This window comes from Coregonus clupeaformis, unplaced genomic scaffold (assembly GCF_020615455.1).
Source record: "Coregonus clupeaformis isolate EN_2021a unplaced genomic scaffold, ASM2061545v1 scaf0191, whole genome shotgun sequence".
Classification (NCBI taxonomy): Eukaryota; Metazoa; Chordata; class Actinopteri; order Salmoniformes; family Salmonidae; genus Coregonus; species Coregonus clupeaformis.
The window spans coordinates 9,404-297,761 of NW_025533646.1; the positions used below are offsets into that span (position 1 = coordinate 9,404).

Here is a 288,358-nt window from a genome sequence, read left to right on the forward strand (position 1 = left end):
AACTCCAAGCCACTACATTAAATAACCTCCCTAGCCTCCAACCCTCCAAGCCACACTATAAATAAACCCCCTAACCACAATTAAATAAACTAGCCTCCCTAGCCTCCAAGCCACTACTATTAAATAACAAGCCCAACCCAAGCCACTACTATTAAATAACCCAGCCTCCCCCAACCTCCCAAGCACTAATAAATAAAGCAACAAGCAAAAAATAAGCCAGCCTCCAACTCCAAGCACTACAAAATAACCCAGTTCCAAGCTACTACTAAAATAACCCTAGCTCAACACTACTATTAAATAACCTAGCCTCCAACCTCCAAGCCACTACTATTAAATAAACCCCAGCCCCAAACCACACAAAAAACAACAAACCTCGAACTACACTACTAAATAAACTCCCTACTCCCCAACCTCCAAACCACACTATAAATACCAGAACCAAAAAATACTAGTAAATAACCCCACAAAACAAAATAACACAAAACCTCCAAGCCACCAATATTAAATAACCCACCCAAACTCAAACCACTATAATAAATAACCCACTCCCAAGACTACTATAAATAACCCATTAAACCAAGCTAACAAAAAAGCCACTACATTAAATAACATCCCAAAAAACCACATATTAAATAACTTATCTCCCAATCCAAGCAACATATTAAAACCCCTAGCCCCCCAACCTCCAAACATACATTAAATAACCCCTAGCAAAGAAATTAAAAAGCCAACTACTAAAAAAAACTCCCAACCCAAGCACTATAAAAAACAGCCCAAACTCCAAGTACACTATAAAAAATCAACTAAGCACATATAATACTACAACAACAAAAAAAAACCCCAACCAAGCCACTACTATTAAATAACTCCCCTAGCCCCAACTTCCAAGATACTATTAAATAACTCATCCAACCAAACACTACTATTTAAATAACACCCCCTAACCTAAAATATATTAAAAACCAGCTCTCAACTCCAAAAAATTAAATAACCCAACCAAACACAAAAAAACCTATACTCCAAAACAAAATAACTACTCCCCAACCCGAGCCACTAATTAAATAACCCCTACTCCCAACCTCCAAGCCACTACTATTTTTAAAAACCCCAGCCCCCAAGCCACTACATTAAATAACCCAAACAACAAGCCACACTATTAAATAACCCTAGCTCTCCTAACTCCAAACCACTACTATTAAATAACCAGAACCAACACTACTATAAATAACACCCCAACCTCCAAACCACTATATTAAATAACCAGCCCAAGCCACTATATTAAATAACCAGCCTCCAAGCCACTACTATTAAATAAATCTCCCCAACCTCCAAGCTACACATTAAATAACCTCTAGCCTCCAAGCTACATACAAATAACCCTCAGCCTCCAAACCAAGCATATAAATAACACTCCAACTACATAATAAAAAACAAAACACTAAAAAAACCCATCCAACCTCCAAACCACTAAAAATAAACCACCCAACACTACTATAAATAACCAGCAAGACAAAAATAAACTCAATATATTAAATAACTAGCTCCAATCACTACTATAAATAACCAGCCTCCCTAACCAAGAACATAAAAAATAAAATACATCTCCAACTACATATAAATAACCCTAGCTACAAACTCCAAATCAACTATAAATAATCCCCTAGCTCAATCTAACTAAAAATAACCCCTAGCCCCCAACCCAAGCCACTACAATTAAATAACAGCCTCCAAGAAATAAATAACCACCTCAAAACAAAAAAAAAAAGACTATATAAATAATCCACTCCAATCCAAGCACTAATAAATAAAAACCTAGCCACCAAAGCCATAATAAATAACCCTCATCCCAACCTCAAACCACTACTATTAAATAACCCCTACAATCCAAGCAACATTAAATAACCCCAAACCAAACATATAAAAACCCCAACCCCAACACAATAAAACCAGCTCCAACCTCAAAGCCACTACATAAATAACCCCCTAGCACCAACCTCCAAGCTAAACTATTAAATAACCTAGCCTCAACACAACCTACTACTATTAAAAACCTAGCCTCCAACAAACCACACTATTAAATAACCCCACCTCCCTAACTCAAACAACTATATAAATAAACAAAAAAAAAACATCCCCCTCACTACATAAAAACCCACTCCAACCAACCACATATTAAATAAAAAGACAATTAAAAACCACTTCCAACCTCCAAGCACTAATAAAAACAGCCTCCAACCAAAACACTATATTAAATAAACAGTTCAAAATTAAAAAACACCCAAAAACAATGAAAAACACTCAAACCAAACAATTAAAAACCCAGAACAAGCAACAAAAAAAAAAACAAAATAAAAACAATTTCAAATACTATTCTTATAATAATTTCTTCCTTAGTTTCATCTAAGCTACTATATAAATAATTACTTCAATTAAAATAATTTATTTAAAAGCTTCTCTACCCAAGCCACTACTATTAAATAACCCCCTAGCCTCCCCAACCTCCAAGCCACAATTAAAAACCCACCAACCCTAAACTAAAAAAAATACTATATTAAATAAACACTCCAATCACAAAAAAAAATAACCCAAGACAATTAAATAACTCACCCCCAACCTCCAAGCAATATATTAAAAAACCACCCCAACCTAACATATATTAAATAACAGTCCCAACCTCCAAGCCACTAATAATAATAGCCCAAAGTACTACATAAAAAACCACAATAAGCCACTACTATTAAATAATCCAGCTCTCCCAAACCCAACATAAAAACACATCCAACTCAAACACTACTATTAAATAATACTACCCACAACACACTATTAATAACCAGCTAATACACTACAAATAACCCCCTATTCAAGCTACACGATAAATAACCCTACTCCCCAACCTCCAAACAATATTAAATAACCCCACAACGCACCCAACCTCCAAGCACACATTAAATAACCCTAAAGCTAATATTAAAAAAACCAAGCTACTACTTTTAAATAATCAGCTCTCTAACCTCCAACTACAATTAAATAACCCCAGCCTAACCCCCAAGCCACTACTATTAAATAACCCTAGCCTCCCAACCTCTAAGCATTACTATTAAATAACCCTAGCCTCCCAAAAAGCATACTATTAAAACCTCCCAACCTCAAGCTACTACTATTAAATAACCTCTACCAACCCAAGAAAAAAACCACCCAACAAAAAATAACCCACCCAACCTCCAAGCTACTACTATTAAATAACAGTCAACCACTACACTAATTAAAAACTACCAACCTCCAACACTACCAAAATAACCAAACAAACACTACAAATAACCCACCTCAAAGCCACTAATTAAATAAATACTCAAGCAATAATAAATAACAAAATATATTAAATAACCCCAGCTCCCAACCTCCAAGCTAATATTAAAACCACCAACCAAACTATATAAATAACCCCCATCTCCCCTAACTCTAAAAACATTAAAAACCCCAACTACCTCCAAGTACTATATTAAATAATTCTAGCTCCTCAACCTCTTAACTACCATATTAAATAATAGCCTCAAGATATATTAAATAACCTCTACCCCCCAACTCCAACCACTACTATTAAATAAACCAGCCTCCCCAACCTCCAAGCCAATACATAAAAAATACCAACACAATTAAATAATTCCCTAGCCCCCTAACTCTCCAAAACCACTACTATTAAATAATTACTCCCTAATAAAAATAATAAATACACTTCCTAACCCAAACTAATATTTAAATAACTCTTAGCTAATGCACTATATTAAAAACAGAATCTAATTAGACTATTTTTTTTTTTTTAAAATAAGTTAAAAATAATAAAGTCTAACATAATTATTAAATAAAGTCCTAACCATAAATTAAATAATACCCGACATATAAAACCTATACTAACCCAAGCTATAATAAATAACCCTAGTAACTTAACTACTACTATTAAATAACCCCTAGCCTAACTAAACACTAAAAAAACAATATAAATAACTCCCAGTAGCACAAAAATAACCTAGCTCTAAGCATAAATAATTTAGCAACAATAAACACTACTATAAATAACCCTTAACTCCAAGCTACTAAAATAACCAGTCCAAAAAAATTAAATAACCCTAGCAACCTCAAATACTACTATTAAATAACCCCCTAAGCCTCCAACCTCCAAAACCACTACTATTAAATAACCCCCCAGCCCTCCCTAACCTCAAAGCCACTACTATTAAATAACAGCTACAAGCTACATATTAAAAAACAACCAAGACAAAAATAACCTCAAGCCCTCCAAAACACTAAATAAATAACAGCCATCTCACCACTATAAAAATATCCCCAACCCTCCAAGCTATACTATTAAATAACCCAGCCTCCCCAATCTCCAACCAAAAAAAAACCTCTAGCCTCCAAGCCACTACTATTAAATAACCGAACTCAACACACAAAATAACCAACTAAAAATTAGTCAACCATATATAAAATATAACAAGTACACATTAAATAAAAAAAACAAAAAAAAAACCAAAACACTACATTAAATAACATCCCAACCTCCAAGCCACTACTATTAAATAACTCTAGCCCCCCAACCTCCAAGCTACTATATTAAATAACCCTAAAAAATAAAGTAACTAAATAAAAAACAAAAATAAATAAAAACAAAAATAAAAACATCCACAAACTACTATTTAAAAAACAAACTTGCAATAAAAACAGCCTCCCAAAACACACATTAAATAACCTCCTAGCTCCAAACAAAACTACAAAACCTAGTTCTAACCCAAAACAATAAATAAAACAATAATATTAAATAACATTATTAAATAACCTAGCCTCCAAGCTACTATATAATAACCCCAGCCTCCCAATCCAAGTATTAAATAACAGATAAACAAAAAAAACAAGAATATTAAATAACCCCCTAGAAACTCCAAGCCACTACTATTAAATAACCCCCTAGCCTCCTAAAACTACTATAAAAACCACCCCCAACCTCCAAAGCTACCACTATTAAATAACCCAGCTCAACCAAGACCATTATTAAATAAACTATCTCGTAATCAACACTACTATAAAAACTACTCCCCAACCAAGACTATATTAAATAACTATCCAGCTATATACAATAACCCCCTAGCCTCCAAAGCCACACTATTAATAACCCCCTAGCCTCCCCAACCTCCAAACCACTACAAATAACCCCTAGCCTCCCCAACCTCCAAGCTACTACTATTAAATAACCCCCTAGCCTCCCAACCTCAAGCCACTACTATTAAATAACCCCTAGCCTCCCCAACCTCCAAGCCACTACTATTAAATAACCCCCTAGCCTAACCCCAAGCCACTACTATTAAATAACCCCCTAGCCTCCTAACCTCCAAGCCACTACTATTAAATAACCCCTAGCCTCGAATAGCTACTACTATTAAATAACCCCTAGCCTCCCTAACCTCCAAGTCACTACTATTAAATAACCCCCTAGCCTCCCCAACCTCCAAACCACTACTATTAAATAACCCCCTAGCCTCCCCAACCTCCAAGCTACTACTATTAAATAACTCCCCCTAGCCTCCCCTAACCTCCTAGCTACACTATTAAATAACCCTCTAGCCTCCAAGCCACTACTATTAAATAACCCCCTAGCCTCCCCAACCTCCAAGCCACTACTATTAAATAACCCTAGCCTCCCCAACCTCCAAGCCACTACTATTAAATAACCCCCTAGCCTCCCCAACCTCCAAGCCACTACTATTAAATAACCCCTACTAGCCTCCAAGCCACTACTATTAAATAACCCCCTAGCCTCCAATCCACTACTATTAAATAACCCCTAGCCTCCCCAACCTCCAAGCCACTACTATAAATAACCCCTAGCCTCCCCAACCTCCAAGCCACTACTATTAAATAACCCCCTAGTCTCCCCAACCTCCAAGCCACTACTATTGAAATAACCCCCTAGCCCCCAACCTCAAAGCCACTACTATTAAATAACCCCCTAGCCTCCCTTAATAACCCCCAAGCCACTACTATTAATAACCCCCTAGCTCCCAGCCTCCCAAACTACTATTAAATAACCCCCTAGCCTCCCAACCTCCAAGCCACTACTATTAAATAACTTCCCTAGCCCTAACCTCCAAGCCACTACTATTAAATAACCCCCTAGCCTCCCAACTCCAAGCCACTACTATTAAATAACCCCCTAGCCTCCCCAACCTCCAAGCACTACTATTAAATAACCCCCTAGCCTCCAACTACTACAAATAATCCAACTATCTTAAAAACTCCCTACCTACAAACCCCATCAAGCCACTACTATTAAATAACCCCTAGCCTCCCCAACCTCCAAGCCACTACTATTAAATAACCCCCTAGCCTCCCCAACCTCCAAGCTACTACTATTAAATAACCCCTAGCCTCCACCTCAAATGCCACTACTATTAAATAACCCCCTGTCAGCTCCAAGCCACTACTATTAAATAATCCCCTAGCCAACCTCCAAGCCACTACTATTAAATAACCCCCCTAGCCTCCCCAACCTCCAAACACTACTATTAAATAACCCCCTAGCCTCCAAGCCACTACTATTAAATAACCCCCTAGCCTCTCCAACCTCCAAGCCACTACTATTAAATAACCCCTAGCCTCTAACCTCCTAGCTACTACTATTAAATAACCCCCCTAGCCCAACCTCCAAGCCACTACTATTAAATAACCCCCTAGCCTCCAACCTCAAGACTACTATTAAATAACCCCCTAGCCTCCAAGCCACTACTAAATACCCTTAACTCCAAGCCACTACTATTAAATAACCCCCTAGCCTCCCTAACCTCCAAGCCACTACTATTAAATAACCCCCTAGCCTCCCTAACAGCTACTACTATTAAATAACCCCCCTAGCCTCCCCAACCTCCAAGCCACTACTATTAAATAACCCCCTAGCTCTCCTAACCTCCAAGCCACTACTATTAAATAACCCCCTAGCCTCCAAGCTACTACTATTAAATAACCCCCTAGCCTCCCCCAACCTCAAGCCACTACTATTAAATAACCTCCTCCTAACCTCCAAGCCACTACTATTAAATAACCCCTAGCCTCCCAACCTCCAAGCCACTACTATTAAATAACCCCCTAGCCTCTCACACTCAAGCCACTACTATTAAATAACCCCTAGCCTCCCAACCTAAAGCCACTACTATTAAATAACCCCCTAGCCTCCCTAACCTCCAAGCCACTACTATTAAATAACCCCCTAGCCTCCCCAACCTCCAAGCCACTACTATTAAATAACCCCAGCCTCCCAGCCTCCAAGCCACTACTATTAAATAACCCCCTAGCCTCCCCAACCTCCAAGCCACTACTATTAAATAACCCCTAGCCTCCCTGACCTCCAAGCCACTACTATTAAATAACACCTCTAGCTCCCCAACCTCCAAGCTACTACTATTAAATAACCCCCTAGCCTCCCCAACCTCCAAGCCACTACTATTAAATAACCCCCTAGCCTCCCCAACCTCCAAGCCACTACTATTAAATAACCCCTAGCCTCCCAACCCCCAAGCTACTACTATTAAATAACCCCCTAGCCTCCCAACCTCCAAGCCACTGCTATTAAATAACCCCCTAGCCTCCCCTAACCTCCAAGCCACTACTATTAAATAACCCCCTAGCTCCCAACCTCCAAGCCACTACTATTAAATAACCCCCCTAGCCTCCCCAACCTCCAAGCCACTACTATTAAATAACCCCCTAGCCTCCCCAACCTCCAAGCCACTACTATTAAATACCCCCTAGCCTCCCCAACCTCCAAGCCACTACTATTAAATAACCCCCTAGCCTCCCCAACCTCCAAGCCACTACTATTAAATAACCCCTAGCCTCCAAGCCACTACTATTAAATAACCCCCTAGCCTCCCCAACCTCCAAGCCACTACTATTAAATAACCCCACCTAGCCTCCCCCAACCTCAAGCCACTACTATTAAATAACCCCCTAGCCTCCCCAACCTCCTAGCCACATACTATTAAATAACCCCCTAGCCTCCCCAACCTCCAAGCCACTACTATTAAATACCCCCCTAGCCTCCTAACCTCCAAGCCACTACTATTAAATAACCCCCTAGCCTCCCCAACTCCAAGCCATACTATTAAATAACCCCCTAGCCTCCCTAACCTCCAAGCCACTACTATTAAATAACCCCTAGCCTCCAACAAGCTACTACTATTAAATAACCCTAGCTCCCCAACCTCCAAGCCACTACTATTAAATAACCCCTAGCCTCCCCAACCTCCAGCCACTACTATTAAATAACCCCCTAGCCTCTCCAAGCCACTACTATTAAATAACCCCTAGCCTCCCCAACCTCCAAGCCACTACTATTAAATAACCCCCCTAGCCTCCAAGCCACTACTATTAAATAACCCCCTAGCCTCCCCAACCTCCAAGCCACTACTATTAAATAACCCCCCTAGCCTCCCCAACCTCCAAGCCACTACTAAATAACCCCCTAGCCTCCCCAACCTCCAAGCCACTACTATTAAATAACCCCCTAGCCTCCCAACCTCCAAGCCACTACTATTAAATACCCCCCTAGCCTCCAAGCCACTACTATTAAATAACCTACTAGCCTCCAAGCCACTACTATTAAATAACCCCCTAGCCTCCCAACCTCCAAAGCCACTACTATTAAATAACCCCCTAGCCTCCCAACCTCCAAGCCACTACTATTAAATAACCCCCTAGCCTCCCCAACCTCCAAGCCACTACTATTAAATAACCCCCTAGCCTCCCCAACCTCCAAGCTACTACTATTAAATAACCCCCCTAGCCTCCCCAACCTCCAAGCCACTACTATTAAATAACCCCCTAGCCTCCCCAACCTCCAAGCCACTACTATTAAATAACCCCCCTAGCCTCCCCAACCTCCAAGCCACTACTATTAAATAACCCCCTAGCCTCCCCAACCTCCAAGCCACTACTATTAAATAACCCCCTAGCCTCCCCAACCTCCAAGCCACTACTATTAAATAACCCCCTAGCTCACCTCCAAGCTACTATTAAATAACCCCCTAGCCTCCCCAACCTCCAAGCCACTACTATTAAATAACCCCTAGCTCACTCCAAGCCACTACTATTAAATAACCCCCTAGCCTCCCCAACCTCCAAGCTACTACTATTAAATAACCCCCCTAGCCTCCCAACCTCCAAGCCACTACTATTAAATAACCCCCTAGCCTCCCCAACCTCCAAGCCACTACTATTAAATAACCCCCAGCCCCTCCCCAACCTCCAAGCCACTACTATTAAATAACCCCCTAGCCTCCCCAACCTCCAAGCCACTACTATTAAATAACCCCCCTCTAGCCTCCAAGCCACTACTATTAAATAACCTCTAGCCTCCCCAACCTCCAAGCCACTACTATTAAATAACCTCTCAGCCTCACAAGCCACTACTATTAAATAACCCCTAGCCTCTGACCTCCAAGCCACTACTATTAAATAACCCCCTAGCCTCCAAGCCACTACTATTAAATAACCCCTAGCCTCCCCAACTCCAAGCCACTACTATTAAATAACCCCCCCTAGCTCTCCCCAACCTCCAAGCTACTACTATTAAATAACCCCCTAGCCTCCCAACCTCCAAACTACTACTATTAAATAACCCCCTAGCCTCCAAGCCACTACTATTAAATAACCCCCTAGCCTCTTACCCCCTAGCCTCCCAACCCCAAGCCACTACTATTAAATAACCCCCCTAGCCTCCCCAACCTCCAAAGCCACTACTATTAAATAACCCCTAGCTCCCCAACCTCCAAGCCACTACTATTAAATAACCCCCTAGCCTCCCCAACCTCCAAGCCACTACTATTAAATAACCCCCTAGCCTCCAAGCCACTACTATTAAATAACCCTAGCCTCCTAACCTCCAAGCCACTACTATTAAATAACCCCCTAGCCTCCCAACCTCCAAGCCACTACTATTAAATAACCCCCCTAGCCTCCCCACAAGCCACTACTATTAAATAACCCCTAGCCTCCCCAACCTCCAAGCCACTACTATTAAATAACCCCCTAGCCTCCCCAACCTCCAAGCCACTACTATTAAATAACCCCCCTAGCCTCCCCAACCTCCAAGCCACTACTATTAAATAACCCCCTAGCCTCCCCAACCTCCAAGCCACTACTATTAAATAACCCCCCTAGCCTCCCCAACCTCCAAGCCACTACTATTAAATAACCCCCTAGCCTCCCAAGCTCACTACTATTAAATAACCCCTCTAGCCTCTCTAACCTCCAAGCCACTACTATTAAATAACCCCCTAGCCTCCCAAGCCACTACTATTAAATAACCCCCTAGTCCCTCCAAGCCACTACTATTAAATAACCCCCTAGCCTCCCCAACCTCCAAGCCACTACTATTAAATAACCCCCTAGCCTCCCCAACCTCCAAGCCACTACTATTAAATAACCCCCTAGCCTCCAAGCCACTACTATTAAATAACCCCCTAGCCTCCCCAACCTCCAAGCCACTACTATTAAATAACCCCCTAGCCTCCCCAACCTCCAAGCCACTACTATTAAATAACCCCCTAGCCTCCAAGCCACTACTATTAAATAACCCCCTAGCCTCCCCCAACCTCCAAGCCACTACTATTAAATAACCCCCCTAGCCTCCCCAACCTCCAAGCCACTACTATTAAATAACCCCCTAGCCTCCCAACCTCCAAGCCACTACTATTAAATAACCCCCTAGCCTCCCAACCTCCAAGCCACTACTATTAAATAACCCCCTAGCCTCCCCCAACCTCCAAGCCACTACTATTAAATGACCCCCTAGCCTCCCTAACCTCCAAGCCACTACTATTAAATAACCCCCTAGCCTCCCCAACCTCCAAGCCACTACTATTAAATAACCCCCCTAGCCTCCAAGCCACTACTATTAAATAACCCCCCTAGCCTCCAAGCCACTACTATTAAATAACCCCCCTAGCCTCCCCAACCTCCAAGCCACTACTATTAAATAACCCCCTAGCTCTCCCAACCTCCTAGCCACTACTATTAAATAACCCCCCTAGCCTCCCCAACCTCCAAGCCACTACTATTAAATAACACCCCTAGCCTCCCTAACCTCCAAGCCACTACTATTAAATAACCCCCTAGCCTCCAAGCCACTACTATTAAATAACCCCCTAGCCTCCCTAACCTCCAAGCCACTACTATTAAATAACCCCCCTAGCCTCCCCCAACCTCCAAGCCACTACTATTAAATAACCCCCCTCAGCCTCCAAGCCACTACTATTAAATAACCCCCCTAGCCTCCCAACCTCCAAGCCACTACTATTAAATAACCCCCCTAGCCTCCCCAACCTCCAAGCCACTACTATTAAATAACCCCCTAGCCCCAACCTCCAAGCCACTACTATTAAATAACCCCCTAGCCTCCCCAACCTCCAAGCCACTACTATTAAATAACCCCCCTAGCCTCCAAGCCACTACTATTAAATAACCCCCTAGCTTCCCTAACCTCCAAGCCACTACTATTAAATAACCCCCTAGCCTCCCCAACCTCCAAGCCACTACTATTAAATAACCCTCTCCTCAACCTCCAAGCCACTACTATTAAATTAACCCCCCTAGCCTCCCCAACCTCCAAGCCACTACTATTAAATAACCCCCCTAGCCTCCAAGCCACTACTATTAAATAACCCCCCTAGCCTCCAAGCCACTACTATTAAATAACCCCCTAGCCTCCCCAACCTCCAAAGCCACTACTATTAAATAACCCCCTAGCCTCCACCTCAAGCCACTACTATTAAATAACCCCCTAGCCTCCCCAACCTCCAAGCCACTACTATTAAATAACCCCCTAGCCTCCCCAACCTCCAAGCCACTACTATTAAATAACCCCTAGCCTCCCCAACCTCCAAGCCACTACTATTAAATAACCCCCTAGCCTCCCCAACCTCCAAACCACTACTATTAAATAACCCCCTAGCCTCCAAGCCACTACTATTAAATAACCCCCTAGCCTCCAAGCCACTACTATTAAATAACCCCCTAGCCTCCCCAACCTCCAAGCCACTACTATTAAATAACCCCCTAGCCTCCCCAACCTCCAAGCCACTACTATTAAATAACCCCCTAGCCTCCAAGCCACTACTATTAAATAACCCCCTAGCCTCCCCAACCTCCAAGCCACTACTATTAAATAACCCCCCTAGCCTCCCAACCTCCAAGCCACTACTATTAAATAACCCCCTAGCCTCCCCAACCTCCAAGCCACTACTATTAAATAACCCCCTAGCCTCCCCAACCTCCAAGCCAATACTATTAAATAACCCCCTAGCCTCCCCAACCTCCAAGCCACTACTATTAAATAACCCCCCTAGCCTCAAAGCCACTACTATTAAATAAGCCCCCTAGCCTCCCCAACCTCCAAGCCACTACTATTAAATAACCCCCCTTTCCAACCTCCAAGCTACTACTATTAAATAAGCTCCCTAGCCTCCCCAACCTCCAAGCCACTACTATTAAATAACCCCCCCCTCCCCAACCTCCAAGCCACTACTATTAAATAACCCCCTAGCCTCCCCAACCTCCAAGCCACTACTATTAAATAACCCCCTAGCCTCCAAGCCACTACTATTAAATAACCCCCTAGCCTCCCCAACCTCCAAGCCACTACTATTAAATAACCCCCTAGCCTCCCCAACCTCCAAGCCACTACTATTAAATAACCCCCTAGCCTCCAAGCCACTACTATTAAATAACACCCCTAGCCTCCCCAACCTCCAAGCCACTACTATTAAATAACCCCCCTAGCCTCCCCAACCTCCAAGCCACTACTATTAAATAACCCCCCTAGCCTCCCCAACCTCCAAGCCACTACTATTAAATAACCCCCCCTCCCAACCTCCAAGCCACTACTATTAAACAACCCCCTAGCCTCCAAGCCACTACTATTAAATAACCCCCTAGCCTCCCCAACATCCAAGCCACTACTATTAAATACCCCCCCTAGCCTCCCCAACCTCCAAGCCACTACTATTAAATACCCCCTAGCCTCCAAGCCACTACTATTAAATAACCCCCCTAGCCTCCCCAACCTCCAAGCCACTACTATTAAATAACCCCCTAGCCTCCCCAACCTCTAGCCAAGTACTATTAAATAACCCCCCTAGCCTCCCCAACCTCCAAGCCACTACTATTAAATAACCCCCCTAGCCTCCCCAACCTCCAAGCCACTACTATTAAATAACCCCCTAGCCTCCAAGCCACTACTATTAAATAACCCCCCTAGCCTCCAAGCCACTACTATTAAATAACCCCCCTAGCCTCCCCAACCTCAAAGCCACTACTATTAAATAACCCCCTAGCCTCCCCAACCTCCAAGCCACTACTATTAAATAACCCCCTAGCCTCCCCCAACCTCCAAGCCACTACTATTAAATAACCCCCTAGCCTCCAAGCCACTACTATTAAATAACCCCCTAGCCTCCCCAACCTCCAAGCCACTACTATTAAATAACCCCGCTAGCCTCCCCAACCTCCAAGCCACTACTATTAAATAACACCCCCTAGCCTCCCCAACCTCCAAGCCACTACTATTAAATAACCCCCTAGCCTCCCCAACCTCCTAGCCACTACTATTAAATAACCCCCCCTAGCCTCCAAGCCACTACTATTAAATAACCCCCCTAGCCTCCCCAACCTCCAAGCCACTACTATTAAATAACCCCACCTAGCCTCCAAGCCACTACTATTAAATAACCCCCCTAGCCTCCCCAACCTCCTAGCCAATACTATTAAATAACCCCCTAGCCTCCAAGCCACTACTATTAAATAACCCCCCTAGCCTCCCCAACCTCCAAGCCACTACTATTAAATAACCCCACTAGCCTCCCCAACCTCCAAGCCACTACTATTAAATAACCCCCTAGCCTCCCCAACCTCCAAGCCACTACTATTAAATAACCCCCCTAGCCTCCCCAACCTCCAAGCCACTACTATTAAATAACCCCCTAGCCTCCCCAACCTCCAAGCCACTACTATTAAATAACCCCCCAAAGCCTCCCCAACCTCCAAGCCACTACTATTAAATAACCCCCCCAAGCCTCCCCAACCTCCAAAGCCACTACTATTAAATAACCCCCAAGCCTCCTCAACCTCCAAGCCACTACTATTAAATAACCCCCCAAAGCCTCCCCAACCTCCAAGCCACTACTATTAAATAACCCCCCCTAGCTTCCCCAACCTCAGTCTTGTCTCTCTTCTTCCTGTTTACAGAAATATTCATAATGGGGACAGTATCAGAGTTAAATAAATCAATAAATACCACTATGCTACACACACTTCCTCATAAAAACGATATATCATCTAGCCTAGGTCTGGTCCTATATGGATGTACAGTACAGCTAAGCTACATCATCCACACACCACATAACCCATCACAACTCATTCGCACTCATTGACTTGAGGTTTTAGTTGAGTTGTAGTAGGTATAACCACCACAAGGGGGTGCTATAGTATACAGTCAGCGCTGGAGAGAGGGGAAGGGGTTTTCAAGGCGCTGAGGCAGATTATGCAGGTTGGCACAGCGAAGCACAGCTTAGCACAGCAGTTTGAGGCTGTTGCAGAGTGCAGACGCAGTAACGTGAGACAGGAAGTACAGTCAACATGTCCAAATCCAGATCAACTCCCCACAACTAGGGCTGTGCCCGTCATGGAATTTTGGATGATGGTTATTGATCAGCCAAATGACTGCGGTTACCGTTTTAACCGTTCAAATATCACACCAATCAATATGTACTGTGATTTATTGATTCAACTCAACTGACATTACAAAAAATTAAGTTCCATTGCATGAGCCACATCAGTTAACATATTTTTTAATGAACATTCTACAATACTATGGTAATCATTGCCTCACAATACCAGGCAGCCATTGTGAGTTTCCCAGTCATATTTTCCAGTTAGAGGTTCCTATACAATTCATTATATTTCTATGGGTGGTGCTGCAGCAGGGAGGGGCGTGTTGCCTAGGCAACCAAAGATTCGCTTGCTACAACAAAGTTTCATCATTTTGTTACCGCAGAAACGGAGTCAACCGCATGAATGCCCGGCCGTCCCAGTCTTCAGTCAGCGGTTTGTTCCACAAAAACCAAAAATAATAATAATTACATTACTGCTGCCACACATGAAAATGCAGTCTCTCAAATTGAGAACGGCAGTAAAGTCCGGAGCCACCTTTCAAGCATTTCAATCAACTGAGAACCAACAGGACGTCGTCAAAGATTCAGTGGTGAAATCTAACTCAGACAGTCTGCTCTGCCCTCGAGCGGGACACTCACTGAGCCTGGTTAAATACTAACCTTCTCTGCTCTCCTGTCCTCTTCTCCTCTGTCTACAGTGAACCTACAGCAACACAACGAGGCCTACAGTACTGACAGGTGGTTCCGTCCTAGAGTGAACCTACAGCAACACAACTAGGCCTACAGTACTGACAGGTGGTTCCGTCCCTTCACAGCCCAGTCAACCATGCTCAGTACATTTTACTCACCAGAACAAACGTGTCAGCTTTTGGCACAACGGTAAATACTTTTACATACTGACCTCTACTCCCTAAGGGTGTTATGACAAGTAGGAGAGAGATTGACAAGACTCTAGAAACGCTGGTGTAGAGCACCGTTATGGACCAAAATCCATAATCACGGTAAATGTACTCAATTGTCACGATAATGATAAAGTTGAACAATAAATTCATAACGTTTAAATATTACCCTTAAAACTACTACCACTTTGAATGTTGCAGTCATCAATTGTCCCATTAGCAATAGCTCTTATTAGCAGACTTCATTTCAAACTTCACATTACTCCGGTAAAAGCTACTTAATCGCAATTATCAATATCAGTAAAACGTCCTCGATAAATGGTCGGTTCGGTCAGTGTCGATCATTTTTTGGTTTATCGACCCAGCTCTACCCTGGTGACTCGTTCAAGTACGATAGGATACTGACTCTACAAAGCCTGGTGACTCGTTCAAGTACGATAGGATACTGACTCTACAAACCCTGGTGACTTGTTCATGCTTAAGTCTCCTGCTCATTTAAAGCAGAATTAAACTCGAGAACCAACTTCTCTTGTTGAAAACGGCATACAGTGGGGAAAAAAAGTATTTAGTCAGCCACCAATTGTGCAAGTTCTCCCACTTAAAAAGATGAGAGAGGCCTGTAATTTTCATCATCAACTATGACAGACAAATTGAGAATTTTTTTTTCAGAAAATCACATTGTAGGATTTTTAATTAATTAATTTGCAAATTATGGTGGAAAATAAGTATTTGGTCACCTACAAACAAGCAAGATTTCTGGCTCTCACAGACCTGTAACTTCTTATTTAAGAGGCTCCTCTGTCCTCCACTCGTTACCTTTATTAATGGCACCTGTTTGAACTTGTTATCAGTATAAAAGACACCTGTCCACATCCTCAAACAGTCACACTCCAAACTCCACTATGGCCAAGACCAAAGAGCTGTCAAAGGACACCAGAAACAAAATTGTAGACCTGCACCAGGCTGGGAAGACTGAATCTGCAATAGGTAAGCAGCTTGGTTTGAAGAAATCAACTGTGGGAGCAATTATTAGGAAATGGAAGACGTACAAGACCACTGATAATCTCCCGTCTGAAGTTTGCTAGAGTGCATTTGGATGATCCAGAAGAGGATTGGGAGAATGTCATATGGTCAGATGAAACCAAAATATAACTTTTTGGTAAAAACTCAACTCGTCGTGTTTGGAGGACAAAGAATGCTGAGTTGCATCCAAAGAACACCATACCTACTGTGAAGCATGGGGGTGGAAACATCATGCTTTGGGGCTGTTTTTCTGCAAAGGGACCAGGACGACTGATCCGTGTAAAGGAAAGAATGAATGGGGTAATGTATCGTGAGATTTTGAGTGAAAACCTCCTTCCATCAGCAAGGGCATTGAAGATGAAACGTGGCTGGGTCTTTCAGCATGACAATGATCCCAAACACACCGCCCGGGCAACGAAGGAGTGGCTCGTAAGAAGCATTTCAAGGTCCTGGAGTGGCTTCTAGCCAGTCTCCAGATCTCAACCCCATAGAAAATCTTTGGAGGGAGTTGAAAGTCTGTGTTGCCCAGCGACAGCCCCAAAACATCACTGCTCTAGAGGAGATCTGCATGGAGGAATGGGCCAAAATACCAGCAACAGTGTGTGAAAACCTTGTGAAGACTTACAGAAAACGTTTGACCTGTGTCATTGCCAACAAAGGGTATATACCAAAGTATTGAGAAACTTTTGTTATTGACCAAATACTTATTTTCCACCATAATTTGCAAATAAATTCATTAAAAATCCTACAATGTGATTTTCTGGATTTTTTTCTCTCATTTTGTCTGTCATAGTTGACGTGTACCTATGATGAAAATTACAGGCCTCTCTCATCTTTTTAAGTGGGAGAACTTGTACAATTGGTGGCTGACTAAATACTTTTTTTCCCCACTGTATGTGACATAGATATTACTCCGAAACATTTATTCCAGTGCCAAAATTTACTAAAAAGTGCAAGTAGGTTGGGTAAGTCCGTATAGTCCAAATGATCACTAACACAGGATACACAGCTGAGATGATTGCCCTCTAAAGAATCCTACTGCAAAACAGACAGACAGACCGTGGCAGGGGGCGTAACAGAGGGCGTGGCAGGGGGCGTAACAGAGGGCGTGGCAGGGGGCGTAACAGAGGGCGTGGCAGGGGGCGTAATAGAGCGGCGTGGCAGGGGGCGTAACAGAGGGCGTGGCAGGGGGCGTAACAGAGGGCGTGGGTAGGGCGTAACAGAGGGCGTGGCAGGGGCGTAACAGACGGCGTGGCAGGGTCATAACAGAGGGTGTGGCAGGGGGCGTGGCAGAGGGCGTGGCAGGGGGCGTAACAGACGGCGTGGCAGGGTCGTAACAGAGGGTGTGGCAGAGGGCGTGACAGGGGGCGTGGCAGAGGGTGTGGCAGGGGGCGTAATAGACGCCGTGGCAGGGTCGTAACAGAGGGCGTGGCAGGGGGCGTAACAGAGGGTGTGGCAGAGGGCGTGGCAGAGGGCGTGACAGAGGGCGTGGCAGAGGGCGTGGCAGAGGACATGACAAGGGACCTCCATCTTGGTGGTGTCGAATAATTGTAGCATTTTTAAGCACATTTCTTCCAATTCTACACATTTTGCCATGCAGCTGAGAGAAAATGTTGCAGTTTCAAAGCTAATTTCCTGCGATTCCATGCATTTTGCCATGGCTAATGCAGTGTTCTTTTGTTCAAACATAACGAAATCAATACTGCTAAATTAATTGTTTTTGGAATGTTTTATTCTCCCTGATTGCCAAGCGTTTATTTTGGTGATTGTTAGTTCTTAAAGATTATATTATAAAAATAAAAAAAGATATAAGTCCATTATCGATCTACATACTTTATATCTGGTTTTAGTCGTTTAAGTTTACACTGAGAACGCTTTCTTTTCTTATTCAGTTTACACTGAGAACGCTTTCTTTTCTTATTCAGTTTACACTGAGAACGCTTTCTTTTCTTATTCAGTTTACACTGAGAACGCTTTCTTTTCTTATTCAGTTTACACTGAGAACGCTTTCTTTTCTTATTCAGTTTACACTGAGAACGCTTTCTTTTCTTATTCAGTTTACACTGAGAACGCTTTCTTTTCTTATTCAGTTTACACTGAGAACGCTTTCTTTTCTTATTCAGTTTACACTGAGAACGCTTTCTTTTCTTATTCAGTTTACACTGAGAACGCTTTCTTTTCTTATTCACTGTTTGGACTTAGGCAGGATTTCAATGGCAGAAAAATCCCTGCATAAAGACAACACGTCACCATTTAGTTTTTACTTGAGACATACTGCTGCACCAAACATTTCAGCTAGATGTAAAATTGTGTGAGTAAAACCTCCTCTGCAAAAAAAAAACGGCAAAAATAATTACAGATTCCTTGAGTTATCTTAAATTCATTCGGACTATTTTCAGGAAGTGATAATGGCTTTGTTCATATGGTGTCTCATGGGGGACAAACATTAGTAATCGCCACATTGAATCACCTAAATCTAGTTTTTCTTTAAAAGAGCAACAGAGAAACGCATGTGAAATCTGTGCGTTCAGACGCTCCATAAGCTGAATCCAGACATTACAAAACAAATGTAATTATTTTGATAGCTACTGTCGTTCTCTTCCTTTATAAATTGCAGAAGAGGACCGTGTCCTCCTGTTTCTGTTCAAGTACAAAACAGAACACAACAAGGGTCTGAATCAAAGCTCAGCATGGCTCTGTCTGCACAGAAACAACCACAGGCTATCGACCAACACTTACTTAAAGTCTGGACATCCAGTCATATTTTAGGCTCAACAAGACAAGAGTCTAGTAAAACTGAGGAGTGACAAAGCTACGGGAATGAAGCTGCAGCAGCAACCAGCCATGTGACGGACGAGTGGACACGGGACAGCCAGGAGCAGAAAGCTGCTAAAGCAGAGAGGAAGGACAGAGCTCACGGCGGTCACAAGACCACAGCTCTGCAGTTGACTGGTTGACTGACTGAACAGATAGAAGGAGAGACAGAGAGGACGTACCACAGCATGCGCTTGGAATAGAGTAAAGGCCGTCAAGCTTCGAGTACTCAGAGCCATCCCTGCTGCGGGCACTGGCTGAGACATGAAAAGGAGGGGTACAGAAACGGTACTAAAGGGAGGCACAGAGGGTAGAGAGGGGGGCAGTAGAGCAGAGCTCAGCCAGGGTCCAGGAGGAGAGCTGCCCGTCTACACCAGGTCAACAGTGGTTAAAGAGGGTCAACTACCTAATGAAGCTAGCTAGCAGACTCACAGCCGCAACTCTTTAGCTGACAGGGAATGCCTGTGGTATTATGTCATTACGTTTAGGCAACATGAGTATCAAGAGTGAAAAATATATATATTTTAATATTTCAAATGTAAAAATGCTATTATCGCATAGATACTGAGTACTGGCACATTCCTTGTGTTCTCTGCTTGTTCTAGGACTTCTCAATTACTACTGATCATGTAATAATTGGAAGTTTAGTTTATGAATACAGTACTGACTGATATCAGATGGGTCTATTATTGCTTGGAAACACCTTGAGCATCATAGCCTGTCAGCTGAAGAGTTCCACATATAGAGACACATCCTAAGGATATCACCACTAGGGTTGCAATATTCCAGAAACAATTACGGAAACTTTCCCTAAATAAGCTTTACCAAAAGTCCTGGTCTGAAGATTCACAGTTGGAGGATTCCCTTCCTCCAACCAGGATTTCCGGAAAAGCTGGGAATTTTAGGAAAGTTTCCGTAATTGTGCAACCCCCCCCCCCCATCAACAGCACAGTCTACTAGCCCAGCCCCAGGGGGAGAGAACCACCTACCCAGAGCCAGATATGTCCTCCTCCTCCCCTTCCTCCTGCTCCTCATCGTAAGACTCCAGCTTCACTCCCTCCGCTCTGAGGCCAGCAAATGAAGGGCCCTCTTCTTCATCAGAGCCGTGCTTGTGATGGTCGTCTCCTTCCTCTTCATCAACACCATCACCATCTCTCTCAGCCTTCTGCTGCTCAGCCGTCGGAGGTTCTATCTCTGGTTTGTTCCTGGTTAACTCAGTCTCCTCCTCCTGTGGGGGGTGATATGATGTCCTTACTTCACATCCTGTTTGTCAATAATTTTACTACATCATAATCATGTTTATCAATAATTTTACTGTATCATAATCCTGTTTATCAATAATTTTACTACATCATAATCCTGTTTATCAATCATTTTGCTACATCATAATCCTGTTTATCAATAACTTTACTGCATCATAATCCTGTTTATTAATCTTAATACATCATAATCCTGTTTATCAATAATTTTACTGTATCATAATCCTGTTTATCAATCATTTTACTGCATCATAATCCTATTTATTAATCTTAATACATCATAATCCTGTTTATCAATAATTTTACTACATCATAATCCTGTTTATCAATCATTTTGCTACATCATAATCCTGTTTATCAATCATTTTACTGCATCATAATCCTGTTTATTAATCTTAATACATCATAATCCTGTTTATCAATAATTTTACTACATCATAATCCTGTTTATCAATCATTTTGCTACATCATAATCCTGTTTATCAATAATTTTACTGCATCATAATCCTGTTTATTAATCTTAATACATCATAATCCTGTTTATCAATAATTTTACTACATCATAATCCTATTTATTAATCTTAATACATCATAATCCTGTTTATCAATAATTTTACTACATCATAATCCTGTTTATCAATCATTTTGCTACATCATAATCCTGTTTATCAATAATTTTACTGCATCATAATCCTGTTTATTAATCTTAATACATCATAATCCTGTTTATCAATAATTTTACTGTATCATAATCCTGTTTATCAATCATTTTACTGCATCATAATCCTATTTATTAATCTTAATACATCATAATCCTGTTTATCAATAATTTTACTACATCATAATCCTGTTTATCAATCATTTTGCTACATCATAATCCTGTTTATCAATCATTTTACTGCATCATAATCCTGTTTATTAATCTTAATACATCATAATCCTGTTTATCAATAATTTTACTACATCATAATCCTGTTTATCAATAATTTTACTGCATCATAATCCTGTTTATTAATCTTAATACATCATAATCCTGTTTATCAATAATTTTACTACAATCTGTTATCATAATCCTGTTTATCAATCATTTTACTGCATCATAATCCTGTTTATTAATCTTAATACATCATAATCCTGTTTATCAATAATTTTACTACATCATAATCCTGTTTATCAATCATTTTGCTACATCATAATCCTGTTTATCAATCATTTTACTGCATCATAATCCTGTTTATTAATCTTAATACATCATAATCCTGTTTATCAATAATTTTACTACATCATAATCCTGTTTATCAATAATTTTACTGCATCATAATCCTGTTTATTAATCTTAATACATCATAATCCTGTTTATCAATAATTTTACTACATCATAATCCTATTTATTAATCTTAATACATCATAATCCTGTTTATCAATAATTTTACTACATCATAATCCTGTTTATCAATCATTTTGCTACATCATAATCCTGTTCATCAATAATTTTACTGCATCATAATCCTGTTTATTAATCTTACTACATCATAATCCTGTTTATCAATAAGTTTACTACATCATAATCCTGTTTATCAATCATTTTGCTACATCATAATCCTGTTTATCAATAATTTTACTGCATCATAATCCTGTTTATTAATCTTAATACATCATAATCCTGTTTATCAATAATTTTACTACATCATAATCCTATTTATTAATCTTAATACATCATAATTCTGTTTATCAATAATTTTACTACATCATAATCCTGTTTATCAATCATTTTGCTACATCATAATCCTGTTTATCAATAATTTTACTGCATCATAATCCTGTTTATTAATCTTACTACATCATAATCCTGTTTATCAATCATTTTACTACATCATAATCCTATTTATTAATCTTAATACATCATAATCCTGTTTATCAATCATTGTACTGCATCATAATCCTGTTTATTAATCTTACTACATCATAATCCTGTTTATTAATCTTAATACATCATAATCCTGTTTATCAATAATTTTACTACATCATAATCCTGTTTATCAATCATTTTACTGCATCATAATCCTGTTTATTAATCTTACTACATCATAATCCTGTTTATTAATCTTAATACATCATAATCCTGTTTATCAATCATTTTACTGCATCATAATCCTGTTTATTAATACATTATAATCCTGTTTATCAATAATTTTACTGCATCATAATCCTGTTTATCAATCATTTTACTACATCATAATCCTGTTTATCAATCATTTTACTACATCATAATCCTGTTTATCAATCATTTTGCTACATTATAATCCTATTTATTAATCTTAATACATCAAAATCCTGTTCATCAATCATTTTACTACATCATAATCCTGTTTATCAATCATTTTACTGCATCATAATCCTGTTTATTAATCTTAATACATCATAATCCTGATTGTCAATCATTTTACTGCATCATAATCCTGTTTATTAATATTAATACATTATAATCCTGTTTATCAATAATTTTGCTACATCATAATCCTGTTTATCAATCATTTTACTACATCATAATCCTGTTTATCAATCATTTTGCTACATCATAATCCAGTTTATCAATCATTTTACTACATCATAATCCTGTTTATTAATCTTACTACATCAAAATCCTGTTTATCAATCATTTTACTACATCATAATCCTATTTATTAATCTTACTACATCATAATCCTGTTTATCAATAATTTTACTGCATCATAATCCTGTTTATCAATCTTACTACATCATAATGCTGTTTATCAATCATTTTACTACATCATAATCCTGTTATCAATCATTTTCTACTACATCAAAATCCTGTTCATCAATCATTTTGCTACATCATAATCCTGTTTATCAATAATTTTACTGCATCATAATTCTGTTTATTAATCTTAATACATCATAATCCTGTTTATCAATCATTTTGCTACATCATAATCCTGTTTATCAATCATTTTACTACATCATAATCATTTTATCAATAATTTTACTACATCATAATCCTGTTTATCAATAATTTCACTGCATCATAATCCTGTTTATTAATCTTAATACATCATAATCCTGTTTATCAATAATTTTACTACATCATAATCCTGTTTATTAATCTTACTACATCAAAATCCTGTTTATCAATCATTTTACTACATCATAATCCTATTTATTAATCTTACTACATCATAATCCTGTTTATCAATCATTTTACTGCATCATAATCCTGTTTATTAAGCTTAATACATCATAATGCTGTTTATCAATCATTTTACTACATCATAATCCTGTTCATCAATCATTTTACTACATCAAAATCCTGTTTATCAATCATTTTGCTACATCATAATCCTGTTTATCAATAATTTTACTGCATCATAATTCTGTTTATTAATCTTAATACATCATAATCCTGTTTATCAATCATTTTGCTACATCATAATCCTGTTTATCAATCTTACTACATCATAATCCTGTTTATCAATAATTTTACTGCATCATAATCCTGTTTATCAATATTACTACATCATAATCCTGTTTATCAATCATTTTACTACATCATAATCCTGTTTATCAATAATTTTACTACATCATAATCCTATTTATTAATCTTAATACATCATAATCCTGTTTATCAATACATTTACTACATCACAATCCTGTTTATCAATCATTTTGCTACATCATAATCCTGTTTATCAATAATTTTACTGCATCATAATCCTGTTTATTAATCTTACTACATCATAATCCTGTTTATCAATCATTTTACTACATCATAATCCTGTTTATTAATCTTACTACATCATAATCATGTTTATCAATCATTTTACTACATCATAATCCTGTTTATTAATCTTACTACATCATAATCCTGTTTATCAATCATTTTACTACATCATAATCCTATTTATTAATCTTACTACATCATAATCCTGTTTATCAATCATTTTACTACATCATAATCCTGTTTATTAATCTTACTACATCATAATCCTGTTTATCAATCATTTTACTGCATCATAATCCTGTTTATCAATCTTACTACATCATAATCCTGTTTATCAATCATTTTACTACATCATAATCCTGTTTATCAATCATTTTACTGCATCATAATCCTGTTTATTAATCTTAATACATCATAATCCTGTTTATCAATCATTTTGCTGCATCATAATCCTGTTTATTAATCTTACTACATCATAATCCTGTTTATTAATCTTACTACATCATAATCCTGTTTATCAATCATTTTACTACATCATAATCCTATTTATTAATCTTACTACATCATAATCCTGTTTATCAATAATTTTACTACATCATTATCCTATTTATTAATCTTACTACATCATAATCCTGTTTATCAATAATTTTACTACATCATAATCCTGTTTATCAATCATTTTACTGCATCATAATCCTGTTTATTATCTTAATACATCATAATCCTGTTTCTCAATCATTTTACTACATCATGTCCTATATCTAAAGTCCATTGTACGAGCAATGACCTTGATGCCAAAGATGCTCTTGATGCTGAAGATGATCTTGATGCTAAATATTATCTTGATGTTGTTGGGAAACTCAGCTTGTCTGGGTGCTTATGCCGACAGAGCGAGTGAAAGAGTAAATTACCTTGCAGACGATGGGCTGAGCGCTGCCGGTCTCTGAGCAGCACAGGTTCTCTCTCTCAGAGTTGCAGGCTTTCGGTTTCTGCTCCTCTGTTGAGCTGGAAGAGGCTAAAGGGGGGACTGTAGTGGCCCCCCCTGCCCCCCCTGTCTCCCCCTCTGCCTTGGGCTGCTTCAGGGGGAGGTCCATGTGGAAAGTGATGGAGCAGGAGGTGCAGAACTCCTCAAACCCATAGAGGTACCTGAGGAGAATACAAGAACCGGACCAGCGCCTGACGATTACATCAATATCAAAGCACCACAACACACCAGGCAAAGGCTGATCATTACATCAATATCAAAGCACCACAGCTACTCAAGAGAGGTCCCCCTAAAAGGTATCATTATCAGTGGTAAACAGATAATCAATGGGCTCTCACTACGTACTTGCGGTAAGCACATTTGACATTGTAGCCGGCGGCAGAGTTGAGAACAGGGATTCCCAGAGCTTGGTAGACAGTCTTCCATACGGAACCACTCTCAATCTGCTCCAAACACGAGAGGACAGGACACAGAGTGAAACAGGGAATAAGAGACAGATGTTGGTCAGTGTGAGACAATATGTCTGACTAGAAGATGCACTAAAAACAAAGGCTTGTGAAATCTAAATGGAACTACAGCACGTCAATACATCACAGGGAACTACAGCAGGTCAATACATCACAGGGAACTACAGCAGGTCAATACATCACAGGGAACTACAGCAGGTCAATACATCACAGGGAACTACAGCAGGTCAATACATCACAGGGAACTACAGCAGGTCAATACATCACAGGGAACTACAGCAGGTCAATACATCACAGGGAACTACGGCAGGTCAATACATCACAGGGAACTACAGCAGGTCAATACATCACAGGGAACTACAGCAGGTCAATACATCACAGGGAACTACAGCAGGTCAATACATCACAGGGAACTACAGCAGGTCAATACATCACAGGGAACTACAGCAGGTCAATACATCACAGGGAACTACAGCAGGTCAATACATCACAGGGAACTACAGCAGGTCAATACATCACAGGGAACTACAGCACGTCAATACATCACAGGGAACTACAGCACGTCAATACATCACAGGGAACTACAGCAGGTCAATACATCACAGGGGAACTACAGCAGGGGGGCGTCAATACATCACAGGGAACTACAGCAGGTCAATACATCACAGGGAACTACAGCAGGTCAATACATCACAGGGAACTACAGCAGGTCAATACATCACAGGGAACTACAGCACGTCAATACATCACAGGGAACTACAGCAGGTCAATACATCACAGGGAACTACAGCAGGTCAATACATCACAGGGAACTACAGCACGTCAATACATCACAGGGAACTACAGCACGTCAATACATCACAGGGAACTACAGCAGGTCAATACATCACAGGGAACTACAGCAGGTCAATACATCACAGGGAACTACAGCACGTCAATACATCACAGGGAACTACAGCAGGTCAATACATCACAGGGAACTACAGCAGGTCAATACATCACAGGGAACTACAGCAGGTCAATACATCACAGGGAACTACAGCAGGTCAATACATCACAGGGAACTACAGCAGGTCAATACATCACAGGGAACTACAGCAGGTCAATACATCACAGGGAACTACAGCAGGTCAATACATCACAGGGAACTACAGCAGGTCAATACATCACAGGGAACTACAGCAGGTCAATACATCACAGGGAACTACAGCAGGTCAATACATCACAGGGAACTACAGCACGTCAATACATCACAGGGAACTACAGCAGGTCAATACATCACAGGGAACTACAGCAGGTCAATACATCACAGGGAACTACAGCAGGTCAATACATCACAGGGAACTACAGCAGGTCAATACATCACAGGGAACTACAGCAGGTCAATACATCACAGGGAACTACAGCACGTCAATACATCACAGGGAACTACAGCAGGTCAATACATCACAGGGAACTACAGCAGGTCAATACATCACAGGGAACTACAGCACGTCAATACATCACAGGGAACTACAGCACGTCAATACATCACAGGGAACTACAGCACGTCAATACATCACAGGGAACTACAGCACGTCAATACATCACAGGGAACTACAGCACGTCAATACATCACAGGGAACTACAGCAGGTCAATACATCACAGGGAACTACAGCAGGTCAATACATCACAGGGAACTACAGCAGGTCAATACATCACAGGGAACTACAGCAGGTCAATACATCACAGGGAACTACAGCACGTCAATACATCACAGGGAACTACAGCACGTCAATACATCACAGGGAACTACAGCAGGTCAATACATCACAGGGAACTACAGCAGGTCAATACATCACAGGGAACTACAGCACGTAAATACATCACAGGGAACTACAGCAGGTCAATACATCACAGGGAACTACAGCAGGTCAATACATCACAGGGAACTACAGCAGGTCAATACATCACAGGGAACTACAGCAGGTCAATACATCACAGGGCCCAATTAGAAGTGAGGGTTAAGATGATGTGGAACACCAATGAACGTCATGATAAGTGTGTGTGTGTGTGTGTGTGTGTGTGTGTGTGTGTGGGTTACTCACATCATGGAAGCCTCCCAGTTTGTGCACCAGTCTGTAGAGCTTGAAGAGGTCCAGGTTCCTGTAGCCCAGTACCGGTTTCTTGTTGATGGGGGTTCCTACACAACGTAATGGTTAGTCCATGAAAACCCAATATAGTGTATCGCAGAAGTATTGCAAAACACATTTTTATTTGTGCTTCCCATGACTTTGTTTTTGTATTATATATATACACACTACCAATCAAAAGTTTGGACACTCCTACTCATTCAAGGGTTTTTCTTTATTTATACTATTTTCTACATTGTAGAATAATAGTGAAGACATCAAAACTATGAAATAACACATATGGAATCATGTAGTAACCAAAAAAGTGTTAAACAAATCAAAAATATATTTTAAATTTGAGATTCTTCAAAGTAGCCACCCTTTGCCTTGATGACAGCTTTGCACACTCTTGGCATTCTCTCAACCAGCTTCATTAGGAATGCTTTTCCAACAGTCTTGATGGATTTCCCACATATGCTGAGCACTTGTTGGCTGCTTTTCCTTCACTCTGCGGTCCGACTCATCCCAAACCATCTCAATTGGGTTGAGGTCGGGGGATTGTGGAGGCCAGGTCATCTGATGCAGCACTCCATCTCTCTCCTTCTTGGTCAAATAGCCCTTACACAGCCTGGAGGTGTGTTGGGTCATTGTCCTGTTGAAAAACAAATGATAGTCCCACTAAGCGCAAACCAGATGGGATGGCGTATCGCTGCAGAATGCTGTGGTAGCCATGCTGGTTAAATGTGCCTTGAATTCTCAATAAATCACAGACAGTGTCACCAGCAAAGCACCCCCACACCATAACACCTCCTCCTCCATGCTTTACGGTGGGAAATACACATGCGGAGATCATCCTTTCACCCACACCGCATCTCACAAAGACACAGCGGTTGGAACCAAAAATCTCCAATTTGGACTCCAGAGCAAAGGACACATTTCCACCGGTCTAATGTCCATTGCTCGTGTTTCTTGGCCCAAGCAAGTCTCTTCTTATTATTGGTGTCCTTTAGTAGTGGTTTCTTTGCAGCAATTCGACCATGAAGGCCTGATTCACGTAGTCTCTGAACAGTTGATGTTGAGATGTGTCTGTTACTTGAACTCTGTGAAGCATTTATTTGGGCTGCAATATGAGGTGCAGTTAACTCTAATGAACGTATCCTCTGCAGCAGAGGTAACTCTGGGTCTTCCATTCCTGTGGCGGTCCTCATGAGAGCCAGTTTCATCATAGCGCTTGATGGTTTTTGCGACTGCACTTGAAGAAACTTTCAAAGTTCTTCACATTTTCCATATTGACTGACCTTCATGTCTTAAAGTAATGATGGACTGTCGTTTCTCTTTGATTATTTGAGCTGTTCTTGCCATAATATGGACTTGGTCTTTTACCAAATAGGGCTATATTCTGTATACCCCCCAACACAACTGATTGGCTCAAACACATTAAGAAGGAACGAAATTCCACAAATTAACAAGGCACACCGGTTAATTGAAATTCATTCCAGGTGACTACCTCATGAAGCTGGTTGAGAGAATGCCAAGAGTGTGCAAAGCTGTCATCAAGGCAAAGGGTGGCTACTATATTTTGAATTGTTTAACACTTTTTTGGTTACTACATGATTCCATATGCGTTATTTCATAGTTTTGATGTCTTCACTATTATTCCACAATGTAGAAAATATTAAAAATAAAGAAAAACCTTTGAATAAGTAGGTGTGTCCAAACTTTGTGTTATATATATAATAAAATATATATATATATATATATATATATATATATCTCTTTTGTGGGTATAATGCGTATATTTATGTTGTATTATACAGGGCACATTTGAAAAATAAAGGTTCCATCAAATAAAAACATCCAGTTACTGTCAGGCAGAGAAGGCTGTTGGGGGGAAGCTATAGGATGACGGACTCATTGTAATGGCTGGCGGTTGGGGGGAAGCTATAGGATGACGGACTCATTGTAATGGCTGGCTGTTGGGGGAAGCTATAGGATGACGGACTCATTGTAATGGCTGGCTGTTGGGGGGAAGCTATAGGATGACGGACTCATTGTAATGGCTGGCTGTTGGGGGAAGCTATAGGATGACGGACTCATTGTAATGGCTGGCTGTTGGGGGGGAAGCTATAGGATGACGGACTCATTGTAATGGCTGGCTGTTGGGGGAAGCTATAGGATGACGGACTCATTGTAATGGCTGGCTGTTGGGGGGAAGCTATAGGATGGCGGACTCATTGTAATGGCTGGCTGTTGGGGGAAGCTATAGGATGACGGACTCATTGTAATGGCTGGCTGTTGCGGGGAAGCTTATAGGATGACGGACTCATTGTAATGGCTGGCTGTTGGGGGAAGCTATAGGATGACGGACTCATTGTAATGGCTGGCTGTTGGGGGGAAGCTATAGGATGACGGACTCATTGTAATGGCTGGCTGTTGGGGGGGAAGCTATAGGATGACGGACTCATTGTAATGGCTGGCTGTTGGGGGAAGCTATAGGATGACGGACTCATTGTAATGGCTGGCTGTTGGGGGAAACTATAGGATGACGGACTCATTGTAATGGCTGGCTGTTGGGGGGAAGCTATAGGATGACGGACTCATTGTAATGGCTGGCTGTTGGGGGGAAGCTATAGGATGACGGACTCATTGTAATGGCTGGCTGTTGCGGGGAAGCTATAGGATGACGGACTCATTGTAATGGCTGGCTGTTGGGGGGAAGCTATAGGATGACGGACTCATTGTAATGGCTGGCTGTTGGGGGGAAGCTATAGGATGACGGACTCATTGTAATGGCTGGAATGTAACGGTTTTCATATGTTTGATGTGTCTACAGTCCCATTTATTCCATTACAGCCATTCTTCCTATAGCTCCACCCACTAGCTTCCTCTGCTGTCAGGTGCACTGTGGGTACATAAAGTTAATGGGCTGAAATGTTCCATTCTATAAACTGCAGACCTCTGTCCTCCATGAACTTGTACAGCTGCTGCAGGAAGTTGTCTCTCTCCTCAGGGAACGGCTCCACTTCCTCCTGCACACAGGAACAGGAAATAACAATACAGAGCTCAGCTTGGCTCCTCCCACTGAGAGAGGTGTGTCATACCCTGGAATTTTTACAAATATTTGACTGATTTAGATTCCTTCCAATAGCATTTATATACAGTGTGGAAGGAAAGGGTCCTAGAATTTAACCTTGGGGGACCCCTTTTCTCGTAAGCTGTCGAAACTGATATTATGCCCACATCTCTTTAATGGCCTAAACTCAAAGGACATCTCTCTAATGGCTTAAACTCACCAAAGGTGAGTGTGCGAGGTGTGTGTGATTTATTTTAGAATGCATTGTTTTGAATTATAATGACCCAACCCAAGCCGGGCGGGTTGTCTGCTTTGATGCCTCGCTCAATTAGAGCGTCTCTATTTTAGCAATTTAATCGCTGGCATAGTCACACAAAACAATAGAAATGTTGTCATTATTCATTCTTTTTCAAGCTCATTTGAATTGGAAGAGGTAGCTAAGGGTTGAGGCTTTACCATACATGCTAAATTAGACCAATTCATCCACTTATGGAAACACAACATCGCTATCAGCAAAGATGATTGGAGATATGGACTGTCCTGCTAGCGTAGAGTCACCGCTCTGTCTGTCCGGTCCTTTCCTCCCGCCTCGCTCTGCTTGCTCCGCCCGCCCCCCTTCTGGTGAGGTTTTCCCTTTACTCGGCAGCCAGCAGGTAATATGACATGATTACCTCTTCCTCCTCTTCGCTGGCCTCTTCCTCATGCTCTTCCTCCTCCTCCTCATCTTCCTCACTGGTGGAACTCTCATCTTTCACCTCTGTCCTCCAAGAGCCGGGCACCACCGCCTGATGCACAAACTCCACGGCCGCATCCAGCGCTGACACACACACACGGACACACGGACACACACACACACACACACACACACACACACACACACACACACACACACACACACACACACACACACACACACACACACGGACACACACACACACACAGCCAAGCGGACAGTCCACACACACACGGACACACACACACACGGAGACAGACACACAAACGCATTATGAGGGCCACTTATCTATATAACACACTGTGAGTACTAAGACGGTAACCAAAATAACTTGTCTTTCTTAGCCAATGACTGTATATATGAATAGACATCGATCACGTGACACCATTCATTCCTCTGTGAAGACTCAACACTGAAGCCAAATGAAAAGATGGCATCTAATGGAGACATAACATGCGCAGTTTGAGCTACTCCAGGAAGTGACGTTGCAGGCTAGCTCAGTGCTGCCCCCTCTCATTGAGTAACTCCAGTTGAAGGCCGACCGGGGTACTGCAGGCTGCCATTAAATTTACATTTTAGTCATTTAGCAGATGCTCTTATCCAGAGCGACTTACAGTTAGTGCATTTGGTTACTACATGATTCCATAGCTAGGTGAGATGACACATCACAATCGTATCAAGTACATTTTTCCCTCAACAAAATATATACAGTGCATTCGGAAAGTATTGAGACCCCTTCACTTTTTCCACATTTTGTTACGTTAAAGCCTTCTTCTAAAATGGATTAAACTAAATGTTTTCCTCATCAATCTACACACAATAACCCATAATGACAAAGCGAAAACATGTTTTTCGAAATGTTTGCAAAAAAAAAAAAAATGTTATTTACATAAGTATTCAGACCCTTTGCTATGAGCCTCGAAATTGAGCTCAGGTGCATCCTGTTTCCATTGATCATCCCTGAGATGTTTCTACAACTTGATTGAAGTCCACCTGTGGTAAATTCAATTGATTGGACATGATGGTCACTCTGACAGAGCTCCAGAGTTCCTCTGTGGAGATGGGAGAACCTTCCAGAAGGACAACCATCTCTGCAGCACTCCACCAATCAGGCCTTTATGGTAGAGTGGCCAGACGGAAGCCACTCTTCAGTAAAAGGCACATGACAGCCCGCTTGGAGTTTGCCAAAAGGCACCTAAAGGACTCTCAGACCATGAGAAACAAGATTCTCTGGTCTGATGAAACCAAGATTGAACTCTTTGGCCTGAATGCCAAGCGTCACGTCTGGAGGAAACCTGGCACCATCCCTATGGTGAATAATGGTGATGGCAGCATCATGCTGTGGGGATGTTTTTCAGCGGCACAGAGAGATACAGAGTGATCTGAGCACTCTGGAGCAGGTTCTCAGACTGGGGCGAAGGTTCACCTTCCAACAGGACAACGACCCTAAGCACACAGCCAAGACAATGCATGAGTTGCTTCAGGACAAGTCTCTGAATGTCCTTGAGTGGCCCAGCCAGAGCCCGGACTTAAACCCGATCGAACATCTCTGGAGAGACCTGAAAATAGCTGTGTAGCGACACTCCCCATCCAACCTGACAGAGCTTGAGAGGATCTGCAGAGAAGAATGGGAGAAACTCCCCAAATACAGGTGTGCCAAGCTTGTAGCGTCATACCCAAGGAGACTCGAGGCTGTAATTGCTGCCAAAGGTGCTTCAACAAAGTACTGAGTAAAGGGTCTGAATACTTATGTAAATGTAATATCAGTTTTTAATTTTTATAAAATTTGCAAACATTCCCCAAAATAAGTTTCACTTTGTCATTATGGGGTATTGTGTGTAGATTGTTGGTAAAAAAATAAAAAAATAAAAAATCAATTTCAGAATAAGGCTGTAACGTAACAAAATGTGGAAAAGGTCAAGGGGTCTGAATACTTTTTGAATGCACGGTGTGTGATATATACAATACCAGTCAAAAGTTTGGACACACCTAAAATAATAAATAATATGCCATTTAGCAGACGCTTTTATCCAAAGCGACTTACAGTCATGCGTGCATACATTTTTACGTATGGGTGGTCCCGGGGATCGAACCCACTACCTTGGCGTTACAAGCGCCGTGCTCTACCAGCTGAGCTACAGAGGACCACACACTTCGTGCAGCACTTTGATTTGATGTCTTCACTATTATTCTACAATGTAGAAAATAGTAAAAAAATAAAGAAAAACCCTTGAATGAGTAGGTGTGTCCAAACTTTTGACCGGTAGTGTACATACAAAAGTATGTGGAACACATTAATGCCCATGATTTTGGAATGAGATGTTCGACGAGCAGGTGTCCACATACTTTTGGTCATGTAGTGTGTATGAATGAGAGAAAGAGGATATATACAGTTGAAGTCAGAAGTTTACATGCACTTAGGTTGGAGTCATTAAAACCACTCCACAAATGTCTTGTTAACAAACTATAGATTTGGCAAGTCGGTTAGGACATCTACTTTGTGCGTGACACAAGTAATTTTTCCAACAATTCTTTACAGACAGATTATTTCACTTATAATTCACTGTATCACAATTCCAGTGGGTCAGAAGTTTACATACACTAAGTTGACTGTGCCTTTAAACAGCTTGGAAAATTCCAGAAAATGATGTCATGGCTTTAGAAGCTTCTGATAGGCTAATTGACATAATTTGAGTCAATTGGAGGTGTACCTGTGGATGTATTTCAAGGCCTACCTTCAAACTCAGTGCCTCTTTGCTTGACATCATGGGAAAATCAAAAGAAATCAGCAAAGACCTCAGAAAAAAAATGGTAGACCTCCACAAGTCTGGTTCATCCTTGGGAGCAATTTCCAAACGCCTGAAGGTACCACGTTAATCTGTACAAACAATAGTACGCAAGTATAAACACCATGGGACCACGCAGCCGTCATACCGCTCAGGTCATACCGCTCAGGAAGGAGACGCGTTCTGTCTCCTAGAGATTAACGTACTTTGGTGCGAAAAGTGCAAATCAATCCCAGAACAACAGCAAAGGACCAAGTGAAGATGCTGGAGGAAACAGGTACAAAATTATCTATATCCACAGTAAAGAGTCCTATATCGACATAACCTGAAACGCCGCTCAGCAAGGAAGAAGCCACTGCTCCAAAACCGCCATAAAAAAGCCAGACTACGGTTTGCAACTGCACATGGGGACAAAGATCGTACTTTTTGGAGAAATGTCCTCTGGTCTGATGAAACAAAAATAGAACTGTTTGGCCATAATGACCATCGTTATGTTTGGAGGAAAAAGAGGAAGGCTTGCAAGCCGAAGAACACCATCCCAACCGTGAAGCACGGGGGTGGCAGCATCATGCTGTGGGGGTGCTTTGCTGCAAGACGGACTGGTGCACTTCACAAAATAGATGGCATCATGAGGAAGGAAAATGATGTGTATATATTGAAGCAACATCTCAAGACATCAGTCAGGAAGTTAAAGCTTGGTCGCAAATGGGTCTTCCAAATGGACAATGACCCCAAGAATACTTCCAAAGTTGTGGCAAAATGGCTTAAGGACAACAGAGTCAAGGTATTTGAGTGGCCATCACTCCTATTAAAAATTTTGGGCAGAACTGAAAAAGCGTGTGCGAGCAAGGAGGCCTACAAACCTGACTCAGTTACACCAGCTCTGTCAGGAGGAATGGGCCAAAATTCATCCAACTTATTGTGGGAAGCTTGTGGAAGGCTACCCGAAACGTTTGACCCAAGTTAAGCAATTTAAAGGCAATGCTACCAAATACTAATTGAGTGTATATAAACTTCTGACCCACTGGAAATGTGATGAAAGAAATAAAAGCTGAAATAAATCATTCTCTCTACTATTATTCTGACATTTCACATTCTTAAAATTTTACATTTTAGTCATTTAGCAGACGCTCTTATCCAGAGCGACTTACAGTTTAGTGAGTGCATACATTTTTCATAAAATAAAGTGGTGATCCTAACTGACCTAAAACAGGGAATTTTTACTAGGATTAAATGTCAGGAATTGTGAAAAACTGAGTTTAAATGGATTTGGCTAAGGTGTATGTAAACTTCCGACTTCAACTGTATATATAGATAAACATATACACTGAACAAAAATATAAACGCAACATATAAAGTGTTGGTCCCATGTTTCATGAGCTGAAATAAAAGATCCCAGAAATGTTCCATACGCACAAAAAGCTTATTTCTCTCAAATGTTGTGCACAAATTTGCTTACATCTCTGTTAGTGAGCATTTCTCCTTTGTCAAGATAATCCATCCACCTGACAGGTGCGGCATATCAAGAAGCTGATTAAACAGCATGATCATTACACAGGTGCACCTTGTGCTGGGGACAATAAAAGGCCACTCTAAAATGTGCAGTTTTGTCACACAACGCAATGCCACAGATGTCTCAAGTTTTGAGGGAGCATGCAATTGGCATGCTGACTGCAGGAGAGAGAGAGAGAGAGAGAGAGAGAGAGAGAGAGAGAGAGAGAGAGAGAGAGAGAGAGAGAGAGAGAGAGAGAGAGAGAGAGAAGTCTTCCCCCCAGATGTCTCTTTCTTCCCCCCAGATGTCTCTTTCTTCCCCCCAGATGTCTCTTTCTTCCCCCAGATGTCTCTTTCTTCCCCCCAGATGTCTCTTTCTTCCCCCCAGATGTGTCTCTTTCTTCCCCCCAGATGTGTCTCTTTCTTCCCCCCAGCTGTCTCTGCCAGGTCTGACAGAAGAGACATAAGATCCTGTCCTGTATTCACAAAGGCTGAATTTACACAGGCAGCCCAATTATTGGTAAAAGATCTGATCTCATTGGCCAAAAGACCAATTAGTGGCAAAAGATCAGAATTGGATCGCCTGTGTAAACGCAGCCGATGCATCTCAGGCATCGCAGTGCTGATCTACAATCAGTTTGGCCTTTTAGATAATGAACAAGATGACATGGAAAGGGGGGTATTTTGAACAATAAACCTGGATTATCACAGTTACTCTGGGACACTGTGAATACGGACCCTAATATAGTACAACATATCATAATAAAAGCCATTTAAGCGGACGCTTTTATCCAAAGCGAGTTATAGTCATGCGTGCATAAATGTTATGTATAGGTGGCCGCAGCAGAAATCGAACCCACAACCCTTGGCGTTGCAAGCGCCATGCTCTACCGACTGAGCCTCCCGTGGTCCCAGTCTGTACGCTGGAAGACCTCCTCCTCGGCGCAGACAGCGTTAACTCACCTGGCTTGAGCCCTGCGTCAGCTTTAGGAGGAGAGTCTGTGTTCATCACCGTCACGTCCTTCCTCAGCACCGTGTTACTGAAACAGACAGACAACCCCCATCAGTATCCACACAACCCCCATCAGTATCCACACAACCCCCATCAGTATCCACACACAACCCCCATCAGTATCCACACAACCCCCATCAGTATCCACACAACCCCCATCAGTATCCACACAACCCCCATCAGTATCCACACAACCCCCATCAGTATCCACACAACCCCCATCAGTATCACACACAACCCCCCATCAGTATCCACACAACCCCCATCAGTATCCAAGCACACAACCCCCATCAGTATCCACACAACCCCCATCAGTATCACACACAACCCCCATCAGTATCCACACAACCCCCATCAGTATCACACACAACCCCCATCAGTATCCACACACCCCCCATCAGTATCCACACACAACCCCCATCAGTATCCACACAACCCCCATCAGTATCCACACAACCCCCATCAGTATCCACACACAACCCCCATCAGTATCCACACAACCCCCATCAGTATCCACACAACCCCCATCAGTATCCACACAACCCCCATCAGTATCCACACAACCCCCATCAGTATCCACACAACCCCCATCAGTATCCACACAACCCCCATCAGTATCCACACAACCCCCATCAGTATCCACACACAACCCCCATCAGTATCCACACAACCCCCATCAGTATCCACACAACCCCATCAGTATCCACACACAACCCCCATCAGTATCCACACACAACCCCCATCAGTATCCACACACAACCCCCATCAGTATCCACACAACCCCCATCAGTATCCACACAACCCCCATCAGTATCCACACAACCCCCATCAGTATCCACACAACCCCCATCAGTATCCACACACAACCCCCATCAGTATCCACACACAACCCCCCATCAGTATCCACACACAACCCATCTAGTATCCACACAACCCCATCAGTATCCACACACAACCCCATCAGTATCCACACACAACCCCCATCAGTATCCACACAACCCCCATCAGTATCCACACACAACCCCCATCACTATCCACACACAACCCCCATCACTATCCACACACATCCCCCATCAGTATCCACACACAACCCCCATCAGTATCCACACACAACACCCATCAGTATCCACACACAACCCCCATCAGTATCCACACAACCCCATCAGTATCCACACAACCCCCATCACTATCCACACACAACCCCCATCAGTATCCACACACAACACCCATCAGTATCCACACACAACACCCATCAGTATCCACACAACACCCATCAGTATCCACACACAACCCCCATCACTATCCACACACAACCCCCATCACTATCCACACACAACCCCCATCAGTATCCACACAACCCCCATCACTATCCACACACAACCCCCATCACTATCCACACACAACCCCCATCACTATCCACACACAACCCCCCATCACTATCCACACAACCCCCATCAGTATCCACACAACCCCCATCAGTATCCACACACAACCCCCATCACTATCCACACACAACCCCCATCACTATCCACACACATCCCCCATCAGTATCCACACACAACCCCCATCAGTATCCACACACAACACCCATCAGTATCCACACACAACCCCCCATCAGTATCCACACAACCCCCATCAGTATCCACACAACCCCCATCACTATCCACACACAACCCCCATCAGTATCCACACACAACACCCATCAGTATCCACACACAACACCCATCAGTATCCACACAACACCCATCAGTATCCACACACAACCCCCATCAGTATCCACACACAACCCCCCATCACTATCCACACACAACCCCCCATCAGTATCCACACAACCCCCATCACTATCCACACACAACCCCCATCACTATCCACACACAACCCCCCATCACTATCCACACACAACCCCCATCACTATCCACACAACCCCCATCAGTATCCACACAACCCCCATCAGTATCCACACACAACCCCCATCACTATCCACACACAACCCCCATCACTATCCACACACAACCCCCATCAGTATCCACACACAAACTAAAAGTGTCACATTTAACCGTTTGCCCAGAGAACTCTGACTCTGAACAGCTAGAGGGGGTTTGTTTAGGGGGGATGGAAATACCATTTAGAGGGGGTTTTGTTAGTTGGGATGGAAATACAATTTAGAGGGGGTTTGGTTAGGGGTGATGGAAATACAATTTAGAATGGGTTTGGTTAGGGGGGATGAAAATACCATTTAGAGGGGGTTTGGTTAGGGGGGATTGAAATACCATTTAGAGGGGGTTTGGTTAGGGGGGATGGAAATACCATTTAGAGGGGTTTGGTTAGGGGGGGTGGAAATACCATTTAGAGGGGGTTTGGTTAGGGGGGATGGAAATACCATTTAGAGGGGGTTTGGTTAGGGGGGATGGAAATACAATTCAGAGGGGGTTTGTTAGGGGGGATGGAAATACCATTTAGAGGGGGTTTGGTTAGGGGGGATGGAAATACCATTTAGAGGGGGTTTGGTTAGGGGGGATGGAAATACCATTTAGAGGGGGTTTGGTTAGGGGGGATGGAAATACCATTTAGTCTTATAGACATGTTTAATATGCATTAATCTGTTACTGGTATTTTACATTTTACATTTTTAGTCATTTAGCAGACGCTCTTATCCAGAGCGACTTACAGTTAGTGAATACATTATTTTATTTTTTTATACTGGCCCCCCGTGGGAATCAAACCCACAACCCTGGCGTTGCAAACGCCATGCTCTATCAACTGAGCTACATCCCTGCCGGCCATTCCCTCCCCTACCCTGGACGACGCTGGGCCAATTGTGCGCCGCCCCATGAGTCTCCTGGTCACGGCCGGCTGCGACAGAGCCTGGATTCGAACCAGGATCTCTAGTGGCACAGTATCCACACACAACACCCATCAGTATCCACACACAACACCCATCAGTATCCACAAACAACACCCATCAGTATCCACACACAACACCCATCAGTATCCACACACAACACCCATCAGTATCACAAACACCATCAGTATCCAACACACACACAACACCCATCAGTATCCACACACAACACCCATCAGTATCCACACACAACACCCATCAGTATCCACACACAACACCCATCAGTATCCACACACAACACCCATCAGTATCCACACACAACCCCCATCAGTATCCACACAACACCCATCAGTATCCACACACAACTGCGCCACTCAGGAGGTTATATTCTACTAGCATTGATCTGGTACTGGTATGTTCTACTAGTATTGATCTGTTACTGGTATGTTCTACTAGTATTGATCTGGTACTGGTATGTTCTACTAGTATTGATCTGGTTCTGGTATGTTCTACTAGTATTGATCTGGTACTGGTATGTTCTACTAGTATTGATCTGGTAGAGGTATGTTCTACTAGCATTGATCTGGTACTGGTATATTCTACTAGTATTGATCTGGTACTGGTATGTTCTACTAGCATTGATCTGGTACTGGTATGTTCTACTAGCATTGATCTGGTACTGGTATATTCTACTAGTATTGATCTGGTTCTGGTATGTTCCACTAGTATTGATCTGGTACTGGTATATTCTACTAGTATTGATCTGGTTCTGGTATGTTCTACTAGTATTGATCTGGTACTGGTATGTTCTACTAGCATTGATCTGGTACTGGTATGTTCTACTAGCATTGATCTGGTTATGGTATGTTCTACTAGTATTGATCTGGTACTGGTATGTTCTACTAGTATTGATCTGGTAGAGGTATGTTCTACTAGCATTGATCTGGTACTGGTATATTCTACTAGTATTGATCTGGTACTGGTATGTTCTACTAGCATTGATCTGGTACTGGTATGTTCTACTAGCATTGATCTGGTACTGGTATATTCTACTAGTATTGATCTGGTTCTGGTATGTTCCACTAGTATTGATCTGGTACTGGTATATTCTACTAGTATTGATCTGGTTCTGGTATGTTCTACTAGTATTGATCTGGTACTGGTATGTTCTACTAGCATTGATCTGGTACTGGTATGTTCTACTAGCATTGATCTGGTTATGGTATGTTCTACTAGTATTGATCTGGTACTGTTCTACTAGTATTGATCTGGTACTGTTCTACTAGTATTGATCTGGTACTGGTATGTTCTACTAGTATTGATCTGGTACTGGTATGTTCTACTAGTATTGATCTGGTACTGGTATGTTCTACTAGTATTGATCTGGTTCTGGTTTGTTCTACTAGTATTGATCTGGTACTGGTATGTTCTACTAGTATTGATATGGTACTGGTATGTTCTACTAGCATTGATCTGGTACTGGTTTGTTCTACTAGTATTGATCTGGTACTGTTCTACTAGTATTGATCTGGTACTGGTATGTTCTACTAGCATTGATCTGGTACTGGTTTGTTCTACTAGTATTGATCTGGTACTGTTCTACTAGTATTGATCTGGTACTGTTCTACTAGTATTGATCTGGTACTGTTCTACTAGTAGTGATCTGGTTCTGGTATGTTCTACTAGTTTTTATCTGGTACTGGTATATTCTACTAGTATTGATCTGGTACTGTTCTACTAGTATTGATCTGGTTCTGGTATGTTCTACTAGGTTTGATCTGGTACTGGTATATTCTACTAGTATTGATCTGGTACTGTTCTACTAGTATTGATCTGGTTCTGGTATGTTCTACTAGTTTTGATCTGGTTCTGGTATGTTCTACTAGTATTGATCTGGTACTGGTATATTCTACTAGTATTGATCTGGAACTGGTATATTCTACTAGTATTGATCTGGTTCTGGTATGTTCTACTAGTATTGATCTGGTTCTGGTATGTTCTGCTAGTATTGATCTGGTTCTGGTATGTTCTACTAGTATTGATCTGGTTCTGGTATGTTCTACTAGCATTGATCTGGTTCTGGTATGTTCTACTAGCATTGATCTGGTACTGGTATGTTCTACTAGCATTGATCTGGTACTGGTATGTTCTACTAGCATTGATCTGGTTATGGTATGTTCTACTAGTATTGATCTGGTACTGGTATATTCTACTAGTATTGATCTGGTTCTGGTATGTTCTACTAGTATTGATCTGTTACTGGTATGTTCTACTAGTATTGATCTGATACTGGTATGTTCTACTAGTATTGATCTGGTACTGGTATGTTCTACTAGTATTGATCTGGTACTGGTATGTTCTATTAGTATTGATCTGGTACTGGTATGTTCTACTAGTATTGATCTGGTTCTGGTATATTCTACTAGCATTGATATGTTACTGGTATGTTCTACTAGTATTGATTTGGTTCTGGTATGTTCTACTAGTATTGATCTGGAACTGGTATGTTCTACTAGTATTGATCTGGTACTAGCATGTTCTACAAGTATTGATCTGGTTCTGGTATGTTCTACTAGTATTGATCTGGTTCTGGTATGTTCTACTAGTATTGATCTGGTAGTGGTATGTTCTACTAGTATTGATCTGGTACTGGTATGTTCTACTAGTATTGATCTGGTACTGGTTTGTTCTACTAGCATTGATCTGGTACTGGTATATTCTACTAGCATTGATCTGGTACTGGTATGTTCTACTAGCATTGATCTGGTACTGGTATGTTCTACTAGCATTGATCTGGTACTGGTATATTCTACTAGTATTGATCTGGTTCTGGTATATTCTACTAGTATTGATCTGGCTCTGGTAGGTTCTACTAGTATTGATCTGGTTCTGGTATGTTCTACTAGTATTGATCTGGTACTGGTATGTTCTACTAGTATTGATCTGGTACTGGTATGTTCTATTAGTATTGATCTGGTACTGGTATGTTCTATTAGTATTGATTTGGTACTGGTATGTTCTACTAGTATTGATCTGGTACTGGTATGTTCTATTAGTATTGATCTGGTACTGGTATGTTCTATTAGTATTGATCTGGTACTGGTATGTTCTACTAGTATTGATCTGGTTCTGGTATGTTCTACTAGTATTGATCTGGTAGTGGTATGTTCTACTAGTATTGATCTGGTACTGGTATGTTCTACTAGCATTGATCTGGTACTGGTTTGTTCTACTAGCATTGATCTGGTACTGGTATGTTCTACTAGTATTGATCTGGTTCTGGTATATTCTACTAGTATTGATCTGGTACTGGTATGTTCTACTAGCATTGATCTGGTACTGGTATATTCTACTAGTATTGATCTGGTTCTGGTATATTCTACTAGTATTGATCTGGTACTGGTATGTTCTACTAGTATTGATCTGGTACTGGTATGTTCTATTAGTATTGATCTGGTACTGGTATGTTCTATTAGTATTGATCTGGTACTGGTATGTTCTACTAGTATTGATCTGGTTCTGGTATGTTCTACTAGTATTGATCTGGTAGTGGTATGTTCTACTAGTATTGATCTGGTACTGGTATGTTCTACTAGCATTGATCTGGTACTGGTTTGTTTTACTAGCATTGATCTGGTACTGGTATGTTCTACTAGTATTGATCTGGTTCTGGTATATTCTACTAGTATTGATCTGGTACTGGTATGTTCTACTAGCATTGATCTGGTACTGGTATATTCTACTAGTATTGATCTGGTTCTGGTATATTCTACTAGTATTGATCTGGTACTGGTATGTTCTACTAGTATTGATCTGGTTCTGGTATGTTCTACTAGTATTGATCTGGTTCTGGTATGTTCTACTAGTATTGATCTGGTACTGGTATGTTCTACTAGTATTGATCTGGTACTGGTATGTTCTACTAGTATTGATCTGGTACTGGTATGTTCTATTAGTATTGATTTGGTACTGGTATGTTCTACTAGTATTGATCTGGTACTGGTATGTTCTATTAGTATTGATCTGGTACTGGTATGTTCTATTAGTATTGATCTGGTACTGGTATGTTCTACTAGTATTGATCTGGTTCTGGTATGTTCTACTAGTATTGATCTGGTACTGGTATGTTCTACTAGTATTGATCTGGTACTGGTATGTTCTACTAGCATTGATCTGGTACTGGTTTGTTCTACTAGCATTGATCTGGTACTGGTATGTTCTACTAGTATTGATCTGGTTCTGGTATATTCTACTAGTATTGATCTGGTACTGGTATGTTCTACTAGCATTGATATGGTACTGGTATATTCTACTAGTATTGATCTGGTTCTGGTATATTCTACTAGTATTGATCTGGTACTGGTATGTTCTACTAGTATTGATCTGGTACTGGTATGTTCTATTAGTATTGATCTGGTACTGGTATGTTCTATTAGTATTGATCTGGTACTGGTATGTTCTACTAGTATTGATCTGGTTCTGGTATGTTCTACTAGTATTGATCTGGTAGTGGTATGTTCTACTAGTATTGATCTGGTACTGGTATGTTCTACTAGCATTGATCTGGTACTGGTTTGTTTTACTAGCATTGATCTGGTACTGGTATGTTCTACTAGTATTGATCTGGTTCTGGTATATTCTACTAGTATTGACTGGTAGGTTTCTACTAGCATTGATCTGGTACTGGTATGTTCTACTAGCATTGATCTGGTTCTGTATGCTACTAGTATTGATCTGGTTCTGGTATATTCTACTAGTATTGATCTGGTACTGGTATGTTCTACTAGTATTGATCTGGTACTGGTATGTTCTACTAGTATTGATCTGGTTCTGGTATGTTCTACTAGTATTGATCTGGCTCTGGTATGTTCTACTAGTATTGATCTGGTACTGGTATATTCTACTAGCATTGATCTGGTAGTGGTATGTTCTACTAGTATTGATCTGGTACTGGTATGCTCTACTAGTATTGATCTGGTACTGGTATGTTCTACTAGTATTGATCTGGTTCTGGTATGTTCTACTAGCATTGATCTGGTTCTGGTATGTTCTACTAGCATTGATCTGGTACTGGTATGTTCTACTAGCATTGATCTGGTACTGGTATATCCTACTAGTATTGATCTGGTACTGGTATGTTCTACTAGTATTGATCTGGTACTGGTATGTTCTACTAGTATTGATCTGGTACTGGTATGTTCTACTAGTATTGATCTGTTACTGGTATGTTCTACTAGTATTGATCTGGTTCTGGTATATTCTACTAGTATTGATCTGGTACTGGTATATTCTACTAGTATTGATCTGGTTCTGGTATGTTCTACTAGTATTGATCTGGTTCTGGTATGTTCTACTAGTATTGATCTGGTTCTGGTATGTTCTACTAGTATTGATCTGGTTCTGGTATGTTCTACTAGTATTGATCTGGTTCTGGTATGTTCTACTAGTATTGATCTAGTGTGTATGTGTCTGTGAGCAGGAGAAGCCTGGAGGTACACCTCTGCTATCCTGTTAATTAAAAACACTGAAGAGGTGGGAGAAAAGGACTCTGCCTGGCACCCTATTCCCTATGTAGTGCACTACTTTTGACCAAGACCGTATAGGGTTCTGTTCTAAAGTAGTGCACTATAGAGGGAATAGGGTGCCATTTCAGACACAGCCAGCCAGCGACTCCTCTCTCTCTGTTCTTAATGTGATGCTGCAGCACCAGTAGTGGTGGAAAAAGGACCCAATTTTCATACTTGAGTAAAAGTAAAAAGATACCTTAATAGAAAATGACTCAAGTAAAAGTGAAAGTCACCCAGTAAAATACTACTTGAGTAAAAGTCTAAAAGTATTTGGTTTTAAATATACTTAAGTATCAAAAGTTAAAGTTAAAGTACGAATAATTAAAAAATCCTTATATTAAGCTAACCAGACGGCACAATCTTCTTGTTATTCAAATGTACATATAGCCAGGGGAACACTCCAACAATCAGACATCATTTACAAACGAAGCATGTGTGTGTTTAGTGAGTCTGCCAGATCAGAGGCAGTAGGGATGACCAGGGATGTTGTCTTGATAAGTACGTGAATTGGACAATTATCCTGTCCTGCTAAGCATTCAAAATGTAATGAGTACTTTTGGTTGAAAGGGAAAATGTATGTAGTAAAAAGTACATTATTTTCTTTAGGAATGTAGTGAAGTAAAAGTTGTCCAAAATATAAATAGTAAAGTAAAGTACAGATACCCCCAAAAACTACTTAAGTAGTACTTTAAAGTATTTTTATTTAAGTACTTTACACCACTGAGCACCAGTGACTCCTCTCTCTCTCTGTTCTTAACCTGACACTGCAGCACCAGTGACTCCTCTCTCTCTCTCTCTCTCTCTGTTCTTAACCTGACACTGCAGCACCAGTGACTCCTCTCTCTCTCTCTCTCTGTTCTTAACCAGACACTGCAGCACCAGTGACTCCTCTCTCTCTCTCTCTCTCTCTCTCTGTTCTTAACCTGACACTGCAGCACCAGTGACTCCTCTCTCTCTGTTCTTAACCTGACACTGCAGCACCAGTGACTCCTCTCTCTTCTAACCTGACACTGCAGCACCAGTGACTCCTCTCTCTCTGTTCTTAACCTGACACTGCAGCACCAGTGACTCCTCTCTCTCTGTTCTTAACCTGACACTGCAGCACCAGTGACTCCTCTCTCTGTTCTCAACCAGACACTGCAGCACCAGTGACTCTCTCTCTCTGTTCTTAACCTGACACTGCAGCACCAGTGACTCCTCTCTCTCTCTGTTCTCAACCAGACACTGCAGCACCAGTGACTCCTCTCTCTCTCTGTTCTCAACCTGACACTGCAGCACCAGTGACTCCTCTCTCTCTGTTCTTAACCTGACACTGCAGCACCAGTGACTCCTCTCTCTCTCTGTTCTCAACCAGACACTGCAGCACCAGTGACTCCTCTCTCTCTCTCTGTTCTTAACCTGACACTGCAGCACCAGTGACTCCTCTCTCTCTCTGTTCTCAACCTGACGCTGCAGAACCAGTGACTCCTCTCTCTCTCTGTTCTTAACCTGACACTGCAGCACCAGTGACTCCTCTCTCTCTGTTCTTAACCTGACACTGCAGCACCAGTGACTCCTCTCTCTCTCTGTTCTCAAGACACTGCAGCACCAGACCTCCTGTTCTAACGACACTGCAGCACCAGTGACTCCTCTCTCTCTCTGTTCTTAACCTGACACTGCAGCACCAGTGACTCCTCTCTCTCTCTGTTCTTAACCAGACACTGCAGCACCAGTGACTCCTCTCTCTCTGTTCTTAACCTGACACTGCAGCACCAGTGACTCCTCTCTCTCTCTCTGTTCTTAACCTGACACTGCAGCACCAGTGACTCCTCTCTCTCTCTGTTCTCAACCTGACACTGCAGCACAAGTGACTCCTCTCTCTCTGTTCTTAACCTGACACTGCAGCACCAGTGACTCCTCTCTCTCTCTCTGTTCTTAACCTGACACTGCAGCACCAGTGACTCCTCTCTCTCTCTGTTCTTAACCTGACACAGCAGCACCAGTGACTCCTCTCTCTCTCTGTTCTCAACCAGACACTGCAGCACCAGTGACTCCTCTCTCTCTGTTCTTAACCAGACACTGCAGCACCAGTGACTCCTCTCTCTCTGTTCTTAACCTGACACTGCAGCACCAGTGACTCCTCTCTCTCTCTGTTCTTAACCAGACACTGCAGCACCAGTGACTCCTCTCTCTCTGTTCTTAACCTGACACTGCAGCACCAGTGACTCCTCTCTCTCTCTCTGTTCTTAACCTGACACTGCAGCACCAGTGACTCCTCTCTCTCTCTCTGTTCTTAACCTGACACTGCAGCACCAGTGACTCCTCTCTCTCTGTTCTTAACCTGACACTGCAGCACCAGTGACTCCTCTCTCTCTCTCTGTTCTTAACCAGACACTGCAGCACCAGTGACTCCTCTCTCTCTCTGTTCTCAACCTGACACTGCAGCAGAAGTGACTCCTCTCTCTCTCTGTTCTCAACCTGACACTGCAGCACCAGTGACTCCTCTCTCTCTCTGTTCTCAACCTGACACTGCAGCACCAGTGACTCCTCTCTCTCTGTTCTTAACCTGACACTGCAGCACCAGTGACTCCTCTCTCTCTCTCTGTTCTTAACCTGACACTGCAGCACCAGTGACTCCTCTCTCTCTGTTCTTAACCTGACACTGCAGCACCAGTGACTCCTCTCTCTCTCTGTTCTTAACCTGACACTGCAGCACCAGTGACTCCTCTCTCTCTGTTCTTAACCTGACACTGCAGCACCAGTGACTCCTCTCTCTCTGTTCTTAACCTGACACTGCAGCACCAGTGACTCCTCTCTCTCTCTGTTCTCAACCTGACGCTGCAGAACCAGTGACTCCTCTCTCTCTCTGTTCTTAACCTGACACTGCAGCACCAGTGACTCCTCGCTCTCTGTTCTTAACCTGACACTGCAGCACCAGTGACTCCTCTCTCTCTGTTCTTAACCTGACACTGCAGCACCAGTGACTCCTCTCTCTCTCTGTTCTTAACCAGACACTGCAGCACCAGTGACTCCTCTCTCTCTCTGTTCTCAACCTGACACTGCAGCACCAGTGACTCCTCTCTCTCTCTGTTCTTAACCTGACACTGCAGTACCAGTGACTCCTCTCTCTCTGTTCTTAACCTGACACTGCAGCACCAGTGACTCCTCTCTCTCTCTCTGTTCTTAACCAGACACTGCAGCACCAGTGACTCCTCTCTCTCTGTTCTCAACCTGACACTGCAGCACCAGTGACTCCTCTCTCTCTCTGTTCTTAACCTGACACTGCAGCACCAGTGACTCCTCTCTCTCTCTCTGTTCTCAACCTGACACTGCAGCACCAGTGACTCCTCTCTCTCTCTCTCTCTGTTCTTAACCAGAGGCTGCAGCACCAGTGACTCCTTCAGGACATAAGTGGACATGACAACCAGTAATAGGACATCAGCTGAAACAGATTGCTCTGTCAACTCCACTGATACAGATGGCGTAGTTAATTGATAACTTTTTCGTTTTCTGCGCTTCGGAAAAGTATTATAATAGCACAAACAATATTGATGTCAATTCAAGTGAACTACCCCCCCCACTTCTCAAACACAACCAATACAACTCTAAACAGGGGCTGTGTAGCCACTCATAGTTGTTCATACAAAAAGGTATTATCTTGTGTGTAGACAGTCATCAACAGACAGCTGGTATCTGGTGTAATATAGGTGCTCAGCAAATGGAATCTGGCAACCCAAATCTGTCCAATCTGTTTCTATTACACAGAGGAATCTGGCAACCCAAATCTGTCCAATCTGTTTCTATTACACAGAGGACTCTGGCAACCCAAATCTGTCCAATCTGTTTCTATTACACAGAGGAATCTGGCAACCCAAATCTGTCCAATCTGTTTCTATTACACAGAGGAATCTGGCAACCCAAATCTGTACAATCTGTTTCTATTACACAGAGGAATCTGGCAACCCAAATCTGTCCAATCTGTTTCTATTACACAGAGGAATCTGGCAACCCAAATCTGTCCCATCTGTTTCTATTACACAGAGGAACCTGGTAACCCAAATCTGTCCCTGTTTCCTTTTTTCACAGAGGAACCTGGTAAGCCAAATGTGTCCCAGCAGCAGCTGATAAGGAACTACAGACAGTGACCTCTGACCTCTGTGGCCTCCCCTGATCTGGACTCTGGCTGCTACAATTACAGCAGCTTCCACTTCCTCTCAGAATAATAATCTCGTCTCTCATCTTATCCTGCCTCTCATCAGCTCTACCGGTCTCACCTCCCAGCCAGCTGCCTGCTAGCTACACAGACCACACTTGATAGAGGTCCTCTTAACACCCCCGTCATGTGACAGAGCACAGCCGATAAAGGTCCAAGGCCACATTGTTCAGTTGTGTTGTTAGGAGATTAGGATTGCAACAGAGCCATATATTTACCCAAAAATATCTAAATTATACGGCTTTAGATTGGAAATATGCACTAGAGTTGGGAGACGGAGTCCTGGGACGTGTTCAGTGGGCATGAAATGGAAAAAAACATTTTGAAATAGAAAATTGCAGGTTGCATTTATATTTCGTATAACAGAACTAAACCCATGACCAGAAATAGTCCGCAGTGGGCAGGAATGAGGTTGACCTGTGTTGTGGTTGTTAGACACATTGAGTGTATCTCTTCCCACACACAGGGTCAGCCTAAACATTCTCCTGCTGTTTCATCCCTCCCCCCCACCGAGGAGGCTGTCCTTACCGTATGCTTCCCAGTCGAAAACGGTTTGCGCATACAGTGGGTAGAACAAGTATTTGATACACTGCCGATTTTGCAGGTTTTCCTACTTACAAAGCGTGTAGAGGTCTGTAATTTTTTATCATAGGTACACTTCAACTGTGAGAGACGGAATCTAAAACAAAAATCCAGAAAATCACATTGTATGATTTTTAAGTTATTAATTTGCATTTTATTGGATTTTTGTTTTAGATTCCGTCTCTCACAGTTGAAGAGTACATATGATACTAATTACAGACCTCTACATGCTTTGTAAGTAGGAAAACCTGCAAAATCGGCAGTGTATCAAATACTTGTTCTCCCCACTGTATATTATGACGAGATCTTGTGTAGTTTTTTTGTTTGTTTTGTTCCTCGTCTAGATAAATATGTAATTGTTGTGTTATTTGTTCACTTATGTTCCCTTTATCTAATATTAGGTTTTGGTTGAAGATCTGATAACATTCAGTATAACAAATATGCAAAAGTAGAGAAAATTAGAACGGGGGCAAATACTTTTTCATAGCACTGTAGATGACTTTTCTCCAGAAGGGATTTCACCATAGCAGTGGGGAAAGTGCCCGTAAACAGGGAGTGATTAACAATAGCTTGCACTTCTTCAGATATGCAATTAAAAACAGTTTTGAAGAAGGTGGTGGGGACAGGTTCGAGAAGGCAGGTAGAAGGCTTAAGTTGTGATATCCCTTTCCTGAGCATGTCTGTGTCAACCAGGGACAGTAATCCATAGGGCCTTTGCGTGGTAGGCTAGGGGCACATATCAAACTTATCATCGGGTCTTGCTGGACTGATACCCAGCCTAATATTGGTTATCTTATCTCTGAAATATGCCGCACTTTTATAGTGCACTACTTTTACATTTACATTTACGTCATTTAGCAGATCCATAGTGTGAGTGCATACATTATTACATTTTTTCATACTGTCCCCCCGTGGGAATCGAACCCACAACCCTGGCGTTGCAAACGCCATGCTCTACCAACTGAGCAACATCCCTGCCGGCCATTCCCTCCCCTACCCTGGACAACGCTGGGCCAATTGTGCGCCGCCCCATGGATCTCCCGGTCACGGCCGGCTACGACAGAGCCTGGATTTGAACCAGGATCTCTAGTGGCACAGCTAGCACTGCAATGCCTTAGACCACTGCGCCACTCGGGATATCGTATGTATGTATGTATGTATGTATGTATATATATATATATAGTTATATATAGTGAGGGAAAAAAAGTATTTGATCCCCTGCTGATTTTGTACGTTTGCCCACTGACAAAGACATGATAAGTCTATCATTTTAATGGTAGGTTTATTTGAACAGTGAGAGACAGAATAACAACAAAAAAATCCTGAAAAACGCATGTCAAAAATGTTATAAATTGATTTGCATTTTAATGTGGGAAATAAGTATTTGACCCCCTCTCAATCAGAAAGATTTCTGGCTCCCAGGTGTCTTTTATACAGGTAACGAGCTGAGATTAGGAGCACACTCTTAAAGGGAGTGCTCCTAATCTCAGCTTGTTACCTGTATAAAAGACACCTGTCCACAGAAGCAATCAATCAATCAGATTCCAAACTCTCCACCATGACCAAGACCAAAGAGCTGTCCAAGGATGTCAGGGACAAGATTGTAGACCAACACAAGGCTGGAATGGGCTACAAGACCATCACCAAGCAGCTTGGTGAGAAGGTGACAACAGTTGGTGCGATTATTCGCAAATGGAAGAAACACAAAAGAACTGTCAATCTCCCTCGGCCTGGGGGCTCCATGCAAGATCTCACCTCGTGGAGTTGCAATGATCATGAGAACGGTGAGGAATCAGCCCAGAACTACACGGGAGGATCTTGTCAATGATCTCAAGGCAGCTGGGACCATAGTCACCAAGGAAAAAATTGGTAACACACTACGCCGTGAAGGACTGAAATCCTGCAGCGCCCGCAAGGTCCCCCTGCTCAAGAAAACACATATACAGGGCCGTCTGAAGTTTGCCAATGAACATCTGAATGATTCAGAGGAGAACTGGGTGAAAGTGTTGTGGTCAGATGAGACCAAAATCGAGCTCTTTGGTATCAACTCAACTCGCCGTGTTTGGAGGAGGAGGAATGCTGCCTATGACCAAGAACACCATCCCCAGCGTCAAACATGGAGGTGGAAACATTATGCTTTGGGGGTGTTTTTCTGCTACAGGGACAGGACAACTTCACCGCATCAAAGGGACGATGGACGGGGCCATGTACCATCAAATCTTGGGTGAGAACCTCCTTCCCTCAGCCAGGGCATTGAAAATGGGTCATGGATGGGTATTCAAGCATGACAATGACCCAAAACACACGGCCAAGGAAACAAAGGAGTGGCTCAAGAAGAAGCACATTAAGGTCCTGGAGTGGCCTAGCCAATCTCCAGACCTTCATCCCATAGAAAATCTGTGGAGGGAGCTGAAGGTTCGAGTTGCCAAACGTCAGCCTCGAAACCTTAATGACTTGGAGAAGATCTGCAAAGAGCAGTGGGACAAAATCCCTCCTGAGATGTGTGCAAACCTGGTGGCCAACTACAAGAAACGTCTGACCTCTGTGATTGCCAACAAGGGTTTTACCACCAAGTACTAAGTCATGTTTTGCAGAGGGGTCAAATACTTATTTCCCTCATTATAATGCAAATCAATTTATAAAATTTTTGACATGCGTTTTTCTGGATTTTTTTGTTGTTGTTATTCTGTCTCTCACTGTTCAAATAAACCTACCATTAAAATTATAGAGTGATCATGTCTTTGTCAGTGGGCAAACGTACAAAATCTCTATATATATATTTGCGAGGGAAAAAAACATATGGGGGATTGGAAGTGATGCAGACAATTACATTGATGGAAGTTACAATCTATCTGCAATATTAAAGCTGATCTACCCCCTAAAAAAAAAAAAATTTTGTCAGTGATTGGATCAATCAGAGTATCAAAGCCAATGATTAATTTTCAAACCGTCGCTTTACCCACGTGTTCTGTCTCTGGCCCAAACCATCGGTTTCTGGACCAATCAGACGGCCCTGAATGTGTTCTCATTCGGTGAAGGGCCGGAGAGGGGAGTCTCATTGGGGAGAATAACTCATATCCGTGGGCGTGGCCTAACGTTTGGTCAGAGCAGAGAAGTCTGGGTAGCCAGGTCATAGGATGTATGCGAACACAGACATGCTAAGGGAGGTCTGTTCAGAGCACCCTCTCTCTGCCTGCGTGGGCTGTTTAAGTGGGCTGCTTCCAACAACTCTACAAGTTCATGTTGCACATCATCACAATGCAAATTACTGTCTCATAATGCAGCACTTCAGATTACTCACAATTTGCCGTCCTTGAAGGAACGGACGAAGATGGTGTCTTTCTTCAGGGTGGCCTCTTCATGGCAGTCTGGGGTGATGACCTGGAGAGGGAGAGGGGGAGAAAGAGGGGGAGAGAGGGGGAGAGGGGGAGAGAGAGAGAGAGAGAGAGAGAGAGATGAATGGATGGAGAGAGTGAGTCTGTAGCACAGAGCAAAGTGAACATGGTTGACAGAACCCTCCAATATGACGTTTCAAAACGAAGACAGTTTGCCAAGATGAAGACACCCGTGAGTAAACAGACTGGCTGGTCCCCCTCCACACACTCCCAACCCCCCTCCACACACTCCCAACCCCCCTCCACACACTCCCAACCCCCCTCCACACACTCCCAACCCCCCTCCACACACTCCCAACCCCCCTCCACACACTCCCAACCCCCCTCCACACACTCCCAACCCCCCTCCACACACTCCCAACCCCCCTCCACACACAGGAGCAGTGCAGTGGGAGTCCTAGCAAGATGTGCTACTGGCAACACAGTCTAGACCAGAAGATGACTTAAGATACTCTTTGAAGAGGTAGGGTTTCAGATGTTTTCATACCTCTGCCCATCTCTGTTGATCTGCATCTTCCTCCCTCCATCTCTCCTCCTCCCTCCATCCCTCTATCTATCCTCCTCCCTCCATCCCTCTCTCCTCCCTCCATCTCTCCTCCCCCTCCATCCCTCTCCTCCTCCCTCCATCCCTCTCTCCTCTTCCCTCCATCCATCCCTCTCTCCTCCTCCCTCCATCCCTCTAGCTATCCTCCTCCCTCCATCTCTCTCTCCTCATCCTCCCTCCATCCCTCTCTCCTCCCTCCATCTCTCCTCCTCCCTCCATCCCTCTCCTCCTCCATCTCTCCTCCTCCTCCCTCCATCCCTCTCTCCTCCCTCCATCTACCCTCCCCCTCTCTCTCCTCCCTCTCTCCTCCCTCTCTCTCCTCCCCCCTCTCTCTCCTCCTCCCTCTCTCTCTCTCCTTTTCTCTATTTCTCTAACCCATAGATATAGATAGGTCCTCTATCTTTGCATCTGTGCCATTGCAGCGTCTGTGACAGCCTCAATGGTGCTGCCCATGCTATCTCCATTTCGAAGTAGTCCATGTTCTTTCTCATGAGTGGCTGATCCCTCCTGATGACTCGGTTGCACATGACTCCAACAGGAGTCGAAACTGGTAGAATGGTAGAAACCTTCAAATGGTGCTGCCCATGCTATTATAGCATTAAGGCCACTATCATTCTCTGTGCTCAAACCATCTCCCTCCCTCCCTCTAAGGCCTTTATTGGCATGGGAAACGTATGTTAACATTGCCAAAGCAAGTGGAATAGATAATAAACAAAAGTGAAATGAACAATAAATATTAACAGGAAACATTACACTCAGAAGTCCCAAAAGAATAAAGACATTTCAAATGTCATATTATGTCTATATACAGTGTTGTAACAATGTGCAAATAGTTAAAGTACAAATGGGAAAATAAATCAACATAAATATGGGTTGTATTTACAATGGTGTTTGTTCTTCACTGGTTGCCCTTTTCTTGTGGCAACAGGTCACACATCTTGCTGCTGTGATGGCACACTGTGGTATTTCACCCAATAGATATGGGAGTTTATCAAAATTGGGTTGTTTTCAAATTCTTTGTGGATCGCTGTAATCTGAGGGAAATATGTGTCTCTAATATGGTCATACATTTGGCAGGAGGTTAGGAAGTGCTGCTCAGTTTCCACCTCATTTTGTGGGCAGTGTGCACATAGCCTGTCTTCTCTTGAGAGCCAGGTCTGCCTACGGCGGCCTTTCTCAATAGCAAGGCTATGCTCACTGAGTCTGTACATAATCAAAGCTTTCCTTAAGTTTGGGTCAGTCACAGTGGTCAAGTATTCTGCCACTGTGTACTCTCTGTTTAGGGCCAAATAGCATTCTAGTTTGCTCTGTTTTTTTGTTAATTCTTTCCAATGTGTCAAGTAATTATCTTTTTGTTTTCTCATGATTTGGTTGGGTCTAACTGTGTTGCTCTCTCTCAACAGTCTTCAGGAAGGTTTTTTTCAGCTTTTCGTGCACACAAAACAATTCTGCGAGGCAAGCCGAAGTCGGTAGCCGAAGTCGGTAGCCGAAGTCGGTAGCCGAAGTCGGTAGCCGAAGTCTACGCCCCTTCGTCGGTGATTGGTCAACAGTAGGGATTCTTTAATTAAGGGTTTGTCGTCATTCAATGAGAGACAACTCGTTTTCATGCACATTCTTTCACCTAACTATTGTACTACGAGGCAGCCCTGTAGCCAATCACCTAACTATTGTACTACGAGGCAGCCCTGTAGCCAATCACCTAACTATTGTACTACGAGGCAGCCCTGTAGCCAATCACCTAACTATTGTACTACGAGGCAGCCCTGTAGCCAATCACCTAACTATTGTACTACGAGGCAGCCCTGTAGCCAATCACCTAACTATTGTACTACGAGGCAGCCCTGTAGCCAATCACCTAACTATTGTACTACGAGGCAGCCCCGTAGCCAATCACCTAACGATTGTACTACGAGGCAGCCCCGTAGCCAATCACCTAACTATTGTACTACGAGGCAGCCCTGTAGCCAATCACCTAACGATTGTACTACGAGGCAGCCCCGTAGCCAATCACCTAACGATTGTACTACGAGGCAGCCCCGTAGCCAATCACCTAACTATTGTACTACGAGGCAGCCCCGTAGCCAATCACCTAACTATTGTACTACGAGGCAGCCCCGTAGCCAATCACCTAACTATTGTACTACGAGGCAGCCCCGTAGCCAATCACCTAACTATTGTACTACGAGGCAGACCTGTAGCCAATCACCTAACGATTGTACTACGAGGCAGCCCCGTAGCCAATCACCTAACGATTGTACTACGAGGCAGCCCCGTAGCCAATCACCTAACTATTGTACTACGAGGCAGCCCCGTAGCCAATCACCTAACTATTGTACTACGAGGCAGCCCTGTAGCCAATCACCTAACTATTGTACTACGAGGCAGCCCTGTAGCCAATCACCTAACGATTGTACTACGAGGCAGCCCCGTAGCCAATCACCTAACTATTGTACTACGAGGCAGCCCCGTAGCCAATCACCTAACTATTGTACTACGAGGCAGCCCTGTAGCCAATCACCTAACTATTGTACTACGAGGCAGCCCTGTAGCCAATCACCTAACTATTGAACTATGAGGCAGCCCTGTAGCCAATCACCTAATGATTGTACTACGAGGCAGCCCCGTAGCCAATCACCTAACTATTGTACTACGAGGCAGCCCCGTAGCCAATCACCTAACTATTGTACTACGAGGCAGCCCTGTAGCCAATCACCTAACGATTGTACTACGAGGCAGCCCCGTAGCAATCACCTAACTATTGTACTACGAGGCAGCCCCGTAGCCAATCACCTAACTATTGTACTACGAGGCAGCCCTGTAGCCAATCACCTAACTATTGTACTACGAGGCAGCCCTGTAACCAATCACCTAACTATTGTACTACGAGGCAGCCCTGTAGCCAATCACCTAACGATTGTACTACGAGGCAGCCCTGTAGCCAATCACCTAACTATTGTACTACGAGGCAGCCCTGTAGCCAATCACCTAACTATTGTACTACGAGGCAGCCCCGTAGCCAATCACCTAACTATTGTACTACGAGGCAGCCCCGTAGCCAATCACCTAACTAGTGTACTACGAGGCAGCCCCGTAGCCAATCACCTAACTATTGTACTACGAGGCAGCCCCGTAGCCAATCACCTAACTATTGTACTACGAGGCAGCCCTGTAACCAATCACCTAACTATTGTACTACGAGGCAGCCCTGTAGCCAATCACCTAATGATTGTACTACGAGGCAGCCCTGTAGCCAATCACCTAACTATTGTACTACGAGGCAGCCCTGTAGCCAATCACCTAACTATTGTACTACGAGGCAGCCCTGTAGCCAATCACCTAACTATTGTACTACGAGGCAGCCCCGTAGCCAATCACCTAACTATTGTACTACGAGGCAGCCCCGTAGCCAATCACCTAACTATTGTACTACGAGGCAGCCCCGTAGCCAATCACCTAACTAGTGTACTACGAGGCAGCCCCTAGCTGTTCTCTCCTCTACCGGTAGTTCCCCAGTTCACCAGTAGGAGGAGCTGAGGAGCAGACAGGTCACAACACACAGCAGCTGCCAAGATCAACACACACAGGGCAGCGTCCCAAATGGCACCTTAACCCCTACATAGTGCACTAGTTAGTTAGTTAGTTAGTTAGTTAGTTAGTTAGTTAGTTAGTTAGTTAGTTAGTTAGTTAGTTAGTTAGTTAGTTAGTTAGTTAGTTAGCCCATGAGAATCTGGTCAGAACAGAAGTAGTAGTCTCTGGTCTAAAGTAGTGCACTATGTAAGGAATAGGGTGCCATTCTCTGGTCTAAAGTAGTGCACTATGTAAGGAATAGGGTGCCATTCTCTGGTCTAAAGTAGTGCACTATATAGGGAATAGGGTGCCATTCTCTGGTCTAAAGTAGTGCACTATATAGGGAATAGGGTGCCATTTGGGATGCAGTCCAGGGGGGGGAAGTGTTTTTTATTTATTTCACCTTTATTTAACCAGGTAAGCCAGTTGAGAACTGGCCAAGATAAAGCAAAGCAGTGCGATAAAAACAACAACACAGAGTTACATATGGGGTAAACAAAACATAAAGTCAAAAATACAACAGAAAATATATATACAGTGTTTGCAAATGTAGTAAGTTATGGAGGTAAGGCAATAAATAGGCCATAGTGCAAAATAATTACAATTTAGTATTAACACTGGAATGATAGATGTGCAAATAGAGATCCGGTCCTGCGGACTTCACAGGAATCATTAAAGGGACAGCGTCCTCCTCTCCTCTGTCTCGGTTCTGCTTGCCTGGAAGAACCACTTACATAAACAAACACTGCTGGGTTGGCGGACCTGCTGTCACCATGTCTGTGTGTGTCTGTGTGCTGACCTGTGGAAACTAAGGTGACGAAAGAAACAGGTCTGGAAAACCCTGATAACTGGCTCATTAAACACACTCTGTGCTGCATTGACTGTGTAACTCATTTCAGCTGAGCAGTTTTGTGTGCATCTACAATGTAACAATTAGCCATATGAATCCTTTGTTTTTAGTGGATAAGCAAATTGATCAAAGCACCAACTTTTTCAACTATTTTACGATGACATATTCCAACTGATGACGGAGACGTCTCTAAACTAATAATAATCTACTTTACATTCCCTGTATAGAGTCATTTCACTATTGTTGATCAGGGCCTGTATAGAGTCATTTCACTATTGTTGATCAGGGCCTGTATAGAGTCATTTCACTACTATTGATCAGGGCCTGTATAGAGTCATTTCACTACTATTGATCAGGGCCTGTATAGAGTCATTTCACTATTGTTGATCAGGGCCTGTATAGAGTCATTTCACTACTATTGATCAGGGCCTGTATAGAGTCATTTCACTATTGTTGATCAGGGCCTGTATAGAGTCATTTCACTACTATTGATCAGGGCCTGTATAGAGTCATTTCACTACTATTGATCAGGGCCTGTATAGAGTCATTTCACTACTATTGATCAGGGCCTGTATAGAGTCATTTCACTACTATTGATCAGGGCCTGTATAGAGTCATTTCACTACTATTGATCAGGGCCTGTATAGAGTCATTTCACTACTATTGATCAGGGCCTGTATAGAGTCATTTCACTATTGTTGATCAGGGCCTGTATAGAGTCATTTCACTATTGTTGATCAGGGCCTGTATAGAGTCATTTCACTACTATTGATCAGGGCCTGTATAGAGTCATTTCACTACTATTGATCAGGGCCTGTATAGAGTCATTTCACTACTATTGATCAGGGCCTGTATAGAGTCATTTCACTACTATTGATCAGGGCCTGTATAGAGTCATTTCACTATTGTTGATCAGGGCCTGTATAGAGTCATTTCACTACTATTGATCAGGGCCTGTATAGAGTCATTTCACTACTATTGATCAGGGCCTGTATAGAGTCATTTCACTATTGTTGATCAGGGCCTGTATAGAGTCATTTCACTACTATTGATCAGGGCCTGTATAGAGTCATTTCACTACTATTGATCAGGGCCTGTATAGAGTCATTTCACTACTATTGATCAGGGCCTGTATAGAGTCATTTCACTACTATTGATCAGGGCCTGTATAGAGTCATTTCACTACTATTGATCAGGGCCTGTATAGAGTCATTTCACTATTGTTGATCAGGGCCTGTATAGAGTCATTTCACTATTGTTGATCAGGGCCTGTATAGAGTCATTTCACTATTGTTGATCAGGGCCTGTATAGAGTCATTTCACTACTATTGATCAGGGCCTGTATAGAGTCATTTCACTACTATTGATCAGGGCCTGTATAGAGTCATTTCACTATTGTTGATCAGGGCCTGTATAGAGTCATTTCACTATTGTTGATCAGGGCCTGTATAGAGTCATTTCACTATTGTTGATCAGGGCCTGTATAGAGTCATTTCACTATTGTTGATCAGGGCCTGTATAGAGTCATTTCACTACTATTGATCAGGGCCTGTATAGAGTCATTTCACTACTATTGATCAGGGCCTGTATAGAGTCATTTCACTATTGTTGATCAGGGCCTGTATAGAGTCATTTCACTATTGTTGATCAGGGCCTGTATAGAGTCATTTCACTATTGTTGATCAGGGCCTGTATAGAGTCATTTCACTATTGTTGATCAGGGCCTGTATAGAGTCATTTCACTACTATTGATCAGGGCCTGTATAGAGTCATTTCACTACTATTGATCAGGGCCTGTATAGAGTCATTTCACTACTATTGATCAGGGCCTGTATAGAGTCATTTCACTACTATTGATCAGGGCCTGTATAGAGTCATTTCACTACTATTGATCAGGGCCTGTATAGAGTCATTTCACTACTATTGATCAGGGCCTGTATAGAGTCATTTCACTACTATTGATCAGGGCCTGTATAGAGTCATTTCACTACTATTGATCAGGGCCTGTATAGAGTCATTTCACTACTATTGATCAGGGCCTGTATAGAGTCATTTCACTACTATTGATCAGGGCCTGTATAGAGTCATTTCACTATTGTTGATCAGGGCCTGTATAGAGTCATTTCACTATTGTTGATCAGGGCCTGTATAGAGTCATTTCACTACTGTTGATCAGGGCCTGTATAGAGTCATTTCACTATTGTTGATCAGGGCCTGTATAGAGTCATTTCACTACTATTGATCAGGGCCTGTATAGAGTCATTTCACTACTGTTGATCAGGGCCTGTATAGAGTCATTTCACTATTGTTGATCAGGGCCTGTATAGAGTCATTTCACTACTATTGATCAGGGCCTGTATAGAGTCATTTCACTACTATTGATCAGGGCCTGTATAGAGTCATTTCACTATTGTTGATCAGGGCCTGTATAGAGTCATTTCACTATTGTTGATCAGGGCCTGTATAGAGTCATTTCACTATTGTTGATCAGGGCCTGTATAGAGTCATTTCACTACTATTGATCAGGGCCTGTATAGAGTCATTTCACTACTATTGATCAGGGCCTGTATAGAGTCATTTCACTATTGTTGATCAGGGCCTGTATAGAGTCATTTCACTATTGTTGATCAGGGCCTGTATAGAGTCATTTCACTATTGTTGATCAGGGCCTGTATAGAGTCATTTCACTATTGTTGATCAGGGCCTGTATAGAGTCATTTCACTACTATTGATCAGGGCCTGTATAGAGTCATTTCACTACTATTGATCAGGGCCTGTATAGAGTCATTTCACTACTATTGATCAGGGCCTGTATAGAGTCATTTCACTACTATTGATCAGGGCCTGTATAGAGTCATTTCACTACTATTGATCAGGGCCTGTATAGAGTCATTTCACTACTATTGATCAGGGCCTGTATAGAGTCATTTCACTACTATTGATCAGGGCCTGTATAGAGTCATTTCACTACTATTGATCAGGGCCTGTATAGAGTCATTTCACTACTATTGATCAGGGCCTGTATAGAGTCATTTCACTACTATTGATCAGGGCCTGTATAGAGTCATTTCACTATTGTTGATCAGGGCCTGTATAGAGTCATTTCACTATTGTTGATCAGGGCCTGTATAGAGTCATTTCACTATTGTTGATCAGGGCCTGTATAGAGTCATTTCACTATTGTTGATCAGGGCCTGTATAGAGTCATTTCACTACTATTGATCAGGGCCTGTATAGAGTCATTTCACTATTGTTGATCAGGGCCTGTATAGAGTCATTTCACTATTGTTGATCAGGGCCTGTATAGAGTCATTTCACTATTGTTGATCAGGGCCTGTATAGAGTCATTTCACTACTATTGATCAGGGCCTGTATAGAGTCATTTCACTATTGTTGATCAGGGCCTGTATAGAGTCATTTCACTACTATTGATCAGGGCCTGTATAGAGTCATTTCACTACTATTGATCAGGGCCTGTATAGAGTCATTTCACTACTATTGATCAGGGCCTGTATAGAGTCATTTCACTACTATTGATCAGGGCCTGTATAGAGTCATTTCACTACTATTGATCAGGGCCTGTATAGAGTCATTTCACTACTATTGATCAGGGCCTGTATAGAGTCATTTCACTACTATTGATCAGGGCCTGTATAGAGTCATTTCACTACTATTGATCAGGGCCTGTATAGAGTCATTTCACTACTATTGATCAGGGCCTGTATAGAGTCATTTCACTATTGTTGATCAGGGCCTGTATAGAGTCATTTCACTATTGTTGATCAGGGCCTGTATAGAGTCATTTCACTATTGTTGATCAGGGCCTGTATAGAGTCATTTCACTATTGTTGATCAGGGCCTGTATAGAGTCATTTCACTACTATTGATCAGGGCCTGTATAGAGTCATTTCACTACTATTGATCAGGGCCTGTATAGAGTGTCGTTTCAGACCAAGACGCTGTTTGACACACTCTCCTGCTTATATGGGCACTCATCAGAAGTCGTGTCCTATATATAGGGGACAGGATGTAGCTGATCTCACTCACCAAGGCAGGGTACCATGCAGCTGTCTTGGTCTTCCGGTCTCCCGTAGAGGCAGGACCCCCCTCAACACACACCACCTTCCCAGACAGACAAGACAGACAGACAGACAGACAGACTCACCAAGGCAGGGTACCATGCAGCTGTCTTGGTCTTCCGGTCTCCAGTAGAGGCAGGACCCCCCTCAACACACACCACCTTCCCATACAGCTCTTCATTCTGTCTCCCGTCACTGTCCTCCTCTTCACTGGACGATGAAGAGGACTCTTCCTCCTGACTGGTAGAAGGAAGGAGAACATACAACTTACAACAATGAATACACAATAGTTTAAATGTAACACCCACACAGTGAGACCAAACGGTATAAGACACCCACTAAGAACAGCTTTAAATACATTTCAGCTGTTACTATAAACACACACCATAGTGATCGGCAGAACAGACATCTCCCTTCTATTTCCCCTCTGGTTAGAGAGACAGAGAGAGAGAGACAGAGAGAGAGAGGGAGACACAGGAGCCAAGCAGCTGATCAGAGGTACGAGGAGTGAGCTGCTTACTGCTTACAGAACGGAAACTACAAGTATCATTCTGTCTGGTGGAATAGCTGAATAATATTTTATAATCACAACTAGCTGAATAGATGAGACCATGAGATTAGTTCTCAACAGCCAATATCTATTCTCCCTGATGACAGGTGGGATGGAGGGTTGATGATACCAATGTTATAATCTTGTAGGTGTGCATGTATTAACTAAAGACTGAGGCACACAGTTATCCCTTAGATGAGTAATATAGTGCACACTAACTACATTACATTCTCTAGAGAAATGCAGTTCATATTAAAGTCATTCTAGAGAATTAAGCTGGCTGTTGCTTGTCCCATTAAAAAAGGTTCACAAGCAGACAGAACAAAACAAACCTAAAAAATATGAGTTATAATACAATGGACGTAAAAACAGCCAGAGTTAAAATGGCTAAAACAATTAATACAATTGCAACGCACCGGAGCTATCAAAATGAATCAAACATACTCGCTGCATGATCCTTGCTCCATTAACCTGTCCGGTGACCTTTTGTCGACATTTAGAACGATTGCATAGAAAATAGATGCGACAATTGCCTTCTGCAGTGCATTTTCATTTAACTATCTTGTCGATAAAAAACAGATGGACGTAACGACACAAAAACCCACAGTGGAATAAGAATGAGGTGGTTGAAGTGTTCCCATGACTCATTTAGGCAAATGACACATTCATAAATTGGTGACAGCCTGTATGCCCTCCCACCTGTCTGCAGTGAGGGGAAATAAGTATTTGATCCCCTGCTGATTTTGTACGTTTGCCCACTGACAAAGACATGATCCGTCTATAATTTTAATGGTAGGTTTATTTGAACAGTGAGAGACAGAATGACAACAAAATAATCCAGAAAAACGCATGTCAAAAATGTTATAAATTGATTTGCATTTTAATAAGATAAATAAGTATTTGACCCCTCTGCAAAACATTACTTAGTACTTGGTGGCAAAACCCTTGTTGGCAATCACAGAGGTCAAATTGTGAGTAATCTGAAGTGCTGCATTATGAGACAGTAATTTGCATTGTGATGATGTGCAACATGAACTTGTAGAGTTGTTGGAAGCAGCCCACTTAAACAGCCCACGCAGGCAGAGAGAGGGTGCTCTGAACAGACCTCCCTTAGCATGTCTGTGTTCGCATACATCCTATGACCTGGCTACCCAGACTTCTCTGCTCTGACCAAACGTTAGGCCACGCCTACGGATATGAGTCATTCTCCCCAATGAGACTCCCCTCTCCGGCCCTTCACCGAATGAGAACACATTCAGGGCCGTCTGATTGGTCCAGAAACCGATGGTTTGGGCCAGAGCCAGAACACGTGGGTAAAGCGACGGTTTGAAAATTAATCATTGGCTTTGATACTCTGATTGATCCAATCACTGACAACTTTTTTTTTTTTTTAGGGGGTAGATCAGCTTTAATATTGCAGATAGATTGTAACTTCCATCAATGTAATTGTCTGCATCACTTCCAATCCCCCATATGTTTTTTTCCCTCGCAAATATATATATAGAGATTTTGTACGTTTGCCCACTGACAAAGACATGATCCGTCTATAATTTTAATGGTAGGTTTATTTGAACAGTGAGAGACAGAATAACAACAACAAAAAAATCCAGAAAAACGCATGTCAAAAATGTTATAAATTGATTTGCATTATAATGAGGGAAATAAGTATTTGACCCCTCTGCAAAACATGACTTAGTACTTGGTGGTAAAACCCTTGTTGGCAATCACAGAGGTCAGACGTTTCTTGTAGTTGGCCACCAGGTTTGCACACATCTCAGGAGGGATTTTGTTCCACTCCTCTTTGCAGATCTTCTCCAAGTCATTAAGGTTTCGAGGCTGACGTTTGGCAACTCGAACCTTCAGCTCCCTCCACAGATTTTCTATGGGATTAAGGTCTGGAGATTGGCTAGGCCACTCCAGGACCTTAATGTGCTTCTTCTTGAGCCACTCCTTTGTTGCCTTGGCCGTGTGTTTTGGGTCATTGTCATGCTTGAATACCCATCCATGACCCATTTTCAATGCCCTGGCTGAGGGAAGGAGGTTCTCACCCAAGATTTGACGGTACATGGCCCCGTCCATCGTCCCTTTGATGCGGTGAAGTTGTCCTGTCCCTGTAGCAGAAAAACACCCCCAAAGCATAATGTTTCCACCTCCATGTTTGACGCTGGGGATGGTGTTCTTGGGGTCATAGGCAGCATTCCTCCTCCTCCAAACACGGCAAGTTGAGTTGATGCCAAAGAGCTCGATTTTGGTCTCATCTGACCACAACACTTTCACCCAGTTCTCCTCTGAATCATTCAGATGTTCATTGGCAAACTTCAGACGGGCATGTATATGTGCTTTCTTGAGCAGGGGGACCTTGCGGGCGCTGCAGGATTTCAGTCCTTCACGGCGTAGTGTGTTACCAATTGTTTTCTTGGTGACTATGGTCCCAGCTGCCTTGAGATCATTGACAAGATCCTCCCGTGTAGTTCTGGGCTGATTCTCACCGTTCTCATGATCATTGCAACTCCACGAGGTGAGATCTTGCATGGAGCCCCAGGCCGAGGGAGATTGACAGTTATTTTGTGTTTCTTCCATTTGCGAATAATCGCACCAACTGTTGTCACCTTCTCTCCAAGCTGCTTGGCGATGGTCTTGTAGCCCATTCCAGCCTTGTGTAGGTCTACAATCTTGTCCCTGACATCCTTGGAGAGCTCTTTGGTCTTGGCCATGGTGGAGAGTTTGGAATCTGATTGATTGATTGCTTCTGTGGACAGGTGTCTTTTATACAGGTAACAAACTGAGATTAGGAGCACTCCCTTTAAGAGTGTGCTCCTAATCTCAGCTCGTTACCTGTATAAAAGACACCTGGGAGCCAGAAATACTTATTTCCCTCATTAAAATGCAAATCAATTTATAACATTTTTGACATGCGTTTTTCTGGATTTTTTTGTTGTTATTCTGTCTCTCACTGTTCAAATAAACCTGCCATTAAAATTATAGACTGATCATGTCTTTGTCAGTGGGCAAACGTACAAAATCAGCAGGAGATCAAATACTTTTTTTCCCCCCTCACTATATTTAATCTCTTAGGAAGCCTGCAACAGGAGTCACTAGAGCGCGATGGGACAAGGACATCCCGGCAGGACAAGGACATCCCGGCAGGACAAGGACATCCCGGCAGGACAAGGACATCCCGGCAGGACAAGGACATCCCGGCAGGCCAAACCCTCCCCTAACCCGGACAACGCTGGGCCAAATGTGCGTCGCCTGCCTCATGGGTCTCCCGGTCACGGCCGGCTGAGACACAGCCCGGGATCGAACCCGGATCTGTAGTGACGCCTCAAGCACTGCAGTGCCTTAGACCGCGGCGCCACTCGGGAGGCAGCCAGCCCAATTCTGATCTTTTTCCCACTAATTGGTCCTTTGACCAATCAGATCAGGTCTTTAAAAGATCTGATGTGAAAAGATCTGATGTGATTGGTCAAAATACCAATTAGTGGAAAAAATATCAGAATTGGTGTGCCTGTGTAAACACAGCCCTGTCGATCTGAAATAATTGGATGGTGAAACTTGCATCCAGCCAACCAGAAGAGCAAGGTGAAGCAATTCAGGTCTTCTTGAAAGTCAGGACAATCCTTGTCCTGCAAAGAAAACATTTTATATTTGAAAAAATTGATTTTGCAACCAGTAGACATTTAGAATGAAGATCGCGACACCCCTCCCTACGGGCGGTAAATCACTGAACCTGATTTGATTCAATGCAATAAAATCTTTGAAGACTGCAACCAGAGAAAAACAATTGATTTGATAAAGCTGTTGCTCATTCTGATTTGCTGTTACCCTGTTTAAAATAGGCTATGGATTTCCTACAGTAAAATCATGTTTGTAACTGGGGTCATGATTTCACATGCCCCGAGTACCTTGAAAATGATTAGGCAATCATCATTTATTCAAAAAACACTTTCGATCATTCGTCGCAATAAGGGAAATTTGACACAAGTATAAAAAAAAAAACAGCTGAGTCAATGGAAACCTGCCTAATGACCCTCTCCCACACACCTTTATCCACCTGAACATTGTTAGACTAATTGGTGGGAGGGGCTTGCACTTAGCGCATTGACCAATGCCTATTAACAGACATGAAAGCACACTGATATACAATAGACTGCTTGGGTGAAATGATTAGAAAGAATTTGACTATGGAATGAATACAGGCCCCCACAAATATTTACAACATTCACAACATTGGCGGAAAGGATCAGCGTTTTCGGGGTGAAGATCTTCATATTCACTTCATATTAAACTTTATTCTAAAAAGGCAAAGGCAATATTAGTCCGCTCTAAGACACACAAGATGATGTCCAAGGTGCTAATGTGTAGCTGGGTGAATTCCAAGTCACTATCACTGTTCAGAACAATATTGACTTTCCTATGAGCCCTACGGAGGGAGGTGAGATGAAGAATAGCAGCAGAGTCCTTTTCATACCAGGGGCTGCATCCCAAAATGTTCCCTACATAGTGCACTAATTTTGCCCAGGGCCCTATGCAGATATAGTGCACTACATAGGGAACATCTTGCCATTTGGTACGCGCCCCAGGAAGATTCCCAATTCATTCCCTGGCCAGCTGGAGAGGAGAGAGCATCAGGGTATATGGACAGGCTCTATTCCCTGGAACCTCCCAGGGGAGACAGGATCAGGGTATATGGACAGGCTCTATTCCCTGGAACCTCCCAGGGGAGACAGGATCAGGGTATATGGACAGGCTCTATTCCCTGGAACCTCCCAGGGGAGACAGGATCAGGGTATATGGACAGGCTCTATTCCATGTGCAGGCCTCTCATTTCATTATCCAAGTAGCACCCCGGTATTCTAATGGATCAAGGTTTCTAAAATCATCCACTGTAATAGAGGAAAATGACTACATCTACTGCCTGGCTGTCTGTTGCACTGTGCAGAGACGTGATGGAGTAGTCACCTCTTCCTCTCTCTCTCTCTCTCTCTCTCTCACACCTCACCTCAGCAGGCCTGTTGCTACTTAAAGCCCAGTCCTCAGCCCTGGGTGTAGTCAACAGTTCAGATGGGGAGATACTCACACTGGGTTAGACCTGCGCCCACGGTTCCCCTTCTTGCCGATGACAGGCGTACCGAAGTGCTCAGGGTTGGTGAGAGGGAGACGATCAAGTGTCTGGAACAGAGATCAGAAGACAGGTTAGAGTTGGGGGACGGGTTAGAGTTGGGAGACAGGTTAGAGTTGGGAGACGGGTTAGAGTTGGGAGACGGGTTAGAGTTGGGGGACGGGTTAGAGTTGGGGGACGGGTTAGAGTTGGGGGATGGGTTAGAGTTGGGGGACGGGTTAGAGTTGGGAGACGGGTTAGAGTTGGGGGACGGGTTAGAGTTGGGGGATGGGTTAGAGTTGGGAGACAGGTTAGGAGTTGGGAGACAGGTTAGAGTTGGGGGACAGGTTAGAGTTGGGAGACAGGTTAGAGTTGGGAGACGGGTTAGGAGTTGGGAGACAGGTTAGAGTTGGGAGACAGGTTAGAGTTGGGGGACGGGTTAGAGTTGGGGGACGGGTTAGAGTTGGGGGACGGGTTAGAGTTGGGGGACAGGTTAGAGTTGGGAGACGGGTTAGAGTTGGGAGACAGGTTAGAGTTGGGAGACGGGTTAGGAGTTGGGGACGGTTAGAGTTGGGGACAGGTTAGAGTTGGGAGACGGTTAGAGTTGGGAGACGGGTTAGAGTTGGGAGACAGGTTAGAGTTGGGAGACGGGTTAGAGTTGGGGGGACGGGTTAGAGTTGGGGGACAGGTTAGAGTTGGGAGACGGGTTAGAGTTGGGAGACGGGTTAGAGTTGGGAGACAGGTTGGAGAGTTGGGAGACGGGTTAGAGTTGGGAGACAGGTTAGAGTTGGGAGACAGGTTAGAGTTGGGGGACAGGTTAGAGTTGGGAGACGGTTAGAGTTGGGAGACAGGTTAGAGTTGGGAGACAGGTTAGGAGTTGGGAGACAGGTTAGAGTTGGGAGACGGGGTTAGAGTTGGGGGACGGGTTAGAGTTGGGGGGATGGGTTAGAGTTGGGGACGGGTTAGAGAGTTGGGGGGACGGGTTAGAGTTGGGGGGACGAGTTAGAGTTGGGGATGGGTTAGAGTTGGGAGACAGGTTAGAGTTGGGAGACAGGTTAGAGTTGGGGACAGGTTAGAGTTTGGGGATGGGTTAGAGTTGGGAGACAGGTTAGGAGTTGGGAGACAGGTTAGAGTTGGGAGACGGGTTAGAGTTGGGAGACAGGTTAGGAGTTGGGGGACGGGTTGAGTTGGGAGACAGGTTAGAGTTGGGGGACGGGTTAGAGTTGGGGGACGGGGTTAGAGTTGGGAGACGGGTTAGAGTTGGGGGATGGTTAGAGTTGGGAGACGGGTTAGAGTTGGGAGACAGGTTAGAGTTGGGGGACGGTTAGGAGTTGGGAGACGGGTTAGAGTTGGGGACGAGCTAGAGTTGGGAGACAGGTTAGGAGTTGGGAGACAGGTTAGAGTTGGGAGACAGGTTAGAGTTGGGAGACGGGTTAGAGTTGGGAGACAGGTTAGAGTTGGGGAGACGGGTTAGAGTTGGGAGACGGGTTAGAGTTGGGGGACAGGTTAGGAGTTGGGAGACAGGTTAGAGTTGGGGGACAGGTTAGAGTTGGGGGGACGGGTTAGAGTTGGGAGACGGGTTAGAGTTGGGGACGGGTTAGAGTTGGGGACGGGTTAGAGTTGGGGGACGGGTTAGAGTTGGGAGACAGGTTAGAGTTGGGAGACGGGTTAGAGTTGGGAGACAGGTTAGAGTTGGGGGACGGGTTAGAGTTGGGAGACAGGTTAGAGTTGGGGGACGGGTTAGAGTTGGGGGACGGGTTAGAGTTGGGAGACGGGTTAGAGTTGGGAGACGGGTTAGAGTTGGGAGACGGGTTAGAGTTGGGAGACGGGTTAGAGTTGGGAGACGGGTTAGAGTTGGGAGACGGGTTAGAGTTGGGAGACAGGTTAGGAGTTGGGGGACGGGTTAGAGTTGGGAGACAGGTTAGAGTTGGGGGACGGGTTAGAGTTGGGAGACGGGTTAGAGTTGGGAGACAGGTTAGAGTTGGGAGACAGGTTAGAGTTGGGGGACGGGTTAGAGTTGGGAGACGGGTTAGAGTTGGGGGGACGGGTTAGGAGTTGGGAGACGGTTAGAGTTGGGAGACGGGTTAGAGTTGGGGGACGGGTTAGAGTTGGGGGACGGGTTAGAGTTGGGAGACGGGTTAGAGTTGGGAGACGGGTTAGAGTTGGGGGACGGGTTAGAGTTGGGAGACGGGTTAGAGTTGGGAGACAGGAAACCACAGCTGAACCAAAGGGGGAATGGTTTATCATGGCTGTTTAAACACTAAACAATATGCATTAAATGAGGAAACACAACAAAGATGTTGGAGTGATTTCTATTGCACTATGTGGATGAGGGTTTGACGTTCAGCAGAGAGTCTGGATCAAAACATTCCCTGCTGCATTTACAAAACGACTGAAACGTTGGTAATGAATGAATAAAGAGCCTTGGCGAAGAGGGAGATACATGTGTCTGTTGGCTAAACTATTGGAAGAGCAGGGCTGACTGAGGGAAGAACTGTTTCCCAAACAACCGTTAGACTACCTTCCAAATGGCACCCTGCTCCCTACAGAGTGCACTACTCTAGACCAGAGTACGGGGAATAGGGTGCTATTTGGGACACGCTCCAGGTCTGTAGTAAACATGTGGTTGAGTTGAACAGAGACTTGCCTCGCTCTCTGCAAAGTGGCGAGCTCCTTTCAGGCAGAGAGAGGAACGCCTCAGGGTCTTCTCATCACCATCATCAAACACTGGGGAGGGGAAAAAGCAGTTAGGCAGAATATAGGGTGGGTCTCTCTCTCTCTCTCTCTCTCTCTCTCTCTCTCTCTCTCTCTCTCTCTCTCTCTCTCTCTCTCTCTCTCTCTCTCTCTCTCTCTCTCTCTCTCTCTCTCTCTCTCTCTCTCTCTCTCTCTCTCTCTCTCTCTCTCTCTCTCTCTCTCTCTCTCTCTCTCTCTCTCTCTCTCTCTCTCTCTCTCTCTCTCTCTCTCTCTCTCTCTCTCTCTCTCTCTCTCTCTCTCTCTCTCTCTCTCTCTCTCTCTCTCTCTCTCTCTCTCTCTCTCTCTCTCTCTCTCTCTCTCTCTCTCTCTCTCTCTCTCTCCCCTCCCTCTCTCCTCCCTCTCTCCTCTCTCTCCTCCCTCTCTCTCCTCCCTCTCTCTCCTCCCTCCCTCCTCCCCTTTTGAGGAGTATACCACATCAGTCACCGGCTTCATCAAAAAGTGCATCGACGACATTGTCCCCACAGTGACTGTGCGTACATATCCCAACCAGAATCCATGGATTACAGCCAACATCCACAACGAGCTAAAGGCTAGAGCTGCCGCTTTCAAGGAGCGGGACGCTAATCCGGGCGCTTATAAGAAATCCTGCTATGCCCTCAGATGAACCATCAAACAGGCAAAGAGTCAATACAGGACTAAGAATGAATCCTACTACACCGGCTCTGACGCTCGTCGGATGTGGCAGGGCTTGCAAACTATTACGGACTACAAAAGAAAACCCAACCGCGAGCTGCCCATTGACACAAGCCTAACAGACGAGCTAAATGCCTTTTATGCTCACTTCGAGGCAAGCAACACTGAAGCATGCATGAGCGCACCAGCTGTTCCGGAACGACTGTGTGATCACGCTCTCCAAAGCCGATGTGAGTAAGACCTTTAAACAGGTCAACATTCACAAGGCCGCAGGGCCAGACGGATTACCAGGACGTGTACTCAGAGCATGCACGGACCAACTGGAAAGTGTCTTCACTGACATTTTCAACCTCTCCCGGACCAAGTCTGTAATACCTACATGTTTCAAGCAGACCACCATAGTCCCTGTGCCCAAGAAAGCGAAGGTAACCTGCTTAAATGACTACCGCCCCGTGGCCCTCACTTCGGTAGCCTTGAAGTGCTTTGAAAGGCTGGTTATGACTCACATCAACACCATCATCCCGGAAACCCTAGACACACTCCAATTTGCATACCGCCCCAAAAAATCCACAGATGCAATCTCAATCGCACTCCACACTCCCCTTTCCCACCTGGACAAAATGAAAACCTATGTGAGAATGCTATTCATTGACTACAGCTCAGCGTTCAACACCATAGTGCCCTCAAAGCTCATCACTAAGCTAAGGATCCTGGGACTAAACACCTCCCTCTGCAATTGGATCCTGGACTTCCTGACAAGCCGCCCCCAGGTGGTAAGGGTAGGCAACAACAGATCCGCCACACTGATCCTCAACACGGGGGCCCCTCAGGGGTGCGTGCTCAGTCCCCTCCTGTGCATGGCCAAACACGACTCCAACACCATCACTAGGTTTGCTGACGACACAACAGTGGTAGGCCTGATCACCGACAACGATGTGACAGCCTATAGGGAGGAGGTCAGAGACCTGGCAGTGTGATGCCAGGACAACAACCTCTCCCTCAATGTGAGCAAGACAAAGGAGATGATCGTGGACTACAGGGCTGTAGTGGAGCAGGTCGAGAGTTTCAAGTTCCTTGGTGTCCACATCACCAACGAACTATTATGGTCCAAACACACCAAGACAGTCGTGAAGAGGGCACGACAAAGCCTATTACCCCCCAGGAGACTGAAAAGATTTGGCATGGGTCCTCAGATCCTCAAAAAGTTATACAGCTGCACCATCTAGAGCATCCTGACTGGTTGCATCACCGCCTGGTATGGCAACTGCTCGGCCTCCAACCGCAAGGCACAACAGAGGGTAGTGCGTACGGCCCAGTACATCACTGGGGCCAAGCTTCCTGCCATCCAGGACCTCTATACCAGGCGGTGTCAGAGGAAGGCCCAAAAACTTGTCAGACTCCAGTCACCCAAATCAGACTGTTCTCTCTGCTACCGCACGGCAAGCGGTACCGGAGCGCCAAGTCTAGGTCCAAAAGGCTCCTTAACAGCTTCTACCCCCAACCTATAAGACTGCTGAACAATTAATCAAATGGCCACCCGGACTATTTACATTGCTGCTGCTAGTCTCATAGCAAAGGGTATGAATACTTATGTAAATACGTTTATTTATTTAGGAAAAAAATCTAAAATCCTGTTTTCGCTTTGTCATTATGGGGTACTGTGTGTAGATTGATGAGGATTTTTATTTATTTAATCCAATTTAGAATAAGGCTGTAACGTAACAAAATGTGGAAAAAGTCAAAGGGTCTGAATACTTTCCAAATGCACTGCATGTGTGTTTGTGTTGTGTTGGTGTGTGTGTATGTGTGTTGGTGTGTGTGTGTGTGTGTGTGTGTGCGTGCGTGTGTGTAGGTGTGTGTGTGTAGGGTGTGTGTGTGTGTGTGTGTGTGTGTGTGTGTGTGTGTGTGTGTGTGTGTAGACTCAGAGACCCTCTCTGCTCCACCCAATGATCTGCAGTTCCACCTCAAAGCTTCATTCCAACTTCAAGGATCCCTAAACTGACAGATATTCCCTAAACTGACAGAGGAAGATGCATAGTTCTTTCCCCTCCTGATTTGATCAGACAGCTGGTGGGACCAGAGCACATAACGTTGTTCAGGAGACAGAACCAAACAGTGCTCACCAACAGTTGATATAGTGATGGACAGAACCAAACAGTGCTCACCAACAGTTGATATAGTGATGGACAGAACCAAACAGTGCTCACCAACAGTTGATATAGTGATGGACAGAACCAAACAGTGCTCACCAACAGTTGATATAGTGATGGACAGAACCAAACAGTGCTCACCAACAGTTGATATAGTGATGGACAGAACCAAACAGTGCTCACCAACAGTTGATATAGTGATGGACAGAACCAAACAGTGCTCACCAACAGTTGATATAGTGATGGACAGAACCAAACAGTGCTCACCAACAGTTGATATAGTGATGGACAGAACCAAACAGTGCTCACCAACGGTTGATATAGTGATGGACAGAACCAAACAGTGCTCACCAACAGTTGATATAGTGATGGACAGAACCAAACAGTGCTCACCAACAGTTGATATAGTGATGGACAGAACCAAACAGTGCTCACCAACAGTTGATATAGTGATGGACAGAACCAAACAGTGCTCACCAACGGTTGATATAGTGATGGACAGAACCAAACAGTGCTCACCAACGGTGTATATACTGCAGTCAGTCAGCTTGTTGATGGAGGCTTCCTGGTACACTCCATCCGGGTTCTTCACCTCCACTACAGCACCAACCTGGCAGACCAGACATACGGCTGTTAACATTCAATACTGGCTGACTGGCTGAGATATCTGGATACAGTGACTAAGTTGTGATCAGTTCATGTAGACTTGAAGAGATACATTTATAATGAAGAGTATAAGAAAACAGTTGTGGCCTGAGGCTGGCCTGTCCGATCTCTTACCTTCAGAATACAGTTAAAGGGCTGGTTGGCCTGTCTAGTATCTTACCTTCAGAATACAGTTAAAGGGCTGGTTGGCCTGTCCGATCTCTTACCTTCAGAATACAGTTAAAGGGCTGGTTGGCCTGTCTAGTATCTTACCTTCAGAATACAGTTAAAGGGCTGGTTGGCCTGTCTAGTCTCTTACCTTCAGAATACAGTTAAAGGGCTGTCTTACCTTCAGAGGGCCTTTGATGCTGTCATCATGGACCTCCACTGTGGTCAGGTCTGGTTTAAAGGTCACCTGAAGAGGAAGATGGGAAGGAGGAGGAGGAGGAGGGGGGAGAGGAGGGAGGGAGGGAGAGGAGGACGGGGAGAGGAGGGAGGGGTTGAGGAGGTAGGGGGAGAGGAGGACGGGGGGGAGAGGAGAGGAGGGGTTGAGGAGGTAGGGGGAGAGGAGGACGGGGGGAGAGGAGGGAGGGGTTGAGGAGGTAGGGGAGAGGAGGACGGGGGAGAGGAGGGAGGGGTTGAGGAGGTAGGGGAGAGGAGGACGGGGGAGAGGAGAGGAGGGAGGGGAGAGGAGGACGGGGGAGAGGAGGTAGGGGAGAGGAGGACGGGGAGAGGAGAGGAGGGAGGGGAGAGGAGGACGGGGGAGAGGAGGATGGGGGAGAGGAGGTAGGGGAGAGGAGGACGGGGGAGAGGAGAGGAGGGAGGGGAGAGGAGGACGGGGGAGAGGAGGTTAGAGAGTCAGTAATGTCAGTAGACAAACAATTCACGCCAAAGGCCTGCCCTCATCCGACCTCCTTCTCTTACCTCATCCAACAAACCACTATCTGACTGATAGAGTCAAGACGCCGTTGTCTCTCCGGGATTGGGACGGGTGAGACAAGAAGTGAGAGACGGCTCAAGCTGCTTTCACACTGTGAATCAATAAGGGTGAATTCACTCAGACTACTCTGTGCTCAGAGTTCAGAGCACTTCAGCGAGAGAGTGACGGAAAATGTATGAATTTCCGAAAGAAATGTTATGCCTTTTGCTATAACAGGTGTCAGTTAACATGGGCTAAAAACGGAATTCAAAGTGGTGCAAGTAAACAAATCACAACCACAGTCTTGATAATAACGAAACGGTCTAAAAAGCTGCGCAGCGGCAAGTAATACGTTCAGAGTCAACCGTTATCTCATACAGTGCCTTGCAAAAGTATTCATCCCCCTTGGCGTTTTTCCTATTTTGTTGCATTACAACCTGGATTTTTATTTGCATTTTATGTCATGGACATGCACATATAGTCCAAATTGGTGAAGTGAAATGAAAAAAATAACTTGTTTAAAAAAAAAATCTAATACATAAATTATGGAAAAGTGGTGCGTGCAAATCTACAGTGAGGGGAAAAAGTATTTGATCCCCTGCTGATTTTGTACGTTTGCCCACTGACAAAGACATGATCAGTCTATAATTTTAATGGTAGGTTTATTTGAACAGTGAGAGACAGAATAACAACAACAAAATCCAGAAAAACGCATGTCAAAAATGTTATAAATTGATTTGCATTTTAAATGAGGGAAATAAGTATTTGACCCCTCTGCAAAACATGACTTAGTACTTGGTGGCAAAACCCTTGTTGGCAATCACAGAGGTCAGACGTTTCTTGTAGTTGGCCAGCATAGCTATGCACGCTCAAGTTTTTTGGGTTTTATTTCTTGTTTGTTTCACAATAAAACATATTTTGCATCTTCAAGGTGGTAGGCATGTTGTGTAAATCAAATGATACAAACCCCCCAAAAAATCCATTTTAATTCCAGGTTGTAAGGCAACAAAATAGGAAAAATGCCAATGGGGGTGAATACTTTCGCAAGCCACTGTATGTGTCTGGAAATGAGCTATATGAGATATATACACAGTGCATTCAGAAAGTAATCAGACCCTTACACTTTTTCAACATTTTGCTATGTTGCAGCCTTTTTTCTAAAATGCTTCACCCTAGGGATGGTGCCAGGTTTCCTCCAGATGTGACGCTTGGCATTCAGGCTAAAGAGTTCAATCTTGGTTTCATCAGACCAGAGAATCTTGTTTCTCATGGTCTGAGAGTCTTTAGGTGCCTTTTGGCAAACTCCAAGCGGGCTGTCATGTGCCTTTTACTGAGGAGTGGCTTCCGTCTGGCCACTCTACCATAAAGGCCTGATTGGTGGAGTGCTGCAGAGATGGTTGTCCTTCTGGAAGGTTCTCCCATCTCCACAGAGGAACTCTAGAGCTCTGTCAGAGTGACCATCGGGTTCTTGGTCACCTCCCTGACCAAGGACCTTCTCCCCAGATTGCTCAGTTTGGCCGGGCGGCCAGCTCTAGGAAGAGTCTTGGTGGTTCCAAACTTCTTCCATTTAAGAATGATGGAGGCCACTGTGTTCTTGGGGACCTTCAATGCTGCAGAAATGTTTTGGTACCCTTCCCCAGATCTTAGCCTCGACACAATCCTGTCTCGGAGCTCTACGGACAAATCCTTCGACCTCATGCTTGCTTTTTGCTCTGACATAGACTGTCAACTGTTGGACCTTATATAGACAGGTGTGTGCCTTTCCAAATCATGCATAGTCAACTGAATTTACCACAGGTGGACTCCAATCAAGTTGTAGAAACATCTCAAGGATGATCAATGGAAACAGGATGCACCTGCGCTCAATTTCGAGTCTCATAGCAAAGGGTCTGAATACTTATGTAAATAAGGTATCTGTTTTAATTTGTAATAAATTCACAAACATTTCTAAAACCTTTTTTTCCCTTTGTCATTATGGGTTATTGTGTGTAGATTGCTGAGGGTTTTCATTTATTTAATCCATTTTAGAATAAGGCTGTAATGTAACAAAATGCGGAAAACGTGAAGGGGTCTGAATACTTTCTGAATGCACTGTATCTACTCAACAAAAATATAAACGCAACATGTAAGGTGTTGGCCCATGTTTCCAGACGCACAAAAAGCTTATTTCGCTCAAATTCTGTGCACATGTGTTTACATCCCTGATAGTGAGCATTTCTCCTTTGCCAAGATAATTCATCCACCTGACAGGTGTGGCATATCAAGAAGCTGATTAAACAGCATGATCGTTACAAGGAGATTATCGTGAACGGATGATCTCCGCATGTGTGGTTCCCACTGTGAAGCATTGAGGAAGTGGTGTGATGGTGCTTTGCTGGTGACACTGTCAGTGATTTATTTAGAATTCAAGGCACACTTAACCGGCATGGCTACCATAGCATTTTGCAGCGAAACGCCATCCCATCTGGTTTGCGCTTAGTGGGACTATCATTTGTTTTTCAACAGGACAATGACCCAAAACACACCTCCAGGCTGTGTAAGGGCTATTTGACCAAGAAGGAGAGTAATGGAGTGCTGCATCAGATGACCTGGCCTCCACAATCACCCGACCTCAACCCAATTGAGATGGTTTGGGATGAGTTGGACCGCAGAGTGAAGGAAAAGCATCCAACAAGTGCTCAGCATATGTGGGAACTCCTTCAAGACTGTTGGAAAAGCATTCTAGGTGAAGCTGGTTGAGAGAATGTCAACAGTGTGCAAAGCTGTCATCAAAGCAAAGGGTGGCTACTTTGAAGAATCTCAAATATATTTTGATTTGTTTAACACTTTTTTTGTTACTACATGATTCCATATGTGTTATTTCATAGTTTTGATGTCTTCACTATTATTCTACAATGTAGAAAATAGTAAAAATTAAGGAAAACCCTTAAATGAGTAGGCGTTCTAAAACCTTTGACTGGTAGTGTATATACACACACATATATTTTTAAAATATATTTTCCTTAATTGTTTTCCGCTAACCCTACCACCCTTCCCCTAATTGGAGTAAACTAATGAACAACAACACTTAGGCTTCTACTCCCAGCTTATACATTTCCGCTAAAAGTATTATTATATTATTGATCGATTGACTATAACTTTTCAGATCACCCAGTAGTGCTATCTGCAGGGTTAGCTCCAGGTAAATGTTGCAATTCTTCAGCCATTCCTGGACCTGTGACCAAAAACAAGCTACATATGGACAGTACCAAAATAAATGATTATGTCTCTTCGCAGCAAAATCTGCAGAGCTGGGATGGTTGTATCCCCCATATATATATATATAACATTATAATGGTTGCAAGAATTCAGTATAATAATTTAAATAGAAAAATTCTACGTTTTGAATCCGGCGTCATTTTGCGTATCAGTTCATAAACCAACTGCCATGGAATCTTACATCGTAAATCTCTTCCCAACTATTTTCCAATCTATATGGCACAGCTGTATATCTTTTGGTCCTGAAATGAAAATGGTATACTTTTTATTTTATTTATCACAATTTTCTTTAACCAATTTTGGTCTTTAATGCAGGGCCGACAGACAAGTTCCTTACTTTCTCTCCCTTCCACTTTCCTCTTCCATTTTTGCGGAAATGCTGCAATTATTTGGTTGTAATTTTGGGTAGAGCAGACATTTCCATATGTTTTTGTTAGCTGCATGTGCGACATAACTCCACCAGTCCTATTTATGATAAAAATGTACAAACATACCTTTTTTAAACATTCCATCCAAAAATATATATTTTTTTAGTATATTTGAGTTCAACCACGATATTTGTTGTACAATTTGTTCCGTCTTTTCTGGTGGATTAAAAAACGCCTGAAAATGTGACAACTTGTACACTATGGCAGACGTTTGCAAAGTACATATCTTCCCGTTACATTATGCAGTTAAGATAATTACTAACACACACACACACACACACACACACACACACACGGGAGAAGACAGACAAGATGCTCCCTGAGGGGAGGAGATGCTGAGCTCCATGCCATGTCTCCCTCAGGGAGCTGTGTTGTGTGATGTGTAGCAGACAGAGGCGACACGGCCAAGGGTCTGGCCTGATTCTCTCACACACACACACACACACACACACACACACACACACACACACACACACACACACACACACACACACACACACACACACCCCAACACACGCACTGGCATCCAGAGTGGCAGTGGGGGATTTGAGAGCTCATATGCGTCCCGCTCTCTATTTCTCTCTCTGTCTTCTAAGAGGCCTGACTATCACAGCCAGGACTGAGAGAGACAGAGTGAGTGGATCCCCTCATCATCCCAGCTGACCATCCATCCAGGACTGAGAGAGACAGAGTGAGTGGATCCCCTCATCATCCCAGCTGACCATCCATCCAGGACTGAGAGAGACAGAGTGAGTGGATCCCCTCATCATCCCAGCTGACCATCCATCCAGGACTGAGAGAGACAGAGTGAGTGGATCCCCTCATCACCCCAGCTGACCATCCATCCAGGACTGAGAGAGACAGAGTGAGTGGATCCCCTCATCATCCCAGCTGACCATCCATCCAGGACTGAGAGAGACAGAGTGAGTGGATCCCCTCATCATCCCAGCTGACCATCCATCCAGGACTGAGAGAGACAGAGTGAGTGGATCCCCTCATCATCCCAGCTGACCATCCATCCAGGACTGAGAGAGACAGAGTGAGTGGATCCCCTCATCATCCCAGCTGACCATCCATCCAGGACAGAGAGAGACAGAGTGAGTGGATCCCCTCATCATCCCAGCTGACCATCCATCCAGGACTGAGAGAGACAGAGTGAGTGGATCCCCTCATCATCCCAACTGACCATCCATCCAGCTGAACTCTACACCTCTCGGTCTTCCTCACAGGGTCATTGGGGAACTACAGTAGACTGAGGTGATGGCTCCATAAGGGAGACTACTGAGGTGATGGCTCCATAAGGGAGACTACTGAGGTGATGGCACCATAAGGGAGACTACTGAGGTGATGGCACCATAAGGGAGACTACTGAGGTGATGGCTCCATAAGGGAGACTACTGAGGTGATGGCTCCATAAGGGAGACTACTGAGGTGATGGCACCATAAGGGAGACTACTGAGGTGATGGCACCATAAGGGAGACTACTGAGGTGATGGCACCATAAGGGAGACTACTGAGGTGATGGCTCCATAAGGGAGACTACTGAGGTGATGGCTCCATAAGGGAGACTACTGAGGTGATGGCTCCATAAGGGAGACTACTGAGGTGATGGCTCCATAAGGGAGACTACTGAGGTGATGGCTCCATAAGGGAGACTACTGAGGTGATGGCACCATAAGGGAGACTACTGAGGTGATGGCTCCATAAGGGAGACTACTGAGGTGATGGCTCCATAAGGGAGACTACTGAGGTGATGGCACCATAAGGGAGACTACTGAGGTGATGGCTCCATAAGGGAGACTACTGAGGTGATGGCTCCATAAGTGGGGATGAGAACATCTGACAAGGCAATTCTCTCACTGACCAAACATAACCTTTTAGCTGTCACAAGCAGTTTGGTTAATCCTGGTCTAAACTTGATCAACAGTTTTAATAGAGCATCGTCTTACCAACAGCACTACCACTAGGCCAGACTCTGCATCGTCTTACCAACAGCACTACCACTAGGCCAGACTCTGCATCGCACTACCACTAGGCCAGACTCTGCATCGTATTACCAACAGCACTACCACTAGGCCAGACTCTGCATCGTCTTACCAACAGCACTACCACTAGGCCAGACTCTGCATCGTATTACCAACAGCACTACCACTAGGCCAGACTCTGCATCGTATTACCAACAGCACTACCACTAGGCCAGACTCTGCATCGTATTACCAACAGCACTACCACTAGGCCAGACTCTGCATCGTATTACCAACAGCACTACCACTAGGCCAGACTCTGCATCGTCTTACCAACAGCACTACCACTAGGCCAGACTCTGCATCGTCTTACCAACAGCACTACCACTAGGCCAGACTCTGCATCGTATTACCAACAGCACTACCACTAGGCCAGACTCTGCATCGTCTTACCAACAGCACTACCACTAGGCCAGACTCTGCATCGTCTTACCAACAGCACTACCACTAGGCCAGACTCTGCATCGTATTACCAACAGCACTACCACTAGGCCAGACTCTGCATCGTCTTACCAACAGCACTACCACTAGGCCAGACTCTGCATCGTCTTACCAACAGCACTACCACTAGGACAGACTCTGCATCGTATTACCAACAGCACTACCACTAGGCCAGACTCTGCATCGGGGGCGGCAGGTAGCTTAGTGGGTAAGAGCGTTGTGCCAGTAACCGAAAGGTCGCTGGTTCTAATCCCCGAGCCGACTAGGTGAAAAATCTGTCTGTGCCCTTGAGCAAGGCACTTAACCCTAATTGCTCCTGTAAGTCGCTCTGGATAAGAGCGTCTGCTAAATGACTGTAAATGTAAATGTAAATCGTATTACCAACAGCACTACCACTAGGCCAGACTCTGCATCGTATTACCAACAGCACTACCACTAGGCCAGACTCTGCATCGTATTACCAACAGCACTACCACTAGGCCAGACTCTGCATCGTCTTACCAACAGCACTACCACTAGGCCAGACTCTGCATCGTATTACCAACAGCACTACCACTAGGCCAGACTCTGCCTCGTATTACCAACAGCACTACCACTAGGCCAGACTCTGCCTCGTATTACCAACAGCACTACCACTAGGCCAGACTCTGCATCGTATTACCAACAGCACTACCACTAGGCCAGACTCTGCATCGTCTTACCAACAGCACTACCACTAGGCCAGACTCTGCATCGTATTACCAACAGCACTACCACTAGGCCAGACTCTGCATCGGGGGCGGCAGGTAGCTTAGTGGGTAAGAGCGTTGTGCCAGTAACCGAAAGGTCGCTGGTTCTAATCCCCGAGCCGACTAGGTGAAAAATCTGTCTGTGCCCTTGAGCAAGGCACTTAACCCTAATTGCTCCTGTAAGTCGCTCTGGATAAGAGCGTCTGCTAAATGACTGTAAATGTAAATGTAAATCGTATTACCAACAGCACTACCACTAGGCCAGACTCTGCATCGTATTACCAACAGCACTACCACTAGGCCAGACTCTGCATCGTATTACCAACAGCACTACCACTAGGCCAGACTCTGCATCGTCTTACCAACAGCACTACCACTAGGCCAGACTCTGCATCGTATTACCAACAGCACTACCACTAGGCCAGACTCTGCCTCGTATTACCAACAGCACTACCACTAGGCCAGACTCTGCCTCGTATTACCAACAGCACTACCACTAGGCCAGACTCTGCATCGTATTACCAACAGCACTACCACTAGGCCAGACTCTGCATCGTCTTACCAACAGCACTACCACTAGGCCAGACTCTGCATCGTCTTACCAACAGCACTACCACTAGGCCAGACTCTGCATCGTATTACCAACAGCACTACCACTAGGCCAGACTCTGCATCGTCTTACCAACAGCACTACCACTAGGCCAGACTCTGCATCGTCTTACCAACAGCACTACCACTAGGCCAGACTCTGCATCGTATTACCAACAGCACTACCACTAGGCCAGACTCTGCCTCGTATTACCAACAGCACTACCACTAGGCCAGACTCTGCCTCGTATTACCAACAGCACTACCACTAGGCCAGACTCTGCCTCGTATTACCAACAGCACTACCACTAGGCCAGACTCTGCATCGTATTACCAACAGCACTACCACTAGGCCAGACTCTGCATCGTGATACCAACAGCACTACCACTAGGCCAGACTCTGCATCGTATTACCAACAGCACTACCACTAGGCCAGACTCTGCATCGTCTTACCAACAGCACTACCACTAGGCCAGACTCTGCATCGTATTACCAACAGCACTACCACTAGGCCAGACTCTGCATCGCACTACCACTAGGCCAGACTCTGCATCGTCTTACCAACAGCACTACCACTAGGCCAGACTCTGCATCGTCTTACCAACAGCACTACCACTAGGCCAGACTCTGCATCGTATTACCAACAGCACTACCACTAGGCCAGACTCTGCATCGCACTACCACTAGGCCAGACTCTGCATCGTATTACCAACAGCACTACCACTAGGCCAGACTCTGGCATCGCACTACCACTAGGCCAGACTCTGCATCGTATTACCAACAGCACTACCACTAGGCCAGACTCTGCATCGCACTACCACTAGGCCAGACTCTGCATCGTATTACCAACAGCACTACCACTAGGCCAGACTCTGCATCGTATTACCAACAGCACTACCACTAGGCCAGACTCTGCATCGTCTTACCAACAGCACTACCACTAGGCCAGACTCTGCATCGTATTACCAACAGCACTACCACTAGGCCAGACTCTGCATCGTATTACCAACAGCACTACCACTAGGCCAGACTCTGCATCGTCTTACCAACAGCACTACCACTAGGCCAGACTCTGCATCGTCTTACCAACAGCACTACCACTAGGCCAGACTCTGCATCGTCTTACCAACAGCACTACCACTAGGCCAGACTCTGCATCGTATTACCAACAGCACTACCACTAGGCCAGACTCTGCATCGTATTACCAACAGCACTACCACTAGGCCAGACTCTGTATCGTCTTACCAACAGCACTACCACTAGGCCAGACTCTGCATCGTCTTACCAACAGCACTACCACTAGGCCAGACTCTGCATCGTCTTACCAACAGCACTACCACTAGGCCAGACTCTGCATCGTCTTACCAACAGCACTACCACTAGGCCAGACTCTGCATCGTATTACCAACAGCACTACCACTAGGCCAGACTCTGCATCGTATACCAACAGCACTACCACTAGGCCAGACTCTGCATCGTCTTACCAACAGCACTACCACTAGGCCAGACTCTGCATCGTCTTACCAACAGCACTACCACTAGGCCAGACTCTGCATCGTCTTACCAACAGCACTACCACTAGGCCAGACTCTGCATCGTCTTACCAACAGCACTACCACTAGGCCAGACTCTGCATCGTATTACCAACAGCACTACCACTAGGCCAGACTCTGCATCGTATTACCAACAGCACTACCACTAGGCCAGACTCTGCATCGTATTACCAACAGCACTACCACTAGGCCAGACTCTGCATCGTATTACCAACAGCACTACCACTAGGGCCAGACTCTGCATCGTATTACCAACAGCACTACCACTAGGCCAGACTCTGCATCGTATTACCAACAGCACTACCACTAGGCCAGACTCTGCATCGTATTACCAACAGCACTACCACTAGGCCAGACTCTGCATCGTATTACCAACAGCACTACCACTAGGCCAGACTCTGCATCGTCTTACCAACAGCACTACCACTAGGCCAGACTCTGCATCGTCTTACCAACAGCACTACCACTAGGCCAGACTCTGCATCAGTATTACCAACAGCACTACCACTAGGCCAGACTCTGCATCGCACTACCACTAGGCCAGACTCTGCATCGTCTTACCAACAGCACTACCACTAGGCCAGACTCTGCATCGTCTTACCAACAGCACTACCACTAGGCCAGACTCGGCATCGTATTACCAACAGCACTACCACTAGGCCAGACTCTGCATCGCACTACCACTAGGCCAGACTCTGCATCGTATTACCAACAGCACTACCACTAGGCCAGACTCTGGCATCGCACTACCACTAGGCCAGACTCTGCATCGTATTACCAACAGCACTACTACTAGGCCAGACTCTGCATCGCACTACCACTAGGCCAGACTCTGCATCGTATTACCAACAGCACTACCACTAGGCCAGACTCTGCATCGTCTTACCAACAGCACTACCACTAGGCCAGACTCTGCATCGTATTACCAACAGCACTACCACTAGGCCAGACTCTGCATCGTCTTACCAACAGCACTACCACTAGGCCAGACTCTGCATCGTATTACCAACAGCACTACCACTAGGCCAGACTCTGCATCGTATTACCAACAGCACTACCACTAGGCCAGACTCTGCATCGTATTACCAACAGCACTACCACTAGGCCAGACTCTGCATCGTCTTACCAACAGCACTACCACTAGGCCAGACTCTGCATCGTCTTACCAACAGCACTACCACTAGGCCAGACTCTGCATCGTCTTACCAACAGCACTACCACTAGGCCAGACTCTGCATCGTATTACCAACAGCACTACCACTAGGCCAGACTCTGCATCGTATTACCAACAGCACTACCACTAGGCCAGACTCTGCCTCGTATTACCAACAGCACTACCACTAGGCCAGACTCTGCCTCGTATTACCAACAGCACTACCACTAGGCCAGACTCTGCATCGTCTTACCAACAGCACTACCACTAGGCCAGACTCTGCATCGTATTACCAACAGCACTACCACTAGGCCAGACTCTGCATCGTATTACCAACAGCACTACCACTAGGCCAGACTCTGCATCGTATTACCAACAGCACTACCACTAGGCCAGACTCTGCCTCGTATTACCAACAGCACTACCACTAGGCCAGACTCTGCATCGTATTACCAACAGCACTACCACTAGGCCAGACTCTGCATCGTATTACCAACAGCACTACCACTAGGCCAGACTCTGCATCGTATTACCAACAGCACTACCACTAGGCCAGACTCTGCATCGTATTACCAACAGCACTACCACTAGGCCAGACTCTGCATCGTATTACCAACAGCACTACCACTAGGCCAGACTCTGCATCGTATTACCAACAGCACTACCACTAGGCCAGACTCTGCATCGTCTTACCAACAGCACTACCACTAGGCCAGACTCTGCATCGTATTACCAACAGCACTACCACTAGGCCAGACTCTGCATCGTATTACCAACAGCACTACCACTAGGCCAGACTCTGCATCGTATTACCAACAGCACTACCACTAGGCCAGACTCTGCATCGTCTTACCAACAGCACTACCACTAGGTCAGACTCTGCATCGTATTACCAACAGCACTACCACTAGGCCAGACTCTGCATCGTCTTACCAACAGCACTACCACTAGGCCAGACTCTGCATCGCACTACCACTAGGCCAGACTCTGGCATGTTAACAGTGGATTACCTTGGCCTTGACCAGTTTCCTGGCAGTCTTAATCTTGGCCTCACAGAAAGCCCCTCTGTACTTGGCGCTGACATCAGTGCCCACCGTCAGGTAGGGCGGCTCCTCCGGGGTCTGAAGAGAGAGAGAGGGAGGGGAGAGACTGAGTGGAAGGGAGTCAATAATAACCATTCAGATTAGTGGAGATGAACAAGAGATTAAAAGGATTCAAAATCAGGACAGATTAGTGGGAGAGGAGGCAGTGAGTGAATAATACCATTGAGATCTGTGATGACAATGTAACACTCGTACTAAGCAACTAAACATTCGCATTTGTCTTTTCTTACCAGCACTGACAGCTGATCCCTACTTTATTGAGGAAAAATGTACTTACTACAACTGAGATATATGGCTCTGGATAAGAATGTCTGATAAATGACTAACATGTCAATGATGAACAAAAGGTTACCACAACTCAGGGCTAATAGTAGGGCCTCTAGGGAAACTAGAGATGACTCTGGGAAACGAGCGAGGACTCGGGGAAACGAGCGAGGACTCTGGGAAACGAGCGAGGACTCGGGGAAACGAGCGAGGACTCGGGAAAACGAGCGAGGACTCGGGGAAACGAGCGAGGACTCGGGGAAATGAGCGAGGACTCTGGGAAACGAGCGAGGACTCTGGGAAACGAGCGAGGACTCGGGGAAACGAGCGAGGACTCTGGGAAACGAGCGAGGACTCGGGGAAACGAGCCATCTACAGTTTACAGAGTCAGCAGGCTTCATTATAGTCATCTACTACCTCTCGGTACCTGTGCTATTTTGTACGCTGTGGTCGGCTGCAGTCAAAGTTCATTTCACGGAGGAAGGAGAGCATGATGCGTCTTCAACGTCGCCTGTGAGTGAATTTCCATGTCCTATGTTCTGTAAGTGGTAACGATGAGTTGAAGTCCACCTTAATAGATTGTGACACATTCATTTATTTTATTTCGCCACGGAGTAGGCTATTTACTGTGCTTTGATTGACGACCGAACAAGTGTTGACTAGTTTATAAAAGGTGTGGAACTGACTGAATAAAGTCGATATCCTATATCCCTTTGTTATTTAGAAATCATACAGCGTAGTTAGGTGTCCATGGTAACGCATCGGGACAATTCCACAGTAACTCGGATGTTTCACTTTAAAATGCCAAACAAAAACCATTGGTTTCAAAGTTCAACAAACCACACAACTCTACCTTGAACAATCTACACAGAACGAGCTAAAGGCTAGAGCTGCCGCTTTCAAGGAGCGGGACTCTAACCCGGACGCTTATAAGAAATCCTGCTATGCCCTCCGACGAACCATCAAACAGGCAAAGTGTCAATACAGGACTAAGATTGACTCGTACTACACCGGCTCTGACGCTCGTCGGATGTGGCAGGGCTTGCAAACTATTACGGACTACAAAGAAAACCCAGCCGCGAGCTGCCCAGTGACACGAGCCTACCAGACGAGCTAAATGCCTTTTATGCTCCCTTCAAGGCAAGCAACACTGAAGCATGCATGAGAGCACCAGCTGTTCCGGAACGACTGTGTGATCACGCTCTCCGTAGCCGATGTGAGCAAGACCTTGAAACAGGTCAACATTCACAAGGCCGCGGGCCCAGAGGGACTACCAGGACGTGTACTCAGAGCATGCGTGGACCAACTGGCAAGTGTCTTCACTGACATTTTCAACATCTCCCTGACCGAGCCTGTAATACCTACATGTTAAAAACAGACCACCATAGTCCCCGTGCCCAAGAACACTAAGGTAACCTGCCTAAATGATAGGACACAGGTTGACATCGCCCAACCCTACACTACTCCACGTCTCAGATCAACACCTTGTTAGTCTGTAAAGCAGTCTGTCCGTCTGGCCTCAGGACCCTTGTTAGTCTGTATAGCAGTCTGGCAATCTGGCCTCAGGACCCTTGTTAGCCTGTATAGCTGTCTGTCAGTCTGGCCTCAGGACCCTTGTTAGTCTGTATAGCAGTCTGTCAGTCTGGCCTCAGGACCCTTGTTAGCCTGTATAGCAGTCTGGCAGTCTGGCCTCAGGACCCTTGTTAGTCTGTATAGCAGTCTGTCAGTCTGGCCTCAGGACCCTTGTTAGTCTGTATAGCAGTCTGTCAGTCTGGCCTCAGGACCCTTGTTAGCCTGTATAGCAGTCTGTCAGTCTGGCCTCAGGACCCTTGTTAGTCTGTATAGCAGTCTGTCAGTCTGGCCTCAGGACCCTTGTTAGTCTGTATAGCAGTCTGTCAGTCTGGCCTCAGGACCCTTGTTAGTCTGTATAGCAGTCTGTCCGTCTGGCCTCAGGACCCTTGTTAGTCTGTATAGCAGTCTGTCAGTCTGGCCTCAGGACCCTTGTTAGCCTGTATAGCAGTCTGTCAGTCTGGCCTCAGGACCCTTGTTAGCCTGTATAGCAGTCTGTCAGTCTGGCCTCAGGACCCTTGTTAGAAGTCTGTCAGTCTGGCATCAGGACCCTTGTTAGTCTAAAGTAGTATGTCAGTCTGGCCTCAGGACCCTTGTTAGTCTGTAAAGCAGTCTGTCAGTCTGGCCTCAGGACCCTTGTTAGCCTGTATAGCAGTCTGGCAGTCTGGCCTCAGGACCCTTGTTAGCCTGTATAGCAGTTTGTCAGTCTGGCCTCAGGACCCTTGTTAGTCTGTATAGCAGTCTGTCCGTCTGGCCTCAGGACCCTTGTTAGTCTGTATAGCAGTGTGTCCGTCTGGCCTCAGGACCCTTGTTAGCAGTCTGTCAGTCTGGCCTCAGGACCCTTGTTAGTCTGTATAGCAGTCTGTCAGTCTGGCCTCGGGACCCTTGTTAGTCTGTATAGCAGTCTGTCCGTCTGGCCTCAGGACCCTTGTTAGCAGTCTGTCAGTCTGGCCTCAGGACCCTTGTTAGTCTGTATAGCAGTCTGTCAGTCTGGCCTCAGGACCCTTGTTAGCCTGTATAGCAGTCTGGCAGTCTGGCATCAAGACCCTTGTTAGCCTGTATAGCAGTCTGGCAGTCTGGCATCAGGACCCTTGTTAGCCTGTATAGCAGTCTGTTAGTCTGGCCTCAGGACCCTTGTTAGTCTGTATAGCAGTCTGGCAGTCTGGCATCAGGACCCTTGTTAGCCTGTATAGCAGTCTGGCAGTCTGGCATCAGGACCCTTGTTAGCCTGTATAGCAGTCTGTTAGTCTGGCCTCAGGACCCTTGTTAGTCTGTATAGCAGTCTGTCAGTCTGGCCTCAGGACCCTTGTTAGTCTGTATAGCAGTCTGTTAGTCTGGCCTCAGGACCCTTGTTAGTCTGTATAGCAGTCTGTCCGTCTGGCCTCAGGACCCTTGTTAGTCTGTATAGCAGTCTGTCAGTCTGGCCTCAGGACCCTTGTTAGCCTGTATAGCAGTCTGTCAGTCTGGCCTCAGGACCCTTGTTAGTCTGTATAGCAGTCTGTCCGTCTGGCCTCAGGACCCTTGTTAGCAGTCTGTCAGTCTGGCCTCAGGACCCTTGTTAGTCTGTATAGCAGTCTGTCAGTCTGGCCTCAGGACCCTTGTTAGTCTGTATAGCAGTCTGTCAGTCTGGCCTCGGGACCCTTGTTAGCCTGTATAGCAGTCTGTCTGTCTGGCCTCAGGACCCTTGTTAGTCTGTATAGCAGTCTGTCAGTCTGGCCTCAGGACCCTTGTTAGTCTGTATAGCAGTCTGTCAGTCTGGCCTCAGGACCCTTGTTAGTCTGTATAGCAGTCTGTCAGTCTGGCCTCAGGACCCTTGTTAGTCTGTATAGCAGTCTGGCAGTCTGGCCTCAGGACCCTTGTTAGTCTGTATAGCAGTCTGTCAGTCTGGCCTCAGGACCCTTGTTAGCAGTTTGTCAGTCTGGCCTCAGGACCCTTGTTAGTCTGTATAGCAGTCTGGCCTCAGGACCCTTGTTAGTCTGTATAGCAGTCAGGAATACAGTGAAACCAGCTAACAGCTGCCCTGCATGTCACAATACCACTCTTACATGACAGCGCATCGATTCTAGTGATGGGGGGGAATGTATACAGTTACATATCACAATATTATTTTTTGACAATATTATATATTTGTCTCCCAAGATGTAATTAATATGGCCATTTCACTTCCAAGATTTAATTTATATGGATATTTAACTCCCATGATGTAATTTATATGGATATTCGACTCCCAAGATTTGTTTTTCCTACTGTATGTAGCATTGTCCAGGGCCGGCGCCAGAACGACTGAGTTGGAGAGGGGGGGCACGTTTTTTCTATGGATTTTATAGTAAAGACCTAATTTAATTTAATTTTAATGCGGCATGAACACAACCAGTCATGATGTTGTCATCTTATTGTCAACCTACTTCTTAAAGTGATTTGTTTATCTTTGCATGTTCGTCCAAAATAATCCCAGCATACGAAATAATCCCAGCATACGAAATAATCCCAGCATACGAAAAGTGCACCGTTCACCCGCCAACTTCCCCTTCAGTGGTGTCGTGCTATTTTCTTAGGTGAGGTAGCGCAAATTATTTTATTTTTTTATTACATTTTTGTACTGACAGATGTAGCCTATTGAATACCATTGTAGAACAGGCCTATGCATAAAATTCATCCTCCAATTGCAATGGTCTGCCTGTGCCCAAACATAGTCAATAAAACATTTTTTGACCAAGTTAAGCATACCTAATTTCAAAAATCGGCCATCACTGTCAATTGTGAATGACAATTCTTTACGTTTTACCGGGGATGACGTCCATACTGTGTCTGCATGCCAATCAGTTTCATGGGAATTTAGATCTTCTTGAAATACTGTTTTGTGGAGCGCGCTGTTGAGTTTTGAACGCATGAGGAAAAAAACGTTTCAGCTTCAGATAAGAAATGAGTGATTTTTTGATGTACCATGGACCTACCAGAGTTTATGCTATTATATTCAGATCTGTAATGTAGAATACTAATGAATCATTGATTCAGCTCTGATCTAACTTTACTAAACAAGCACCATCGTGAGAAGTGATAATCTTCTATTTGTAGTAATAATAATAATTGTATTTAGTTTTTTATTTCACCTTTATTTAACCAGGTACAGTGGGGAAAAAAAGTATTTAGTCAGCCACCAATTGTGCAAGTTCTCCCACTTAAAAAGATGAGAGAGGCCTGTAATTTTCATCATAGGTACACGTCAACTATGACAGACAAATTGAGAAAAAAAAATCCAGAAAATCCCATTGTAGGATTTTTAATGAATTTATTTGCAAATTATGGTGGAAAATAAGTATTTGGTCACCTACAAACAAGCAAGATTTCTGGCTCTCACAGACCTGTAACTTCTTCTTTAAGAGGCTCCTCTGTCCTCCACTCGTTACCTGTATTAATGGCACCTGTTTGAACTTGTTATCAGTATAAAAGACACCTGTCCACAACCTCAAACAGTCACACTCCAAACTCCACAATGGCCAAGACCAAAGAGCTGTCAAAGGACACCAAAAACAAAATTGTAGACCTGGCTGGGAAGACTGAATCTGCAATAGGTAAGCAGCTTGGTTTGAAGAAATCAACTGTGGGAGCAATTATTAGGAAATGGAAGACATACACCACTACTGATAATCTCCCTCGATCTGGGGCTCCACGCAAGATCTCACCCCGTGGGGTCAAAATGATCACAAGAACGGTGAGCAAAAATCCCAGAACCACACGGGGGGACCTAGTGAATGACCTGCAGAGAGCTGGGACCAAAGTAACAAAGCCTACCATCAGTAACACACTACGCCACCAGGGACTCAAATCCTGCAGTGCCAGACGTGTCCCCCTGCTTAAGCCAGTACATGTCCAGGCCCGTCTGAAGTGCATTTGGATGATCCAGAAGAGGATTGGGAGAATGTCATATGGTCAGATGAAACCAAAATATAACTTTTTGGTAAAAACTCAACTTGTCATGTTTGGAGGACAAAGAATGCTGAGTTGCATCCAAAGAACACCATACCTACTGTGAAGCATGGGGTTGGAAACATCATGCTTTGGGGCTGTTTTTCTGCAAAGGGACCAGGACGACTGATCCATGTAAAGGAAAGAATGAATGGGGCCATGTATCGTGAGATTTTGAGTGAAAACCTCCTTCCATCAGCAAGGGCATTGAAGATGAAACGTGGCTGGGTCTTTCAGCATGACAATGATCCCAAACACACCGCCCGGGCAACGAAGGAGTGGCTTCGTAAGAAGCATTTCAAGGTCCTGGAGTGGCCTAGCCAGTCTCCAGATCTCAACCCCATAGAAAATCTTTGGAGGGAGTTGAAAGTCTGTGTTGCCCAGCGACAGCCCCAAAACATCACTGCTCTAGAGGAGATCTGCATGGAGGAATGGGCCAAAATACCAGCAACAGTGTGTGAAAACCTTGTGAAGACTTACAGAAAACGTTTGACCTGTGTCATTGCCAACAAAGGGTATATAACAAAGTATTGAGAAACTTTTGTTATTGACCAAATACTTATTTTCCACCATAATTTGCAAATAAATTCATTAAAAATCCTACAATGTGATTTTCTGGATTTTTTTTCCTCATTTTGTCTGTCATGGTTGACGTGTACCTATGATGAAAATTACAGGCCTCTCATCTTTTTAAGTGGGAGAACTTGCACAATTGGTGGCTGACTAAATACTTTTTTTCCCCACTGTATAGTGTAGACTGTAGTTGCTTACCAAGACAACATTGAATGTTCCTGAGTGGCCTAGTTACAGTTTTGATTTGAATTGGCTTTTAGAATTCTGAAAATAATAAATGTGCAAATATTCTACAATCCAGGTGTGCAAAGCTCTTGCCCAGAAAGACACAGCTGTAATCGCTACCAAATGTGAATCTAACATGTATTTGACTCAGGGGTGTGAATACGTATGGAAATTAAATGTTGCTGTATTTCATTTTAAACAAATTCATTTTGTCATTATGGAGTATTGTGTGTAGAAGGGTGAGAAAAAAATATATTTAATGAATTTTGAATTCAGGCTGTAACACAACAAAATGTGGAATAATTCAAGGGGTATGAATACTTTCTGAAGGTACTGTAGTTTGTGCTGTACGTTAACTAATATACAGTACATGGGCTCTAATTAAAATAATTAAATTAGTTTACAACTGTACAATTTATATAAAAACAACGAAGACTGCCGGAAAGGCCCAAACGCAAGATTGTAAATTTGATGCGCACCAAGTTGTGCTTCACGTTTTAGGAAAAACGGCAGTGAAGATGTTTATACAATATTCACAACATAGACACAACTACAATCTTTATAGAATAAATATCTAATTTCTTCAATTACATGTGGAAAAATATATTTGAGTGAACATTATCAAGCAACAGACGAAACAAAGTGAATTCTCTCCTCCCTCTATTCCCCGGTTTTAGCTTGCCGCCATTACTGGCTAGCTTTAGGATATCTACTAGCCCATACCGGTGACAAACTTGGCTATGATATCAACAGTACAAACAAAATCTAGTTCCCGTATTCTGCCAGCTAGAAAGAAACAGATGTGTCTGCCTTCACTAGTTGTGTCTGCCTTCACTAGTTGTGTCTGCCTTCACTAGTTGTGTCTGCCTTCACTAGTTGTGTCTGCCTTCACTAGTTGTGTCTGCCTTCACTAGTTGTGTCTGCCTTCACTAGTTGTGTCTGCCTTCACTAGTTGTGTCTGCCTTCACTAGTTGTGTCTGCCTTCACTAGTTGTGTCTGCCTTCACTAGTTGTGTCTGCCTTCACTAGCTGCCTACTTCGGAGCTGTGACGCCTGTGAGAAGGACCCGATCACGTGACGGCCATTTGCTAATAGAAATTGAGATATCTGAGAGAGCCGTGCCCCACAAAAGGGTCCGCTGGGAAATTTGAGACCTGGCTGGCAGACATGTTAAATGTGGTTACTTTTGCGTTAAATCAGCGTTATTTAGATGGAAGAGTTAAAATGCGGTAGCTCTAGAGCTAGCTAACGTTAGCGTAGAGGTGGTACGCTAGCTAGCTAACGTTAGCATAGAGGTAGTACGCTAGCTACGCTAGCTAGCTAACGTTAGCATAGAGGTAGTACGCTAGCTAGCTAACGTTAGCATAGAGGTAGTACGCTAGCTAGCTAACGTTAGCATAGAGGTAGTACGCTAGCTAGGTATCTAGGCTACGCTAGATAGGTACGCTAGCTCTTTCACTTACCCGGTGAAGCCCTGATCCTGTTGGCTGTTTGTATTACTTTATAACCACGTTGTCGGTAGGGAAAAGCAACTTTATAACCAAGTGTTGCTACCACAGAAAGATTGGCCATCTTGATGAATAGAAATGTAATTGCTAGCTAGCTCAATACTACTAACCCACAAGTTGTATTTTTTTTATTTGACCCACGAGTATATGAATGGTGAGCATGGTCACAAATGAGAGAACACCTCACTCTGACCATTGTACTCGCCCTAGCAGAGCTGGTTAGGCTGTTTTCATGTTATCCAGAGCGTTGGTGATTGTAACTGTGCTGCTGGCAACAATTTTTTTGCCGACGTTTACTGACACTGGCCATATTCAACGGGTGTTCAGCGTTTGTCAATTCATCAGTTATTCTGCGCTCTGGCACACCATCAGATAAGATAGCCAGAGAGAATTAACAATGACCATTGAGAACGCACAACGACTGTACCACTTAGCTAAGCTAAGAATGACATATAGTTCATATACTGGCAAGTTCCATGTATTAGCAGCCAACTAACGTTAGGTAGCTAGCTAACATACCGGTACATACTGCTGTAATGATATGCTATGCGTGTCGTAAGGATAGCGTAGCTAATAAATTGTCAGCCAACATAACGTGTAAGTTATTTGAAAAGTCATTACTTTATTGCATTGGTCAACATTTTCTTACCATTTTTTAAAAACATAATTAGTTAAAGCAGTGAATTTGTGTCTGCTCTTGTCGGATTTCAGCTGCATATTTTCTGCCATTTTCTTGAAATCTGAAACCGTTGTGAAGCCACGCCCATTTTCTGAAGCATTGTATTATGGGCCCTAAAAGGACGGAAATAGTGACCAATGCTTGTATTCTTCGTATTTAGGCGAATTTAGTACGACATCCTCAACATTTTTTGCATACTAACTATATCCATACTATGACAATTAGCATACTATAAATGTACGTCACAAATAGTATGGTTAGCGCAGTTAGTATGAGTATTTGAACACAGCTCTGGAAATAGCTGTGCAGCAACACTCCCCATCCAACCTGACAGAGCTTGAGAGGATCTGCAGAGAAGAATTGGAGAAACTCCCCAAATACAGGTGTACCAAGCATGTAGCGTCATACCCAAGAAGACTCGAGTCTGTAATCGCTGCCAAAGGTGCTTCAACAAAGTACTGAGTAAAGGGTCTGAATGCTTATGGAAATGTGATATTTCCGTTTTTTTTTTTTTTTTTAGATTTGCAAACATAAAAAACACTTTTCTGCTTTGCCATTTTGGGGTATTGTGTAGCTTAAAGTGGGAGGCGGGATCGAGCTTTTTTTTACTGTCATTCTGCACAGCTGCAGGGGCTCAATTACGTGATGACGTTGAGCACCATTATCGGGACCCTTTTTGGCTCTTGACACTTCTTTCAGACCTACTGGTTAAAAAGTTACAAAACTTCCAGAAAATCTCATATTTCCTGAATTTCAGCCTACATTAGTCTACAGTGGTAAAAGGCTTTTACTTCATGAATTACTGCCAATGCATAAACTTCACAAATACAACAAAGGTCTTTTCAGACATGAAAATAATCTGTGAAGACATGGCAAATTGCTTCTCCACAGTAAATGAGTTAAAAAGAACCATATAAAATCATGTGTAGAGTAGAGGAATGCATTACCTTCATCTCTATACCAGTCCTCTGGGCTCCTCTTGAGTGACCAGCGTAACGAATCCGTGGCTGAAAATGGACGTTTTGAAAACCGTGTCAGTCATCTCACATCAGTTTATGACCAGACTCCACCATGACTCTGTATAAATAGCTTTCTGTGTAGGTAGGATTGTGTACACTAGCCTGAGTGCCAGGCCAGTCTATTTGCCATCATGCCAAATCCTTCACTCTTCGTCATGCCAAACATTGCTGGCATTACGGCACAAGCAGACTGACACTCAGGCTAGTGTACACAATCCAACATCAGGGATTACAGTCACACAATCTTACCTAGATATCAAGCTACAGTAGTTATGGAAGAGTTGGAGAAAGCAGTGTCATATCAGGAAACAGGGTGTTTTAGGTCTTGATATGACATCCCTTAAAAAAAAAATCACTCAATGGGACAATGTTTGTATCGTTTATTTGAATCACGTAGGAACATTTTAATGAAAGAATTGTTCTCTGCTTATGACATATAGCATAAGGAAGCAGCACACTTAATGCAAATCAAAATGTATAATGCATATTAATCCAAACGTATAGTTGGTTATTGGCAAGCATTTATACCAAGAGTACATTATTTCTGAAACTTCTGAGTTGTCAAAAAGACTAGGCCTGGGCGGTATACCGTATATACCGGGGTATTTGGAAATAGCAACGGGATGGTTTTTCAATACCGTTGAAACTATTTATTAGACTTTTTTTTATACATTTGAATATTTGTTGCTACTTTTTAAGTAAATACCTGCAGTCAAATTGTGCCATACGTTAAGAGATAAAGAACATTGTGTTCTTCATTTCACCTGTCACCAGGGCATACATTTTACTTTTTTTGTCCACCAGCCACCGTGGCAGGTAGATTAAAAAATCTGCCAGAAACTCTGATTTGTTTTACCAGCGAAAAAAAAAAAAACTTTCCCTGCAAAGAAATTACACCACACAAAACAAACAGAAAAAAGCTATTTGACATGCGCACAGCCCCTAGCCAGGCAATGTGGCAGCGCGAGGGGGAATAGCCTATACAGGATTCGCATTTCTTTGACTTTGTGCGATTAATTTACCAGCTATGAAACAAAACGGCAGAAATACTTTGAAAACAGCTACTGCAGCATTTATTTTACTATAAATGTGATCATACTTGACTATTTTTATTCACAAATACGAAATAAATGCTCGCACTGTGGAGCTCTGACCACCCGCCAACGTGGCTGGTGAAATAGACATCTTACCCACAATGCCAAAACCCACCCGCATTTAGCAGGTGTCGGGTGTTACTTTTAGGCTCTGCCCATCACATTACAGTAGTCCCCAGGCCCATCACATTACGATAGTCCCCAGGCCCATCACATTACGATAGTCCCCAGGCCCATCACATTACGATAGTCCCCAGGCCCATCACATTACAGTAGTCCCCAGGCCCATCACATTACGGTAGTCCCCAGGCCCATCACATTACAGTAGTCCCCAGGCCCATCACATTACGGTAGTCCCCAGGCCCATCACATTACAGTAGTCCCCAGACCCATCACATTACGATAGTCCCCAGGCCCATCACATTACAGTAGTCCCCAGGCCCATCACATTACGATAGTCCCCAGGCCCATCACATTACAGTAGTCCCCAGGCCCATCACATTACGGTAGTCCCCAGGCCCATCACATTACAGTAGTCCCCAGGCCCATCACATTACGGTAGTCCCCAGGCCCATCACATTACAGTAGTCCCCAGGCCCATCACATTACGATAGTCCCCAGGCCCATCACATTACAGTAGTCCCCAGGCCCATCACTTTACGGTAGTCCCCAGGCCCATCACATTACCGTAGTCCCCAGGCCCATCACATTACAGTAGTCCCCAGGCCCATCACATTACAGTAGTCCCCAGACCCATCACATTACGATAGTCCCCAGACCCATCACATTACGATAGTCCCCAGACCCATCACATTACGATAGTCCCCAGACCCATCACTTTACGGTAGTCCCCAGGGCCATCACATTACAGTAGTCCCCAGGGCCATCACATTACAGTAGTCCCCAGGGCCATCACATTACAGTAGTCCCCAGACCCATCACTTTACGGTAGTCCCCAGACCCATCACATTACAGTAGTCCCCAGGCCCATCACATTACAGTAGTCCCCAGGGCCATCACATTACAGTAGTCCCCAGGGCCATCACATTACAGTAGTCCCCAGGGCCATCACATTACAGTAGTCCCCAGGGCCATCACATTACAGTAGTCCCCAGCCCCATCACATTACCGTAGTCCCCAGCCCCATCACATTACAGTAGTCCCCAGGGCCATCACATTACAGTAGTCCCCAGCCCCATCACTTTACGGTAGTCCCCAGCCCCATCACTTTACGGTAGTCCCCATACCCATCACATTACAGTAGTCCCCAGGGCCATCACATTACGGTAGTCCCCAGGCCCATCACATTACAGTAGTCCCCAGACCCATCACTTTACGGTAGTCCCCAGGGCCATCACATTACAGTAGTCCCCAGGGCCATCACATTACAGTAGTCCCCAGCCCCGTGGTGTTTGTTTACTAGAACACAACGAGAGCCACACGAAGTGTTCGCCAGGTGATCTAATTACATTTTAGTAATTTAGCAGACGCTCTTATCCAGAGAGACTACCGTGAGTGCATACATTTGTTTGTACTGGTCCCCCGTGGGAATCGAACCCACAACCCTGGCCATGCTCTACCAGCTGAGCTACACGGGACAGTATGGAATTCACAACTAAATGATCGCCAGCTAGATATCTTATAACTATTAAGTTAACCGTCTAAAATTTGCTAAAAGCTCTGCAGTTGTGCATTTGGTTAGCTATCTAGCTAAGTGGTTCGCTTCTTCCAAAATCAAGCATTCACTTGGTAACAGCAGAGAATCCACTCCTGGATCAAGAGCCTTGGTAACAGCAGAGAATCCACTCCTGGATCAAGAGCCTTGCTGGCTAATATTCGTTTTGTACACGCAGCAAACTGAGTAGCATTTTTGAGTTACTTGTATAGTTTAGGTCAGAAACTATACAAAATGATTGCAATGCGCTCATTAGCATTCTCTATGGGATTTTACATGTACTTGTTAGCATTGCTAACCTTCAGATTACAGAGTATAAAAGGGGTTTGAAAATTGGATTTAATGGAGCTCTGTGGGCTGCTCAAAGTTTCAGATATGTTTTTATAACCCAACCCTGATCTGTACTTCTCCACAACTTTGTCCCTGACCTGTTTGGAGAGCTCCTTGGTCTTCATGGTGCCACTTGCTTGGTGGTACCCCTTGCTTAGTGGTGTTGCAGACTCTGGGGCCTTTCAGAACAGGTGTATATATACTGAGATCATGTGACAGATCATGTGACACTTAAAGTCTACCTGTGTGCAACCTAACTAATTATGTGACTTATGAAGGTAATTGGTTGCACCAGATTTTATTTAGGGGCTTCATAGCAAAGGGGGTGAATACATATGCACGCACAACTTTTCCGTTATTTATTTTTTATACTTTTTTTAAACAAGTTAGTTATTTTTTCAATTCCAATTCACCAACTTCGACTATTTAGTGTATGTCCATTACATGAAATCCATATAAAATTCAATTTCAATGACAGGTTGTAATGCAACAAAAGAGGAAAAACACCAAGGGGATGAATACTTTTGCAAGGCATTGTACATGTGGGTAGAGTTAAAGTGACTATGCATAGATCATAAACAGAGTAGCAGCAGCATAAAAGAGGGGGTGGGGTGGGGTGGGGCGGGGGGACAATGCAAATAGTCCGGGTAGCCATGATTAGCTGTTCAGGAGTCTTATTGCTTGGGCATAGAAGCTGTTAAGAAGCCTTTTGGACCTAGACTTGGCGCTTCAGCACCGCTTGCCGTGCGGTTGCAGAGAGAACAGTCTATGACTAGGGTGGCTGGAGTCTTTGACAATTTGTAGGGCCTTCCTCTGACACCGCCTGGTATAGAGGTCCTGGATGGCAGGAAGCTTGGCCCCAGTGATGTACTGGGCTGTAGAATGCCTAAATTAAGGTTGGCAATAGGTTTAGGTACCTAAGAATATTCCTGCATGTTTATGGGCCAAGAACTTCATATTTTCTCCTACCCCTGCTCTCCTTATTAGATATTATATTATATATTAGACATCTATGGCTTGGTATCAAATGTCATCGCCATAGTTCTCATAGTAGCAGTAAACGGCACCAAGTGATATGAATGATGGAGAGAGATGTGAAAGGGAGCAGGGTTACAGCCTCGCTCTATCCAATCGTAGCAGTAGGATCAAGTTTCAACCCGCCCATTTCTTGAAAGATAGCCGAACTAGCCAATTGAGTTGTTTTCGAATTTTGTCCTGGCAGTAGGTCTTTGCCATCTTAAATTACCCAGCTTATCAAGAGATTTACCATTCAAATAAAATTACCATTATGTTGGCCTCCTTGACCCCCCCCCCAAAAAAAAAAAAGAAATCGGTATCAGCCCCAAAAAATCAATTTTGGCCGTTCTCTACCTTCAAGTACAATCTCACAATGTGCCCAATGACGTACAGTGGGGGAAAAAAGTTTAGTCAGCCACCAATTGTGCAAGTTCTCCCACTTAAAAAGATGAGAGAGGCCTGTAATTTTCATCATAGGTACACGTCAACTATGACAGACAAAATGAGAAAAGAAAATCCAGAAAATCACATTGTAGGATTTTTTATGATTTTATTTGCAAATTATGGTGGAAAATAAGTATTTGGTCAATAACAAAAGTTTCTCAATACTTTGTTATATACCCTTTGTTGGCAATAACACAGGTCAAACGTTTTCTGTAAGTCTTCACAAGGTTTTCACACACTGTTGCTGGTATTCTGGCCCATTCCTCCATGCAGATCTCCTCTAGAGCAGTGATGTTTTGGGGCTGTCGCTGGGCAACACAGACTTTCAACTCCCCTCCAAAGATTTTCTATGGGGTTGAGATCTGGAGACTGGCTAGGCCACTCCAGGACCTTGAAATGCTTCTTACGAAGCCACTCCTTCGTTGCCCGGGCGGTGTGTTTGGGATCATTGTCATGCTGAAAGACCCAGCCACGTTTCATCTTCAATGCCCTTGCTGATGGAAGGAGGTTTTCACTCAAAATCTCACGATACATGGCCCCATTCATTCTTTCCTTTACACGGATCAGTCGTCCTGGTCCCTTTGCAGAAAAACAGCCCCAAAGCATGATGTTTCCACCCCCATGCTTCACAGTAGGTATGGTGTTCTTTGGATGCAACTCAGCATTCTTTGTCCTCCAAACACGACGAGTTGAGTTTTTACCAAAAAGTTATATTTTGGTTTCATCTGACCATATGACATTCCCCCAATCCTCTTCTGGATCATCCAAATGCACTCTAGCAAACTTCAGACGGGCCTGGACATGTACTGGCTTAAGCAGGGGGACACGTCTGGCACTGCAGGATTTGAGTCCCTGGCAGCGTAGTGTGTTACTGATGGTAGGCTTTGTTACTTTGGTCCCAGCTCTCTGCAGGTCATTCACTAGGTCCCCCCGTGTGGTTCTGGGATTTTTGCTCACCATTCTTGTGATCATTTTGACCCCACAGGGTGAGATCTTGCGTGGAGCCCCAGATCGAGGGAGATTATCAGTGGTCTTGTATGTCTTCCATTTCCTAATAATTGCTCCCACAGTTGATTTCTTCAAACCAAGCTGCTTACCTATTGCAGATTCAGTCTTCCCAGCCTGGTGCAGGTCTACAATTTTGTTTCTGGTGTCCTTCTACAGCTCTTTGGTCTTGGCCATAGTGGAGTTTGGAGTGTGACTGTTTGAGGTTGTGGACAGGTGTCTTTTATACTGATAAGTTCAAACAGGTGCCATTAATACAGGTAACGAGTGGAGGACAGAGGAGCCTCTTAAAGAAGAAGTTACAGGTCTGTGAGAGCCAGAAATCTTGCTTGTTTGTAGGTGACCAAATACTTATTTTCCACCATAATTTGCAAATAAATTCATTAAAAAATCCTACAATGTGATTTTCTGGTTTTCTTTTCCTCAATTTGTCTGTCATAGTTGACGTGTACCTATGATGAAAATTACAGGCCTCTCATCTTTTTAAGTGGGAGATCTTGCACAATTGGTGGCTGACTAAATACTCCCCCCACTGCATATAAACCCTGGATTACTATGTATTGGCCAATGAGAGGCTTTGAAGCCACCCATTAGGAGCCGTCAGTCCTCCATAGGAATTTCAATTGAATGTTTCAAGGACCAAATTACATGTATTTAAGTATTTGTTGTTGTGGTGGTGACAGTAACATTAGTACACTCTGAAAAAATACTTTTAAAGGATTTATTATTTTCAGATCTCATTATATTATTTTAAAGTTTAAGGTGTCTGTAATAGAGTATACGTGTCAAAAACGACTGTAGACATTAATAAATGCATTTATATAGCATCCAAAATATATATATATATTTTTTACAATACCACACCCCCTGTAAGTCATCCAGGGTTCATTTGATGTGCCCTGTCTGTCTGTGGGAAACGTGGGAAAGGGCCGTTGTTGTCATAGCAAAGTACTGGGGCGGCGCACAATTGGCCCAGCGTCGTCCAGGGTAGGGGAGGGAATGGACCCGGCAGGGATGTAGCTCAGTTGGTAGAGCATGGCGTTTGCAACGCCAGGGTTGTGGGTTTGATTCCCATGGGGGGGCCAGTATGAAAAATTAAAAATAAAATAACGATGTATGCACTCACTAACTGTAAGTCGCTCTGGATAAGAGCGTCTGCTAAATGACTAAAATGTTTTTAAAAATGTACTCTGCACTCGCTCTGGGCAGAGACTAACTGCAAGTTGAACTCTGAGATACACTCCTAAATTGATAGTGCAGTTCGTTTAGGTTATTTTACAGCTAACTAGATACTTCACATGCCGATATTGGCTTTGGTATTATTGTGTGGAGCTACGTTTGCTAGCTAGCTACCTAGCCAGCCAGCCCAGAGAGAGCATTGCATTGTGGGTTTTGTAGTCGAGTTCAGCTACAACAGATTTCCACACCGAGTTTCACATGTTGCTACCAACCTTGTTATAACGGCAAAATGAAACATTTGTTCACAAAAAATATTGTTTTAAATCAGAATTAGTGGTTTAGGGTGGATTATCCCTTTAAGGGTTTTCATATATAGTCCTCTTTAAAAGAACCTCACTCAGTTCTCTAAAGTGAACTCTGGGGTAAAAAATAAAATGCTAAAGATCTCAGTTCCCTTTGTATTCACACTGCCCTTGCCTTTGGATGAGGACTCAGTTCCCTTTGTATTCACACTGCACTTGCCTTTGGATGAGGACTCAGTTCCCTTTGTATTCACACTGCCCTTGCCTTTGGATGAGGACTCAGTCCCCTTTGTATTCACACTGCCCTTGCCTTTGGATGAGGACTCAGTTCACTTCACCTATTTTGCGGTCCGAATACCCTTTGCATTCACATTGCTATGTTTAGAAAGGAACCAAGATCTTTTTCCAACATTCAGTAAATGCACTCTGGGTTTTTACAAAGTGCAGGACAAGCCATTCCATCAGAATGTGTTATCAACGGCTAGACATACCTACTTACATTTTGGAAGCTAATAGATTGCATTTAGTTAACAGATGAGGCATAATAATTGTAATTAAAAGACACCAATAATATTTACATGTTAATATTAACAGAAGAAATAGCAGAAGAATAACTGCAGATTAAATAATGATGTAATTGAAAATCGTAAACCCATAGTAGGCTACTGGCCCTTTAAGACCTAGAATTGATTTTGTACCTTATGTTCTCACTGAATATGTGTGTGTTCTCACACTATTCAAACTCCACAATCGAATTAACAGCTTATGAAGCCCTCTTAGCCTATAGATCACATATTGCAACCAAATAATCTGAACTAAACTCTACACATATTGACATTTCTGTGCGTCCTTGACAATCGCTAATCAATAGGCCTGTCCAAAAACAGCAACAAAAAAAAATCCCCACAAACCTACACATCATCTTCTCTCTTCTGTGGCGCCAATGTGAGATAGTTTATGGCAGGGGAAAACGGTGTTGCAGTGGTCTAGTGTGAGGGGTTATGGCAGTAGTCTAGTGTGAGGGGTTATGGTAGGGGAAACAGTGTTGTAGTAGTCTAGTGTGAGGGGTTATGGCAGTAGTCTAGTGGGAGGGGTTATGGCAGTAGTCTAGTGTGAGGGGTTATGGCAGTAGTCTAGTGTGAGGGGTTATGGCAGTAGTCTAGTGTGAGGGGTTATGGCAGTAGTCTAGTGTGATGGGTTATGGCAGTAGTCTAGTGGGAGGGGTTATGGCAGGGGAAACAGTGTTGTAGTAGTCTAGTGTGAGGGGTTATGGCAGTAGTCTAGTGTGAGGGGTTATGGCAGTAGTCTAGTGTGAGGGGTTATGGCAGTAGTCTAGTGTGAGGGGTTATGGCAGTAGTCTAGTGTGAGGGGTTATGGCAGTAGTCTAGTGTGAGGGGTTATGGCAGTAGTCTAGTGGGAGGGGTTATGGCAGTAGTCTAGTGTGAGGGGTTATGGCAGTAGTCTAGTGTGAGGGGTTATGGCAGTAGTCTAGTGTGAGGGGTTATGGCAGTAGTCTAGTGTGAGGGGTTATGGCAGTAGTCTAGTGTGAGGGGTTAGGGCAGTAGTCTAGTGTGAGGGGTTATGGCAGTAGTCTAGTGTGAGGGGTTATGGCAGTAGTCTAGTGTGAGGAGTTATGGCAGTAGTCTAGTGTGAGGGGTTATGGCAGTAGTCTAGTGTGAGGGGTTATGGCAGTAGTCTAGTGTGAGGGGTTATGGCAGTAGTCTAGTGTGAGGGGTTATGGCAGTAGTCTAGTGTGAGGGGTTATGGCAGTAGTCTAGTGTGAGGGGTTATGGCAGTAGTCTAGGGTGAGGGGTTATGGCAGTAGTCTAGGGTGAGGGGTTATGGCAGTAGTCTAGGGTGAGGGGTTATGGCAGTAGTCTAGTGTGAGGGGTTATGGCAGTAGTCTAGTGTGAGGGGTTATGGCAGTAGTCTAGTGTGAGGGGTTATGGCAGTAGTCTAGTGTGAGGGGTTATGGCAGTAGTCTAGTGTGAGGGGTTATGGCAGTAGTCTAGTGTGAGGGGTTATGGCAGTAGTCTAGTGTGAGGGGTTATGGCAGTAGTCTAGTGTGAGGGGTTATGGCAGTAGTCTAGTGTGAGGGGTTATGGCAGTAGTCTAGTGTGAGGGGTTATGGCAGTAGTCTAGTGTGAGGGGTTATGGCAGTAGTCTAGTGTGAGGGGTGTGGGAATAATGACAAGCCAACCTGGAGAGCTGTGTTCACATTGCACTAAAAAGGAAACCGGACCGCAGAGGTGGTCTCAGTTCGGTTCGCTTCGGGGGCTCTTTTGAGGGGTCTGAGTTCCTTTGAAGTGTTCACTCTGCACAACATTATTAAGCAAATCGTACAGTTCAACAACCAAAAAATCTGAAAGGGACCAAGTGTGATAACACCCTGCGGAGCCAGGGCGAGACCTGGGTCGGAAAACGTAACTCAATGCAGGGATGTGCCACTGTACTCTAAATATTGCCTATATCCAAGCTGATACACCAAGATTGAAATACTGGTCGTTATCCTGAAAACTGCTATTTTTCAGTGTCAGTCAAACTCTGTTGTTCAACGCAAAGTGCCATTACATAATGGCTGCTGTGGCTACTGCAAGCTAGCATGGGGACGAAAAGAGCAGCTTTGTGGAAAAACAAATGGTCATGAGACAATGTTTTTCAACCCATATCTCGCGCCGGCTCCACGGTGTCTTAAGCCCTATTCGCATTGGGACTAGCATTACTAGAGAACGTTGGTTATGTAATTATTACTCCAGAATGTCCGATATTCCAGAGGACGTTTTGGACGGAATTTGTTAGTTTTTTCTCCAAACTGACCCCTGTAATTTTTTTCTAATAAATTGACAGTTATAATGGAAGCCTGAAGGTTTGTATTCTAGGTGTGATGATATTTCAACATGTCCAGGTGATAGTGCCACACTGATAACTCGAGCTTGGTTTAGAAGTTTTTAAACCATACCAAACCATCTTTGGTATAATGTCACCATAATATTTGAATTGAGGAAGTCTGATCATAATCATTAGGATATTATAGCAATCTGCAGTACGTCTTAAATGCCCCCCAGCCTTCAGTTGTGAGCTAAACAGTGCACTTGCGCTTGAGATGTGTTTTAAGACTATGGATGAGAAAGCTAACTTAGCATTTCCATACGTTTAGGTCAGCTGTATGCTGCTGCTTTGCCATCTATTCACAGCAAGGGTTAAATAGGCCCGATATCTTTTACTGATAATTAAATAAATAAAATAAATTGGTCATTTAGCAGACGCTCTTATCCAGAGCGACTTACAGGAGCAATTAGGGTTAAGTGCCTTGCTCAAGGGAACATCGACATATTTTTCACCTAGTCGGCTTCGGGGATTAGAACCAGCGACCTTTCGGTTACTGGCACAACGCTCTTAACCACTAAGCTACCTGCCGCCTACTGATGCATTTGCCAATATTCAATTAATAGCACAAAACATATAAACAAAAGCATTCACTGTGAAAGTTGATAGGCAACATGTAGGCCATTCATATATAGCTTACACTTGGTTCAGTTTATCGAATGTTATTGTATTCTTGTGCAAACCGCGAGCAACATCTGTCAAACTCAGACATTTCTCTCGAAAACGCAGGGACGTCGATTCGCACGGGACCAGTATTATCAGAGGACCTTGGAGTTCGCCAAAAAACAGTAGGTTATTCTGGCTGGAATTGCTACTCTCCTGCCATGTAAAAATTATAGAGATGGCAGAGTCGGAAGGTCCTACAATTACAGATGCGGTGTTTTGTGCTCTTGCACATAATTACATTACCCGACCTCCCCCCCCTAAAACTAATCCTGTCCGAATAGGGCTTTAATCTGACCCATGATGGCAAATTCAGACCCCAGTGCAGCTCAAGCGTAACAGTAGGGTCGGAATCTGCTGGCTATCTTCACAGAGGCTCCGAAACCAAATAGTGCGATAAAACTACACTCGACAACCCTAACGAAGAACTGACACGAATCATTCTAATTCTATGAGAGCAAAACAAGGCGATGTTATAGAACGTAAGACTGCTGCAGGACGATTGAAAACAGATTGATTCACCCCCGTCTCGTCTATGCAAGCAGAGAGTAGTTGTTCTACAAATTTGCTGACGGTCGAGTACATCCAAATGTGCCTCTCTCTCTCTCTCTTGACAAAGAAGCAAATTGACAAAACACTTGGCAACAAGGTCGAGCCCAATAAAGTCGTTTCAAAACACTGAATTCTAAACAAATAATAATCGCCAAGAATTACATCCTTGTTTAGGAGGCGTGATACATTTCACTTTGAGGTTATAACGTAAAGCCAAATAGCTCTCGACGAGTTGTCGATCTCGGTGGCTATAATGTCACCCCAGACAACTCCGCTGGTCCAGTCATCGGCCCCCGACTCGAAATAGTGTCTCCCAACCATTATCAGGCAACAAAAAACGACGAATTCATTTCGACGAGGGGCAACATCGAAATGTGTCAAACTGCCGCAGAACAACTACTACTACAGCCACTAGAAGGAGCGAGTTATGTGACTCAATTGCAACATTGTTGCTGGGCTAAAATCAAAGCAACAAAAGAAACGTAGCCTAGTTCAGATTCGCAATTTACTTGTGAAACTCTATAAAAAAAACGTAGCTGTTGTATTGGAGAGTCGATGCAAAGGCGAAGGGGAAATTTGACTGATGTAGCCACAGTCTTACGTAAGGACTAGCTCTGACTCCAACAAGGCAGCATTTTCTCTCGGTTAACGTTAACTATTCGATGCCTACCAGGCATCCACCCCATTTGAAAGTGTTCGTCGTGTTAAAAATTCCACCACAACAGTCGGTTGTTAAACCCGGTAGAAAGTGATCCTCTCGGTACAATTATGAAACAAGTCGACAACACGGCAGGTTACAACGAATGACGTTAGCGAGTCGCATTGTTCAACACAATAAATAAAGTATGAGATTTTTTTTTAAACGAGCAAATAGGTTGCCATAGCTGTTGCACTATTCATAAAATAAAATGATTCACCGATTACATGTTAGGTTAACGTGTGCATTTAAGAGTTACGATTCCATGTTCACGATTTATGTTTCATTCATTCCCCTAGCTTAATCTTGATCACATAACAATCCGTTTTGTTTAGGCATCGAAATTCAATGTAGAGAAGTCGGTAATTTTTTTCACCGTCCTATGGCATGCAAAAGCACGATCCCTTACCTATGAAGTCAAGTTGAGAATGTTTTCTTTCGACGAAGAAGGAAAGGTTCAGATTAATCCATAAAATCATTTAATCCTAAAATCTTCCAGGTTTTTTTTGCGTTTGTCCGCTGACCCCAGTTCGGTTTGATGTTGGTAATGTGAATTCGACAAAGTCGTAAGCCGTGTCCGTAGCCAGCGAGCTGTTGTTTCTCTACGATCCTCTCTCTCCGCTTCTCAAAACTGACTGACAGATACACAACCCCGCCCCCACGTACATCAATCTGTTCGCTCATTGGACACGACGTCGGAGTTGCCGCCCTTTGGCTTGTAATGATTGGCTGCTTTCAGATATATTTTTAACGACAGCGCGGAAACAGCGACGCAAGGGTTGCTGGGAGATGTAGTCATAAGGGGATATATTTACACCCTTACATAGGCTGGAGAGAGACGAGACAAGAAACGATGCAACAAACTACAACTGCCAGAGTTCCCAGCGGGACAGGCGTACGGGAAAATGGTTTGTGGAGTGCCCCACCTACTCCTGCGCTTGCTCTGTGAAGGAGACATGGCGTATATAGCTAGCAGTAGGAGAGAATGAGCATTTTTTCGACCAAATCATCTTGGCTCCATATCTTGTTGCTGGCTCAGTGAATCGCCATCATGGTGTTGTTTGGAGAACTATGACAATATTTCATTGTATAGTTACTTGGCGTCTATTCGTAAGTTCATATCGATCAATTATGATCTTCTTAATATTTTTTTGGAATGTTTAAATAAAATTATCTGAAAAAGCTTGTTGACCTGCGCGCTAATGTTAGCAAATTGGCTAGCTAAGAAAAGGGGCTGAAAGCGGAAGTGGGGACGTTTCCGTATACCGGTTTCCGTATGGGTGGAGCTATGTGTTTACTAACTGCAACATGAACATTGTTTCTTTGTGAAATATGACTAGACTACAGAACAAAAGAAAGAGTAACAACTAAGCTGAACATGTTCAATTGTTGTTTAATTGTTTTTGTTAGTGACTTTTTTTCCTTTGTTTTGTTAGCTAGTGACTTGTGGGTTTTGTAAGTCGCTCTGGATAAGAGCGTCTGCTAAATGATGTAAATGTAAATGTAAATGAGTTGGCAGCACAATCATTCTCATTTGCACGCTCATTGCTCATAGAAAGATATTATAAATATTGGGGTTGCATTCATGATTGTTTTGCCATTTGCAGTTGGATTCGCAACAACCGTGACTCCACAATAATGAAGCCGTTTGTCAGTTTCACATAGAATTAGAATAGAACATTATTCTATTATACTGAACAAATATATAAACGCAACATGTAAAGTGTTGGTCCCATGTTTTCCATACCCACAAAAACCTTATTTCTCTCATTTTGTGCACAAATTTGTTTACATCCCTGTTAGTGAGCATTTATCCTTTGCCAAGATAATCCATCCACTTGACAGGTGTGCAGTGGCGATTTTAGTGTGTCAATCTTGGTGGAGCAAACTCCTTTTTTTCTCCTCTTTTTTTTTTTGAGGCATGCCAGCAAAGCCACAACGCTAAACAATACATTAATTGCACTATAACGGTGACAAGTGGGGCCTACATAAAGCTGTCCCAACAGCAGAGTCCCAACACCTTACCACTGCTCCACCTGGCTATCAGCGGAGCCTTCTCTGGCAGCGAAACAGTTCATTCAGCCTCATTTACTGCCTTTAAAAAAAAACATTGCTGATATGGCTGACTTGCTTAAACAAATGTGGTTTCTACTGACAATTGAGATGTACAAACTATGGCATAAGGGGACGACGAGCAGATTAGAGGCAATCCATAATTTCGATTTAAGACATTAATGAGTCTCCCGAGTGGCGCAGTGGTCTAGGGCACTGCATCGCAGTGCTAGCTGTGCCACTAGAGATCCTGGTTCGTATCCAGGCTCTGTTGTAGCCGGCCACGACCAGGAGACCCATGGGGTGGCGCACAATTGGCCCAGCGTCGTCCAGGGTAGGGGAGGGAATGGCCGGCAGGGATGTAGCTCAGTTGGTAGAGCATGGTGTTTGCAACGCTAGGGTTGTGGGTTCGATTCCCACAGGCAGAAAAATAATAATGTATGCACTAACTAACTGTAAGTCGCTCTGGATAAGAGCGTCTGCTAAAAAATTATAAATAAATTTAAAAAATAATGAGCGAGCTAGGACGGACATAGTCAGTATAACAAGATCGAATCATGATGACGTCAGTGATCTTCAGGTCGGAAATCTAGAAAGAAGACAGAGTTCCCGACTTGCAATTCCGAGTTGGATGACCGTTCAAAATGTATTTTCACAGTTGGAGCTAGTTTTTTTTCAGAATTTCCAGTTGTCTTGAACTCACTGAAGTCTGAGATTTCCCAGTTGCGAGTTTCGAGTTGTTTTGAGATCGGCAGAAGTCATGCTGGATTGACAGCATGGCCAATGTTGAATGTTTATCCTTTGTCGTGACGTGACTTACTTAAATGTATGACTGTTATTTATCGAATCACTTATCTATGTTTAATTGTCACTCGATTAAATTAATCATTTAACAATTAACTCATTAGGAATTTGGGGCACCACGGAAGAAGTTGTTTAACGCGTTACCATCTCCCGAAATTAAACTCTTAGAAGACATGTTATATATCGATAACAGTCACTTATTAAATAATTACCTCTTATCAGTCTCATTCTGAACGTCGCATAATCCTTGAACCTGCAAGAACCCTAACCTTATTGATGAATCAGCAATACACAAATTTGCTTAATTATTTATTTACTAATTAACTAAATAATAACACAATACAAACACACACACACAGGTTATTGATTACTAATGTAATACAATGAAAACAGGTCCCTAGTGGACTGGACTAACAATAGCATGAATGGTTGGGTAGAAGGAGGGTCAGAATGGAAGGGAGAGACAGTTTGAATCTCTATGGGTAGTTACTTTGGAAACTACGCTCACAGTAATCATAATACTTATGCACCCTAATAATCGCTCATTCGGATTAGAAATGCAACATGTATTAACATATTGCTGTCCTCAATAGTTGAGTTGATGATGTAGGACTCAGGTTTGCCCCACCAGAGATCTCAATGTCCTTGGTAGAGTTTCTGGTCGTAGTTGTGGTCAGAATGGATACTTCAGATGTACCAGCGGTTGTCTGAGAGGGATTGTCCTTCCCAACTCGTGTCTTTAGTGAAAGTTCTCTAGACGAATATACATGCCAGCTGCAGACTGAGATGATAAGGTCTAGTGCATTGTCTCCTTCTTCACCTCGTGTAGAGGTTGAGAGTTTCAGAGTTTCTCCATTTCAAACGTGTGGACTAACGTCTCACGTTTTCTGGTCTTTCTAGTCTAACTATTTTGTAACGTGTAGCTTCACGCTTCTTGGTCTTGTGTCGACCATTTTAAGCCACTGGTCTGGTAGAAATTCAACCATTTGCGACGTTTGGCTCACGCTTCACGTCTGCTGATCTGTAGTGTTTCAACCATTTTAAGCCATGGGGCTTGCTGGTCTGAGGTGAATTTCGTCACAAGGCTTTTTATGCACTCGGGGTAAAATGGGCATTCCATCATGTTTGTGCTCATCTAGGCGTGGCCACTGACTGAGAACACAACATGGTCCTCTGTAGCTCAGCTGGTAGAGCACAGCACTTGTAACGCCAAGGTAGTGGGTTCGATCCCCGGGACCACCCATACACAAAAAAATGTATGCACACATGACTGTAAGTCGCTTTGGATAAAAGCGTCTGCTAAATGGCATATTATTATTATTATTATTATTATCAATATGGAAAACAATCATCTCATCTAGAATGCTAAAATCACATTGTTATCTTCACATAAGTATTATTATACTTAATCATTTGTTTTATACAACAATTAGATGCAAACCTCATAACTGGGAAGTGTACCCCCCCAGAGATACAGTTATGTTGTTATACCGTCTTTAATGACATCACAACATAGTAACACATTTCACTTGATTGTTCTTTAAGTCCCCACCAACCATTTCCCACGTTCTTTTAAGTAGGAATATTGTTTCATTATCCACTTTTGGATGTTGGAGTCTTGGCGGGAAGACTTCCTATGTCTCACAGGGAAATTCCCTCTCCCAAAACTGCATGGCACAGAAAATAAAGTTTCTGCAAGGAGTTTGCGACTTGTCATAAAACTGGCCCCCAGGAAAGGGGGTGTTCAAACTTTTGCCTAGCCGGAATCTTTGATCCTCCGCCCATGAGGGCAAGTCATGACACCTTTTTTTAAAGCTTGGAAAAAAGACCCTTAAACTCAAACTTGGACCACACATCCACTCCACTGAATAGCAGGCTAGTGATTGCATTGCAATGCTTGCAGTTAGCCACTGATTCCTTCCAAACCACTCATTGTTGAATTTGCGATTTCTAACTTGTTGTGTAATGTTTATGTCCAATGGCCGATGAGCACCGATACGTTTTATCGATAATTTCTCTTCATTATTTCTCTTCATATGACAAGGATTGAAATGTATTTGCCAGTAGATTGCCGACTTGATTCATGATGGCTGCTAACTTGCTAGCTAAGATTTTGAAAGTTTGATGTTGACATGATCAGTCCAATCAAAGCTACGGTAGCTATAACGGGATTTGATGTCATTTTATCTATGGCCAATGACCTTGAGCCTTCTTGGATGTGCACTTCTATTGTAACTCTATGGCAGCACCCAGGGGGTAGATCTGGCGGTGACATAGTGTCCCCATGAGTGACAGAACACTGAGCCAATCACGGGGCAACTAGAGAACATTACCAACCCCTACGCTCTGTATTTTCCGCTGGCTGCCCCACCACTGCAGAAAGCACTGAGCTAGGCTGAAACATCTCCATTTTGGAGCTGCCTTTACTCAAGAAAGCAAAAAAGAGACCATGTTTGTATACGGCTTTAACTCAATTATTATTTTTTTCCTTTTTCTCACATTGTTTGCAAACTGATATGTGACACGTATTAATGCCAAAATAACATGCAAAACAGGCACACATTTTATATATACAGTACCAGTCAAAAGTCTGGACACACCTACTCATTCCAGGGTTTTTCTTAATTTTTACTATTTTCTACATTGTAGAATAATGGTGTAGACATCCAAACTGTGAAATAACACTTATGGAATCATGTAGTAACCAAATAAGTGTTAAATCAAAATATATTAGAGATTATTCAAAGTAGCCACCCTTTGCCTTGATGACAGCTTTGCACACCCTTGGCATTCTCTCAACCAGCTTCATGAGCCGGTCACCTGGGATGCATTTCAATTAACAGGTGTGCCTTGTTAAAAGTTAATTTGTGGGATTTCTTTCCTTCTTAATGCGTTTGAGCCAATCAGTTGTGTTGTGACAAGATAGGGTTGGTATACAGAAGATAGCCGTATCTGGTAAAAGACCAAGTCCATATTATGGCAAGAACAAATAAGCAAAGAGAAACGACAGTCCATCATTATTTTAAGACATGAACGTTTCTTCAAGTGCAGTCGCAAAAACCATCAAGCGCTATGATGAAACTGGCTCTCATGAGGACCGCCACAGGAACGGAAGACCCAGAGTTACCTCTGCTCCACAGCATTCTGCAGCGATATGCCATCCCATCTTGTTTGACCTTAGTCCCACTATCATTTGTTTTTCAACAAGATAATGACCCAACACACCTCCAGGCTGTGTAAGGGCTATTTGACCAAGAAGTAGAGTGATGGAGTGCTGCATCAGATGACCTGGCCTCCACAACTGAGATGGTTTGGGATGAGTTGGACCGCAGAGTTAAGGAAAAGCAGCCAACAAGTGCTCAGCATATGTGGGAACTCCTTCAAGACTGTTGGAAAAGCATTCCAGGTGAAGCTGGTTGAGAGAATGCCAAGAGTGTGCAAAGCTGTCATCAAGGCAAAGGGTGGCTATTTGAAGAATCTCTAATATATTTTAATATAGATTTGTTTAACAAAAATCTCCAATTTGGACTCCAGACCAAAGGACAAATTTCCACCGGTCAAATGTCCATTGCTCGTATTTCTTGGCCCAAGCAAGTCTCTTCTTCTTATTGGTGTCCTTTAGTGGTGGTTTCTTTGCAGCAATTCGACCATGAAGGCCTGATCCACGCAGTCTCCTCTGAACAGTTGATGTTGAGATGTGTCTTTGACTTGAACTCTGTGAAGCATTTATTTGGGCTGCAATCTGAGGCTGGTAACTCTAATGAATTTATCCTCTGCAGCAGAGGTAACTCTGGGTCTTCCATTCCTGTGGCGGTCCTCATGAGAGCCAGTTTCATCATAGCGCTTGATGGTTTTTGCGACTGCACTTGAAGAAATATTCAAAGTTCTTGACATTTTCCATACATGTCTTAAAGTAATGATGGGCTGTCGTTTCTCTTTGCTTATTTGAGCTGTTCTTGCTATAATATGGACTTGCTCTTTTACCAAATAGGGCTATCTTCTGTATACCCCCCCCACCCCCTTTGCTATGACACTCCAAATTGAGCTCAGGAGCATCCAATGTAATTTGATCATCCCTGACATGTCACTACAACTTAATTTAGTCCACCTGTGGCCAATTCAATTGTTTGGACATGATTTAGAAAGAAACACACCTGTCTATACAAGTTCCTACAGTTGTCATAGAGACTGAGGGAGTACAGGGCTTAGCATGTCTTTCGAGGAGGCTAAAAATAGATTTTGGCTTGGAAAAGTTGAATATTTTAAGGAGTTGGGTAATTGGTTAAGGGAGGAGGAGGGAAAGAGAGAGGTTGAAAAGACAGAGGATAGGTTTGAATCTGTTGAAGCTAGCAATAACAAGGGACTGGGTCAGTCGAGGAAGATATTAATAATAATTAGTCATTTATCAGACGCTCTTATCCAGAGCGACCTACAGGAGCAATTAGGGTTAAGTGCCTTGCTCAAGGGCACATCGGCATATTTTTCACCTAGTCGGCTCGGGGATTAGAACCAGCGACCTTTCGGTTACTGGCACAACGCCCTTAACCACTAAGCTACCTGCCGCCCTATCAGAGACAGGCGATACTGTATCAGTTGACAAGGTTATAATGGGGCAGAAATGGCATTTAACACTGTACTAAATGTTTACAGTAGCAACTGCTTTACAATACCCATGATTTTATTTATTTCTTAGTTCCCTTTCTCTCTCCTCCTGCAGGTTAATTGATAGGTGGAAACAGCAAGCGATGGATGGAGACATGGATTCAGCCGGGGCAGGGCCGGAGAGAATTCTACTGGAACCTTACAAGTACCTGCTGCAGCTGCCAGGTACATACACACACTATATATATATATATATATATATATATATATATATATATATATATATATATATATATATATATATATATAGAGAGAGAGAATATCGGAAACAGCTGGGGGGGGTCATGGTCATGGCCTGTATGAGACTACAGAGTCCTCCCGTCTTTCAGCTCTGATATCTTCGTCATACTTTTGATCAGACTGAGCCCTGAAGGAATAGGATGGTATTAGGTTTACGTAGATGGTGTTGTCATGTCATTTAATGGACTAGGGAGCGGAACATCAAGCTGTTGGGAACAGCCCCTTGAGGTATTGATCAACATCTGCCTTATCCTTTTCACCTCATCTAACACATTATTTACTTTCCTTTTTAGTTCTTTATTGTTTCTCAAGGTTGGAGGCCGATAACATCGCGGATTCCCATCGGACCAAATCCTTCAATGCCCTTGAAGTTTGCAGTTGTCTAAAAAAAAACACTGATTTGCTCAAAACATATTTTTTTTTACTCTTTAGTGCAGGATTGTCGAACTCATTCCATGGAGGGCGTCTGCTGGTTTTTCCTTTCAATAAAGACCTAGACAACCAGATGAGGGGAGTTCCTAACTAATTAATAAAGACCTAGACAACCAGATGAGGGGAGTTCCTAACTAATTAATAAAGACCTAGACAACCAGATGAGGGGAGTTCCTAACTAATTAATAAAGACCTAGACAACCAGATGAGGGGAGTTCCTAACTAATTAATTAAGACCTAGACAGCCAGGTGAGGGGAGTTCCTAACTAATTAATAAAGACCTAGACAACCAGGTGAGGGGAGTTCCTTACTAATTAATTAAGACCTAGACAACCAGGTGAGGGGAGTTCCTAACTAATTAATAAAGACCTAGACAACCAGGTGAGGGGAGTTCCTAACTAATTAATAAAGACCTAGACAACCAGGTGAGGGGAGTTCCTAACTAATTAATAAAGACCTAGACAACCAGGTGAGGGGAGTTCCTTACTAATTAATTAAGACCTAGACAACCAGATGAGGGGAGTTCCTTACTAATTAATTAAGACCTAGACAACCAAATGAGGGGAGTTCCTTACTAATTAATAAAGACAGACAACCAGATGAGGGGAGTTCCTTACTAATTAATAAAGACCTAGACAACCAGATGAGGGGAGTTCCTTACTAATTAATAAAGACCTAGACAACCAGATGAGGGGAGTTCCTTACTAATTAATAAAGACCTAGACAACCAGGTGAGGGGAGTTCCTAACTAATTAATAAAGACCTAGACAGCCAGATGAGGGGAGTTCCTAACTAATTAATAAAGACCTAGACAACCAGGTGAGGGGAGTTCCTAACTAATTAATAAAGACCTAGACAACCAGGTGAGGGGAGTTCCTAACTAATTAATAAAGACCTAGACAACCAGGTGAGGGGAGTTCCTAACTAATTAATAAAGACCTAGACAACCAGGTGAGGGGAGTTCCTAACTAATTAATAAAGACCTAGACAACCAGGTGAGGGGAGTTCCTAACTAATTAATAAAGACCTAGACAACCAGGTGAGGGGAGTTCCTAACTAATTAATAAAGACCTAGACAACCAGGTGAGGGGAGTTCCTAACTAATTAATAAAGACCTAGACAACCAGGTGAGGGGAGTTCCTAACTAATTAATAAAGACCTAGACAACCAGGTGAGGGGAGTTCCTAACTAATTAATAAAGACCTAGACAACCAGATGAGGGGAGTTCCTAACTAATTAATAAAGACCTAGACAACCAGGTGAGGGGAGTTCCTAACTAATTAATAAAGACCTAGACAACCAGATGAGGGGAGTTCCTAACTAATTAATAAAGACCTAGACAACCAGATGAGGGGAGTTCCTAACTAATTAATAAAGACCTAGACAACCAGGTGAGGGGAGTTCCTAACTAATTAATAAAGACCTAGACAACCAGATGAGGGGAGTTCCTAACTAATTAATAAAGACCTAGACAACCAGATGAGGGGAGTTCCTAACTAATTAATAAAGACCTAGACAACCAGGTGAGGGGAGTTCCTAACTAATTAATAAAGACCTAGACAACCAGATGAGGGGAGATCCTAACTAATTAATAAAGACCTAGACAACCAGGTGAGGGGAGTTCCTAACTAATTAATAAAGACCTAGACAACCAGGTGAGGGGAGTTCCTAACTAATTAATAAAGACCTAGACAACCAGATGAGGGGAGTTCCTAACTAATTAATAAAGACCTAGACAACCAGGTGAGGGGACTTCCTAACTAATTAATAAAGACCTAGACAACCAGGTGAGGGGACTTCCTAACTAATTAATAAAGACCTAGACAACCAGGTGAGGGGAGTTCCTAACAAATTTTTACTTTAATTCAACAATCAAGTACAAGGGAGGAGGGAAAACCCGCAGACACTCAGCCCTCCGTGGAATGAGTTAACCCGCAGACACTCGGCCCTCCGTGGAATGAGTTAACCTGCAGACACTCAGCCCTCCGTGGAATGAGTTAACCCGCAGACACTCGGCCCTCCGTGGAATGAGTTAACCCGCAAACACTCGGCCCTCCGTGGAATGAGTTAACCCGCAGACACTCGGCCCTCCGCGGAATGAGTTAACCCGCAGACACTCGGCCCTCCGCGGAATGAGTTAACCCGCAGACACTCGGCCCTCCGCGGAATGAGTTAACCCGCAGACACTCGGCCCTCCGCGGAATGAGTTAACCCGCAGACACTCGGCCCTCCGCGGAATGAGTTAACCCGCAGACACTCGGCCCTCCGTGGAATGAGTTAACCCGCAGACACTCGGCCCTCCGTGGAATGAGTTAACCCGCAGACACTCGGCCCTCTGTGGAATGAGTTAACCCGCAGACACTCGGCCCTCCGTGGAATGAGTTAACCCGCAGACACTCGGCCCTCCGTGGAATGAGTTAACCCGCAGACACTCGGCCCTCCGCGGAATGAGTTAACCCGCAGACACTCAGCCCTCCGTGGAATGAGTTAACCCGCAGACACTCAGCCCTCCGTGGAATGAGTTTGACACATGCTTTAGTGTGTACCTTACTGTAGTTATAGTGCATTCGGAAAGTATTCAGACCCCTTGACTTTTTCCACATTTTGTTACGTTCCAGCCTTATTCTAAAATTGATTATTGTTTTTTTTCTCATCAATCTACACACAATACAAATGACAAAGTGAAAGCAGGTTTTGTAGATTTTCTGTGTAAATGTATTCAAAATAAAAAACAGACATAGGTATTCAGACCCTTTGCTATGAGACTCGAAACTGAGCTCAGTTGCATCCTGTTTCCATTGATCATCCTTGAGATGTTTCTACAACGTGATTGGAGTCCACCTGTGGTAAATTCAATTGATTGGACATGATTTGGAAAGGCACACACCTGTCTATATAAGGTCACACAGTTGACAGTGCATGTCAGAGCAAATGCCAAGCCATGAGGACGAAGGAATTGTCCGTAGAGCTCCGAGACAGGATTGTGTCGAGACTAAGATCTGGGGAAGGGTACCAAAACATTTCTGCAGCATTGAAGGTCCCCAAGAACACAGTGCCTCCATCATTCTTAAATGGAAGAAGTTTGGAACCACCAAGACTCTTCCTAGAGCTGGCCGCCCGGCCAAACTGAGCAATCAGGGGAGAAGGGCCTTGGTCAGGGAGATGACCAAGAACCCGGTGGTCACTCTGACAGAGCTCCAGAGTTCCTCTGTGGAGATGGGAGAATCTTCCAGAAGGACAACCATCTCTGCAGCACTCCACCAATCACACCTTTTATGGTAGAGTGGCCAGACGGAAGCCACTCCTCAGTAAAAGGCACATGACAGCCCACTTGGAGTTTGCCAAAAGGCACCTAAAGACTCTCAGACCATGAGAAACAAGATTCTCTGGTCTGATGAAACCAAGATTGAACTCTTTGGCCTGAATGCCAAGCGTCACATCTGGAGGAAACCTACAGTGAAGCATGGTGGTGGCAGTATCATGCTGTGGGGATGTTTTTCAACGGCAGGGACTGGTAGACTAGTCAGAATCGAGGGAAAGATGAACGGACCAAAGTACTGAGAGATCCTTGATGAAAATCTGCTCCAGAGTGCTCAGGACCTCAGACTGGGGTGAAGGTTCACCTTCCAACAGGACAACGACCCTAAGCACACAGCCAAGACAACGCAGGAGTGGCTTCGGGACAAGTCTCTGAATGTCCTTGAGTGGCCCAGCCGGAGCCCAGACTTGAACCCGATCGAACATCTCGAGAGACCTAAAAATAGCTGTGCAGTGACGCTCCCCATCCAACCTGACAGAGCTTGAGAGGATCTGCAGAGAAGAATGGGAGAAACTCCCCAAATACAGGTGTGCCAAGCTTGTAGTGTCATACCCAAGAAGACTCGAGGCTGTAATCGCTGCCAAAGGTCCTTCAACAAAGTACTGAGTAAAGGATCTGAATACTTATGTAAATGTAATGTGGTCCTCTGTAGCTCAGCTGGTAGAGCACGGCGCTTGTAACGCCAAGGTAGTGGGTTCGATCCCCGGGACCACCCATACACAAAAATGTATGCACGCACGACTGTAAGTCGCTTTGGATAAAAGCGTCTGCTAAATGGCATATTATTATTATTATTATTTATTATTATTAATATTTCAGTTTTTATTTTTTAATACATTTGCTAAAATGTCTAAACCTATAGCAATAACAAAGGCAAATTCAAGGAACCTCCAAAGAGGCTGAGAATGTTCATCTCTACATTTCATTTACAGGACACCTGGAGATTACTATTCCCAACTACAAAATATTTTTGTTTTTGTTTTGTTTTTTAGTAAGAATCTATAGAGGAATTGACAACATTTTGTTTTTATCCAAAAATGCACTCAAACATTTACTGGGTTCAAAAATCCATGACTTAGTGATTTCGGATCATTCTCCTGTATCATGCTTAATTACAACAGAAAATACACAGATTGAAGAATGAACCGAGCGCATCAAGACTGTACATTTTATTTTAGTAACTTTTACCATTACAAATGTAGACGTATAGGACATAGAAAAGCCGACCCCGGTATAATTTGGGATGCTTTTAAGGCGTACATTAGGGGAATGATAATCTCATACTCAGCAAAAGTTAAATCTGAGTTAGTGATTTATTTATTTCTTAGAAAAAGGCCATAAGTCTTTACAAGGTAAAGAAGAAAAAAAAATGTCTGAACTTCAAAGGAATATTTTATTTTTACTTTTTGAAGAGAGCCAACAACTACAGGTATACTACAAATACAGTGGGGAGAACAAGTATTTGATACACTGCCGATTTTGCAGGTTTTCCTACTTACAAAGCATGTAGAGGTCTGTAATTTGTATCATAGGTACACTTCAACTGTGAGAGACGGAATCTAAAACAAAAAGCCAGAAAATCACATTGTATGATTTTTAAGTAATTAATTTGCATGACATAAGTATTTGATACATCAGAAAAGGAAGACCCAGCCACGACCCATCTTCAATGCTCTTACTGAGGGAAGGAGGTTGTTGGCCAAGATCTTGCGATACATGGCCCCATCCATCCTCCCCTCAATACGGTGCAGTCGTCCTGTCCCCTTTGCAGAAAAGCATCCCCAAAGAATGATGTTTCCACCTCCATGCTTCACGGTTGGGATGGTGTTCTTGGGGTTGTACTCATCCTTCTTCTTCCTCCAAACACGGCGAATTGAGTTTATACCAAAAAGCTCTATTTTTGTCTCATCAGACCACATGACCTTCTCCCATTCCTCCTCTGGATCATCCAGATGGTCATTGGCAAACTTCAGACGGGCCTGGACATGCGCTGGCTTGAGCAGGGGGACCTTGCGTGCGCTGCAGGATTTTAATCCATGACGGCGTAGTGTGTTACTAATAGTTTTCTTTGAGACTGTGGTCCCAGCTCTCTTCAGGTCATTGACCAGGTCCTGCCGTGTAGTTCTGGGCTGATCCCTCACCTTCCTCATGATCATTGATGCCCCACGAGGTGAGATATTGCATGGAGCCCCAGACCGAGGGTGATTGACCGTCATCTTGAACTTCTTCCATTTTCTAATAATTGCGCTAACAGTTGTTGCCTTCTCACCAAGCTGCTTGCCTATTGTCCTGTAGCCCATCCCAGCCTTGTGCAGGTCTACAATTTTATCCCTGATGTCCTTACACAGCTCTCTGGTCTTGGCCATTGTGGGGAGGTTGGAGTCTGTTTGATTGAGTGTGTGGACAGGTGTCTTTTATAAAGGTAACGAGTTCAAACAGGTGCAGTTAATACAGGTAATCAGTGGAGAACAGGAGGGCTTCTTAAAGAAAAACTAACAGGTCTGTGAGAGCCGGAATTCTTACTGGTTGGTAGGTGATCAAATACTTATGTCATGCATTAAAATGCAAATTAATTACTTAAAAATCATACAAATGTGATTTTCTGGATTTTTGTTTTAGATTCCGTCTCTCATAGTTGAAGTGTACCTATGATAAAAATTACAGACCTCTACATGCTTTGTAAGTAGGAAACACTGCCGATTTTGCAGGTTATCAAATACTCCCCACTGTATTTGTAGTATACCTGTACTTGTTCTCCCCACTGTACATTCATTTGAAACCACGCAATGAATGACAATTTTTAAAGCTTCTATGAAAATGTATATAAGCAGAATTTAAACAGTTGGACTGAACCTACTGCCTTAGACTCAACACATTTTTACATTTTAGTCATTTAGCAGACACTCTTATCCAGAGCGACTTACAGTTAGTGAGTGCATACATCTTTTTTTTTTTATACTGGCCCCCCATGGGAATCGAACCCACAACCCTGGCGTTGCAAACGCCATGCTCTACCAACTGAGCTACATCCCTGCCGGCCATTCTCTCCCCTACCCTGGACGACGCTGGGCCAATTGTGCGCCGCCCCATGGGTCTCCCGGTCGCGGCCGGCTACGACACCCCTGAACCAATAATCAGCTGACAAAACATAATCAATAAAAACATAGATCACCCAAAAATAAATATTAGACACTGTTAAAACATTCACGTGGAGAAAAGCAATGGAATGGAAGCAGGACGGAATATCAAATAGAATTCTATTTAACGTCTTGGGACAAAGTAGCACCTCTATTTACACAAATGACAATTCAGTAGTTCTTAGTTCCATGTATCAAACAGTTATTTCAGTTATATTAAAGCCAGGAACATCTGAGGCCTCTAATGATTCATACATTTTAATAAATTGTAACAATAAAATAATTAAGCTGATAAGCAATAGAATGGCAATAGTCTTACCAGACTTGATGCATATCAATCAAACAGGGTTTATTAAAAATAGACACTTGCAAACAAATACAACATGTTTCAGATTAATACAATACACTAAAAAACAACAAGATATAGATTTAACAATAATGGCTGTTGATGCCGAAAAGGCTTTTGACCATCTTGAATGGCCTTTTCTATTCAAAACGTTGGACGCTTTCAACTTTCTAGCTGAAATAATCAATGTAATAGAAATATTATATAAATGTCTTAAAGCAAAAATATACGCAAATAATACATTATCGGATTAAATTACTTTAGAAAAGGGCACAAGACAGGGATGTCCCCCCTCCCCCCTCCTGTTTGCACTGGCAATTGAACCGCTTGCAGAAAGAATTAGACAGGACCCAAACGTAACAGGTATCAGTATTGGTAAACATGAATATAAACTAACCTTATTTCCAGACGATCTCCTGATATACCTGACCAATATTGAAAATTGAATGCCCCCTTGCAAAAAAAATATTTTCAGAATACTCTAAAATCTCAGTATATAAAATTAACATGTGAATTTTTTTTTGAATAATTGCAATAGGAAAAAGAATAAGTCATGATCTACAGCCATCCTTTAAATGGACCACAACAAATATCAAATACTTAGGATGCTTCATAAGTGACAACAAACTACAGATATATAAAGATAAACTGTAGTCCATTACTCAACAATATGAAAGCAGATCTAATTAAATGGAACCATCTTCCCAATAAAGGTTACAGGTAGAATAAACCTCTTTAAAAAGTCATGGCTTCCAAAGTTTCTAGATTTATTTTCGGCAATACCAATTGCCCCACCGATGACATTCTTTAAAGTATACTTGGTCATAACAGACTTTATGGGCAAATAAAACTCAGAATAAAAAGGAAAGTTTTACATCTTCCTAAGTCTGAGGTTAGTTTTAACCTTCCAGACTTGGAAATGTATCAACTCGCCACCCAAAGCTTTTACTTGTGACATATAGTTAAATGCACTAAAGAGGAAACAATGGGTCCATATTGAAGATGCGGATGCTATGAACAACTTCATAGTTAAGAACACTATAACAATATGGAAGAAAACTAAACGTATTCTACAAGAACCAATATCGCTCCATAAAAACACAACCATATGGAACAATCATTGGATAGCTTTTCAGAATTCACAGATGTTATTTTTAAATTGGCCCACATGGAAAACTAAAGGCATTGAACAGTAAATGATTTGGTAACAGGAAATACATTTATTTCCATGACAGAATTAAAAAGCAATTTTGGACTGACAAATAAAGAGATTTTCTAATACATGCAACTTAAAAGTTGCATATCACGAAATTTCGATTTGAAATCCTTTGGACATCGGGCAATCTTGAGGGAATCCTATTTGAGTTGGGAAAGTATATTCATATGTATATTCATATGATATACAAACCCTTGCAGAGAGCATATCCAACTGACAATCTCTTAGAAAAAAATAAATAAAAATTGGAACCAAGACTGAAAAAGAACTGATATTGGCAAAAGATGGAGGGAATGTTGGATCATATCTAACAAAATTACAGTTAACTAAAATGTATGCTTAATCCTGTATAAATGTATGTATAGAATGTATTATACAAGAGACAAAATGCACATTCTACAGCACAACGGCAGAGTCGTGGCTTAAGTCTAAAACTAACAATTGCTCAATTTATGCCTTCTGGGAACGCTATAAAGTCCAAACGTTGTGGGCGGAGTTAGAAAGATGGCTGCCAGAAGTATTACCATGGAAATGTACTGTTCCATCCGTCTGTCTGCGTATTTCAAGACATTGCATATGGGGGTGCAGTGAGAGACCCTATGGGCTGGATGATTCCTATGGGTTGGACCATACTTTTCTCATCAGTCATCTTGAAATAATGTGTATTTAAAAAAAAAACTTGAAATCAACAGGATACATGTAGGATACGTGTGTGTGTGTGTGTGTTGGGATGTAAGTGTGTGTGGGTAGAGTCCAGTGTGTGTGCAGAGTCAGTGCAAGGGAGTTAGTGCAAAAAAGGGTCAATGCAGGTAGTCCGGGTAACCATTTGATTAGCCATTCAGCCGTCTTGTTTATCAGTCTTATGGCTTGTGGGTAGAAGCTGTTCAGGGTCCTGTTGGTTCCAGACTTGGTGCATTGGTACCACTTGCCACCGTGGCTTGGGTGGCTGGAGTCTTTGATAAATGTTTCTGCTTTCCTCTGACACCGCCTGGTATAGAGGTCCTGGATGGTGCTCGGCCCCAGTGATGTGTTCTTACATGGGTAGGAAGTACATGGGGAGATTCTCAATTGTTCAGAAGTCTGTCATCTCCTCGACTCTTCTGTCCTCGCTCCTCCGTCCTCTATGACCCGGAAACCGAGAAGTGGTCGAGGAGAGTGAACCACCACCTTCGTGGTCCTCTGTAGCTCAGCTGGTAGAGCATGGCGCTTGTAACGCCAAGGTAGTGGGTTCGATACCCGGGACCAGCCATACACAAAAAAAAAATTGTCTGCTAAATGGCATATTATTATTATTATTATTATTATTATTATAATTATTATAAACAATGCTGACAAAATGACCCGTTCTATAAACCAGAAGGGTTTTTCATCTTCTAGTAAACCTGGTTTATACTGTAGAGGGCATTTATCATACTCCAGATTCAATGGGATGCTTCTCTGGGTGTGTCCCAAATAGCGCCCTATTCCCTATATAGTGCACTACTTTTGACCAGGTCCATGTTTATATACGGTGTAGTAGTGCACTATATGGGGCATGGAGTGCCATTTGGGATACAATCCTGGTTGTTGAAAGCAGAGAAGTGGGGCCTCATAGGGAAGACAACTTCTTCACTTCCTGTTGGGCTTTTAAACATGTTTACGTCCCAAAATGGCACCCTACTCCTTATATAGTGCACTACTTTAGACCAGGGCCCAAGGTGCTCTCTATAGGGAATAAGGTTCCATTTGGGACACAAACATGGCTCTCACAGTGGCCGTTGGTTGTGTCCATAGCACTCCACACTGTCTGTGTTTTTATTATAAAAACGTTTCCTTTTGGACTTTTTCAGGAAAACAAGTCCGGAAAAAACTCTCTCAGGCGTTTAACCACTGGCTCAACGTTCCCGAGGATAAACTTCAGGTAAGGACCACGATGTTTCGATGAGCCCATTTCCCCAAACCTAGGACCTGGTCAAAGGTAGTGCACTAGAAAGGGAATAGTGTGCATCCTTTTAACGTTCAGCTTTATAAATGCTCTGTAAATACAGGTTTGTACGAAAAATCCTGAAAATAGTCATGGAATTACAAAATGTTGTATTCCAGGGCTGGAAAAGTCATGGAAATTAGTTACATTTTGGTTCTTGTAATTCAATTAGGCACACTTTAAAAACATATATAATATCAATCACCTGCGTATGTGTGCCAATGCGAGTGGGCCATTGGTCACGGAGAGAGAGTGACATTGCAGCAGCTGGTAATGATGACCAACAGACTGTAACTAGATACAGTGCCTTCGGAAAGTATTCAGACCCCTTTTTCCACATTTTGTTACGTTACAGCCTTATTGTAAAATGGATTAAATAGTTTTTTTCCCTCCTCAATCTACACACAATACCCCCTAATGACAAAGCAAAAACATGTTTTTAGAAATATCACATTTACATAAGTATTAAGACCCTTTACTCAGTACTTTGTTGAAGCACCTTTGGCAGCGATTACAGCCTTGAGTCTTGTAGCCTGGCTAGTTATTTCGCTATCTCTAAATAAATTTGATTTGTTACATGGACTGAATACAACAGGTGTAGACCTTACCGTGAAATGGTTCCTTACGACTCCTTAACCAATGCAGAGTAAAAAATAAAAAAATAAACTAAAGGAAATAGTAACACAATAACGAGGCTGTACAATTTTTAGGGCCATCCTCTGACAACTTCCCTTCTCTATACCCCTCTCTTCTCTATACCCTTCTCTATACCCTTCTCTATACCCTTCCCTTCTCTATACCCCTCTCTTCTCTATATCCGTCTCTTCTCTATACCCCTCTCTTCTCTATACCCTTCTCTTCTCTATACCCCTCCCATATCTATACCCTTCTCTATACCCTTCTCTTCTCTATACCCTTCCCTTCTCTATACCCGTCTCTTCTCTATACCCTTCCCTTCTCTATACCCTTCTCTATACCCTTCCCTTCTCTATACCCTTCTCTTCTCTATACCCTTCTCTATACCCTTCTCTTCTCTATACCCTTCTCTATACCCTTCCCTTCTCTATACCCTTCTCTTCTCTATACCCTTCTCTGTACCCTTCTCTTCTCTATACCCTTCTCTTCTCTATACCCTTTTCTTCTCTATACCCTTCTCTATACCCTTCTCTTCTCTATACCCTTCTCTATACCCTTCTCTATACCCTTCTCTTCTCTATACCCTTCTCTTCAACAAATGGGTTGTTGGTAGTTCTGCAGCATCATATAGCAACAAGAACCCAATGATTTTCTGAGGGAACTTTTGATACAATTGTATGCATTATTTAAAGCACTTTCAGATTGTCTTTCATTTTCATAGTCTTGAACAGGGAGTTGAATATCAATGTCTATCTGCTGATATTAGGAATGTGGAGGGATATAAAGATGATCGTAGTGTTTCTGTCTGGAGAGAGAGAGACATGCTTTCCTTAGGCTCCTTTAGTCGGGTTTGAGGGGGATGGGGGGAGGAAATCAATTGTAACAGATTTTGGCTCTTAACCCCATCACATGGTAGTAGGCCACTTACTAAAATCTTCTCTCTGCTTCTCTCCCAAATGTAGTTTTAACGTCGAGAGAGGGGTATAGTATTATGATACAGTGAGGGGGGAAAAAGTATTTGATCCCCTGCTGATTTTGTACGTTTGCCCACTGACAAAGAAATGATCAGTCTATAATTTTAATGGTAGGTTTATTTGAACAGTGAGAGACAGAATGACAACAAAATAATCCAGAAAAACACTTGTCAAAAATGTTATAAATTGATTTGCATTTTAATGAGGGAAATAAGTATTTGACCCCCTCTCAATCAGAAAGATTTCTGGCTCCCAGGTGTCTTTTATACAGGTAACGAACTGAGATTAGGAGCACACTCTTAAAGGGAGTGCTCCTAATCTCAGCTTGTTACCTGTATAAAAGACACCTGTCCACAGAAACAATCAATCAATCAGATTCCAAACTCTCCACCATGGCCAAGACCAAAGAGTTCTCCAAGGATGTCAGGGACAAGACTGTAGACCTACACAAGGCTGGAATGGGCTACAAGACCATCGCCAGGCAGCTTGGTGAGAAGGTGACAACAGTTGGTGTGATTATTCGCAAATGGAAGAAACGCAAAATAACTGTCAATCTCCCTCGGCCTGGGGCTCCATGCAAGATCTCACCTCGTGTAGTTGCAATGATCATGAGAACGGTGAGGAATCAGCCCAGAACTACACGGGAGGATCTTGCCAATGATCTCAAGGCAGCTGGGACCATAGTCACCAAGAAAACAATTGGTAACACACTACGCCGTGAAGGACTGAAATCCTGCAGCGCCCGCAAGGTCCCCCTGCTCAAGAAAGCACATATACAGGGCCGTCTGAAGTTTGCCAATGAACATCTGAATGATTCAGAGGAGAACTGGGTGAAAGTGTTGTGGTCAGAGGAGACCAAAATGGAGCTCTTTGGCATCAACTCAACTCGCCGTGTTTGGAGGAGGAGGAATGCTGCCTATGACCCCAACAACACCATCCCCACTGTCAAACATGGAGGTGGAAACATTATGCTTTGGGGGTGTTTTTCTGCTAAGGGGACAGGACAACTTCACCGCATCAAAGGGACGATGGACGGGGCCATGTACCGTCAAATCTTGGGTGAGAACCTCCTTCCCTCAGCCAGGTCATTGAAAATGGGTCGTGGACGGGTATTCCAACATGACAATGACCCAAAACACACAGCCAAGGCAACAAAGGAGTGGCTCAAGAAGAAGCACATTAAGGTCCTGGAGTGGCCTAGCCAGTCTCCAGACCTTAATCCCATAGAAAATCTGTGGAGGGAGCTGAAGGTTCGAGTTGCCAAACGTCAGCCTCAACCTTAATGACTTGGAGAAGATCTGCAAAGAGGAGAGGAACAAAATCCCTCCTGAGATGTGTGCAAACCTGGTGGCCAACTACAAGAAACGTCTGACCTCTGTGATTGCCAACAAGGGTTTTGCCACCAAGTACTAAGTCATGTTTTGCAGAGGGGTCAAATACTTATTTCCCTCATTAAAATGCAAATCAATTTATAACATTTTTGACATGCGTTTTTCTGGTTTTTTTTGTTGTTATTCTGTCTCTCACTGTTCAAATAAACCTACCATAATGATTATAGACTGATAATTTCTTTGTTAGTGGGCAAACGTACAAAATCAGCAGGGGATCAAATACTTATTTCCCCCTCACTGTAGATGAGGAGGGTGGGGAGAAAGAGACTACAATTCTAGCCTGCTACACATGATGATAATGCAGTTCTGGTTATTCCTCTGGGACACCTTTTCATTTATAGAAATCCAGTGATTCTGAATCCAAACATTCTGAAATATGCCCTACGGTCCATCACCGTGAAAGCACGTTTTAGTGTTTCATGTGTACTCATTAAGTTCTTAATTCTGTCACTACCTCCTTGTGTATTAAGGATTGCTATTATCCATTGAGGTGGACCATCTGAACTATTCCCCCAGCCACTGCCTACATCACAGAACTTCTGAGCTAGCTGTAAGCATAGATTTAGAATACTAGAATGGACATGAACCTTCCAATGATGGGATAAAGGTCAGCCATTTTGGTCAGGGAGTTGGTCAACCATGGTTTGCCAGTGCTGTGATAAGATATTGTGTGATGAAATTGAAGATTTATCTGCACTGTATTTATCTGCACTGTATTTATCTGCACTGTACGATTCCATCAATGTGTCAATTTAACTACCAATATTCCATTCAAACAATGCAGCCAATCCACAGCCGTACACTGGCTGAAATCAGTCGATGATAGGACTTAGACAAGTTGTATATGTAACAAGTACTGATATTGTATCATATAGCTCTCTGTGTTTCAAGAAAACAAACGTGTAGACTTTTTTAATTTTTTACCTTTATTTAACCAGATAAGCCAGTTGAGAACAAGTTCTCATTTACAACTGTGACCTGGCCAAGATAAAGCAAAGCAGTGCGATAAAAACAACAACACAGAGTTACATATGGGGTAAAACAAAACATAAAGTCAAAAAATACAACAGAAAATATATATACAGTGTGTGCAAATGTAGTAAGTTATGGAGGTAAGGCAATAAATAGGTCATAGTGCAAAATAGTTATTTATGGTCTGTTTACATAGAGTTTTAGAGGCTATTTATACAGGACATTTGTATAAAACCGGTATAAACTGTATTTATAATTATATGACAATATTTTATCTTCACAATTCTATTACACAATATCTGATATCACATGCCTTCCTTTTAATTTTCCTGCATAAATAAAATTAGGATTATGACTCTACTGCCATTCATTCCAATAAGATTTCTCACGACCATTAGGTCGTTATCAATAAAGCATCACAGTAAGGTGCAGAGCGTTCGATTTGCCTTCAACTTTCAGGGGATAAACTAGATGGCTATATCCAGATACTGTTTGATGTGCTTGCCCTCCTATAGTGGTTATGACCGTAGTCCGACTGACAACTTTACCAGGAGGAGGATTTGCCGAAGTCATGCACTTTCCAAAACCTAATCTCTGATGAAGCTAAATGACACGTTGTTTGCTAAGCTAGCGATCTAGCTACATGCCTCCACGTATCTGAAAATACATGATCAGTTGATGTTTACTGATCACGAAAAGCACATGCAGTTACTTGCTGTATAACTCTGAAGGGCTAAATGTGGGTAATTATTTTGCATGGAATAATCTGAAATCTGTAGTTCTGACTATGCTCTTTAAGGAGGTGATGATATTACAACCAGATAGTTTACATTTTATTTAACAATCCCTAGAAGTCAATGGTTTTAGCAGAGCTGGGGTCTCTAACTACAATATGCTACACAGTATGCTACACAGTATGCTAACTACAATATGCTACACAGTATGCTAACTACAATATGCTACACAGTATGCTACACAGTATGCTAACTACAATATGCTAACTACAATATGCTACACAGTATGCTAACTACAATATGCTACACAGTATGCTACACAGTATGCTAACTACAATATGCTAACTACAATATGCTACACAGTATGCTAACTACAATATGCTACACAGTATGCTAACTACAATATGCTACACAGTATGCTACACAGTATGCTAACTACAATATGCTAACTACAATATGCTACACAGTATGCTAACTACAATATGCTACACAGTATGCTAACTACAATATGCTACACAGTATGCTAACTACAATATGATACACAGTATGCTAACTACAATATACTACAATATGCTACACAGTATGCTAGCCACAGTATGCTAGCCACAGTATGCTAGTTGCACAGTATGCTAGCTACACAGTATGCTAGCTACACTGTGCTGAGGCTGTCAGATCATGTTAGCTCTGTTCTACAGGTCCGTCTGTGCTGAATGTTTTATGAGTCTTCTCTGGAGAGATTCTCGCTATCCCCTCACAGGTAGTACAACAAGGAAAGGGGGATACCTAGTCCCCTTTATGAAGAGAAGTACTCCTAGGGAAAGGGAAAGGGGGATACCTAGTCCCCTTTATGAAGAGAAGTACTCCTAGGGAAAGGGAAAGGGGGATACCTAGTCCCCTTTATGAAGAGAAGTACTCCTAGGGAAAGGGAAAGGGGGATACCTAGTCCCCTTTATGAAGAGAAGTACTCCTAGGGAAAGGGAAAGGGGGATACCTAGTCCCCTTTATGAAGAGAAGTACTCCTAGGGAAAGGGAAAGGGGGATACCTAGTCCCCTTTATGAAGAGAAGTACTCATAGGGAAAGGGAAAGGGGGATACCTAGTCCCCTTTATGAAGAGAAGTACTCCTAGGGAAAGGGGGATACCTAGTCCCCTTTATGGAGAGAAGTACTCCTAGGGAAAGGGGGATACCTAGTCCCCTTTATGAAGAGAAGTACTCCTAGGGAAAGGGGGATACCTAGTCCCCTTTATGGAGAGAAGTACTCCTAGGGAAAGGGGGATACCTAGTCCCCTTTATGAAGAGAAGTACTCCTAGGGAAAGGGAAAGGGGGATACCTAGTCCCCTTTATGAAGAGAAGTACTCCTAGGGAAAGGGAAAGGGGGATACCTAGTCCCCTTTATGAAGAGAAGTACTCCTAGGGAAAGGGGAAAGGGGGTACCTAGTCCCCTTTATGAAGAGAAGTACTCCTAGGGAAAGGGAAAGGGGGATACCTAGTCCCCTTTATGAAGAGAAGTACTCCTAGGGAAATGGAAAGGGGGATACCTAGTCCCCTTTATGAAGAGAAGTACTCCTAGGGAAAGGGGGATACCTAGTCCCCTTTATGAAGAGAAGTACTCCTAGGGAAAGGGGGATACCTAGTCCCCTTTATGAAGAGAAGTACTCCTAGGGAAAGGGAAAGGGGGATACCTAGTCCCCTTTATGAAGAGAAGTACTCCTAGGGAAAGGGAAAGGGGGATACCTAGTCCCCTTTATGAAGAGAAGTACTCCTAGGGAAAGGGGGATACCTAGTCCCTTTATGAAGAGAAGTACTCCTAGGGAAAGGGGGATACCTAGTCCCCTTTATGAAGAGAAGTACTCCTAGGGAAAGGGAAAGGGGGATACCTAGTCCCCTTTATGAAGAGAAGTACTCCTAGGGAAAGGGGGATACCTAGTCCCCTTTATGAAGAGAAGTACTCCTAGGGAAAGGGAAAGGGGGATACCTAGTCCCCTTTATGAAGAGAAGTACTCCTAGGGAAAGGGAAAGGGGGATACCTAGTCCCCTTTACGAAGAGAAGTACTCCTAGGGAAAGGGAAAGGGTGATACCTAGTCCCCTTTATGAAGAGAAGTACTCCTAGGGAAAGGGAAAGGGGGATACCTAGTCCCCTTTATGAAGAGAAGTACTCCTGGGGAAAGGGAAAGGGGGATACCTAGTCAATTGTACAACTGAATGCATTCAACTGAAATGTGTCTTCCGCATTTAACCCCTCTGAATCAGAGAGGTGCCTTAATCCACATCCACGTCATCGGCGCCCCGGGCAACAGTGGGTTAACTGTCTTGCTCAGGGGCAGAACGACAGATTTTTTACCTTGTCAGCTCGGGGATTCGATCCAGCAACCTTTCGGTTACTGGCCCAACGCTCCATCCCGCCAGGCTACCTGCCAACGTACAACTCCTATCCCCTCACAGGCAGTACGACCTCCACCTTACCTGACACCCTAGACCCACTTCAATTTGCATACCGCCCTCGATAGATCCTCAGCGCTGCAATCGCCATCGCGCTGCACACTGCCGGATCCCATCTGGATAGTCATTAAAACTCGTTTTTCAACCACTCCACAAATGTCTTGTTAACAAACTATAGATTTGGCAAGTCGATTAGGACATCTACTTTGTGCATGACACAAGACATTTTTCCAACAATTGTTTACAGAGTGATTATTTCACTTATAATTCACTGTATCACAATTCCAGTGGGTGAGAAGTTTACATACAGTGAGGGGGAAAAAAGTATTTGATCCCCTGCTGATTTTGTACGTTTGCCCACTGACAAAGAAATTATCAGTCTATAATTTTAATGGTAGGTGTATTTGAACAGTGAGAGACATTATAACAACAAAAAAATCAAGAAAAACGCATGTCAAAAATGTTATAAATTGATATGCATTTTAATGAGGGAAATAAGTATTTGACCCCTCTGCAAAACATGACTTAGTACTTGGTGGCAAAACCCTTGTTGGCAATCACAGAGGTCAGACGTTTCTTGTAGTTGGCCACCAGGTTTGCACACATCTCAGGAGGGATTTTGTCCCACTCCTCTTTGCAGATCTTCTCCAAGTCATTAAGGTTTCGAGGCTGACGTTTGGCAACTCAAACATTCAGCTCCCTCCACAGATTTTCTATGGGATTAAGGTCTGGAGACTGGCTAGGCCACTCCATGACCTTAATGTGCTTCTTCTTGAGCCACTCCTTTGTTGCCTTGGCCGTGTGTTTTGGGTCATTGTCATTCTGGAATACCCATCCACAACCCATTTTCAATGCCCTGACTGAGGGAAGGAGGTTCTCACCCAAGATTTGACGGTACATGGCCCCGTCCATCGTCCCTTTGATGCGGTGAAGTTGTCCTGTCCCCTTAGCAGAAAAACACCCCCAAAGCATAATGTTTCCACCTCCATGTTTGACGGTGGGGATGGTGTTCTTGGGGTCATAGGCAGCATTCCTCCTCCTCCAAACACGGCGAGTTGAGTTGATGTCAAAGAGCTCGATTTTGGTCTCATCTGACCACAACACTTTCACCCAGTTCTCCTCTGAATCATTCAGATGTTCATTGGCCAACTTCAGAAGGGCATGTATATGTGCTTTCTTGAGCAGGGGGACCTTGCGGGCGATGCAGGATTTCAGTCCTTCACGGCATAGTGTGTTACCAATTGTTTTCTTGGTGACTATGGTCCCAGCTGCCTTGAGATCATTGACAAGATCCTCCCGTGTAGTTCTGGGCTGATTCCTCACCGTTCTCATGATCATTGCAACTCCACGAGGTGAGATCTTGCATGGAGCCCCAGGCCGAGGGAGATTGACAGTTCTTTTGTGTTTCTTCCATTTGCGAATAATCGCACCAACTGTTGTCACCTTCTCACCAAGCTGCTTGGCGATGGTCTTGTAGCCCATTCCAGCCTTGTGTAGGTCTACGTTCTTGTCCCTGACATCCTTGGAGAGCTCTTTGGTCTTGGCCATGGTGGAGAGTTTGGAATCTGATTGATTGTTTCTGTGGACAGGTGTCTTTTATACAGGTAACAAACTGAGATTAGGAGCACTCTCTTTAAGAGTGTGCTCTTAATCTCAGCTCGTTACCAGTATAAAAGACACCTGGGAGCCAGAAATCTTTCTGATTGAGAGGGGGTCAAATACTTATTTCCCTCATTAAAATTAAAATATTCTGTCTCTCACTGTTCCAATACACCTACCATTAAAATTATAGACTGATAATTTCTTTGTCTGTGGGTAAACGTACAAAATCAGCAGGGGATCAAATACTTGTTTCCCTCACTGTACACTAAGTTGACTGTGCCTTTAAACAGCTTGGAAAATTCCAGAAAATTATATCATGGCTTTAGAATCTTCTGATAGGCTAATTGACATCATTTCAGTCAATTGGAGGTGTACCTGTGGATGTATTTCAAGGCCTACCTTCAAACTCAGTGCCTCTTTGCTTGACATCATGGGAAAATCTAAAGAAATCAGCCAAGACCTCAGAATTTTTTTTTTGACCTCCACAAGTCTGGTTCATCCTTGGGAGCAATTTCCAAACGCCTGAAGGTACCACGTTCATCTATACAAACAATAGTACGCAAGTATAAACACCATGGGACCACACAGCCGTCGTACCGCTCAGGAAGGAGACACGTTCTGTCTCCTGGAGATGAACGTACTTTGGTGCGAAAAGTGCAAATCAATCCCAGAACAACAGCAAAAGGACCTTGTGAAGATGCTGGAGGAAACAGGTACAAAAGTATCTATATCCAAAACGAGTCCTATATCGACAGAACCTGAAAGGCCGCTCAGCAAGGAAGAAGCCACTGCTCCAAAACCGCCTTAAAGCCAGACTACTGTTTGCAACTGCACATGGGGACAAAGATCGTACTTTTTGGAGAAATGTCCTCTGGTCTGATGAAACAAAAATAGAACTGTTTGGCCATAATGACCATCGTTATGTTTGGAGGAGAAAGGGGGTGGCTTGCAAGCCGAAGAACACCATCCCAACCGTGAAGCACAGGGGTGGCAGCATCATGCTGTGGGGGTGCTTTGCTGAAGGATGGACTCGTGCACTTCACAAAATAGATGGCATCATGAGGAAAGAAAAATATGTGGATATATTGAAGCAACATCTCAAGACATCAGTCAGGAAGTTAAAGCTTGGTCGTAAATGGGTCTTCCAAATGGACAATGACCCCAAGCATACTTCCAAAGTTGTGGCACAATGGCTTAAGGACAACAAAGTCAAGGTATTGGAGTGGCCATCACAAAGCCCTGACCTCAATCCTATAGAACATTTATGGGCAGAACTGAAAAAGCATGTGCGAGCAAGGAGGCCTACAAACCTGACTCAGTTACACCAGCTCTGTCAGGAGGAATGGGCCAAAATTCACCCAACTTATTGTGGGAAGCTTGTGGAAGGCTACCCAAAACGTTTGACCCAAGTTAAACAATTTAAAGGCAAGGCTACCTAATACTAATTGAGTGTATGTAAACGTCTGACCCACTGGGAATGTGATGAAATAAATAAAAGCTGAAATAAATCATTCTCTATACTATTATTCTGACATTTCACATTCTTAAAAGAAAGTGGTGATCCTAACTGACCTAAGACAGGGAATTTTTACTAGGATTAAATGTCAGGAATTGTGAAAAACTGAGTTTAAATGGATTTGGCTAAGGTGTATGTAAACTTCCGACTTAAACTGTATGTCAGAATGCTGTTCATTGACTATAGCTCAGCATTCAACACCATAGTACCCTCCAAGCTCATCATTAAGCTCGGGCCCAGGGTCTGAACTCCGCCCTGTGCAACTGGGCCCTGGACTTCCTGATGGGCCGCCCACAGGTGGTGAAGGTAGGAAACAACACCTTAACTACGCTGATCCTCAACACTGGGGCCCCACAAGGGTGCATGCTCAGCCCCCTCCTGTACTCCCTGTTCACCCATGACTGCGTGGCCAAGCACGCCTCCAACTCAATCATCAACTTTGCAGACGACACAACAGTAGTAGGCTTGATTACCAACAATGACGAGACCGCCTACAGGGAGGAAGTGAGGGCTCTGGGAGTGTGGCGCCAGGAAAATAACCTCTCACTCAATGTCAACAAAACAAAACAAAGGAGATGATCGTGGACTTCAGGAAACAGCAGAGACAGCACGCCCCTATTCACATCGACGGGACCGCAGTGGAGAAGGTGAAAAGCTTCAAGTTCCTTGGCGTACACATCACTGACAAACTGAAATGGTCCAACCACTCAGACAGTGTGGTGAAGAAGGCGCAACAGAGCCTCTTCAACCTCAGGAGGCTGAAGAAACTTGGCTTGGCACCTAAAACCCTCACAAACTTTTACAGATGCACAATTGAGAGCATCCTATCGGGCTGTATCACCGCCTGGTACGGCAACTGCACCGCCGGCAACCACAGGGCTCTCCAGAGGGTGGTGAGGTCTGCCGAACGCATTACCAGGGGCAAACTACCCGCCCTCCAGGACACCTACAGCACCCGATGTCACAGGAAGGCCAAAAAGATCATCAAGGACAACAACCACCCGAGCCACTGCCTGTTCACCCCACTATCATCCAGAAGGCAAGGTCAGTACAGGTGCATCAAAGCTGGGGCCGAGAGACTGAAAAACAGCTTCTATCTCAAGGCCATCAGACTGTTAAATAGCCATCACTAGCCAGATACCACCCGGTTACATCTCAAGGCCATCAGACTGTTAAATAGCCATCACTAGCCAGCTACCACCCGGTTACGTAACCCTGCACCTTAGAGACTGCTGCCCTATATACATAGACATGGAATCACTGGTCACTTTAATAATGGAACACTAGTCACTTTAATAAAGTTTACAAACTGCTTTACTCATTTCATATATATATACTGTATTGTATTTTAGTCAATGCCACTCCGACATTGCTCGTCCTAATATTTATATATTTTTTAATTGCATTATTTAACTGTTAGATTTGTGTGAGTTGTTAGATACTACTGTACTGTTGGAGCTAGGAACACAAGCATTTCGCTACACCCACAATAACACCTGCTAAATATGTATGTGACCAATAACATTTGATTTGATTTGAACTTTTTGAATCTCTCCTCTCTCTCCTCCCTCAACATCTCCCCCCTCTCTCTCTCTGCTCCATCTCTCCCCCCTCTCTCTCTGCTCCATCTCTCCCCCTCTCTCTCTGCTCCATCTCTCCCCCCTCTCTCTTCTCCATCTCTCCCCCCTCTCTCTCCCCGTCTCTCTCTGCTCCATCTCTCCCGTCTCTCTCTGCTCCATCTCTCCCGTCTCTCTCTGCTCCATCTCTCCCCCCTCTCTCTCCCCCTATCTCTCCTCCCTCTCTCTCAATCTCTCCTCCCTCCCTCTCTCTCTCTCCATCTCACCTCTCTCTCTCTCTCTCTATCTCTCCTCCCTCTCTCTCTCTCTCCATCTCTCCTCCCTCTCTCTCCATCTCTCCTCCCTCTCTCTCTATCCATCTCTCCTCTCTCTCTCTCTATCTCTCCTCCCTCTCTCTCTCTCTCCATCTCTCCTCCCTCTCTCTCTCTCTCCATCTCTCCTCCCTCTCTCTCTCTCTCCATCTCTCCTCCCTCTCCATCTCTCCCCCTCTCCTCTCTCTCCTCCCTCTCCCCATCTCTCCCTCTCTCCTCTCTCTCCTCTCTCTCCTCCCTCTCTCTCTCTCCTCCCTCTCTCTCTCCTCCCTCTCTCTCCATCTCTCTCCTCTCTCTCCATCTCTCCCCTCCCTCTCATCTCTCCGCCATCTCTCTCTCCCTCTCTCTCCTCCATCTCTCCTCCCTCTCTCCATCTCTCCTCCCTCTCTCCACCTCTCCTCCCTCTCTCTCTCCCTCTCCCTCTCCCTCTCCCTCTCCGCCTCCTTCTCTGTCTCTGCCTCTGTCTCTCTCTCTGTCTCTCTCTCTCTCTCTCTCTCTCTCTCTCTCTCTCTCTCTCTCTCTCTCTCTCTCTCTCTCTCTCTCTCTCTCTCTCTGTCTCTCTGTCTCTCTGTCTCTGTCTCTGTCTCTGTCTGTCTCTCTCTCTCTCTCTCTCTCTCTCTGTCTCTCTCTGTCTCTCTCTCTCTCTCTCTCTCTCTCTCTCTCTCTCTCTCTCTCTCTCTCTCTCTCTCTCTCTCTCCCCCTCTGCCTCTGCCTCTCCCTCTCCCCCTCTGCCTCTGCCTCTGCCTCTGCCTCTCCCCCTCTGCCTCTCTCTCCATCTCTCCTCCCTCTCTCTCTCTCCATCTCTCCTCCCTCTCTCCCTCTCTGCCTCTGCCTCTGCGGCGGGCGGTAGCTTGGTTTATTTGGCAGTGAACTCTCCCTCAACCTGGCAGACAGACTGAGCGTGCTGCCATCATTAACAAGCAGCTGTCAGGCAGTGTAGTCAGTCGCCTCAAAACCATGGAAACAGCATCCCTGCCTCTAGGTACAGCCAGCCAGCCAGTGACTGACTGACTGATTCACACCCCAGATAAAGCCAGTGACTGGTTCACCCATGTCCCTGTCATCTTTCCGGCTGTTTATTTATTCTCCATCAGTAAACACACACCTCTTTACATAGAAATATTAATATGATACAGAGCTTCCATCTGTAGGCATCTGACTCCTGAAAACCAATTACCAGCTGCAGCCCCTCTACCAGCTTCCAGCTATAATACAATATTGACTGACTTGAGGTTCTCTACTGTTCCCTGTCTGGTAACTGCAGCTAGTAATTAGTACAGTAGTTGCCTCTTGCTCTGTCTAGTGGTCTGTGGGCTAGGAGACGGGCTCTGTCTAGTGGTCTGTGGGCTAGGAGACGGGCTCTGTCTAGTGGGCTAGGAGACGGGCTCTGTCTAGTGGTCTGTGGGCTAGGAGACGGGCTCTGTCTAGTGGTCTGTGGGCTAGGAGACGGGCTCTGTCTAGTGGTCTGTGGGCTAGGAGACGGGCTCTGTCTAGTGGTCTGTGGGCTAGGAGACGGGCTCTGTCTAGTGGTCTGTGGGCTAGGAGACGGGCTCTGTCTAGTGGTCTGTGGGCTAGGAGATGGGCTCTGTCTAGTGGTCTGTGGGCTAGGAGACGGGCTCTGTCTAGTGGTCTGTGGGCTAGGAGACGGGCTCTGTCTAGTGGGCTAGGAGACGGGCTCTGTCTAGTGGTCTGTGGTCTAGGAGACGGGCTCTGTCTAGTGGTCTGTGGGCTAGGAGACGGGCTCTGTCTAGTGGGCTAGGAGACGGGCTCTGTCTAGTGGTCTGTGGGCTAGGAGACGGGCTCTGTCTAGTGGTCTGTGGGCTAGGAGACGGGCTCTGTCTAGTGGTCTGTGGGCTAGGAGACGGGCTCTGTCTAGTGGTCTGTGGGCTAGGAGACGGGCTCTGTCTAGTGGTCTGTGGGCTAGGAGACGGGCTCTGTCTAGTGGTCTGTGGGCTAGGAGACGGGCTCTGTCTAGTGGTCTGTGGTCTAGGAGACGGGCTCTGTCTAGTGGTCTGTGGGCTAGGAGACGGGCTCTGTCTAGTGGTCTGTGGTCTAGGAGACGGGCTCTGTCTAGCGGTCTGTGGGCTAGGAGACGGGCTCTGTCTAGTGGTCTGTGGGCTAGGAGACGGGCTCTGTCTAGTGGTCTGTGGGCTAGGAGACGGGCTCTGTCTAGTGGTCTAGGAGACGGGCTCTGTCTAGTGGTCTATGGTCTAGGAGACGGGCTCTGTCTAGTGGTCTGTGGTCTAGGAGACGGGCTCTGTCTAGTGGTCTGTGGGCTAGGAGACGGGCTCTGTCTAGTGGTCTGTGGGCTAGGAGACGGGCTCTGTCTAGTGGTCTGTGGGCTAGGAGACGGGCTCTGTCTAGTGGTCTGTGGGCTAGGGAGACGGGCTCTGTCTAGTGGTCTGTGGGCTAGGAGACGGGCTCTGTCTAGTGGTCTGTGGGCTAGGAGACGGGCTCTGTCTAGTGGTCTGTGGGCTAGGAGACGGGCTCTGTCTAGTGGTCTGTGGTCTAGGAGACGGGCTCTGTCTAGTGGTCTGTGGGCTAGGAGACGGGCTCTGTCTAGTGGTCTGTGGGCTAGGAGACGGGCTCTGTCTAGTGGTCTGTGGGCTAGGAGACGGGCTCTGTCTAGTGGTCTGTGGGCTAGGAGACGGGCTCTGTCTAGTGGTCTGTGGTCTAGGAGACGGGCTTTGTCTAGTGGTCTGTGGTCTAGGAGACGGGCTCTGTCTAGTGGTCTGTGGGCTAGGAGACGGGCTCTGTCTAGTGGTCTGTGGGCTAGGAGACGGGCTCTGTCTAGTGGGCTAGGAGACGGGCTCTGTCTAGTGGTCTGTGGGCTAGGAGACGGGCTCTGTCTAGTGGTCTGTGGGCTAGGAGACGGGCTCTGTCTAGTGGGCTAGGAGACGGGCTCTGTCTAGTGGTCTGTGGGCTAGGAGACGGGCTCTGTCTAGTGGTCTGTGGGCTAGGAGACGGGCTCTGTCTAGTGGTCTGTGGTCTAGGAGACGGGCTCTGTCTAGTGGGCTAGGAGACGGGCTCTGTCTAGTGGTCTGTGGGCTAGGAGACGGGCTCTGTCTAGTGGTCTAGGAGACGGGCTCTGTCTAGTGGTCTATGGTCTAGGAGACGGGCTCTGTCTAGTGGTCTGTGGTCTAGGAGACGGGCTCTGTCTAGTGGTCTGTGGGCTAGGAGACGGGCTCTGTCTAGTGGGCTAGGAGACGGGCTCTGTCTAGTGGTCTGTGGGCTAGGAGACGGGCTCTGTCTAGTGGTCTGTGGTCTAGGAGACGGGCTCTGTCTAGTGGTCTGTGGGCTAGGAGACGGGCTCTGTCTAGTGGTCTGTGGGCTAGGAGACGGGCTCTGTCTAGCGGTCTGTGGGCTAGGAGACGGGCTCTGTCTAGTGGTCTGTGGGCTAGGAGACGGGCTCTGTCTAGTGGTCTGTGGTCTAGGAGACGGGCTCTGTCTAGTGGTCTGTGGGCTAGGGAGACGGGCTCTGTCTAGTGGTCTGTGGGCTAGGAGACGGGCTCTGTCTAGCGGTCTGTGGGCTAGGAGACGGGCTCTGTCTAGTGGTCTGTGGGCTAGGAGACGGGCTCTGTCTAGTGGTCTGTGGGCTAGGAGACGGGCTCTGTCTAGTGGTCTGTGGGCTAGGAGACGGGCTCTGTCTAGTGGTCTGTGGGCTAGGAGACGGGCTCTGTCTAGCGGTCTGTGGGCTAGGAGCTCTATAGGCTAGTAGTATAGGGGTCAGGGAAGCTCTGTAGGCTAGTAGTGAGGTCAGTGTAGGGGTCAGACGGACGGACGCTGGCTGGAGCAGCAGAGTTATGCAGAGCTGTCCTAAATAGCTCCCTATTCCCTATATAGTGCACTACTTTTGACCAAAGCCCTGGACAAAAGTAATGCATTGCGTAGGGAATAGGGTGCCATTTGGACTAGAATTGTTTTGTTGCAGGAAGTCAGACTGCTAGACAAGGTGCTCTTCTTTTACTATAAGTGTTATATATTATAATAATACTTAATAGCGGTTGTTCATTGTTTATTGTTTCTTTATATTCATCTGAGGGGAATGGAATGCTCCAAGTCCTCATTCTAGAGTTTGTAATCCAAAGAATCTCCTCCTATATATTCTCCCTGTATGTTCTCTGAATTGACATGCAGATTATAATGTGTCTAGGTTTACTCTTTGTATTCAGCTTGTGTGTGTGTGACTTGGAGCATTCCAATGGGGCGGCGCACAATTGGCCCAGCGTCGTCCAGGGTAGGGAGGGTATGGCCGGCAGGGAGGTAGCTCAGTTGGTAGAGCATGGCGTTTGTAAAATGTGTGTGTGTGTGTGGAGTTTTTGGTTTTACTGTCCTTGTGGGGACATTTCACCGGTCCCCACAAGGAACAAGGCTATTTTACACACATACAGCACCAGTCAAAAGTTTGGACACACCTACTCATTCAAGGGTTTTTCTTTATTTTTACTATTTTCTACATTGTAAAATAATAGTGAAGACATCAAAACTATGAAATAACATATGGAATCATGTAGTAACCAAAAAAGTGTTAAACAAATCAAAATATATTTTATATTTGAGATTCTTCAAATAGCCACCCTTTGCCTTGATGACAGCTTTGCACACTCTTGGCATTCTCTCAACCAGCTTCATGAGATAGTCACCTGGAATGCATTTAAATTAACAGGTGTGCCTTCTTAAAAGTTAATTTGTGGAATTTCTTTCCTTCTTAATGCGTTTGAGCCAATCAGTTGTGTTGTGTCAAGGTAGGGGGGAGTATACAGAAAATAGCCCTATTTGGTAAAAGACCAAGTCCATATTATGGCAAGAACAGCTCAAATAAGCAAAGAGAAACGACAGTCCATTACTTTAAGACATGAAGGTCAGTCAATATGGAAAATGTAAAGAACTTTGAATGTTTCTTCAAGTGCAGTCGCAAAAACTATCAAGCGCTATGATGAAACTGGCTCTCATGTGGACCGCCACAGGAATGGAAGACCCAGAGTTACCTCTACTGCAGAGGATAAGTTCATTAGAGTTACCAGCCTCAGAAATTGCAGCCCAAATAAATGCTTCACAGAGTTCAAGTAACAGACACATCTCAACATCAACGGTTCAGAGGAGACTGCGTGGATCAGGCCTTCATGGTCGAATTGCTGCAAAGAAACCACTACTAAAGGACACCAATAAGAAGAAGAGACTTGCTTGGGCCAAGAAACACGAGCAATGGACATTTGACCGGTGGAAATCTGTCCTTTGGTCTGATGAGTCCAAATTTGAGATTTTTGGTTCCAACCGCCGTGTCTTTGTGACACAGAGTAGGTGAACGGATGATCTCCGCATTTATGTTTCCCACCGTGAAGCAAGGCGGTGTGGGGGTGCTTTGCTGGTGACACTGTCAGTGATTTCTTTAGAATTAAAAGCACACTTAACCAGCATGGCTACCACAGCATTCTGCAGCGATAAGCCATCCCATCTGGTTTGGGCTTAGTGGGACTATCATTTGTTTTTCAACAGGACAATGACCCAACACACCTCCAGGCTGTGAAAGGGCTATTTGACCAAGAAGGAGAGTGATGGAGTGCTGCATCAGATGACCTGGCCTCCACAATCCCCCGACCTCAACCCAATTGAGATGGTTTGGGATGAGTTGCACCGCAGAGTGAAGGAAAAGCAGCCAACAAGTGCTCAGCATATGTGGGAACTCCTTCAAGACTGTTGGAAAAGCATTCTAGGTGAAGCTGGTTGAGAGAATGCCAAGAGTTTGCAAAGCTGTCATCAAGGCAAAGGGTGGCTACTTTGAAGAATCTCAAATATATATTTTGATTTGTTGAACACTTTTTTTGATTACTAAATGATTCCATATGTGTTATTTCATAGTTTTGATGTCTTCAATATTATTCTACAATGTAGAAAATAGTAAAAATAAAGACAAACCCTGGAATGAGTAGGTGTGTCCAAACTTTTGACTTGTACTGTACATACACATGCACACCGCTTTGATTACCAGGCCACAGCACCTGTCTTCTAAATAATCTCCCAGTAAAGCCCCGTTACTCTGACCGGGCCATGGCAGCCTGCTGCTCTCCTCGCACAGGGCTGGATTAGGGACAACTGGGTCGTATTGACTTGACACCAAACAGACTGAAACCGGGACAGGGAGAAACCATTTTCCATTTCAAATCAAAATATATTTGAGATTCTTCAAAGTAGCCACCCTTTTGCCTTGATGACAGCTTTGCACACTCTTGGCATTATCTCAACCAGCTTCATGAGGTAGTCACCTGGAATGCATTTCAATTAACAGGTGTGCCTTCTTAAAAGTTAATTTGTGGAATTTCTTTCCTTCTTAATGCGTTTGAGCCAATCAGTTGTGTTGTGACAAGGTAGGGGTGGTATACAGAAGATAGCCCTATTTGGTAAAAGACCAAGTCCATATTATGGCAAGATCAGCTCAAATAAGCAAAGAGAAACGACAGTCCATCATTACTTTAAGACATGAAGGTCAGTCAATACGGAACATTTCAAGAACTTTGAACGTTTCTTCAAGTGCAGTCGCAAAAACCATCAAGTGCTATGATGAAACTGGCTCTCATGAGGAGAGACGTGATACGTCTTCTCTCTGCCTGGAGCTGTTTTCTGACAGTGCGCCCCCTGGCTGTGGCAGAGAGACATGACAGCTTTTTATGTTGTATTATTTTTATTTCACCTTTATTTAACCAGGTAAGCCAGTTGAGAACAAGTTCTCATTTACAACTGCGACCTGGCCAAGATAAAGCAAAGCAGTGTGATAAAAACAACAACACAGAGTTACATATGGGGTAAAACAAAACATAAAGTCAAAAATACAACAGAAAATATATATACAGTGTGTTCAAATGAAGCAAGTTATGGAGGTAAGGCAATAAATAGGCCATAGTGCAAAATAATTACAATTTAGTATTAACACTGGAATGATAGATGTGCAAGAGATGATGTGCAAATAGAGATACTGGGGTGCAAATGAGCAAAATAAATAACAATATGGGGATGAGGTAGTTGGGTGGGCTAATTTCAGATGGGCTGTGTACAGGTGCAGTGATCGGTAAGCTGCTCTGACAACTGATGCTTAAAGTTAGTGAGGGAGATAAGAGTCTCCAGCTTCAGAGATTTTTGCAGTTTGTTCCAGTCATTGGCAGCAGAGAACTGGAAGGAATGACGGCCAAAGGAGGTGTTGGCTTTGGGGATGACCAGTGAGATATACCTGCTGGAGCGCAGACTACGGGTGGGTGTTGCTATGGTGGCCAATGAGCTAAGATAAGGCGCGGATTTGCCTAACAGTGATTTATAGATGACCTGGAGCCAGTGGGATTGGCGACGAATATGTAGTGAGGACCAGCCAACGAGAGCGTACAGGTCACAATGGTGGGTAGTATATGGGGCTTTGGAGACAAAACGGATGGCAATGTGATAGACTACATCCAATTTGCTGAGTAGAGTGTTGGAGGCTATTTTATAAATGACATCTCTCTGCCTGGAGCTGTTTTCTGACAGTGCGCCCCCTGGCTGTGGCAGAGAGATGTAGAAGACACTGCCATTTTACTCATTTTAAATGAACGGAGAAAAAAAAAAAAGAAGAAAAAAAATGGTCTCCCTCTCTAACACAAACGTATTATATTTAACAGGCTAAGTTCCTAAACTACAAATGTAAGAAGATGAGCACTTTGTCTGCAAATGGCGCTTTATACCCTAGGAAGTGCATAGGGGTTAAAAGTACAGCAGCACTACAGTGTCCGTCTCTTCCCTGACGCCACGCTCTACCAACTGAGCTACATCCCTGCCGGCCATTCCCTCCCCTACCCTGGACGACGCTGGTCCAATTGTGCGCCGCCCCATGGGTCTCCAGGTCGCGGCCGGCTACGACAGAGCCTGGATTCGAACCACTCTTCCCTGACCCACCAGCCAGTTTGGTCCTGTGTAGCTCAGTTGTTAGAGCGTGGCGCTTGCAAAGGCAAGGGTCGTGGGTTTGATTCCCGCTGGGGCCACTCGTATGGAAAATGCATGCACACAGGACTAAGTCGCTTTGGATAACAAAATGTCTGCTTAATGGCGAATGTTTACTTTCTACTGCATTTTACATTTTAGTCATTTAGCGGGCGATCTTATCCAGAGCGACTTACAGTTAGTGCATTCTTCTTAAGATGGCTAGGTGAGACAGCACATCACAATCATATCAAGTACATTTTCCCTCAAAGTGTTTATCAGCAAAGTCAATGCTAGTGGGAAAATACTAATGCCTTTTTTGGGGGGGGCTTCGGGGGCGCCGTGAGTTATTTAAGATTATCTTCAGAGGTAGGGATTTAGACGTTTTCGGAAGATGGGCAGGGACTCCACTGTCGTGACTTTAGTGGGAAGCTGGTTCCTCCATTGGGGTGCCAGGACAGAGAAGAGCTTTGACTGGGCTGAACGGTCGCTGCCTTCCTGTAGAGGTGGGAGGGCCAAGAGACCAGTGGTAGTAGAACGGAGTGCTCAGGTTGGGATGTAGGGTTTGAGCAGAGCCTGAAGGTAGGGAGGGGCAGTTCCTCTTGCTGTTCCGTAGGTAAGCACCATGGTCTTGTAGTGGATGCAAGCTTCGACTGGAAGCCAGTGGAGTGTGGGAGGAGCGGGGTGACATGGAAGAACTTGGGAAGGTTGAACACCAGGCGGGCTGCAGCGTTCTGGATAAGTTGCAGGTGTTTGATGGCATAAGCAGAGAACCCAGCCTACAGAGTTGCAGTTATCCAGACGGGAGATGACAAGTGCCTGGATTAGGACCTGCGCCGCTTCCTGTGTGAGGAAGGGTCGTACTCTACGGATGTTGTAGAGCATGAACCTGCAGGAGCGGGTTACTGCTTTGATGTTTGCAGAGAACGACAGGGTGTTGTCCAGGGTCACGCCAAGATTATTTTGCAGTCTGGGAGGGGGACACCGTGGAATTGTCAACCATGATGGAGAGGTCTTGGAGCGGGCAGGCGTTCCCCGGGAGGAAGACCAGCTATGTCTTGTTGAGCTTGAGGTGGTGGACTGACATCCAAGCTGAGATATCTGCCAGGCACACAGAGATGCCACCTGGGTGTCAGAAGGGGGGAAGGAGAAATGTACTTGTGTCATCCACATAGTAATGATAGGAGAGACCATGTGAGGATATGACGGAGCAGAGTGACTTGGTGTATAGAGAGAATAGGAGAGGGCCTAGAACCGAGCCCTGGGGGACACCAGTAGTGAGAGTACATGGTGCAGACACAGATCCTCTCCACGTCACCTGGTAGGAGCGACCTGCCAGGTATGATGTAATCCAGGAGTGTGCAGAGCCTGAGACACCCAGCCCTGAGAGGGTGGAGGATCTGATGGTTCACGGTGTCGAAGGCAGCGGAAATATCTAGGAGGATGAGGAGAACACCCTACACAGAGCAGAGCTCCATATTCTCTGTCTGTCTGCCTCAGTGAATCTCAAATCTCTCCCTCCCACACAGTGCTGCCTTGTCAGTTAGCTCCCCCTGCTGGAGAATAGCTGTAGCACAGCATGGCTGAACAGTAACTCTGCTGTGGAGAGAGTGCAAAGCTGTCATCAAGGCAAAGGGTGGCTATTTGAAGAATGTCAAATATAAAATATGGTTTGATTTGTTTAACACTATTTTTGGTTACTAGATGATTCCATGTGTGTTATTTCATAGTTCTGATGTCTTCACTATTATTCTACAATGTAGAAAATAGTAAAAATAAAGAAAAACCTTTTAATGAGTAGGTGTGTCCAAACTTGACTGGTACTGTATGTGTGATAGATGGATAGATAGAGAGATAGATAGATATAGATATAGATATATACATCATCTCACACACACAAAACAAATTATGAATTAAATGAATTATTACACATCTTAAACAGCTGTGAGAGAAACAAAATTAAAATGTCTCCTCTCTGTGTAGGTGATCATAGAGGTGACTGAGATGCTGCACAACGCCAGTCTCCTGATAGATGACATCGAGGACAGTTCTACACTGAGGAGAGGTTTCCCTGTAGCCCACAGCATCTATGGAGTCCCCTCTGTTATCAACTCTGCCAACTACGTCTACTTCCTGGGACTGGAGAAGGTGATTTGGTTGATATTTTTTTGATCAGCGGGTTCACTAGACAGCGTTATAACGCTACGTGTTATTTGTTTTCAGGTGCTGACCCTGGATCACCCCGAGGCAGTACGTGTGTTCACCAGACAGCTGTTGGAGCTGCACCGTGGCCAGGGCCTTGATATCCACTGGAGAGACACCTACACGTGCCCCACAGAGAGCCAGTACCGCACCATGGTCCTCCAGAAGACAGGGGGCCTGTTCGGCCTGGCCGTAGGGCTCATGCAGCTGTTCTCTGGTTGGAAACGAGACCTTAAGGTAGATACATTCTTATTTTGTTGCTCTTATTTTTCAACACTAGCAATTTCATTTTCTAAACTTCTTTATGAAAACCTTTTCATGTGATTTGACCTTTTGAACCCTCCAGCCCCTCCTGGACACGTTAGGGCTCTTCTTCCAGATCAGAGACGACTACGCCAACCTGAACTCAGCGGAGTACAGCGAGAACAAGTCCTTCTGTGAGGACCTGACGGAGGGGAAGTTCTCCTTCCCCACCATCCACGCCATCTGGTCCCGTCCTGAGAGCACTCAGGTCCAGAACATCCTGAGACAGAGGACGGAGAACGTGGACATTAAGAAGTACTGTGTGGACTACCTGGAGAAGGTGGGCTCCTTCGCCTACACCAGAGAGACCCTGAGAGGGCTGGAGGCCGAGGCATACCGCCTTATCACGGATCTGGGGGGAAACCCTGAACTGGAGGGGTTGGTGAAACACCTCAGTAAGATGTTTAGAGAGCCTGAGGCTAAGGCTAGGCCTAAAGAGGACTGACCACGTAAACACTTACCAAACAGTCACCGGGAGCCTGAGGCTAAGGCTAGGCCTAAAGAGGACTGACCACGTAAACACTTACCAAACAGTCACCGTGAGCCTGAGGCTAAGGCAAGGCCTAAAGAGGACTGACCACGTAAACACTTACCAAACAGTTACACGCCTGTCAAACATCTCACCCACATGCACCGTGAGCCTGAGGCTAAGGCTAGGCCTAAAGAGGACTGACCACGTACACACTTACCAAACAGTTACACGCCTGTCAAACATCTCACCCACATGCACCGGGAGCCTGAGCCAGGGATGGGCAACTGGCTGCCCGCCAAAGGCCCTCAGATCATTCAGTCTAGCCACACAGATTACTGACATCATATTCACTACACTGACACACAGCTGTGTTATGCAGCCCCCCCCGAGCATGACAACCATACCAAACCAACTCACAGCTATGCTTCACAAACCTTGGCTTTCTAGTACTCTAGACAAATTGCGAACAAAGCACAGCACATATATTATATATATATATCATTATAAATATGGAGAAGAGATCTGTTCATCACATGACCTGTCTCTACAAAAACTAGAAAAAAATGTAAGTCTTACTTGCAGCTTACAAAAGTTTTCAAATGTGTTCTATTTCAATACCAAGTGGAAATTGGTTCCGGCTTTAGTGTTTTTAGTGAAGGCCAAGCGTCAATGAGGTGTAGAAGGAAATATGAGGTCGGATTTCTGAGGATGATGATGATGATGCCAGAGTGATGTTTGCTATTTGGTACATATTAGATGAATTAATGGATACTCTGTTCTACGAATGTGTTTGGTTATTGTCCACTGCCTTTACCTAAAGTTTAGTGACTCCAGATGTTTCACCTGCAACCCGTCATAGCAACACGTTCTCTATTTTATTACACTTGTTTACGTTGATACGGTATATTGCAAATGGCTACTATGTAACAAACGTGAATTGATTGAATAAAACCTTTTTGACGAAAAATGGCATTTAATTTATTTTGGGCTGGATTCAAACCTTATCGCAGGAGTATCGCTGAAGATCCGCGTTATAGCTTGATTGAAATTTAAAGACCATGTTCCCCAGCTGCATGTCGGCTCAATCGGAAATTACCTTTTACATTTTTAACGCAGATCTTTCGCGATACGAATTGAATCCAGCTCTCAGCCAGGATTGTCCTCCCTGCTACTATTTTCCAGGGATCCTCCCAACCAGACCGGTCTCTGCTACGCCAGGCCTGAGGCTAGGGGGATGCGTCCCAACCAGACCGGTCTCTGCTACGCCAGGCCTGAGGCTAGGGGGATGTGTCCCAACCAGACCGGTCTCTGCTACGCCAGGCCTGAGGCTAGGGGGATCCTCCCAACCAGACCGGTCTCTGCTACGCCAGGCCTGAGGCTAGGGGGATGCGTCCCAACCAGACCAGTCTCTGCTACGCCAGGCCTGAGGCTAGGGGGATCCTCCCAACCAGACCGGTCTCTGCTACGCCAGGCCTGAGGCTAGGGGACGCGTCCCAACCAGACCCGGTCTCTGCTACGCCAGGCCTGAGGCTAGGGGGACGCGTCCCAACCAGACCGGTCTCTGCTACGCCAGGCCTGAGGCTAGGGGGACGCGTCCCAACCAGACCGGTCTCTGCTACGCCAGGCCTGAGGCTAGGGGGATGCGTCCCAACCAGACCGGTCTCTGCTACGCCAGGCCTGAGGCTAGGGGGATGCGTCCCAACCAGACCGGTCTCTGCTACGCCAGGCCTGAGGCTAGGGGGATCCTCCCAACCAGACCGGTCTCTGCTACGCCAGGCCTGAGGCTAGGGGGATGCGTCCCAACCAGACCGGTCTCTGCTACGCCAGGCCTGAGGCTAGGGGGATCCTCCCAACCAGACCGGTCTCTGCTACGCCAGGCCTGAGGCTAGGGGGACGCGTCCCAACCAGACCGGTCTCTGCTACGCCAGGCCTGAGGCTAGGGGGACGCGTCCCAACCAGACCGGTCTCTGCTACGCCAGGCCTGAGGCTAGGGGGATCCTCCCAACCAGACCGGTCTCTGCTACGCCAGGCCTGAGGCTAGGGGGACGCGTCCCAACCAGACCGGTCTCTGCTACGCCAGGCCTGAGGCTAGGGGGACGCGTCCCAACCAGACCGGTCTCTGCTACGCCAGGCCTGAGGCTAGGGGGATGCGTCCCAACCAGACCAGTCTCTGCTACGCCAGGCCTGAGGCTAGGGGGACGCATCCCAACCAGACCGGTCTCTGCTACGCCAGGCCTGAGGCTAGGGGGACGCATCCCAACCAGACCGGTCTCTGCTACGCCAGGCCTGAGGCTAGGGGGATGCGTCCCAACCAGACCGGTCTCTGCTACGCCAGGCCTGAGGCTAGGGGGATGCGTCCCAACCAGACCAGTCTCTGCTACGCCAGGCCTGAGGCTAGGGGGATCCTCCCAACCAGACCGGTCTCTGCTACGCCCAGGCCTGAGGCTAGGGGGATGCGTCCCAACCAGACCGGTCTCTGCTACGCCAGGCCTGAGGCTAGGGGGATGCGTCCCAACCAGACCAGTCTCTGCTACGCCAGGCCTGAGGCTAGGGGATGCGTCCCAACCAGACCGGTCTCTGCTACGCCAGGCCTGAGGCTAGGGGATGCGTCCCCAACCAGACCGGTCTCTGATACGCCAGGCCTGAGGCTAGGGGGATGCGTCCCAACCAGACCCGGTCTCTGCTACGCCAGGCCTGAGGCTAGGGGGATCCTCCCAACCAGACCAGTCTCTGCTACGCCAGGCCTGAGGCTAGGGGGGATGCGTCCCAACCAGACCGGTCTCTGCTACGCCAGGCCTGAGGCTAGGGGGATGCGTCCCAACCAGACCAGTCTCTGCTACGCCAGGCCTGAGGCTAGGGGGATGCGTCCCAACCAGACCCGGTCTCTGCTACGCCCAGGCCTGAGGCTAGGGGATCCTCCCTACCAGACCGGTCTCTGCTACGCCAGGCCTGAGGCTAGGGGGATCCTCCCAACCAGACCGGTCTCTGCTATGCCAGGCCTGAGGCTAGGGGGATCCTCCCAACCAGACCGGTCTCTGCTACGCCAGGCCTGAGGCTAGGGGGATCCTCCCTACCAGACCGGTCTCTGCTACGCCAGGCCTGAGGCTAGGGGGATCCTCCCTACCAGACCGGTCTCTGCTACGCCAGGCCTGAGGCTAGGGGGATGCGTCCCAACCAGACCGGTCTCTGCTACGCCAGGCCTGAGGCTAGGGGGATGCGTCCCAACCAGACCGGTCTCTGCTACGCCAGGCCTGAGGCTAGGGGGATGCGTCCCAACCAGACCAGTCTCTGCTACGCCAGGCCTGAGGCTAGGGGGATGCATCCCAACCAGACCGGTCTCTGCTACGCCAGGCCTGAGGCTAGGGGGATCCTCCCAACCAGACCGGTCTCTGCTACGCCAGGCCTGAGGCTAGGGGGATGCGTCCCAACCAGACCAGTCTCTGCTACGCCAGGCCTGAGGCTAGGGGGATGCGTCCCAACCAGACCGGTCTCTGCTACGCCAGGCCTGAGGCTAGGGGGATCCTCCCTACCAGACCGGTCTCTGCTACGCCAGGCCTGAGGCTAGGGGGATCCTCCCAACCAGACCGGTCTCTGCTATGCCAGGCCTGAGGCTAGGGGGATCCTCCCAACCAGACCGGTCTCTGCTACGCCAGGCCTGAGGCTAGGGGGATCCTCCCTACCAGACCGGTCTCTGCTACGCCAGGCCTGAGGCTAGGGGATCCTCCCTACCAGACCGGTCTCTGCTACGCCAGGCCTGAGGCTAGGGGGATCCTCCCTACCAGACCGGTCTCTGCTACGCCAGGCCTGAGGCTAGGGGACGCGTCCCAACCAGACCGGTCTCTGCTACGCCAGGCCTGAGGCTAGGGGGATGCGTCCCAACCAGACCGGTCTCTGCTACGCCAGGCCTGAGGCTAGGGGGATCCTCCCAACCAGACCGGTCTCTGCTACGCCAGGCCTGAGGCTAGGGGGATCCTCCCTACCAGACCGGTCTCTGCTACGCCAGGCCTGAGGCTAGGGGGATCCTCCCTACCAGACTGGTCTCTGCTACGCCAGGCCTGAGGCTAGGGGGATCGTCCCAACCAGACCGGTCTCTGCTACGCCAGGCCTGAGGCTAGGGGGATGCGTCCCAACCAGACCGGTCTCTGCTACGCCAGGCCTGAGGCTAGGGGGATGCGTCCCAACCAGACCGGTCTCTGCTACGCCAGGCCTGAGGCTAGGGGGATCCTCCCTACCAGACCGGTCTGCTGACGCCAGGCCTGAGGCTAGGGGATCCTCCCTACCAGACCGGTCTCTGCTACGTCAGGCCTGAGGCTAGGGGGATCCTCCCTACCAGACCGGTCTCTGCTACGCCAGGCCTGAGGCTAGGGGGATGCGTCCCAACCAGACCGGTCTCTGCTACGCCAGGCCTGAGGCTAGGGGGATGCGTCCCAACCAGACCGGTCTCTGCTACGCCAGGCCTGAGGCTAGGGGGATGCGTCCCAACCAGACCAGTCTCTGCTACGCCAGGCCTGAGGCTAGGGGGATGCATCCCAACCAGACCGGTCTCTGCTACGCCAGGCCTGAGGCTAGGGGGATCCTCCCAACCAGACCGGTCTCTGCTACGCCAGGCCTGAGGCTAGGGGGATGCGTCCCAACCAGACCAGTCTCTGCTACGCCAGGCCTGAGGCTAGGGGGATGCGTCCCAACCAGACCGGTCTCTGCTACGCCAGGCCTGAGGCTAGGGGGATGCGTCCCAACCAGACCGGTCTCTGCTACGCCAGGCCTGAGGCTAGGGGGATGCGTCCCAACCAGACCAGTCTCTGCTACGCCAGGCCTGAGGCTAGGGGATGCATCCCAACCAGACCGGTCTCTGCTACGCCAGGCCTGAGGCTAGGGGATCCTCCCAACCAGACCGGTCTCTGCTACGCCAGGCCTGAGGCTAGGGGGATGCGTCCCAACCAGACCAGTCTCTGCTACGCCAGGCCTGAGGCTAGGGGGATGCGTCCCAACCAGACCGGTCTCTGCTACGCCAGGCCTGAGGCTAGGGGGATCCTCCCAACCAGACCGGTCTCTGCTACGCCAGGCCTGAGGCTAGGGGGATGCGTCCCAACCAGACCGGTCTCTGCTACGCCAGGCCTGAGGCTAGGGGGATGCGTCCCAACCAGACCGGTCTCTGCTACGCCAGGCCTGAGGCTAGGGGGATGCATCCCAACCAGACCAGTCTCTGCTACGCTAGGCCTGAGGCTAGGGGGATGTGTCCCAACCAGACCGGTCTCTGCTACGCCAGGCCTGAGGCTAGGGGGTTAGGGCGTCCCAACCAGACCAGTCTCTGCTACGCCAGGCCTGAGGCTAGGGGGATCCTCCCAACCAGACCAGTCTCTGCTACGCCAGGCCTGAGGCTAGGGGGATCCTCCCTACCAGACCAGTCTCTGCTACGCCAGGCCTGAGGCTAGGGGGATCCTCCCAACCAGACCAGTCTCTGCTACGCCAGGCCTGAGGCTAGGGGGATCCTCCCTACCAGACCGGTCTCTGCTACGCCAGGCCTGAGGCTAGGGGGATCCTCCCTACCAGACCGGTCTCTGCTACGCCAGGCCTGAGGCTAGGGGGATCCTCCCTACCAGACCGGTCTCTGCTACGCCAGGCCTGAGGCTAGGGGGATGTGTCCCAACCAGACCGGTCTCTGCTACGCCAGGCCTGAGGCTAGGGGGATCCTCCCAACCAGACCGGTCTCTGCTACGCCAGGCCTGAGGCTAGGGGGATCCTCCCAACCAGACCGGTCTCTGCTACGCCAGGCCTGAGGCTAGGGGGATGTGTCCCAACCAGACCGGTCTCTGCTACGCCAGGCCTGAGGCTAGGGGGATGCGTCCCAACCAGACCGGTCTCTGCTACGCCAGGCCTGAGGCTAGGGGATGTGTCCCAACCAGACCGGTCTCTGCTACGCCAGGCCTGAGGCTAGGGGGATCCTCCCAACCAGACCGGTCTCTGCTACGCCAGGCCTGAGGCTAGGGGGATCCTCCCAACCAGACCGGTCTCTGCTACGCCAGGCCTGAGGCTAGGGGGATGTGTCCCAACCAGACCGGTCTCTGCTACGCCAGGCCTGAGGCTAGGGGGATGCGTCCCAACCAGACCGGTCTCTGCTACGCCAGGCCTGAGGCTAGGGGGATGCGTCCCAACCAGACCGGTCTCTGCTACGCCAGGCCTGAGGCTAGGGGGATGCGTCCCAACCAGACCAGTCTCTGCTACGCCAGGCCTGAGGCTAGGGGGATGTGTCCCAATCAGACCGGTCTCTGCTACGCCAGGCCTGAGGCTAGGGGGATGCGTCCCAACCAGACCGGTCTCTGCTACGCCAGGCCTGAGGCTAGGGGGATGCGTCCCAACCAGACCGGTCTCTGCTACGCCAGGCCTGAGGCTAGGGGGATCCTCCCAACCAGACCAGTCTCTGCTACGCCAGGCCTGAGGCTAGGGGGTTAGGGCGTCCCTACCAGACCAGTCTCTGCTACGCCAGGCCTGAGGCTAGGGGGTTAGGGTGTCCCTACCAGACCAGTCTCTGCTACGCCAGGCCTGAGGCTAGGGGGATGAGTCCCAACCAGACCGGTCTCTGCTACGCCAGGCCTGAGGCTAGGGGGTTAGGGCGTCCCTACCAGACCGGTCTCTGCTACGCCAGGCCTGAGGCTAGGGGGATGCGTCCCAACCAGACCGGTCTCTGCTACGCCAGGCCTGAGGCTAGGGGGATGCGTCCCAACCAGACCAGTCTCTGCTACGCCAGGCCTGAGGCTAGGGGGGATGCGTCCCAACCAGACCGGTCTCTGCTACGCCAGGCCTGAGGCTAGGGGGATGCGTCCCAACCAGACCGGTCTCTGCTACGCCAGGCCTGAGGCTAGGGGGTTAGGGCGTCCCTACCAGACCAGTCTCTGCTACGCCAGGCCTGAGGCTAGGGGGTTAGGGCGTCCCTACCAGACCAGTAGGTGGTATTGACTTACCTTATGCAGGTGCGTAACGGGCTTTGCAGGTGTGGTTCCCTTTTACGCCCTGAATGAATTTAATTCAACTGCTGAATATTGTACTGTCACTAAGTAGGATCATATGTATTTTACAGTTATAATAAATGTGAAATCTTATAGTAAGTCATTTATAATTTGATTGTTACTATATTTTGAAAGCATTTCAGGCATTTCAAGCCCTTATTGACCCACTTTTAGTTGAATAGGGAAAATAATGTTTGTAGTAATATTTCAGCGGTTTATAACTATGTTTACCAGTGAGTTCTAGACCTTTCTAGAACTATGCAGCATTACCAGTTATTGTTTATGGCCATCTCATGAAAAATAATTACAATTGGGTATGTCTATTTAAGCAGAAAATCGACATTCTGCCATAACGTTCAATTAAAGTATGTGTTGTTATTAGGCCTGCCAACGGTTGATACTGATAGTGGTAAATATTGACCATGATAGAAATAGGGGAACAGAGAAAGTCGGGACATATAAATACATATACAGTTGAAGTCGGAAGTTTACATACACTTAGGTTGGAGTCATTAAAACTCGTTTTTCAACCACTCCACAAATTTCTTGTTAACAAACTATAGTTTTGGCAAGTCGGTTAGGACATCTACTTTGTGCATGACACAAGTAATTTTTCCAACAATTGTTTACAGACATTATTTCACTTATAATTCACTGTATCACAATTCCAGTGGGTCAGAAGTTTACATACACTAAGTTGACTGTGCCTTTAAACAGCTTGGAAAATTCCAGAAAATGATGTCATGGCTTTAGAAGCTTCTGATAGGCTAATTGACATCATTTGAGTCAATTGGAGGTGTACCTCTGGATGTATTTCAAGGCCTACCTTCAAACTCAGTGCCTCTTTGCTTGACATCATGGGAAAATCTAAAGAAATCAGCCAAGACCTCCGAAAAAAAATGGTAGACCTCCACAAGTCTGGTTCATCTTTGGGAGCAATTTCCAAACGCCTGAAGATACCACATTAATCTGTACAAACAATAGTACACAAGTATAAACACCATGGGACCACGCAGCCGTCATTCCGCTCAGGAAGGAGACGTGTTCTGTCTCCTAGAGATGAACGTACTTTGGTGCAAATCAATCCCAGAACAACAGCAAAGGACCTTGTGAAGATGCTGGAGGAAACAGGTACAAAATTATCTATATCCACAGTAAAACTAGTCCTATATCAACATAACCTGAAAGGCCGCTCAGCAAGGAAGAAGCCACTGCTCCAAAACCGCCATAAAAAACTACGGTTTGCAACTGCACATGGGGACAAAGATCATACTTTCTGGAGAAATGGCCTCTGGTCCGATGAAACAAAAATAGAACTGTTTGGCCATAATGACCATCGTTATGTTTGGATGAAAAAGGGGGACGCTTGCAAGCCGAAGAAGGGTCTGGTGCACTTCACAAAATAGATGGCATCATGAGGAAGGAAAATTATGTGGATATATTGAAGCAACATCTCAAGACATCAGTCAGGAAGTTAAAGCTTGGTCGCAAATGGGTCTTCCAAATGGACAATGACCCCAAGCATACTTCCAAAGTTGTGGCAAAATGGCTTAAGGACAACAAAGTCAAGGTATTGGAGTGGCCATCACAAAGCCCTGACCTCAATCCTATAGAAAATGTGTGGGCAGAACTGAAAAAGCGTGTGCGAGCAAGGAGGCCTACAAACCTGACTCAGTTACATCAGCTCTGTCAGGAGGAATGGGCCAAAATTCACCCAACTTATTGTGGGAAGCTTGTGGAAGGCTACCCGAAACGTTTGACCCAAGTTAACAATTTTAAAGGCAACGCTACCAAATACTAATTGAGTGTATGTAAACTTCTGACCCACTGGGAATGTGATGAAAGAAATAAAAGCTGAAATAAATAATTCTCTCTACTATTATTCTGACATTTCTCTCTACTATCCTAACTGACCTAAGACAGGGAATTTTTACTAGGATTAAATGTCAGGAATTTTGAAAAACTGAGTTTAAATGTATTTGGCTAAGATGTATGTAAACTTCAGACTTCAACTGTGTGTGTGTATATGTATGTATATTTAAACACACACTACCGTTCAAAAGTTTGGGGTCACTTAGAAATGTCCTTGTTTTCTATGAAAACATACATTAAATTAATTTGAGTAGGAAATATAGCAAAATGAATAGGAAATGTAGTCATTGACAAGGTTAGAAATAAAGATTTTTAATTGAAATAATAATTATGTCCTTCAAACTTTGCTTTCATCAAAGAATCCTCCATTTGCAGCAATTACAGCCTTGCAGACCTTTGGCATTCTAGTTGTCAATTTGTTGAGGTAATCTGAAGAGATTTCACCCCATGCTTCCTGAAGCACCTTTCCACAAGTTGGATTGGCTTGATGGGCACTTCTTAGCTGCTCCGACAACAGCTCAATAGGGTTGAGATCCGTTGACTGTGCTGGCCACTCCATTATAGACAGAATACCAACTGACTGCTTCTTCCCTAAATAGTTCTTGCATAGTTTGGAGCTGTGCTTTGGGTCATTGTCCTGTTGTAGGAGGAAATTGGCTCCAATCAAGCACCGTCCACAGGGTATGGCATGGCGTTGCAAAATGGAGTGATAGCCTTCCTTCTTCAAGATCCCTTTTACCCTGTACAAATCTCCCACTTTACCACCACCAAAGCACCCCCCAACCATCACATTGCCTCCACCATGCTTGACAGATGGCATCAAGCACTCTTCAAGCATCTTTTCATTTGGTCTGCGTCTCACAAATGTTCTTCTTTGTGATCCGAACACCTCAAACTTCGATGTGTCTGTCCATAACACTTTTTCCCAGTCTTCCTCTGTCCAGTGTCTGTGTTCTTTTGCCCATCTTAATCTTTTATTTTTATTGGCCAGTCTGAGATATGGCTTTTTCTTTCCAACTCTGCCTAGAAGGTCAGCATCCCGGAGTCGCCTCTTTACTGTTGACGTTGAGACTGGTGTTTTGCGGGTACTATTTAATGAAGCTGCCAGTTGAGGACCTGTGAGGCATCTGTTTCTCAAACTAGACACTCTAATGTATTTGTCCTCTTGCTCAGTTGTGCGCCGGGGCCTCCCACTCCTCTTTCTATTCTGGTTAGAGCCAGTTTGCGCTGTTCTGTGAAGGGAGTAGTACACAGCGTTGTACGAGATCTTCAGTTTCTTGGCATTTTCTCGCATGGAAAAATTTCTCGCATTCTTCATTTCTCAGAACAAGAATAGACTGACGAGTTTCAGAAGAAAGTTCTTTGTTTCTGGCCATTTTGAGCCTGTAATCAAACCCACAATTGCTGATGCTCCAGATACTAAACTAGTCTCAAGAAGGCCAGTTTTATTGCTTCTTTAATCAGCAAAACAGTTTTCAGCTGTGCTAACATAATTACAAAAGGGTTTTCTAATGATCAATTAGCCTTTTAAAATGATAAACTTGGATTAGCAAACAGAACGTGCCATTGGAATACAGGACTGATGGTTGCTTATAATTGGCCTCTGTACGCCTATGTAGATATTCTGTAAAAAATCAGCCGTTTCCAGCTACAACAGCCATTTACAACATTAACAATGTCTACACTGTATTTCTGATCAATTTGATGTTATAATTTCTTTCGAAAACAAGGACATTTCTAAGTGACCCCAAACTTTTGAACGGTAGTGTGTGTGTGTGTATATATATATATATATATATATATATGTATGTATGTATGTATGTATGTATGTATGTATGTGTGTATATATTAGTACCAGTCAAAAGTTTGGACACATCTACTCATTCAAGGGTTTTTCTTTATTTTAAAAATGTTTTACATTGTAGAATAATAGTGAAGACATAAATTATGAAATAACACATATGGAATCATGTAGTAACCAAAAAAGTGTTAAACAATTCAATATATATATATATATATATATATATATATATATATAGCCACCCTTTGCCTTGATGACAGCTTTGCACACTCTTGGGATTCTCTCAACCAGCTTCATGAGGTAGTCACCTGGAATGCATTTCAATTAACAGGTGTGCCTTCTTAAATGTTAATTTGTGGAATGTTATTCCTTCTTAATGCATTTGAGCCAATTAGTGGTGTTGTGACAAGGTAGGGGGGTTATACAGAGGATAACGTGTACCTATGAAGAAAATTACAGGCCTCTCTCATCTTTATAAGTGGGAGAACTTGCACAATTGGTGGCTGACTAAATATTTTTTTGCCCACTGTATACATATGAGACATATAAACATTATTAAAGTGACTAGTGTTCCATTTCTTAAAGTGGCCAGTGATTTCAATAGGCAGCAGCAGCCTCTGTAGGTGTCTTGGAGGGCGGGTAGTTTGCCCCCGGTAAAGCATTCGGCAGACCACACCACCCTCTGGAGAGCCCTGCGGTTGCGGGCGTTGCAGTTGCCGTACCAGGCGGTGATACAGCCCGACAGGATGCTCTCAATTGTGCATCTGTAAAAGTTTGAGGGTTTTAGGTGCCAAGCCAAATTTCTACAGTCTCCTGAGGTTGAAGAGGCTCTGTTGCGCCTTCTTCACCACACTGTCTGCGTAGGTGGATGTTACAGGCCTTGATGTCTCTCTGTGCGCGCCTCCTAAGTCGAACCAGCAGGCCTCTCCGAGTGCCTTTCCTCCGCCGGCGAGGTTTTGGGTCAGCTGCTGGAATCAGTTCAATTGCCCTGGGGAGAGCAAACAAAGGATCTGCTTCGGGAAAGTGGTATTCCTGGTCGTAATGCTGGTGAGTTCCCGCCGCTCTGATATCCAATAGTTTCCCCCGGCTGTATGTAATGATACAAAACAATAATGTAAAAAATAATACAAAACTCTACTATGGCCAAGACCAAAGAGCTGTCAAAGGACACCAGAAACAAAATTGTAGACCTGCACCAGGCTGGGAAGACTGAATCTGCAATAGGTAAGCAGCTTGGTTTGAAGAAATCAACTGTGGGAGCAATTATTAGGAAATGGAAGACATACAAGACCACTGATAATCTCCCTCGATCTGGGGCTCCACGCAAGATCTCACCCCGTGGGGTCAAAATGATCACAAGAACGGTGAGCAAAAATCCCAGAACCACACGGGGGACCTAGTGAATGACCTGCAGAGAGCTGGGACCAAAGTAACAAAGCCTACCATCAGTAACACACTACGCCGCCAGGGACTCAAATCCTGCAGTGCAAGACGTGTCCCCCTGCTTAAGCCAGTACATGTCCAGGCCCGTCTGAAGTTTGCTAGAGTGCATTTGGATGATCCAGAAGAGGATTGGGAGAATGTCACATGGTCAGATGAAACCAAAATAGAACTTTTTTGGTAAAAACTCAACTTTCGTCGTGTTTGGAGGACAAAGAATGCTGAGTTGCATCCAAAGAACACCATACCTACTGTGAAGCATGGGGGTGGAAACATCATGTTTTGGGGCTGTTTTTCTGCAAAGGGACCAGGACGACTGATCCGTGTAAAGGAAAGAATGAATGGGGCCATGTATCGTGAGATTTTGAGTGAAAACCTCCTTCCATCAGCAAGGGCATTGAAGATGAAACGTGGCTGGGTCTTTCAGCATGACAATGATCCCAAACACACCGCTCGGGCAACGAAGGAGTGGCTTCGTAAGAAGCATTTCAAGGTCCTGGAGTGGCCTAGCCAGTCTCCAGATCTCAACCCCATAGAAAATCTTTGGAGGGAGTTGAAAGTCCGTGTTGCCCAGCGACAGCCCCAAAACATCACTGCTCTAGAGGAGATCTGCATGGAGGAATGGGCCAAAATACCAGCAACAGTGTGTGAAAACCTTGTGAAGACTTACAGAAAACGTTTGACCTGTGTCATTGCCAACAAAGGTTATATAACAAAGTATTGAGAAACATAATTTGCAAATCAATTCATAAAAAATCCTACAATGTGATTTTCTGGATTTTATTTTCTCATTTTGTCTGTCATAGTTGACGTGTACCTATGATGAAAATTACAGGCCTCTCTCATCTTTTTAAGTGGGAGAACTTGCACAATTGGTGGCTGACTAAATACTTTTTTTCCCCACTGTATATGAATATATGAATATATTGAATTGTAGACTTACCATACAGCAGGGTTCTTCAATTCCGGTCCTGGAGGGCTGAAACACTTCTGTTTTTTATTTCTACCTGGTAGTTAATTGCACTCACCTGGTGTCCCAGGTCTGAATTAGCCCCTGATTAGAAGGAGAGGATGAAAAACAGAGGTGTTTCGGCCCTCCAGGACCGGAATTGAAGAACCCTGCCATACAGTGTCTCCTAACATCAGCCTCTGTAATCCAGCACGTTTTGTGCCATATTGTACCTCACTCTTCTTGTGGTTCATGTTGATACCAGCCAAGCTAGTTGATTGTACCCATTACTACTCTGAATTTGTTGGTTTAATTTCTTTGGTCTTTAAAAATATATATATAAAGAGCCAAGAACAAGCAAGTGCATACATTCTAAATAGCTTGGGGTCTGTGTGAATATTACATTTTGTCCTTCCTTTCTGGAAGATATTTCTGGATAGAACAGGATTGGATTGAAGCTAAGTGTCACCACAGTTATGCTTTCACCTTCCCCCGCTCATCAGTAGTGAAGAAAGAGAAAGGAATGAGCCATTTTAAAGTATTCGAACCGAGCCCAGGATCTCATTTGGCTCCTAAACTCACACTGCCAACTCTCAACAGCACCAACGTTACAACAAAATGGTGGGAAACATTGGTCTCCAGTGGTGCATTTCAATACTCTAACCTCTGTTACCTCAAGACACATCTGGTTTACTTCAGTTTACACGTTGTTCACTACTGAACATGCTGGATTCGTTTTCAGAGGCTGTGATTTTTAGACTAGGGCATGGAGACAGAGCGGACAGGACAGAGAATGTGTGATATAAGTTGAATGCACCAATTTGTAAGTCGCTCTGGATAAGAGCGTCTGCTAAATGATGTAAATGTTCAAAAAACCTACCATTAAAATTATAGACTGATCATTTCTTTGTCAGTGGGCACACGTACAAAATCAGCAGGGGATCAAATACTTTTTTCCCTCACTATATATATATATATATCAAATATCTTGCATATCTTAATTTCCATCATTATCAATTAATATGCGTAATAATGTTGGCAGTTCATGCGAAGGATTGTTACCTATAGCCAGGATTGCCATTGCATTACATTACATTTTTGTCAAACAATTATTATTTTAGTAAAATATTATTGTGGTTCATCCTATATTCTCCCTAACATCCTTACCCCCTTGCAACAGATATGGGATAAACACACACACATACTCTAACACACTCAACCCCTTTCCTCCACAATCAACCATAAAATCAGATGCTCAACGGTTGTTACATCCCAGAGCCCAACTCAAGAAAGGACCTGATTTACGAATGCATATACAGTTACAGCTGTTTGAGAAAGCATGCAAGATTGAGCAGAAAATTGACAACAATGTGAGATTTGATTAATCTATTTAATCTATGTCAAGTCCTAGGTGATGGAGATCAGATCCACCCTCTTCAACTGAGACACAAACACTATGGTCCCCCGTCGTAACCATTTTCCCCAAGCATCTCTGTGCAGTCAGACCTTTGATTATTATAGACTAGGGTGTATTGCACTTAAAATTATATGGGGGAATGGAATATTTTTAGTTTCTACTTGTTTTCAGCAGTCTTCACGTTGGGAAGTCAGACCCAAAGATTTCAGATATTTTCAAGATTTCTATCTAAGACAGCTTACCATGAATATGGAGTCCAGGTGTGTTGGAGGACTCTGGGCAGACCGACCACTGGGAATCTCTGGCTCTGAAAGAACAAGAAGTTGATTGAACCAATCAGGTTCCCCCCTGGACAATGACACAATAATTATTCCCTTTCTCAGAAGAGTTTCACTATTCGAGGCAGATGGCTGGTGTGCAGTGTTCTTTCTCTTTGACAGTGCTCTGATTTTCATGAATCATTTGAAATAAGACAAAGATCTTAGCTTTGTTCATAGGTAAAGTCTCCCTTGTTGAATGCATTTGAAAGTTCCACAGATTGGTCCCTCTTCATGTACAGACAGCTGGGTACAGGGGAGTCTGGTCGCTTCAACACAACGCAGAAACACCTTCTGAATACTGATTGGTTCCCCATTGAATAAAATTGACTGAGCACTTTGTGGATCAATTACAATAACAAAAATGCCTAACAATACAAAACAAATATAAATCTCTTTCAATGTGTCAGCCATTCTCCCCAGAGACTCATTTTAGAGGCAGTGGTCCCCTCCTCTCACTCCCCAGAGAGACTCATTTTAGAGCCAGTGGTCCCCTCCTCTCTCTCCCCAGAGAGACTCATTTTAGAGGCAGTGGTCCCCTCCTCTCTCTCCCCAGAGACTCATTTTAAAGGCAGTGGTCCCCTCCTCTCTCTCCCCAGAGAGACTCATTTTAGAGGCAGTGGTCCCCTCCTCTCTCTCCCCAGAGAGACTCATTTTAGAGGCAGTGGTCCCCTCCTATCTCTCCCCAGAGAGACTCATTTTAGAGGCAGTGGTCCCCTCCTCTCTCTCCCCAGAGACTCATTTTAGAGGCAGTGGTCCCCTCCTCTCTCTCCCCAGAGAGACTCATTTTAGAGGCAGTGGTTCCCTCCTCTCTCTCCCCAGAGAGACTCATTTTAGAGGCAGTGGTCCCCTCCTATCTCTCCCCAGAGAGACTCATTTTAGAGGCAGTGGTCCCCTCCTCTCTCTCCCCAGAGAGACTCATTTTAGAGGCAGTGGTCCCCTCCTCTCTCTCCCCAGAGAGACTCATTTTAGAGGCAGTGGTCCCCTCCTCTCTCTCCCCAGAGAGACTCATTTTAGAGGCAGTGGTCCCCTCCTTCTCTCCCCAGAGAGACTCCTTTTAGAGGCAGTGGTCCCCTCCTATCTCTCCCCAGAGAGACTCATTTTAGAGGCAGTGGTCCCCTCCTCTCTCTCCCCAGAGAGACTCATTTTAGAGGCAGTGGTCCCCTCCTCTCTGTCCCCAGAGAGACTCATTTTAGAGGCAGTGGTCCCCTCCTCTCTCTCCCCAGAGACTCATTTTAGAGGCAGTGGTCCCCTCCTCTCTCTCCCCAGAGAGACTCATTTTAGAGCCAGTGGTCTCCTCCTCTCTCTCCCCAGAGAGACTCATTTTAGAGGCAGTGGTCTCCTCCTCTCTCCCCAGAGAGACTAATTTTAGAGGCAGTGGTCCCCTCCTCTCTCTCCCCAGAGACTCATTTTAGAGGCAGTGGTCCCCTCCTCTCTCCCCCAGAGAGACTCATTTTAGAGGCAGTGGTCCCCTCCTCTCTCTCCCCCAGAGAGACTCATTTTAGAGGCAGTGGTCCCCTCCTCTCTCTCCCCAGAGAGACTCATTTTAGAGCCAGTGGTCCCCTCCTCTCTCTCCCCAGAGAGACTCATTTTAGAGGCAGTGGTCCCCTCCTATCTCTCCCCAGAGAGACTCATTTTAGAGGCAGTGGTCCCCTCCTCTCTCTCCCCAGAGACTCATTTTAGAGGCAGTGGTCCCCTCCTCTCTCTCCCCAGAGAGACTCATTTTAGAGGCAGTGGTCCCCTCCTCTCTCTCCCCAGAGAGACTCATTTTAGAGGCAGTGGTCCCCTCCTATCTCTCCCCAGAGAGACTCATTTTAGAGGCAGTGGTCCCCTCCTCTCTCTCCCCAGAGACTCATTTTAGAGGCAGTGGTCCCCTCCTCTCTCTCCCCAGAGAGACTCATTTTAGAGCCAGTGGTCTCCTCCTCTCTCTCCCCAGAGAGACTCATTTTAGAGGCAGTGGTCTCCTCCTCTCTCTCCCCAGAGAGACTAATTTTAGAGGCAGTGGTCCCCTCCTCTCTCTCCCCAGAGACTAATTTTAGAGGCAGTGGTCCCCTCCTCTCTCTCCCCAGAGAGACTCATTTTAGAGGCAGTGGTCCCCTCCTCTCTCTCCCCAGAGAGACTCATTTTAGAGGCAGTGGTCCCCTCCTCTCTCTCCCCAGAGAGACTCATTTTAGAGGCAGTGGTCCCCTCCTTCTCTCCCCAGAGAGACTCATTTTAGAGGCAGTGGTCCCCTCCTCTCTCTCCCCAGAGACTCATTTTAGAGGCAGTGGTCCCCTCCTCTCTCTCCCCAGAGAGACTCATTTTAGAGGCAGTGGTCCCCTCCTCTCTCTCCCCAGAGACTCATTTTAGAGGCAGTGGTCCCCTCCTATCTCTCCCCAGAGAGACTCATTTTAGAGGCAGTGGTCCCCTCCTCTCTCTCCCCAGAGAGACTCATTTTAGAGGCAGTGGTCCCCTCCTTCTCTCCCCAGAGAGACTCATTTTAGAGGCAGTGGTCCCCTCCTCTCTCTCCCCAGAGAGACTCATTTTAGAGGCAGTGGTCCCCTCCTCTCTCTCCCCAGAGAGACTCATTTTAGAGGCAGTGGTCCCCTCCTCTCTCTCCCCAGAGAGACTCATTTTAGAGGCAGTGGTCCCCTCCTCTCTCTCCCCAGAGACTCATTTTAGAGGCAGTGGTCCCCTCCTCTCTCTCCCCAGAGAGACTCATTTTAGAGGCAGTGGTCTCCTCCTCTCTCTCCCCAGAGAGACTAATTTTAGAGGCAGTGGTCCCCTCCTCTCTCTCCCCAGAGACTCATTTTAGAGGCAGTGGTCCCCTCCTCTCTCTCCCCAGAGAGACTCATTTTAGAGGCAGTGGTCCCCTCCTCTCTCTCCCCAGAGAGACTCATTTTAGAGGCAGTGGTCTCCTCCTCTCTCTCCCCAGAGAGACTAATTTTAGAGGCAGTGGTCCCCTCCTCTCTCTCCCCAGAGACTCATTTTAGAGGCAGTGGTTCTCTCCTCTCTCTCCCCAGAGAGACTCATTTTAGAGGCAGTGGTCCCCTCCTCTCTCTCCCCAGAGAGACTCATTTTAGAGGCAGTGGTCCCCTCCTCTCTCTCCCCAGAGAGACTCATTTTAGAGGCAGTGGTCCCCTCCTCTCTCTCCCCAGAGAGACTCATTTTAGAGGCAGTGGTCCCCTCCTCTCTCTCCCCAGAGAGACTCATTTTAGAGCCAGTGGTCCCCTCCTCTCTCTCCCCAGAGAGACTCATTTTAGAGCCAGTGATCCCCTCCTGTCTACATTTTACATGTTAGTCATTTAGCAGACGCTCTTATCCAGAGCGACTTACAGTTAGTGAGTGCATACATTTTCATACTGGCCCCCCCGTGGGAAACGAACCCACAACCCTGGCATTGCAAGCACCATGCTCTACCAACTGAGCTACAGGGGAGGACATTTTAGTAGCACAGGGAAAACATGGAGAAGACAGTAAAAGTAATGAACTTCCCTGTTATTGTTGTGTAATTGTCAGATTAGCCAATTTAATGACCTACATTTTATCAACATGTTGGACTACACTCTACACATTTTATTAACAGAAAACCCTAGGATGGACCAGGAAATACTTTTATTATACAGTACCAGTCAAAAGTTTAGACACACCTACTCATTCAAGGGTTTTTCTTTAATTTTTTCTATTTTCTACATTGTAGAATAATAGTGAAGACAACAGAACTATGAAATAACACATATGGAATCATGTAGTAACCAAAAATGTGTTAAACAAATCAAAATATATTTTATATTTGAGATTCTTCAACGTAGCCACCCTTTGCCTTGATGACAGCTTTGCACATTCTTGGCATTCTCTCAACCAGCTTCACCTGGAACGCTTTTCCAACGGTCTTGAAGGAGTTCCCACATATGCTGAGCACTTGTTGGCTGCTTTTCCTTCACTCTGCCGTCTGACCCATCCCAAACCATCTCAATTGGGTTGAGGTCAGGTGATTGTGGAGGTCAGGTCATCTGATGCAGCACTCCATCACTCTCTTTCTTGCTCAAATAGTCCTTAGACAGCCTGGAGGTGTGTTGGGTCATTGTCCTGTTTGAAAACAAATGCGGTTGGAACCAAAGGACATATTTCCACCGGTCTAATGTCCATTGCTCGTGTTTCTTGGCCCAAGCAAGTCTCTTCTTATTATTGGTGTCCTTTAGTAGTGGTTTCTTTGCAGCAATTCGACCATGAAGGCCTGATTCATGCAGTCTCCTCTGAACAGTTGAGGTTGAGATGTGTCTGGGGCCAAGCTTCCTGCCATCCAGGACCTCTATACCAGGCGGTGTCAGAGGAAGGCCCTAAAAATTGTCAAAGACTCCAGTCACCCAAATCAGACTGTTCTCTCTGCTACCGCACGGCAAGCGGTACCGGAGCGCCAAGTCTAGGTCCAAGAGGCTTCTACCCCCAAGCCATAAGACTCCTGAACATCTAATCAAATGGCTACCCAGTCTATTTACATTGCCCATCGCACATTGACTCTGTACCGGTACCCCCTGTATATAGCCTCCCTACTGTTATTACACATTGACTCTGTACCGGTACCCCCTGTATATAGCCTCCCTACTGTTATTTCCCATTGACTCTGTGCGTGTACCCCCTGTATATAGCCTCCCTACTGTTATTTCCCATTGACTCTGTACCGGTACCCCCCTGTATATAGCCTCCCTACTGTTATTACACATTGACTCTGTACCAGTACCCCCTGTATATAGCCTCCCTACTGTTATTTCCCATTGACTCTGTACCGGTACCCCCTGTATATATAGCCTCCCTACTGTTATTACACATTGACTCTGTACCGGTACCCCCTGTATATAGCCTCCCTACTGTTATTTCCCATTGACTCTGTACCGGTACCCCCTGTATATAGCCTCCCTACTGTTATTTCCCATTGACTCTGTACCGGTACCCCCCTGTATATAGCCTCCCTACTGTTATTTCCCATTGACTCTGTACCGGTACCCCCTGTATATAGCCTCCCTACTGTTATTTCCCATTGACTCTGTACCGGTACCCCCTGTATATAGCTGTATAAAGCCTGTATATTGACTCTGTACCGGTACCCCCTGTATATAGCTGTATATAGCCTGTATATTGACTCTGTACCGGTACCCCCTGTATATAGCCTCCCTACTGTTATTTCCCATTGACTCTGTACCGGTACCCCCTGTATATAGCCTCCCTACTGTTATTTCCCATTGACTCTGTACCGGTACCCCCTGTATATAGCTGTATAAAGCCTGTATATTGACTCTGTACCGGTACCATCTGTATATAGCTGTTATAGCCTGTATATTGACTCTGTACAGTACCCCTGTATATAGCCTCTCTACTGTTATTACACATTGACTCTGTACCGGTACCCCTGTATATAGCCTCTCTACTGTTATTTCCCATTGACTCTGTACCGGTACCCCCTGTATATAGCCTCCATACTGTTATTTCCCATTGACTCTGTACCGGTACCCCCTGTATATAGCCTCCCTACTGTTATTTCCCATTGACTCTGTCCGGTACCCCCTGTATATAGCCTCCCTACTGTTATTTCCCATTGACTCTGTACCGGTACCCCCTGTATATAGCCTCCCTACTGTTATTTCCCATTGACTCTGTACCGGTACCCCCTGTATATAGCCTCCCTACTGTTATTTCCCATTGACTCTGTACCGGTACCCCTGTATATAGCCTCCCTACTGTTGTTTCCCATTGACTCTGTACCGGTACCCCCTGTATATAGCCTCCCCTACTGTTATTTCCCATTGACTCTGTACCGGTACCCCCTGTATATAGCCTCCCTACTGTTATTTCCCATTGACTCTGTACCGGTACCCCCTGTATATAGCCTCCCTACTGTTATTTCCCATTGACTCTGTACGGTACCCCCTGTATATAGCCTCCCTACTGTTATTTCCCATTGACTCTGTACCGGTACCCCCTATATATAGCCTCCCTACTGTTATTTCCCATTGACTCTGTACCGGTACCCCCTGTATATAGCCTCCCTACTGTTATTTCCCATTGACTCTGTACCGGTACCCCTGTATATAGCCTCCCTACTGTTATTTCCCATTGACTCTGTACCGGGTACCCCCTGTATATAGCCTCCCTACTGTTATTTCCCATTGACTCTGTACCGGTACCCCCCTGTATATAGCCTCCCTACTGTTATTTCCCATTGACTCTGTACCGGTACCCCCTGTATATAGCCTCCCTACTGTTATTTCCCATTGACTCTGTACCGGTACCCCCTATATATAGCCTCCCCTACTGTTATTTCCCATTGACTCTGTACCGGTACCCCCTGTATATAGCCTCCCTACTGTTATTTCCCATTGACTCTGTACCGGTACCCCCTGTATATAGCCTCCCTACTGTTATTTCCCATTGACTCTGTACCGGTACCCCTGTATATAGCCTCCCTACTGTTATTTCCCATTGACTCTGTACCGGTACCCCCTATATATAGCCTCCCTACTGTTATTTCCCATTGACTCTGTACCGGTACCCCCTGTATATAGCCTCCCTACTGTTATTTCCCATTGACTCTGTACCGGTACCCCCTGTATATAGCCTCCCTACTGTTATTTCCCATTGACTCTGTACCGGTACCCCCTGTATATAGCCTCCCTACTGTTATTTCCCATTGACTCTGTCCGGTACCCCCTGTATATAGCCTCCCTACTGTTATTTCCCATTGACTCTGTACCGGTACCCCCTGTATATAGCCTCCCTACTGTTATTTCCCATTGACTCTGTACCGTACCCCTGTATATAGCCTCCCTACTGTTATTTCCCATTGACTCTGTACCGGTACCCCCTGTATATAGCCTCCCTACTGTTATTTCCCATTGACTCTGTCCGGTACCCCCTGTATATAGCCTCCCTACTGTTATTTCCCATTGACTCTGTACCGTACCCCCTGTATATAGCCTCCCTACTGTTATTTCCCATTGACTCTGTACCGGTACCCCCTGTATATAGCCTCCCTACTGTTATTTCCCATTGACTCTGTACCGGTACCCCTGTATATAGCCTCCCTACTGTTATTTCCCATTGACTCTGTACAGTACCCCCTGTATATAGCCTCCCCTACTGTTATTTCCCATTGACTCTGTACCGGTACCCCCTGTATATAGCCTCCCCTACTGTTATTTCCCATTGACTCTGTACCGGTACCCCCTGTATATAGCCTCCCTACTGTTATTTCCCATTGACTCTGTACAGTACCCCCTGTATATAGCCTCCCTACTGTTATTTCCCATTGACTCTGTACCGGTACCCCCTGTATATAGCCTCCCTACTTTTATTTCCCATTGACTCTGTACCGGTACCCCCCTGTATATAGCCTCCCTACTGTTATTTCCCATTGACTCTGTCCCGGTACCCCCTGTATATAGCCTCCCTACTGTTATTACACATTGACTCTGTACCGGTACCCCCTGTATATAGCCTCCCTACTGTTATTTCCCATTGACTCTGTACCGGTACCCCCTGTATATAGCCTCCCTACTGTTATTTCCCATTGACTCTGTACCGGTACCCCCTGTATATAGCCTCCCTACTGTTATTACACATTGACTCTGTACCGGTACCCCCTGTATATAGCCTCCCTACTGTTATTTCACATTGACTCTGTACCGGTACCCCCTGTATATAGCCTCCCTACTGTTATTTCACATTGACTCTGTGCCGGTACCCCCTGTATATAGCCTCCCTACTGTTATTACACATTGACTCTGTACCGGTACCCCCCTGTATATAGCCTCCCTACTGTTATTTCACATTGACTCTGTACGGTACCCCTGTATATAGCCTCCCTACTGTTATTTCACATTGACTCTGTACGGTACCCCCTGTATATAGCCTCCCTACTGTTATTTCCCATTGACTCTGTGCGGTACCCTGTATATAGCCTCCCTACTGTTATTTCCCATTGACTCTGTACCGGTACCCCTGTATATAGCCTCCCCTACTGTTATTTCCCATTGACTCTGTACCGGTATCCCCCTGTATATAGCCTCCCTACTGTTATTTCCCATTGACTCTGTACCGGTACCCCCTGTATATAGCCTCCTACTGTTATTTCCCATTGACTCTGTACCGGTACCCCCCTGTATATAGCCTCCCTACTGTTATTTCCCATTGACTCTGTACCGGTACCCCCCCTGTATATAGCCTCCCTACTGTTATTACACATTGACTCTGTACCGGTACCCCCTGTATATAGCCTCCCTACTGTTATTTCCCATTGACTCTGTACCGGTACCCCCTGTATATAGCTGTATATAGCCTGTATATTGACTCTGTACCGGTCCCCCCTGTATATAGCTGTATATAGCCTGTATATTGACTCTGTACCGGTACCCCCTGTATATAGCCTCCCTACTGTTATTACACATTGACTCTGTACCGGTACCCCCTGTATATAGCCTCCCTACTGTTATTACACATTGACTCTGTACCGGTACCCCCTGTATATAGCCTCCCTACTGTTATTTCCCATTGACTCTGTACCGGTACCCCCTGTATATAGCCTCCCTACTGTTATTTCCCATTGACTCTGTACCGGTACCCCTGTATATAGCCTCCCTACTGTTATTTCCCATTGACTCTGTACCGGTACCCCCTGTATATAGCCTCCCTACTGTTATTTCCCATTGACTCTGTACCGGTACCCCTGTATATAGCCTCCCTACTGTTATTTCCCATTGACTCTGTACCGGTACCCCCTGTATATAGCCTCCCTACTGTTATTTCCCATTGACTCTGTCCCGGTACCCCCTGTATATAGCCTCCCTACTGTTATTTCCCATTGACTCTGTACCGGTACCCCCTGTATATAGCCTCCCCTACTGTTATTTCACATTGACTCTGTACCGGTACCCCCTGTATATAGACTCCCTACTGTTATTTCCCATTGACTCTGTACCGGTACCCCCTGTATATAGCCTCCCTACTGTTATTACACATTGACTCTGTACCGTTCCCCCCTGTATATAGCCTCTCTACTGTTATTACACATTGACTCTGTACCGGTACCCCTGTATATAGCCTCCCTACTGTTATTTCCCATTGACTCTGTACCGTGCACCCCTGTATATAGCCTCCCTACTGTTATTTCCCATTGACTCTGTACCGGTACTCCCCTGTATATAGCCTCCCTACTGTTATTTCCCATTGACTCTGTCCCGGTACCCCCTGTATATAGCCTCCCTACTGTTATTTCCCATTGACTCTGTACCGGTACCCCCTGTATATAGCCTCCCTACTGTTATTTCACATTGACTCTGTACCGGTACCCCCTGTATATAGCCTCCCTACTGTTATTTCCCATTGACTCTGTACCGGTACCCCTGTATATAGCCTCCTACTGTTATTTCCCATTGACTCTGTACTGGTACCCCCTGTATATAGCCTCCCCTACTGTTATTTCCCATTGACTCTGTCCCGGTACCCCCTGTATATAGCCTCCCTACTGTTATTTCCCATTGACTCTGTACCGGTACCCCCTGTATATAGCCTCCCTACTGTTATTTCACATTGACTCTGTACCGGTACCCTGTATATAGCCTCCCTACTGTTATTTCCCATTGACTCTGTACCGGTACCCCCTGTATATAGCCTCCCTACTGTTATTACACATTGACTCTGTACCGGTCCCCCTGTATATAGCCTCCTCTACTGTTATTACACATTGACTCTGTACCGGTACCCCCTGTATATAGCCTCCCTACTGTTATTTCCCATTGACTCTGTACAGTACCCCCTGTATATAGCCTCCCTACTGTTATTTCCCATTGACTCTGTACCGGTACCCCCTGTATATAGCCTCCCTACTGTTATTTCCCATTGACTCTGTCCCGGTACCCCCTGTATATAGCCTCCCCTACTGTTATTTCCCATTGACTCTGTACCGGTACCCCCTGTATATAGCCTCCCTACTGTTATTTCCCATTGACTCTGTACCGGTACCCCTGTATATAGCCTCCCTACTGTTATTTCCCATTGACTCTGTACCGGTACCCCTGTATATAGCCTCCCTACTGTTATTTCCCATTGACTCTGTACCGGTACCCCCTGTATATAGCCTCCCTACTGTTATTACACATTGACTCTGTACCGGTACCCCTGTATATAGCCTCCCTACTGTTATTTCCCATTGACTCTGTACCGGTACCCCCTGTATATAGCCTCCCTACTGTTATTACACATTGACTCTGTACCGGTACCCCCCTGTAATAGCCTCCCTACTGTTATTACACATTGACTCTGTACCGGTACCCCCTGTATATAGCCTCCCTACTGTTATTTCACATTGACTCTGCACGGTACCCCCTGTATATAGCCTCCCTACTGTTATTACACATTGACTCTGTACCGGTACCCCCTGTATATAGCCTCCCTACTGTTATTTCACATTGACTCTGTACCGGTACCCCCTGTATATAGCCTCCCTACTGTTATTTCACATTGACTCTGTACCGGTACCCCCTGTATATAGCCTCCCTACTGTTATTTCCCATTGACTCTGTACGGTACCCCCTGTATATAGCCTCCCTACTGTTATTTCCCATTGACTCTGTACCGGTACCCCCTGTATATAGCCTCCCTACTGTTATTTCCCATTGACTCTGTACCGGTACCCCCTGTATATAGCCTCCCTACTGTTATTTCCCATTGACTCTGTGCCGGTACCCCTGTATATAGCCTCCCTACTGTTATTTCCCATTGACTCTGTGCCGGTACCCCCTGTATATAGCCTCCCTACTGTTATTTCCCATTGACTCTGTACGGTACCCCCTGTATATAGCCTCCCTACTGTTATTTCCCATTGACTCTGTACCGGTACCCCTGTATATAGCCTCTCTACTGTTATTTCCCATTGACTCTGTACCGGTATCCCCTGTATATAGCCTCCCCTACTGTTATTACACATTGACTCTGTACCGGTACCCCTGTATATAGCCTCCCTACTGTTATTTCCCATTGACTCTGTACCGTACCCCCTGTATATAGCCTCCCTACTGTTATTTCCCATTGACTCTGTACCGGTACCCCCTGTATATAGCCTCCCTACTGTTATTTCCCATTGACTCTGTACGGTACCCCCTGTATATAGCCTCTCTACTGTTATTTCCCATTGACTCTGTACAGTACCCCTGTATATAGCCTCCCTACTGTTATTACACATTGACTCTGTACCGGTACCCCCTGTATATAGCCTCTCTACTGTTATTTCCCATTGACTCTGTACCGGTACCCCCTGTATATAGCCTCCCTACTGTTATTTCCCATTGACTCTGTACCGGTACCCCCTGTATATAGCCTCCCTACTGTTATTTCCCATTGACTCTGTACCGGTACCCCCTGTATATAGCCTCTCTACTGTTATTTTAATGCTGCTCTTTAATTATTATTATTTATTTATTTTTATTTATTTTTTTTATGTATTTTTGGTTAAAAAAAATTGGTATTCTTTCTTAAAATTGCATTGTTGGTTAAGTATTTAACTGTAATACCTGTTGTATTCGGTGAATGTGACAAATAAAAAGGTGATTTGATTTGTTTTGACTGTCGTTTCTCTTTGATTATTTAAGCTGTTCTTGCCATAATATGGATTTGGTCTTTTACCAAATAGGGCTATCTTCTGTATACCCCCCCTACCTTGTCACAACACAACTGATTAAGAAGGAAAGAAATTCCACAAATTAAACTTTTAAGAAGGCACACCTGTTAATTGAAATGCATTACAGGTGACTGCCTCATGAAGCTGGTTGAGAGAATGCCAAGAGTGTGCAAAGCTGTCATCAAGGCAAAGGGTGGCATTTTGAAGAATCTCAAATATAAAATATATTTTGATTTGTTTAACACTTTTTTGGTTACTACAGGATTCCATATGTGTTATTTCATAGTTTTGATGTCTTCACTATTATTCTACAATGTAGAAAATAGTAAAAATAAAGAAAAACCCTTGAATGAGTAGGTGTGTCCAAACTTTTGACTGTTACTGTATAATCTAACACCTCTTTACCTACCTTCACTCCTCCATTCAGACCGTTACTGACAAATGAAGACCAATAATATCTTTCTGATCATTTTCCTTGTCTCCATAGAATAGATCATGTTACAGACAGTTGCTAACCTTAACCCTTTACACTGTATGAATTTGTTGACCCTCACGGACCAGGCAAGGAGGGCATTAATCAGAGAGGCAACAAAGAGACCAAAGATAACCCTGAAGGAGCTGCAAAGCTCCACAGCGGAGATTGGAGTATCTGTCCATAGGACCACTTTAAGCCGTACACTCCACAGAGCTGGGCTTTATGGAAGAGTGGCCAGAAAAAAGCCATTCCTTAAAGAAAAAAATAAGCAAACATGTTTGGTGTTCGCTAAAAGGCATGTGGGAGACTCCCAAAACACATGGAAGAAGGTACTCTGGTCAGATGAGACTAAAATTGAGCTTTTGGCCATCAAGGAAAACGCCCTGTCTGGCGCAATCCCAACACCTCTCATCACCCCGAGAACACCATCCCCAAAGTGAAGCATGGTGGTGGCAGCATCATGCTGTGGGGATGTTTCTAATCGGCAGGGACTAAGAAACTGGTCAGAATTGAAGGAATGATGGATGGCGCTAAATACAGGGAAATTCTTCAGGGGAACCTGTTTCAGTCTTCCAGAGATTTGAGACTGGGACGGAGGTTCAACTTCCAGCAGGACAATGACCCTAAGTATACTGCTAAAGCAAAACTTGAGAGGTTTAAGGGGAAACATTTAAATGTCTTGGAATGGCCTAGTCAAAGCCCCTACCTCAATCCAATTCAGAATCTGTGGTATGATTTAAAGATTGCTGTACACCAGCGGAACCCATCCAACTTGAAGGAGCTGGAGCAGTTTTGCCTTGAAGAATGAGCAAAAATCCCAGTTGCTAGATGTGCCAAGCTTATAGAGACATACCCCAAGAGACTTGCAGCTGTTATTGCTGCAAAAGGTGGATAGTTATGCACGCTCAAGTTTTCTGTTTTTTTGTCTTATTTCTTGTTTGTTTCACCCAAAACATTATTTTGGATCTTCAAAGTTTTTAGGCATGTTGTGTAAATCAAATGATACAAACCCCAAAAAAATCAATTTGAATTCCAGGTTGTAAGGCAACAAAATAGGAAAAATGCCAAGTGGGGTGAATACTTTCGCAAGGCACTGTATATATATATATATATATACAGTGGGGAGAACAAGTATTTGATACACTGCCGATTTTGCAGGTTTTCCTACTTACAAAGCATGTAGAGGTCTGTAATTTTTATCATAGTATCATTTTATCATCACTTCAACTGTGAGAGACGGAATCTAAAACAAAAATCCAGAAAATCACATTGTATGATTTTTAAGTATACATTTGCATTTTATTGCATGACATAAGTATTTGATCACCTACCAACCAGTAAGAATTCCGGCTCTCACAGACCTGTTAGTTTTTCTTTAAGAAGCCTCCTGTTCTCCACTAATTACCTGTATTAACTGCACCTGTTTGAACTCGTTACCTGTATAAAAGACACCTGTCCACACACTCAATCAAACAGACTCCAACCTCTCCACAATGGCCAAGACCAGAGAGCTGTGTAAGGACATCAGGGATAAAATTGTAGACCTGCACAAGGCTGGGATGGGCAACAGGACAATAGGCAAGCAGCTTGGTGAGAAGGCAACAACTGTTGGCACAATTATTAGAAAATGGAAGAAGTTCAAGATGACGGTCAATCACCCTCGGTCTGGGGCTCCATGCAATATCTCACCTCGTGGGGCATCAATGATCATGAGGAAGGTGAGGGATCAGCCCAGAACTACACGGCAGGACCTGGTCAATGACCTGAAGAGAGCTGGGACCACAGTCTCAAAGAAAACCATTAGTAACACACTACGCCGTCATGGATTAAAATCCTGCAGCGCACGCAAGGTCCCCCTGCTCAAGCCAGCGCATGTCCAGGCCCGTCTGAAGTTTGCCAATGACCATCTGGATGATCCAGAGGAGGAATGGTAGAAGGTCATGTGGTCTGATGAGACAAAAATAGAGCTTTTTGGTCTAAATTCCACTCGCCGTGTTTGGAGGAAGAAGAAGGATGAGTACAACCCCAAGAACACCATCCCAACCGTAAAGCATGGAGGTGGAAACATCATTCTTTGGGGATGCTTTTCTGCAAAGGGGACAGGAAGACTGCACCGTATTGAGTGTAGGATGGATGGGGCCATGTATCGCGAGATCTTGGCCAACAACCTCCTTCCCTCAGTAAGAGCATTGAAGATGGGTCGTGGCTGGGTCTTCCAGCATGACAACGACCCGAAACACACAGCCAGGGCAACTAAGGAGTGGCTCCGTAAGAAGCATCTCAAGGTCCTGGAGTGGCCTAGCCAGTCTCCAGACCTGAACCCAATAGAAAATATTTGGAGGGAGCTGAAAGTCCGTATTGCCCAGCGACAGCCCCGAAACCTGAAGGATCTGGAGAAGGTCTGTATGGAGGAGTGGGCCAAAATCCCTGCTGCAGTGTGTGCAAACCTGGTCAAGACCTACAGGAAACGTATGATCTCTGTAATTGCAAACAAAGGTTTCTGTACCAAATATTAAGTTCTCCTTTTCTGATGTATCAAATACTTATGTCATGCAATAAAATGCAAATTAATTACTTAAAAATCATACAATGTGATTTACAGACCTCTACATGCTTTGTAAGTAGGAAAATCTGGAAAATCGGCAGTGTATCAAATACTTGTTCTCCCCACTGTGTATATATATATATATATATATATATATCACACACACAAAAGTCACCTTGTCCTAGAGAGATTAACATGGTTATCAAAACTTCGCGCCAGGGAAAGCCTACACGAAACACAGCCCTTGTTTTAAGTGTTTCTAAAAATGAATGGTGGAAAAATTATTGGAACCATTTCCCTGTTTGACTGCTATGTTTTCTGGGTATTATGACACCTCTACTGTGGGGCTCTATGGAGCACTGAGTACCAGGCCATTAGCGACCTGATGGCAGTACCCAACTCACTACCGACTAAGGCATGTCCAGAGTGCATAAGAGGAGATTACCTTGACTCAATGGTCACGTGGAATTGATTGCGGCCTCCGCAACATCCCGAGTCCAGAACCACAGGACTTCCTTAAATCAACAACAAACCGAGTACTGCCATCTATGGGTGAAGTGTGATTATGTGGGAATGCTGTCTGAACTAAATTAATTTAGTAAATTGCCTGGTGTACTCAACATTGACTGGAATGGAATCCCACTTCAACTTCCTCACTCAGGTGTGATTTGACATATCGCCTGATATGTTCTCTGAAGATCAAAAACTATTACATGCACATGAATGTCTGTCAGGGAGTGGTCTTGTCTTGCACCAGCTTACATCAATCAGGTGGTTGAGTGGTTTCAAAACTCAACCCCATCTAATAGCTGACACACTTCATAATTATGAGAACTGGACCAGATAGCCTAGTAACTGACTACACATTACAGGACCATTTGGGACACAGTGATTCTGGGCCATTTGATTGCACCCAGAGAAGCAGTCATATAGCCGAGGTGAGTCCTTGAGCAAAGTATTCAGACCCCTCGACCTTTTCCACATTGTTACGTTACAGCATTATTCTAAAATGTATTAAATCGTTTTTTTCCTCATCAGTCTACACACAATAACCCATAATATTTTTATTTTTTTTGTGCAAATGTATAAGAATAAATACTGAAATATCACATTTCCATAAGCATTCAGACCCTTCACTCAGTACTTTGTTGAAGCACCTTTGGCAGTGATTACAGCCTCAAGTCTTCTTGGGTATGACGCTACAAGCTTGGCACACCTGTATTTTGGGAGTTTCTCCCATTCTTCTCTGCAGATCCTCTCAAATTCTGTCAGGTTGGATGAGGAGTGTCGCTGCACAGCTATTTTCAGGTCTCTCCAGAGATGTTCGATTGGGTTCAAGTCCGGGCTCTGGCTGGGCCACTCAAGGACATTCAGAGACTTGTCCCGAAGCCACTCCTGCGTTGTCTTGGCTGTATGCTTAGGGTCGTTGTCCTGTTGGAAGGTGAACCTTCGCCCCAGTCTGAGGTCCTGAGCGCTCTGGAGCAGGTTTTCATCAAGGATCTCTCTGTACTTTGCTCAGTTCATCTTTCCCTCGATCCTGACTAGTCTCCCAGTCCCTTCCGCTGAAAAACATCCCCACAGCATGATGCATCCACCACCATGCTTCACAGTAGAGATGGTGCCAGGTTTCCTCCAGACGTGACGCTTGGGATTCAGGCTAAAGAGTTCAATCTTGGTTTCATCAAACCAGAGAATCTTGTTTCTCATGGTCTGAGAGTCCTTTAGGTGCCTTTTGGCAAACTCCAAGCGGGCTGTCATGTGCCTTTTACTGAGGAGTGGCTACCGTCTGGCCACTCTACCATAAAGGCCTGATTGCTGGAGTGCTGCAGAGATGGTTGTCCTTCTGGAAGGTTCTCCCATCTCCGCAGAGGAAGTCTGGAGCTCTGTCAGAGTGACCATCGGGTTCTTGGTCACTTCCCTGACCAAGGCCCTTCTCCCCCGATTACTCAGTTTGGCCGGGCGGCCAGCTCTAGGAAGAGACTTGGTGGTTCCAAACTTCTTCCATTTAAGAATGATGGAGGCCACTGTGTTCTTGGGGACCTTCAATGCTTGGTTTTTCTGAATGCTCTCCTCCTACCAAAATCTTTTAATATCAAGGTCTGTTTCTCTCCAAGTGAAGAGACGCCAGAGGAATCAAGGTCTGTTTCTCTCCAAGTGATGAGACGCCAGAAGAATCAAGGTCTGTTTCTCTCCAAGTGAAGAGACTCCAGAGGATCAAGGTCTGTTTCTCTCCAAGTGAAGAGACCAGAGGAATCAAAGTCTGTCTCTCTCCAAGTGAAGAGAGACTCCAGAGGTAGTGTAGCTAAATTAGACAAAATAATTGTAAGGATGTTATGTCTAATGGCTGAGACGGGATGTCATAAAACTTTATCGCTGTTGTAAAAATAATTCCTGATATTTTCACTCAGTGCTCCCATTTTAACTGCCTGCATCACACGGGTGTCTGTCTGTCTGCCTGTCTGTCTGTCTGCTGCCTGTTGTCTGTCTGTCTGTCTGTCTGTCTGTCTGTCTGCTGCCTGTTGCCTGTCTGTCTGCTGTGTCTGTCTGCTGCCTGTTGCCTGTCTGTCTGTCTGTCTGCTGCCTGTTGTCTGTCTGTCTGTCTTGTCTGTCTGTCTGCTGCCTGTTGCCTGTTGCCTGTCTGTCTGCTGTCTGTTGCCTGTCTGTCTGCTGTGTCTGTCTGCTGCCTGTTGCCTGTCTGTCTGCTGTGTCTGTCTGCTGCCTGTTGCCTGTCTGTCTGCTGCCTGTTGCCTGTCTGTCTGCTGTGTCTGTCTGCTGTCTGTCTGTCTGTCTGTCTGTCTGTCTGCTGCCTGTTGCCTGTCTGTCTGTCTGTCTGTCTGTTTGTCTGTCTGCTGTGTCTGTCTGCTGTCTGTCTGTCTGTCTGTCTGTCTGTCTGTCTGTCTGTCTGTCTGTCTGTCTGCTGTCTGTCTGTCTGTCTGTCTGTCTGTCTGTCTGTTTGTCTGTCTGCCTGCAATACTACAAGACTCAGCCTACAGTGACATTGCCCAAGGTCTTTTACCATTTTACCAATCAACTATTTAAAACCCTTATCTAATCTGTGCTGTGAATGGACACCATAACAATAGGATATTATTGTGTTTAGTATGGAAATTAGGAAAACTGCGGGAGAGATTTGAAATTGGGAAGTAGAACATTTGTATTCCTACTGGGACACTGAGGTGCGTGCGTACACAGGGATAATAAGATTCAGAGGAATGAGAGATATTAATGAGGGAGGTGATGGTTTAAAATGCTGAACATTGATTACATGATTTCCTTTATGGAGGAGAGGGAGGGATGAGGTGGGAGGTGGGATGAGGTGGGATGAGGAGGGAGGAGGGATGAGGTGGGAGGTGGGATGAGGAGGGGAGGAGGGAGGGATGTGGGAGGAAGGATGAGGTGGGAGGAGGGATGAGGTGGGATGAGGTGGGAGGAGGGATGGAGGTGGGAGGAGGGATGAGGGATGAGGGAGATGGGAGGAGGGATGAGGTGGGAGGGATGAGGTGGGAGGAGGGAGGGATGAGGAGGGAGGAGGGATGAGGTGGGATGAGGTGGGAGGAGGGATGAGAGGGAGGAGGGATGAGGTGGGAGGGAGGGGGGAGGAGGGATGAGGTGGGAGGGAGGGGGGAGGAGGGAGGAGGTATGAGGAGGGAGGAGGGAGGGATGAGGAGGGAGGTGGGATGAGGTGGGATGAGGAGGGAGGAGGGATGAGGTGGGAGGTGGGATGAGGTGGGATGAGGAGGGAGGGAGGGATGAGGTGGGATGAGGAGGGAGGAGGAGGGAGGTGGGATGAGGAGGGAGGAGGGATGAGGTGGGAGGAGGGATGAGGTGGGAGGTGGGATGGGGAGGGATGAGGTGGGAGGAGGGAGGGAGGTGGGAGGAAGGATGAGGAGAGAGGAGGGATGAGGTGGGAGGAGGGATGAGGTGGGATGAGGTGGGAGGTGGGAGGAGGGAGGAGGGATGAGGTGGGAGGGATGAGGTGGGAGGAGGGAGGGATGAGGAGGGATGAGGTGGGAGGTGGGATGAGGTGGGAGGAGGGATGGTGTGGGAGGAGGGATGAGGTGGGAGGAGGGAGGGAGGTGGGAGGAGGGATGAGGTGGGAGGAGGGAGGGAGGGAGGAGGGATGAGGTGGTAGGATTAGGGATGAGGTGGGATGAGGGAGGGATGAGGAGGGAGGAGGTGAGGGGTGAGGAGAGGAGGGAGGAGGGATGAGGAGGGAGGAGGTGGGAGGAGGGATGAGGAGGAGGAGGGAGGGAGGAGGTGGGAGGAGGGATGAGGTGGGAGGGATGAGGAGGGATGAGGTGGGAGGAGGGATGAGGAGGAGGAGGGAGGGAGGAGGTGGGAGGAGGGATGAGGTGGGAGGGATGAGGAGGGATGAGGTGGGAGGAGGGAGGGATGTGGGAGGAGGGATGAGGTGGGAGGAGGGAGGTATGAGGAGAGGGGAGGGATGAGGTGGGAGGTGGGATGAGGTGGGAGGAGGGAGGGATGAGGTGGGAGGAGGGAGGGATGAGGTGGGAGGAGGGAGGGAGGAGGAGGGAGGAGGGATGAGGAGGGAGGAGGGATGAGGTGGGAGGTGGGATGAGGAGGGAGGGATGAGGAGAGAGGAGGGGAGGGGTGGGAGAGGAGAGGAGGGAGGAGGGATGAGGAGGGAGGACGGGAGGGGTGGGGAAAGGAGAGGAGGGAGGTGGGAGGAGGGAGGGAGGACGGGAGGGGTGGGGAGAGGAGGGAGGTGGGAGGGATGAGGAGGGGAGGACGGGGAGGGGTGGGGAGAGGAGGGAGGAGGGATGAGGAGGGAGGAGGGAGGGAGGAGGTGGGATGAGGGATGAGGAGGGAGGACGGGAGGGGTGGGGAAAGGAGAGGAGGGAGGTGGGAGGGAGGGAGGATGGGAGGGGTGGGGGAGAGGAGGGAGGTGGGAGGGATGAGGAGAGGGGAGAGATGAGGTTGGAGGTGGGATGAGCTGGGAGGTGGGATTAGGTGGGAGGAGGGATGAGGAGGGAGGAGGGATGAGGTGGGAGGAGGGATGAGGTGGGAGGGAGGTGGGAGGAGGGAGGAGATGGGAGGAGGGATGAGGAGGGAGGAGGGATGAGGAGGGAGGTGGGATGAGGAGGGAGGAGGGATGAGGTGGGAGGTGGGATGAGGTGGGATGAGGAGGGAGGAGGTGGGACAAGAAATGAGGAGGGAGGAGGGATGAGGTGGGAGGGATGAGGAGGGATGAGGAGGGAGGAGGGATGAGGTGAGAGGAGGGAGGGATGAGGAGAGGGGAGGGATGAGGTGGGAGGTGGGATGAGGTGGGAGGTGGGATGAGGTGGGGAGGAGGGATGAGGAGGGAGGAGGGATGAGGTGGGAGGAGGGATGAAGTGGGAGGGAGGTGGGAGGAGGGAGGAGGTGGGAGGAGGGATGAGGAGGGAGGAGGGATGAGGTGGGAGGAGGGAGTATGAGGAGGGAGGTGGGATGAGGAGGGAGGAGGGATGAGGTGGGATGAGGAGGGAGGAGGGATGAGGTGGGAGGAGGAGGGATGAGGAGAGGGGAGGGATGAGGTGGGAGGTGGGAGGAGGGGTGAGGAGGGAGGAGGGATGAGGTGGGAGGAGGGATGAGGTGGGAGGGAGGTGGGAGGAGGGAGGAGATGGGAGGAGGGATGAGGAGTGAGGAGGGATGAGGTGGGAGGAGGGAGGATGAGGAGGAGGTGGGATGAGGAGGGAGGAGGGATGAGGTGGGAGGTGGGATGAGGTGGGAGGAGGGATGAGGAGGGAGGTGGGAGGAGGGATGAGGTGGGAGGAGGGATGAGGAGGGAGGAGGGATGAGGTGTGAGGAGGGAGGGATGAGGAGGGAGGTGGGATGAGAAGGGAGGAGGGATGAGGTGGGAGGTGGGATGAGGTGGGATGAGGAGGGAGGAGGGATGAGGTGGGAGGAGGGATGAGGAGGGAGGTGGGATGAGGAGGGAGGAGGGATGAGGTGGGAGGAGGGAGGGATGAGGAGGGAGGAGGGATGAGGTGGGAGGAGGGATGAGGTGGGAGGAGGGATGAGGAGGGAGGAGGGATGAGGTGGGAGGTGGGATGAGGAGGGAGGGATGAGGAGAGAGGAGGGAGGGGTGGGAGAGGAGAGGAGGGAGGAGGGATGAGGAGGGAGGACGGGAGGGGGTGGGGAGAAGAGAGGAGGGAGGTGGGAGGGAGGACGGGAGGGGTGGGGGAGAGGAGGGAGGTGGGAGGGATGAGGAGGGAGGGACGGGAGGGGTGGGGAGAGGAGGGATGAGGGATGAGGAGGAGGAGGGAGGGGAGGGAGGAGGAGAGGTGGGACGAGGGAGGAGGAGGGAGGGAGGGATGAGGTGGGAGGGATGAGGGATGAGGTGGGAGGAGGGATGAGGAGGGAGGAGGGATGAGGTGGGAGGAGGGATGAGGTGGGAGGGAGGTGGGAGGAGGGAGGAGATGGGAGGAGGGATGAGGAGGGAGGAGGGATGAGGTGGGAGGTGGGATGAGGTGGGATGAGGAGGGAGAGGGAGGGAGAGGGAGGGAGGTGACTGACAGCACCTGTAAAGTCTGGGATGTTTGTAGCCTAGAGGTTAGAGAGGCGGACCAGCTGCCGGCAGGTTGCTGGTTCAAGCCCTGGGCGAGGGAATGGGAATACAACTGGAAGACTGCTGGTCTCTGATACCATGTCTCCTGCCATTTGTCCCTTGAACAAAGCACTTAATGATTGCTACAATTGCTTTCCATTCGGGGCGCTGAACTGCTGACCCTGTGCCTTTCAACTTGTGTGTGTATATCTGGGCGTGTTGGGAAAGGCAGAAGACAACTTTCCGTTCAAACTGATGGACAATAAAGATGTTTTCTGCATTTCAGACAATGTATCACGGGTTTGACGCAAAATGACTTGTTTACTGTTCTAATAATGTCTGGAACCAGTTTATGATATAATTACTTATTTACTGTTCTAATAATGTCGGGAACCAGTTTATAATATAATTACTTATTTACTGTTCTAATAATGTTGGGAACCAGTTTACAATAGAATGACTTGTTTACTGTTCTAATAATGTCGGGAACCAGTTTATAATATAATTACTTGTTTACTGTTCTAATAATGTTGGGAACCAGTTTATAATATAATGAATTGGTTACTGTTCTAATAATGTCTGGAACCAGTTTATTATATAAATACTTATTTACTGTTCTAATAATGTCGGGAACCAGTTTATAATATAATTACTTATTTACTGTTCTAATAATGTTGGGAACCAGTTTACAATAGAATGACTTGTTTACTGTTCTAATAATGTCGGGAACCAGTTTATAATATAATTACTTGTTTACTGTTCTAATAATGTCGGGAACCAGTTTATAATAGAATTACTTGTTTACTGTTCTAAAAATGTCGGGAACCAGTTTATAATAGAATGAATTGGTTACTGTTCTAATAATGTCTGGAACCAGTTTATGATATAATGACTTATTTACTGTTCTAATAATGTCGGGAACCAGTTTATAATAGAATTACTTATTTACTGTTCTAATAATGTCAGGAACCAGTTTACAATAGAATGATACAATATAATGACTTGTTTACTGTTCTAATAATGTCGGGAACCAGTTTATAATGTAATTAAATGTTTACTGTTCTGTGGTCCTCTGTAGCTCAGCTGGTAGAGCACGGCGCTTATAACGCCAAGGTAGTGGGTTCGATCCCCGGGACCACCCATACACAAAAAAAAAAATGTATGCACGCATGACTGTAAGTCGCTTTGGATAAAAGCGTCTGCTAAATGGCATATTATTATTATTATTATATTATAAAAATGTCGGGAACCAGTTATTAATAGAATTCAGTGTTTACTGTTCTAATAATGTCGGGAACCAGTTTATAATATAATGACTTGTTTACAGTTCTAAAAATTTTGGGAACCAGTTTATAATATAATTACTTGTTTACTGTTCTAATAATGTCGGGAAAGAGTTTATAATAGATTGACTTGTTTACTGTTCTAATAAAGTGAGGGACCAGTTTATAATTGAATGACTTGTTTCCTGTTTTAATAATGTCGGGAACCAGTGTATAATATAATTATACAATGGAATGACTTGTTTACAGTTCTAATAATGTCAGTAACCAGCTTATAATATAATAACTTGTTTACAGTTCAAAAAATGTTGGGAACCAGTTTATAATAGAGTGACCTGTTTACTGTTCTAATAATGTCTGGAACCAGTTTATAATATAATGACTTGTTTACTGTTCTAATAATGTTGGGAACAAGTTTAGAAATGAATGACTTGTAAGTGTTCTAATAATGTCGAGAAAGAGTTTATAATAGAATGACTTATTTAATGTTCTAATAATGTCGGGAACAAGTTTATAATGTAATTAAATGTTTACTGTTCTAATAAAGTCGGGAACCAGTTTATAATTGAATTACTTGTTTAGTGTTCTAATGTCGGGAACCAGTTTATAATTTAATGACTTATTTACTGTTCTACTAATGTCGGGAACAAGTTTACAATAGAATTATACAATATAATGACTTGTTTACTGTTCTAATAATGTCGGGAACCAGTTTATAATGTAATTAAATGTTTACTGTTCTAAAAATGTCGGGAACCAGTTTATAATAGAATTCAGTGTTTACTGTTCTAAAAATGTCGGGAACCAGTTTATAATTAATGACTTGTTTAGTGTTCTAATAATGTCGGCAACCAGTTTACAATAGAATGATACAATATAATGACTTGTTTACAGTTCTAATAATGTCAGTAACCAGCTTATAATATAATGACTTGTTTACAGTTCTAAAAATGTTGGGAACCATTTTATAATAGAGTGACCTGTTTACTGTTCTAATAATGTCGGTAACCAGTTTATAATATAATTACTTGTTTACTGTTCTAATAATGACTGGAACCAGTTTATAATATAATGACTTGTTTACTGTTCTAATAATGTTGGGAACAAGTTTATAAATGAATGACTTGTTTACTGTTCTAATAATGTCTGGAACCAATTTATAATATACTTACTTGTTTACTGTTCTAATAAAGTTGGGAACAAGTTTATAATATAATTACTTGTCTACTGCTTTAATAAAGTGAGGGACCAGTTTATAATTGAATGACTTGTTTACTGTTTTAATTGTTATGATTTAACTGGATAGAACCCAAATGCAGACAAGTACACCAAGCCAGAGAAGTTTTAACAGGTTTATTTACAATGTTCAACGTCCAGGTTTCCAAATATAGGGGAAGAGCAAGTCCAGGTACAGGGAGGGTAACAGATCCAGATCAGGGCAGGTGTGGTACCGTAATGTCCTAGTGTCCGTGGTGAGTCCAAAAGAGAGGTCCGGTAATGGAGAGCAGGATGGTGGTGGCAGGAGTGAAGCGGAGGCAGGAGTCAGGTTCCAAATATCTGTGGCACAGGAGAAAAAGTAAATATAACAGGCCAAAAACACAAAGAGCAAAAATAACCAGGTTGAGTCGGCAGCGAGACTAACATGGTCGTCTTGACTATGATCTGACGATGAGTGGTAAGTTTGACCGGGTCTTAAAGGCTGAGGTGATTATGGTGAATGAGCTGCAGCTGGAACCCTGACTCCCGCACACCAGACCTCACTCCTGCAATCAAGGACAGACAGAGGGGAGGGAGAGAGCTACCTAGCAGTAGTAGGCCTAACAGTACCCCCCCCTCTACGGACGCCACCTGGCGGCCGACGGGGTTTATCGGGATGTAACCTATGAAACTCTCGGACCAGAGCAGGATCCACAATGAAGCTCCTGGGCACCCAGGAACGTTCCTCGGGACCATAACCCTCCCAATCCACCAGGTACTGGAAACCACGACCTCGGCGGAACATCCAGAAGTCGCCGGACAGTGTAGACCGGACCCCCACCCACGATCCTGGGCGGAGGAGGGGGGACGAGAGGGCGGGCACAGAGGGCTAACCGATACAGGCTTAATCTGGGAAACATGAAAGGTGGAATGAACCCGTAGGGAGGCAGGAAGCTGTAGCTTAACCGCGCAGGGGTTAACAATAGACAGTATCTTGAACGGTCCTATAAAACGAGGCGCCATCTTCTTAGACTCCACCTTCAATGGAAGGTCCCGTGACTTCAGCCATACCTCTTGACCAGGAGAGTAACCGGGAGCCTGGGACCGGTGACGGTTGGCTTGCCTCTGCATGTACGCCGAAGCTCGGGACAGAGCTACCCTGGCCTTCCTCCAGACCTGGAAGCAGCGGCGCATGTGGGACTGCACCGAGGGTACCGCAAGTTCCCTCTCTTGGGAAGGGAACAGGGGAGGTTGATAACCCAGAGCACACAGAAAAGGAGACAAACCAGAGGAAGCGTTAGTCAAGGTGTTATGAGCATATTCCACCCAGGGAGCATGGAGCTCCATGACCCAGGGTTAGACCCAGTGACACAGCGAAGAGCGGTCTCCATCTCCTGGTTCGCTTCTCTCGGCTTGCCCGTTGGTCTGGGGGTGATATCCAGAGGACAGGCTGGATGTAATGCCCAAAGCTTTACAGAAAGCTTTCCACACCTGGGGAGACAAACTGGGGACCCCTGTCAGAGACAATATCCGTGGGTAGACCATGAGAGCGGAACACATGTTCAACCAAAATATCAGCCGTCTCTCTGGCAGTGGGCAGTTTAGGTAGGGCCAAAAAATGAGCGAACTTAGAAAAAACGATCAATCACCGTAAGAATGACAGTCTTACCAGACGAGGGGGAAGTCCAGTGACAAAATCCATAGCGATATGCGACCAGGGCCGGCTGGGTATAGGTAGAGGTCGTAGATGACCAGCGCTGGCCTGGGTGGAGTTTTTACTTCGTGCACATACCGTACAAGCAGCAATGAAGGCTCGAGTGTCCGCCTCCATCGTGGCCCACCAGAACTTCCGTCGCACAAAGTCAAGGGTCCGCGAAACTCCAGGGTGACAGGTAAGGGGAGACGAGTGAGCCCACTGAAGTACCTGGGAGCGAGCAGACTCAGGGACAAACATCCGGTTAGGAGGACCCCTCCCAGGGTCAGCTTGATGATGTTGAGCCTGTCTAACAATCCCCTCGATGTCACATGTGATGACTGCAATACTGCAGGTAGGAGGCAAAATGGGTTCAGGGTTACTACCAGTATCAACAGCCGAATGAACACGAGACAGGGCGTCAGGCTTGACGTTGCGTGACCCAGGACGGTAAGACAGAGAAAAAATTGAATCTCCCAAAAAATAGTGCCCACCTGGCTTGACGGGGGTTGAGCTGCTTCGCTGACTGGAGGTAAGCCAGATTCTTATGATCCGTCCAAACGATGAAGGGTTGTTCCGCCCCTCCAACCAATGTCGCCACTCCTCGAGAGCCAGCTTAACGGGCGAGCAGTTCACGATTGCCAACATCATAATTCCTCTCTGCCTGAGAAAGTTTCCTTGAGAGAAAAGCACAGGGATGCAGTTTGTTATCTTCAGGAGAACGTTGTGACAACACTGCACCTGCCCCAGTGTCGGATGCATCCACCTCCACGACAAACTGGCGGTCGGGGTCCGGCTGCATCAGAATGGGAGCTGAGGCGAAGCGATGTTTCAGTTCTTCGAACGCTGATTCGGCCCCTTCATTCCAAGCGAACGGTCGTGAGATGGAGGTGAGAGCGGTGAGTGGCGCCGCAATGCGGCTGTAGTCCTTGATGAACCTCCTATAGAAGTTCGCAAACCCCAGGAATCGTTGAAGTTGTTTGCGGGTAGAGGGAGCTGGCCAGTCCGTGACAGCAGAGATCTTAGCTGGGTCCATCCGCAACTCCCCCCTGAGCTATGATGTAACCTCAAAAAAGAGGTCTCAGACACATGAAATTCACATTTCTCCATCTTCACAAACAGTTTGTTCTCCAACAACCTTTGCAACACCTGGCGCACATGCAGTTCATGTTCCTGGGAGGACTCTGAGAAAATCAAGATATCATCCAGATAGACAAAAACAAACCGATTCAACATGTCCCGAAGGACATCATTGACTAGTGCCTGAAAAACAGCAGGGGCATTGGACAACCCAAAAGGCATAACCAGATACTCAAAATGTCCCAAGGGTGTGTTGAAGGCAGTCTTCCATTCATCATCCTTACGAATGCGCACCAGGTGATACGCATTTCGTAGATCCAGTTTCGTAAAGATGGTAGCACCATGAAGGAGGGGAAAAGCAGAATTAATCAAAGGCAGAGAATACTTGTTCTTAATGGTGATGTTGTTAAGTCCACGGTAATCAATACAGGGTCTGAGGGTCTTATCCTTCTTAGCAACAAAAAAAGAATCCCGCTCCTACAGGTGACGAGGAAGGACGCATAATACCTGCCGCCAAGGAGTCCCGAATGTAGTTCTCCATAGCCTCCGTCTCCGGCCGGGAGAGATTGTACAGGCGACTGCTGGGGAGCGGGGCTCCTGGCTGGAGGTCAATGGCGCAGTCGTAAGGCCGGTGAGGAGGAAGAGAAGTAGCTCTGTGTTTGCAGAAAACGGATGCCAGGTCATGATACACGTCAGGAACAGCAGAAAGATCCATGGACTCCAGTGGAGGTTGAGGCACAGTACTGGCAGGAGTCTGAGCAGAACACAAACAATTCACATGACAAAATGTGCTCCATGAAACAATGCTACCTGTCACCCAATCAATGTGTGGATTGTGTCTTATGAGCCAGGGGATACCAAGGACCAGGGGAGTCTGTGGGCAGTCGATAATATGGAATTGAATGTTCTCCTGATGATTTCCCGACACTCTAAGACAAACAGGAACAGTCTGATGGGTAATACGGGTCAACAATTGTCCATTTAGACCCTTAGCCTGCAGCGGACAGTCCATAGGAACAGTCTCCAAATCCATTTGTTGAGCCCACTCTCTATCCAAAAAGCTTTCGTCGGCACCAGAGTCAATCAGCGCACTAACAGAGAAATTCTGGGACTGCCACTGGAGGGATGCCTGGAGCAGAATGCGGGGAGAAGAGGAAGAATCCGCTGCTCGGCTCACCAAAACTTCTCCCATTAATGATGAGCCGGCCCCTTTTCCCGGACGAACTGGGCAGGAAGGAACGAAATGACCAGCTTCTCCACAATACAGGCAGACCCGAGCCTGAATACGACGTGCACGCTCCTCTGAGGACAACCGTGCACGACCCACCTCCATGGCTTCGGGTTCAGTGCTCCTCGTATCGACTCGGGAAGACACGGCTCTCTCCGTAGGGGACGATGCAGGGAGGAGTTTGTTGATGACTGACAGGTTGCTTGGAACTAACACTCCTCTCCCGGCGGGCGCTCCCGAATCCGATTATCCAACCTGATAGTGAGTGAAATAAGATTATCCAGCGTAGGCGATTCATCATATGACACCAATTCATCTTTTAAAGTCTCAGACAAAGCATTGATGAACACTCCTTGTAATGCCTCGTCATTCCAACCACTCACTGCTGCTAAAGTCCGAAACTCCACTGCCATCTCCGCCACACTGCGAGCCCCCTGCCGAAGAGAAAACAACCGCTTCGCAGCCTCCTTGCCTCGTACTGGGTGGTCAAAAACCTTCCTCATCTCCGTGGTGAAGGCAACGTAAGCGTTGCAAATGTCCGACTGACTCTCCCATACCGCGGATCCCCAGGCACGAGCGGAACCGCTAGTAGAGTTGATAAGGTAGGCAACACGGGCTCTTTCTGAGGCGTAGGTGAGGGACTGTTGTTCAAACACTAGCGAGCATTGAGTCAAAAAATCGCCACAGGTTCCCATGTTCCCGTCATAGCGCTCTGGAGCAGGAACAAAAGGCTCTCTGATCTGGGCTGAAGGGGTAGTAAGGGCAGACACTTGATTGGAGAGTAATTGAACCTGATTAAGCAGCACCTGACTGTCCTCAGCAATCGTCTTAAACAGGGTATCATGTTGGCCAAGTAAAATGCCCTGATTGGCTATGGCAGTCCAAATTTGAGTGCACTCTGGGGTGGTATCCGAGCTACTGTCTGCTGGGTTCATGTTGGTCAGATCATACTGTTATGATTTAACTGGATAGAACCCAAATGCAGACAAGTACACCAAGCCAGAGAAGTTTTAACAGGTTTATTTACAATGTTCAACGTCCAGGTTTCCAAATATAGGGGAAGAGCAAGTCCAGGTACAGGGAGGGTAACAGATCCAGATCAGGGCAGGTGTGGTACCGTAATGTCCTAGTGTCCGTGGTGAGTCCAAAAGAGAGGTCCGGTAATGGAGAGCAGGATGGTGGTGGCAGGAGTGAAGCGGAGGCAGGAGTCAGGTTCCAAATATCTGTGGCACAGGAGAAAAAGTAAATATAACAGGCCAAAAACACAAAGAGCAAAAATAACCAGGTTGAGTCGGCAGCGAGACTAACATGGTCGTCTTGACTATGATCTGACGATGAGTGGTAAGTTTGACCGGGTCTTAAAGGCTGAGGTGATTATGGTGAATGAGCTGCAGCTGGAACCCTGACTCCCGCACACCAGACCTCACTCCTGCAATCAAGGACAGACAGAGGGGAGGGAGAGAGCTACCTAGCAGTAGTAGGCCTAACATTAATAATGTCGGGAACCAGTTAATAATGTAATTAAATGTTTACTGTTCTAATAATGTCGGGAACCAGTTAATAATATAACAACGTTTACTTTTCTAATAATGTCGGGAACCAGTTTATAATTTAATTAACTGTTTACTGTTCTAATAATAACGGGAACTAGTTGATAATAGAATGCCATGTTTACTGTTCTAATAATGTCGGGAACCAGTTTATAATAGAATTACTTGTTTACTGTTCTAAAAATGTCGGGAACCAGTTTATAATAGAATGAATTGGTTACTGTTCTAATAATGTCTGGAACCAGTTTATGATATAATGACTTATTTACTGTTCTAATAATGTTGGGAACCAGTTTATAATAGAATTACTTATTTACTGTTCTAATAATGTTGGGAACAAGTTTAGAAATGAATGACTTGTAAGTGTTCTAATAATGTCGGGAAAGAGTTTATAATAGAATGACTTGTTTACTGTTCTAATAATGTCGGGAACAAGTTTATAATGTAATTAAATGTTTACTGTTCTAATAAAGTCGGGAACCAGTTTATAATTGAATTACTTGTTTAGTGTTCTAATGTCGGGAACCAGTTTATAATTTAATGACTTATTTACTGTTCTACTAATGTCGGGAACAAGTTTACAATAGAATGATACAATATAATGACTTGTTTACTGTTCTAATAATGTCAGGAACCATTTTATAATATAATTAAATGTTTACTGTTCTAAAAATGTCGGGAACCAGTTATTAATAGAATTCAGTGTTTACTGTTCTAATAATGTCGGGAACCAGTTTATAATTAATGACTTGTTTAGTGTTCTAATAATGCCAGCAACCAGTTTACAATAGAATGATACAATATAATGACCTGTTTACTGTTCTAATAATGTCGGTAACCAGTTTATAATATATTTACTTGTTTACTGTTCTAATAACGACTGGAACCAATTTATAATATGATGACTTGTTTACTGTTCTAATAATGTTGGGAACAAGTTTATAATATACTTACTTGTTTACTGTTCTAATAAAGTTGGGAACAAGTTTATAATATAATTACTTGTCTACTGCTGTAATAAAGTGAGGGACCAGTTTATAATTGAATGACTTGTTTACTGTTTTAATAATGTCTGGAACCAATTTATAATATACTTACTTGTTTACTGTTCTAATAAAGTTGGGAACAAGTTTATAATATAATTACTTGTCTACTGCTGTAATAAAGTGAGGGACCAGTTTATAATTGAATGACTTGTTTACTGTTTTAATAATGTCGGGAACCAGTTAATAATGTAATTAAATGTTTACTGTTCTAATAATGTCGGGAACCAGTTAATAATAGAACAACGTTTACTTTTCTAATAATGTCGGGAACCAGTTTATAATGTAATTAACTGTTTACTGTTCTAATAATGACGGGAATCAGTTTATAATAGAATGTCATGTTTACTGTTCTAATAATGTCGGGAACAAGTTTATAATAGAATTACTTGTTTACTGTTCTAAAAATGTCGGGAACCAGTTTATAATAGAATGAATTGGTTACTGTTCTAATAATGTCTGGAACCAGTTTATGATATAATGACTTATTTACTGTTCTAATAATGTCGGGAACCAGTTTATAATAGAATTACTTATTTACTGTTCTAATAATGTCAGGAACCAGTTTACAATAGAATGATACAATATAATGACTTGTTTACTGTTCTAATAATGTCGGGAACCAGTATATAATGTAATTAAATGTTTACTGTTCTAAAAATGTCGGGAACCAGTTATTAATAGAATTCAGTGTTTACTGTTCTAATAATGTCGTGAACCAGTTTATAATATAATGACGTGTTTACAGTTCTAAAAATGTTGGGAACCAATTTATAATATAATTACTTGTTTACTGTTATAATAAAGTTGGGAACAAGTTTATAAATGAATACCTTGTTTACTGTTCTAATAATGTCGGGAAAGAGTTTATAATAGACGGACTTGTTTACTGTTCTAATAAAGTGAGGGACCAGTTTATAATTGAATGACTTGTTTCCTGTTTTAATAATGTCGGGAACCAGTGTATAATATAATTATACAATAGAATTACTTGCTTACTGTTCTAATAATGTAGGGAACTAGTTTATAATAGAATGCCATGTTTACTGTTCTAATAAATTTGAGAAACAGTTTATAATAGAATGACTTGTTTAATGTTCTAATAATGTCGGGAACCAGTTTATAATATGATGATACAATAGAATGACTTGTTTACAGTTCTAATAATGTCCGTAACCAGCTTATAATATAATGACTTGTTTACAGTTCAAAAATTTTTGGGAACCAGTTTATAATATAATGACTTGTTTACTGTTCTAATAATGTTGGGAACAAGTTTAGAAATGAATGATTTGTAAGTGTTCTAATAATGTCGGGAAAGAGTTTATAATAGAATTACTAGTTTACTGTTCTAATATAGTCGGGAACCAGTTTATATTTGAATTACTTGTTTAGTGTTCTAATGTCAGGAACCAGTTTATAATTTAATGACTTATTTACTGTTCTACTAATGTCGGGAACAAGTTTACAATAGAATGATACAATATAATGACTTGTTTACTGTTCTAAAAATGTCAGGAACCAGTTTATAATGTAATTAAATGTTTACTGTTCTAAAAATGTCGGGAACCAGTTTATAATAGAATTCAGTGTTTACTGGTCTAATAATGTCGGGAACCAGTTTATAATTAATGACTTGTTTAGTGTTCTAATATTGTCGGCAACCAGTTTACAATAGAATTATACAATATAATGACTTGTTTACAGTTCTAATAATGTCAGTAACCAGCTTATAATGACTTTTTTACAGTTCTAAAAATTTTGGGAACCATTTTATAATAGAGTGACCTGTTTACTGTTCTAATAATGTCGGTAACCAGTTTATAATATAATTACTTGTTTACTGTTCTAATAATGACTGGAACCAGTTTATATTAGAATGACTTGTTTACTGTTCTAATAATGTCTGGAACCAATTTATAATATACTTTATTGTTTACTGTTCTAATAAAGTTGGGAACAAGTTTATAATATAATTACTTGTCTACTGCTGTAATAAAGTGAGGGACCAGTTTATAATTGAATGACTTGTTTACTGTTTTAATAATGTCGGGAACCAGTTAATAATGTAATTAAATGTTTACTGTTCTAATAATGTCGGGAACCAGTTAATAATAGAACAACGTTTACATTTCTAATAATGTCGGAAACCAGTTTATAATGTAATTAACTGTTTACTGTTCTAATAATGACGGGAACCAGTTGATAATAGAATGCCATGTTTACTGTTTTAATAATGTCGGGAACCAGTTTATAATATAATGACTTTTTTACTGTTCTAATAATGTCGGGAACCAGTTTATAATATAATTACTTGTTTACTGTTCTAATAACGTTGGGAACCAGTTTATAATAGAATGACTTGTTTAATGTTCTAATAATGTCGGGAACCAGTTTATAATATAATGACATGTTTACTGTTCTACTAATGTCGGGAACCAGTTTATAATATGATGACTTGTTAAATGTTCTAAAAATGTCGGGAACCAGTTTATAATATAATTACTTGTTTACTGTTCTAATAATGTTGGGAACTAGTTTATAAAATAATTACTCATTTACTGTTCTAATAATGTCGGGATCAAGATCAGAATTGAATGACTTGATTAGTGTTCTTATAATGTCGCGAACCAGTTCATAATTAAATGACTTGTTTACTGTTCTAATAATGTCAGCAACCAGTTTATAATAGAATGACTTGTTTACTGTTCTAATAATGTCGGGAACCAGTTTATAATGTAAATAAATGTTTACTGTTTTAATAATGTCGGGAACCAGTTTATAATATAATTACTTCTTTCCCAAAATGTTGGGAATCCAGTTTATAATAGAATGCAGTGTTTACTATTTTAATAATGTCGGGAACCAGTTTATAATGTAATTAAATGTTTACTGTTCTAATAATGTCGGGAACCAGTTTCTAATATAATGACTTGTTAAATGACCAAAAAATGTCGGGAACCAGTTTATAATATAATTACTTGTATACTGTTCTAATAATGTCGGGATCAAGATCATAATTGAATGACTTGATTAGTGTTGTTATAATGTCGCGAACCAGTTCATAATTAAATGACATGTTTACTGTTCTAATAATGTCGGGAAGCAGTTTATAATAGAAGGATAATATTGAAAGACTTGTTTACTGTTCTAATAATGTCAGGAACCAGTTTATATTGTAATTACATTTTCACTGTTCTCATAATGTAGGGAACCAGTTTATAATATAATTACTTGTTTACTGTTCTAATAATGTCGGGAACCAGTTTGTAATATAATTACTTGTTTACTGTTCTAATAATATTGGGACCAGTTTATAATGTAATTACTTGTTTACTGTTCTAATAAAGTCGGGATACAGTTTATAATTGAATGATTTGTTTACTGTTCTAATAATGTCGGGAACCAGTTTATAATGTAATTAAATTTTTACTGTTCTCATAATGTAGGGAACCAGTTTACAATAGAATTACGTGTTTACTGTTCTAATAATGTTGGGAACCAGTTTATAATGTAATTAAATGTTTACTGCTCTAATAAAGTCGGGAACCATTTATAATTGAATGACTTGTTTAGTGTTCTAATAATGTCGGGAACCATTTCCTAATATAATGACTTGTTTACTATTCTAATAATGTTGGGAAGCAGTTTATAATAGAATGATACAATAGAATGACTTGTTTACTGTTCTAAAAATGTAGGGAACCAGTTTTTAATATAATGACATTTACTGTTCTAATAATGTCGGGAACCAGTTTATAATAGAATGCCGTGTTTACTGTTCTAATAATATTGGGAACCAGTTTATAATGTAATTACTTGTTTACTGTTCTAATAAAGTCGGGATACAGTTTATAATATAATTATTTGTTTACTGTTCTAATAATGTTGGGAATCAGATTAGAACAGAATTACTTGTTTACTGTTCTAATAATGTTGGTAACCAGTTAATAATATAATGACTTGCTTACTGTTCCAATAATGTCGGTAACCAGTTTATAATATAATTATTTGTTTACTGTTCTAATAATGTTGGGAATCAGATTATAACATAATTACTTGTTTACTGTTCTAATAATGTCGGGAACCAGTTTATAATAGAATGCTGTGTTTACTGTTCTAATAATATTGGGAACCAGTTTATAATGTAATTACTTGATTACTGTTCTAATAAAGTCGGGATACAGTTCTTAATTGAATGATTTGTTTAGTGTTCTAATAATGTTGGGAACCAGTTTATAATATAATTATTTGTTTACTGTTCTAATAATGTTGGGAATCAGATTATAACAGAATTTCTTGTTTACTGTTCTAATAATGTCGGGAACCAGTTCAAAATATTATTACTTGTTTACTGTTCTCCCGAGTGGCGCAGTGGTCTAAGGCACTGCATCGCAGTGCTAGCTGTGCCACTAGAGATCCTGGTTCGGGCGGCGCACAATTGGCCCAGGATAGGGGAGAGAATGGCCGGCAGGGATGTAGCTCAGTTGGTAGAGCATGGAGTTTGCAACGGCAGGGTTGTGGGTTCGATTCCCACGGGTGGCCAGTCTAAAAAAAATTATGTATGCACTCACTAACTGTAAGTCGCTCTGGATAAGAGCGTCTGTTAAATGACTAAAATGTAAATGTATAATGTTGGGAACCAGTTTATAATAGAATTATGTGTTTACTGTTCTAATAATGTTGGGAACCAGTTTATAAGGTAATTCAAGGTTTACTGTTCAAATAATGTTGGGAACCAGTTTATAATAGAATTACGTGTTTACTGTTCTAATAATGTTGGGAACCAGTTTATAATATAATGACTTGTTTACTGTTCTAATAATGTTGGGAACCAGTTCATAATATAATGACTTGTTTACTGTTCTAATAATGCTGGGAACCAGTTTATAATATAATTACTTGTTTACTGTTCCAATAATGTCAGGAAGTTTATAATAGAATGACTTGTTTACTGTTCTAATAATGTCGGCAATCAGTTTATAATAGAATGACTTGTTTACTGTTGTAATAATGTCGGCAACCAGTTTATAATAGAATGACTTGTTTACTGTTCTAATAATGTCGGCAACCAGTTTATAATAGAATGACTTGTTTATTGTTGTAATAATGTCAGCAACCAGTTTATAATAGAATTACTTGTTTACTGTTATAATAATGTTGGTAACCAGTTTATAATATAATTACTTGTTTACTGTTCTAATAATGTCGGGAACAAGTTATAATAGAATGAAATGGTTACTGTTCTAATAATGTCGGGAACCAGTTTATAATAGAATTACTTGTTTACTGTTCTAATAATGTCGGGAACCATTTTCTAATATAATTACTTGTTTACTCTTCTAAGAATGTTGGGAACCAGTTTATAATAGAATGATACAATAGAATGACTTGTTTACTGTTCTAATAATGTAGGGAACCAGTTTTTAATATAATGACATTTACTGTTCTAATAATGTCGGGAACCAGTTTATAAAAGAATGCCGTGTTTATTGTTCTAATAATATTGGGACCAGTTTATAATGTAATAACTTGTTTACTGTTCTAATAAATCAGGAACCAGTTTATAATTGAATGATTTGTTTTGTGTTCTAATCATGTCGGGAACCAGTTTATAATATAATGATTTGTTTATTGTTCGAATAATATCAGTAACAAGTTTATAATATAATTACTTGTTTACTGTTCTAATAATGTTGGGAACCAGTTTATAATATAAGGACTTGTTTACTGTTCTAATAATGTTGGGAACCAGTTTATAATATAATGACTTGTTTACTGTTCTAATAATGTTGGGAACCAGTTTATAATATAATTACTTGTTTACTGTTCCAATAATGTCAGGAAGAAGTTTATAATATAATGACTTGTTTACTGTTGTAATAATGTCGGCAACCAGTTTATAATAGAATGACTTGTTTACTGTTATAATAATGTTGGTAACCAGTTTATAATATAATTACTTGTTTACTGTTCTAATAATGTCGGGAACAAGCTATATTTGAATGAAATGGTTGCTGTTCTAATAATGTCGGCAACCAGTTTATAATAGAATGACTTGTTCACTGTTGTAATAATGTCGGCAACCAGTTTATAATAGAATGACTTGTTTACTGTTATAATAATGTTGGTAACCAGTTTATAATATAATTACTTGTTTACTGTTCTAATAATGTCGGGAACAAGTTATAATAGAATGAAATGGTTACTGTTCTAATAATGTCGGGAACCAGTTTATAATAGAATTACTTGTTTACTGTTCTAATAATGTCGGGAACCATTTTCTAATATAATTACTTGTTTACTCTTCTAAGAATGTTGGGAACCAGTTTATAATAGAATGATACAATAGAATGACTTGTTTACTGTTCTAATAATGTAGGGAACCAGTTTTTAATATAATGACATTTACTGTTCTAATAATGTCGGGAACCAGTTTATAATATAAGGACTTGTTTACTGTTCTAATAATGTTGGGAACCAGTTTATAATATAATTACTTGTTTACTGTTCTAATAATGTTGGGAACCAGTTTATAATATAAGGACTTGTTTACTGTTCTAATAATGTTGGGAACCAGTTTATAATATAATGACTTGTTTACTGTTCTAATAATGTTGGGAACCAGTTTATAATATAATTACTTGTTTACTGTTCCAATAATGTCAGGAAGAAGTTTATAATATAATGACTTGTTTACTGTTGTAATAATGTCGGCAACCAGTTTATAATAGAATGGCTTGTTTACTGTTATAATAATGTTGGTAACCAGTTTATAATATAATTACTTGTTTACTGTTCTAATAATGTCGGGAACAAGTTATATTTGAATGAAATGGTTGCTGTTCTAATAATGTCGGCAACCAGTTTATAATAGAATGACTTGTTCACTGTTGTAATAATGTCGGCAACCAGTTTATAATAGAATGACTTGTTTACTGTTATAATAATGTTGGTAACCAGTTTATAATATAATTACTTGTTTACTGTTCTAATAATGTCGGGAACAAGTTATAATAGAATGAAATGGTTACTGTTCTAATAATGTCGGGAACCAGTTTATAATAGAATTACTTGTTTACTGTTCTAATAATGTCGGGAACCATTTTCTAATATAATTACTTGTTTACTCTTCTAAGAATGTTGGGAACCAGTTTATAATAGAATGATACAATAGAATGACTTGTTTACTGTTCTAATAATGTAGGGAACCAGTTTTTAATATAATGACATTTACTGTTCTAATAATGTCGGGAACCAGTTTATAAAAGAATGCCGTGTTTATTGTTCTAATAATATTGGGACCAGTTTATAATGTAATAACTTGTTTACTGTTCTAATAAATCAGGAACCAGTTTATAATTGAATGATTTGTTTTGTGTTCTAATCATGTCGGGAATCAGTTTATAATATAATGATTTGTTTATTGTTCGAATAATATCAGTAACAAGTTTATAATATAATTACTTGTTTACTGTTCTAATAATGTTGGGAACCAGTTTATAATATAAGGACTTGTTTACTGTTCTAATAATGTTGGGAACCAGTTTATAATATAATGACTTGTTTACTGTTCTAATAATGTTGGGAACCAGTTTATAATATAATTACTTGTTTACTGTTCCAATAATGTCAGGAAGAAGTTTATAATATAATGACTTGTTTACTGTTGTAATAATGTCGGCAACCAGTTTATAATAGAATGACTTGTTTACTGTTATAATAATGTTGGTAACCAGTTTATAATATAATTACTTGTTTACTGTTCTAATAATGTCGGGAACAAGTTATATTTAAATGAAATGGTTGCTGTTCTAATAATGTCGGCAACCAGTTTATAATAGAATGACTTGTTCACTGTTGTAATAATGTCGGCAACCAGTTTATAATAGAATGACTTGTTTACTGTTATAATAATGTTGGTAACCAGTTTATAATATAATTACTTGTTTACTGTTCTAATAATGTCGGGAACAAGTTATAATAGAATGAAATGGTTGCTGTTCTAATAATGTCGGGAACCAGTTTATAATATAATTACTTGTTTACTGTTCTAATAATGTTGGGAACCATTTTCTAATATAATTACTTGTTTACTGTTCTAAGAATGTTGGGAACCAGTTTATAATAGAATGATACAATATAATGACTTGTTTACTATTCTAATAATGTAGGGAACCAGTTTTTAATATAATGACATTTACTGTTCTAATAATGTCGGGAACCAGTTTATAAAAGAATGCCGTGTTTATTGTTCTAATAATATTGGGACCAGTTTATAATATAATTACTTGTTTACTGTTCTAATAAAGTCGGGATACAGTTTATAATTGAATGATTTGTTTAGTGTTCTAATAATGTTGGGAACCAGTTTATAACATAATTATTTGTTTACTGTTCTAATAATGTTGGGAATCAGATTCTAACAGAATTACTTGTTTACTGTTCTAATAATGTTGGTAAGCAGTTTATAATATAATGACTTGTTTACTGTTATAATAATGTTGGTAACCAGTTTATAATATAATTACTTGTTTACTGTTCTAATAGAGTTGGGAACCAGTTTATAATGTAATTCAATGTTTACTGTTCTAATAATGTCGGGAACCAGTTTATAATATAATGACTTGTTAAATGTTCTAAAAATGTCGGGAACCAGTTTATAATATAATTTCTTGTTTCCTGTTCTAATAATGTTGGGAACCAGTTAATAAAATAATTACTTGTTTACTGTTCTAATAATGTCGGGAACCAGTTCATAATTAAATGACATGTTTACTGTTCTAATAATGTCGGGAAGCAGTTTATAATAGAAGGATAATATTGAAAGACTTGTTTACTGTTCTAATAATGTCGGCAACCAGTTTATAATAGAATGACTTGTTCACTGTTGTAATAATGTCGGCAACCAGTTTATAATAGAATGACTTGTTTACTGTTATAATAATGTTGGTAACCAGTTTATAATATAATTACTTGTTTACTGTTCTAATAATGTCGGGAACAAGTTATAATAGAATGAAATGGTTGCTGTTCTAATAATGTCGGGAACCAGTTTATAATATAATTACTTGTTTACTGTTCTAATAATGTTGGGAACCATTTTCTAATATAATTACTTGTTTACTGTTCTAAGAATGTTGGGAACCAGTTTATAATAGAATGATACAATATAATGACTTGTTTACTGTTCTAATAATGTAGGGAACCAGTTTTTAATATAATGACATTTACTGTTCTAATAATGTCGGGAACCAGTTTATAAAAGAATGCCGTGTTTATTGTTCTAATAATATTGGGACCAGTTTATAATGTAATTACTTGTTTACTGTTCTAATAAAGTCGGGATACAGTTTATAATTGAATGATTTGTTTAGTGTTCTAATAATGTTGGGAACCAGTTTATAACATAATTATTTGTTTACTGTTCTAATAATGTTGGGAATCAGATTCTAACAGAATTACTTGTTTACTGTTCTAATAATGTTGGTAAGCAGTTTATAATATAATGACTTGTTTACTGTTATAATAATGTTGGTAACCAGTTTATAATATAATTACTTGTTTACTGTTCTAATAGAGTTGGGAACCAGTTTATAATGTAATTCAATGTTTACTGTTCTAATAATGTCGGGAACAAGTTTATAATATAATGACTTGTTAAATGTTCTAAAAATGTCGGGAACCAGTTTATAATATAATTTCTTGTTTCCTGTTCTAATAATGTTGGGAACCAGTTAATAAAATAATTACTTGTTTACTGTTCTAATAATGTCGGGAACCAGTTCATAATTAAATGACATGTTTACTGTTCTAATAATGTCGGGAAGCAGTTTATAATAGAAGGATAATATTGAAAGACTTGTTTACTGTTCTAATTACATTTACATTTACATTTTAGTCATTTAGCAGACGCTCTTATCCAGAGCGACTTACAGGAGCAATTAGGGTTAAGTGCCTTGCTCAAGGGCACATTTACGTCATTTAGCAGACGCTCTTATCCAGAGCGACTCACCAATTGGTGCATTCACCCTATAGCCAGTGGGATGACCACTTTACAATTTTGGGGGTAGAAGCATTACTTTATCCTATCCCAGGTATTCCTTAAAGAGGTGGGGTTTCAAATGTCTCCGGAAGGTGGTGAGCGACTCCGCTGTGTGTGTGGGGGGGTGTAGAAGGATTACTTTATCCAATCCCAGGTATTCCTTAAAGAGGTGGGGTTTCAAATGTCTCCGGAAGGTGGTGAGCGACTCCGCTGTGTGTGTGGGGGGGTAGAAGGATTACTTTATCCTATCCCAGGTATTCCTTAAAGAGGTGGGGGTTTCAAATGTCTCCGGAAGGTGGTGAGCGACTCCGCTGTGTGTGTGGGGGTAGAAGGATTGCTTTATCCTATCCCAGGTATTCCTTAAAGAGGTGGGGGTTTCAAATGTCTCCGGAAGGTGGTGAGTGACTCCGCTGTCCTGGCGTCGTGAGGGAGCTTGTTCCACCATTGGGGTGCCAGAGCAGCGAACAGTTTTGACTGGGCTGAGCGGGAACTATGCTTCCGCAGAGGGAAGGGAGCCAGCAGGCCAGAGGTGGATGAACGCAATGCCCTCGTTTGGGTGTAGGGACTGATCAGAGCCCGAAGGTACAGAGGTGCCGTTCCCTCGCTGCTCCAAAGGCAAGCACCATGGTCTTGTAACGGATGCGAGCTTCAACTGGAAGCCAGTGGAGTGTGCGGAGGAGGGGGGTGACGTGAGAGAACTTGGGAAGGTTGAACACCAGACGGGCAACCAGTTTATAATAGAATGACTTGTTCACTGTTTTAATAATGTCGGCAACCAGTTTATAATAGAATGACTTGTTTACTGTTATAATAATGTTGGTAACCAGTTTATAATATAATTACTTGTTTACTGTTCTAATAATGTCGGGAACAAGTTATAATAGAATGAAATGGTTGCTGTTCTAATAATGTCGGGAACCAGTTTATAATATAATTACTTGTTTACTGTTCTAATAATGTTGGGAACCATTTTCTAATATAATTACTTGTTTACTGTTCTAAGAATGTTGGGAACCAGTTTATAATAGAATGATACAATATAATGACTTGTTTACTGTTCTAATAATGTAGGGAACCAGTTTTTAATATAATGACATTTACTGTTCTAATAATGTCGGGAACCAGTTTATAAAAGAATGCCGTGTTTATTGTTCTAATAATATTGGGACCAGTTTATAATGTAATTACTTGTTTACTGTTCTAATAATGTCGGGAACCAGTTTATAATATAATGACTTGTTAAATGTTCTAAAAATGTCGGGAACCAGTTTATAATATAATTTCTTGTTTCCTGTTCTAATAATGTTGGGAACCAGTTAATAAAATAATTACTTGTTTACTGTTCTAAGAATGTTGGGAACCAGTTTATAATAGAATGATACAATATAATGACTTGTTTACTATTCTAATAATGTAGGGAACCAGTTTTTAATATAATGACATTTACTGTTCTAATAATGTCGGGAACCAGTTTATAAAAAGAATGCCGTGTTTATTGTTCTAATAATATTGGGACCAGTTTATAATGTAATTACTTGTTTACTGTTCTAATAAAGTCGGGATACAGTTTATAATTGAATGATTTGTTTAGTGTTCTAATAATGTTGGGAACCAGTTTATAACATAATTATTTGTTTACTGTTCTAATAATGTTGGGAATCAGATTCTAACAGAATTACTTGTTTACTGTTCTAATAATGTTGGTAAGCAGTTTATAATATAATGACTTGTTTACTGTTATAATAATGTTGGTAACCAGTTTATAATATAATTACTTGTTTACTGTTCTAATAGAGTTGGGAACCAGTTTATAATGTAATTCAATGTTTACTGTTCTAATAATGTCGGGAACCAGTTTATAATATAATGACTTGTTAAATGTTCTAAAAATGTCGGGAACCAGTTTATAATATAATTTCTTGTTTCCTGTTCTAATAATGTTGGGAACCAGTTAATAAAATAATTACTTGTTTACTGTTCTAATAATGTCGGGAACCAGTTCATAATTAAATGACATGTTTACTGTTCTAATAATGTCGGCAACCAGTTTATAATAGAATGACTTGTTCACTGTTGTAATAATGTCGGCAACCAGTTTATAATAGAATGACTTGTTTACTGTTATAATAATGTTGGTAACCAGTTTATAATATAATTACTTGTTTACTGTTCTAATAATGTCGGGAACAAGTTATAATAGAATGAAATGGTTGCTGTTCTAATAATGTCGGGAACCAGTTTATAATATAATTACTTGTTTACTGTTCTAATAATGTTGGGAACCATTTTCTAATATAATTACTTGTTTACTGTTCTAAGAATGTTGGGAACCAGTTTATAATAGAATGATACAATATAATGACTTGTTTACTGTTCTAATAATGTAGGGAACCAGTTTTTATATAATGACATTTACTGTTCTAATAATGTCGGGAACCAGTTTATAAAAGAATGCCGTGTTTATTGTTCTAATAATATTGGGACCAGTTTATAATGTAATTACTTGTTTACTGTTCTAATAAAGTCGGGATACAGTTTATAATTGAATGATTTGTTTAGTGTTCTAATAATGTTGGGAACCAGTTTATAACATAATTATTTGTTTACTGTTCTAATAATGTTGGGAATCAGATTCTAACAGAATTACTTGTTTACTGTTCTAATAATGTTGGTAAGCAGTTTATAATAGAATGACTTGTTCACTGTTTTAATAATGTCGGCAACCAGTTTATAATAGAATGACTTGTTTACTGTTATAATAATGTTGGTAACCAGTTTATAATATAATTACTTGTTTACTGTTCTAATAATGTCGGGAACAAGTTATAATAGAATGAAATGGTTGCTGTTCTAATAATGTCGGGAACCAGTTTATAATATAATTACTTGTTTACTGTTCTAATAATGTTGGGAACCATTTTCTAATATAATTACTTGTTTACTGTTCTAAGAATGTTGGGAACCAGTTTATAATAGAATGATACAATATAATGACTTGTTTACTGTTCTAATAATGTAGGGAACCAGTTTTTAATATAATGACATTTACTGTTCTAATAATGTCGGGAACCAGTTTATAAAAGAATGCCGTGTTTATTGTTCTAATAATATTGGGACCAGTTTTTAATGTAATTACTTGTTTACTGTTCTAATAAAGTCGGGATACAGTTTATAATTGAATGATTTGTTTAGTGTTCTAATAATGTTGGGAACCAGTTTATAACATAATTATTTGTTTACTGTTCTAATAATGTTGGGAATCAGATTCTAACAGAATTACTTGTTTACTGTTCTAATAATGTTGGTAAGCAGTTTATAATATAATGACTTGTTTACTGTTATAATAATGTTGGTAACCAGTTTATAATATAATTACTTGTTTACTGTTCTAATAGAGTTGGGAACCAGTTTATAATGTAATTCAATGTTTACTGTTCTAATAATGTCGGGAACCAGTTTATAATATAATGACTTGTTAAATGTTCTAAAAATGTCGGGAACCAGTTTATAATATAATTTCTTGTTTCCTGTTCTAATAATGTTGGGAACCAGTTAATAAAATAATTACTTGTTTACTGTTCTAAGAATGTTGGGAACCAGTTTATAATAGAATGATACAATATAATGACTTGTTTACTATTCTAATAATGTAAGGAACCAGTTTTTAATATAATGACATTTACTGTTCTAATAATGTCGGGAACCAGTTTATAAAAGAATGCCGTGTTTATTGTTCTAATAATATTGGGACCAGTTTATAATGTAATTACTTGTTTACTGTTCTAATAAAGTCGGGATACAGTTTATAATTGAATGATTTGTTTAGTGTTCTAATAATGTTGGGAACCAGTTTATAACATAATTATTTGTTTACTGTTCTAATAATGTTGGGAATCAGATTCTAACAGAATTACTTGTTTACTGTTCTAATAATGTTGGTAAGCAGTTTATAATATAATGACTTGTTTACTGTTATAATAATGTTGGTAACCAGTTTATAATATAATTACTTGTTTACTGTTCTAATAGAGTTGGGAACCAGTTTATAATGTAATTCAATGTTTACTGTTCTAATAATGTCGGGAACCAGTTTATAATATAATGACTTGTTAAATGTTCTAAAAATGTCGGGAACCAGTTTATAATATAATTTCTTGTTTCCTGTTCTAATAATGTTGGGAACCAGTTAATAAAATAATTACTTGTTTACTGTTCTAATAATGTCGGGAACCAGTTCATAATTAAATGACATGTTTACTGTTCTAATAATGTCGGCAACCAGTTTATAATAGAATGACTTGTTCACTGTTGTAATAATGTCGGCAACCAGTTTATAATAGAATGACTTGTTTACTGTTATAATAATGTTGGTAACCAGTTTATAATATAATTACTTGTTTACTGTTCTAATAATGTCGGGAACAAGTTATAATAGAATGAAATGGTTGCTGTTCTAATAATGTCGGGAACCAGTTTATAATATAATTACTTGTTTACTGTTCTAATAATGTTGGGAACCATTTTCTAATATAATTACTTGTTTACTGTTCTAAGAATGTTGGGAACCAGTTTATAATAGAATGATACAATATAATGACTTGTTTACTGTTCTAATAATGTAGGGAACCAGTTTTTAATATAATGACATTTACTGTTCTAATAATGTCGGGAACCAGTTTATAAAAGAATGCCGTGTTTATTGTTCTAATAATATTGGGACCAGTTTATAATGTAATTACTTGTTTACTGTTCTAATAAAGTCGGGATACAGTTTATAATTGAATGATTTGTTTAGTGTTCTAATAATGTTGGGAACCAGTTTATAAATATAATTATTTGTTTACTGTTCTAATAATGTTGGGAATCAGATTCTAACAGAATTACTTGTTTACTGTTCTAATAATGTTGGTAAGCAGTTTATAATATAATGACTTGTTTACTGTTATAATAATGTTGGTAACCAGTTTATAATATAATTACTTGTTTACTGTTCTAATAGAGTTGGGAACCAGTTTATAATGTAATTCAATGTTTACTGTTCTAATAATGTCGGGAACCAGTTTATAATATAATGACTTGTTAAATGTTCTAAAAATGTCGGGAACCAGTTTATAATATAATTTCTTGTTTCCTGTTCTAATAATGTTGGGAACCAGTTAATAAAATAATTACTTGTTTACTGTTCTAAGAATGTTGGGAACCAGTTTATAATAGAATGATACAATATAATGACTTGTTTACTATTCTAATAATGTAGGGAACCAGTTTTTAATATAATGACATTTACTGTTCTAATAATGTCGGGAACCAGTTTATAAAAGAATGCCGTGTTTATTGTTCTAATAATATTGGGACCAGTTTATAATGTAATTACTTGTTTACTGTTCTAATAAAGTCGGGATACAGTTTATAATTGAATGATTTGTTTAGTGTTCTAATAATGTTGGGAACCAGTTTATAACATAATTATTTGTTTACTGTTCTAATAATGTTGGGAATCAGATTCTAACAGAATTACTTGTTTACTGTTCTAATAATGTTGGTAAGCAGTTTATAATATAATGACTTGTTTACTGTTATAATAATGTTGGTAACCAGTTTATAATATAATTACTTGTTTACTGTTCTAATAGAGTTGGGAACCAGTTTATAATGTAATTCAATGTTTACTGTTCTAATAATGTCGGGAACCAGTTTATAATATAATGACTTGTTAAATGTTCTAAAAATGTCGGGAACCAGTTTATAATATAATTTCTTGTTTCCTGTTCTAATAATGTTGGGAACCAGTTAATAAAATAATTACTTGTTTACTGTTCTAATAATGTCGGGAACCAGTTCATAATTAAATGACATGTTTACTGTTCTAATAATGTCGGGAAGCAGTTTATAATAGAAGGATAATATTGAAAGACTTGTTTACTGTTCTAATAATGTCGGCAACCAGTTTATAATAGAATGACTTGTTCACTGTTGTAATAATGTCGGCAACCAGTTTATAATAGGAATGACTTGTTTACTGTTATAATAATGTTGGTAACCAGTTTATAATATAATTACTTGTTTACTGTTCTAATAATGTCGGGGAACAAGTTATAATAGAATGAAATGGTTGCTGTTCTAATAATGTCGGGAACCAGTTTATAATATAATTACTTGTTTACTGTTCTAATAATGTTGGGAACCATTTTCTAATATAATTACTTGTTTACTGTTCTAAGAATGTTGGGAACCAGTTTATAATAGAATGATACAATATAATGACTTGTTTACTGTTCTAATAATGTAGGGAACCAGTTTTTAATATAATGACATTTACTGTTCAAATAATGTCGGGAACCAGTTTATAAAAGAATGCCGTGTTTATTGTTCTAATAATATTGGGACCAGTTTATAATGTAATTACTTGTTTACTGTTCTAATAAAGTCGGGATACAGTTTATAATTGAATGATTTGTTTAGTGTTCTAATAATGTTGGGAACCAGTTTATAACATAATTATTTGTTTACTGTTCTAATAATGTTGGGAATCAGATTCTAACAGAATTACTTGTTTACTGTTCTAATAATGTTGGTAAGCAGTTTATAATATAATGACTTGTTTACTGTTATAATAATGTTGGTAACCAGTTTATAATATAATTACTTGTTTACTGTTCTTGTCACGGTTCAGACAGACGACAAGAGGACCACAATTGCGTCACACCAGAAAGTTTATTTAAACTTAAGGGGAAAGGGATGTAGGGAGTGAGTGAAGGCTCCAGGGTTATCCCGTCCGATGTGCTGGGTCTGTGCCTCCCCCAGTGGCAGCGATGCGTCCGGACGCGGTGGTTGGTGGTCCAGAAGTCCTGGGGGGAGGAAACACAGACACAACGGGGCGGATGAAAACAGGCAGAAGTACAGTTCAAGGGAAATCCAAATACGTTGTAGCAAGGCAGAAGGCTGGTCAAAGTTACCGGGGTCGAAGAGTAGTCAGGAGTCGTAATGGCAGAAAGCAGGTCTGGTTTCCTGGGGCAGAAGAGTATCCAGGAATCAGGCAGGTCCGGGGTCACAAAACAGGGGTGAGCCAGAAGCGCGAGCACACAGGTTCCGGGTGTGAGCTTTGCAGACGATCTGACAAAGGAGAGCTTGAAAGACAGGGCTATAAATACTGGGAGAGGTTAGTGGGTAATGCAGCGCAGCTGGCAGAGTAATTAGAGCCGAGCAGAGCAGGGACAGGTGGAGCTAGTTAGGCTGAGTAGAGAGAGTGGTGAGCAGAGTGGAAGAAAATTAAGGTGGTAACCCGGTGGAGTGAGAGGCTCATGACAGAACCCCCCAAGGGACGGCCCCAGAAGTCCCAAGAGCAACACCACGCCGGGCGGGAGGAGGGGAGCCGGAGGAGGGCTAGAACTCCTCCGAACGGTCCGAGTGAACGTCCTCATCCTCGGAGGAAGCCGGAGGGCCGTGGTCGGGAGATGGGACAGGTCCCGAGACCGGATCAGGCACAGGACAGGAAGCCGAGCGGGCAGGACGGTTAGAGACCCCTCTGGGGCGGCCCCCTACGGGATTGCAGGTTGATCAGGATGCCGTTGGTGGAAAGCGGTGATGAGAGTCCTATCCACAATCCGACTAGCTGGCACCCAGGTCCTTTCCTCAGGTCCATAGCCCTCCCAGTCAATGAGGTACTGAGACCCCTACCCCTCCGTCTGGACCGAAGCAGGCGGCGGACGGTGTAAACCAGACCACCATCGACGAGCCGTGGAGGAGGAGGACAAGGCGCAGCAGGGACCAGCGGACTCCTGGGCACAGGCAGGGGCTGCAGCAATCCGGCTGGGGGGCTGGCAGGACGACTTGTGTTGGTTGCAGATGGGGCAGGCTTGGACGAATTCCCGTACATCCTTCCTCAGAGAGGGCCACCAGAACCTCTGGGCGAGCAGGTTGTAAGTGCGGGTGGAGCCAGGGTGACAAGCTAGGCGGGAGTCATGTCCCCACTGAACGACCTGGGACCTCAGGTCTTCGGGGACAAAAAGGCGGTCAGCTGGGCAAGTGCTGGGACCTGGCTGGTTACGGAGAGCCTCCAGCACCTGTTCCTCAACAGCCCAGGTCAGAGCTGCAACGATGCAGGGACTTGGCAGAATCGACACAGGGTCCTTGGAGGGGTCAGGAGCGGAGTTAGTAGGTACTGGCCGAGGGGGTAGTGCGGCGGCAAGCAGGCAGGTTCGGTGGCAGTCCTCTCCCCACTCCTGATCACCCCGGTCACCCAGTCGAGCTGAGGGTTGTGCCGGCGGAGCCATGGGTAACCCAGGATGAGGGGTTGGCCTGGAGAGGGGAGCAGGTGAAACTGGATAGTTTCTTGATGGTTTCCGGACAGACCCATCGAGACCGGGGCCGTGACATGAGTGACCGATCCGAGTAAGTGTCCGTCCAGTGCCCGGGCAGGAATAGGAGGTGTCAAACGGAGGTTCTCCAGTCCCAGTTGGCGTGCCAGCTTGATGTCCATTATGTTGGCTTCGGCGCCAGAATCCACCAGAGCAGCCAGGGTGTGAGTTGAGTCAGGGAGGCGGAGGTGAACTTGCAGCAGGGGTTTGCAGGTCGGAGGACTGGATGGTCATTGAACTCAACCGGACTCCCCCTATGCCCGGTGAGCTTCGGCCCTTTAAAGGGCAGGTTACCACACGATGTCCATCACCTCCACAATAGAGGCAGAGGTTTGAGGTGAGCTGTCGCTGGCGTCTGCAGGAGTGAGAGAGGCTCGCCCAATCTCCATAGGCTCAGACTGATCAAGCTGACCTGGGTGAGTGGCAGTAGATGACAGGAGCCCAGTCGGATCTCTCCGAATGCCGGTAGTAGGTGGACCTTGGCGCCCCTCTCACGACGACGGGTCTGTATCCTTCTGTCGATCCTGACAGTCAGTGCGATGGCTTCATCAAGAGTGGAAGGCAGTTCACGGGAGACCAACTCGTCCTTGATATAGTCAGCCAAACTATGGAAGAACGCGTCCACCAACGATGGTGTGTTCCAAGAACTTCGTCTAGCCAGGGTTCGGAAGTCGATGGAATGGTCTGCGACTGTACGTCTGCCTTGTCGAATACTGAACAGTTCACGAGACGCCTCGCGGTTGGTGAATCCAGGTCAAACACCTTCAGCATCTCCTCGGCAAACCGGTCGAAGGTTGCACATGCGGGGGTTTGACGTTCGAACTCTGCTGTTCCCAGAGTCGAGCTCGGCCCGTCAGGTGAGTGATGGCATACCCAACTTTAGCCCCCTCCGTGGCGAAGGTCCTTGGCTGCAAGGAGAACTGAAGTCGGCAGCTAGTCAGGAATGGCCGGACCTGGGTTGAATCGCCGTTGAACCGCTCGGGGTTTCCAATCTTGGGTTCCGAGCAGCGGCTGCAATGACCGGGGCAGGTAACTCGGGGCAGGGGCTGGTGGGCAGACTGGCTGGGGTCAGGTTGGTGAGGAGTTGAATGATCATGGCGAGTTGTTGTTGCTGCTGCTGGGACTGCTGCTGGTGCTGCTGGAACTGCTGATGCTGTTGGTGGTCGACCTGAAGCAGAGAGAGGGTGATGTCGCCGCTCATGCGGCCTAGCTCTCTCTCAGTGTGTTCCAGGCGTAGCCTGGCGGTGGGGTTGCTCAGGTTCTTCGGTTTCCATGTCGGGGGAAGTGTGCGCTGAGTCCATGATGGTCAGATCGTACTGTCACGGTTCAGACAGACGACAAGAGGACCACAATTGCGTCACACCAGAAAGTTTATTTAAACTTAAGGGGAAAGGGATGTAGGGAGTGAGTGAAGGCTCCAGGGGTTATCCCGTCCGATGTGCTGGGTCTGTGCCTCCCCCAGTGGCAGCGATCGTCCGATGACGCCGGTGGTTGGTGGTCCAGAAGTCCTGGGGGAGGAAACACAGACACAACGGGGCGGATGAAAACAGGCAGAAGTACAGTTCAAGGGAAATCCAAATACGTTGTAGCAAGGCAGAAGGCTGGTCAAAGTTACGGGGTCAAGAGTAGTCAGGAGTCGTAATGGCAGAAAGCAGGTCTGGTTTTCCTGGGGCAGAAGAGTATCCAGGAATCAGGCAGGTCCGGGGTCACAAAACAGGGGTGAGCCAGAAGCGCGAGCACACAGGTTCCCGGGTGTGAGCTTTGCAGACGATCTGACAAAGGAGAGCTGAAAGACAGGGCTATAAATACTGGGAGAGGTTAGTGGGTAATGCAGCGCAGCTGGCAGAGTAATTAGAGCCGAGCAGAGCAGGGACAGGTGGAGCTAGTTAGGCTGAGTAGAGAGAGTGGTGAGCAGAGTGGAAGAAAATTAAGGTGGTAACCCGGTGGAGTGAGAGGCTCATGACAGTTCTAATAGAGTTGGGAACCAGTTTATAATGTAATTCAATGTTTACTGTTCTAATAATGTCGGGAACCAGTTTATAATATAATGACTTGTTAAATGTTCTAAAAATGTCGGGAACCAGTTTATAATATAATTTCTTGTTTCCTGTTCTAATAATGTTGGGAACCAGTTAATAAAATAATTACTTGTTTACTGTTCTAATAATGTCGGGAACCAGTTCATAATTAAATGACATGTTTACTGTTCTAATAATGTCGGGAAGCAGTTTATAATAGAAGGATAATATTGAAAGACTTGTTTACTGTTCTAATAATGTCGGCAACCAGTTTATAATAGAATGACTTGTTCACTGTTTTAATAATGTCGGCAACCAGTTTATAATAGAATGACTTGTTTACTGTTATAATAATGTTGGTAACCAGTTTATAATATAATTACTTGTTTACTGTTCTAATAATGTCGGGAACAAGTTATAATAGAATGAAATGGTTGCTGTTCTAATAATGTCGGGAACCAGTTTATAATATAATTACTTGTTTACTGTTCTAATAATGTTGGGAACCATTTTCTAATATAATTACTTGTTTACTGTTCTAAGAATGTTGGGAACCAGTTTATAATAGAATGATACAATATAATGACTTGTTTACTGTTCTAATAATGTAGGGAACCAGTTTTTAATATAATGACATTTACTGTTCTAATAATGTCGGGAACCAGTTTATAAAAGAATGCCGTGTTTATTGTTCTAATAATATTGGGACCAGTTTATAATGTAATTACTTGTTTACTGTTCTAATAAAGTCGGGATACAGTTTATAATTGAATGATTTGTTTAGTGTTCTAATAATGTTGGGAACCAGTTTATAACATAATTATTTGTTTACTGTTCTAATAATGTTGGGAATCAGATTCTAACAGAATTACTTGTTTACTGTTCTAATAATGTTGGTAAGCAGTTTATAATATAATGACTTGTTTACTGTTATAATAATGTTGGTAACCAGTTTATAATATAATTACTTGTTTACTGTTCTAATAGAGTTGGGAACCAGTTTATAATGTAATTCAATGTTTACTGTTCTAATAATGTCGGGAACCAGTTTATAATATAATGACTTGTTAAATGTTCTAAAAATGTCGGGAACCAGTTTATAATATAATTTCTTGTTTCCTGTTCTAATAATGTTGGGAAACAGTTAATAAAATAATTACTTGTTTACTGTTCTAATAATGTCGGGAACCAGTTCATAATTAAATGACATGTTTACTGTTCTAATAATGTCGGGAAGCAGTTCATAATAGAAGGATAATATTGAAAGACTTGTTTACTGTTCTAATAATGTCGGAACCAGTTTATAATAGAATGACTTGTTTACTGTTCTAATAATGTCGGCAACCAGTTTATAATAGAATGACGTGTTTACTGTTCTAATAATGTTGGTAACCAGTTTATAATATAATGACTTGTTTACTGTTCTAATAATGTCGGGAACAAGTTATAAGAATGAGGGCTGTTCTAATAATGTCGGAACCAGTTTATAATATAATTACTTGTTTACTGTTCTAATAATGTTGGGAACCATTTTCTAATATACTTACTTGTTTACTGTTCTAATAATGTCGGGTACCATTTTCTAATATAATGACTTGTTTACTGTTCTAATAATGTCGGGAACCAGTTTATAAGGTAATTAAATGTTTACTGTTCTAATAATGTCGGGAACCAGTTTATAATAGAATTACTTGTTTACTGTTCTAATAATGTCTGGAACCAATTTATAATATAATTACTTGTTTACTGTTGTAATAAAGTTGGGAACCAGTTAATAATGTAATTAAATGTTTACTGTTCTAATAATGTCGGGAACCAGTTTATAATATAATTACTTGTTAAATGTTCAAAAAGTGTTGGGAACCAGTTTATAATATAATTACTTGTTTACTGTTCTAATAAGGTCGGGAACCAGTTTATAAGGTAATTAAATGTTTACTGTTCTAATAATGTCGGGAACCAGTTTATAATATAATTACTTGTTTACTGTTCTAATAATGTCTGGAACCAATTTATAATAGATTGCCGTGTTTACTGTTCTAAAAATGTCGGGAACCAGTTTATAATATAATTTCTTGTTTCCTGTTCTAATAATGTTGGGAACCAGTTAATAAAATAATTACTTGTTTACTGTTCTAATAATGTCGGGAACCAGTTCATAATTAAATGACATGTTTACTGTTCTAATAATGTCGGGAAGCAGTTTATAATAGAAGGATAATATTGAAAGACTTGTTTACTGTTCTAATAATGTCGGCAACCAGTTTATAATAGAATGACTTGTTCACTGTTGTAATAATGTCGGCAACCAGTTTATAATAGAATGACTTGTTTACTGTTATAATAATGTTGGTAACCAGTTTATAATATAATAACTTGTTTACTGTTCTAATAATGTCGGGAACAAGTTATAATAGAATGAAATGGTTGCTGTTCTAATAATGTCGGGAACCAGTTTATAATATAATTACTTGTTTACTGTTCTAATAATGTTGGGAACCATTTTCTAATATACTTACTTGTTTACTGTTCTAAGAATGTTGGGAACCAGTTTATAATAGAATGATACAATATAATGACTTGTTTACTGTTCTAATAATGTAGGGAACCAGTTTTTAATATAATGACATTTACTGTTCTAATAATGTCGGGAACCAGTTTATAAAAGAATGCCGTGTTTATTGTTCTAATAATATTGGGACCAGTTTATAATGTAATTACTTGTTTACTGTTCTAATAAAGTCGGGATACAGTTTATAATTGAATGATTTGTTTAGTGTTCTAATAATGTTGGGAACCAGTTTATAACATAATTATTTGTTTACTGTTCTAATAATGTTGGGAATCAGATTATAACAGAATTACTTGTTTACTGTTCTAATAATGTTGGTAAGCAGTTTATAATATAATGACTTGTTTACTGTTATAATAATGTTGGTAACCAGTTTATAATATAATTACTTGTTTACTGTTCTAATAGAGTTGGGAACCAGTTTATAATGTAATTCAATGTTTACTGTTCTAATAATGTCGGGAACCAGTTTATAATATAATGACTTGTTAAATGTTCTAAAAATGTCGGGAACCAGTTTATAATATAATTTCTTGTTTCCTGTTCTAATAATGTTGGGAACCAGTTAATAAAATAATTACTTGTTTACTGTTCTAATAATGTCGGGAACCAGTTCATAATTAAATGACATGTTTACTGTTCTAATAATGTCGGGAAGCAGTTTATAATAGAAGGATAATATTGAAAGACTTGTTTACTGTTCTAATAATGTCAGGAACCAGTTTATATTTTTTTTACTTGTTTACTGTTCTAATAATGTCGGGAACCAGTTTGTAATAGAATTACGTGTTTACTGTTCTAATAATTTTGGTAACCAGTTTATAATATAATGACTTGTTTACTGTTCTAATAATGTCAGGAACCAGTTTATAATAGAATGATGAAATATAATGACTTGTTTACTGTTCTAATAATGTCGGGTACCATTTTCTAATATAATGACTTGTTTACTGTTCTAATAATGTCGGGAACCAGTTTATAAGGTAATTAAATGTTTACTGTTCTAATAATGTCGGGAACCAGTTAATAATAGAATTACTTGTTTACTGTTCTAATAATGTCTGGAACCAATTTATAATATAATTACTTGTTTACTGTTGTAATAAAGTTGGGAACCAGTTAATAATGTAATTAAATGTTTACTGTTCTAATAATGTCGGGAACCAGTTTATAATATAATTACTTGTTAAATGTTCAAAAAGTGTTGGGAACCAGTTTATAATATAATTACTTGTTTACTGTTCTAATAATGTCGGGAACCAGTTTATAAGGTAATTAAATGTTTACTGTTCTAATAATGTCGGGAACCAGTTTATAATATAATTACTTGTTTACTGTTCTAATAATGTCTGGAACCAATTTATAATAGATTGCCGTGTTTACTGTTCTAATAATATTGGGAACCAGTTTATAATAGAATTACTTGTTTACTGTTCTAATAATGTCTGGAACCAATTTATAATATAATTACTTGTTTACTGTTCTAATAAAGTTGGGAACCAGTTAATAATGTAATTAAATGTTTACTATTCTAATAATGTCGGGAACCAGTTTATAATATAATTACTTATTAAATGTTCAAAAAATTTTGGGAACCAGTTTATAATATAATTACTTGTTTACTGTTCTAATAAAGTTGGGAACAAGTTTATAATAGAATGACATGTTTACTGTTCTAATAATGTCGGGAACCAGTTTATAATAGAATGATAAAATAGAAAGACTTGTTTACTGTTCTAATAATGTCGGGAACCAGTTTATAATGTATTTACATTTTTACTGTTCTCATAATGTAGGGAACAAGTTTACAATATAATTACGTGCTTACTGTTCTAATAATGTTGGGAACCAGTTTATAATATAATTACTTGTTTACTTTTCGAATAATGTCAGGAACCAGTTCATAATAGAATTATGAAATATAATGACTTGTTTATTGTTCTAATAATGTCGGGAACCAGTTTATAATGTAATTAAATGTTTACTGCTCTAATAAAGTTGGGAACCAGTTTATAATATAATGACTTGTTTAGTGTTCTAATAATGCTGGGAACCAGTTTCTAATATAATTACTTGTTTACTGTTCCAATAATGTCAGGAAGAAGTTTATAATAGAATGACTTGTTTACTGTTGTAATAATATTGGGACCAGTTTATAATAGAATGACTTGTTTACTGTTCTAATAATGTCGGGAACCAGTTTATAATATAATGACTTGTTTACTGTTCTAATAATATCAGTAACAAGTTTATAATATAATGACTTGTTTACTGTTCTAATAATGCTGGGAACCAGTTTCTAATAGAATGACTTGTTTACTGTTCCAATAATGTCAGGAAGAAGTTTATAATAGAATGACTTGTTTACTGTTGTAATAATATTGGGACCAGTTTATAATAGAATGACTTGTTTACTTTTCTAATAATGTCGGGAACCAGTTTATAATAGAATGACCTGTTTACTGTTCTAATAATGTCGGCAACCAGTGTATAATATAATGACTTGTTTACTGTTCTAATAATATTGGGAACCAGTTTATAATGTAATTAAATGTTTACTGCTCTAATAATGTCGGGAACCAGTTTATAATAGAATGACTTGTTTACTGTTGTAATAATGTCGGCAACCAGTTTATAATAGAATGACTTGTTTACTGTTCTAATAATGTCGGCAACCAGTTTATAATATAAGGACTTGTTTACTGTTCTAATAATGTCGGCAACCAGTTTATAATAGAATGACTTGTATACTGTTGTAATAATGTCGGCAACCAGTTTATAATAGAATGACTTGTTTACTGTTGTAATAATGTCGGCAACCAGTTTATAATAGAATGACTTGTTTACTGTTCTAATAATGTTGGGAACAAGTTATAATATAATTACTTGTTTACTGTAGTAATAATGTCGGGAACCATTTTATAATAGAATGACTTGATTACTGTTCTAATAATGTCGGCAACCAGTTTATAATAGAATGACTTGTTTACTGTTCTAATAATGTCGGCAACCAGTTTATAATAGAATGACTTGTTTACTGTTGTAATAATGCTGGGAACCAGTTTCTAATATAATTACTTGTTTACTGTTACAATAATGTCAGGAAGAAGTTTATAATAGAATGACTTGTTTACTGTTGTAATAATGTCGGCAACCAGTTTATAATAGAATGACTTGTTTACTGTTGTAATAATGTCGGCAACCAGTTTATAATAGAATTACTTGTTTACTGTTGTAATAATATTGGGACCAGTTTATAATAGAATGACTTGTTTACTGTTCTAATAATGTCAGGAACAAGTTATAATAGAATGAAATGGTTACTGTTCTAATAATGTCGGCAACCAGTTTATAATAGAATGACTTGTTTACTGTTGTAATAATATCAGTAACAAGTTTATAATATAATGACTTGTTTACTGTTCTAATAATGCTGGGAACCAGTTTCTAATAGAATGACTTGTTTACTGTTCTAATAATGTCAGGAACCAGTTTATAAGGTAATTAAATGTTTACTGTTCTAATAATGTCGGGAACCAGTTTATAATATAATTACTTGTTTACTGTTCTAATAATGTCTGGAACCAATTTATAATAGAATGCCGTGTTTACTGTTCTAATAATATTGGGAACCAGTTTATAATAGAATTACTTGTTTAATGTTCTAATAATGTCTGGAACCAATTTATAATATAATTACTTGTTTACTGTTCTAATAAAGTTGGGAACCAGTTAATAATGTAATTAAATGTTTACTATTCTAATAATGTCGGGAACCAGTTTATAATATAATTACTTATTAAATGTTCAAAAAATGTTGGGAACCAGTTTATAATATAATTACTTGTTTACTGTTCTAATAAAGTTGGGAACAAGTTTATAATAGAATGACATGTTTACTGTTCTAATAATGTCGGGAACCAGTTTATAATAGAATGATAAAATAGAAAGACTTGTTTACTGTTCTAATAATGTCGGGAACCAGTTTATAATGTATTTACATTTTTACTGTTCTCATAATGTAGGGAACAAGTTTACAATATAATTACGTGCTTACTGTTCTAATAATGTTGGGAACCAGTTTATAATATAATTACTTGTTTACTGTTCTAATAATGTCGGGAACCAGTTTATAATAGAATGATAAAATAGAAAGACTTGTTTACTGTTCTAATAATGTCGGGAACCAGTTTATAATGTATTTACATTTTTACTGTTCTCATAATGTAGGAACAAGTTTACAATATAATTACGTGCTTACTGTTCTAATAATGTTGGGAACCAGTTTATAATATAATTACTTGTTTACTTTTCTAATAATGTCAGGAACCAGTTCATAATAGAATTATGAAATATAATGACTTGTTTATTGTTCTAATAATGTCGGGAACCAGTTTATAATGTAATTAAATGTTTACTGCTCTAATAAAGTCGGGAACCAGTTTATAATATAATGACTTGTTTAGTGTTCTAATAATGCTGGGAACCAGTTTCTAATATAATTACTTGTTTACTGTTCCAATAATGTCAGGAAGAAGTTTATAATAGAATGACTTGTTTACTGTTGTAATAATATTGGGACCAGTTTATAATAGAATGACTTGTTTACTGTTCTAATAATGTCGGGAACCAGTTTATAATATAATGACTTGTTTACTGTTCTAATAATATCAGTAACAAGTTTATAATATAATGACTTGTTTACTGTTCTAATAATGCTGGGAACCAGTTTCTAATAGAATGACTTGTTTACTGTTCCAATAATGTCAGGAAGAAGTTTATAATAGAATGACTTGTTTACTGTTGTAATAATATTGGGACCAGTTTATAATAGAATGACTTGTTTACTTTTCTAATAATGTCGGGAACCAGTTTATAATAGAATGACTTGTTTACTGTTCTAATAATGTCGGCAACCAGTGTATAATATAATGACTTGTTTATTGTTCTAATAATGTTGGGAACCAGTTTATAATGTAATTAAATGTTTACTGCTCTAATAATGTCGGGAACCAGTTTATAATAGAATGACTTGTTTACTGTTGTAATAATGTCGGCAACCAGTTTATAATAGAATGACTTGTTTACTGTTCTAATAATGTCGGCAACCAGTTTATAATATAAGGACTTGTTTACTGTTCTAATAATGTCGGCAACCAGTTTATAATAGAATGACTTGTATACTGTTGTAATAATGTCGGCAACCAGTTTATAATAGAATGACTTGTTTACTGTTGTAATAATGTCGGCAATGTCACGGTTTCGGCCGAGGCTGCTCCTCTTCCTTGTTCGGGCGGACTTCGGCGGTCGTCGTCTCCGGAGTACTAGCTGCCACCGTTCGATGTTTCTTGTTCTTTTGGTTTTGTCTGTTCATAACACCTGTCCCTTATTTGTGTCTTGATTGTTCCCCTTATTTAGTTTGTTTGTTTGGGTCAGGTGTTATGCGTGATTGTTTATGTCAGCCTGCCTCTTCGAGTTTGTTCTCTCGTTGTGTTGTATTTTACGAGAGCTCGCACTGTGTGCGCTTTTTCTTGTTTTTCCGCATTGTGTATTTCGTGCGTAATTGTTCGCGCCACCCGGTTGGGTTGGCGACTTATACTTGTGTTTGGACTTAGTAAAGTTCTGTTGACGTCCTCCTGGTTTCCTGCGCCTGATTCCTATCATCCACCTACACCAGTCTGACAGAATCACGCATCGCAATGGAATCAGCAGGAGCGACCGCGCCGACCGCCGATATGGACGAACGTCTTCGTGGTCAGGAGGACCGAATGAACCAAGTCTGTCACGCCCTGGAGAGGGTGATGAACACTCTACACCGATTGGAGACCAGCGGGGTGCCCACACCTCCAACCACCGACCCAGCTCCAGCGGTCAGCCCTCCGGTTTCATCTCCGGAACCCAGTGGGATTCGGCTCTCGCTCCCGAGGGCGTACGACGGCTCCACCGCCGGGTGTCAAGGGTTCCTGCTGCAGGTGGAGCTCTACCTCGCCACCGTACACCCGGCGCCCCTCGGGACACGAGAGCGTCTCAGCCCTCATCTCCTGTCTCACCGGCAAGGCGTTGGAGTGGGCCAACGCCGAGTGGAGGAGAATGGACGCCGCAACTCACGAACTATGCGGAGTTCTCCCGCCGCTTCCGTGCTGTATTCGACCATCCACCAGAAGGGAAGGCGGCGGGGGAACGTCTGTTCTACCTCCGACAGGGGATGAGGAGCGCACAGGACTTTGCCTTAGAGTTCCGGACCCTAGCGGCTGATGCAGGGTGGAATGAGCGGGCCCTTATTGACCATTTCCGCTGCAGCCTCCGAGAGGACGTCCAGCGAGAGTTGGCGTGCAGGGACACGTCGTTAACTTTCGACCAACTGGTCGACATGGCCATCCGGCTGGATACCCTGCTCGCCACCCGTGGGCGTCCCGGAGGGGGGGGTTCGCCCATTCCACTCTCCAGCGCCTCCGAGCCGAGTCCTATGGAGCTCGGGGTGCTGGCGCTGGGGAACGGAGGAGGAGGAGCCCACGGGGACCTGGCCCTTGCACCAACTGTGGTCGTGGAGGGCACACTGCGGCTAGGTGCTGGGGCGGGTCCTCCAGGGGAGGAGATGGCAGGTCTAGCATTGGGGGGTCCCCCAGGTGAGTAGGCGTCCTGCTTACCCAGAGCTTTCTGTCGTGCACCTAACCTTGCCTGTTTGTTTCCCACAGGTTGCACCTCGTTCCCAGCATAAGGCGCTGGTAGATTCAGGCGCAGCTGGGAATTTTATAGATCGCCAGTTCTGTGTAGAGTTAGGGATTCCCCTCCTTCCAGTGGATAAGCCTTTTCCCGTCCATGCCCTAGATAGCCGTCCGTTAGGGTCTGGGTTGATTGGGGAGGTCACAGCACCACTTCAGATGATGGCGCAGGAGGGTCATGAGGAGAGAATTCAGCTTTATCTGATTGACTCTCCTGCGTATCCGGTGGTGCTGGGTCTTCCCTGGTTGATGACTCATGACCCTATTATTGGGTGGCGAGAGAAAGCTCTTAAAGGGTGGTCTGCTCAATGTGAGGGCGGTGTCTGGGTGTTTCCATAGGGGCGACCTCGGTGGAGAGTCCGAATCTAATGCCAGCACTGCAGATTCCCCCCGAGTATGAGGATTTGGCACTGGCGTTCAGTAAGACTAGGGCTGCGCAGCTGCCGCCTCATAGACGGGGGGATTGTGCGATAGATCTCCAGTCAGGCGCAGCTCTCCCGCGGAGCCATGTGTATCCCTTGTCTCAAGAGGAGAAAAAATCTATGGAGACATACATCTCTGAGTCTCTTAGACAGGGATACATACGGCCATCCGTTTCACCCGTTTCCTCAAGTTTCTTTTTTGTGAAGAAGAAGGATGGAGGTCTGCGGCCGTGTATTGATTACCGCGGTCTCAATCAGATCACAGTGAAGTACAGCTATCCACTTCCTCTGATTGCGACTATGACGGGAGTCACTGCACGGTGCGCAGTTCTTTACAAAATTGGATCTTAGGAGCGCATATAACTTGGTGCGCATCCGAAAGGGCGATGAATGGAAGACAGCGTTTAGCACGACTTCCGGGCACTACGAGTATCTAGTCATGCCATATGGGTTGATGAATGCTCCCTCAGTCTTCCAATCCTTCGTTGATGAGATTTTCCGGGACATGCAGGGACAGGGAGTGGTTGTGTACATCGACGACATTCTGGTGTATAGTCCTACCCGTGCTGAGCATGTAGCCCTGGTGCGCCGAGTATTGCGGAGGCTGTTGGAGCATGACCTATATGTCAAGGCAGAGAAATGTCTGTTTTTTCAGAAGTCGGTCTCCTTTCTGGGTTACCAGTTATCTGCGTCAGGGGTGAAGATGGAGGTAGACCGGGTGTCAGCTGTGCGTAATTGGCAGACCCCAACCACTGTGAAGGAGGTGCAACGGTTCTTGGGTTTTGCGAATTACTACCGGAGGTTTATCCGGGGGTTTTGGACAGGTGGCAGCTCCCATAACGTCTCTGTTAAAGGGGGGTCCGGTGCGCTTGCGGTGGTCAGCTGAGGCGGACAGGGCATTTGGGAGACTGAAGGACCTGTTTACCTCGGCGCCGGTGTTGGCGCATCCGGATCCCTCTTTACCGTTCCAAGTAGAGGTGGACGCGTCAGAGGCCGGGATAGGGCCGTTCTTTCCCAGCGTTCTGGTACTCCACCTAAACTCCGTCCCTGTGCGTTCTACTCAAAGAAGCTCAGTCCGGCGGAGCGGAATTATGACGTAGGAGACAGGGAGCTGTTAGCCGTGGTACAGGCCCTAAAGGTGTGGCGGCATTGGCTCGAGGGGCTCAACACCCTTTCCTCATTCAAACTGACCATCGTAACCTGGAGTACATCCGGGCAGCTAGGAGACTGAATCCTCGCCAGGCTCGTTGGACTATGTTCCTGGCCCGGTTTGTGTTTAAGATCACATACATCCCTGGGTCCCAGAACGGGAAGGCAGATGCTCTGTCCCGGCGGTATGACGCAGAGGAGAGGTCAGTTGAGTCCACGCCCATACTACCGGAGTCTTGTCTGGTTGCTCCGGTGGTGTGGGAGGTTGATGGTGAGATCGAGCGGGCGTTACGCACCGACCCGAGTCCTCCTCAGTGTCCTGTGGGTCGGACGTACGTTCCGCTCGAGATACGCGATCGCCTCATTTGTTGGGCTCATACGTCCCCCTCCTCTGGCCATCCGGGTATCGGCCGGACGGTGCACTGCCTTAGCACGAAGTACTGGTGGCCAACGTTAGCTAGGGATGTGAGGATTTATGTCTCCTCCTGTTCGGTGTGTGCCCAGTGTAAGGCGCCCAGACATTTGCCCAGGGGTAAGTTACAACCCCTGCCTATTCCACAACGACCCTGGTCCCACCTCTCGGTGGATTTTGTTACCGACCTTCCCCCCTCACAGGGGAATACTACCATCCTGGTCGTTGTGGATAGGTTCTCGAAGGCCTGTCGTCTCCTTCCCATGCCGGGTCTACCCACTGCCCTACAGACCGCTGAGGCTCTGTTCACCCATGTCTTCCGGCATTACGGGGTACCCGAGGATATAGTGTCTGACCGAGGCCCCCAGTTCACCTCTAGAGTGTGGAGGGCATTTATGGAACGGTTGGGGGTGTCGGTAAGCCTTACCTCGGGTTACCACCCGGAGAGTAATGGGCAGGTTGAACGTGTCAACCAGGATGTGGGTAGGTTTCTGAGGTCATACTGTCAGGGCCGGCCGGAGGAGTGGGCGAGATATGTGCCCTGGGCCGAGATGGCACAGAACTCTCTTCGCCACTCCTCCACCCAACTAACCCCGTTTCAGTGTGTGTTAGGGTACCAGCCGGTGCTGGCACCATGGCATGAGAGCCAGATCGAGGCCCCGCTGTGGATGAGTGGGTAAGGCGCTCGGAGGAGACGTGGGACGCTGCACACGTCCATCTGCAGCGTGCCATACGTCGACAGAAGACGAGCGCCGACCTACATCGCAGTGAGGGGCCAGTGTACGCACCTGGAGATCGAGTCTGGCTCTCAACCAGAAACCTGCCCCTCCGCCTGCCCTGCCGGGAAGCTGGGTCGGCGGTTTGTGGGGCCGTTTAAAGTCCTGAGGAGATTGAACGAGGTGAGTTATAGGTTAGAACTACCTGTTGACTACAAAAATATTAACCCCTCGTTCCATGTGTCTCTCCTCAGGCCGGTGGTAGCTGGTCCACTCCAGGACTTTGAGATTGAGGAGACTCCTCCGCCCCCGTTGGACATCGAGGGGGCTCCCGGCGTACACCGTGAGGTCCATCCTGGATTCTAGACGCCGGATGGGGGTCTTCAATATCTCGTGGAGTGGGAGGGGTACGGTCCGGAGGAGCGGTGCTGGGTGCCAAGGAGGGACGTGTTAGACCAGTCCCTACTGACCGATTTCCATCGGGGTCATCCTGCGCGCCCTGCTCCGCGTCGTCCGGGTCGTCCTCGAGCTCCGGGTCGGCGCACGGCTGGAGCCGCGCGTCAAGGGGGGGTACTGTCACGGTTTCGCCGAGGCTGCTCCTCTTCCTTGTTCGGGCGGACTTCGGCGGTCGTCGTCTCCGGAGTACTAGCTGCCACCGTTCGATGTTTCTTGTTCTTTTGGTTTTGTCTGTTCATAACACCTGTCCCTTATTTGTGTCTTGATTGTTCCCCTTATTTAGTTTGTTTGTTTGGGTCAGGTGTTATGCGTGATTGTTTATGTCAGCCTGCCTCTTCGAGTTTGTTCTCTCGTTGTGTTGTATTTTACGAGAGCTCGCACTGTGTGCGCTTTTTCTTGTTTTTCCGCATTGTGTATTTCGTGCGTAATTGTTCGCGCCACCCGGTTGGGTTGGCGACTTATACTTGTGTTTGGACTTAGTAAAGTTCTGTTGACGTCCTCCTGGTTTCCTGCGCCTGATTCCTATCATCCACCTACACCAGTCTGACAGGCAACCAGTTTATAATAGAATGACTTGTTTACTGTTCTAATAATGTTGGGAACAAGTTATAATAGAATTACTTGTTTACTGTTGTAATAATGTCGGGAACCGTTTTATAATAGAATGACTTGTTTACTGTTCTAATAATGTCGGCAACCAGTTTATAATAGAATGACTTGTTTACTGTTCTAATAATGTCGGCAACCAGTTTATAATAGAATGACTTGTTTACTGTTGTAATAATGCTGGGAACCAGTTTCTAATATAATTACTTGTTTACTGTTCCAATAATGTCAGGAAGAAGTTTATAATAGAATGACTTGTTTACTGTTGTAATAATGTCGGCAACCAGTTTATAATAGAATGACTTGTTTACTGTTGTAATAATGTCGGGAACCAGTTTATAATAGAATGACTTGTTTACTGTTGTAATAATATTGGGACCAGTTTATAATAGAATGACTTGTTTACTGTTGTAATAATGTCAGGAACAAGTTATAATAGAATGAAATGGTTACTGTTCTAATAATGTCGGCAACCAGTTTATAATAGAATGACTTGTTTACTGTTGTAATAATATCAGTAACAAGTTTATAATATAATGACTTGTTTACTGTTCTAATAATGCTGGGAACCAGTTTCTAATAGAATGACTTGTTTACTGTTCTAATAATGTCAGGAACCAGTTTATAAGGTAATTAAATGTTTACTGTTCTAATAATGTCGGGAACCAGTTTATAATAGAATGACTTGTTTACTGTTCTAATAATGTCGGGAACCAGTTTATAATAGAATGACTTGTTTACTGTTCTAATAATGTCAGGAAGAAGTTTATAATAGAATGACTTGTTTACTGTTGTAATAATGTTGGTAACCAGTTTATAATATAATTACTTGTTTACTGTTCTAATAGAGTTGGGAACCAGTTTATAATGTAATTCAATGTTTACTGTTCTAATAATGTCGGGAACCAGTTTATAATAGAATGACTTGTTTACTGTTGTAATAATATTGGGACCAGTTTATAATATAATGACTTGTTTACTGTTCTAATAATGTCGGCAACCAGTTTATAATAGAATGACTTGTTTACTGTTCTAATAATGTCGGCAACCAGTTTATAATAGAATGATAATAGAAAGACTTGTTTACTGTTCTAATAATGTCGGGAACCAGTTTATAATGTATTTACATTTTTACTGTTCTAATAATGTAGGGAACAAGTTTATAATATAATTACGTGTTTACTGTTCTAATAATGTTGGGAACCAGTTTATAATATAATTACTTGTTTACTTTTCTAATAATGTCGGGAACCAGTTTATAATAGAAATGAAAATAATGACTTGTTTACTGTTCTAATAATGTCGGGAACCAGTTTATAATGTAATTAATTGTTTACTGCTCTAATAAAGTCGGGAACCAGTTTATAATATAATGACTTGTTTACTGTTCCAATAATGTCAGGAAAAAGTTTATAATAGAATGACTTATTTACTGTTGTAATAATATTGGGACCAGTTTATAATAGAATGACTTGTTTACTGTTCTAATAATGTCGGGAACCAGTTTATAATAGAATGACTTGTTTACTGTTCTAATAATATCAGTAACAAGTTTATAATATAATGACTTGTTTACTGTTCTAATAATGCTGGGAACCAGTTTATAATAGAATGACTTGTTTACTGTTCCAATATTGTCAGGAAGAAGTTTATAATAGAATGACTTGTTTACTGTTCTAATAATGTCAGCAACCAGTTTATAATAGAATGACTTGTTTACTGTTCAAATAATGTCGGGAACCCGTTTATAATGTAATTAAATGTTTACTGCTCTAATAAAGTCGGGAACCAGTTTATAATAGAATGACTTGTTTACTGTCCTAATAATGTCGGGAACCAGTTTATAATAGAATGACTTGTTTACTGTTGTAATAATGTCGGCAACCAGTTTATAATATAATTAAATGTTTACTGTTCTAATAATGTCGGGAACCAGTTTATAATATAATTACTTGTTAAATGTTCAAAAAATGTTGGGAACCAGTTTATAATATAATTACTTGTTTACTGTTCTAATAAAGTTGGGAACAAGTTTATAATAGAATGACATGTTTACTGTTCTAATAATGTCGGGAACCAGTTTATAATAGAATGATAAAATAGAAAGACTTGTTTACTGTTCTAATAATGTCGGGAACCAGTTTATAATGTATTTACATTTTTACTGTTCTCATAATGTAGGGAACAAGTTTACAATATAATTACGTGCTTACTGTTCAAATAATGTTGGGAACCAGTTTATAATATAATTACTTGTTTACTTTTCGAATAATGTCAGGAACCAGTTCATAATAGAATTATGAAATATAATGACTTGTTTATTGTTCTAATAATGTCGGGAACCAGTTTATAATGTAATTAAATGTTTACTGCTCTAATAAAGTCGGGAACCAGTTTATAATATAATGACTTGTTTAGTGTTCTAATAATGCTGGGAACCAGTTTCTAATAGAATGACTTGTTTACTGTTCCAATAATGTCAGGAAGAAGTTTATAATAGAATGACTTGTTTACTGTTGTAATAATATTGCGACCAGTTTATAATAGAATGACTTGTTTACTGTTCTAATAATGTCGGGAACCAGTTTATAATATAATGACTTGTTTACTGTTCTAATAATGTCAGGAACAAGTTTATAATATAATGACTTGTTTACTGTTCTAATAATGTTGGGACCAGTTTATAATAGAATGACTTGTTTACTGTTCTAATAATGTCGGGAACCAGTTTATAATAGAATGACTTGTTTACTGTTCTAATAATGTCGGCAACCAGTGTATAATAGAATGACTTGTTTACTGTTCTAATAATGTCGGGAACCAGTTTATAATGTAATTAAATGTTTACTGCTCTAATAATGTCGGGAACCAGTTTATAATAGAATGACTTGTTTACTGTTGTAATAATGTCGGCAACCAGTTTATAATAGAATGACTTGTTTACTGTTCTAATAATGTCGGCAACCAGTTTATAATATAAGGACTTGTTTACTGTTCTAATAATGTCGGCAACCAGTTTATAATAGAATGACTTGTATACTGTTGTAATAATGTCGGCAACCAGTTTATAATAGAATGACTTGTTTACTGTTGTAATAATGTCGGCAACCAGTTTATAATAGAATGACTTGTTTACTGTTCTAATAATGTTGGGAACAAGTTATAATAGAATGACTTGTTTACTGTTGTAATAATGTCGGGAACCATTTTATAATAGAATGACTTGTTTACTGTTCTAATAATGTCGGCAACCAGTTTATAATAGAATGACTTGTTTACTGTTCTAATAATGTCGGCAACCAGTTTATAATAGAATGACTTGTTTACTGTTGTAATAATATCAGGAAGAAGTTTATAATAGAATGACTTGTTTACTGTTGTAATAATGCTGGGAACCAGTTTCTAATATAATTACTTGTTTACTGTTACAATAATGTCAGGAAGAAGTTTATAATAGAATGACTTGTTTACTGTTGTAATAATGTCGGGAACCAGTTTATAATAGAATGACTTGTTTACTGTTGTAATAATGTCGGCAACCAGTTTATAATAGAATGACTTGTTTACTGTTGTAATAATATTGGGACCAGTTTATAATAGAATGACTTGTTTACTGTTGGAATAATATTGGGACCAGTTTATAATTGAATGACTTGTTTACTGTTGTAATAATGTCAGGAACAAGTTATAATAGAATGAAATGGTTACTGTTCTAATAATGTCGGCAACCAGTTTATAATAGAATGACTTGTTTACTGTTGTAATAATATCAGTAACAAGTTTATAATATAATGACTTGTTTACTGTTCTAATAATGCTGGGAACCAGTTTCTAATAGAATGACTTGTTTACTGTTCTAATAATGTCAGGAACCAGTTTATAAGGTAATTAAATGTTTACTGTTCTAATAATGTCGGGAACCAGTTTATAATAGAATGACTTGTTTACTGTTCTAATAATGTCTGGAACCAGTTTATAATAGAATGACTGTGTTTACTGTTCTAATAATGTTGGGAACCAGTTTATAATAGAATGACTTGTTTACTGTTCTAATAATGTCGGGAACCAGTTTATAATATAATTACTTGTTTACTGTTCTAATAATGTTGGGAACCAGTTTATAATGTAATTAAATGTTTACTGTTCTAATAATGTCGGGAACCAGTTTATAATATAATGACTTATTAAATGTTCAAAAAATGTTGGGAACCAGTTTATAATATAATGACTTGTTTACTGTTCTAATAAAGTTGGGAACCAGTTTATAATAGAATGACTTGTTTACTGTTCTAATAATGTCGGGAACCAGTTTATAATAGAATAAAAAAGACTTGTTTACTGTTCTAATAATGTCGGGAACCAGTTTATAATGTATTTACATTTTTACTGTTCTCATAATGTAGGGAACAAGTTTACAATATAATTACGTGCTTACTGTTCTAATAATGTTGGGAACCAGTTTATAATATAATTACTTGTTTACTTTTCTAATAATGTCAGGAACCAGTTCATAATAGAATTATGAAATATAATGACTTGTTTATTGTTCTAATAATGTCGGGAACCAGTTTATAATGTAATTAAATGTTTACTGCTCTAATAAAGTCGGGAACCAGTTTATAATATAATGACTTGTTTACTGTTCCAATAATGTCAGGAAAAAGTTTATAATAGAATGACTTATTTACTGTTGTAATAATATTGGGACCAGTTTATAATAGAATGACTTGTTTACTGTTCTAATAATGTCGGGAACCAGTTTATAATAGAATGACTTGTTTACTGTTCTAATAATATCAGTAACAAGTTTATAATATAATGACTTGTTTACTGTTCTAATAATGCTGGGAACCAGTTTCTAATAGAATGACTTGTTTACTGTTCCAATATTGTCAGGAAGAAGTTTATAATAGAATGACTTGTTTACTGTTCTAATAATGTCAGCAACCAGTTTATAATAGAATGACTTGTTTACTGTTCAAATAATGTCGGGAACCCGTTTATAATGTAATTAAATGTTTACTGCTCTAATAAAGTCGGGAACCAGTTTATAATAGAATGACTTGTTTACTGTCCTAATAATGTCGGGAACCAGTTTATAACAGAATGACTTGTTTACTGTTGTAATAATGTCGGCAACCAGTTTATAATATAATTAAATGTTTACTGTTCTAATAATGTCGGGAACCAGTTTATAATATAATTACTTGTTAAATGTTCAAAAAATGTTGGGAACCAGTTTATAATATAATTACTTGTTTACTGTTCTAATAAAGTTGGGAACAAGTTTATAATAGAATGACATGTTTACTGTTCTAATAATGTCGGGAACCAGTTTATAATAGAATGATAAAATAGAAAGACTTGTTTACTGTTCTAATAATGTCGGGAACCAGTTTATAATGTATTTACATTTTTACTGTTCTCATAATGTAGGGAACAAGTTTACAATATAATTACGTGCTTACTGTTCTAATAATGTTGGGAACCAGTTTATAATATAATTACTTGTTTACTTTTCTAATAATGTCAGGAACCAGTTCATAATAGAATTATGAAATATAATGACTTGTTTATTGTTCTAATAATGTCGGGAACCAGTTTATAATGTAATTAAATGTTTACTGCTCTAATAAAGTCGGGAACCAGTTTATAATATAATGACTTGTTTAGTGTTCTAATAATGCTGGGAAACAGTTTCTAATATAATTACTTGTTTACTATTCCAATAATGTCAGGAAGAAGTTTATAATAGAATGACTTGTTTACTGTTGTAATAATATTGGGACCAGTTTATAATAGAATGACTTGATTACTGTTCTAATAATGTCGGGAACCAGTTTATAATATAATGACTTGTTTACTGTTCTAATAATATCAGTAACAAGTTTATAATATAATGACTTGTTTACTGTTCTAATAATGCTGGGAACCAGTTTCTAATAGAATGACTTGTTTACTGTTCCAATAATGTCAGGAAGAAGTTTATAATAGAATGACTTGTTTACTGTTGTAATAATATTGGGACCAGTTTATAATAGAATGACTTGTTTACTGTTCTAATAATGTCGGGAACCAGTTTATAACAGAATGACTTGTTTACTGTTCTAATAATGTCGGCAACCAGTGTATAATAGAATGACTTGTTTACTGTTCTAATAATGTCGGGAACCAGTTTATAATGTAATTAAATGTTTACTGCTCTAATAATGTCGGGAACCAGTTTATAATAGAATGACTTGTTTACTGTTGTAATAATGTCGGCAACCAGTTTATAATAGAATGACTTGTTTACTGTTCTAATAATGTCGGCAACCAGTTTATAATATAAGGACTTGTTTACTGTTCTAATAATGTCGGCAACCAGTTTATAATAGAATGACTTGTTTACTGTTGTAATAATGTCGGCAACCAGTTTATAATAGAATGACTTGTTTACTGTTGTAATAATGTCGGCAACCAGTTTATAATAGAATGACTTGTTTACTGTTCTAATAATGTCGGCAACCAGTTTATAATAGAATGACTTGTTTACTGTTGTAATAATGTCGGGAACCAGTTTATAATAGAATGACTTGTTTACTGTTGTAATAATGTCGGCAACCAGTTTATAATAGAATGACTTGTTTACTGTTCTAATAATGTCGGCAACCAGTTTATAATAGAATGACTTGTTTACTGTTGTAATAATATCAGGAAGAAGTTTATAATAGAATGACTTGTTTACTGTTGTAATAATGCTGGGAACCAGTTTCTAATATAATGACTTGTTTACTGTTACAATAATGTCAGGAAGAAGTTTATAATAGAATGACTTGTTTACTGTTGTAATAATGTCGGGAACCAGTTTATAATAGAATGACTTGTTTACTGTTGTAATAATGTCGGCAACCAGTTTATAATAGAATGACTTGTTTACTGTTGTAATAATATTGGGACCAGTTTATAATAGAATGACTTGTTTACTGTTGTAATAATGTTGGGAACCAGTTTATAATATAATTACTTGTTTACTGTTGTAATAATGTCAGGAACAAGTTATAATAGAATGAAATGGTTACTGTTCTAATAATGTCGGGAACCATTTTATAATAGAATGACTTGTTTACTGTTCTAATAATGTCGGCAACCAGTTTATAATATAATGACTTGTTTACTGTTCTAATAATGTTGGTAACCAGTTTATAATAGAATGACTTGTTTACTGTTCTAATAATGTCGGCAACCAGTTTATAATAGAATGACTTGTTTACTGTTGTAATAATGTCGGGAACCAGTTTATAATAGAATGACTTGTTTACTGTTGTAATAATGTCGGCAACCAGTTTATAATAGAATGACTTGTTTACTGTTCTAATAATGTCGGGAACCAGTTTATAATAGAATTACTTGTTTACTGTTCTAATAATGTTGGGAACCAGTTAATAATGTAATTAAATGTTTACTGCTCTAATAATGTCGGGAACCAGTTTATAATATATTTACTTGTTAAATGTTCAAAAAATGTTGGGAACCAGTTTATAATAGAATGACTTGTTTACTGTTCTAATAAAGTCGGGAACAAGTTTATAATAGAATGACATGTTTACTGTTCTAATAATGTCGGGAACCAGTTTATAATAGAATGATAAAATAGAAAGACTTGTTTACTGTTCTAATAATGTCGGGAACCAGTTTATAATGTATTTACATTTTTACTGTTCTCATAATGTAGGGAACCAGTTTACAATATAATTACGTGCTTACTGTTCTAATAATGTTGGGAACCAGTTTATAATATAATTACTTGTTTACTGTTCTAATAATGTCAGGAACCAGTTTATAATAGAATTATGAAATATAATGACTTGTTTACTGTTCTAATAATGTCGGGAACCAGTTTATAATGTAATGAATTGTTTACTGTTCTAATAATGTCGGGAACCAGTTTATAATATAATGACTTGTTTACTGTTCCAATAATGTCAGGAACAAGTTTATAATAGAATGACTTATTTACTGTTGTAATAATATTGGGACCAGTTTATAATAGAATGACTTGTTTACTGTTCTAATAATGTCGGGAACCAGTTTATAATAGAATGACTTGTTTACTGTTCTAATAATATCAGTAACAAGTTTATAATATAATGACTTGTTTACTGTTCTAATAATGCTGGGAACCAGTTTCTAATAGAATGACTTGTTTACTGTTCCAATATTGTCAGGAAGAAGTTTATAATAGAATGACTTGTTTACTGTTCTAATAATGTCGGCAACCAGTTTATAATAGAATGACTTGTTTACTGTTCAAATAATGTCGGGAACCCGTTTATAATGTAATTAAATGTTTACTGCTCTAATAAAGTCGGGAACCAGTTTATAATAGAATGACTTGTTTACTGTCCTAATAATGTCGGGAACCAGTTTATAATAGAATGACTTGTTTACTGTTGTAATAATGTCGGCAACCAGTTTATAATATAATTAAATGTTTACTGTTCTAATAATGTCGGGAACCAGTTTATAATATAATTACTTGTTAAATGTTCTAAAAATGTTGGGAACCAGTTTATAATATAATTACTTGTTTACTGTTCTAATAAAGTTGGGAACAAGTTTATAATAGAATGACATGTTTACTGTTCTAATAATGTCGGGAACCAGTTTATAATAGAATGATAAAATAGAAAGACTTGTTTACTGTTCTAATAATGTCGGGAACCAGTTTATAATGTATTTACATTTTTACTGTTCTCATAATGTAGGGAACAAGTTTACAATATAATTACGTGCTTACTGTTCAAATAATGTTGGGAACCAGTTTATAATATAATTACTTGTTTACTTTTCTAATAATGTCAGGAACCAGTTCATAATAGAATTATGAAATATAATGACTTGTTTATTGTTCTAATAATGTCGGGAACCAGTTTATAATGTAATTAAATGTTTACTGTTCTAATAATGTCGGGAACCAGTTTATAATATAATGACTTGTTTACTGTTCTAATAATGCTGGGAACCAGTTTATAATATAATTACTTGTTTACTGTTCCAATAATGTCAGGAAGAAGTTTATAATAGAATGACTTGTTTACTGTTGGAATAATATTGGGACCAGTTTATAATATAATTACTTGTTTACTGTTGTAATAATGTCGGGAACCAGTTTATAATATAATGACTTGTTTACTGTTCTAATAATATCAGTAACAAGTTTATAATATAATGACTTGTTTACTGTTCTAATAATGCTGGGAACCAGTTTATAATAGAATGACTTGTTTACTGTTCTAATAATGTCAGGAAGAAGTTTATAATAGAATGACTTGTTTACTGTTGTAATAATATTGCGACCAGTTTATAATAGAATGACTTGTTTACTGTTCTAATAATGTCGGGAACCAGTTTATAACAGAATGACTTGTTTACTGTTCTAATAATGTCGGCAACCAGTTTATAATAGAATGACTTGTTTACTGTTCTAATAATGTCGGGAACCAGTTTATAATGTAATTAAATGTTTACTGTTCTAATAATGTCGGGAACCAGTTTATAATAGAATGACTTGTTTACTGTTGTAATAATGTCGGCAACCAGTTTATAATAGAATGACTTGTTTACTGTTCTAATAATGTCGGCAACCAGTTTATAATATAATGACTTGTTTACTGTTCTAATAATGTCGGCAACCAGTTTATAATAGAATGACTTGTATACTGTTGTAATAATGTCGGCAACCAGTTTATAATAGAATGACTTGTTTACTGTTGTAATAATGTCGGCAACCAGTTTATAATAGAATGACTTGTTTACTGTTCTAATAATGTCGGGAACCAGTTTATAATAGAATGACTTGTTTACTGTTCTAATAATGTCGGGAACCATTTTATAATAGAATGACTTGTTTACTGTTCTAATAATGTCGGCAACCAGTTTATAATAGAATGACTTGTTTACTGTTCTAATAATGTCGGCAACCAGTTTATAATAGAATGACTTGTTTACTGTTGTAATAATATTGGGACCAGTTTATAATATAATTACTTGTTTACTGTTCCAATAATGTCAGGAAGAAGTTTATAATAGAATGACTTGTTTACTGTTGTAATAATGTTGGGAACCAGTTTATAATATAATTACTTGTTTACTGTTCTAATAATGTCGGGAACCAGTTTATAATAGAATGACTTGTTTACTGTTGTAATAATGTCGGGAACCAGTTTATAATATAATGACTTGTTTACTGTTCTAATAATGCTGGGAACCAGTTTATAATATAATTACTTGTTTACTGTTCCAATAATGTCAGGAAGAAGTTTATAATAGAATGACTTGTTTACTGTTGTAATAATATTGGGACCAGTTTATAATAGAATGACTTGTTTACTTTTCTAATAATGTCGGGAACCAGTTTATAATAGAATGACTTGTTTACTGTTCTAATAATGTCGGCAACCAGTGTATAATATAATTACTTGTTTACTGTTCTAATAGAGTTGGGAACCAGTTTATAATGTAATTCAATGTTTACTGTTCTAATAATGTCGGGAACCAGTTTATAATAGAATGACTTGTTTACTGTTGTAATAATATTGGGACCAGTTTATAATAGAATGACTTGTTTACTGTTGTAATAATGTCGGCAACCAGTTTATAATAGAATGACTTGTTTACTGTTCTAATAATGTCGGCAACCAGTTTATAATAGAATGACTTGTATACTGTTGTAATAATGTCGGCAACCAGTTTATAATAGAATGACTTGTTTACTGTTGTAATAATGTCGGCAACCAGTTTATAATAGAATGACTTGTTTACTGTTCTAATAATGTTGGGAACCAGTTTATAATAGAATGACTTGTTTACTGTTGTAATAATGTCGGGAACCAGTTTATAATAGAATGACTTGTTTACTGTTCTAATAATGTCGGCAACCAGTTTATAATAGAATGACTTGTTTACTGTTCTAATAATGTCGGCAACCAGTTTATAATAGAATGACTTGTTTACTGTTCTAATAATGTTGGGAACCAGTTTATAATATAATGACTTGTTTACTGTTCTAATAATGTCAGGAAGAAGTTTATAATAGAATGACTTGTTTACTGTTGTAATAATGTCGGCAACCAGTTTATAATAGAATGACTTGTTTACTGTTGTAATAATATTGGGACCAGTTTATAATAGAATGACTTGTTTACTGTTGTAATAATGTTGGCAACCAGTTTATAATAGAATGACTTGTTTACTGTTCTAATAATGTCGGCAACCAGTTTATAATAGAATGACTTGTTTACTGTTCTAATAATGTCGGCAATCAGTTCATAATAGAATGACTTGTTTACTGTTGTAATAATGTCGGGAACCAGTTTATAATATAATGACTTGTTTACTGTTCTAATAATGCTGGGAACCAGTTTATAATATAATTACTTGTTTACTGTTCTAATAATGTCAGGAACCAGTTTATATTATAATTACATTTTCACTGTTCTCATAATGTAGGGAACCAGTTTATAATTTAATTACTTGTTTACTGTTCTAATAATGTCGGGAACCAGTTTGTAATAGAATTACGTGTTTACTGTTCTAATAATTTTGGGAACCATTTTATAATAGAATGACTTGTTTACTGTTCTAATAATGTCGGGAACCAGTTTATAATATAATTACTTGTTAAATGTTCAAAAAATGTTGGGAACCAGTTAATAATGTAATTAAATGTTTACTGTTCTAATAATGTCGGGAACCAGTTTATAATATAATTACTTGTTAAATGTTCAAAAAATGTTGGAAACCAGTTTATAATATAATTACTTGTTTACTGTTCTAATAATGTCTGGAACCAATTTATAATAGAATGCCGTGTTTACTGTTCTAATAATATTGGGAACCAGTTTATAATAGAATGATAAAATAGAGACTTGTTTACTGTTCTAATAATGTCGGGAACCAGTTTATAATGTATTTACATTTTTACTGTTCTAATAATGTAGGGAACCAGTTTACAATATAATTACGTGTTTACTGTTCTAATAATGTTGGGAACCAGTTTATAATATAATTACTTGTTTACTTTTCTAATAATGTCGGGAACCAGTTCATAATAGAATTATGAAAATAATGACTTGTTTATTGTTCTAATAATGTCGGGAACCAGTTTATAATGTAATTAAATGTTTACTGTTCTAATAAAGTCGGGAACCAGTTTATAATATAATGACTTGTTTAGTGTTCTAATAATGCTGGGAACCAGTTTATAATATAATGACTTGTTTACTGTTCCAATAATGTCAGGAAGAAGTTTATAATAGAATGACTTGTTTACTGTTGTAATAATGTTGGGACCAGTTTATAATAGAATGACTTGTTTACTGTTCTAATAATGTCGGCAACCAGTTTATAATAGAATGACTTGTTTACTGTTCTAATAATGTCGGGAACCAGTTTATAATAGAATGACTTGTTTACTGTTCTAATAATGCTGGGAACCAGTTTCTAATAGAATGACTTGTTTACTGTTCCAATAATGTCAGGAAGAAGTTTATAATAGAATGACTTGTTTACTGTTGTAATAATATTGGGACCAGTTTATAATAGAATGACTTGTTTACTGTTCTAATAATGTCGGGAACCAGTTTATAATAGAATGACTTGTTTACTGTTCTAATAATGTCGGCAACCAGTGTATAATAGAATGACTTGTTTACTGTTTTAATAATGTCGGGAACCAGTTTATAATGTAATTAATTGTTTACTGTTCTAATAATGTCGGGAACCAGTTTATAATAGAATGACTTGTTTACTGTTGTAATAATGTCGGCAACCAGTTTATAATAGAATGACTTGTTTACTGTTCTAATAATGTCGGCAACCAGTTTATAATATAAGGACTTGTTTACTGTTCTAATAATGTCGGCAACCAGTTTATAATAGAATGACTTGTATACTGTTGTAATAATGTCGGCAACCAGTTTATAATAGAATGACTTGTTTACTGTTGTAATAATGTCGGCAACCAGTTTATAATAGAATGACTTGTTTACTGTTCTAATAATGTCGGGAACAAGTTATAATAGAATGACTTGTTTACTGTTGTAATAATGTCGGGAACCATTTTATAATAGAATGACTTGTTTACTGTTCTAATAATGTCGGCAACCAGTTTATAATAGAATGACTTGTTTACTGTTCTAATAATGTCGGCAACCAGTTTATAATAGAATGACTTGTTTACTGTTGTAATAATGCTGGGAACCAGTTTCTAATATAATTACTTGTTTACTGTTACAATAATGTCAGGAAGAAGTTTATAATAGAATGACTTGTTTACTGTTGTAATAATGTTGGTAACCAGTTTATAATAGAATGACTTGTTTACTGTTGTAATAATGTCGGCAACCAGTTTATAATAGAATTACTTGTTTACTGTTGTAATAATATTGGGACCAGTTTATAATAGAATGACTTGTTTACTGTTGGAATAATATTGGGACCAGTTTATAATTGAATGACTTGTTTACTGTTGTAATAATGTCAGGAACAAGTTATAATAGAATGAAATGGTTACTGTTCTAATAATGTCGGCAACCAGTTTATAATAGAATGACTTGTTTACTGTTGTAATAATGTCGGGAACCATTTTATAATAGAATGACTTGTTTACTGTTCTAATAATGCTGGGAACCAGTTTATAATATAATTACTTGTTTACTGTTCCAATAATGTCAGGAACCAGTTTATATAGGTAATTAATTGTTTACTGTTCTAATAATGTCGGGAACCAGTTTATAATAGAATGACTTGTTTACTGTTCTAATAATGTCTGGAACCAGTTTATAATAGAATTACGTGTTTACTGTTCTAATAATTTTGGGAACCATTTTATAATAGAATGACTTGTTTACTGTTCTAATAATGTCGGCAACCAGTTTATAATATAATTACTTGTTTACTGTTCTAATAAAGTCGGGAACCAGTTTATAATGTAATTAAATGTTTACTGTTCTAATAATGTCGGGAACCAGTTTATAATATAATTACTTATTAACTGTTCTAATAATGTTGGGAACCAGTTTATAATATAATTACTTGTTTACTGTTCTAATAAAGTTGGGAACCAGTTTATAATAGAATGACTTGTTTACTGTTCTAATAATGTCGGGAACCAGTTTATAATAGAATTAAAATGAGACTTGTTTACTGTTCTAATAATGTCGGGAACCAGTTTATAATGTAATTACTTTTTTACTGTTCTAATAATGTAGGGAACAAGTTTACAATATAATGACTTGTTTACTGTTCTAATAATGTTGGGAACCAGTTTATAATATAATTACTTGTTTACTTTTCTAATAATGTCAGGAACCAGTTTATAATAGATTATAAATATAATGACTTGTTTACTGTTCTAATAATGTCGGGAACCAGTTTATAATGTAATTAAATGTTTACTGCTCTAATAAAGTCGGGAACCAGTTTATAATATAATGACTTGTTTACTGTTCTAATAATGTCGGGAACCAGTTTATAATAGAATGACTTGTTTACTGTTGTAATAATATTGGGACCAGTTTATAATAGAATGACTTGTTTACTGTTGTAATAATGTCGGCAACCAGTTTATAATAGAATGACTTGTTTACTGTTGTAATAATATCAGTAACAAGTTTATAATATAATGACTTGTTTACTGTTCTAATAATGCTGGGAACCAGTTTCTAATAGAATGACTTGTTTACTGTTCTAATAATGTCAGCAACCAGTTTATAATAGAATGACTTGTTTACTGTTCAAATAATGTCGGGAACCCGTTTATAATGTAATTAAATGTTTACTGCTCTAATAAAGTCGGGAACCAGTTTATAATAGAATGACTTGTTTACTGTTCTAATAATGTCGGGAACCAGTTTATAATAGAATGACTTGTTTACTGTTGTAATAATGTCGGCAACCAGTTTATAATATAATTAAATGTTTACTGTTCTAATAATGTCGGGAACCAGTTTATAATATAATTACTTGTTAAATGTTCAAAAAATGTTGGGAACCAGTTTATAATATAATTACTTGTTTACTGTTCTAATAATGTTGGGAACAAGTTTATAATAGAATGACATGTTTACTGTTCTAATAATGTCGGGAACCAGTTTATAATAGAATGATAAAATAGAAAGACTTGTTTACTGTTCTAATAATGTCGGGAACCAGTTTATAATGTAATTACATTTTTACTGTTCTCATAATGTAGGGAACAAGTTTACAATATAATTACGTGTTTACTGTTCAAATAATGTTGGGAACCAGTTTATAATATAATTACTTGTTTACTGTTCTAATAATGTCAGGAACCAGTTTATAATAGAATTATGAAATATAATGACTTGTTTATTGTTCTAATAATGTCGGGAACCAGTTTATAATGTAATTAAATGTTTACTGTTCTAATAATGTCGGGAACCAGTTTATAATATAATGACTTGTTTAGTGTTCTAATAATGCTGGGAACCAGTTTCTAATAGAATGACTTGTTTACTGTTCCAATAATGTCAGGAAGAAGTTTATAATAGAATGACTTGTTTACTGTTGTAATAATATTGGGACCAGTTTATAATAGAATGACTTGTTTACTGTTCTAATAATGTCGGGAACCAGTTTATAATAGAATGACTTGTTTACTGTTCTAATAATGTCGGCAACCAGTGTATAATATAATGACTTGTTTACTGTTCTAATAATGTTGGGAACCAGTTTATAATGTAATTAAATGTTTACTGCTCTAATAATGTCGGGAACCAGTTTATAATAGAATGACTTGTTTACTGTTGTAATAATGTCGGCAACCAGTTTATAATAGAATGACTTGTTTACTGTTCTAATAATGTCGGCAACCAGTTTATAATATAAGGACTTGTTTACTGTTCTAATAATGTCGGCAACCAGTTTATAATAGAATGACTTGTATACTGTTGTAATAATGTCGGCAACCAGTTTATAATAGAATGACTTGTTTACTGTTGTAATAATGTCGGCAACCAGTTTATAATAGAATGACTTGTTTACTGTTCTAATAATGTTGGGAACAAGTTATAATAGAATGACTTGTTTACTGTTGTAATAATGTCGGGAACCATTTTATAATAGAATGACTTGTTTACTGTTCTAATAATGTCGGCAACCAGTTTATAATAGAATGACTTGTTTACTGTTCTAATAATGTCGGCAACCAGTTTATAATAGAATGACTTGTTTACTGTTGTAATAATGCTGGGAACCAGTTTCTAATATAATTACTTGTTTACTGTTCCAATAATGTCAGGAAGAAGTTTATAATAGAATGACTTGTTTACTGTTGTAATAATGTCGGCAACCAGTTTATAATAGAATGACTTGTTTACTGTTGTAATAATATTGGGACCAGTTTATAATAGAATGACTTGTTTACTGTTGGAATAATATTGGGACCAGTTTATAATTGAATGACTTGTTTACTGTTGTAATAATGTCAGGAAAAAGTTATAAGAGAATGAAATGGTTACTGTTCTAATAATGTCGGCAACCAGTTTATAATAGAATGACTTGTTTACTGTTGTAATAATATCAGTAACAAGTTTATAATATAATGACTTGTTTACTGTTCTAATAATGTTGGGAACCAGTTTCTAATAGAATGACTTGTTTACTGTTCTAATAATGTCGGGAACCAGTTTATAAGGTAATTAAATGTTTACTGTTCTCATAATGTAGGGAACCAGTTTATAATTTAATTACTTGTTTACTGTTCTAATAATGTCGGGAACCAGTTTATAATAGAATGACTTGTTTACTGTTCTAATAATGTTGGGAACCAGTTTATAATAGAATGACTTGTTTAATGTTCTAATAATGTCGGGAACCAGTTTATAATATAATTACTTGTTTACTGTTCTAATAATGTTGGGAACCAGTTTATAATGTAATTAAATGTTTACTGTTCTAATAATGTCGGGAACCAGTTTATAATAGAATTACTTGTTAAATGTTCTAAAAATGTTTGGGAACCAGTTTATAATATAATTACTTGTTTACTGTTCTAATAATGTCGGGAACAAGTTTATAATAGAATGACATGTTTACTGTTCTAATAATGTCGGGAACCAGTTTATAATAGAATGATAAAATAGAAAGACTTGTTTACTGTTCTAATAATGTCGGGAACCAGTTTATAATGTAATTACATGTTTACTGTTCTAATAATGTAGGGAACAAGTTTATAATATAATGACGTGTTTACTGTTCTAATAATGTTGGGAACCAGTTTATAATAGAATTACTTGTTTACTTTTCTAATAATGTCGGGAACCAGTTTATAATAGAATTATGAAATAATGACTTGTTTACTGTTCTAATAATGTCGGGAACCAGTTTATAATGTAATTAAATGTTTACTGTTCTAATAAAGTCGGGAACCAGTTTATAATAGAATGACTTGTTTACTGTTCTAATAATGTCAGGAAAAAGTTTATAATAGAATGACTTGTTTACTGTTGTAATAATGTTGGGACCAGTTTATAATAGAATGACTTGTTTACTGTTCTAATAATGTCGGGAACCAGTTTATAATAGAATGACTTGTTTACTGTTCTAATAATGTCAGGAACAAGTTTATAATATAATGACTTGTTTACTGTTCTAATAATGTTGGGAACCAGTTTCTAATAGAATGACTTGTTTACTGTTCTAATAATGTCAGGAACCAGTTTATAAGGTAATTAAATGTTTACTGTTCTAATAATGTCGGGAACCAGTTTATAATAGAATGACTTGTTTACTGTTCTAATAATGTCGGGAACCAGTTTATAATAGAATGCCGTGTTTACTGTTCTAATAATGTTGGGAACCAGTTTATAATAGAATTACTTGTTTAATGTTCTAATAATGTCGGGAACCAGTTTATAATATAATTACTTGTTTACTGTTCTAATAAAGTTGGGAACCAGTTAATAATGTAATTAAATGTTTACTATTCTAATAATGTCGGGAACCATTTTATAATATAATTACTTATTAAATGTTCAAAAAATTTTGGGAACAAGTTTATAATAGAATGACATGTTTACTGTTCTAATAATGTCGGGAACAAGTTTATAATAGAATGACATGTTTACTGTTCTAATAATGTCGGCAACCAGTTTATAATAGAATGACTTGTTTACTGTTCTAATAATGTCGGCAACCAGTTTATAATAGAATGACTTGTTTACTGTTCTAATAATGTCGGCAACCAGTTTATAATAGAATGACTTGTTTACTGTTCTAATAATGTTGGGAACCAGTTTATAATATAATTACTTGTTTACTTTTCTAATAATGTCAGGAACCAGTTCATAATAGAATTATGAAATATAATGACTTGTTTATTGTTCTAATAATGTCGGGAACCAGTTTATAATGTAATTAAATGTTTACTGCTCTAATAAAGTCGGGAACCAGTTTATAATATAATGACTTGTTTACTGTTCCAATAATGTCAGGAAAAAGTTTATAATAGAATGACTTATTTACTGTTGTAATAATATTGGGACCAGTTTATAATAGAATGACTTGTTTACTGTTCTAATAATGTCGGGAACCAGTTTATAATAGAATGACTTGTTTACTGTTCTAATAATATCAGTAACAAGTTTATAATATAATGACTTGTTTACTGTTCTAATAATGCTGGGAACCAGTTTATAATAGAATGACTTGTTTACTGTTCCAATAATGTCAGGAAGAAGTTTATAATAGAATGACTTGTTTACTGTTCTAATAATGTCGGCAACCAGTTTATAATAGAATGACTTGTTTACTGTTCAAATAATGTCGGGAACCCGTTTATAATGTAATTAAATGTTTACTGCTCTAATAATGTCGGGAACCAGTTTATAATAGAATGACTTGTTTACTGTCCTAATAATGTCGGGAACCAGTTTATAATAGAATGACTTGTTTACTGTTGTAATAATGTCGGCAACCAGTTTATAATATAATTAAATGTTTACTGTTCTAATAATGTCGGGAACCAGTTTATAATAGAATTACTTGTTAAATGTTCAAAAAATGTTGGGAACCAGTTTATAATATAATTACTTGTTTACTGTTCTAATAATGTTGGGAACAAGTTTATAATAGAATGACTTGTTTACTGTTCTAATAATGTCGGGAACCAGTTTATAATAGAATGAAAGACTTGTTTACTGTTCTAATAATGTCGGGAACCAGTTTATAATGTATTTACTTTTTTACTGTTCTAATAATGTAGGGAACAAGTTTACAATATAATGACGTGTTTACTGTTCAAATAATGTTGGGAACCAGTTTATAATATAATTACTTGTTTACTTTTCTAATAATGTCGGGAACCAGTTTATAATAGAATTATGAATATAATGACTTGTTTATTGTTCTAATAATGTCGGGAACCAGTTTATAATGTAATTAAATGTTTACTGTTCTAATAATGTCGGGAACCAGTTTATAATATAATGACTTGTTTAGTGTTCTAATAATGCTGGGAACCAGTTTCTAATAGAATGACTTGTTTACTGTTCCAATAATGTCAGGAAGAAGTTTATAATAGAATGACTTGTTTACTGTTGTAATAATATTGGGACCAGTTTATAATAGAATGACTTGTTTACTGTTCTAATAATGTTGGGAACCAGTTTATAATATAATGACTTGTTTACTGTTCTAATAATATCAGTAACAAGTTTATAATAGAATGACTTGTTTACTGTTCTAATAATGTCGGCAACCAGTTTATAATATAAGGACTTGTTTACTGTTCTAATAATGTCGGCAACCAGTTTATAATAGAATGACTTGTATACTGTTGTAATAATGTCGGCAACCAGTTTATAATAGAATGACTTGTTTACTGTTGTAATAATGTCGGCAACCAGTTTATAATAGAATGACTTGTTTACTGTTCTAATAATGTTGGGAACAAGTTATAATAGAATGACTTGTTTACTGTTGTAATAATGTCGGGAACCAGTTTATAATAGAATGACTTGTTTACTGTTCTAATAATGTCGGCAACCAGTTTATAATAGAATGACTTGTTTACTGTTCTAATAATGTCGGCAACCAGTTTATAATAGAATGACTTGTTTACTGTTGTAATAATGCTGGGAACCAGTTTCTAATATAATTACTTGTTTACTGTTACAATAATGTCAGGAAGAAGTTTATAATAGAATGACTTGTTTACTGTTGTAATAATGTCGGCAACCAGTTTATAATAGAATGACTTGTTTACTGTTGTAATAATATTGGGACCAGTTTATAATATAATGACTTGTTTACTGTTCTAATAATGTTGGTAACCAGTTTATAATAGAATGACTTGTTTACTGTTGTAATAATGTCGGGAACCATTTTATAATAGAATGACTTGTTTACTGTTCTAATAATGTCGGCAACCAGTTTATAATAGAATGACTTGTTTACTGTTGTAATAATATCAGTAACAAGTTTATAATATAATGACTTGTTTACTGTTCTAATAATGCTGGGAACCAGTTTCTAATAGAATGACTTGTTTACTGTTCCAATAATGTCAGGAACCAGTTTATAAGGTAATTAAATGTTTACTGTTCTAATAATGTCGGGAACCAGTTTATAATATAATTACTTGTTTACTGTTCTAATAATGTCTGGAACCAATTTATAATAGAATGCCGTGTTTACTGTTCTAATAATATTGGGAACCAGTTTATAATATAATTACTGGTTTACTGTTCTAATAATGTCTGGAACCAATTTATAATATAATTACTTGTTTACTGTTCCAATAATGTCAGGAAGAAGTTTATAATAGAATGACTTGTTTACTGTTGTAATAATGTTGGTAACCAGTTTATAATAGAATGACTTGTTTAATGTTCAAAAAATGTTGGGAACCAGTTTATAATATAATTACTTGTTTACTGTTCTAATAATGTTGGGAACCAGTTTATAATAGAATGACATGTTTACTGTTCTAATAATGTCGGGAACCAGTTTATAATAGAATGATAAGAAAGACTTGTTTACTGTTCTAATAATGTCGGGAACCAGTTTATAATGTATTTACATTTTTACTGTTCTAATAATGTCGGGAACAAGTTTACAATATAATTACGTGTTTACTGTTCTAATAATGTTGGGAACCAGTTTATAATAGAATGACTTGTTTACTTTTCTAATAATGTCGGGAACCAGTTCATAATAGATTATGAAATATAATGACTTGTTTACTGTTCTAATAATGTCGGGAACCAGTTTATAATGTAATTAAATGTTTACTGCTCTAATAAAGTCGGGAACCAGTTTATAATAGAATGACTTGTTTACTGTTCCAATAATGTCGGGAAAAAGTTTATAATAGAATGACTTATTTACTGTTGTAATAATATTGGGACCAGTTTATAATAGAATGACTTGTTTACTGTTCTAATAATGTCGGGAACCAGTTTATAATAGAATGACTTGTTTACTGTTCTAATAATATCAGTAACAAGTTTATAATATAATGACTTGTTTACTGTTCTAATAATGCTGGGAACCAGTTTCTAATAGAATGACTTGTTTACTGTTCCAATATTGTCAGGAAGAAGTTTATAATAGAATGACTTGTTTACTGTTCTAATAATGTCAGCAACCAGTTTATAATAGAATGACTTGTTTACTGTTCAAATAATGTCGGGAACCCGTTTATAATGTAATTAAATGTTTACTGCTCTAATAAAGTCGGGAACCAGTTTATAATAGAATGACTTGTTTACTGTCCTAATAATGTCGGGAACCAGTTTATAATAGAATGACTTGTTTACTGTTGTAATAATGTCGGCAACCAGTTTATAATATAATTAAATGTTTACTGTTCTAATAATGTCGGGAACCAGTTTATAATATAATTACTTGTTAAATGTTCAAAAAATGTTGGGAACCAGTTTATAATATAATTACTTGTTTACTGTTCTAATAAAGTTGGGAACAAGTTTATAATAGAATGACATGTTTACTGTTCTAATAATGTCGGGAACCAGTTTATAATAGAATGATAAAATAGAAAGACTTGTTTACTGTTCTAATAATGTCGGGAACCAGTTTATAATGTATTTACATTTTTACTGTTCTAATAATGTAGGGAACAAGTTTACAATATAATTACGTGCTTACTGTTCAAATAATGTTGGGAACCAGTTTATAATATAATTACTTGTTTACTGTTCTAATAAAGTTGGGAACAAGTTTATAATAGAATTATGAAATATAATGACTTGTTTATTGTTCTAATAATGTCGGGAACCAGTTTATAATGTAATTAAATGTTTACTGCTCTAATAAAGTCGGGAACCAGTTTATAATATAATGACTTGTTTAGTGTTCTAATAATGCTGGGAACCAGTTTCTAATAGAATGACTTGTTTACTGTTCCAATAATGTCAGGAAGAAGTTTATAATAGAATGACTTGTTTACTGTTGTAATAATATTGCGACCAGTTTATAATAGAATGACTTGTTTACTGTTCTAATAATGTCGGGAACCAGTTTATAACAGAATGACTTGTTTACTGTTCTAATAATGTCGGCAACCAGTGTATAATAGAATGACTTGTTTACTGTTCTAATAATGTCGGGAACCAGTTTATAATGTAATTAAATGTTTACTGCTCTAATAATGTCGGGAACCAGTTTATAATAGAATGACTTGTTTACTGTTGTAATAATGTCGGCAACCAGTTTATAATAGAATGACTTGTTTACTGTTCTAATAATGTCGGCAACCAGTTTATAATATAAGGACTTGTTTACTGTTCTAATAATGTCGGCAACCAGTTTATAATAGAATGACTTGTATACTGTTCTAATAATGTCGGCAACCAGTTTATAATAGAATGACTTGTTTACTGTTGTAATAATGTCGGCAACCAGTTTATAATAGAATGACTTGTTTACTGTTCTAATAATGTCGGGAACAAGTTATAATAGAATGACTTGTTTACTGTTGTAATAATGTCGGGAACCATTTTATAATAGAATGACTTGTTTACTGTTCTAATAATGTCGGCAACCAGTTTATAATAGAATGACTTGTTTACTGTTCTAATAATGTCGGCAACCAGTTTATAATAGAATGACTTGTTTACTGTTGTAATAATGCTGGGAACCAGTTTCTAATATAATTACTTGTTTACTGTTACAATAATGTCAGGAAGAAGTTTATAATAGAATGACTTGTTTACTGTTGTAATAATGTCGGCAACCAGTTTATAATAGAATTACTTGTTTACTGTTGTAATAATATTGGGACCAGTTTATAATAGAATGACTTGTTTACTGTTGGAATAATATTGGGACCAGTTTATAATTGAATGACTTGTTTACTGTTGTAATAATGTCAGGAACAAGTTATAATAGAATGAAATGGTTACTGTTCTAATAATGTCGGCAACCAGTTTATAATAGAATGACTTGTTTACTGTTGTAATAATATCAGTAACAAGTTTATAATATAATGACTTGTTTACTGTTCTAATAATGCTGGGAACCAGTTTCTAATAGAATGACTTGTTTACTGTTCTAATAATGTCGGGAACCAGTTTATAATATAATTACTTGTTTACTGTTCTAATAATGTCTGGAACCAATTTATAATAGAATGACTTGTTTACTGTTCTAATAATGTCGGGAACCAGTTTATAATAGAATGCCGTGTTTACTGTTCTAATAATGTTGGGAACCAGTTTATAATAGAATGACTTGTTTAATGTTCTAATAATGTCGGGAACCAGTTTATAATATAATTACTTGTTTACTGTTCTAATAATGTCGGGAACCAGTTAATAATGTAATTAAATGTTTACTGTTCTAATAATGTCGGGAACCAGTTTATAATATAATTACTTGTTTACTGTTCAAAAAATGTTGGGAACCAGTTTATAATAGAATGACTTGTTTACTGTTCTAATAATGTCGGGAACCAGTTTATAATAGAATGACATGTTTACTGTTCTAATAATGTCGGGAACCAGTTTATAATAGAATGATAAAATAGAGACTTGTTTACTGTTCTAATAATGTCGGGAACCAGTTTATAATGTATTTACATTTTTACTGTTCTAATAATGTAGGGAACAAGTTTATAATATAATTACGTGTTTACTGTTCTAATAATGTTGGGAACCAGTTTATAATATAATGACTTGTTTACTGTTCTAATAATGTCAGGAACCAGTTTATAATAGAAAAAATAATGACTTGTTTACTGTTCTAATAATGTCGGGAACCAGTTTATAATGTAATTAAATGTTTACTGCTCTAATAAAGTCGGGAACCAGTTTATAATATAATGACTTGTTTACTGTTCCAATAATGTCAGGAACAAGTTTATAATATAATGACTTGTTTACTGTTCTAATAATGTCGGCGACCAGTTTATAATAGAATGACTTGTTTACTGTTCTAATAATGTCGGGAACCAGTTTATAATAGAATGACTTGTTTACTGTTCTAATAATATCAGTAACAAGTTTATAATATAATGACTTGTTTACTGTTCTAATAATGCTGGGAACCAGTTTCTAATAGAATGACTTGTTTACTGTTCCAATAATGTCGGGAACCAGTTTATAATAGAATGACTTGTTTACTGTTCTAATAATGTCGGCAACCAGTTTATAATAGAATGACTTGTTTACTGTTCAAATAATGTCGGGAACCCGTTTATAATGTAATTAAATGTTTACTGTTCTAATAAAGTCGGGAACCAGTTTATAATAGAATGACTTGTTTACTGTCCTAATAATGTCGGGAACCAGTTTATAATAGAATGACTTGTTTACTGTTGTAATAATGTCGGCAACCAGTTTATAATATAATTAAATGTTTACTGTTCTAATAATGTCGGGAACCAGTTTATAATATAATTACTTGTTAAATGTTCAAAAAATGTTGGGAACCAGTTTATAATATAATTACTTGTTTACTGTTCTAATAATGTTGGGAACAAGTTTATAATAGAATGACATGTTTACTGTTCTAATAATGTCGGGAACCAGTTTATAATAGAATGATAAAATAGAAAGACTTGTTTACTGTTCTAATAATGTCGGGAACCAGTTTATAATGTATTTACATTTTTACTGTTCTAATAATGTAGGGAACAAGTTTACAATATAATTACGTGTTTACTGTTCAAATAATGTTGGGAACCAGTTTATAATATAATTACTTGTTTACTTTTCTAATAATGTCGGGAACCAGTTTATAATAGAAAATAATGACTTGTTTACTGTTCTAATAATGTCGGGAACCAGTTTATAATGTAATTAAATGTTTACTGCTCTAATAAAGTCGGGAACCAGTTTATAATATAATGACTTGTTTAGTGTTCTAATAATGCTGGGAACCAGTTTCTAATATAATTACTTGTTTACTGTTCCAATAATGTCAGGAAGAAGTTTATAATAGAATGACTTGTTTACTGTTGTAATAATATTGGGACCAGTTTATAATAGAATGACTTGTTTACTGTTCTAATAATGTTGGGAACCAGTTTATAATATAATGACTTGTTTACTGTTCTAATAATATCAGTAACAAGTTTATAATAGAATGACTTGTTTACTGTTCTAATAATGTCGGTAACCAGTTTATAATATAAGGACTTGTTTACTGTTCTAATAATGTCGGCAACCAGTTTATAATAGAATGACTTGTTTACTGTTGTAATAATGTCGGGAACCAGTTTATAATAGAATGACTTGTTTACTGTTGTAATAATGTCGGCAACCAGTTTATAATAGAATGACTTGTTTACTGTTGTAATAATGTTGGGAACAAGTTTATAATAGAATGACTTGTTTACTGTTGTAATAATGTCGGGAACCATTTTATAATAGAATGACTTGTTTACTGTTCTAATAATGTCGGCAACCAGTTTATAATAGAATGACTTGTTTACTGTTCTAATAATGTCGGCAACCAGTTTATAATAGAATGACTTGTTTACTGTTGTAATAATGCTGGGAACCAGTTTCTAATATAATTACTTGTTTACTGTTCCAATAATGTCAGGAAGAAGTTTATAATAGAATGACTTGTTTACTGTTGTAATAATGTCGGCAACCAGTTTATAATAGAATGACTTGTTTACTGTTGTAATAATATTGGGACCAGTTTATAATAGAATGACTTGTTTACTGTTGGAATAATATTGGGACCAGTTTATAATAGAATGACTTGTTTACTGTTGTAATAATGTCGGGAACCAGTTTATAATAGAATGAAATGGTTACTGTTCTAATAATGTCGGCAACCAGTTTATAATAGAATGACTTGTTTACTGTTGTAATAATGTCAGTAACAAGTTTATAATATAATGACTTGTTTACTGTTCTAATAATGCTGGGAACCAGTTTATAATAGAATGACTTGTTTACTGTTCCAATAATGTCAGGAACCAGTTTATAAGGAATTAAATGTTTACTGTTCTAATAATGTTGGGAACCAGTTTATAATAGAATGACTTGTTTACTGTTCTAATAATGTCGGGAACCAGTTTATAATAGAATGCCGTGTTTACTGTTCTAATAATGTTGGGAACCAGTTTATAATAGAATGACTTGTTTACTGTTCTAATAATGTCGGGAACCAGTTTATAATATAATTACTTGTTAAATGTTCAAAAAATGTTGGGAACCAGTTAATAATGTAATTAAATGTTTACTGTTCTAATAATGTCGGGAACCAGTTTATAATATAATTACTTGTTAAATGTTCAAAAAATTTTGGAAACCAGTTTATAATATAATTACTTGTTTACTGTTCTAATAAAGTTGGGAACAAGTTTATAATAGAATGACATGTTTACTGTTCTAATAATGTCGGGAACCAGTTTATAATAGAATGATAATGAGACTTGTTTACTGTTCTAATAATGTCGGGAACCAGTTTATAATGTAATTACATTTTTACTGTTCTAATAATGTAGGGAACCAGTTTACAATATAATTACGTGTTTACTGTTCTAATAATGTCGGGAACCAGTTTATAATATAATTACTTGTTTACTGTTCTAATAATGTCGGGAACCAGTTTATAATAGAATTATGAAATATAATGACTTGTTTACTGTTCTAATAATGTCGGGAACCAGTTTATAATGTAATTAAATGTTTACTGTTCTAATAAAGTCGGGAACCAGTTTATAATATAATGACTTGTTTACTGTTCTAATAATGTCAGGAAAAAGTTTATAATAGAATGACTTGTTTACTGTTCTAATAATGTTGGGAACCAGTTTATAATAGAATGACTTGTTTACTGTTCTAATAATGTCGGCAACCAGTTTATAATAGAATGACTTGTTTACTGTTCTAATAATGTCAGGAACAAGTTTATAATAGAATGACTTGTTTACTGTTGTAATAATGTCGGCAACCAGTTTATAATAGAATGACTTGTTTACTGTTCCAATATTGTCAGGAAGAAGTTTATAATAGAATGACTTGTTTACTGTTCTAATAATGTCAGCAACCAGTTTATAATAGAATGACTTGTTTACTGTTCTAATAATGTCGGGAACCCGTTTATAATGTAATTAAATGTTTACTGCTCTAATAAAGTCGGGAACCAGTTTATAATAGAATGACTTGTTTACTGTCCTAATAATGTCGGGAACCAGTTTATAATAGAATGACTTGTTTACTGTTGTAATAATGTCGGCAACCAGTTTATAATATAATTAAATGTTTACTGTTCTAATAATGTCGGGAACCAGTTTATAATATAATTACTTGTTAAATGTTCAAAAAATGTTGGGAACCAGTTTATAATATAATTACTTGTTTACTGTTCTAATAAAGTTGGGAACAAGTTTATAATAGAATGACATGTTTACTGTTCTAATAATGTCGGGAACCAGTTTATAATAGAATGATAAAATAGAAAGACTTGTTTACTGTTCTAATAATGTCGGGAACCAGTTTATAATGTATTTACATTTTTACTGTTCTCATAATGTAGGGAACAAGTTTACAATATAATTACTTGTTTACTGTTCCAATAATGTCAGGAAGAAGTTTATAATAGAATGACTTGTTTACTGTTCGAATAATGTCGGGAACCAGTTCATAATAGTATGAAATATAATGACTTGTTTATTGTTCTAATAATGTCGGGAACCAGTTTATAATGTAATTAAATGTTTACTGCTCTAATAAAGTCGGGAACCAGTTTATAATATAATGACTTGTTTAGTGTTCTAATAATGCTGGGAACCAGTTTCTAATAGAATGACTTGTTTACTGTTCCAATAATGTCAGGAAGAAGTTTATAATAGAATGACTTGTTTACTGTTGTAATAATATTGCGACCAGTTTATAATAGAATGACTTGTTTACTGTTCTAATAATGTCGGGAACCAGTTTATAACAGAATGACTTGTTTACTGTTCTAATAATGTCGGCAACCAGTTTATAATAGAATGACTTGTTTACTGTTCTAATAATGTCGGGAACCAGTTTATAATGTAATTAAATGTTTACTGCTCTAATAATGTCGGGAACCAGTTTATAATAGAATGACTTGTTTACTGTTGTAATAATGTCGGCAACCAGTTTGTAATATAATGACTTGTTTACTGTTCTAATAATGTCGGCAACCAGTTTATAATATAAGGACTTGTTTACTGTTCTAATAATGTCGGCAACCAGTTTATAATAGAATGACTTGTATACTGTTCTAATAATGTCGGCAACCAGTTTATAATAGAATGACTTGTTTACTGTTGTAATAATGTCGGCAACCAGTTTATAATAGAATGACTTGTTTACTGTTCTAATAATGTCGGCAACCAGTTTATAATAGAATGACTTGTTTACTGTTCTAATAATGTCGGCAACCAGTTTATAATAGAATGACTTGTTTACTGTTGTAATAATGCTGGGAACCAGTTTCTAATATAATTACTTGTTTACTGTTCCAATAATGTCAGGAAGAAGTTTATAATAGAATGACTTGTTTACTGTTGTAATAATGTCGGCAACCAGTTTATAATAGAATGACTTGTTTACTGTTGTAATAATATTGGGACCAGTTTATAATAGAATGACTTGTTTACTGTTGGAATAATATTGGGACCAGTTTATAATTGAATGACTTGTTTACTGTTGTAATAATGTCAGGAAAAAGTTATAAGAGAATGAAATGGTTACTGTTCTAATAATGTCGGCAACCAGTTTATAATAGAATGACTTGTTTACTGTTGTAATAATATCAGTAACAAGTTTATAATATAATGACTTGTTTACTGTTCTAATAATGCTGGGAACCAGTTTCTAATAGAATGACTTGTTTACTGTTCCAATAATGTCAGGAAGAAGTTTATAATAGAATGACTTGTTTACTGTTGTAATAATATTGGGAACAGTTTATAATAGAATGACTTGTTTACTGTTCTAATAATGTCGGGAACCAGTTTATAATAGAATGACTTGTTTACTGTTCTAATAATGTCGGCAACCAGTGTATAATAGAATGACTTGTTTACTGTTTTAATAATGTCGGGAACCAGTTTATAATGTAATTAAATGTTTACTGCTCTAATAATGTCGGGAACCAGTTTATAATAGAATGACTTGTTTACTGTTGTAATAATGTCGGCAACCAGTTTATAATAGAATGACTTGTTTACTGTTCTAATAATGTCGGCAACCAGTTTATAATATAATGACTTGTTTACTGTTCTAATAATGTCGGCAACCAGTTTATAATAGAATGACTTGTATACTGTTCTAATAATGTCGGCAACCAGTTTATAATAGAATGACTTGTTTACTGTTCTAATAATGTCGGCAACCAGTGTATAATAGAATGACTTGTTTACTGTTCTAATAATGTCGGGAACCCGTTTATAATAGAATGACTTGTTTACTGTTCTAATAATATCAGTAACAAGTTTATAATATAATGACTTGTTTACTGTTCTAATAATGCTGGGAACCAGTTTCTAATAGAATGACTTGTTTACTGTTCCAATATTGTCAGGAAGAAGTTTATAATAGAATGACTTGTTTACTGTTCTAATAATGTCAGCAACCAGTTTATAATAGAATGACTTGTTTACTGTTCTAATAATGTCGGGAACCCGTTTATAATGTAATTAAATGTTTACTGTTCTAATAATGTCGGGAACCAGTTTATAATAGAATGACTTGTTTACTGTTCTAATAATATTGGGAACCAGTTTATAATAGAATGACTTGTTTACTGTTGTAATAATGTCGGCAACCAGTTTATAATATAATTAAATGTTTACTGTTCTAATAATGTCGGGAACCAGTTTATAATATAATTACTTGTTAAATGTTCAAAAAATGTTGGGAACCAGTTTATAATATAATTACTTGTTTACTGTTCTAATAAAGTTGGGAACAAGTTTATAATAGAATGACATGTTTACTGTTCTAATAATGTCGGGAACCAGTTTATAATAGAATGATAAAATAGAAAGACTTGTTTACTGTTCTAATAATGTCGGGAACCAGTTTATAATGTATTTACATTTTTACTGTTCTCATAATGTAGGGAACAAGTTTACAATATAATTACGTGCTTACTGTTCTAATAATGTTGGGAACCAGTTTATAATATAATGACTTGTTTAGTGTTCTAATAATGCTGGGAACCAGTTTCTAATATAATTACTTGTTTACTGTTCCAATAATGTCAGGAAGAAGTTTATAATAGAATGACTTGTTTACTGTTGTAATAATATTGGGACCAGTTTATAATAGAATGACTTGTTTACTGTTCTAATAATGTCGGGAACCAGTTTATAATATAATGACTTGTTTACTGTTCTAATAATATCGGGAACAAGTTTATAATAGAATGACTTGTTTACTGTTCTAATAATGCTGGGAACCAGTTTCTAATAGAATGACTTGTTTACTGTTCCAATAATGTCAGGAAGAAGTTTATAATAGAATGACTTGTTTACTGTTGTAATAATATTGCGACCAGTTTATAATAGAATGACTTGTTTACTGTTCTAATAATGTCGGGAACCAGTTTATAACAGAATGACTTGTTTACTGTTCTAATAATGTCGGCAACAAGTGTACAATAGAATGACTTGTTTACTGTTCTAATAATGTCGGGAACCAGTTTATAATAGAATGACTTGTTTACTGTTCTAATAATGTTGGGAACCAGTTTATAATAGAATGACTTGTTTACTGTTGTAATAATGTCGGGCAACCAGTTTATAATAGAATGACTTGTTTACTGTTCTAATAATGTCGGCAACCAGTTTATAATAGAATGACTTGTTTACTGTTCTAATAATGTCGGGAACCAGTTTATAATGTAATGACTTGTTTACTGTTGTAATAATGTCGGGAACCAGTTTATAATAGAATGACTTGTTTACTGTTGTAATAATGTCGGCAACCAGTTTATAATAGAATGACTTGTTTACTGTTCTAATAATGTCGGGAACCAGTTTATAATATAATGACTTGTTTACTGTTCTAATAATGTCGGCAACCAGTTTATAATAGAATGACTTGTTTACTGTTCCAATAATGTCAGGAAGAAGTTTATAATAGAATGACTTGTTTACTGTTGGAATAATATTGGGACCAGTTTATAATATAATTACTTGTTTACTGTTGTAATAATGTCAGGAACAAGTTATAATAGAATGAAATGGTTACTGTTCTAATAATGTCGGGAACCATTTTATAATAGAATGACTTGTTTACTGTTCTAATAATGTCGGCAACCAGTTTATAATAGAATGACTTGTTTACTGTTCTAATAATGTCGGCAACCAGTTTATAATAGAATGACTTGTTTACTGTTGTAATAATGCTGGGAACCAGTTTCTAATATAATTACTTGTTTACTGTTCCAATAATGTCGGGAACAAGTTTATAATAGAATGACTTGTTTACTGTTGTAATAATGTCGGCAACCAGTTTATAATAGAATGACTTGTTTACTGTTGTAATAATATTGGGACCAGTTTATAATAGAATGACTTGTTTACTGTTGTAATAATGTCGGGAACCATTTTATAATAGAATGACTTGTTTACTGTTGTAATAATGTCGGCAACTAGTTTATAATAGAATGACTTGTTTACTGTTATAATAATGTCGGCAACCAGTTTATAATAGCAATAAGGAACCTCATTGGTCTGTGGTCTATGTCCACAGCTTTCCTAGCTGGGCCGTTGGGGAACTTGAACCCTTGTAGTTATTTTACTGTTGTTCAATCCAGAAAACGGTCCATTATGAATCACAATCTGTGTCAGGTGGACATCATTTGAAAGCTTGTTCTATTACCAACATGACTATTTAAGTTTTAAAGACAATCTCAGTGTCAGGCTTTTACAAGGCAATTCAGTGAAACAGATCGTAATTTTGGTGGGCATAGAAAGGAGTCCTGAGTGCATTCAGGTGCGCGTTCCGCGGCAAATTTTCTTCACAACAGACAAACATAGGAGGGTACCTGTACATCAAACATAGTGATCCTAAACGTTGACAGGGTTTATTACATTATGATATGGACTCACGGGTGTTTGGCTTGTATGACATCAAAGCAGTATTATTTATCATCCTCAATGTCCTCGTCTTTCAAAATACATAGAGTCCTCTTAAATTTACAGCATTTCCTTCACTCAGACAAAAGATTTTGCAAAAGTTGACCAATCAGCAGGCTGGATGAGGGCAACTTGTCACTTGTGGTGCTCAAGTTCAGAACAGCTGTCAATCAAAACCCGTACAGAGCTGTGAAGGACAGAGCCTGAACTCTGACCTCATGTACAGCATGTAGTGCTGAGCGAATTAACCGAAATGAACAGCTGTCAGTCAAAACCCATACAGAGCCTGAACTCTGACCTCATGTACAGCGTGTTAGATTCGAGTTTAATGGTTACATGTACAGGGTTGCAGATATAAAGCTATTCATCATGATAATGTCCATTGGGGTGGGGGCAGGTTGATGGAGTGGGGAGGGCAGGTAGCTGACTAGGGGTGGCTATTCAGCAGCCTGATGGTCCGGGGGTAGAAGCTAGTGGCCAGTCTGTTAGTTTTTGCCATGATGCTCCTGTACTGCCCGCGTCAGAGTGACAGAAGCGGGGAGAACAGGCCGTGGCTCAGGTGGCTGAGGTCCCTGGTCATCTTCTTGGCCTTCCTGTGACACCTGGTGTTGTAGGTGTCCTGGAGGGCAGGCAGTGTGCCCCCAATGGTGTCCTGGAGGGCAGGCAGTGTGCCCCCAATGGTGTCCTGGAGGGCAGGCAGTGTGCCCCAATGGTGTCCTGGAGGGCAGGCAGTGTGCCCCCAATGGTGTCCTGGAGGAGTTGCAATACCAGGCAGCGCGACAGTATGCGCTACCACAATCAACTAAGAGCTCCTCAGCATGGGGTTTACTGTTGGCTAGCGGATCTCCCATATCACACACACACACACCACGTAACCGAAAGGCCGCTGGTTCGAATCCCCGAGCCGACTAGGTGCAAAAATATGTCGATCAGCCCTTAAGCAAGGTACTGAAGCCAAATGGCACCCTATTTCCTGTATTGTACACTACTAGGGCCCACACGACTCTGGTCAAAACTAGTGCGCAGTAGGGTGCGATGTGCAGACCCCAAATCACAAATTACCAGCGCTACTTGATTACCGGCCCTGATGTACCGTCGCAAAAAAAAACAACAACAAAGAAGAAAACCGTTGTTCCCGAGTGGTGATGTTATTTATTGATCAGTCTGGAATGGGCTCAATTGATCACGTGCTGTCTGTATCACTTTCCCAAATGGGACCATATTCCCTATAATAAGTAGGGCTCTGGTCAAAAGCAGTGCACTAGATAGGTAACGGGGTGCCATTTGGGACCGTTCATTACATTAATCTAGAGCACCCCGTGTTAGCTTCTTCCAGATAGGTACAAAAAAAATGTGTTGAACAAATTCATTGATCTCATTCTCAGGTGAATAAAAGGTTTAGGTAAAACCTTTCTTTAGATTCCAGTTGTTTATATGTGGTGCCTGACAATACAATAACGTCACCAATGGGTATAATACTGTACATCGTTTCACAAACCCCTGACCGTGTCCCAAATGCGCCCCATTCCTCATGGGGCACTGGTCAAAACTAGTGCACTAGATGGGTAATATAGGGTACCATGTAGGACACAAACTCTGTGTTGGTTTGAAGTCTACAAATACTGATGAGGCTTGATGATGAGGAGTAGCTTGGGAGAATAATTTACCTAAATAACACCAGTAAAATCAATGCCTCTACCGCCACAGGATTCAACACTTTACATTTGGTTATGCCGGCATCTTGCCATTTGACAGGAAATGTCACCTCTTCAGAAACCAGTATCCATTGTCCCTGACAATCACGGAAATCCTCAGCATTGAAATATACACAGCGTACAAAACATTAGGAACACCTGCTCTTTCCATGACATAGACTGACCAGGTGAATCCAGGTGAAAGCTATGAGCCCTTACTGATGTCACTTATTAAATCCACTTCAATCAGTGTAGATGAAGGGGAGGAGACAGGTTAAAGAAGGATTTTTAAGCATTGAGACATGGAATGTGTATGTGTGCCATTCAGAGGGTGAATGGGCAAGACAAAATATTTAATTGCCTTTGAACAGGGTGTGGTAGTAGGTGCCAGGCGCACCGGTTTGTGTCAAGAACTGCAACGCTGCTGGGTTTTTCACGATCAACAGTTTCCCATGTGTATCAAGAATGGTCCACCACACAAAGGACATCCAGCCAACTTGACACAACTGTGGGACGCATTGGAATCAACATGGGCCAGCATCCCTGTGGAACGCTTTCAACACCTTGTAGAGTCCATGCCCCGACGAACTGAGGCTATTCTGAGGGCAAAAGGGGGGTGCAACTCAATATTAGGAAGGTGTTCTTAATGTCTTGTACACTGTGTAGAGACCTAGGGCTGTATGTGTCAAGCATCTCAGAGTGCTGATTTGGGATCAGTTTAGCCTTTTAGATCATAATGAATAACATCACATGGACAGGAGAAACCTAATCCTAGATCAGCACTCCTACTCTGAGACGATTGATACCTCGAGTTGCGTTCAACAAGGCTCTTGTTTGCAGTGAACAGGTTACTACCTTCTCAGACTGTTAGCTAACTACCTTCTCAGACTGTTAGCTAACTACCTTCCCAGACTGTTAGCTAACTACCTTCCCAGACTGTTAGCTAACTACCTTCCCGGACTGTTAGCTAACTACCTTCCCGGACTGTTAGCTAACTACCTTCCCGGACTGTTAGCTAACTACCTTCCCAGACTGTTAGCTAACTACCTTCCCAGACTGTTAGCTAACTACCTTCCCAGACTGTTAGCTAACTACCTTCCCAGACTGTTAGCTAACTACCTTCCCAGACTGTTGGCTAACTACCTTCCCAGACTGTTGGCTAACTACCTTCTCAGACTGTTAGCTAACTACCTTCCCAGACTGTTGGCTAACTACCTTCCCAGACTGTTGGCTAACTACCTTCCCAGACTGTTAGCCAACTACATTCCCAGACTGTTAGCTAACGTTAGCTGTGTCCCCAGGGACATCCACAGGGGTCCCCACAGGCCCTCTTCCTAGCCCAGAGCGTGCGGAGCTCCTCGGAGGAGTGTTGTGGGGACGACAGCATGTCCTGGTAGCACTCCTTCTCACACAGCCAGCCTGCGTCCTGGGGAAAGGACAACCACAACCTTCAGACGACCTTCAGACAACAGTCAGACAACTAGGGTTAGGTTTATGAAGAAGGTCTATCAATGCTATCTGGCATTAGTGTTAACAACCAAGGTGAATGAGATGAATAACATGAGCTGGTTGGTTAGGGTGGCTGTTTTCAGGCAGGCTACCATACTATGTTCTTTACCTGGTATTTCTGTGGTCCAACTGCAGCCATCCAGATCCCCATGCTCACATCTTCCCCCTGAAACAACACATAGCACATTATAAATGTGGCTCCAATGGTGCTCACATCTTCCCCCTGAAACAACACGTAGCACATTATAAATGTGGCTCCAATGGTGCTCACATCTTCCCCCTGAAACAACACGTAGCACATTATAAATGTGGCTCCAATGAGTGCTCACATCTTCCCCCTGAAACAACACGTAGCACATTATAAATGTGGCTCCAATGAGTACTCACATCTTCCCCCTGAAACAACACGTAGCACATTATAAATGTGGCTCCAATGGTGCTCACATCTTCCCCCTGAAACAACACGTAGCACATTATAAATGTGGCTCCAATGGTGCTCACATCTTCCCCCTGAAACAACACGTAGCACATTATAAAAGTGGCTCCAATGGTGCTCACATCTTCCCCCTGAAACAACACGTAGCACATTATAAAAGTGGCTCCAATGGTGCTCACATCTTCCCCCTGAAACAACACGTAGCACATTATAAATGTGGCTCCAATGGTGCCTGTTGTTTGGGCATCATTTCTTATCTGGTGTTTGGTGCCATGTGGCCCGGTACCTGGTAGGCCTTGAGTTGCTCTGCGTTGCTAGCCAGCCATTGGACGAGGTCCCTGGAGGCCACGTAACCCGAGCCGCAGGCGAAGGCCGGGTAGGCTGGACTGGCGTACTCTAGCTCCTGCCACTTCCCAATGCGATCCACCGCCCAGCTCTGACGGAAACTGGGAAAGGAAGAACATCAGACAGACAGACAGACAGAGACAGACACACTTCCCAATGCGATCCACCGCCCAGCTCTGACAGAAACTGGGAAAGGAAGAACATCAGACAGACAGACAGACAGAGACAGACACACTTCCCAATGCGATCCACCGCCCAGCTCTGACGGAAACTGGGAAAGGAAGAACATCAGACAGACAGACAGACAGAGACAGACACACTTCCCAATGCGATCCACCGCCCAGCTCTGACGGAAACTGGGAAAGGAAGAACATCAGACAGACAGACAGACAGAGACAGACACACTTCCCAATGCGATCCACCGCCCAGCTCTGACGGAAACTGGGAAAGGAAGAACATCAGACAGACAGACAGACAGAGACAGACACACTTCCCAATGCGATCCACCGCCCAGCTCTGACGGAAACTGGGAAAGGAAGAACATCAGACAGACAGACAGACAGAGACAGACACACTTCCAATGCGATCCACCGCCCAGCTCTGACGGGAAACTGGGAAAGGAAGAACATCAGACAGACAGACAGACAGAGACAGACACACTTCCCAATGCGATCCACCGCCCAGCTCTGACGGAAACTGGGAAAGGAAGAACATCAGACAGACAGACAGACAGAGACAGACACACTTCCCAATGCGATCCACCGCCCAGCTCTGACGGGAAACTGGGAAAGGAAGAACATCAGACAGACAGACAGACAGAGACAGACACACTTCCCAATGCGATCCACCGCCCAGCTCTGACGGAAACTGGGAAAGGAAGAACATCAGACAGACAGACAGACAGAGACAGACACACTTCCCAATGCGATCCACCGCCCAGCTCTGACGGAAACTGGGAAAGGAAGAACATCAGACAGACAGACAGACAGAGACAGACACACTTCCCAATGCGATCCACCGCCCAGCTCTGGACGGAAACTGGGAAAGGAAGAACATCAGACAGACAGACAGACAGAGACAGACACACTTCCCAATGCGATCCACCGCCCAGCTCTGACGGAAACTGGGAAAGGAAGAACATCAGACAGACAGACAGACAGAGACAGACACACTTCCCAATGCGATCCACCGCCCAGCTCTGACGGAAACTGGGAAAGGAAGAACATCAGACAGACAGACAGACAGAGACAGCACACACTTCCCAATGCGATCCACCGCCCAGCTCTGACGGAAACTGGGAAAGGAAGAACATCAGACAGACAGACAGACAGAGACAGACACACTTCCCAATGCGATCCACCGCCCAGCTCTGACGGAAACTGGGAAAGGAAGAACATCAGACAGACAGACAGACAGAGACAGACACACTTCCCAATCGATCCACCGCTCAGCTCTGACGGAAACTGGGAAAGGAAGAACATCAGACAGACAGACAGACAGAGACAGACACACTTCCCAATGCGATCCACCGCCCAGCTCTGACGGAAACTGGGAAAGGAAGAACATCAGACAGACAGACAGACAGAGACAGACACACTTCCCAATGCGATCCAACATCTGCATCAGATCTTACTCAGCAAAACTACCTCCATGTTCCCAGAATGACTTACAAATGACTAGGCTGGAATATGAATTTATCTAACTAGGAGCTGCTCAGGAGAATTGTCCAGGCTGCAGGCAGTATTGCTCTGGTTTAAATATTAACCCAGCTACTACAGGAAGGACCAGGGGAGAGCTGATCTCGGATCAGATATCCCCTGTACATAGAAACTTCAACCATCAGCTACTACAGGACGGACCAGGGGAGAGCTGATCTCGGATCAGATATCCCCTGTACATAGAAACTTCAAAGGATCCTTGCTCAGCACTACTGCTCTGATAGGCTTTGTGAACATGGGCTCAACATATCCAGACAGACACTCTGTCTACCATCCTGTCTCTGTACAGTACTCATATCCAGACAGACACTCTGTCTACCATCCTGTCTCTGTACAGTACTCATATCCAGACAGACACTCTGTCTACCATCCTGTCTCTGTACAGTACTCACTTCCCCCACCAGAAGTTGCGTCTCTTCAGGTCCTTTTGGTCGATCTTCATTAAAACCTTGTCGACGTCAATATAACAATCATCATCAGTCTTCAGCAGCAGATCAAACGCAGCGTTTCCCACCGACCTATAAGACAGCAGGGAGTTATCAACCCACCTATCAGACAACAGAGAATTAATTATCAACCCACCTGTCAGACAACAGGGAAGTATCAACCCACCTGTCAGACAACAGGGAAGTATCAACCCACCTATCAGACAACAGAGAATTAATTATCAACCCACCTGTCAGACAACAGGGAAGTATCAACCCGCCTGTCAGACAACAGGGAAGTATCAACCCACCTGTCAGACAACAGGGAAGTATCAACCCGCCTGTCAGACAACAGGGAAGTATCAACCCACCTGTCAGACAACAGGGAAGTATCGACCCACCTGTCAGACAACAGGGAAGTATCAACCCGCCTGTCAGACAACAGGGAAGTATCAACCCGCCTGTCAGACAACAGGGAAGTATCAACCCACCTGTCAGACAACAGGGAAGTATCAACCCGCCTGTCAGACAACAGGGAAGTATCGACCCACCTGTCAGACAACAGGGAAGTATCGACCCACCTGTCAGACAACAGGGAAGTATCGACCCACCTGTCAGACAACAGGGAAGTATCAACCCGCCTGTCAGACAACAGGGAAGTATCAACCCACCTGTCAGACAACAGGGAAGTATCAACCCGCCTGTCAGACAACAGGGAAGTATCGACCCACCTGTCAGACAACAGGGAAGTATCGACCCGCCTGTCAGACAACAGGGAAGTATCGACCCACCTGTCAGACAACAGGGAAGTATCGACCCACCTGTCAGACAACAGGGAAGTATCGACCCGCCTGTCAGACAACAGGGAAGTATCAACCCGCCTGTCAGACAACAGGGAAGTATCGACCCACCTGTCAGACAACAGGGAAGTATCGACCCACCTGTCAGACAACAGGGAAGTATCAACCCGCCTGTCAGACAACAGGGAAGTATCGACCTTAATTAAAACACAATTCTGAGGGTCCTCAGTTGGCCAGAGTAGCCTTCTCCTATTGGGCTCTTGTCAAAAGTAGCGAATAGGGTGTAATTTGGGACGCAGTCTAGATTTACTAAACAAATACCAAAACCAAATTAATTCCAGAAATAAAGCTGCCTAGCTCTGCTATCTAATGATGAGACACCATAGTCATTTACTGAAGCAGAATGCAAGATTTCTAATCACGCATACCTGACAGCATCAGGCTGGTGACAGTAGTTTGGTATGTTTCATTTCTATTTGATGATTTCCAGATTTGCCATTTATGGTCACTGAGTAGCAGAGCCACTAAAGAGCTTTTTACACAAAGTCCCGTTTAATTCGTATTAATTTAATTTCATCATTTATTCCTTCAGCTACCTACATTAGTGGAGTATAGGGCCTCAATGGTGCATCTCTAGCGGACTCTGTTTCGTATGAATAATTTACACAAAGACATGTTTCCTTTATGAAGGCTTTTACATCAATTGAGAAACTGTCTTCCTGAGATGGTCGATCATAAAAATAAAAAGTTACCAAGTTCATGCAAATATTTTTGGAAGAGAAAATCGTCCTTGGTGTGCAAGAGGCTTAAGAACAGACGTACAAGTAGCCCTGAGCAACCCTGAGCAGCCCTGAGCAACCCTGAGCAGCCCTGAGCAACCCTGAGCAGCCCTGAGCAACCCTGAGCAACCCTGAGCAGCCCTGAGCAACCCTGAGCAGCCCTGAGCAACCCTGAGCAGCCCTGAGCAACCCTGAGCAACCCTGAGCAGCCCTGAGCAACCCTGAGCAACCCTGAGCAGCCCTGAGCAACCCTGAGCAGCCCTGAGCAACCCTGAGCAGCAGAGCCAAACTATAAGAGCTGTGTCCATCTATACCTTACCGGTGTAGCATACCAAAAAACAACGCTAACAGAAAGAAACCGCGGTGTAGCTGCGAGGTTAGACTAGTCATACTGGTCTTACCACTTGTAGAACTGCAGTAGTTTAGAAGGCACGTTCCTGTACGTGTCCACTATATCCACAAACACTATGTCTCCATATCGCAGACCCTCCTGCTCCAAAGACCAGTCCTCCATCTGCAGTCTGGTGCCATGGGTCTGCATCCGCTCCTCTTGGCCATGCAACAACTCCCACAGGGAGGCCATGTCTATGGGGAGGAGGAGGTGGAGGGGGGAGAGGAGGAGGGAGAGGGGGGAGAGGAGGGGGAGAGGAGGAGGGAGAGGAGGGAGGAGGGATAGGAGGGGGAGGAGGAGGAGGGAGAGGAGGAGGGGAGAGGTGGAGGGGAGGGGAGGGAGGAGGGGGGAGGAGGAGGAGGAGGGGGGAGAGGAGGAGGGATAGTTGGAGGGGAGGAGGAGGAGGGAGGAGGGAGGAGGGATAGTTGGAGGGGGAGGAGGAGGAGGGAGGAGGGATAGTTGGAGGGGGAGGAGGAGGAGGGAGGAGGGATAGTTGGAGGGGGGAGGGGGGAGGAGGAGGAGGGATAGGGAGGGGGAGGGAGGAGGAGGGAGGAGGGATAGGAGGGGGAGGGAGGGAGGGGAGGAGGGATAGTTGGAGGAGGAGGAGGAGGGAGGGAGGGATAGTTGGAGGGGAGGGGAGGAGGGAGGAGGGATAGGAGGGGGAGGAGGGAGGAGGGATAGGAGGGGGGAGGAGGAGGAGGGAGGAGGGATAGTTGGAGGGGAGGAGGAGGAGGGAGGGAGGAGGGATAGTTGGAGGGGGAGGAGGAGGAGGGAGGGAGGGATAGGAGGGGGGAGGAGGAGGAGGGAGGAGGGAAGGAGGGGAGGGGAGGAGGAGGGAGGAGGGATAGTTGGAGGGGAGGAGGAGGAGGGAGGAGGGATAGTTGGAGGAGAGGGAGGAGGGAGGAGGGAGAGGAGGGGGGAGGAGGGAGGAGGGAGGAGGGATAGGAGGGGGGAGGAGGAGGGAGGGAGGAGGGGATAGTTGGAGGGAGGAGGAGGAGGGAGGAGGGATAGTTGGAGGGGGAGGAGGAGGAGGGAGGAGGGAGGAGGGGGGAGGAGGAGGAGGGAGGAGGGATAGGAGGGGGAGGAGGAGGAGGGAGGAGGGAGAGTTGGAGGGGAGGAGGAGGAGGGAGGAGGGATAGTTGGAGGGGGAGGAGGGAGGGATAGGAGGGGGGGGGAGGGAGGAGGGATAGGAGGGGGAGGAGGAGGAGGGAGGGAGGAGGTAGTGGAGGGGAGGAGGAGGGAGGGAGGAGGGATAGTTGGGAGGGGGGGGGAGGAGGGAGGGAGGGATAGGAGGGGGAGGAGGAGGAGGGAGGAGGGATAGGGAGGGGGGAGGAGGAGGGAGGAGGGATAGGAGGGGGGAGGAGGAGGAGGGAGGAGGGATAGGGAGGGAGGAGGGAGGAGGGAGGGAGGGAGGGGAGGAGGGAGGAGGAGGGATAGGAGGGGGGAGGAGGAGGAGGGATAGGAGGGGGGAGGAGGAGGGAGGGAGGAGGGAGTAGGTTGGAGGGGAGGAGGAGGAGGGAGGAGGGATAGTTGGAGGGGAGGGGGAGGAGGGAGGAGGGATAGGAGGGGGGAGGAGGAGGGAGGAGGGATAGGAGGGGGGGAGGAGGAGGAGGGAGGAGGGATAGTTGGAGGGGGAGGGGGAGGAGGGAGGAGGGATAGGGGGGGGAGGAGGGATAGTTGGAGGGGGAGGAGGAGGAGGGAGGAGGGATAGGAGGGGGGGGAGGAGGAGGGATAGGAGATAAAGAAAGTGATTAGAGAATAAAAATAGTGACAGGGAAAGAACATATAAATAGACCAAGTATAGAAGAAGCAGGAACCAGATCCAACCAGCTGGTACAGCCTGGGGGTGATAAGGGAAGGGATACGTCCCAAATGGCACCCTATTCCCTATATAGGGCACTACTTTAGACCAGGGGCCATAGCACTCTCATATATAACACAAAGACCATGGACAGGACCATCTCTCATATATAACACAAAGACTATGGACCATCTCTCATATATAACACAAAGACTATGGACAGGACCATCTCTCATATATAACACAAAGACCATGGACAGGACCATCTCTTATATATAACACAAAGACCATGGACAGGACCATCTCTCATATATAACACAAAGACTATGGACAGGACCATCTCTCATATATAACACAAAGACCATGGACAGGACCATCTCTCATATATAACACAAAGACTATGGACAGGACCATCTCTCATATATAACACAAAGACCATGGACAGGACCATCTCTCATATATAACACAAAGACCATGGACAGGACCATCTCTCATTTACAACACAAAGACTATGGACAGGACCATCTCTCATATACAACACAAAGACTATGGACAGGACCATCTCTCATATATAACACAAAGACCATGGACAGGACCATCTCTCATATATAACACAAAGACTATGGACAGGACCATCTCTCATATATAACACAAAGACCATGGACAGGACCATCTCTCATATACAACACAAAGACTATGGACAGGACCATCTCTCATTTACATCACAAAGACTATGGACAGGACCATCTCTCATATATAACACAAAGACTATGGACAGGACCATCTCTCATATATAACACAAAGACTATGGACCATCTCTCATATACAACACAAAGACCATGGACAGGACCATCTCTCATATATAACACAAAAGACCATGGACAGGACCATCTCTCATATATAACACAAAGAGACTATGGACAGGACCATCTCTCATATATTAACACAAAGACTATGGACCATCTCTCATATATAACACAAAGACCATGGACCATCTCTCATATATAACACAACGACTATGGACAGGACCATCTCTCATATATAACACAAAGACTATGGACCATCTCTCATATATAACACAAAGACTATGGACAGGACCATCTCTCATATATAACACAAAGACTATGGACAGGACCATCTCTCACATATAACACAAAGACCATGGACAGGACCATCTCTCATATATAACACAAAGACCATGGACAGGGACCATCTCTCATATATAACACAAAGACTATGGACCATCTCTCATATATACACAAAGACTATGGACAGGACCATCTCTCATATATAACACAAAGACTATGGACAGGACCATCTCTCATATACAACACAAAGACTATGGACAGGACCATCTCTCATATATAACACAAAGACCATGGACAGGACCATCTCTCATATATAACACAAAGACTATGGACAGGACCATCTCTCATATATAACACAAAGACTATGGACAGGACCATCTCTCATATATAACACAAAGACTATGGACAGAATCCATCTCTCATATATAACACAAAGACTATGGACCATCTCTCATATATAACACAAAGACTATGGACAGGACCATCTCTCATATATAACACAAAGACTATGGACAGGACCATCTCTCATATATAACACAAAGACCATTGACAGGACCATCTCTCATATATAACACAAAGACTATGGACAGGACCATCTCTCATATATAACACAAAGACTATGGACCATCTCTCATATATAACACAAAGACATGGACAGGACCATCTCTCATATATAACACAAAGACTATGGACAGGACCATCTCTCATATATAACACAAAGACCATGGACAGGACCATCTCTCATATATAACACAAAGACCATGGACAGGACCATATCTCTTATATAACACAAAGACTATGGACAGGACCATCTCTCATATATAACACAAAGACTATGGACAGGACCATCTCTCATATATAACACAAAGACTATGGACAGGACCATCTCTCATATATAACACAAAGACTATGGACCATCTATCATATATAACACAAAGACTATGGACAGGACCGTCTCTCATATATAACACAAAGACTATGGACAGGACCATCTCTCATATATAGCACAAAGACTATGGACAGGACCATCTCTCATATATACACACAAAGACTATGGACCATCTCTCATATATAACACAAAGACTATGGACAGGACCATCTCTCATATATAACACAAAGACTATGGACAGGACCATCTCTCATATATAACACAAAGACTATGGACAGGACCATCTCTCATATATAACACAAAGACCATTGACAGGACCATCTCTCATATATAACACAAAGACTATGGACAGGACCATCTCTCATATATAACACAAAGACTATGGACCATCTCTCATATATAACACAAAGACTATGGACAGGACCATCTCTCATATATAACACAAAGACTATGGACAGGACCATCTCTCATATATAACACAAAGACCATGGACAGGACCATCTCTCATATATAACACAAAGACCATGGACAGGACCATATCGCTTATATAACACAAAGACTATGGACAGGACCATCTCTCATATATAACACAAAGACTATGGACAGGACCATCTCTCATATATAACACAAAGACTATGGACAGGACCATCTCTCATATATAACACAAAGACTATGGACCATCTATCATATATAACACAAAGACTATGGACAGGACCATCTCTCATATATAACACAAAGACTATGGACAGGACCATCTCTCATATATAGCACAAAGACTATGGACAGGACCATCTCTCATATATAACACAAAGACTATGGACCATCTCTCATATACAACACAAAGACCATGGACAGGACCATCTCTCATATATAACACAAAGACCATGGACAGGACCATCTCTCATATATAACACAAAGACTATGGACAGGACCATCTCTCATATATAACACAAAGACTATGGACCATCTCTCATATATAACACAAAGACCATGGACCATCTCTCATATACAACACAAAGACCATGGACAGGACCATCTCTCATATATAACACAAAGACTATGGACAGGACCATCTCTCATATACAACACAAAGACCATGGACAGGACCATCTCTCATATATAACACAAAGACTATGGACAGGACCATCTCTCATATATAACACAAAGACCATGGACAGGACCATCTCTCATATATAACACAAAGACCATGGACAGGACCATCTCTCATATATAACACAAAGACTATGGACAGGACCATCTCTCATATATAACACAAAGACTATGGACCATCTCTCATATATAACACAAAGACTATGGACAGGACCATCTCTCATATATAACACAAAGACTATGGACAGGACCATCTCTCATATATAACACAAAGACCATGGACAGGACCATCTCTCATATATAACACAAAGACCATGGACAGGACCATCTCTCATATATAACACAAAGACTATGGACCATCTCTCATATATAACACAAAGACTATGGACAGGACCATCTCTCATATATAACACAAAGACTATGGACAGGACCATCTCTCATATACAACACAAAGACTATGGACAGGACCATCTCTCATATATAACACAAAGACCATGGACAGGACCATCTCTCATATATAACACAAAGACTATGGACAGGACCATCTCTCATATATAACACAAAGACTATGGACAGGACCATCTCTCATATATAACACAAAGACTATGGACAGGACCATCTCTCCCTATATAACACAAAGACTATGGACCATCTCTCATATATAAACAAAGACTATGGACAGGACCATCTCTCATAGTATAACACAAAAGACTATGGACAGGACCATCTCTCATATATAACACAAAGACTATGGACAGGACCATCTCTCATATATAACACAAAGACCATGGACAGGACCATCTCTCATATATAACACAAAGACTATGGACAGGACCATCTCTCATATATAACACAAAGACTATGGACCATCTCTCATATATAACACAAAGACTATGGACAGGACCATCTCTCATATATAACACAAAGACCATGGACAGGACCATCTCTCATATATAACACAAAGACCATGGACAGGACCATATCTCTTATATAACACAAAGACTATGGACAGGACCATCTCTCATATATAACACAAAGACTATGGACAGGACCATCTCTCATATATAACACAAAGACTATGGACCATCTCTCATATATAACACAAAGACTATGGACAGGACCATCTCTCATATATAACACAAAGACTATGGACAGGACCATCTCTCATATATAGCACAAAGACTATGGACAGGACCATCTCTCATATATAACACAAAGACCATGGACAGGACCATCTCTCATATATAACACAAAGACTATGGACAGGACCATCTCTCATGTATAACACAAAGACTATGGACCATCTCTCATATATAACACAAAGACTATGGACAGGACCATCTCTCATATATAACACAAAGACTATGGACAGGACCATCTCTCATATATAACACAAATACCATGGACAGGACCATCTCTCATATACAACACAAAGACCATGGACAGGACCATCTCTCATATATAACACAAAGACCATGGACAGGACCATCTCTCATATATAACACAAAGACCATGGACAGGACCATCTCTCATATATAACACAAAGACCATGGACAGGACCATCTCTCTTATATAACACAAAGACCATGGACTGGACTTGGACTGGTATATTGTTTGGTTCTGAAGTCACATGCCAGTGGACTGGACTCACCATATATTTTGAATGTGAACCCTCCAGCCAACCCTGGGAAGCCCAGAGCACTCCTGTGAGGCAACGTCCCCTCACCAATCTGCAACATCACACACAGGAGAGATTGGAGACACACAGGAGAGAGATTGGGAGACACACAGGAGAGATTGGAGACACACAGGAGAGAGATTTGGAGACACACAGGAGAGAGATTGGGAGACACACAGGAGAGAGATTGGGAGATACACAGGAGAGAGATTGGGAGAGACACAGGAGAGAGATTGGGAGACACACAGGAGAGAGATTGGGAGACACACAGGAGAGAGATTGGGAGACACACAGGAGAGAGATTGGGAGACACACAGGAGAGAGATTGGGAGACACACAGGAGAGAGATTGGGAGACACACAGGAGATAGATTGGGAGACACACAGGAGAGAGATTGGGAGACACACAGGAGAGAGATTGGGAGACACACAGGAGATAGATTTGGAGACACACAGGAGAGAGATTGGGAGACACACAGGAGAGGGATTGGGAGACACAGTAGAAAGGAGATTGGAGGCAATACATTTCTGTCACATGAAAATTTGCAGGAGATTTAACTGTGGAATATTGCTAGATTTCGCAATTGTCATATTTTAAGACTATTGAACAAACACAAAGTGTAGCATTTCTGTGAAAAAGAATGGGAAGCCATTAGGTACAGATGAGAACTTGAGTACTCCTCCCCCGTTGTTCAGCTTCTCCCGGGATGTGTTGACCGTAGTCAGACCAGCTAAATCAGGACTCTCCCAGACCAGAGTCCCCTCAAAGCCCTGGACAGGAGAGAGGGACAGTAGTCCAGTCAGACCATTCACCATTAGTATTATTCTACCCTTCTCTGTTTAGAGACTTCCCCATAACATGACATGACCTAGCCCTCACCTTTGGCAGAATGAACCAGTCCACTGGTTTGTACCACACACCGTTCAGACGGGTCCCAGGACTGACCGGGCTGAAGTGGGCTGTCACCACCGCCTCCTGAGACACACAGAGGAGGAGGTTGAGGAATCAAAAAAATACTCTGGAGAATCACCTTCTGTATCCGGTACTTTCTACTGTTCTACTGGTCTATCTACTACTGTTCTACTGTTCTACTACTGGTCTACTGTTCTACTACTGGTCTACTGTTCTACTACTGTTCTACTACTGTTCTACTACTGGTCTACTACTGTTCTACTACTGTTCTACTATTCTACTACTGTTCTACTACTGTTCTACTACTGTTCTACTACTGTTCTACTGTTCTACTACTGGTCTACTGTTCTACTACTGTTCTACTACTGGTCTACTGTTCTACTACTGGTCTACTGTTCTACTACTGTTCTACAACTGGTCTACTACTGGTCTACTGTTCTACTACTGGTCTACTGTTCTACTACTGGTCTACTGTTCTACTACTGTTCTACAACTGGTCTACTGTTCTACTACTGGTCTACTGTTCTACTACTGTTCTACAACTGGTCTACTGTTCTACTACTGTTCTACAACTGGTCTACTGTTCTACTACTGGTCTACTGTTCTACTACTGGTCTACTGTTCTACTACTGTTCTACAACTGGTCTACTGTTCTACTACTGTTCTACTACTGTTCTACTGTTCTACTACTGGTCTACTACTGTTCTACTACTGGTCTACTGTTCTACTACTGTTCTACAACTGGTCTACTGTTCTACAACTGTTCTATTACTGGTCTACTACTGTTCTACTACTGGTCTACTGTTCTACAACTGGTCTACTGTTCTACTACTGTTCTACTACTGGTCTACTACTGGTCTACTACTGGTCTTCTACTGTTCTACTACTGTTCTACAACTGGTCTACTGTTCTACTACTGGTCTACTGTTCTACTACTGGTCTACTGTTCTACTACTGTTCTACTGTTCTACTACTGGTCTACTGTTCTACTACTGTTCTACTACTGGTCTACTGTTCTACTACTGGTCTACTGTTCTACTACTGTTCTACAACTGGTCTACTACTGGTCTACTGTTCTACTACTGGTCTACTGTTCTACTACTGTTCTACAACTGGTCTACTGTTCTACTACTGTTCTACTGTTCTACAACTGGTCTACTGTTCTACTACTGGTCTACTGTTCTACTACTGGTCTACTGTTCTACTACTGTTCTACAACTGGTCTACTGTTCTACTACTGGTCTACTGTTCTACTACTGGTCTACTGTTCTACTACTGTTCTACAACTGGTCTACTGTTCTACTACTGTTCTACTGTTCTACTACTGGTCTACTGTTCTACTACTGTTCTACAACTGGTCTACTGTTCTACTACTGTTCTACTACTGGTCTACTACTGTTCTACTGTTCTACTACTGGTCTACTGTTCTACTACTGTTCTACAACTGGTCTACTGTTCTACTACTGTTCTACTACTGTTCTACTACTGTTCTACTGTTCTACTACTGGTCTACTGTTCTACTACTGTTCTACAACTGGTCTACTGTTCTACTACTGTTCTACTACTGGTCTACTACTGTTCTACTACTGGTCTACTGTTCTACTACTGTTCTACAACTGGTCTACTGTTCTACTACTGTTCTACTACTGTTCTACTACTGGTCTACTACTGGTCTTCTACTGTTCTACTACTGTTCTACAACTGGTCTACTGTTCTACTACTGGTCTACTGTTCTACTACTGGTCTACTGTTCTACTACTGTTCTACAACTGGTCTACTGTTCTACAACTGGTCTACTGTTCTACTACTGTTCTACTACTGTTCTACTACTGGTCTACTACTGTTCTACTACTGTTCTACTACTGTTCTACTACTGTTCTACTACTGTTCTACAACTGGTCTATTGTTCTACTACTGTTCTACTACTGTTCTACAACTGGTCTACTGTTCTACTACTGTTCTACTACTGTTCTACAACTGGTCTACTGTTCTACTACTGTTCTACTACTGTTCTACTACTGGTCTACTGTTCTACTGTTCTACTACTGTTCTACTACTGTTCTACTACTGTTCTACTACTGTTCTACTGTTCTACTGTTCTACTGTTCTACTACTGGTCTACTGTTCTACTACTGTTCTACTACTGGTCTACTGTTCTACTACTGGTCTACTACTGGTCTACTGTTCTACTACTGGTCTACTACTGGTCTACTACTGTTCTACTACTGGTCTACTGTTCTACTACTGTTCTACTACTGGTCTACTACTGGTCTACTACTGTTCTACTACTGTTCTACTACTGGTCTACTACTGTTCTACTACTGTTCTACTACTGTTCTACTACTGGTCTACTGTTCTACTACTGTTCTACTACTGTTCTACTACTGTTCTACTACTGGTCTACTGTTCTACTACTGTTCTACTACTGGTCTACTGTTCTACTACTGTTCTACTACTGTTCTACTACTGTTCTACTGTTCTACTACTGTTCTACTACTGTTCTACTGTTCTACTACTGTTCTACTGTTCTACTACTGTTCTACTACTGTTCTACTACTGGTCTACTACTGGTCTACTACTGGTCTACTACTGGTCTACTGTTCTACTACTGTTCTACTACTGGTCTACTGTTCTACTACTGGTCTACTACTGGTCTACTACTGTTCTACTACTGGTCTACTACTGTTCTACTACTGGTCTACTACTGGTCTACTGTTCTACTACTGTTCTACTACTGGTCTACTACTGGTCTACTACTGTTCTACTACTGTTCTACTACTGTTCTACTACTGTTCTACTACTGGTCTACTGTTCTACTACTGTTCTACTACTGGTCTACTGTTCTACTACTGGTCTACTACTGGTCTACTACTGTTCTACTACTGTTCTACTACTGTTCTACTACTGGTCTACTGTTCTACTACTGTTCTACTACTGGTCTACTGTTCTACTACTGGTCTACTACTGTTCTACTACTGTTCTACTACTGTTCTACTACTGTTCTACTACTGTTCTACTACTGTTCTACTACTGTTCTACAACTGGTCTACTGTTCTACTACTGTTCTACTACTGTTCTACTACTGTTCTACTACTGGTCTACTACTGGTCTACTGTTCTACTACTGGTCTACTACTGGTCTACTACTGGTCTTCTACTGTTCTACTACTGGTCTATAATATATAATAAAATAGTAGAACAGTAGACCAGTAGTAGACAGTAGAATGGGTGGTCCCGGGGACCACCCATTCTACTGTCTACTACTGTTCTACTACTGGTCTACTACTGTTCTACTGGTCTACTGTTCTACTGGTCTACTACTGGTCTACTGTTCTACTACTGTTCTACTACTGTTCTACTACTGTTCTACTGTTCTACTGTTCTACTACTGTTCTACTACTGTTCTACTACTGTTCTACTGTTCTACTACTGTTCTACTGTTCTACTACTGTTCTACTGTTCTACTACTGTTCTACTGTCTACTACTGTTCTACTGGTCTACTGTTCTACTGGTCTACTACTGTTCTACTGGTCTACTACTGGTCTACTGTTCTACTACTGTTCTACTGTTCTACTACTGTTCTACTGTTCTACTACTGGTCTACTGTTCTACTACTGTTCTACTGTTCTACTACTGGTCTACTGTTCTACTACTGTTCTACTGTTCTACTGTTCTACTGTTCTACTACTGGTCTACTGTTCTACTACTGTTCTACTACTGTTCTACTGTTCTACTACTGTTCTACTGGTCTACTACTGTTCTACTGTTCTACTACTGTTCTACTACTGGTCTACTGTTCTACTACTGTTCTAATGGTCTACTGTTCTACTGTTCTACTGGTCTACTACTGTTCTACTGGTCTACTACTGGTCTACTGTTCTACTACTGTTCTACTGTTCTACTACTGTTCTACTGTTCTACTGTTCTACTACTGGTCTACTACTGTCTACTACTGGTCTACTGTCTACTGTTCTACTACTGGTCTACTGTTCTACTGGTCTACTACTGTTCTACTGGTCTACTACTGGTCTACTGTTCTACTACTGTTCTACTACTGTTCTACTGTTCTACTGTTCTACTGTTCTACTACTGGTCTACTGTTCTACTACTGTTCTACTGTTCTACTACTGTTCTACTGGTCTACTACTGTTCTACTGTTCTACTACTGTTCTACTACTGGTCTACTGTTCTACTACTGTTCTACTGGTCTACTGTTCTACTACTGTTCTACTGTTCTACTGTTCTACTACTGGTCTACTGTTCTACTACTGTTCTACTGGTCTACTGTTCTACTACTGGTCTACTGTTCTACTACTGTTCTACTGGTCTACTGTTCTACTACTGTTCTACTACAGTTCTACTGTTCTACTACTGGTCTACTGTTCTACTACTGTTCTACTGGTCTACTGTTCTACTACTGGTCTACTACTGTTCTACTGGTCTACTACTGTTCTACTGGTCTACTACTGGTCTACTGTTCTACTACTGTTCTACTGTTCTACTACTGTTCTACTGTTCTACTGGTCTACTACTGGTCTACTGTTCTACTACTGTTCTACTGTTCTACTACTGTTCTACTACTGGTCTACTGTTCTACTACTGTTCTACTGGTCTACTACTGTTCTACTACTGTTCTACTACTGGTCTACTGTTCTACTACTGTTCTACTGTTCTACTACTGTTCTACTGGTCTACTACTGTTCTACTGTTCTACTACTGTTCTACTACTGTTCTACTGTTCTACTGGTCTACTACTGTTCTACTGGTCTACTACTGTTCTACTGGTCTACTACTGTTCTACCACTGTTCTACTGTTCTACTACTGGTCTACTGTTCTACTGTTCTACTGTTCTACTACTGGTCTACTGTTCTACTACTGTTCTACTGGTCTACTACTGTTCTACTGTTCTACTACTGTTCTACTGTTCTACTACTGGTCTACTGTTCTACTACTGGTCTACTGTTCTACTACTGTTCTACTGGTCTACTACTGTTCTACTACTGTTCTACTACTGTTCTACTACTGTTCTACTACTGGTCTACTACTGGTCTACTGTTCTACTACTGGTCTACTGTTCTACTGTTCTACTACTGTTCTACTACTGGTCTACTACTGTTCTACTGGTCTACTACTGTTCTACTGTTCTACTACTGGTCTACTGTTCTACTACTGTTCTACTGTTCTACTACTGGTCTACTGTTCTACTACTGGTCTACTGTTCTACTACTGGTCTACTACTGTTCTACTAATGGTCTACTACTGGTCTACTACTGTTCTACTGGTCTACTACTGTTCTACTGTTCTACTACTGTTCTACTGTTCTACTGGTCTACTACTGGTCTACTACTGTTCTACTGTTCTACTACTGTTCTACTACTGTTCTACTGTTCTACTACCGTTCTACTGTTCTACTGGTCTACTACTGTTCTACTACTGTTCTACTACTGGTCTACTACTGGTCTACTACTGTTCTACTACTGTTCTACTACTGTTCTACTAGTCTACTGTTCTACTACTGGTCTACTACTGTTCTACTGTTCTACTGGTCTACTACTGTTCTACTGGTCTACTACTGTTCTACTGTTCTACTACTGGTCTACTGTTCTACAACTGGTCTACTGTTCTACTACTGTTCTACTACTGTTCTACTGTTCTACTACTGGTCTACTGTTCTACTACTGTTCTACTACTGGTCTACTACTGTTCTACTACTGGTCTACTGTTCGTACTACTGTTCTACTGTTCTACTACTGTTCTACTACTGTTCTACTGGTCTACTACTGGTCTACTACTGGTCTACTACTGTTCTACTGTTCTACTACTGTTCTACTGGTCTACTACTGTTCTACTACTGGTCTACTACTGGTCTACTACTGGTCTACTGTTCTACTACTGGTCTACTGTTCTACTGTTCTACTACTGTTCTACTGTTCTACTACTGTTCTACTGGTCTACTACTGTTCTACTGGTCTACTACTGGTCTACTGTTCTACTACTGGTCTATTGGTCTACTACTGTTCTACTGTTCTACTACTGGTCTACTGTTCTACTACTGGTCTACTGTTCTACTACTGGTCTACTGGTCTACTGTTCTACTACTGGTCTACTGTTCTACTACTGGTCTACTGTTCTACTACTGGTCTACTGTTTTACTGTTCTACTACTGTTCTACTGGTCTACTACTGGTCTACTGGTCTACTACTGTTCTACTACTGTTCTACTGGTCTACTACTGTTCTACTGTTCTACTACTGGTCTACTGTTCTACTACTGGTCTACTGTTCTACTACTGGTCTACTACTGTTCTACTACTGTTCTACTACTGGTCTACTACTGTTCTACTACTGTTCTACTACTGTTCTACTGTTCTACTACTGTTCTACTGTTCTACTACTGGTCTACTGTTCTACTACTGTTCTACTACTGGTCTACTGTTCTACTACTGTTCTACTACTGGTCTACTGTTCTACTACTGTTCTACTACTGGTCTACTGTTCTACTACTGTTCTACTGTTCTACTGGTCTACTACTGTTCTACTACTGGTCTACTACTGGTCTACTGTTCTACTACTGGTCTACTGTTCTACTGTTCTACTACTGTTCTACTACTGGTCTACTACTGTTCTACTGGTCTACTACTGTTCTACTGTTCTACTACTGGTCTACTGTTCTACTACTGTTCTACTGTTCTACTACTGGTCTACTGTTCTACTACTGGTCTACTGTTCTACTACTGGTCTACTACTGTTCTACTAATGGTCTACTACTGGTCTACTACTGTTCTACTGGTCTACTACTGTTCTACTGTTCTACTACTGTTCTACTGTTCTACTGGTCTACTACTGGTCTACTACTGTTCTACTGTTCTACTACTGTTCTACTACTGTTCTACTGTTCTACTACCGTTCTACTGTTCTACTGGTCTACTACTGTTCTACTACTGGTCTACTGTTCTACTGGTCTACTACTGGTCTACTACTGGTCTACTACTGGTCTACTGTTCTACTACTGTTCTACTGTTCTACTGGTCTACTACTGTTCTACTGGTCTACTACTGTTCGACTGTTCTACTACTGTTCTACTGGTCTACTAATGTTCTACTACTGTTCTACTACTGTTCTACTACTGTTCTACTACTGGTCTACTGTTCTACTACTGTTCTACTGTTCTACTACTGTTCTACTGTTCTACTACTGTTCTACTGTTCTACTGGTCTACTACTGGTCTACTGTTCTACTGGTCTACTACTGTTCTACTGGTCTACTACTGTTCTACTGGTCTACTACTGTTCTACTACTGTTCTACTGGTCTACTACTGTTCTACTACTGTTCTACTACTGGTCTACTGTTCTACTACTGGTCTACTGTTCTACTACTGGTCTACTGGTCTACTACTGTTCTACTGTTCTACTGGTCTACTACTGTTCTACTACTGTTCTACTACTGGTCTACTGTTCTACTGTTCTACTACTGTTCTACTGGTCTACTACTGTTCTACTACTGTTCTACTGGTCTACTACTGTTCTACTGGTCTACTACTGTTCTACTGTTCTACTGTTCTACTACTGGTCTACTGTTCTACTACTGGTCTACTGGTCTACTGTTCTACTACTGTTCTACTGGTCTACTACTGTTCTACTGGTCTACTACTGGTCTACTACTGTTCTACTGGTCTACTACCGTTCTACTGTTCTACTACTGTTCTACTGGTCTACTACTGTTCTACTACTGGTCTACTACTGTTCTACTACTGTTCTACTACTGGTCTACTACTGTTCTACTACTGTTCTACTGGTCTACTACTGGTCTACTGGTCTACTGTTCTACTGTTGTTCTACTGTTGTTCTACTGGTCTACTACTGTTCTACTACTGGTCTACTACTGTTCTACTGTTCTACTACTGGTGTACTACTGTTCTACTACTGTTCTACTGTTCTACTGGTCTACTACTGTTCTACTGGTCTACTACTGTTCTACTACCGTTCTACTGGTCTACTACCGTTCTACTGGTCTACTACCGTTCTACTGGTCTACTACCGTTCTACTGGTCTACTACTGTTCTACTACTGGTCTACTGTTCTACTACTGGTCTACTGTTCTACTGGTCTACTGTTCTACTGGTCTACTACTGTTCTACTGTTCTACTGGTCTACTACTGGTCTACTGTTCTACTACTGTTCTACTACTGTTCTACTGGTCTACTACTGGTCTACTACTGGTCTACTACTGTTCTACTGTTCTACTACTGTTCTACTGGTCTACTACTGTTCTACTACTGGTCTACTACTGGTCTACTACTGGTCTACTGTTCTACTACTGGTCTACTGTTCTACTACTGTTCTACTGTTCTACTGGTCTACTACTGTTCTACTGTTCTACTACTGTTCTACTGTTCTACTACTGTTCTACTGGTCTACTACTGTTCTACTGTTCTACTACTGGTCTACTGTTCTACTACTGGTCTATTGGTCTACTACTGTTCTACTGTTCTACTGGTCTACTACTGTTCTACTGGTCTACTACTGTTCTACTACCGTTCTACTGGTCTACTACCGTTCTACTGGTCTACTACCGTTCTACTGGTCTACTACCGTTCTACTGGTCTACTACTGTTCTACTACTGGTCTACTGTTCTACTGGTCTACTACTGGTCTACTACTGGTCTACTACTGTTCTACTGTTCTACTACTGTTCTACTACTGGTCTACTACTGGTCTACTACTGGTCTACTGTTCTACTACTGGTCTACTGTTCTACTACTGTTCTACTGTTCTACTGGTCTACTACTGTTCTACTGTTCTACTACTGTTCTACTGTTCTACTACTGTTCTACTGGTCTACTACTGTTCTACTGTTCTACTACTGGTCTACTGTTCTACTACTGGTCTATTGGTCTACTACTGTTCTACTGTTCTACTGGTCTACTACTGTTCTACTGGTCTACTACTGTTCTACTACCGTTCTACTGGTCTACTACCGTTCTACTGGTCTACTACCGTTCTACTGGTCTACTACCGTTCTACTGGTCTACTACTGTTCTACTACTGGTCTACTGTTCTACTACTGGTCTACTGTTCTACTGGTCTACTGTTCTACTGGTCTACTACTGTTCTACTGTTCTACTGTTCTACTACTGTTCTACTGTTCTACTACTGTTCTACTACTGTTCTACTGGTCTACTACTGGTCTACTACTGGTCTACTACTGTTCTACTGTTCTACTACTGTTCTACTGGTCTACTACTGTTCTACTACTGGTCTACTACTGGTCTACTACTGGTCTACTGTTCTACTACTGGTCTACTGTTCTACTACTGTTCTACTGTTCTACTGGTCTACTACTGTTCTACTGTTCTACTACTGTTCTACTGTTCTACTACTGTTCTACTGGTCTACTACTGTTCTACTGTTCTACTACTGGTCTACTGTTCTACTACTGGTCTATTGGTCTACTACTGTTCTACTGTTCTACTACTGGTCTACTGTTCTACTACTGGTCTACTGGTCTACTGTTCTACTACTGGTCTACTGTTCTACTACTGGTCTACTGTTCTACTACTGGTCTACTGTTTTACTGTTCTACTACTGTTCTACTGGTCTACTACTGGTCTACTGGTCTACTACTGTTCTACTACTGTTCTACTGGTCTACTACTGTTCTACTGTTCTACTACTGGTCTACTGTTCTACTACTGGTCTACTGTTCTACTACTGGTCTACTACTGTTCTACTACTGTTCTACTACTGGTCTACTACTGTTCTACTACTGTTCTACTACTGTTCTACTGTTCTACTACTGTTCTACTGTTCTACTACTGGTCTACTGTTCTACTACTGTTCTACTACTGGTCTACTGTTCTACTACTGTTCTACTACTGGTCTACTGTTCTACTACTGTTCTACTACTGGTCTACTGTTCTACTACTGTTCTACTGTTCTACTGGTCTACTACTGTTCTACTGGTCTACTACTGTTCGACTGTTCTACTACTGTTCTACTGGTCTACTAATGTTCTACTACTGTTCTACTACTGTTCTACTACTGTTCTACTACTGGTCTACTGTTCTACTGGTCTACTGGTCTACTACTGTTCTACTGTTCTACTACTGTTCTACTGTTCTACTACTGTTCTACTGTTCTACTGGTCTACTACTGGTCTACTGTTCTACTGGTCTACTACTGTTCTACTGGTCTACTACTGTTCTACTGGTCTACTACTGTTCTACTACTGTTCTACTGGTCTACTACTGTTCTACTACTGTTCTACTACTGGTCTACTGTTCTACTACTGGTCTACTGTTCTACTACTGGTCTACTGGTCTACTACTGTTCTACTGTTCTACTGGTCTACTACTGTTCTACTACTGTTCTACTACTGGTCTACTGTTCTACTGTTCTACTACTGTTCTACTGGTCTACTACTGTTCTACTACTGTTCTACTGGTCTACTACTGTTCTACTGGTCTACTACTGTTCTACTGTTCTACTACTGGTCTACTGTTCTACTACTGGTCTACTGGTCTACTGTTCTACTACTGTTCTACTGGTCTACTACTGTTCTACTGGTCTACTACTGGTCTACTACTGTTCTACTGGTCTACTACCGTTCTACTGTTCTACTACTGTTCTACTGGTCTACTACTGTTCTACTACTGGTCTACTACTGTTCTACTACTGTTCTACTACTGGTCTACTACTGTTCTACTACTGTTCTACTGGTCTACTACTGGTCTACTGGTCTACTGTTCTACTGTTGTTCTACTGTTGTTCTACTGGTCTACTACTGTTCTACTACTGGTCTACTACTGTTCTACTGTTCTACTACTGGTGTACTACTGTTCTACTACTGTTCTACTGTTCTACTGGTCTACTACTGTTCTACTGGTCTACTACTGTTCTACTACCGTTCTACTGGTCTACTACCGTTCTACTGGTCTACTACCGTTCTACTGGTCTACTACCGTTCTACTGGTTTACTACTGTTCTACTACTGGTCTACTGTTCTACTACTGGTCTACTGTTCTACTGGTCTACTGTTCTACTGGTCTACTACTGTTCTACTGTTCTACTGGTCTACTACTGGTCTACTGTTCTATTACTGTTCTACTGGTCTACTACTGTTCTACTACTGGTCTACTACTGTTCTACTACTGTTCTACTACCGTTCTACTGTTCTACTACTGTTCTACTACTGTTCTACTACTGTTCTATTGTTCGACTACTGGTCTACTGGTCTACTACTGTTCTACTGTTCTACTACTGTTCTACTGGTCTACTACTGGTCTACTACTGTTCTACTGGTCTACTACTGTTCTACTACTGGTCTACTACTGTTCTATTGTTCTACTACTGGTCTACTGGTCTACTACTGTTCTACTGGTCTACTACTGTTCTACTGGTCTACTACTGTTCTACTGGTCTACTGTTCTACTACTGTTCTACTACTGGTCTACTGTTCTACTACTGGTCTACTGTTCTACTACTGGTCTACTCTTCTACTACTGGTCTACTCTTCTACTACTGGTCTACTGTTCTACTACTGTTCTACTACTGTTCTACTACTGGTCTACTGTTCTACTACTGTTCTACTACTGGTCTACTACTGTTCTACTACTGGTCTACTACTGTTCTACTGGTCTACTACTGTTCTACTACTGGTCTACTGTTCTACTACTGGTCTACTGTTCTACTACTGGTCTACTGTTCTACTACTGTACACAAAAAATATCCTCTGCTTGATATTATCCAATTTCCCTAAGCTCAAGCCTATACATTCCTACCACCAGCGGGCTAGCAGGAGTTTGACATTCAAGAAGTGATTTGCATCTCTGGCGGATATTCAGAGAACAGCTATACTCCGAGTCGATATTCATGTCATAAGAAGGAATTATTCTCCACCACGCCCACAAATGGGGAAAACAAACATTCTTTCCCATTGACCCCATTGTAAAATAGGGGACTTGTAGCAGT

The 288,358-nt window shown here is 42.2% G+C and overlaps 3 protein-coding genes across 5 annotated transcripts in view; 1 reads left to right on the top strand and 2 right to left on the bottom strand.

The window, feature by feature from the left end:
• Positions 1-20,425: 20,425 nt before the first annotated feature.
• Positions 20,426-109,016, bottom strand: LOC121580594 (AT-rich interactive domain-containing protein 4B). Its single transcript, XM_045214043.1, has 16 exons — positions 108,811-109,016; positions 96,486-96,545; positions 86,663-86,773; positions 74,908-74,973; positions 74,433-74,523; positions 71,024-71,103; positions 68,356-68,447; positions 62,812-62,965; positions 53,592-53,671; positions 37,059-37,135; positions 31,757-31,902; positions 30,969-31,041; positions 27,989-28,083; positions 25,779-25,876; positions 25,360-25,594; positions 20,426-20,678 (listed from the first exon to the last, which is right to left on the bottom strand). Exons 2-16 carry the CDS (start codon positions 96,489-96,491, stop codon positions 20,436-20,438), a joined length of 1,647 nt encoding a protein of 548 aa, XP_045069978.1. The 5' UTR covers positions 96,492-96,545; positions 108,811-109,016; the 3' UTR covers positions 20,426-20,435.
• A 316-nt stretch (positions 109,017-109,332) lies between these two features.
• ggps1 (geranylgeranyl diphosphate synthase 1) lies at positions 109,333-150,611 on the top strand. Of its 2 annotated transcripts, XM_045214044.1 has the most exons (7): positions 109,333-109,511; positions 115,975-116,084; positions 126,439-126,509; positions 148,651-148,815; positions 148,891-149,106; positions 149,216-149,590; positions 149,657-150,611. In XM_045214044.1, exons 2-7 carry the CDS (start codon positions 116,003-116,005, stop codon positions 149,681-149,683), a joined length of 936 nt encoding a protein of 311 aa, XP_045069979.1. In that variant the 5' UTR covers positions 109,333-109,511; positions 115,975-116,002; the 3' UTR covers positions 149,684-150,611. The 2 variants fall into 2 exon arrangements, with proteins under 2 accessions (XP_045069979.1, XP_041751486.2); XM_041895552.2 differs by having other exon boundaries at positions 149,216-150,611.
• Positions 150,612-263,086: 112,475 nt separating this feature from the next.
• b3galnt2 (beta-1,3-N-acetylgalactosaminyltransferase 2) overlaps positions 263,087-288,358 on the bottom strand; it is a 62,538-nt gene continuing 37,266 nt past the window's right edge. Inside the window, exons 5-13 of one of the 2 annotated variants that reach the window (XM_041895530.1) lie at positions 276,358-276,453; positions 276,138-276,248; positions 275,452-275,530; positions 268,923-269,106; positions 266,910-267,035; positions 264,741-264,900; positions 264,128-264,184; positions 263,773-263,935; positions 263,087-263,700 (exon numbers count right to left, since the gene is read on the bottom strand). In XM_041895530.1, the coding sequence (XP_041751464.1) occupies positions 263,795-263,935; positions 264,128-264,184; positions 264,741-264,900; positions 266,910-267,035; positions 268,923-269,106; positions 275,452-275,530; positions 276,138-276,248; positions 276,358-276,453 (954 nt within the window). In that variant the 3' untranslated portion in view covers positions 263,087-263,700; positions 263,773-263,794. Of the gene's footprint in view, positions 263,936-264,127; positions 264,185-264,740; positions 264,901-266,909; positions 267,036-268,922; positions 269,107-275,451; positions 275,531-276,137; positions 276,249-276,357; positions 276,454-288,358 lie in introns of both variants that reach the window. The other variant, XM_041895522.1, reaches the window with a different exon arrangement.

Bases quoted from the DNA above. Each gene is read 5' to 3' on its own strand.
- LOC121580594 (XM_045214043.1), bottom strand. The intron at 53,672-62,811 runs GTGAGTCTGTCT...CTCCCTCTCCAG, and splicing joins CTGCATGGTACCCTGCCTTG to GTCATCACCCCAGACTGCCA. The intron at 20,679-25,359 runs GTAATTTACTCT...CACCCCCCACAG, and splicing joins CTCAGCCCATCGTCTGCAAG to GAGGAGGAGACTGAGTTAAC.
- ggps1 (XM_041895552.2), top strand. From the start codon at position 116,003: ATGGATGGAGACATGGATTCAGCCGGGGCAGGGCCGGAGAGAATTCTA. The intron at 126,510-148,650 runs GTAAGGACCACG...CTCTCTGTGTAG, and splicing joins TTCCCGAGGATAAACTTCAG to GTGATCATAGAGGTGACTGA. The intron at 149,107-149,215 runs GTAGATACATTC...TGAACCCTCCAG, and splicing joins GTTGGAAACGAGACCTTAAG to CCCCTCCTGGACACGTTAGG.